The following is a 288,358-nucleotide window of genomic DNA, read 5'->3' as shown; positions in this document are numbered from 1 at the left end:
TACTCCTAGATTATTCATCTTCTCGATCTCCAACTTGACCTTTTCCATCAACGGAATCGCGACTCGTCTCGGGGTAGCAATTGCGTAAGTAACGGCATTTTCATTTAGCTCAATTCTGTATGGTTCTTTCATATTTCCAATACCTGAAAACAGTCGAGGAAATTCCGTCTTCGGGTCAACCAACGTCTTGCTACAAACCGTGTACAAACGCTGAAATATCTTCAGACTTTCACTGGCGTTTAGACTCAGAAGAGGTTTTTCCAGATTGCGAATAATATAAATTTTCGCATAATGCTTTACTTCACGAAAAGACATTTCTACCTCCGTCATGCCAACGCATTCCAGTTTAGACTTTGCTGGACCCAAAAGCGATCTGTCAGATTTCATATACTTGACATTCTTAAATTTTACACCAAACAACATCTCTGGAATCGCCGTTACCTCGGCACCGGTATCTACCTTGAATTGTATTGGTATCCCATTAACTTTAATGTCAACATTCCATGACTTGTTGTTAGAATTTTCGGTAACCGAACCTGTAGAAAATTTGGATTTGGGTTTACACCGATTTTCTATGGTTTAATTTTTTGGTTCAGGGAGAGCTATATTTTACTTTATATCGCCGACTGAAAAACGATATAAGGTTTTCTTTTCGTTTTGTTTTGGGAGGTTTCTAATTGCGCCTATATATTTTAGTTCCGGACTGAAGTTTATCTAAGTAAATGACAAGTTTTGTTTTTAAAGTTAAGTTTTATTTTTAGGAATGGTGGTTTTTCCATCCTTGTCGACTTCGAGGCTAGGTCGAGAGTGCCAATCTTGGACGCCCGGGGAAAACTGGGGAAATTGGCCCAAAGTGGCGAAATTTTAGCGCCAAATCGGCGCTTTCCATTTCCCCGGTTCCAAGAATCCCACGTCGACAACCGAGCCTACGCGTTACAATATAATAGACATTTTTAGAGGATTATTTTTACATTTGGAAAGTTTTTAAGATATTATTTTTGCAATTGGAATTTATACATGTTTGGATTTTATTTTAAATTATACAATTTTAGTTCTGCATTTTCATTTTATTATTTTTATTTATTTACGACATTTGATTTAAACATTTTAATTAAATTACGAGGTGGTTTTTTAACAGAACCAATGTCAGCATCAAATCTTCAGACAGTTCCACTGCTCCCAAAAATGCACAGTCCAATGCCGATTCTTCTTGACTCTTTTGGCTTCCTTTAACCTCATTATGTTGCCTTGGGTTTCGACATTGTTTCTTATAATGCCCCTTTTCCTTGCATCGAAAACAGGTAACATTTCGTGCTGGACATTTTTCTGGCATGTGATACTCTTGGGATCCACACTTCACACATTTATATTGCCGTGAAGTTTTACTTTGATTATTGCTGGCGTTAGAAGATGTGCGTTGTGCAAACTTTATTATTATTATTAACAGATGCATCCGCTTGACCTGACTGACTTCCATTCATGAACTTCTGTTGTCGCTTTACCTCCTCATATTGTCGAGCAGTGGAAATAGCTTTATCCAACGTCATAGTATTGTCAAGCTGCATTTTCTCTGATAATTTCTTATCACGTATCCCAACAATAATCCGATCCCGTTTAACTCATCATGTAAAGTTCCAAAATCACATGTCTCAGCGAGAGCATATAGAGCTGTAATATATTCCTCCGTGTGTTCCCCTTCGTGTTGGTTTCTATTATTGAAAGTCGCCCTTTCAACGTTCTTCTTCACCACGAAATACCCATCAAATCGATAAAGGACCGTTTGGTAAAGCGCCTAATCAGCCGCACTAGTAGAGGGACAATGAAAGTCCTGGAACACGGGCTGGAAGTGGAGAAAGGTGGAGTGAGGTGGAATTGAGGTGGAGTGAGGTGGGATTGGGGTGTATGTTAAAACCCGTAGAAAAGCAACATATGTTATTTCGCGGTAGTTTTTTCGATAGATAAGATAAGATATTGATAAGGTTCGGCTTTTTTCTCTTTATCTCAGAGCTGGGTGATAGTTTGAGACCAGAGAGATAAGTTTATAAGATAAGAACTTGATATCGCGGGTGTGTATTTACTATGAGATAATTCTGATATATAAGACGCGAGCGCGTCGGGAGAGACAATCATCTGTCAATTTGTTGATATTTGACGTGACCGATTCCCTAAAACAATATGTTAGGTGTTTTCTCCCATGGTGGAGGTGGGATAGGGGTGTATGTTAAAACCCGTAGAAAAGCAACATATGTTATTTTGTGGTAGTTTTTTTGAAAGATAAGATATTGATCAGGCTCGACTTGTTTCTCTTTATCTCGCGATAATAATATGCAATGCTAAAAAACTTGATAAAAAACTAATAAAATTTATTACACTAATGCCCCTGATTCTCATTATCCATTATGGATTTAAGCTAACAACATCCTATGAATGGGCTTGTAGCCGGGTCAACCCAATGCGGGAAGTCATTCCTGGTAGGGCAGTTGATTCAACATAGGGACACCTGCATATCCCCTCCTCACTAATTTTTTACAGAAATTCCTAAATTATTCTAATTTTTACCATAAGCCAACTTAATTTCAAAACTATTGTCTATTTATGAAAATTGAGTTTTGTACGTATTTTGAATCGTTTCATTTTTATCCCTAAAATGGGTGATTTGTAGGAAATTTATATTATTTTTATTGGCTTTACGATATTTCAAGTTAATTTAAAAAATTTATAAATGAGTTTAATTAAATTAATAATTAAGTTTCGTTCGTATATTGAATCTGTATTTATTTATAATATTTTTTTTCACCTAGATTAATTTTTTATCCCCCACACTCTCGATCCAGCTCCCTACTATACGTGACCATTTATAAAATAAAAATTGAACCGTCATGAATAATCCATATAAACTCGGGCGTCTTGAAGTCCAAGTTTCGTTTCCACTGAAATAGAAACAACAAGAGGAAAGGGTCTTTCTGGTGACCTAACTTTTAACATTGCTGGACGTTTTATATTTATTGTGTTCTGTTACTTATAGTCATATGGATTTCCATTCATTCGAGGAAGTTAGTGAAATAGTGGAAGAGTATAGTAGGACGTGGTTAGATATGCAAGAAATAAAAGAGCATTTGGGCGAAATGGAAAAGCATTTAAAAAAGTGGGAATTGAAGTTAGAAGAAGCTTGTCAAAGGGAAATTGTACTGAGAAATAAAGTTAAAGATATAAAAACAAATACAATTGGATTGAAAATATTGCAAGATAGTTGGAAGGGAGCAGAGAAGTAAAGGGATAATATTGTATGTCATTGATTGGCTTAAGACCTGTTAAATAAAATATAAAATAAAATAAAATATGAAATAAAATAAAATATAAAATAAAATGAAATAAAATAAAATTAAATAAAATAAAAAATATAAAAATATAAAAATATTAAAATTACTAATTTTTAACCGAATTTCCTAAATTATTCTAATTTTTACCATAAGCCAACTTAATTTTAAAACTATTGTCTATTTATGAAAATTGAGTTTTGTAGATATTTTGAATCGTTTCTATTTTATCCCTAAAATAGGCGATTTGTAATAAATTTATATTATTTTTATCGGCTTTACGATATTTCAAGTTAATTTATAAAATTATAAATGAGTTTAATTAAATTAATAATTATTATCTCTGCTTATATTTATGTCAAGTGTTTTAAATAGCGATATGAAATACACTTTATTTTTTAACTACGTCAAGGAATATTTGACAAATGTCACGAGTGTTTTGATTACCAACATTTTTTAAATAAATCGGAAAATTTGTGGATAATGAATAAACAATTCCAAACACTAATTGCTTCATTAAATTATACATGTGTTCTTTAAACAATACCTGAATTTGAAATTATATAACATAAAAAAAATAGTTTAAAAATAAAACTATATCAAGGTATTACACTCCGGTAAAATCAAATTAGTTGCATTATGTTTTTATATTTCTTTCTTAATTACAGTGATGCTTAAAAGCAAACCTCAACTCTAGAAAACATAGAGATTTTTTAACAAGGGATAAATTTATTTAAATATATGCTTTGGTGACATCTAACGGCGGCAATGGAAAATAATAAACAAAATACTAAAAGTATCATGTGTTATTAAAATTTTAATTGCTATATTATATTTATGGTATGTACTTGAACCCATTATGGTATTTGAAATAGCTTAATATATGAAGAAAGTAAACATATTTCTTAACGCATAGAAAGCGTTATTATTTTTATAATTTAATCATTAACTATTAATATGGTTACATTATTTACATAGGGTTCTTAGTTAAAAAGATTCAAGTACCTTTAAAGCTCACCAATATATAAATGTAATATTTAGATGCATTATCTTATCGGTATTTATATTATCAATAAACACAAAAATACAAAACCTGATACATAAAATTATGCATATGTACTTTAAACAATACCTGCATTTGAAATTATATAGCATAAAAAACCACAGCTTATAAATAAAATTACATCAAGGTTTTCAAATCAGTATTATCAGTTAAAAGAGATAAATTATTTGCATTGTGTTTTATATTCTTCAATTGTGTTGAAATCCATACGGTAATAAGGATCAAAACGCGATAATATAAAACGTTCTGCAAAACTAATCCTTTATCGAAAAGTCATCTCAGTATTGTTGCTATTACAGTGTAAACAAAACGATAACCAAAACTAAATCCTATTCCACATTTTTCTTTCTTATGGTGAAGGACGAGGTTTTTCTTGTAGCATTTACGGATAGAGGTTCAAAAGAAATCTGGAAAATACGTTCGCTATGTCATTTTCTGTTCAGCTGTAGAACGAATAATCGTAATCTTGTCATTTCACGGTAATTAAAACAAATTTAAGATGTACCACACGATCTTCGCTCCGATAAACGAAGGTATGCTCTATCCAAATGCATACAGATAGAAATTAAATTTAAAAAAAAAATAGATACGCAGACAGAATAATATAGGCACGCTGCTCAAATTGTTTATAATATTTGATAAAAAGTACACCGGTTGTTTGCGAAAACATCTGCCACCTTTACATTTACAGATTTTTGAAAGTAGAATTTTCTTATCAGGGAGATAAACATATTGACATAATCAAAGATAATAAAAACTTTCAGGGGAGCCAACCGCGGATTTGCGGCGCTGAGATGAAAGTTACCGCGGTTGTGTCTGAGCGGAGCGCGGTGGGCTCCCCTGAAAGTTTTTATTATCTTTGATTATGTCAATGTGTTTATCTCCCTGATAAGAAAATTCTACTTTCAAAAATCTGTAAATGTAAACTTTAATCGTGTCCATTGTTTAAATTATTTCTAAAAGTTAGAACGCAATGCCTCATGGAGGAAGGACCGATGCTAGTATTTACCGAAAATTAGCTTTTTTGTATTATGAATTTATCATTTTTGGTAGAGGAAAATGTACATTATTGTAATAATCAGAATATATAACAAAATGTTTATTCGAATTTTACGTCATTCTGTAAAATGCCTTTGCCGAGGTCAATTATAGAAAGCCGCCCGTATCTAACTTTATTGAAAAAGGCTTCCCCAAATCAAAGACGATTTTTACTTAAGAACGCCACGCGAGATCAGGTTGGCTCAATCGCGAATATCTGTCATAATATTTGCCGCGGAGCTTTACCCGTTGGCGAGAATAAACGATGGCAATTGCAACGATATAAAAAATCTATTAGAAAACTAGGTCAAAGAGATCTCAGTGATCGTTATCGACGAAGAATTCTAGTCTCGCAAACGGGCGGTTTTTGGGGGGCGATTCTCGATTCGCTCATCCCGCCAATCTTGGACCGTATAATTAATCCGGCGCGATGAAGAAATTTGTCTTGCTACCCGCTGATAGCTATTTATCCGATACCGAAAAATTGCTAAATTTAATACAAGAACACATGAATAGTATTCTTAACAAATCAGTTCGAGACGGTAGTGAAGAAGAAAAACTACGAGAATATCTGGCAATGTTGGCGCGGTATCTCAAAATTAAAGACTACGACGGCGCTCCAGCCGTTCAAATAAAACCGCCCCCTTTACCTCCTTCTTCGCCAAGGTCGCAAAGAAAGACGCCGGGCGTATTCCAAAGATCGTGAAATTAATGATTGGGAAATTAATGAATGGGAAAATTAATGTTTTTTGGAAAACCATGTTTATTAAACACTATTGATTACAAAATCTGTTTTCGTGATTAAATAAATGTACACACAATGCCAATAGCGAAATTACTTCGTTCATATATATTTCATTATTATACATTTTTAAAATTTTCTTAAAGCTTAATCCAGCAGACCTATTTAACAGAAACGAAGCGACGTGCAAACCGCAAGTTTCTTGGTTCATATCTTGAATTATATTTTTATTATAAAACCATTTCTGAGCTAAATGATCCAATTTAAAACCGTAGACATCAAAATGTTGACCGAAAGAACAAAAAAATCTCCCACGCGTTGTCCTTTCCTTTTTTTAGCACTGACGAAGATTCCTATCCAGTGGCTTCCCGGCATGGATGAGTCTTGTACATTGGCCACCAAACAAAAGGGCTTTTTTTTTCGGACAATCTCGAGGTAAAGTATCTTTGGAAAATGTGCCCAGAAAAAAAGGTTTGGTTCTCGGGTCGCATTTTAAAAAGGCGTCCAATGGACGCTTCAATAAAAGAGACTCGGTTTCTACTCCCCTCTGCAAATTCTTCTGGGGAGGAGCTATTTCCGGTCGGTCGGTTAAACGGTTAGAATGGCTAGCCACAAAGTCATATTTAAGTCAATCGGAGACGCGTTTTTGCCCTCATGATAATTTTGCGTCAGATAAGAAACGCGTCGGTCACGTGTATAAGGAACATACTAATGTTTATTTTCGATAATATATTTTAAGGTAACATATATAATGTTTTAAAAACTAAGTATAAGAAGATAATATTATTGTTATTATCATCCTCTTATGGTATAAATAATTAAAATTATATGTAATATTTTTATAATACCAGGGAATTTTAAAGCTTCTCATGGAGGCAGAGTTCATTCATTTCGTATAAAATTATCTTTTGGAAAAAGATGAAAACTCATTCCTTTAGAACTAAACATATTACTTTTGGAGTACGGTATGCAACAAGTGTTTCCTTTTAACCATGTAACTTTTTTGGCATGTTAAGGCTTAGCAAAAAACTGTTGTTACGTTCGAGAAAGTTTCCAGCATGGTTTCCAGCTTTCTAATATTTCACCAAGCACTATATAAATAATAACTTATGAGTCCTGGCTCTCGGAAATATTACTTCTTGGCAATTTCTGGGAAGATGTTTTATTTAAGCGCCTATTGAAAAGTATTCACGGCAAAACCCTTTGAATTTCTTCGGGGTAAAATGACCCCAATATTTTCTCGTTATTCTTGTCCTTGATATGGTAGAGTGGGCGGGGTTTATTTATCACCTTCGATATACTAAAAACCTCTTTACCCCAATATCCTCTAAATCCCTTACGAAATACTTTGCTGGTTTTTGACAGGCGCACGTGATCGCCAATCTTGAATTTCGGTTCCTCTCTTTTCACTTTCTTTCCAAATAATTTTTGCCAAACAAGATGCTCATGGGCTAAGGTTACTTCGCTAGGTCTAAACCCGGTCGTGCGATGTACGCTGTCGTTATAGGACTTTACAACTTTTGGTAGTTCATTTATAAATTGTTTTCCCCGACTTTTGGTAAGAAATCTGTAAATTTTATTTTTAAGCGTCCTATTCACTCTCTCGCATACGCTGCTTTTCTTATCGCCGTAACAAACGAAATGCTTAATCCCCTGGTCCTTGAAATAGCGTTGCACTTTACGATTTAAAAATGCAGAACCTTGATCAGTATTAATTTTCAAAGGCTTACGTTGTTTGTGGATTTTTTTGAAAGCCGCTAAGATATCGCTCGCTCTCTTGGTTTTCACGGGAATAGCGAATAAATATCGGGACAGAATATCGATATTAGTAAGAATATAATTAAATTTATTAATATTTTTTAATTCGTTTAACTCGATTAAATCAGCCTGATGTTCTTCGTTCAAGCTCGTGACATAAGTCCTATTTCTAGGAAAATTAAATTTTCTATCTTTGTGTAACGTAAAAGTGTCTTGGGTCAGTGCCCAATCTTTAATTTTTTCTTGGAAATAGAGGGTAACTGTTCGGATAAACGTTTTAGTTCCCCAGACTTCCGGGATTTTCTGGGTCAAAATAAATAAATTCTATATTCATGTCTTAACAGTTCAAAGTGTGCTACATTATTAATGAAAGACCAGCAAAGTTTACATTTTTATACATTTTAATGGAAATTTTTAATACATCAGCTCTGATAAAATTTCAGATTCATTTTGCATGATATTATGATATAAATTTTCTACCCCCAGTTTATAGTCGGGAAAGTTGACGTAAAACGCCTTAATTACGTTGTCATAGTTCATAAGGGGTATCGCCATCTTGACACTTTTTTCGAGTCTTTCGCAGAAATGTGACGCGATCGGTTTGCAACTAATGTGATGGGCCAATTGATTATGGCAGGGCAGGTTTGGGCACGCCTCGGTTAACGTAAATAATACACTTTTTAATTCGCCTAAAATAGACATTTTCATTCCTTCAAAAGCGTCTTTTCGGTCGGTTATTTCTTTGTCGAGACTCGTACGGATAATCTTCAAACGGTCCCAGGCTTCTTTATCTAGGGCGACCCCGTTGGCGGAGGAATACACAACGTCGTAATTTGAATTAGACCCGCGAATATAGTCGCGAATATCAATAATTCTTCCACGCTGACAGAAGAATCCTTCCAACTTGACATTATCCGACAACCAGCTGTGAAAACGTATAGCTTCTGTAGTGTTATTGAAAAACCTTTCAATTTCTTGTTCATAGTTCCAGAGATTTTTCCACACTTTTACGCTAAAATTGACATATTTTCTATGTCCTTGACGGTTAATTAAAATTTCAGGCTCCGCGAGATTCGCCGATAAAAAAATGTCGAGTTGGTTGGAGAGAAAATGGGGGCGTGTCATTCTCAAACAAAAGCTCGCGTGGAACTAATCGAATATAAAACAGGGTGGCTCATTTTATTCGATACTATATATCACCTTTCTATCCCGAGTAATTAAAATCTCGTTGTCAAATTCAAAGTACATTATACACACGACATTAGTCGGTAGGGGGTCTTTCAATTGAACATCTAAACTGTCGAGGAATACTCGTATGATCAGCCGAGGCATTCTGGTCCGCCGACATATCGAAAGTGAAGACCGTGTACCCCGCCTTAAAATTCGCGAAATTTAGATAATTTCCCTTTATCTTCGGAAGCTATGCCCATTGACTCGAATAAAGCCTGATAAGGTAAACAGTAATTTGAATTTGCATAATCCATTTGAAAGCCGTCAGGAGGGTATCTATCCGGTCCGACTGACAAAGACAAGTCGGTGATATTTAAATGTTCAAATTGCAAGCTATTCGTGGTCAATGACCCGTTGAAAGCTTCTTCTTTGACAAAAACTACAACGGCCCTTTTTGGTATTCTCCCGAGTATTACGTTATCGCGATTTATGTTTTTCAGACCTTGAGCGATAGAAAAACTTTTCATAATCGTTTGCGTAATGGGATAAATCGCTGGTATTCCGCTTTCTAGCATCCTAGCGTGGGCTAAGCTTATCTGCGGAGCCACCTTGACTTTAGTAACGTATAAATACGCCTGTTCTAAAATTAGCTTATAATCTTTTCCCTGCTCTAAAGCTATTATACAAGTTAAACGAGGGCTTCTTACTAAGCGGAATCTTACGGGTAGTTGATTGACAATAAACTTATTCATGTGGCAAATATCGAGGGGTAAATGGCCCATTAACTCAAACGTGGTCGATTCTTTCGTTCGCGCGCATCTCTTTAGCATTCCGTTACGATCATTGTTAAAAGCAGGTTCCCACATGTCTTGCGGGTTACAAGTCAAGTTCATATAAAACATTCCATTCTCCAGTTGCGTTTTCTTAGCGTCTTCACCAAAATTCAGCAATTTCGCTAAGTACGCGTTATATGCCGAAAGATTATTTGTAGATTGCACAGACGTGTCGCCCAGATAAGCGTCGATTTGCGAAAAAAGAGTTCCAATAAGATTATTCGTGACCCCGACTTTCACTTCACTGGCTGGTACGTCTGTACCATCGAAATGCACGAGTTTCATTTTTAGTTTGAGCATAGTTTTGGATAAATCAATGTATAAGTCATCAGATGCCGGAATAAAAAATTCGAGAGGTCCATTGTCGGTCAAGTTATTCGTGGGTAGATATCGTATTTCGAGTGTAGCTAATATGTTGGTATTTAACGCGGGTCGTTCGAACAAGTCTAACGAACTTAGCATGCCTTCTCGAAGCGCCATTGTTTCTTATCCCAAAAAATCGTCTTTCGTTTTTGATTTTTTCGTTTTCTTTTTCCGTTGTCTAGGAGGCGCGCGTCTCTTACGAGTTCCACTGCCTGACCAGGGAGTACAGAACGGGAGTCGTTTTGCCAGATCTTTTAGGGTTCTCAACCAAGAAGCAAGAGAATCGAGGTGGGGTGGGTTGAAAGGGGGTGGAAAGGTTGGCAAAATACGGGACAAGATACGGCTTTTTGCGCCATCTACCTAATTTTTGTGGCTTTGTTGTTTATGGAGGAAGTGGATGCTGCCGTCTTTCATTAGATAACGTAGATCCTAATTGTAAATATTTAAATTATCTTACGACTGGCAATATTCCATGTTTCTTGAGTAAAGAGTTTCATTTTTAGGATACAATACAACTTAAAACAATGTAAATATAATTTTGTATCACATTTCAAACCTTAAGCCTTTGCAATGATTGGCTAATATATTTCCCATGTTTGCCTTTAACATCGCCTTTTTAAACACATTCCCTAAAATAGAACAATAAATTTTATAAAATGATATAAAATAATTATAAGATCGGTTAAAATAATTACAATTTTTTTTCTTTTGACTTTTGAAAGTCGATTTATGTAACAAAGGGCCTTGCTTATTTTCACCACGTGTGAAATTTGAATTTCTCAACAAAAACCGCATGGCCGCTGATAATAGATGGCGTTAAATAGTCGAGGTGTCCCGTATTTTGCAGAGGCGCCTGCTGAAGTGTAGCTCATTGCAGCAGAACCAAACCCCCCCCCTCTTTTCATCTCTCGTTCTGTACTCCCTGGCCTGACTGGGGCTTACTCATTCTGTCAGCGGCTTTATGTAACAAATTGCTTCCGGCTAATCGTAAATTGTTGCGGATAGCCAATTGCGGATCTACACCGGATTCCAAATCACCGAACATACGCTTTCCGAGACCTAGCGCTTCGTTGCGCAAAGGTGTTACCATCGGTGTAATATATCTCATTAATTTCTTAAATATTCCACCCAAACCACGCCCTCTCTGGTAAACGGGGCCGGCAAACACTCGTCCCCCATATTGAGACTTATAGTAACGGAAATAACTGTCACTCTCTGACATCTTTCTTGAAATTAAGTCGAACGACCGTCTTCCCCGCGTTAAATATCAAATTTTCTCCAAAATTAGTTTTTAAGTCTATCTCGATCAATTCTAACTCTCTAGATTTAACCGTGTAATTTTGTCGTATATAATAGAATTATTACGAGGCTGATCATTGCTCGCTAACGGTATAATTTTCATGAGAGGAGCGAAAGTATCTCCGGTATACTGGGGATATATTAAATTCGAATATAGATAAAGCGTACTCGCGCCTCTAGATAAATCGGCCGGATAAGTACTGTCGTGACCAACCAGGTCAAAATTGAAATCCGTAAATCCTAATAATTCGCCTAAGCCTTTCTTACTCGATTTGAAGAAAATAGTCACAGCCCCGTGATCAGCTCCTACATGGATTGTGCCATTGGGGTTTATACCGAAATGAACAAGGTTTCTCACGTGATCAGGGATAGTGTTTGACATGGCGTCTAATATTGCTTGAATACTTAAATAAGTTCCAATCGGAATATTACAGTCAACTTCTACGTTGCGTGTAAAAGTCATATTGCGTAGATGATTTTCTTTGATTTCAATATAATTTATATGATTTAAAATTATGCTCCTCGTATAGGGGGTTACCGGTTTTGACGGCTGATATACCCCCGATTGATATCCCGTGTCATCCTTGCTCTCGAAACATAACAGTTCTTTCAAAGGTCCGTCAGGAATAAATAACTCGAAATTGGTCTTCTTCTTGGTCGGGTCAGCCGGGTTATGTATTGTCGGATCGTAAATCCAATAAAGTCCATCGGGTTTTTCCCAGATTTTGAAAGAAATGTAGGCGTCCAGTCCATTTTCCCTTATTCCTTCGTTAATAGCGCGTACAACTTTTTTAACCAGACTATATTTTATGACAAATCCGGCAGTGTCTTTTTCGGCTTCCAATTTAGCAACTTTTAATGAGATTTTATAAATGTAAAGTCGTTTTTTATAATAGTCAGCGGCTACCGTTTTTACCTGAAAATTATTAGTTTTATCCGTGATATTTTCCCAGTTGGGAGGCAAAATTACTTCCGACACGCCAACAACAAATTTGTCCGGTAGTGTTATAGAACGACCCAAGTTTACTTTAAAGATTGACTGAGTATTCGCCGGATAGAGGTCGCTAGAGGCGTTACTCGGTAGAGTTACGTAAAAGTCGTCCATTTTAATAAAAAAAATGACGGTCTCTTATTTGTAGGGGATTCGAACTCGTGACTATTTTAATTTGCTATTTACAAAGTTGTTCGTCCTACCAAGTAAGCTACCGTCATCCTTACTCGACATTCGAGTCGTTTCCTACAGATTCTCCTTTCATGAAAGGGCAAAGCGGTATCTTTTACAAGTGTCGAATGAGGGGTACGCTTTTCCAATCGGTTATGACTAGCGGACAGAAGGCGCACTTGACTGATACGCTGTCTGGTAACGAATAAAACCCTTGCGCGGCCAAGTCTGATTTATGTACACCTGGTACCTTCCAATTAACGAAACTCATTAATCGTTTTTTTTTTCGAAAGAAATTTTAAAGGAATATCGTGGCTATTTAACGCAGCCATTTTTCTTTCGAAATTTACGTGTACAACGAAATGGTCCCGAATAAAAATCTAGAGTTTCCTCTAACAGCGTACTGGGTAACCTAGCAACGGCGCACGAGTCTCCCCGATAAACACCTGCTCAATCAATCAAACCTGTCACCACTTTAACAATGGAAAACGGGGACCGAGTATAGCTATGCGAGCCTGGGAATTCCTTTAAAGGAGTACTGACCCCATTTTGAACAATTTCGCGCCAAAACACCAACCAATCAGCGCCATTTTGAATAATTTCGCGCCAGCCAATCAGCGCCATTTTGAATAATTTCGAGTCAGCCAATCAGCGCGTACACGCGTCGCGTAGTAACCACGTGGTCCCTGCGCCGCGTAGTAACCACGTGGTCCCCGCGCCAGCCAATCAGCGCGCAGTACGCGCGCCACTCTGCGGAGGTAAATTTCGACCCCCCGCGCCCCCTGCCGGGAGGGGGAAGGAAGCGGGGACTTCCGTTGCCGACCCCCCCGACATGGAAAAACCCTGATGATTGTGGACTCTCCTACTGGCGAAAGGGTAAATTATTGTCAGGTAGACAATGAGAGTCCCGGCGCCGTGGGAACCCCCGCAGCGTTGGAGACGTTAGTTTCAAAGTCTAAGAGCCCGTTCCAGAGACGTTTTCAAAAGTCTCGTTTAAAAACAAGACTCGCGATTTAACGAAACCGATTTACCGAGACCTAGACTAGAGTTATAAAAACGCGTTCCAGAGACATTTTAATGAGACTTCGTAAACTCCCGCTAGAATGGGTTTGGTCAACGGAGTTATGGCAGTAGTGAAAGCCTACAAAAACATAGTAAAAGCGTGAAAAGAGATGGCAAAAGAAGTGTCGGCCGTTGGTAAGGGGACAAATTAGAACAAAATGGTCTTTCTTAAAAAACATCGTAAAGACACTGGCCCAAGATATCATAATGATCAGAAAATCAACTGGAGATTAGCTGACACCACTTGAGAATAGAGTGGTGAAGCTAATTGGCGAAACTATGATTTGTGGTATAGCAGGTGTTGAAAATCGCATTGGTAGTACAGCAATGAAGAAACAAGTACATTAAACTCTACTTTATTTACTTTAAATATAAAATTTGAATTGTTAAATATACATTACAATTTGAAACAATATAAATAAACCACCGTACCTTCTACAAGCGCTAGCAGTTTCACATACCACCAGCGAGAATGAGTGGTTTTTTTATTGGTACGCCAAGTACGGGGCGTTTTCACATTACTCCTATGAGTACTCCACCAAGCGAGGTCGGTAATGCTCCCCTTAATTTGGCTGCAAAGAGACGTGGTAAAATATTTCTATTAAGTAGAGGATATCATTATTTAATTGAAAATTAATTAGGATTTCCATATTGATGACAAAACAACGGCAACAAAGATTGACAATGCAAGATATTGTCAATAAAATGGGTTTATTTAGAAACGCTCAGTTTAGATGTATTACTTACTAGCAGTTACATTTTTTAAATAGACGCAAGGGCTGAAAACCCACTTCCAAATCCGCCTAGACCAACGGTAAAGGAAAAATCCAAAAGTGTTTTATGTATTGTTAACGTTGCTCTTTTCCTACACTCTCTGAAAAATAGATTGACATTAATTAAGATAAAATTAATAATTTGGTATACCTGTTAAAGGTGACAAAAGAAGCTATAAAAAACATCATACCTGTGCCCTCCAAACCTATTGCTGCTAGCAGTGCTGAAACATTAGACCACGTTGCTCTGTCTGTAGTAAATAATCAAGAACGATTGAATGGGTTTTAGGGAATTATTCTAAACGAAATGCGCAATTTTCTCTCTCCTTTTCCAGTCATTTGTACAATACCAATAAAATTCTGGTTACCATACTCAACTCTTTTGTTCGGGCTGAAAAGGAAATTGAAAATTTTATTTCAGTGACCTCGCCTTATGAACGAATAATTAATAACCCTGAAACATAATTACATTTACCAGCAGTATGTCTACTACTTTTAAATTAATTTAATGAATATTACTTATTACCTTTTCTCTAGCTTTCAGATGTAACACTTCCCACGACAATGAAACTTATTTCTTTATTGTTGTCAGCTGACCCATCGTCCAACGGAGCTGTCTCCATCTTCAAGCAGGTTTTTTCACTTAATATCAGTTTGGCGGTAGATTTGAATTTCATTTGGATATTTTTCAAAGGTGGTTATCACCTTCCGGTAATTTTTTACCCATAAAAGTAGTTAGGGGCTCAATAAACATTTCATTCAGTATATTAGGCAGTTTTTATCATTGGGTATCAGGTCAAAAGGGAGATGTGTTCCCCGTTCTCTTTAAATGATAGCTACAATAATAAATAAATACTTCTATTTTAAGAATTGAAATACTTTTTATTTATATAATGTGTACAAAAAATAATTTGACTGATGTTGTGAATGATTCGACAAACACTCAACTTGACAGTTTTGTGTCGATAACAATTTTCCGTCTTTCCAAAACAAATACAGCAGATGATTATGATGATCTATAATAAGATTATTTTATAATACAATTGCTCCCAGAGTCACATTTTAAATATATCAAAACGAAAAGATCTTTCTTTCTTCTTTTCGTTTTGATATTAAATAAGAATAATGATAAACGAACTCTTACCTGCGTAGCAAAATCTAATCTATGGGGTGTCTTCATTTCGGGCCTTCGCCATTCCCATTTGTAGCTCAATAAACGCGGTTTCAGGTAAATGTTTGATTGGTAGTGCCAAAAATCCTTTTTTTATATTCAATTCATAGTATTGGGTCACTCGCGATACATTATTTTCAGCGGGACATCTGTTTCAATATTGTTTACACCTTGTTTTATCATGTTAGCTCGAAGAAACTCCGCCGCCATTTTTTCACTATTTTCGCCTCCGAACGCGCAAATGAGAGCTCCGGAGCTCTCGTCTAGCTCTCGTTGAAAAACAAAACTTTTTGTCTCGTTAAAATGTCTCTGGAACGCGTTTTTGAAAAAGTTTCGTTAATTAACAAGACACGCCCCCTTTTTCGTTAGTTAACGAGAATTTTTCGTCTCTGGAACGGGCCCTAAGTGCACGGATGGGGAGAGGAAACCTTTGTTAAAAACCATCTCGGATATCCGAGAAGTGTTTACGAAACGGCCCGGCGAAACTTCTATCATTGAACACGCGATAGAGACGGGCGATGCCAAGCCGATTTTCGTTCACCCCCCTCCAGCTAGTAAAAGAAAGCGAGAGGACATTGACAAGGCGTTTGATGAGTTGTTGGATCTAGATTTGATAGAACCCAGTGTCTCGCCTTGGGGTGCGCCTATTGTACTAGCGAGCAAGCCGGATGGTACCAAACGGCTTTGCATTAACTTTAAGGGAATAAACGGGGTAACGGAGTCTGACTGTTACCCCATGGCTTCGACCCCAATATTTTGGCGTATTTGGGAAGCGCGAAGTATTTCACCACGTTTGACCTTTCGAAAAGCTTCTATCAAGTCACCGTTAGGAAGTGTGACAGGCCGAAGACCGCCTTCGTCTGTCATCCGGGGCTTTTTCAATTCAAAAAGATGCCTTTTGGAATGAAAAACGCACCGAGCACGTTCATGCGTCTGGTGGATACCGTTTTAGCTCCATACAAATGGAAATTTCTTTTTACCTCTCCGAGGGGACTATGTCCCTTAGGAGGGGTTTTACAATCATCGTGTATGTGTGTGTGTCTGTCTGTATGTTTGTCTGTGTGTGTGTGTGCGAACGCGTTACCGGGGCAAAGTCCAAAACGCGTTACCGGAGCAAAGTCGAAAAACCGTTTTTGCAGAACTTTAAAAGCTGGCAAAACCACCGTCTGTCGGTAAGCGTTAACGATTGGTGCGGTTTGGTGCGGTTGTTTTCTTTTTCGTTAACGATCACCGTCGTGACGGTTTCAACTTAGTTTAATTTGAAATATTATTGTAATGTTTATGTGTAGTGTGGGTGTGTTGAGTTTGCGTTATGGCGGTTGTGGGTGATGATTTTGTTGGGTATGCGTTTTGTATGTATGGTTGTTTGCTCTCCAACTTCTTCATACTGACTTTTGGGACGATAAACGTTTCAACGTCCAAATGGCAGGGTTTCCACCATTTGCTTACGGTATTCGTCTTAGTATCAATTTTGCGATCGCATCGGGCGGGATTCGAACCCGAGCCCTCCTGCATGACAGGCGAGTGTTCTACCACAGAACCACCGATACATGTTACTGTCCAAAGAAAATTATAAGATCAGCTTAAGCGGAATCGTTTATAACAAATTAACAGAGCATTAAATTTCAGTTTTTAAAATAGAACGAAATTTCGTGTTCCATTTAAATTATTGCATCGAATGTAACGTCTTCTTTGTTGATTAAAAAGGATGCGACGCCCAGGATTCGAACCCGAGCCCTTCTATATGAGAGGCGAATGTTCTACCACTGAACCACCGATGCATATAACGTTTCTTAGTAAATTATAAACTCAGCTTAGTAGAAGAGTATATTAATGGTTTTTAAAGTCTAAATGTTTTATGTATGAAATTTTAAAAGTCAAATCTTGTTTGTTGTGTTTTTAACTGATCGAGATTACGTTCTTTTTTGTCTAATCTTTGGTTTTGTTGGTCTTTTCTGTCTTATATTTGTATCTACTATTTTTTAAGTTTATTTCCTTTTTCCCGCAAAATCGTCCAGTCTTAGAGGAACCTTTAAGAGCGTAAGTCATTCCCAAAAGCTTATCCTGTTTCATTATAATAACATGAAAAATCGTATTTGTGAATGGTAAGGTGTTGCGCTTATTGATATTATATTTTCTATTGCTTGATTTCTAAGTATTTGAACTAATTTATTGCTTGACTGCGTTATAATATTTTTCTATGAATTATTTTGATTCTGAAGTCTTGACTGCGTTATAATATTTTTCTATGAGTTTTGTTTCTGAAGTCTGATTGATTGGGTTGTTATTGTGTATTTTTACCTCTCCGAGGGGACTATGTCCCCTAGGAGGGGTTATACAACCACCGTGTCTGTCTGTGGGTCTGTGGGTCTGTCTGTCAGGCCGGCGAACGCGTTCGCATTTTCGGTGCAAAGTGTAATCACTGCGTACGCAGTTTCTCGAAGGATTGGCAAAACCACCGTGTGACGGTGAGCGTTAACGGATTGATTTGCGGTTGGGTTTGGTTGGGCTTTTTTCGTCAACGCTTACCGGATATTTCGTTATTGTTATGTTGTATGTCGTGAATGTTGAGTTCGTGTTGTGGGTGTTGAGTTTGTGTTATGATTGTTGTGGATGTTGAGTTCGTGTTATGACGGTTATGAGTGTTAAGTCTGTTGTGTTTGTATGGGCGTTTTCACTCCAACTTCTTCTTAATGACTTTGGGACGGACCGAGTGCTGAATGTAGTGCTACCTCTCAACGTCCAATGGCAGGGTTTCCACCAGTTGTACACGGTATTCGTCTTAGTATCATTTTGCGATTTTTAGGCGCCGTACGGGAATCGAACCCGGGTCTGCCTCGTGCAAGAGATGTACTCTAACCACTCAGCCACCAACGCTTGTTTATTAACGGTGTTTTTCTAAAAAACAGCTTTGGCGAATGTCCTTTACAAAGTTATAACGTTAGGTACTATAATTTATTCTACATCATTTTAAATATTTATAAATTAAATCAATCTTATATTTAATTAAATATTTATAAATTATATTAATCTTATATTTAATTAAATATTTATAGATTATATTAATCTTATATTTAATTAAATATTTATAAATTATATTAATCTTATATTTGATCGTGATCAGGAATTGAACTCGGGTCGCATTGTAACAATGCGGATAGTTCACTGCCGAGCCATTGACTTCCTTAGGGAAAATGTTAAAGTAAAGGAACAATTATGATAAGGCGGGTTTTTTTACTAAACGGATTAATACAATATCTGTATATATTGTTTATTGAACTTTGTTTGTTTATTCTTTGGTACGGTTTTTTGTATTGTTTTAAATTTTTGTTAAATTCTTAACAAAATTTCGTTAAAACACAAAAAGTAGTTCATTGTTACCTTTTAATATCGCTTAGAAAAAGGATAATTATTCAAAACTCCCGCGGAAACTATATCAAAGTAATAATATAGCGCCGCCGTGTGGAGAACTATCAATCAAACCGGGTAAAAAATATAATCTCTTAAATTTTTCGAACTTTAGTCAAATCTCGACGGGTAAAAAAAAACACAAAATAACAGTATATAAGGCCGTTGCCGTCAATACAGAAGATTTAGTCTTTCTTAGTTCTTGGCTGTCAGACGAACTACTACAGGACGGGGTCCTGGTGTCGGTCAAAAGTTATGAGGTAACTTTGCGGTTTTAATTAGTATGTTTGGTCTTCGGTCAAGAAAAGCGATAAATTGTGTTTCGCGTTTGGAACGTGAGTGAATGGACTTCAGTGTATGAACAGTGCGTGTTTAAGACTGAAAGTGTTAAAGTAATTGTGAACTAACTCAAGTCAGCTGTAAGATAAAATTGATTGTTATTATTTTTTGAATTGGAATAACCTAATTATACCCTTGAAATTATCAATTCAACGTGTGAGGGTAATTAAGTAGATTGGAAGTAATTAGTAGCGAACAGCTCTCAGCTGTTAATTAAGACAGAGTTTATGGTTAGTTAGTTTGAATTTAGTTAAAATTACTCAGTATAATTTATGATATTTACTTAAGTGTAAGTGTGTTTTGGTTTATTTTTCAATCACGATGAACTAAGACAAATCTAGTCTTAGACACTTGAGTACCAGTTCTGTACAATTACGTAGAAGGGATATATATTGTTATGTTATTGGCGGAACCCACAGAGCGCACACCATTATTTTTGAAACTAATAGAATTTCTCTTCAAACTAGCTTTGTGTCTGTGTTCAGCTACGGGCCTCTCTCAAGTTTATGTATGTTTACCAGCCAACGTTGGACTGCCGTATCGTGCTAAACTTATCTCGGCCTATATCCAGGATTGTTCGTTTCGACAAGTTAAGTCGGAATTCGTCTACCTGACCGAACGCTAGAGGACTACTGCTCCCGCTGTTTTATCGAAGCTTTTGTTTCTTTCTCACCAAAAAATTGTCTACCGAGTGCGAAAATATTACCAAAGGTGACCAAGAAAACTCCGACTGCAATAAAAAGTGCATAAAAACAATCATTTATCGTCGACCAAAGTTCAACCCTAACATCTCAACGCTACTGACTGCGTTTCTCTCAGAACTCTGGCGGAACCCACAGAGCGTACATAATTATTTTTGAAACTAATAGAATTTCTCTTCAAACTAGGTTTGTGTCTGTGTTCATCTACGGGCCTCTCTCAAGTTTATGTATGTTTACCAGGTTTGTGTAATACCCTTTTCTATTCCTCTTTTTTGTATTAAGCATATGCTGTGGGCTCCGCCGCCCCCCACTGCGCGCCACTGAGCGTCATTAAATGGCAAAAACACTCGTTCTAACCTTAAATCCAACCCCGAAAGTGCGGAAGGTAACCAGACTGAAGCAATGGCCCTTGCAGATATAATGAAATAGCTACGGGAAATTTCCGGAAAAATGGATAGTTTAACTTCTAAACTAAATAACACAAATACCACGGTTGCCGGAATCGATTCGAGACAAACGGCAATCGAAGATATCCTTAAAAACGTCCAGTCCTCGGTCCAGAACATTGGTATTTTGGATACTAGAGTAGCAATCCTTGAGGACAATTTAACACAAGTCGATATTAGAGCTCAAGATAATTATGAGGCAAAACGTATACGAATAGAAAATCTTGAGGTCATGATTAAAAGAAAAAACTTAATAATAAAAGGCATGCCCGACAAAGAACTGGAAGATAGAACCGAATTGGCTAGAATTGTAAATGACCTCTTCTCCCAAAAGCTTAATGGTAATATTGTTGTAAACCCTAGTCAGGTATATCGTATTGGTACTTTTATTAACAACAAAAATAGATATAGTATCTTCCAAGCTAGTACATATGATGAAAATATTATCCTCCTTAAAAATAACATTCTCCTAAGAGGTTCTAACGTATTTATTGAACATGATTATACCGCTAATCAACAATTGGCTAGGTTTGAATTAAGGTCGTTTGCCAAGACAAAATTGCCGGAAAAATATAAATGGGTTAAAACGAATATAATATCGATTGGGTCTGATAAATTTCAATATAATTTTGCTTCTCGAAAAATTGTTAAGATCACCTGATTCTAGATAGAGTTGCCTAATTTTATATATTTAAATAAATTCTATGTCCAGTTTACTTTACAATAACATTAGAAGTGCTAATTTAAACTTTCCTGAACTTTTTATATCTTGTAACAATTTTACCTCCACCGAAATTGATATTTTTGCCCTTGTCGAAACTTGGTACAAAGCCGACTACGCTGATGCTTACCCCGACTACACTTACACTGGAAGGGGTCGTGATAATAGAGTGGGAGGAGGTGTTGGCTTCTATGTGAAAAATCAGATTAACTTTCATGCTGTCGATGACCTCTGTCTCTTCAAACCGAATCTCGAAATACACACAATAAACGCAAACGACATATTTTATATGGTGATATACAGAACTGGGTTTTTAACTGAGGATTTTTACACAGACTTGGAATCGCTACTTGATAAAGTTACTCCCTCCAGCAAATTACTCATTGTAGGTGACCTAAACATTAACCTACTGGAATCCAACCGGACCACAACGCGACTAACAGATCTTACCCGAAGTTACGGTCTTACTCAAGTAATTACAAACCCCACTAGAGTCACTGAGTCCTCGTCTACATTAATTGACCACTGTTTTACAAGCCTCCCCGTCACCACTGAGACTCTCTCAGACTTAAAAGTTACTGATCACGTTCCCATCTTGGTCAAGTTAAAAAATTCCCAAGCCTCGACCGATAAATTAGTTATACGTAACTTCTCAAGCCATAATTTAAAAAAGTTTTTGAATAAATTAAACGATAAAAACTGGGATATCCTACGTGAGTTTAAGTCTGTCGACGATGCCTTTGATTACTTTCACGACTTTCTTACGAATGCATACAATTACTGTTTCCCCAACTACCAAGTTAAAATAAGCGAGTCCCAAAAATGGATTACGCGGGATATCATCGAAGAGATAAAGAATAAAAACAAACTTAAAAAAACTTATAAACGCATTCCAAATGAAGACAATCTAATCAAGTATAAAAAGGCACGCAATCTATGTAATAACATGACTCGCAACGCTAGAATAAGCTACTATAAGAAAATGATTGAGGCAAACAAAGGCAACCTAAAACAAACCTGGAAATTGGTGAACGACTTACTTGGCCGAAGCAGGAAACGGAAAAAACTTAAGACTGGCAGCGCCACCGCTGACACTTTTAACGACTTTTTCAACCCGCAATGCTTATCCCCGAACTCGGCGCAAAATACCCTTAATAATATTAAAACTAAGTCTTGCCCTAACTCCATGGCCCTTCTAGATGTCGATGAAACTGAAATTTATTCCATTTTGTTGACTTTAAAAACAGCCTCGGCGCCAGGCTTCGATGACCTCCTGCCCAAGATTATTCGTAGCGCCGCAATGTACTTAACTACCCCTCTAACAACGTTGATTAATCTCTCATTCCGAATGGGAAAATATCCGAAGATACTAAAAAAGGCCATAATAGTCCCAATACATAAAAAGGACGACACATCTTCACCTGACAATTTCAGACCAATTTCCATTCTCTCTGTTTTGGCCAAAATATTTGACTCTTGCTTTTTGTCACGACTGGTTATCTTCTCCAACAGGTATAATTTGATATCAACAAGCCAGTTTGGTTTCCGTAAAAATAACAATGTCGAACTAGCGATTTCTCGAGTTTACAAGCAGATTGTTGACTGTCTTGATAGAAACCATTACGCCGTAGGGGTATTCCTGGACCTGAAAAAGGCCTTTGACACCATCGACCACAACAGACTATTAAAAAAACTATCAATCATGGGTGTCAGAGGTAATTGTCTTAATTGGATAAGCTCCTACTTAGATAATCGTCTAAGTCAGACCAGACTTAACGACACACTTTCTACCGAGAGGATTGTATGCCGTGGTCTTCCGCAAGGATCACTACTTTCACCCATTCTCTTCAACCTGTTTATCAACGATATTACTGAGATAGAAGACTCCAACTCACTTACGCTTTATGCTGATGATACCATTAACCTTGAGGGCAATTTCTCTATTGACGCACTAATCGACCAAACCAACAAAAAATTGTTCAACATCAACGAGTGGTTAAATCACAATATTTTAGAAATTAACGAAAGTAAAACAGTCTATATAGTGTTCTCTTCGACAAATAAAACCAAACCAACACATAATCCGGTCATAATAATAAAAAAATAATTGGTATGTTTTTAGACCTAAAAAAAACGTTTGATACGGTGTCTCATGATATTTTGTTAAAGAAATTAGAAAAAATTGGTGTAAGAGGTCTTATGTTAAAATGGTTTGAAAGTTACCTACATAAACGTTCCACCATAGTTAAAATAAATAATACTTTTAGTGACCCGTGCACATTAACCTTTGGAATTCCTCAGGGGACCATATTGGGTCCAATTTTGTTTTTGATCTAAGTTAACGAATTATGCAATCTTAATATTGAAGGCCTCCTGGTGGCGTTTGCTGATGATACTATTATTTTATGTTGTGCTGAAACTTGGGAGGAGGCTTTTAGTTTGGCTCAAAAGTCAATGAACCAAATCCATAAAGTTTTAGATAATCACCTACTTACTCTTAATGTTGATAAAACAAAATATATATGCTTTTCAAGTAGGATTTTCGATAATCAGAATAACTTTAAAATTAAAATACATAAGCACTTAGAGGATGAAATTACTTGTGATTATAAGTGTATGGAAATCGAGAGAGTTGACAAAATTAAATACCTTGGTATTATTATCGATAGTAAGCTAAAATGGAATTATCATATTGATATTATGTTAAAGAAGTTACGTTCATGTATATACAAATTCTTTACGATTCGCAATTTTCTCTCTTTACATTGGCTTAAAGTAACTTACCACGCGCTAGTCCAATCTATCCTTGATTATGGAATTATCGCCTGGGGCGGAACAAATAGGGTACACGTAGAACCATTGGAAATTATTCAGAGGAAAATAATAAGACTCTGTCTAAGGTGTAACTACCTTGAGCATCGGGTGGATTTGTACCGTAACATGAATGTATTTTCAGTTAGACAATTATATGCCAAACGTATTTTATTGTATACATATAAAAATAGGGACAAATTAATTCTTGTAAATTCTTATATAACGCGAGCCATGACTAATAGAAATGTTATGGTTTCTAGAATGCATAAGGATATTGGACAAAAACACTTTAATTACTTAGGTCCTTTATTATATAATAACTTGGACTTACACATCAAAAACTCCATAAATATTTTTATATTTAAGAAACAAATATGTCACTGGCTTTCAATTTATGGATATATAAATTTGTATAACTTTTTATCGTTTATGTAATGTAAAGCCTATCCATGTTATATATATATATATATGTGTATGTATATGTGTGTATATATGTATGTGTATATATGTATATATATATATGTGTATATATGTGTATGTATATGTATATATATATATATTCTTTTTTTTATTATTCAAAATAATATTGCTCTCTTCCAAAATTTGTATTTAGTAAGATCTCCCTCAAAGGAAATTTTATGAATTAATGATAGACCCCTGCCACGCACAAGCCAATGGGCTTATGTGGCGTATAGGGGCGATGTATTATTTTCCTAACCTTAATTTTGTATCTAAATTCTTCGCATCAATAAATTAATTAATTATTATAATTGGTCAGTCAATCCTAAAAGAGGTCGTACTCTATAAATATCTGGGCATTTGGCTCGACGCCAACCTCAACTTCAATGATCACATAGATCATGTGGCTAGTAAAATCGCTTATAATATATACCTTATAAAACAAAACCGTTTAATTTTAGGGTCCCAATCATCCCTGAACTTATACTACGCCCTAATCTATTCGTATTTAACCTACTGTCTCCCAATCTGGGGAAATACTTCAAACTACAACTTATCTAGATTATTCCTATTACAAAAACGAGCTCTTCGTATTATCGATAATAAATCATTTTCCGCCCACACCGGTCCTATTTTTGCCCAATATCAAATTTTATCTATTTTGAAATCTACGACTACAGTATGCTAAATTTTGTGTATAAATCACTAACTACGTACTCGGTGAACCAATTTGTATATGGCAAACTATCAATATATTTCACTAGAAAGCCAATAATTCTAAATGTGCCTTTCGCACGTACGAGCTTAAAGCTAAACTCACTACTCTGCAAAGGGCCCAGACTCTTTAACGATTTAAACCCTCCATCGAGTATCAGTCTAAACGAATTTAAAAAAATGTCGAAACTTTTTGTAAGACGAACTTAGTGGCGCTCTCTATTCCTTATTTTCTTACCCCTTTTATTAACTTTTTCTTAGTTACTCTTTTCCCCTTAGATAACCTTTAATTTTAATACATTATGCAATAAATTAATTATTATTATTATTTTTATTATTATGAAAGTTAAATCTAGAACGTTCCATAGACTGTTCTAATCACTCGCCCACAACATTACAGTTCTGGCAATCCCGAATCAAATAAATTTTCGATATAACGGCGACGGGAAAATATTCTCGTAAATTTATCGCGCGGCCTTGGGGAATATTATTTTAACAAAATTTCGATAATCTATCGTTTAATTAAAATCGGCCCGATTCCGTTAAAATTATAAACCAAAAAGCGAACGGTCGTTATAATACCCTCTGTAGATATTTCTTTCATTAAAATTTGCTTCGTATTATATTTAACTGATAAACTTGTTCTGTAAAAAGGGATTGATCCGGGATTACGTTTTTAGTAAATAACTCGGAATTGCGGAGATACATATTTAAAAGTCATCTCGAAAAATTAATACCGCTAGGGACAATTCTTCCGAGGATAGGTATATTTTGGCTTGCCAACTTGTTTGATTTTACGACGATTTCGTCGTATATTCCGAATCGTTTGAGCATAGCCGCCTAGATTAATCAAAGCCCGTGCATGGTATTCAGAGAGGGGGAGATAATTTACTTACTCCATGCCGAATTTTACCACTTAAACCGTACGGTGGCGTGTTATGGACTAGGAGATTCGGGGTGCTCAATAAAGGTTCAAGAAATTTAGAGGAAGCTGCCATAAAGCTAAAATAGTATGCCAACTTTTATTTTATATGGGCGTAGGCTTACTATACTTATTTATACATTATTTATATGAAAATAAGCAATTACGCCGTTTCTAATCTTCAAAATTAAACTTTATTTTTGAAAAATTAATATGGATATTATCTGTCATTTTCTCTTTAAAGACAATTTTTAAAATATTAGACATTTTTATCAGGGTTTGTTAAAAATAGGAACTTGTTGAAGTTAACCATTTTACAATTTTGACATCAATTCTATATTTGAACACATTTTAAACATATTATTATATCTTAAAAGTTGCATTTTAAAATGTTGCAAATAGATTACTTTTTAAAATATCACGGTGTTTAATATCTTATTAATGCACTTTCTGTTCATTTTACACTTAAAAATAGGAACATCTTAAATTGAAAAATATCAAAACTGTTCTCCAAGTGGAACATAAATTCTTAATTTGATCACATTTAAAACATATATCTCTAAGATAACTTTAAGATATTGAAATTATATAATTTTTTGTCGGTGTTTGATATCTTATATATGCATATTGAGTTGAACTTACTGTATACTAATGAAGTGCTCTTAAAAATAGGAACATGCTTTTTTGAAAGAATTTTTTAAATACTAGTATTTAAATCTTTAAAATTTTTCGAGATAACGGTTTTGTCTTATATTTCCTGACTTTTTCTTTTACATCCGAAACTTCTTTGGCGTAATTGTTAAGTAAGGGTCGTAAACATTTTTCTAATAATAGTTTGAGAAGAACTAAATTCCCACAATCTAATTCACACTGCAAAGGTTTTTTAAAATGGGGCAATATTATTTCGACATATTTTGCTAAAATATTTTGACGGGAAAAAAGGGTGATTGGTGAATTTACGAAATCTAAGACAAGTACCAGTAAACATATAAATAATCGACTAGGATATTTAAGCCCGCCTCTGTCATTTGCTTTAATTAAATACAGTAGAGGTGCTTCGGACTGTGGCTGTATTAGTTTTTCCAAGCATCCATCGCAACTTGAATTTTCTTCAGCAACACGTACTATATATCCACCTATTAGAGCAACCGAACGATTCCTCATAGTTACCATGCATAAATCTGAATAATAAAATAATAAAAAAGTGTTTATTATAATAGTTCTATTATCAAAATATTACCATTCAAGTTACTTTTTCCATTAAATTTAACAAATTAATTAAACCCCATGGTAAAACTGGATGCACACTGAGATTGACAGGGTTAGATATGTTGCTATTCAAATTATTTCTGAAGGATCTCGTGTTATTAGACAATAATTCTGAAAAAAAATATTATTAAATTCCATAACGAAATCTCTGAATTTAAATATTACAACACATACCGAGTTCCATATTTTCTTTGAGACTTTTGTTTGCTCCAACATTGGAATTTCCAGAGGATTTCAAAATTCCAATTTTCAATGATCTCTCAATGGATAAAGTAGCCGCTCTCTCATCCATTTGGTCATTTCGACCTCCTGAATGCCGCAAATGACTAAAAGTCATCTCCACTACATCACTGGATAGTTTTCTTGTTAGGACATAATGAAAGCCACTTTCAAGGAGGTATTTACTTAAGTCAACTGTAGTTCTAGTTGTTAGTTGCACAGCTTCATAAGTTTCATCTGATAGTCTTTCCATCTTGTTTGTGGCATTATCCTGAATTACTGCTAAAAAGGGTAGAAAGTCTTCTATAAGCTATTCCAGCCGTGTATCATCTAACTCAGAAAATGGTAATTTATTATCATTGCGAGAATGAATCGCATTTGTTCGATTGGCTATATCATGAATTTCATGCCATTTCCTTACGCTCTCCATAAAGAAAATTGTCGCTTCCAAATTTTCCCGTTGTTCTTCATCTACAAGGTGAATGCGTAAAAGAGTTCTTAAAGCAGCAGTTAACGGCTGAGAAAATATTTGTATCGCATGTAATACGTTCATTTTTTCAAGGTTATTCGGCAAGACTACTTTTCTAGTTAGGAAGCGTACAGCTTTAACCAAATTTCCTTTTTGCATGTTGTAAAGTGTTTTAATAAAACTTGATGATATCACTAGAAGGGGTGAGAACACTGTAGACCCCCTAAGCATCGCTACAATCTACGTTCAAAGGCAAACGCCTAGCAACACTTTTTGGGTGGGGGTCTAACTTATGGCGGTAAATTTGAGATACCTTGAATTGTACGTAATTTTGGCTGAAGATTGCTGCGCATTCGTGCCATCTTTTAGCAATTGTAACCAGGATCGGGGAGGTCGTTCCCGATCTCACCGGTCGGGGCGGGGAGCAGCCGCCTCCACCAGAGGCCTTGCGACTCGAGGACGTCAGAATGGGCAGAAGGCCCCAGGAACGCCGGGGCAGACCACCCTGTCAATAGGAGGGCAACCAGCCCAAACCACAAGGCAGACGGCCTTAGGAGGACTCTTAAGGCATACCGCCCAAGGATCAAGGGGGCAGACCGCCCACTCCGCAACAGCATCACTGGCGTCCTTTGAGGCGAGGCATCCGCAAATGTAGGCTTTGTCCCTAACAGTATTTCCCTTTACTTCTGAGTTATCTCGTTGTTTCGGGCCAACGCTGCTCGGGAAGGTAGGGATGACTCATCCTCGCTCGCGTCGTCCACCTTCAGTATTCTCCAAAAGTGGCGACCTCTGACCCGAAGGGTTAAGAGCGGGGTAAAATTGCCGGTGACGCTTACTATTGCACCACAGTGAGTCCGCAAATATTTCTTGACGGGCTTTCTTCTCCAGCCAATTAGGTTGGAGACCGGTAGCGTCCCTAGTAGCACAATTCTATCGGCCAACCCTATCTGTTTTTCAGTTGGCCAACTTTGGTGGCACACCACCATTTAAGAAGTTGAAATGTCCTACCTGGCCAACCGCTAGTTTTGGGGTTGGGAAGGTTAGGTGTTTTTCTGTAAAACCAGCATATGGCCACCTGTAAAACAATTTGTTGGCCACCTGTATATGTTTCAGATTGAGCAATTACCCAACCCTTAACCCAATAGTCACCCAACTCAAAACCCAATAGTCACCCAACTCAAAACCCAATAGTCACCCAACTCAAAACCCAATAGTCACCCAACTCAAAACCCAATAGTCACCCAACTCAAAACCCAATAGTCACCCAACTCAAAACCCAATAGTCACCCAACTCAAAACCCATGAATTATAAACAAATGAAAAACAATAATTAAAATGCATCGTTTTTTTATTCATTCCTTTTGTCACAATTTTTTATTGGTCATTTTCATTTTCTCTTAAATCTTTGGCTTTCTTTCGCTTTTCGCGGCCACCTTCACGATCTCCAGAGGTTTTGATCCAACTTTTCATTACATTTTGAATGTTATGATCTTTAGCCCCTTCAATATTTTCTTTGACAGCTTCTGCAAATACATGAAGTTTCATAATTATTACTTTATAACTCCTTTAAGACAATTATCATTGATAGTAAGAAAATGATTAATTCATATATTGTTATACATTAAAATCATACCAATTATAACAAGTTTAAGTTTTAACTTGTCAAATGCTTCTTTTTTGTTTGCACCGCCACCAATCCAGTTGTACTTCAGGATCAAATCATGAGAAAATACTTTTTTCAACAAAGTCCAGCAGGTGTCTTTAATTTTGTTTCCACCACAAGTTGAGAAATTTTTTATCTTAAAAATTGTGAAATTTAAAAATAAGAAAAAGAAAATTTAGTCCAAAAATTAAATAAATCTAATTTTTTATAGTAAGAGTATGAGTATGAACTTAGATAATATTTACAACAGTAATCTAGCTCTATGTAAGTATTTAAAAACTCAGCTTTGATTGTTTTTAGAAATATCAATATAAAAATATTTGGATTATTTTCCGAGTTTTTTACACAACTCTTAATTTTCAACTTGAAATATTTTCAGTTTACGAATTAGGGATTTAATTCAAATTTTAAAATTATTGATATAGGTATTAATTTTTTTGAGAGCTGCTTTTGAAACTGTTAGAGCAACAAAATATCTTAACTTACGGTTTGTTTGAATGTTTCTTCGTTTTGTAAAAGTAGCTCCACAGTTTTAACGTCATCAATTGTTTTTAAAGGCAATCGTGGAAACCCTTCGATTTCCACGAACTTGTGCGTTCTGTTAGATAAAGAATTACCTTGATTTTTCATCATTCTTTCAACTTTTGAATTAAGATCAGTCAGCATTAGTAAAACAGCTTTTTGAAATTGAGATGGGGAAAATTCTAAAAGACACCCAAAAACATTAAAATGTAAAACGTTTAATAACGTATCATATAAACAATATATACAGGGTCTTTTTTTTTGCTCGGAAAAGTGTTTTTTTTCAAAAACTATTTATAGTACCGATTTCAAATTTGGAAGGTCAATTCTCTATACCGGGGGACATCAGTTTGAGAAATTTAAGCGTTTTCGGTAATGTTTTTCACCAATTTTGAAAAATTATTTTTCGACCACTAGGTGCGAGATAAAAAATTTCTATTATAAAGTTGTAGGCCGTCATCGAAAACCCTTAAAAATTGTTCACTCGACGAAAAACAATTTATTTATCAGTGAAAATTCGAGCTTGAAAAATTTACAAGTTGGTGAAGCCAAATTAGGATTGTTTGAAACGATAATTGAAAAGGGAACAAGTCTAATACAAACGTAGTAGAGTTTTCGCACTTGAAAAAATGTACACGTTTGGTTTTTAAATGCAGATATTTTATTCACATAAATTTTTACAAAACATTTTCAATAATATCACCATTGGCTGCAACACAGGTTTGTGCGCGGACAATTAAGTTCTCAAACGCTTTCTCTTCCATTTCTGGTGTGACGTCTCGGCAAGCACTGATTATTCGTCTAATGAGTTCCTCCCTAGTTTCAATGGGCGTGGCGTATACCTTTGCTTTAACGAATCCCCAGAGAAAATAATCCAGCGGTGTTAGGTCAGGTGACCTTGCTGGCCAATGCACTGGACCATTTCTCCCTATCCACCTTTCAGGAAACTCGTTGTTGAGGTGCTCAGTTACTTGCCGGGAAAAATGCGGAGGGGCGCCATCTTGCTGAAACCACAACTGACGTCTTTCAGCCAATGGAAGGTCGTCGATTGCGTCACTCAGTTCGTTCTGTAGAAAATGTAAATACCTTTGGCCGTTGAGGCTCGTCGGCAGGAAAAAGGGACCAATCAAACGGTTTCCAACAAGTCCAACCCAAACATTGACCCGTTCAAATTGAACCTGGTGATGATATTCAAAACCCCAATGTGGGTTGATGTCAGACCAAAGATGGCCGTTTTGATGATTAAAGGGCCCATCTCTAGAAAATGACGCTTCGTCGGAGAACAAAACATGGCGCAAAAATTGTCTATCTTCTTGGACAGCATTTAGTAACCAGTTGCTAAATTCATAACGTCTTTGATGGTCTCCGTCAATTAGTCCTTGGTGGAGCGTAGCTCTGTATGGGTGATAGCGATTCTTACGAAGAATTTTCCACACACGATTTGCAGAACAACCCAAATCAGCAGCGGCGTTAGCGCAACTGTGACGAGGATATGCCACAAAGTACGCGAGTACATTGTTCTCGAAGTCTAAATCCGGTTGACCCAATCCGCGAAACCTAGGTTGCAAGTTACCAAATTGATTGAAATCGTGAATTGCTCGTCTTACTGTATTTACAGATGGTGCTCCATTTGGATGTCTTTCTGCGAAGATTTCAGTCACTCTTCTAAGGTTTTGCGCTGCTTCTCCATAGTAAATGGCAACTATCTCGGTACGCTCAGCTACTGAATAACGAGGCATTGTTCGAAATATTATCAAACACTGATAATAATCTCCCAAAGTTTTCCTTTAAATACCCAATGCATGTTTAGGATTGACCTATAGCCTCGTGTTTTTTAAATCCGGTCGTTTTTTTAACCAAAGTTTCAACTGGATTAGGTAATTCGGTTTCAATTATCGTTTCAAACAATCGTAATTTGGCTTCACCAACTTGTAAATTTTTCAAGCTCGAATTTTCACTGATAAAGAAATTGTTTTTCGTCGAGTGAACAATTTTTAAGGGTTTTCGATGACGGCCTACAACTTTATAATATAAATTTTTTATCTCGCACCTAGTGGTCGAAAAATAATTTTTCAAAATTGGTGAAAAACATTACCGAAAACGCTCAAATTTCTCAAACTGATGTCCCCCGGTATAGAGAATTGACCTTCCAAATTTGAAATCGGTACTATAAATAGTTTTTGAAAAAAAACACTTTTCCGAGCAAAAAAAAAAGACCCTGTATATATATACCATCAAAATGGCTGTTACTAGATCTGTGGGTGACCGTGGAAACAATTAGAGCTGTTAATATAAAAATTAAATGATTAACAATATTAAACAATAAGCTTACACTTTTATATCGAAACACTCACATGTTGTTCTGCCATTTGAATCGCGGCCATTTTCTTTGGAACATAACCAACGACGTCTATTTTCATTACAATAGTTATCATCACGCTCATAGTGAGAGTTTACACCAAATCCATCAGATTCATTTCCTTCATTAAAATTTGATCCACTGCCATTAGAATAGTGTCCCCGTTCACTGCCATTCAAAAATGACCCGCGTTCACTGCCATTCAAAAATGACCCGCGTTCACTGCCATTCAAAAATGACCCGCGTTCACTGCCATTCAAAAATGACCCCCGTTCACTGCCATTCACAAATGACCCCCGTTCACTGCCATTCAAAAATGACCCACGCCTTTTACTGCCATTTGAAAAGTGTTCAAGATCATTGTCATTAGGTTCATGTTCACTGTCATTAGGAAATGGTTCACGCCTACTACTACTACTATTGCAAAATGGTTCGCGCTCACTTCTATTGGAAAATGGTCGACTTTCATTCCTAATCGATACAACTTCCGCATCTGGACAATCTCGCACATTTGAACGACCTGGCACGCTGTCAGTGATTTCTGATACTTCCAGTACATTTCCATTTCCACCTGATTCTTCGTCGCTTCGAAATGATCTAAGAAAAGTATATGAATTTTCAGAACTACAGGCGTTGCTCCTTTTTTCTGAAAGAAAAACCGCTAATTTTAGAATTTTTACTTACTTAAATAGTTTTTGGAAAGAACAAATTATACCTGGAAGTAGTGGGGCTGTAGGGAGTTTAATATTTCGTTCATTTTTTTTCTTTTTTCCATTATTTAATGAGATAGAGTTGCGTGGAGTATTTTTTTTTATACCATCCTCTAAGAAGAAAATAGATAATTAAAATTTTATTACGAAAATCAGTATATTACCGCTATATATAGTACCTGGGTCAGAACTCTCGTCACTCTCCAGTATGGCGGCCCTATTTTTGGTAAATTTTGGACGTTTTCCTCTACCTAACACTTCAGTTTCGCTGGCGAGATCAGAGGTATATTCAGCCTTCTTTGCTAATTCTCTAGCTTTCATGTATGTCGCTGAAATTTAGAGATTCATGTATACAAATTTGACCTTTGACATATGGAAGTTATTGAAACAAATATTTACTTGTCTTTTGTAATGTTTTCCCAGAAAATAAAGTCCATTTATCCGGATCACATGGAACACATTTCGAAGCAAAAGTAGTCACATGATTTTCTAAATGTGACGGGGGCCAATAACATTTTGATTCTGAAGGGCACCATGTTTCTGGAACCGCTTCCACGGTTCCTTCATTCTCAAAACTGAAAACCACATACATCTGAAAAGCAAAAATAAAGGCAACTCACATTTACCATTCATTAGTATCTGCAAAATATAAACAAAATACAAAATTAAACTTTAAAAACTTATAAATAATCATGACCTTGAAATTAAGTTAAAATACAAAATATAAAATGAAACTTAAAAAAAATTATAAATAATCATGGCTGTGAAATTAAGTTAATCTAAAATTCTTTAGTTTGTCCAGAGCTATGTATAAACGGGACAATTCGGGCGAATTGTGAATTCTCACAGTTTGGGAAAAGGAAACATTTACAATCTAATTCTGCAAGGGAATAGGTTTTTATACTTCTAGAAATTTTGGCATGAAAAATGCCCAACGCTGATGAGCGCATAGGGTAGTCAAAAATATCTTTAAAAAATTTACAATTATTCGCAATGATCATTATTTGTTTGTCTACTGTTTGATAAATTTCAACAATTTTTATAACTATTCCAGATTTCAATTTGAAGCAATTATCTCTCGCATACACAGAAACACTAAATTTAGGTGTTACAACTTTTTTAAATGACCTAGCAGTATTGGGGACATGTGGACTTCTTTTATTAGTACACTCTTTTTTCAGTAATATTTGAGTGACTTTGGAGGTTTTAGTTAAAATTGTTTTTTCCATTAGGCGTTTCTGAAGTTGCTGTAACGGCTTGTTTGGGGAACGCACCATTTTTTTCAGTAATTGCATATAATTTTCAAAGGGAAAAGCACTAAATGAATCTAAAGGACCAAACATTTTGACGTCAGCCGATAGATGAGTTAAAGCGTGAACGTTTAACACTACAAACTCTTCACCATATATATCAGAACTTGAAGATACAAACATGTTTAATAATTCTCCAGCGTAGTCGCATAGATCTTTACTTAAAATTGGGGATGATAAAATGTTAATCGCACAAGAAAGAATTCGGAAATGATTTAGAACCAGGTCTGGTAGAATTCCTTCGCCTAAGATAGGACCAGTATACAAAAGAAACTGCCTTAACTCAGTTGCTTTCCAACGGTCAATGTAACGAAGGGCTCGTGGCTTTCTAGCAAATTCACTAGGGATATATTTTTGGCATAAACTAAGTTTATATAGCGGGCCCCTCGGATGACGTCATCCGAGGGGCCCGCTATATAAGGGACGTCGGGACAATGGATTAGGGTTCTCTTGGTTACGGACTCCGACTTAACCAGTCATATCTTTTATATTCTCTCTTCTAGAGTAAGTTTAGTTGCTATGCCGTGTAATATTTGGTAAATATATATAAATATATTATTAATAAAGAGTATTTTATAGTGTAACTCTCGTACATGGTTTAGACATAAGCCGACAAGTCCCAGGCTTCACAACATAATCTTAGGCTTCCAGGTTTTTCTAGGACAAACAGGGCCGGATTGACAATATTGGGGACCCTGTGCCAAGTAGAATTTGGGGTGCCTAAAAAAATTAAAAATTAAGACCTTACTTTTGGTCTCTATTACCGCCAATGTGGTTATAAACATAAAATACCCATAGAATGGAAAAAAAAATTATTTCGAAGGCCGGGGCCCCTTAACCTCGGGGGCCCACTTGGCACATGCCTTAATACGGAACTGAGGACACAATGGAATCGATCGATCTTTAATTTTCGGCGTTGTTGGATATATTAACTAACTCATAATACTAAACACGAAAAAAGGGGGTAAATGAAACGGAGTGGAAATGGACGGAATAGGTTTGTCAACAATAAAACTGAGCGGAAACGGAAGGGAATTAATAGACAAGTAAAAAAGTGAAACGAAAACGAACGGAAATCCTACATGGGATAACGAAACGGAACAGAATCAGACCGAAATGATAATTAAGAAATGAAACTGAACGGAAACGGATAGAAATATTACATCGGGAAACAAAACGGAACGGAAACTGAATGCTATTTTTGCAGCTCTCCAGAGTCCAGACGCAATAACTAACCTAAAAGGTTGACATTTTAGCAGTACGTCAATTGATAAAACTTTCTTTGTAGTTATTATGTAAAATACTATTAAAAAAATTAAATACTTTGCGTACTTCTTAAAAATCAATAAAACCGAAATTAAGTAATAACCTTCTTCGTCCGTTGGTTAACATCAAAGTTGATTATATTTTGAAAAACACCATTCTATACCGTTAATTTTTTTGTAATAGCGTGTTCCATTTATAATTTTGCTATATATTGCAATGTACACTTTCCCGGCCTTTTGGGGTTCCACCGGAATATACGGTGCCAGCTGTGCCGGGTTATGCGGGCTGCTCGGTAGCATTTCCTTATCCGCCGGAAACGCCAAATATCGTTTTTGACAACTTTTTTAATAATGAAACCTGCATTTTTGGATTCAACAGGGTCGATTCATATTTAGAAAGGGCCATTGTTATCCGGCTACGTCGACCGGATGGCCTATCGAAAATTCGGGTCTCATTCTAAATTCTAAAATGCCTAATTAATCAATATTATTAATCCGGCATATAACCACAGCGTTATTAAATATATTAGTAAAATATTAAAAATGAAATTGGTTTTAACTTGCTATCATTCATAATTTTGGAGATAATCGCAAATAAGTGCTAAAATCCCAACGGCCGAAGACTTATTTAACAGAGTGTACACTCTTCACAAATGTAATAGATATCTACGAACTCGTTAATTGTCATTGAAAATAGCAAATGAAAGAAAGAAAGATGACTGCCCCTATTTGAAAGAGACGTTAAAAATCTACAAATTGTCCTAAGGCAAGTCAAAAGGTTATTGGTCTAATGAACAAAATAGGTGTAAATATTCGAAACACAATGTTGTTTAGTTACGCTTAACATTTTATTACTATTCTTTGGTTTCTCGCAGTTCTTTGGTATCGATGAAATTCCACGGGTGAAAAACCGTTCGGGCGAATTGACGAAAATAGGCAAACTACTCCACAAAGAAAGTAACACGTAATTCCTAAAAAAAATTCCTCTACTACGACAAAGTATGCCATATTACATTAATAAAGGTAGGTGCAAGAATTATACTTTTCTTCAGTTTTGATCAATTATGAGGATGAACATTATTACATTTGAATATTTTAAACTAAACCTTGGTTCACGAAAAAACCACTAGCGTCACATCGTGGCATTGACAGCACAAGGGTTCGCGCATTGAAATGGGGATAATAGTACCGCGGCACGGTTCGTAAATCGTGCATGGTACCGCGGTACAAAATGTTTTCTCTACCAACCTTGCCGCGTTACTATTCCCAACTCAATGGTTTGGCGTGAATATGCCAGAACTCAGAAAGCCGCGAAATGTAAATTTTAGGTTAAAATAGGGTACGCGATGAAACAACATAATAAAAAAAGAAATAATGTCGTCTATTAACAAACACTTTTTTAATATTTATAATTAACAACGCAGGAATAAAAAAGGACTAAAACATAATAATTGCATAAAAATTAAAACACGCTAAAACAGATGGCGCAATAGTTCCAGTAACAAAAAACAGGAAAATAATTAAAAATTTGCGAGCGAAAGTTGTTGCGTTTTCCAAATTTAATTTTAAATTACACTCGTAAACCTGATCTATCGAATAATAAAATAACTTTAGTGGGGGCGTTAATAGCAGAAGAAATATTGACGCTTGAAATGGGACCCCAAATTCCCTTGGAGACAATATTTAAAATTAAGTTACTCGAAATTAACACTTCAGCCCAATTTACAACTGGTTGAACCGAGAAACTTATCGAAGAAATATTCGACATATTATTTCCGATTCGCAATTTTGCGTGCCACCGAGTAAGCGAGGACGAATATTTTCAAATTTAGATAATTATTTTATTTACAGCGAAAGGGGCTTAAATTCGAAATACCCACGATTTAAACTTTTATTGTTTGATATTATAACAAAATCCGCATAAACAGTAAAAAGGCTTTTAAAATCTTATTTCAGTAATTTCCTAACCAAGGAATAGTTTGAAGATCCTTAATCCTATTATTCACACAGTGATAATTCAACCAAAAATTACACAAAGCAAGAGCGAATTTTTCAAAAATGTTAACAGCCATTCTAAAATGTATATAAATTTATCAAAATGTACTAACTGGTGCCTTTCCCAATTTGAAATTGAACGCGAAAGCTTAATTATTAGTCATGTTTTCCTTTATTTAAACTATTTGGGTTCCGTTATTTGCCCTGAAATTTCCAAGGCATTTTCTTGGTTCCGCTGATGTTAGTAAACAATATTTAATTTCATTCATCACTTTCAGAAGGGGTGACCGCCGAATCCATTTCGTTATTGGTAAATATGAAATTTTATTTGGCTTAGGTCTTAAAAGACACGTTACAAATCCTGCCAGTCGTAGCAGCGAGACAGATTCCTGAATCAAAAGAGACTTATCGCAGAACTTGAAGTGTAAAATGGCAATATGAGCAGCCGAGAAGGCAAGAAACTCAAGTGCACTGAGTGCGTCTATACCCCGAACCATGAGGCTCATTTTATTGTTCACAAAAGAAAACATACCGGCGAGAAACCTTTTCAATGTAACCAATGCAATTACGCGTCTGCACAAAGATCCGGTTTGATTACCCATAAAAAAATTCACACGGGCAAAAAACCATTTCAATGTGACCAGTGTAATTACGCGTCTGCACTCAAAAAACTTTTGATCATCCACAAAAGAACTCACACGGGTGAAAAACCATTTCGATGTGACCACTGTAATTATGCGTCTGCACGAAAAAACCAATTGATAATCCACAAAAAACTCACACGGGCGAAAAACCATTTCAATGTGACCAGTGTAGTTACGCGTCTGCACAAAAATGCAATTTGATTATCCACAAAAGAACTATCTCGGGCGAAAAACCATTTCAATGCGACCAGTGTAGTTACGCGTCTGCACAAAGAACCGATTTGATTATCCACAAAAGAACTCACACCGGCGAAAAACCATTTCAATGTGACCAGTGTAGTTACGCGTCTGCACAAAGAACCGATTTGATTATCCACAAAAGAACCCACACGGGCGCAAAACCATTTCAATGTGACCAGTGTAGTTACGCGTCTGCACGAAAACCCGATTTGATTATCCACAAAAAAACCCACACGCGAAAAACCATTTCAATGTGACCAATGTAATTACGCGTCTGCACAAAGAGCCAATTTGATTACCCACAAAAGAACTCACACGGACGATAAACCATATCAATGTGACCAGTGTAATTATGCGTCTGCACAAAAATGCAATTTGATTATCCACAAAAGAACTCACACGGGCGAAAAACCATTTCAATGTGACCAGTGTAATTACGCGTCTGCACTCAAAAAACTTTTGATCATCCACAAAAGAACTCACACGGGTGAAAAACCATTTCGATGTGACCAGTGTAATTATGCGTCTGCACAAAAATGCAATTTGATTAACCACAAAAGAACTCACTCGGGCGAAAAACCATTTCAATGTGACCAGTGTAGTTACGCGTCTGCACAAAAATGCAATTTGATTATCCACAAAAGAACTCACTCGGGCGAGAAACCATTTCAATGTGACCAGTGTAATTATGCGTCTGCACAAAAATGCAATTTGATTATCCACAAAAGAATTTACACGGGCGAAAAACCATTTCAATGTGACCAGTGTAATTATGCGTCTGCACAAAAATGCAATTTGATAATCCACAAAAGAACTCACACGGGCGAAAAACCATTTCAATGTGACCAGTGCAATTTTGCGTGTTCACGAAAAACCCGGTTGGTTTATCACAAAAGAACTCACACGAGAGAGAAACCAACTGGTAGTCCAAAGCGCGGATACTGGGCCAGATACGACATAAATTTAACTCGCCACAAAAAAGCTTGTCACACAAAGGCCTAATTTGCGACCATAACTTCCCCACGAAAAGTAACTTCCATGTTTTCCTTCGATTTAATGGTCATCCCGCAAACCGAAGTGACGCTTCGACGGGTCACCAACCAGATCCAGGACACCAAACACCGTCACGACCAAGGCTGATTGAGAGCCTTTCTCGTCAATGGGGAGTTCGTTCTTGCTCGGTGCAGCTTCGACGCGTGGCCAATGAATTAATTGAAGGTGGCACCGAAATCCCCGACTCCGCCCACTTCGTACAACCCGAAGTTCCCGACCCCGACCCTGACGCAAACCTAACCTCGACCCTACCCGTTAAGAGGGAAGTGGTCCTTGGCACTGAAAGACTCTCAGTCGATGTCAGCGCCATCAAAAAAGAGCCCCTTTATGACTACATGGAATTTGTTGGTGTTCCGTCGGTCGTCAAATTAGAAGAGTTGGGAGGTTGGCCAATTGGAGATAACAACCAGGGTGTCTCAATGAACGCGAAAACTCTGGTCAAAGTTGAATGCGGTTCTGAAGAACGAAACTTCTGAATTTTAGAACCAAACCTACTAAACACGAGGTTATTTGTCAATTTAATATCATCTTCGTATTTGTTCCAACTAATTTATACGTGTTGGCTTTTTCAGACATCGTTCATAAATTCACCGAGACTGCTTGCTTTTTTTCTTACCAAAACATTCAGTTTCATTTTTATCAAAATGATCCAAATAAAAGTGTTTTCCCGAAGATCGAGTGTTTTTTCTTAGATCAGTCCTCGTAGCAATCAATTTCTGTTCTAGAAGGCGATATTTTGGAGGCGGTAACAAAGTATTAAACCTCAAAATTTAGAACAACACCTCTCAATTTAGAACGACACCTCCTAATTTAGAACGAAATAACTCAATTCTTAGCAGACGAAATATGTAATGACACTACCGCCATTCGCAACACTATTTATTTATTTGAAAAACTATCTGCAAAGCCAAGAAGCTGACTTGTGCGCGAAAAAACACAGAAAACAAAAGTAAACAAGACCGTAATATTAGTTCCACATCGGTGTATTCGGGTGGACAAACCCATACAACTTTAGTAGATACGGATAGGCAAACTAATACAAAAGCTGTTGAGGCTACGTGATTTCTTGTTGTTTGATATATAAATTGGCATCCTTGTTAAGAATAAAACTAATCAAACAACTGCCTCGATTAAAGTAATGCAAAGGAATGTTTATTCACAAAAACCTGAATGAGTATTTATACAACGAAGTTTAAAAAAGGTATAATATAAAAAACAATGTAAACAATACGACCTATACGAAAATAGATGTTCAGGGAAATATGTAAATATATTTCTTTCTTTTTATTTCCTTCAATATTTCCCCTTGAACTATATTTTAGTAACATCTGAACTTGGAATTTCCAAAACCATTCCGAGTAGGGATCGTAGCTTTTCCAAGGTCTGACGTGTGACGGCTTTAGTGAGGAGGTCGGCCACTTGATCCGACCCTGGTACATGTTCAACTTGAAGCTCTCCCTTGATATACCTTTCCCGGATAAAGTGATAACGCACATCTATGTGCTTAGTTTTTTGGTGAAATTCGGGATTTTTGATCAACCTGATGGCGCTGATGTTGTCCAGTTGAAGGAGTAGAATACTTGTTAGTGGGGAGATGTCACGGAACAGAGTTTTAAGCCAGACAAGTTCTTTTACCGCTTCACTTGCCGCCATGTATTCGGCTTCGGTTGAAGATATCGCCACTGATCTTTGCATACGGCTTGTCCATGATATTGCTCCATTACTGTACAAAAAGGCCATCCCACTCACTGATCTACGAGTATCAATATCCGTCCCATGATCTGAGTCGCTAAACGCCTCCAAGGTCCCAGGTTTATGATTAGCTCGATACAGGATTCCCATCTTAAGTGTCCCTTTAAGATAGCGAAAAATTATTTTTACCATCATCCAATGTATAGCGGTTGCCCTGTCCAGAAAGCGTGATACCACACTAACGGCAAACGATATATCAGGTCTGGTGCAAGTAGCTAAAAAGTTCAGACTGCCAACCGCCTCTCTATAAGGAACAACCCGTTTTCGGAAACATTTTCCCACGGCACCATGCGCGATTTCGACGTTACTTTACACGTTAGTAATATAGATAGTTTTAGTGGGAAATCCAAATTTTTAGCCCAAAATTCAACGTAGTTTTTAAAATATGATTTTTTGGAAAAATGATGTCTAGGGTGTACATTTTCGAAATGCCGAAAATCTTGGTATGTGCGTACGAATAACTCAAAACGTATTCAAGATAGACCCACGAAACTTTTTATACTATAAATATGTAAATTAGGTTTTTAATAAAAAATATTTGAAAATGGCGATTTTAACTGAAATTTCGTTTTTTGAGGTATACTAAAGATGATGTTGTCGCCAAGATATTAAATCGGAGATAAATATGAGAGTTGATATTATGTTAAATGGACCCAATGAACACGAAAATAGCGCTGAAAGAAATCTCAGGAATTTAGTTTTTGAGTTATAGCTACGTGAACCGACCTATTTTTTTGAAAAACTACCAAACATGGTAGTGATTGCGGCAAAATTACGGTACGTAGGGAGTTGAAAATCAAAAAAAGATTGCCACCGCTAAAAAGCTAAGATTTTAAGCTACAAAATACGTAAAGAAAAAAGTTGTTTATGGGAGACCTAAATAACCAAAATCAAGATTCAATTTTAAGTTATTTCAACTTGCTACGTAAGTTCCAAAACTTCGCACACGTGTCGCAGCAAACTGTAACGTTTGTTTCTAGTTTCTACCCTTAGATATTCCTTTTTTACGGATTAAGTCGTGGGCTTATCAGATTATAAACAGATAAACTAAAGATTTGGTCTGCTACAAACTTCCAAAATATCGTCTAGTCACAGTATACAGGGTGATAACTAAAAAACGATACAGAGCCAATTACTCAAAATGTGTTTTATGAAAGAATTTGAAATTTGCAGGTTACATAGAGGGTGCAGGGGGACAAATGACAATGGAAATTTCAATGACCTTGAACCAGGTCTTCAAGGTCATTCAAATTTTATCTCTAGAATCGTTAGGATTAAAAGAATGGTTCCAATTAGAAATGTGTTCTACGTTTAATTTTAAGTCTAAACAGCTTTGACCCGATCTAATTTGACTAATGGGAAGCCGAGAAATGTAAGACCAAAAACCATAAGGTCGTGTGTGGTATTCTAATCAAGACACGACCTTTAAGGGCTTATAAATCGAAAACTACCAGATGTAATGAATCAAAATTGTCGTGAAACTCTAAACTGAGTTCGTAAATTGTAACTTGTGATGACCTTGAAACATTAGTTCAAGGTCATTCAAAATTTATCTCGAGAACCATTTTGCAATAAACGAACTTAAGAATGGTTCTAATTAGGAAAATGCCCGCCAAGGTTTTTTAAGTCACATTACTTTTTACCCGAGGTAAATATACCAATAAAACTCCAAAATATACGTTAATTAATTGATTTAAGACGTACCAAGTACTTTTATTAACATTTTTTTAGTTTAAATGTTTTAAACACAAAAGAAACTAAATAAGTAATTGAAATAAATTCTAAAGTTAGAATTGGGGGTACCGTGAAACGGCTAGTGGCCAAGGCGAGCCTACAGGCAACGAAAACCTCCCAAATACAAAAACCTGAAGAAATGTTCATGTGGTGTACACAAAATGTTAAAAACATCCACTTTAGCTGTTTAGACGTAAAATTAAACGTAGAACACATTTCGAATTGGAACCATTCTTTTAATCCTAACGATTCTAAAGATAAAATTTGAATGACCTTGAAGACCTGGTTCAAGGTCATTGAAATTTCCATTGTCATTTGTCCCCCTGCACCCTCTATGTAACCTGCAAATTTCAAATTCTTTCATAAAACACATTTTGAGTAATTGGCTCTGTATCGTTTTTTAGTTATCACCCTGTATACTGTGACTAGACGATATTTTGGAAGTTTGTAGCAGACCAAATCTTTAGTTTATCTGTTTATAATCTGATAAGCCCACGACATAATCCGTAAAAAAGGAATATCTAAGGGTAGAAACTAGAAACAAACGTTACAGTTTGCTGCGACACGTGTGCGAAGTTTTGGAACTTACGTAGCAAGTTGAAATAACTTAAAATTGAATCTTGATTTTGGTTATTTAGGTCTCCCATAAACAACTTTTTTCTTTACGTATTTTGTAGCTTAAAATCTTAGCTTTTTAGCGGTGGCAATCTTTTTTTGATTTTCAACTCCCTACGTACCGTAATTTTGCCGCAATCACTACCATGTTTGGTAGTTTTTCAAAAAAATAGGTCGGTTCACGTAGCTATAACTCAAAAACTAAATTCCTGAGATTTCTTTCAGCGCTATTTTCGTGTTCATTGGGTCCATTTAACATAATATCAACTCTCATATTTATCTCCGATTTAATATCTTGGCGACAACATCATCTTTAGTATACCTCAAAAAACGAAATTTCAGTTAAAATCGCCATTTTCAAATATTTTTTATTAAAAACCTAATTTACATATTTCGGGAAAAAACTTCCTAGTTACTCACTGTTACCTATATTTATAGTATAAAAAGTTTCGTGGGTCTATCTTGAATACGTTTTGAGTTATTCGTACGCACATACCAAGATTTTCGGCATTTCGAAAATGTACACCCTAGACATCATTTTTTCAAAAAATCATATTTTAAAAACTACGTTGAATTTTGGGCTAAAAATATGTATTTCCCACTAAAACTATCTATATTACTAACGTGTAAAGTAACGTCGAAATCGCGGATGGTGCCGTGGGAAAATGTTTCCGAAAACGGGTGATTTGGCATGGAATTACCCTTAAGTTCAATATCTTTCAAATTACCGTGGGACCTTTCAATTGGTGTCGAAACCGTGTTTGCATCTTGCATATTGAAACGATGGAGAATCTGTCTGACGTACGATTCTTGATTTATAAAAATAGAACCATCTTCAAGACGTGAGATTTGAATGCCAAGGAATAGTTCAGTTGTTGCACTGTTAAAAATTGCTGTTAAAATTTACAGGAATTTACCTGGCAGAAAATTACCAGGAAAATTCCTGTAAAATTACAGGTATTTTTTCCTGTAACCGTAGCAAGTAAAAACCTGTTCTAGACACGAGAAATACAAAGTACCATTAACAGCAAATTTTAAATTGCTGTTGTTCCAACATGAAATTTCCCATTACGCTTACGGTAATTTAACAATAGAACTTTATTATCCTGTTGTCGCGAAAATTATGCTGGGGCTATAGGCCTACCCAAAATTAATTCCAAATATTAATTACTACATGATAATTGTACATTTTAAATTTAAATTATAGATAAAACTAAATTATTGATGAACTTTTTTATTTGAAAAACATGATACAGCAATTGAATCAAATCAGGTTATGTGAACAAAATTTTTAAAACATCAAAAAGTGCATAAACCTCACCAAGATTGTTTTTACTAAAAATACTTATACAATTTATAAAATTTAAAGTTCAAATTTTCAAATCAATTAATAAAATAAAATCTGTCAACGTTCGTTAACACTTGTATTTCGGTGAAATTAAATTATAAACGTGAATTTTCTGCTATTTAATACTCTAAGGGTTAGGTTTTCTTCTTCCTGTCACCCTTTAAATTTACTTTCCTTCCACACAAATATACTGGTGGTAGGCCAACTGCAGAAAACGTTGGCCTACCACCAGGGTATTTGTGCGGCAGGTAAGTAAATTTAAAGGGTAACAGGCAGAAAAAAAAGACCTTTAATTTAATTTAACAATTGATGTTTTTTGAAATTATCAGCTTCAGCTTCCTTGTTTGATTGCCATTGATGGAGATACTTGAGATGAAACTTTAGTGAAATCCTGGAATCCAGCTGTTTCCATTTCTCAATCTTGATTTTAATAAATTCAGCCAAAATATTTTTCAATTTGAATTAAACTCTTCATCAGTGTTCAATGTCTTCTATGAGTGTACTGCAGCTAAACAATATAATAATTTTAATAACTGTAAATTCTTCATACAAAATCACAATTATTGAACCAAAAACATATGCACATTAAGCATAGTCATTAAGATTTTAGGCAGGTTCTTTCAGCGGTAGTGATTAAAATACAATTACAATTATTTTTAGTAAAAAAGTTTAAATAGATGACCAAATTTCAAACTCAATTTTAAAAAGGGAGCTAAATGGATTTTTTTTTCTCCTAGCTTACTCAATGGGTGACCACAGACTAAGATAGATAATTTTTGAAGATATTTAAAGGCAACTTCTCTTACATTTCACCCAGAATCACATTTATTGAATAAAGAAAATGTAATCCCCTACTTCAAGACTTGGGCAAGGTGGTTTTTTAGAGGTGTTAAAACAGTAACTTAAATTTTAAAATAAGTGAAATTTTGGTGGTATACACGCTAGAGCTTTTTTTTTCAATTTGATACCATCACTTAAAAACAACTTTGAAAAAGTCTGAATAACTATGTAAAGTAATAAAAGGGTGGTTAAATATTTTTGGATTCAATAATTGTGATTTAGGGCAAACCAAATTGAATATATTAAAGTTATCGTAGTGAAATAAAATAGTTTCCTTTAAATGCAGCTGAAAAGAAACATCATTAGTTTGTGTTCACCCATTGAATACGGTAGCAGACCTGTGTAAAATTTTCACTTCGCCAACTTTTTAAAATAAAAAAGTGGTTAAATATCTTTTGGGCCAATAATTGTGGTTCTGGGTTAAAAAAAAAATCTTAGATAACAGTATTAAGTTGGTTAAATAAAATTTTTCATCTGCTACCATACCCAATGGTCACACATAGACTAACAAAGATAATTTTTAACTATATTTAAAGGCAACTTCCCTTACATTTCACTGTAAAAACATTGAAACTTCCTTCACTGCCATAACTTTATTATATGCAGTTTTATATTCCAGAATCACAATTATTGAAGATAAAAAAATACGTAACCACCTTAAAATTACCCAACACAGGTATTCAGACTTTGGCAAGGTTGTTTTTAAGTGATGGTGTTCAATTTAAAAAAATTACTTCAGCTTTTAAATAAGATTTTATTTTTGATCCACCCTATATCATTTACATATCATTTTTTTTATTCTAATTTAACCCTCACTTTAAAAACTTTGCAAGTCTGAATAGCTGTGTAGAGTACTATTAACAGAGATAATTATTTCTTGGTTCAGTTAATGTGATGATTCGAGTGAAAAATTTGCATATGTTAAAGTTATTGGATTGAAGGAAACTTCAGTGTTTTCAGGGTGATAATTAAGGGAAGTTGTCTTTCAATATAGTTGAAAATTATCTTTTTCAGTCTGTGGTCACCCATTAAATATGTTAGGAAGTGAAAAAAAATTCATTTAGCAAGCTTTTCTTAAATTTGGGTATCCACCCTGTATCATTTAAAAGCTCGAGCATTTTTTTTTCAAATTAATTTTAACCATATCTTAAAACAAGCTTCCCTAAGTCTGACTAGCTTTGTAAGGTAATAATAAAATAGCGAAATATTTTTTGGGTTTAATAATTGTGATTCTTATTGAAAATTTTGCATATATTACAGAATTAGGCTGGCTAATTTTATTTTCACCTGCTACCATTCTCAATGGGTGAACATAGAATAACAAAGGTAATTTTCCACTATATGTAAAGCCAACTTTCCTTACATTTCACTATGAAAACACTGAAGCTTCTTTCAATGCGATAACTTTATTACATGCAATTTTTTTCCCCAGAATTACAATTATTGAATCGAACAAAATATGTAACCACCTTAGAATTACCCAACACAGTTATTCAGACTTGGGCATGGTTGTTTTTTAAGTGATGGTGTTCAATTTAAAAAAAATTACTTCAGCTTTTAAATAAGATTTTTTTTTGGATCCACCCTATATCATTTATATAAAACCTGAAATAATTTTTTTTTTTATTCTAATTCAACCATCACTTTAAAAACCTTGTGCAAGTCAGAGTAGTTGTGTAGAGTACTAATAACGTAGATAAATATTTCTTGGTTCAGTTATGTGTAGGGAAGCTTGTTTTAAGATTTGGTTAAAATGAATTTGGAAAAAATGCTTGAGCTTTTAAATATATGATAAAGGGTGGATACCAAAATTTCAAAATAAAATTTAATAAAAGCTTGCTATATGAAATTTTTCACTTCCTAACATATTAATTGGGTGAACTCAGATTTAAAAAGATAATTTTCAACTATATTTTACGGCAACTTCCCTTAAATTTCACCCTGAAAACACTAGTTTCCTGCAATCCAATAACTTTGACTTATGCAAATTTTTCACTCAGAATCATCACATTAAATGTGATCCAATCTGTATCGTAAATTTAAAAGCTCAAGCAATTTTTTTTTCCAAATTCATTTTTAACTTATCTTAAAACAAGCTTCCCTTAGTCTGACTAGCTCTGTAGGGTAATAATAAAATAGCTAAATATTTTTTGGATTCAATAATTTTGATTCTGAGTGAAAACTTTGCATATATTACAGTATTAGTTTGGCTAATTAATTTTGTTTCATCTGCTACCATACTCAATGGGTGAACATAGAATAACAAAGGTAATTTTCCACTATATTTAAAGCCAACTTCCCTTACATTTCACTATGAAAACACTGAAGCTTCTTTCAATGTGATAACTTAATTGCATGCAATTGTTTTCCCAGAATTACAATTATTGAATCGATAAATTACCCAACGCAGCTTATCAGACTTGGGCAAGGTTGTTTTTAAGTGATGGTGTTAAATAACAAAATATACTTCAGCTTTTGAATAAGATTTTTTTCTATCCTACCTATATAATTCATATAAAAGCTGAAGTAATTTATCCATTCAATCCAACAAGCATTAAAAAACCAGGTTCAAGTCAGAATAGCTGTGCAAAGTACTAATAACGTAGAAAATGTTTTTGGTTCAATTGACCTGATGAAAAATTTTCATATGGTAAAGTTACTGGACTGATGGAAGCTTCAGTGTTTTCAGAGCGAAGTCTTCTGTTCACCCACTGAATATGTTAACCAGTGAAAAAATTTAATTTAGCCAGCTTTTACTAAATTTAAGTTTGAAATTTTGGTATCCATCATCGTGTAAGATATACTTAAAAGCTATAGCAAATTTTTTCCAAATTCATTTGAATCATAACTTAAAACAACCTTCCCTAAGTCTGACTAGGGTAATAATATAATATAATAGCTATGCTAAATATTTTTAGTTTCAATAATTGAGATTCTGGGTGAAATATTTGTATATATTACAGTATTAAGTTGGCTAAGTGTTTTTTTAACTGCTATTTTGCTTCAAAGTGATAGCTATAATATATATAAATTTATCACTCAGAATCATAATTAAAGTTATAAATTATAGCGTTTAACGGGATAATTTAAAAATTGACGCGTTATTGAGTTAAGCCTAGGCGATTTGTTTATACCAATCAAGCATAAATAAATACATTCTTGACCAAATACACAATACAAATATCTACTTAACTAAAATGGCCTTATTATTAACTTAATTATTACTTTAAATAATGAAATTTAAAATTATACTCAATATTTTGTATTTGATGATAATTTGTGTTCCGTGATACGATCATCTTCAATTGCACCACAGCAAAGCCGTTACACTTTGAAACTAGTGAAAACTGCAACCTCCACAAGATGGCGGGCTCAAGCCGTCGGTGTATCGGGCAACTGGGCTGTACGTACGTTTCATGGTAGTCAATGCCTTCCTGTTGTAAGTATCCCCGGATAACAAGTCTGGCTTTATAACGAGCGATGGTGTTGTTAGCATGAAGCTTGACACGAAAGACCCATCGATTAGACAGAGCCTTTTTTCCCTTCGGTAAATCCACCAACGTCCACGTCTCATTCTCAGCCAATGAAAGAATTTCGTCGTCCATTGCGTCAGTCCAGTCTTTTGATTTCTCCGAATTGACAGCTTCAAAGTAAGTAGAAGGCTCTTCGATCTCTGCAACCATAGCTTCGAATAGTCGTTGGGACATTTTACTTGTATGATGGTCTCGCCGCTTGATGGGATAAGGTATCGCTATCTTTGGTGCCACGTCCTCATGACCAGATGAAGTGGCAGCGACGGTATTGTTCGAACCGTCCTCGTCGGCAGAATGACCAGATGAAATGGCAGCGACGGTATTGTTCGAACCGTCCTCGTCGTCAGAATGACCGGCGTCTTCCGAGTCCTGATGTTCGTAAGGACCAGTGCTTCTGAAAGAACTGGTTAACTCTGGTTCGAAAACAACATCTCTACTGCATACAAGCCTGTTTGTTTCTGGATCCAACTCTGAAACCATCAACATCATTGTTATATCCAACGAAAAAACTACATATGCCTTTTGGATCCCATTTACGACGCCGTGCATCAGATGTTTTGACGTAACACACAGTGCCAAATACTTTAAAGTCGTGTACTCTGGGTAGCTTGCCATGAAAAAGTTCATACAACGAAGTTTAAAAAAGGTATAATATAAAAAAACAATGTAAACAATACGACCTATACGATAATAGATGTTCAGGGAAATATGTAAATATATTTATTTATTTTTATTTCCTTTAACAATCCTAAGGTAAAGAATGGATGCCGCCCACCATCAGGAGACCCGGGTGGGAAAACTAATATAAAAGCTGTTGAGGCCATGTAATTTTCTATCGTTTGATATATAATTTACCATCCTATGTTAAATAGTGGGCACCGCCCACCCTTAGGATACGCGGGTGGGCAAACCAATACAAAAGTTGTTGAGGCCATGTGATTTCCTCTCTTTATATAAATAAAATACCATCCTAAGTTGAAGGATTAAAACTTGGGCACCACCCACACTCAGGAGACCCGGGTGGGCAAAGCAATACAAAAGCTGATGAGGCCATGTGATTTCCTATCGTCTGATATAGAATTTACCATCCTATGTTAAAGAGTGTGCACCGCCCAGCCTCAGGATACGCCGCATACGCGGGTGGGCAAACCAATACAAAGGCTGTTGTGCCCATGTGATTAAATTTCCTATCGTATGATATATAATTTAACATCCTTTGTTCTTTAACACGAATAGGGACTTGGCAGCATGACGTCACGCCATACCTTTGGCCATGGCCGCCATGCTGGTATAAATTTTTTTACGCGGGGCAAATTTACAAATCATCTTATAACAATCAAGATATCAAAATAAGCTGCCTTTTGATTAACGGATTACGTGAAAACACACATTTTAACATCTTTTAATTCCTAAACTGGAGTGTCTAGACTAATTTAATTTCAGTTTGAACTGCATGCTTACCTCCATGAACATGTTAGTATTTAACAAATAAATTGAAATACATAAGTAAATAAATTAAAATTATTACTTTGAAAATTAGCCGTCAGTTCTTTGATTGATGATTTAAATCCGAGTAATGTTGAGAGATAACTTTTAGTTTTCTAACTCGAAAAGTACACTTAAGAAAAAATCACACTAAATATCAAATCAAAATAAAAACTCAAATTAGTCGAGGACCACCATTAGAAAATGGCGGTTGTTTAGGAACTCTTCTAAACGAATAATGTAAAATAAGATCGTATGCGAAGTTTATATATAAGCCCTTTCCTGGAACTTCTTTAAAAAGGCGCGAAAAAATAGTGCGATTTCCGCCCAATTTCCATTATAATACATTCCACTCGGCTCTGGCTAAACCAAATATCGGTATTCTCGGATCATAATGTAATACCGCGATGGTGGGGCTTTCCCGCACGAAATCCCTGAGTCACCTGTAATTTCCGCTAAAGAAGAGTCAATTTTAACAGGGGGGGGGGGGGTAGATTTTAAATAAAATAATTTTTCGTCTCTTTTTGGTCACTTTCGAGTTGTTTCTGTCCAAATAGAGTACCCGTGTGATATATTATAAATTATTCAAAAACAGCTTTTTCAAAGCTTTAATTAAATTGTTAGCCGTTATGCAACGACTGCTGTTTACAAGCCTTTGCCCTTTGGATCACTGTAAGTACCCGCATTGAACAATTTGGTGTCCGTATCGTTATTGTTTTAATGTATAAGATATTTTTATTCAAAACTTCAATGTAGTTTAAAATATTTTCGTTTGTATTGTTTGACATGTGCGGGAAGATTTTGATTTTAGTCTTTATAACCAATTACGATTTTATTCGCACACTTTTTTAGGGAAATAAACCTCAAAATTGGTTCCGTGTGGACTACCGCTAAAGTGGTGGACGACATCAATGGAAATGAAACCACATTGGAAGTCTGGAGAGCCACGGGGGAAAGTAAACTTTCTCCGAAGGTTCTAACCGGAAGTCTCTGTCATCTTGGATAGGCACAGTTTACGGTGACCAGTCGAACCGGACGTAATGTTTCCGCGCCATTTTCGGTGACAACTGATTTGATAAATTTGTCACCGAACTTCTTAAGTAAGACCCATTCCATTTTAAAAAGACAAGTTAAAATAGCGCTTCAAAACATGCGGGGGAAATTGTAGTAGTGTAGCCGTAGTTTCATTGTGTAGAACCTACACTTAGCTACAAGTTATTATCCTACAACTAATTACTAGGCTAAATACCTTCTAAAATCCAATTAGTTATAATTTAATGTTTTTAGCAATTTAAAATTTAAAATCATTTCTTTAATGTATTAGGCAAAACTTTGTATATGAAGCTATTCCCACATGAAAAACGAGGATTGGAGCAGAAAGATATGAACGTGCCCAAGAAAAGAAATACAACATCAACGTAAGTATTAATATATATATACTATATATATTTCCTACCAAAACGGATCGTTATCCGGTTTTGAGATCTGTGAGAATACCTTTATTAATAATCACGAGCACATGCTCGAGCCAGCCTCTAATGTTTTACCGAAACACAACTCCGGGACGTCATTTTCGGATTTTTCAGGGAGGGAAATTAGTGTCCGGAACAGTGTTCCCGGGTGGTAAATACCACCTGACATTTATTGTGGCAAATAGTGGCAAAAAGTGACATGGCAAATAATGATTTTTAGTGACAAATTGACATATAGTGGCAAATATTAGAAAAAGTAAAAATACTAATAAATGTTTCGTATGAAATACCATAAAAGCATTTTTAGGCTATTTTTATATTTATTTTATTTTATTCATTGCTAAAAGTTATAGTAAATTAAGTGTTCTAAGAGTACAATTTTTTCCCTATTTGTCACTAAATACCATTATTTGTCAAATTTGCCAATATTTGTCACTATTTACCAGTGACATGGCGTATTTTCGAAAAAAGTTACATTTTAGGAACACTGGTCCGGAAGTTTTTAAAGGGCAAAAACGCGTCAAATTCAATGTTTTTGAAATTTTAATTGAAATAGTTTTTGCATAATTAAAAATAGACAATTAATACATCATATTAAACAGAACGTTTATAATGTAGTTAAATGCAAATTAATTCGTAAACTAGTTTATATAAATTCAGGGGGGCAATGGCCACCTTGCACCACCGAAATGACGTCCCAGACACTACTGATAATAAAAGAAAAAATATTATAATGATTATAATTTCGTTATATTTAACAGGAAAGATACGGATGAAAAGTGTGTTTTAGATTCATTGAATATCAGAAAATCCTTCATCTTAAAAATACAACCAAATATCTTTCACGACGAAAATTTAGCACTGTCCTACTATCGTCTTCTTGACAGTTCATTTGCCGAAGAACTTTTTATTTTCCTAGAGAAAGAGATAACTTACTTTAGCGGACGTATGTCGCGAGTCAGAATACGTGGCGAATGGATAAATATCCCACGCCAACAAGTGGAGTTTGGAAATGACGGACTTGAATATAGTTTCTCCGGTAACACGTTTCCAGCCAAGCCATGGCCTTCCGTACTTCGAGAACTATGTTGAATAGTTTCCACAATTGCCGGGACTGATTACAACTTTGTATTGGTAAATCGATACAAAGATGGGAATAGTTACATAGGGGAGCATCGAGATAACGAATCAGATCTGGATCCGAAAGTACCAATCTCGTCCGTTTCCCTTGGTCAAAAAAGGCAGTTGTTTTTGCTCCGGCACAAGGATTTAGTACGAAAAAAGTCAAGGATAATCAAACCGAAAACTCAACTTGAAACCGGATCTCTACTCATGATGCATCCCCCGACCAATGATTTCTGGTATCATTCGCTACCTCGATCTGCGGCGCTAAAACCACGGTTAAATTTGACTTTTCGAAAACATTTCCGAAAAAAAGAAAAGTAAACAAAATAAAGCAAACAGACTGTTTAAAAAATACCAGTACAATTCTGTAGAAACTTTACAAATTTTTTAAACAATTATGTAATTTTAAAATTACGCCCGAAATATGTTTGGATAAATAAAGACTGTAAAAATAATGTTTTTATTTTCAAAGAGATAAAATTACGATGGAGTAACAACGATCGCGTCATAATTTATTTAATCGAAATTAAAATGTCGGACGTGGTCCGCCTTAAACGCCGTCATTCTGATATTTTAGCGTTGGTTTGAACCTTTATATCCCTTCTGCTGTAGGAGGTGCATTTCTAAATTTTAGAGCAATCGATGGAACACTTATTGAAGTATCATTGACGTTAATTTAAATAAGATTAACCACGTCATAATTTATTTAATCCAAATTAAAATGTCAGACGCGGTCCGCCTTAAACATTTCGTATTTTCGTTTATATAGGAGTTGCATTTTTACCTTTGTAAAATTAGACTGACTACCATAATAAATTCCGGCCAATAGATTAAATATGTTTAGTATTTATCTACCTATCTTTAAATTTGGTAAATGGTAATATTCGGTCTGCTATAATCACCCCCACCCAAATTAATTGATCATTACCCTAATAATATTCAAATAATATTAATTTCAATTACTTTTCCTATTCATATTTGATTAAACACGTATTGTAGTATCATTGACGGTAATTTGATTATTAATAATATTATTTCAATCACATTTCCTATGTCAAATTTCAATAAATTAATTGAAACTTCGAAAAACGCGGTCGAAAAATATAAGACACTGGTAGTGTTTTTTGTAATTTATGTTTTTCTCCGTATTTTTAGATAATTTTGGCTTTTTTGGTTATTATTAATAGTAAACAAAGTTTTTAGTGCGTTAGGTAATTTTTCCGTTATGTTATTAAAGTTTTAAAGCATTTTTTAATGTTTTACGCCGTAGTTACGACCATAGCTTTATTCGGTTTCGTCGGGTACTCCACGGCATCGTAAATATTATCTTTTCCAACTTTTAGAATTCTGGCAGCAAAGAGAATATTGACGTCGTTGATAAAATTCCACGGGTGAAAAAACGTTCGGGCGAATTGACGAAAATATGCAAACTAATCCACAAAGAAAATAACACGTAATTCCTAAAAGATATACCTCTACTACGACAAAGTATGCCATATTACATTAATAAAGGTAGGCGCAAGAATTATACTTAAATTTAGTTTTGTTCAATTATGAAGACGAACATTATTACATTTGAGTATTTTAAACTAAGCCTTGTACACGAAAAAACCACAAGCGTGACATCGCCAGTACCAGGGGAAAGCCGTGAAATATTAATTTTACGTTACAGTAGGGTACACGACAAAACAACATTGACCTATGGACCTATCTTTATAATAAAACATTTTGATGTGCTTTTAAACAATAATTAAAAAAAGGAAATAATGTCTTCAATTAACAAACACTTTTTAAAAATATTTATAATTAACAACGCAGGAATAAAAAAGCACTAAAACATAAATAATTGCATACAAATTAAAACAACTAAAACAGATGGCGCGATAGTTCCAGTAAAAAAAAACAAAAATATTGTTTAAATTACACTCGTAAACGTGGTCAATCGAATAATAAAATAACTTTAGTGGGGGAGTTTATAGCAGAGGAAATATAAACGATGTAATACTACCACTACGACCATTTAATTTAAAATTGCCACCACTTAAATATCACTAATACATTTTGCCGACTGAAACATAATGCATTAATGTATTTTAAACTGTATTAAAATCAAATATTGACATTGTATAATTTTGAATGGTGGTAATTGTAAATAATTTAGAACTAATCATAGAATTATTACTAAAATTAGAAAAACAGAATGTGAGTTTTAGTGATTCACAAATTTTAAAAAGTGTGTGGAAATTATTATACAGATGACTGGGACATGTAACTCCGGTTTTTGCTGAACTATAATTTGTTACGTTGTTGTAATAAATAATTTTTACCCTTTCCAGTGTGATTTCTACATTTTCCAGAGCGATTTCTACCATTTGCAAACCGACTTTTAATTGATATTACAAAAAGGTTTTTATCAAAGCTATTTTATTAGTTAGTGGTTGTTCAAATTTAACTGTTCGATCAATGTCAGTATTTAAATTTTGTACTCTTAAAATATCAGCTTACAAAATCACCATTTAATTCCATATTGTACGCTGCGTTCGTATCTATTTTTAATTTTTTTAAACTTAATTATTATTTACTAGTTAGTTTATTGAAAGTTGATTTATATTTCAGTACTATCAAGTTCCGCAGTGTCACCCGTATTATTATAACCAATATCTAATTAAATTTAAATATAACATGGTTAGTATTTTAATACGAGTTGGCAGCAGCGCAGAATATTTTTTTTTAATATTTGTGCGCTGTTTGACACCATTACCCATTTTTAATATCCCTTCAATAAGGTCCTTTTTACACTTCAGCCCAATTTACAACTGGTTGAACTGAGAAACTTAACGACGAAATATTGGCTTTTCGACATATTATTTCTGATTCGCAGTTTTGCGTGCAACCGAGTACGCGGGGACGAATATTTTCAAATTTAGATAAATATTTTATTTACAGCCAAAGGGGCTCATATTCTAAATACCCCCGATTTCAAATTTTATTGTTTGATATTATAATAAAATCAGCATAAACACTTAAAAGGCTATTAAAATCTTATTTCAGTATTTTCCTAACCAAGGAATAGTTTGAAGGTCCTTAATCCTATTATTCGTACAGTGATAATTCAACCAAAAATTACACAAAGCGAGAGCGAATTTTTCAAAAATGTTAACAGCCATTCTAAAATGTATACAGGGTCTTTTTTTTTGCTCGGAAAAGTGTTTTTTTTTCAAAAACTATTTATAGTACCGATTTCAAATTTGGAAGGTCAATTCTCTATACCGGGGGACATCAGTTTGAGAAATTTGAGCGTTTTCGGTAATGTTTTTCACCAATTTTGAAAAATTATTTTTCGACCACTAGGTGCGAGATAAAAAATTTCTATTATAAAGTTGTAGGCCGTCATCGAAAACCCTTAAAAATTGTTCACTCGACGAAAAACAATTTATTTATCAGTGAAAATTCGAGCTTGAAAAATTTACAAGTTGGTGAAGCCAAATTACGATTGTTTGAAACGATAATTGAAACCGAATTACCTAATCCAGTTGAAACTTTGGTTAAAAAAACGACCGGATTTAAAAAACACGAGGCTATAGGTCAATCCTAAACATGCATTGGGTATTTAAAGGAAAACTTTGGGAGAGTATTATCAGTGTTTGATAATATTTCGAACAATGCCTCGTTATTCAGTAGCTGAGCGTACCGAGATAGTTGCCATTTACAATGGAGAAGCAGCGCAAAACCTTAGAAGAGTGACTGAAATCTTCGCAGAAAGACATCCAAATGGAGCACCATCTGTAAATACAGTAAGACGAGCAATTCACGATTTCAATCAATTTGGTAACTTGCAACCTAGGTTTCGCGGATGGGGTCAACCGGATTTAGACTTCGAGAACAATGTACTCGCGTACTTTGTGGCATATCCTCGTCACAGTTGCGCTAACGCCGCTGCTGATTTGGGTTGTTCTGCAAATCGTGTGTGGAAAATTCTTCGTAAGAATCGCTATCACCCATACAGAGCTACGCTCCACCAAGGACTAATTGACGGAGACCATCAAAGACGTTATGAATTTAGCAACTGGTTACTAAATGCTGTCCAAGAAGATAGACAATTTTTGCGCCATGTTTTGTTCTCCGACGAAGCGTCATTTTCTAGAGATGGGCCATTTAATCATCAAAACAAGCCATCTTTGGTCTGACATCAACCCACATTGGGGTTTTGAATATCATCACCAGGTTCAATTTGAACGGGTCAATGTTTGGGTTGGACTTGTTGGAAACCGTTTGATTGGTCCCTTTTTCCTGCCGACGAACCTCAACGGCCAAAGGTATTTACATTTTCTACAGAACGAACTGAGTGACGCAATCGACGACCTTCCATTGGCTGAAAGATGTCAGTTGTGGTTTCAGCAATATGGCGCCCCTCCGCATTTTTCCCAGCAAGTAACTGAGCACCTCAACAACGAGTTTCCTGAAAGGTGGATAGGGAGAAATGGTCCAGTGCATTGGCCAGCAAGGTCACCTGACCTAACACCGCTGGATTATTTTCTCTGGGGATTCGTTAAAGCAAAGGTATACGCCACGCCCATTGAAACTAGGGAGGAACTCATTAGACGAATAATCAGTGCTTGCCGAGACGTCACACCAGAAATGGTAGAGAAAGCGTTTGAGAACTTAATTGTCCGCGCACAAACCTGTGTTGCAGCCAATGGTGATATTATTGAAAATGTTTTGTAAAAATTTATGTGAATAAAATATCTGCATTTAAAAACCAAACGTGTACATTTTTTCAAGTGTGAAAACTCTACTACGTTTGTATTAGACTTGTTCCCTTTTCAATTATCGTTTCAAACAATCGTAATTTGGCTTCACCAACTTGTAAATTTTTCAAGCTCGAATTTTCACTGATAAATAAGTTGTTTTTCGTCGAGTGAACAATTTTTAAGGGTTTTCGATGACGGCCTACAACTTTATAATAGAAATTTTTTATCTCGCACCTAGTGGTCGAAAAATAATTTTTCAAAATTGGTGAAAAACATTACCGAAAACGCTAAAATTTCTCAAACTGATGTCCCCCGGTATAGAGAATTGACCTTCCAAATTTGAAATCGGTACTATAAATAGTTTTTGAAAAAAAACACTTTTCCGAGCAAAAAAAAAGACCCTGTATAAATTTATCAAAATGTAACGACTGGTGCCTTTCCCAATTTGAAATTGAACGCGAAAGCTTAATTATTAATCATATGTTTTCCTTTATTTAAACTAATTGGTTTCCGTTATTTGCCCTCAAATTTCAAAGGCATTTTCGTTGTTTTCTCTGATGTTAGTAAACAATATTTAATTTCATTCCTCACTTCCAGAAGGGGTGACCGCCGAATCCATTTCGTGATTGGTAATCTTGGAATTTCATTGGGCTTAGGCCCTAAAAGCAACGTTTCAAATCCTGCCGGTCGAAACAGCGAGACAGATTCCTAACCCAAAAGAGATTACGCGCAGAACGTAAAGCATGAAACTGGCAAAATGAGCAGCCGAGAAGGGAAGAAACACAAGTGCACTGAGTGCGTCTTTTCCACGAACCATAAGGGATATTTTATTGTTCACAAAAGAAAACATACCGGCGAAAAACCATTTCATTGCGACCAGTGTAATTATGCGTCTGCACGAAAAAGCCATTTGATAATCCACAAAAAAACTCACACGGGCGAAAAACCATTTCAATGTGACCAGTGTAATTACGCGTCTGCACAAAGATCCGGGTTGATTACCCACAAAAGAACTCACACGGGCGAAAAACCATTTCAATGTGACCAGTGTAATTACGCGTCTGCACGAAAACCCGATTTGATTATCCACAAAAAAACTCACACAGGCGAAAAACCATTTCAATGTGACCAGTGTAATTATGCGTCTGCACAAAAATGCAATTTGATTATCCACAAAAGAACTCACTCGGGCGAAAAACCATTTCAATGTGACCAATGTAATTACGCGTCTGCACAAAGAACCGATTTGATTATCCACAAAAGAACCCACACGGGCGAAAAACCATTTCAATGTGACCAGTGTCGTTACGCGTCTGCACGAAAACCCGATTTGATTATCCACAAAAAAACCCACACATGCGAAAAACCATTTCAATGTGACCAATGTAATTACGCGTCTGCACAAAGAGCCAATTTGATTACCCACAAAAGAACTCACACGGACGATAAACCATATCAATGTGACCAGTGTAATTATGCGTCTGCACAAAAATTCAATTTGATTATCCACAAAAGAACTCACACGGGCGAAAAACCATTTCAATGTGACCAGTGTAATTACGCGTCTGCACTCAAAAAACTTTTGATCATCCACAAAAGAACTCACACCGGCGAAAAACCATTTCAATGTGACCAGTGTAATTATGCGTCTGCACAAAAATGCAATTTGATTAACCACAAAAGAACTCACTCGGGCGAAAAACCATTTCAATGTGACCAGTGTAGTTACGCGTCTGCACAAAAATGCAATTTGATTATCCACAAAAGAACTCACTCGGGCGAAAAACAATTTCAATGCGACCAGTGTAGTTACGCGTCTGCACAAAGAACCGATTTGATTATCCACAAAAGAACTCACACCGGCGAAAAACCATTTCAATGTGACCAGTGTAGTGACGCGTCTGCACGAAAACCCGATTTGATTATCCACAAAAAAACCCACACAGGCGAAAAACCATTTCAATGTGACCAGTGTAATTATGCGTCTGCACAAAAATGCAATTTGATTATCCACAAAAGAACTCACACGGGCGAAAAACCATTTCAATGTGACCAGTGTAATTATGCGTCTGCACAAAAATGCAATTTGATAATCCACAAAAGAACTCACACGGGCGAAAAACCATTTCAATGTGACCAGTGCAATTTTGCGTGTTCACGAAAAACCCGGTTGGTTTATCACAAAAGAACTCACACGAGAGAGAAACCAACTGGTAGTCCAAAGCGCGGATACTGGGCCAGATACGACATAAATTTAACTCGCCACAAAAAAGCTTGTCACGCTCAGAGGGCAAGGCCACACAAAGGCCTAATTTGCGACCATAACTTCCCCACGAAAAGTAACTTCCATGTTTTCCTTCGATTTAATGGTCATCCCGCAAACCGAAGTGACGCTTCGACGGGTCACCAACCAGATCCAGGACACCAAACACCGTCACGACCAAGGCTGATTGAGAGCCTTTGTCGTCAATGGGGAGTTCGTTCTTGCTCGGTGCAGCTTCGACGCGTCTCCAATGAATTAATTGAAGGTGGCACCGAAATCCCCGACTCCGCCCACTTCGTTCAACCCGAAGTTCCCGACCCCGACCCTGACGCAAACCTAACCTCGACCCTACCCGTTAAGAGGGAAGTGGTCCTTGGCACTGAAAGACTCTCAGTCGATGTCAGCGCCATCAAAAAAGAGCCCCTTTATGACTACATGGAATTTGTTGGTGTTCCGTCGGTCGTCAAATTAGAAGAGTTGGGAGGTTGGCCAATTGGAGATAACAACCAGGGTGTCTCAATGAACGCGAAAACTCTGGTCAAAGTTGAATGCGGTTCTGAAGAACGAAACTTCTGAATTTTAGAACCAAACCTACTAAACACGAGGTTATTTGTCAATTTAATATCATCTTCGTATTTGTTCCAACTAATTTATACGTGTTGGCTTTTTCAGACATCGTTCATAAATTCAACGAGACTGCTTGCTTTTTTTCTTACCAAAACATTCAGTTTCATTTTTATCAAAATGATCCAAATAAAAGTGTTTTCCCGAAGATCGAGTGTTTTTTCTTAGATCAGTCCTCGTAGCAATCAATTTCTGTTCTAGAAGGCGATATTTTGGAGGCGGTAACAAAGTATTAAACCTCAAAATTTAGAACAACACCTCTCAATTTAGAACGACACCTCCTAATTTAGAACGAAAGTTACGAAAGACGTGGTTTTTATCTTTCCTCTTAAGTATTGGTTCTAAGATGTATTTTGTTTTCTTAATCTTTTTCATAAATTGTTTGTTTTTCTTTGCAAAATTTTGAAACAATTAAATTGTTTTCCTTCAGCTTTTTCCTCTAATAACTCAATTCTTAGCAGACGAAATATGTAATGACACTACCGCCATTCGCAACACTATTTATTTATTTGAAAAACTATCTGCAAAGCCAAGAAGCTGACTTGTGCGCGAAAAAACACAGAAAACAAAAGTAAACAAGACCGTAATATTAGTTCCACATCGGTGTATTCGGGTGGACAAACCCATACAACTTTAGTAGATACGGATAGGCAAACTAATACAAAAGCTGTTGAGGCTACGTGATTTCTTGTTGTTTGATATATAAATTGGCATCCTTGTTAAGAATAAAACTAATCAAACAACTGCCTCGATTAAAGTAATGCAAAGGAATGTTTATTCACAAAAACCTGAATGAGTATTTATACAACGAAGTTTAAAAAAGGTATAATATAAAAAACAATGTAAACAATACGACCTATACGAAAATAGATGTTCAGGGAAATATGTAAATATATTTCTTTCTTTTTATTTCCTTCAATATTTCCCCTTGAACTATATTTTAGTAACATCTGAACTTGGAATTTCCAAAACCATTCCGAGTAGGGATCGTAGCTTTTCCAAGGTCTGACGTGTGACGGCTTTAGTGAGGAGGTCGGCCACTTGATCCGACCCTGGTACATGTTCAACTTGAAGCTCTCCCTTGATATACCTTTCCCGGATAAAGTGATAACGCACATCTATGTGCTTAGTTTTTTGGTGAAATTCGGGATTTTTGATCAACCTGATGGCGCTGATGTTGTCCAGTTGAAGGAGTAGAATACTTGTTAGTGGGGAGATGTCACGGAACAGAGTTTTAAGCCAGACAAGTTCTTTTACCGCTTCACTTGCCGCCATGTATTCGGCTTCGGTTGAAGATATCGCCACTGATCTTTGCATACGGCTTGTCCATGATATTGCTCCATTACTGTACAAAAAGGCCATCCCACTCACTGATCTACGAGTATCAATATCCGTCCCATGATCTGAGTCGCTAAACGCCTCCAAGGTCCCAGGTTTATGATTAGCTCGATACAGGATTCCCATCTTAAGTGTCCCTTTAAGATAGCGAAAAATTATTTTTACCATCATCCAATGTATAGCGGTTGCCCTGTCCAGAAAGCGTGATACCACACTAACGGCAAACGATATATCAGGTCTGGTGCAAGTAGCTAAAAAGTTCAGACTGCCAACCGCCTCTCTATAAGGAACAACCCGTTTTCGGAAACATTTTCCCACGGCACCATGCGCGATTTCGACGTTACTTTACACGTTAGTAATATAGATAGTTTTAGTGGGAAATCCAAATTTTTAGCCCAAAATTCAACGTAGTTTTTAAAATATGATTTTTTGGAAAAATGATGTCTAGGGTGTACATTTTCGAAATGCCGAAAATCTTGGTATGTGCGTACGAATAACTCAAAACGTATTCAAGATAGACCCACGAAACTTTTTATACTATAAATATAGGTAACAGTGAGTAACTAGGAAGTTTTTTTCCGAAATATGTAAATTAGGTTTTTAATAAAAAATATTTGAAAATGGCGATTTTAACTGAAATTTCGTTTTTTGAGGTATACTAAAGATGATGTTGTCGCCAAGATATTAAATCGGAGATAAATATGAGAGTTGATATTATGTTAAATGGACCCAATGAACACGAAAATAGCGCTGAAAGAAATCTCAGGAATTTAGTTTTTGAGTTATAGCTACGTGAACCGACCTATTTTTTTGAAAAACTACCAAACATGGTAGTGATTGCGGCAAAATTACGGTACGTAGGGAGTTGAAAATCAAAAAAAGATTGCCACCGCTAAAAAGCTAAGATTTTAAGCTACAAAATACGTAAAGAAAAAAGTTGTTTATGGGAGACCTAAATAACCAAAATCAAGATTCAATTTTAAGTTATTTCAACTTGCTACGTAAGTTCCAAAACTTCGCACACGTGTCGCAGCAAACTGTAACGTTTGTTTCTAGTTTCTACCCTTAGATATTCCTTTTTTACGGATTATGTCGTGGGCTTATCAGATTATAAACAGATAAACTAAAGATTTGGTCTGCTACAAACTTCCAAAATATCATCTAGTCACAGTATACAGGGTGATAACTAAAAAACGATACAGAGCCAATTACTCAAAATGTATTTTAGGAAATTTGCAGGTTACATAGAGGGTGCAGGGGGACAAATGACAATGGAAATTTCAATGACCTTGAACCAGGTCTTCAAGGTCATTCAAATTTTATCTCTAGAATCGTTAGGATTAAAAGAATGGTTCCAATTAGAAATGTGTTCTACGTTTAATTTTAAGTCTAAACAGCTTTGACCCGATCTAATTTGACTAATGGGAAGCCGTGTGTGGTATTCTAATCAAGACACGACCTTTAAGGGCTTATAAATCGAAAACTACCAGATGTAATGAATCAAAATTGTCGTGAAACTCTAAACTGAGTTCGTAAATTGTAACTTGTGATGACCTTGAAACATTAGTTCAAGGTCATTCAAAATTTATCTCGAGAACCATTTTGCAATAAACGAACTTAAGAATGGTTCTAATTAGGAAAATGCCCGCCAAGGTTTTTTAAATCACATTACTTTTTACCCGAGGTAAATATACCAATAAAACTCCAAAATATACGTTAATTAATTGATTTAAGACTTACCAAGTACTTTTATTAACATATTTTTAGTTTAAATGTTTTAAACACAAAAGAAACTAAATAAGTAATTGAAATAAATTCTAAAGTTAGAATTGGGGGTACCGTGAAACGGCTAGTGGCCAAGGCGAGCCTACAGGCAACGAAAACCTCCCAAATACAAAAACCTGAAGAAATGTTCATGTGGTGTACACAAAATGTTAAAAACATCCACTTTAGCTGTTTAGACGTAAAATTAAACGTAGAACACATTTCGAATTGGAACCATTCTTTTAATCCTAACGATTCTAGAGATAAAATTTGAATGACCTTGAAGACCTGGTTCAAGGTCATTGAAATTTCCATTGTCATTTGTCCCCCTGCACCCTCTATGTAACCTGCAAATTTCAAATTCTTTCATAAAACACATTTTGAGTAATTGGCTCTGTATCGTTTTTTAGTTATCACCCTGTATACTGTGACTAGACGATATTTTGGAAGTTTGTAGCAGACCAAATCTTTAGTTTATCTGTTTATAATCTGATAAGCCCACGACATAATCCGTAAAAAAGGAATATCTAAGGGTAGAAACTAGAAACAAACGTTACAGTTTGCTGCGACACGTGTGCGAAGTTTTGGAACTTACGTAGCAAGTTGAAATAACTTAAAATTGAATCTTGATTTTGGTTATTTAGGTCTCCCATAAACAACTTTTTTCTTTACGTATTTTGTAGCTTAAAATCTTAGCTTTTTAGCGGTGGCAATCTTTTTTTGATTTTCAACTCCCTACGTACCGTAATTTTGCCGCAATCACTACCATGTTTGGTAGTTTTTCAAAAAAATAGGTCGGTTCACGTAGCTATAACTCAAAAACTAAATTCCTGAGATTTCTTTCAGCGCTATTTTCGTGTTCATTGGGTCCATTTAACATAATATCAACTCTCATATTTATCTCCGATTTAATATCTTGGCGACAACATCATCTTTAGTATACCTCAAAAAACGAAATTTCAGTTAAAATCGCCATTTTCAAATATTTTTTATTAAAAACCTAATTTACATATTTCGGGAAAAAACTTCCTAGTTACTCACTGTTACCTATATTTATAGTATAAAAAGTTTCGTGGGTCTATCTTGAATACGTTTTGAGTTATTCGTACGCACATACCAAGATTTTCGGCATTTCGAAAATGTACACCCTAGACATCATTTTTTCAAAAAATCATATTTTAAAAACTACGTTGAATTTTGGGCTAAAAATATGTATTTCCCACTAAAACTATCTATATTACTAACGTGTAAAGTAACGTCGAAATCGCGGATGGTGCCGTGGGAAAATGTTTCCGAAAACGGGTGATTTGGCATGGAATTACCCTTAAGTTCAATATCTTTCAAATTACCGTGGGACCTTTCAATTGGTGTCGAAACCGTGTTTGCATCTTGCATATTGAAACGATGGAGAATCTGTCTGACGTACGATTCTTGATTTATAAAAATAGAACCATCTTCAAGACGTGAGATTTGAATGCCAAGGAATAGTTCAGTTGTTGCACTGTTAAAAATTGCTGTTAAAATTTACAGGAATTTACCTGGCAGAAAATTACCAGGAAAATTCCTGTAAAATTACAGGTATTTTTTCCTGTAACCGTAGCAAGTAAAAACCTGTTCTAGACACGAGAAATACAAAGTACCATTAACAGCAAATTTTAAATTGCTGTTGTTCCAACATGAAATTTCCCATTACGTTTACGGTAATTTAACAATAGAACTTTATTATCCTGTTGTCGCGAAAATTATGCTGGGGCTATAGGCCTACCCAAAATTAATTCCAAATATTAATTACTACATGATAATTGTACATTTTAAATTTAAATTATAGATAAAACTAAATTATTGATGAACTTTTTTATTTGAAAAACATGATACAGCAATTGAATCAAATCAGGTTATGTGAACAAAATTTTTAAAACATCAAAAAGTGCATAAACCTCACCAAGATTGTTTTTACTAAAAATACTTATACAATTTATAAAATTTAAAGTTCAAATTTTCAAATCAATTAATAAAATAAAATCTGTCAACGTTCGTTAACACTTGTATTTCGGTGAAATTAAATTATAAACGTGAATTTTCTGCTATTTAATACTCTAAGGGTTAGGTTTTCTTCTTCCTGTCACCCTTTAAATTTACTTTCCTTCCACACAAATATACTGGTGGTAGGCCAACTGCAGAAAACGTTGGCCTACCACCAGGGTATTTGTGCGGCAGGTAAGTAAATTTAAAGGGTAACAGGCAGAAAAAAAAGACCTTTAATTTAATTTAACAATTGATGTTTTTTGAAATTATCAGCTTCAGCTTCCTTGTTTGATTGCCATTGATGGAGATACTTAAATTCTTCATACAAAATCACAATTATTGAACCAAAAACATATGCACATTAAGCATAGTCATTAAGATTTTAGGCAGGTTCTTTCAGCGGTAGTGATTAAAATACAATTACAATTATTTTTAGTAAAAAAGTTTAAATAGATGACCAAATTTCAAACTCAATTTTAAAAAGGGAGCTAAATGGATTTTTTTTTCTCCTAGCTTACTCAATGGGTGACCACAGACTAAGATAGATAATTTTTGAAGATATTTAAAGGCAACTTCTCTTACATTTCACCCAGAATCACATTTATTGAATAAAGAAAATGTAATCCCCTACTTCAAGACTTGGGCAAGGTGGTTTTTTAGAGGTGTTAAAACAGTAACTTAAATTTTAAAATAAGTGAAATTTTGGTGGTATACACGCTAGAGCTTTTTTTTTTCAATTTGATACCATCACTTAAAAACAACTTTGAAAAAGTCTGAATAACTATGTAAAGTAATAAAAGGGTGGTTAAATATTTTTGGATTCAATAATTGTGATTTAGGGCAAACCAAATTGAATATATTAAAGTTATCGTAGTGAAATAAAATAGTTTCCTTTAAATGCAGCTGAAAAGAAACATCATTAGTTTGTGTTCACCCATTGAATACGGTAGCAGACCTGTGTAAAATTTTCACTTCGCCAACTTTTTAAAATAAAAAAGTGGTTAAATATCTTTTGGGCCAATAATTGTGGTTCTGGGTTAAAAAAAAATCTTAGATAACAGTATTAAGTTGGTTAAATAAAATTTTTCATCTGCTACCATACCCAATGGTCACACATAGACTAACAAAGATAATTTTTAACTATATTTAAAGGCAACTTCCCTTACATTTCACTGTAAAAACATTGAAACTTCCTTCACTGCCATAACTTTATTATATGCAGTTTTATATTCCAGAATCACAATTATTGAAGATAAAAAAATACGTAACCACCTTAAAATTACCCAACACAGGTATTCAGACTTTGGCAAGGTTGTTTTTAAGTGATGGTGTTCAATTTAAAAAAAAATTACTTCAGCTTTTAAATAAGATTTTATTTTTGATCCACCCTATATCATTTACATATCATTTTTTTTATTCTAATTTAACCCTCACTTTAAAAACTTTGCAAGTCTGAATAGCTGTGTAGAGTACTATTAACAGAGATAATTATTTCTTGGTTCAGTTAATGTGATGATTCGAGTGAAAAATTTGCATATGTTAAAGTTATTGGATTGAAGGAAACTTCAGTGTTTTCAGGGTGATAATTAAGGGAAGTTGTCTTTCAATATAGTTGAAAATTATCTTTTTCAGTCTGTGGTCACCCATTAAATATGTTAGGAAGTGAAAAAAAATTCATTTAGCAAGCTTTTCTTAAATTTGGGTATCCACCCTGTATCATTTAAAAGCTCGAGCATTTTTTTTTCAAATTAATTTTAACCATATCTTAAAACAAGCTTCCCTAAGTCTGACTAGCTTTGTAAGGTAATAATAAAATAGCGAAATATTTTTTGGGTTTAATAATTGTGATTCTTATTGAAAATTTTGCATATATTACAGAATTAGGCTGGCTAATTTTATTTTCACCTGCTACCATTCTCAATGGGTGAACATAGAATAACAAAGGTAATTTTCCACTATATGTAAAGCCAACTTTCCTTACATTTCACTATGAAAACACTGAAGCTTCTTTCAATGCGATAACTTTATTACATGCAATTTTTTTCCCCAGAATTACAATTATTGAATCGAACAAAATATGTAACCACCTTAGAATTACCCAACACAGTTATTCAGACTTGGGCATGGTTGTTTTTTAAGTGATGGTGTTCAATTTAAAAAAAATTACTTCAGCTTTTAAATAAGATTTTTTTTTGGATCCACCCTATATCATTTATATAAAACCTGAAATAATTTTTTTTTTTATTCTAATTCAACCATCACTTTAAAAACCTTGTGCAAGTCAGAGTAGTTGTGTAGAGTACTAATAACGTAGATAAATATTTCTTGGTTCAGTTATGTGTAGGGAAGCTTGTTTTAAGATTTGGTTAAAATGAATTTGGAAAAAATGCTTGAGCTTTTAAATATATGATAAAGGGTGGATACCAAAATTTCAAAATAAAATTTAATAAAAGCTTGCTATATGAAATTTTTCACTTCCTAACATATTAATTGGGTGAACTCAGATTTAAAAAGATAATTTTCAACTATATTTTACGGCAACTTCCCTTAAATTTCACCCTGAAAACACTAGTTTCCTGCAATCCAATAACTTTGACTTATGCAAATTTTTCACTCAGAATCATCACATTAAATGTGATCCAATCTGTATCGTAAATTTAAAAGCTCAAGCAATTTTTTTTTCCAAATTCATTTTTAACTTATCTTAAAACAAGCTTCCCTTAGTCTGACTAGCTCTGTAGGGTAATAATAAAATAGCTAAATATTTTTTGGATTCAATAATTTTGATTCTGAGTGAAAACTTTGCATATATTACAGTATTAGTTTGGCTAATTAATTTTGTTTCATCTGCTACCATACTCAATGGGTGAACATAGAATAACAAAGGTAATTTTCCACTATATTTAAAGCCAACTTCCCTTACATTTCACTATGAAAACACTGAAGCTTCTTTCAATGTGATAACTTAATTGCATGCAATTGTTTTCCCAGAATTACAATTATTGAATCGATAAATTACCCAACGCAGCTTATCAGACTTGGGCAAGGTTGTTTTTAAGTGATGGTGTTAAATAACAAAATATACTTCAGCTTTTGAATAAGATTTTTTTCTATCCTACCTATATAATTCATATAAAAGCTGAAGTAATTTATCCATTCAATCCAACAAGCATTAAAAAACCAGGTTCAAGTCAGAATAGCTGTGCAAAGTACTAATAACGTGGAAAATGTTTTTGGTTCAATTGACCTGATGAAAAATTTTCATATGGTAAAGTTACTGGACTGATGGAAGGTTCAGTGTTTTCAGAGCGAAGTCTTCTGTTCACCCACTGAATATGTTAACCAGTGAAAAAATTTAATTTAGCCAGCTTTTACTAAATTTAAGTTTGAAATTTTGGTATCCATCATCGTGTAAGATATACTTAAAAGCTATAGCAAATTTTTTCCAAATTCATTTGAATCATAACTTAAAACAACCTTCCCTAAGTCTGACTAGGGTAATAATATAATATAATAGCTATGCTAAATATTTTTAGTTTCAATAATTGAGATTCTGGGTGAAATATTTGTATATATTACAGTATTAAGTTGGCTAAGTGTTTTTTTAACTGCTATTTTGCTTCAAAGTGATAGCTATAATATATATAAATTTATCACTCAGAATCATAATTAAAGTTATAAATTATAGCGTTTAACGGGATAATTTAAAAATTGACGCGTTATTGAGTTAAGCCTAGGCGATTTGTTTATACCAATCAAGCATAAATAAATACATTCTTGACCAAATACACAATACAAATATCTACTTAACTAAAATGGCCTTATTATTAACTTAATTATTACTTTAAATAATGAAATTTAAAATTATACTCAATATTTTGTATTTGATGATAATTTGTGTTCCGTGATACGATCATCTTCAATTGCACCACAGCAAAGCCGTTACACTTTGAAACTAGTGAAAACTGCAACCTCCACAAGATGGCGGGCTCAAGCCGTCGGTGTATCGGGCAACTGGGCTGTACGTACGTTTCATGGTAGTCAATGCCTTCCTGTTGTAAGTATCCCCGGATAACAAGTCTGGCTTTATAACGAGCGATGGTGTTGTTAGCATGAAGCTTGACACGAAAGACCCATCGATTAGACAGAGCCTTTTTTCCCTTCGGTAAATCCACCAACGTCCACGTCTCATTCTCAGCCAATGAAAGAATTTCGTCGTCCATTGCGTCAGTCCAGTCTTTTGATTTCTCCGAATTGACAGCTTCAAAGTAAGTAGAAGGCTCTTCGATCTCTGCAACCATAGCTTCGAATAGTCGTTGGGACATTTTACTTGTATGATGGTCTCGCCGCTTGATGGGATAAGGTATCGCTATCTTTGGTGCCACGTCCTCATGACCAGATGAAGTGGCAGCGACGGTATTGTTCGAACCGTCCTCGTCGGCAGAATGACCAGATGAAATGGCAGCGACGGTATTGTTCGAACCGTCCTCGTCGTCAGAATGACCGGCGTCTTCCGAGTCCTGATGTTCGTAAGGACCAGTGCTTCTGAAAGAACTGGTTAACTCTGGTTCGAAAACAACATCTCTACTGCATACAAGCCTGTTTGTTTCTTGGATCCAACTCTGAAACCATCAACATCATTGTTATATCCAACGAAAAAACTACATATGCCTTTTGGATCCCATTTACGACGCCGTGCATCAGATGTTTTGACGTAACACACAGTGCCAAATACTTTAAAGTCGTGTACTCTGGGTAGCTTGCCATGAAAAAGTTCATACAACGAAGTTTAAAAAAGGTATAATATAAAAAAAAATGTAAACAATACGACCTATACGATAATAGATGTTCAGGGAAATATGTAAATATATTTATTTATTTTTATTTCCTTTAACAATCCTAAGGTAAAGAATGGATGCCGCCCACCATCAGGAGACCCGGGTGGGAAAACTAATATAAAAGCTGTTGAGGCCATGTAATTTTCTATCGTTTGATATATAATTTACCATCCTATGTTAAATAGTGGGCACCGCCCACCCTTAGGATACGCGGGTGGGCAAACCAATACAAAAGTTGTTGAGGCCATGTGATTTCCTCTCTTTATATAAATAAAATACCATCCTAAGTTGAAGGATTAAAACTTGGGCACCACCCACACTCAGGAGACCCGGGTGGGCAAAGCAATACAAAAGCTGATGAGGCCATGTGATTTCCTATCGTCTGATATAGAATTTACCATCCTATGTTAAAGAGTGTGCACCGCCCAGCCTCAGGATACGCCGCATACGCGGGTGGGCAAACCAATACAAAGGCTGTTGTGCCCATGTGATTAAATTTCCTATCGTATGATATATAATTTAACATCCTTTGTTCTTTAACACGAATAGGGACTTGGCAGCATGACGTCACGCCATACCTTTGGCCATGGCCGCCATGCTGGTATAAATTTTTTTACGCGGGGCAAATTTACAAATCATCTTATAACAATCAAGATATCAAAATAAGCTGCCTTTTGATTAACGGATTACGTGAAAACACACATTTTAACATCTTTTAATTCCTAAACTGGAGCGTCTAGACTAATTTAATTTCAGTTTGAACTGCATGCTTACCTCCATGAACATGTTAGTGTTTAACAAATAAATTGAAATACATAAGTAAATAAATTAAAATTATTACTTTGAAAATTAGCCGTCAGTTCTTTGATTGATGATTTAAATCCGAGTAATGTTGAGAGATAACTTTTAGTTTTCTAACTCGAAAAGTACACTTAAGAAAAAATCACACTAAATATCAAATCAAAATAAAAACTCAAATTAGTCGAGGACCACCATTAGAAAATGGCGGTTGTTTAGGAACTCTTCTAAACGAATAATGTAAAATAAGATCGTATGCGAAGTTTATATATAAGCCCTTTCCTGGAACTTCTTTAAAAAGGCGCGAAAAAATAGTGCGATTTCCGCCCAATTTCCATTATAATACATTCCACTCGGCTCTGGCTAAACCAAATATCGGTATTCTCGGACCATAATGTAATACCGCGATGGTGGGGCTTTCCCGCACGAAATCCCTGAGTCACCTGTAATTTCCGCTAAAGAAGAGTCAATTTTAACAGGGGGGGGGGTAGATTTTAAATAAAATAATTTTTCGTCTCTTTTTGGTCACTTTCGAGTTGTTTCTGTCCAAATAGAGTACCCGTGTGATATATTATAAATTATTCAAAAACAGCTTTTTCAAAGCTTTAATTAAATTGTTAGCCGTTATGCAACGACTGCTGTTTACAAGCCTTTGCCCTTTGGATCACTGTAAGTACCCGCATTGAACAATTTGGTGTCCGTATCGTTATTGTTTTAATGTATAAGATATTTTTATTCAAAACTTCAATGTAGTTTAAAATATTTTCGTTTGTATTGTTTGACATGTGCGGGAAGATTTTGATTTTAGTCTTTATAACCAATTACGATTTTATTCGCACACTTTTTTAGGGAAATAAACCTCAAAATTGGTTCCGTGTGGACTACCGCTAAAGTGGTGGACGACATCAATGGAAATGAAACCACATTGGAAGTCTGGAGAGCCACGGGGGAAAGTAAACTTTCTCCGAAGGTTCTAACCGGAAGTCTCTGTCATCTTGGATAGGCACAGTTTACGGTGACCAGTCGAACCGGACGTAATGTTTCCGCGCCATTTTCGGTGACAACTGATTTGATAAATTTGTCACCGAACTTCTTAAGTAAGACCCATTCCATTTTAAAAAGACAAGTTAAAATAGCGCTTCAAAACATGCGGGGGAAATTGTAGTAGTGTAGCCGTAGTTTCATTGTGTAGAACCTACACTTAGCTACAAGTTATTATCCTACAACTAATTACTAGGCTAAATACCTTCTAAAATCCAATTAGTTATAATTTAATGTTTTTAGCAATTTAAAATTTAAAATCATTTCTTTAATGTATTAGGCAAAACTTTGTATATGAAGCTATTCCCACATGAAAAACGAGGATTGGAGCAGAAAGATATGAACGTGCCCAAGAAAAGAAATACAACATCAACGTAAGTATTAATATATATATACTATATATATTTCCTACCAAAACGGATCGTTATCCGGTTTTGAGATCTGTGAGAATACCTTTATTAATAATCACGAGCACATGCTCGAGCCAGCCTCTAATGTTTTACCGAAACACAACTCCGGGACGTCATTTTCGGATTTTTCAGGGAGGGAAATTAGTGTCCGGAACAGTGTTCCCGGGTGGTAAATACCACCTGACATTTATTGTGGCAAATAGTGGCAAAAAGTGACATGGCAAATAATGATTTTTAGTGACAAATTGACATATAGTGGCAAATATTAGAAAAAGTAAAAATACTAATAAATGTTTCGTATGAAATACCATAAAAGCATTTTTAGGCTATTTTTATATTTATTTTATTTTATTCATTGCTAAAAGTTATAGTAAATTAAGTGTTCTAAGAGTACAATTTTTTCCCTATTTGTCACTAAATACCATTATTTGTCAAATTTGCCAATATTTGTCACTATTTACCAGTGACATGGCGTATTTTCGAAAAAAGTTACATTTTAGGAACACTGGTCCGGAAGTTTTTAAAGGGCAAAAACGCGTCAAATTCAATGTTTTTGAAATTTTAATTGAAATAGTTTTTGCATAATTAAAAATAGACAATTAATACATCATATTAAACAGAACGTTTATAATGTAGTTAAATGCAAATTAATTCGTAAACTAGTTTATATAAATTCAGGGGGGCAATGGCCACCTTGCACCACCGAAATGACGTCCCAGACACTACTGATAATAAAAGAAAAAATATTATAATGATTATAATTTCGTTATATTTAACAGGAAAGATACGGATGAAAAGTGTGTTTTAGATTCATTGAATATCAGAAAATCCTTCATCTTAAAAATACAACCAAATATCTTTCACGACGAAAATTTAGCACTGTCCTACTATCGTCTTCTTGACAGTTCATTTGCCGAAGAACTTTTTATTTTCCTAGAGAAAGAGATAACTTACTTTAGCGGACGTATGTCGCGAGTCAGAATACGTGGCGAATGGATAAATATCCCACGCCAACAAGTGGAGTTTGGAAATGACGGACTTGAATATAGTTTCTCCGGTAACACGTTTCCAGCCAAGCCATGGCCTTCCGTACTTCGAGAACTATGTTGAATAGTTTCCACAATTGCCGGGACTGATTACAACTTTGTATTGGTAAATCGATACAAAGATGGGAATAGTTACATAGGGGAGCATCGAGATAACGAATCAGATCTGGATCCGAAAGTACCAATCTCGTCCGTTTCCCTTGGTCAAAAAAGGCAGTTGTTTTTGCTCCGGCACAAGGATTTAGTACGAAAAAAGTCAAGGATAATCAAACCGAAAACTCAACTTGAAACCGGATCTCTACTCATGATGCATCCCCCGACCAATGATTTCTGGTATCATTCGCTACCTCGATCTGCGGCGCTAAAACCACGGTTAAATTTGACTTTTCGAAAACATTTCCGAAAAAAAGAAAAGTAAACAAAATAAAGCAAACAGACTGTTTAAAAAATACCAGTACAATTCTGTAGAAACTTTACAAATTTTTTAAACAATTATGTAATTTTAAAATTACGCCCGAAATATGTTTGGATAAATAAAGACTGTAAAAATAATGTTTTTATTTTCAAAGAGATAAAATTACGATGGAGTAACAACGATCGCGTCATAATTTATTTAATCGAAATTAAAATGTCGGACGTGGTCCGCCTTAAACGCCGTCATTCTGATATTTTAGCGTTGGTTTGAACCTTTATATCCCTTCTGCTGTAGGAGGTGCATTTCTAAATTTTAGAGCAATCGATGGAACACTTATTGAAGTATCATTGACGTTAATTTAAATAAGATTAACCACGTCATAATTTATTTAATCCAAATTAAAATGTCAGACGCGGTCCGCCTTAAACATTTCGTATTTTCGTTTATATAGGAGTTGCATTTTTACATTTGTAAAATTAGACTGACTACCATAATAAATTCCGGCCAATAGATTAAATATGTTTAGTATTTATCTACCTATCTTTAAATTTGGTAAATGGTAATATTCGGTCTGCTATAATCACCCCCACCCAAATTAATTGATCATTACCCTAATAATATTCAAATAATATTAATTTCAATTACTTTTCCTATTCATATTTGATTAAACACGTATTGTAGTATCATTGACGGTAATTTCATTATTAATAATATTATTTCAATCACATTTCCTATGTCAAATTTCAATAAATTAATTGAAACTTCGAAAAACGCGGTCGAAAAATATAAGACACTGGTAGTGTTTTTTGTAATTTATGTTTTTCTCCGTATTTTTAGATAATTTTGGCTTTTTTGGTTATTATTAATAGTAAACAAAGTTTTTAGTGCGTTAGGTAATTTTTCCGTTATGTTATTAAAGTTTTAAAGCATTTTTTAATGTTTTACGCCGTAGTTACGACCATAGCTTTATTCGGTTTCGTCGGGTACTCCACGGCATCGTAAATATTATCTTTTCCAACTTTTAGAATTCTGGCAGATTGACGTCGTTGATAAAATTCCACGGGTGAAAAAACGTTCGGGCGAATTGACGAAATATGCAAACTAATCCACAAAGAAAATAACACGTAATTCCTAAAAGATATACCTCTACTACGACAAAGTATGCCATATTACATTAATAAAGGTAGGCGCAAGAATTATACTTAAATTTAGTTTTGTTCAATTATGAAGACGAACATTATTACATTTGAGTATTTTAAACTAAGCCTTGTACACGAAAAAACCACAAGCGTGACATCGCCAGTACCAGGGGAAAGCCGCGAAATATTAATTTTACGTTACAGTAGGGTACACGACAAAACAACATTGACCTATGGACCTATCTTTATAATAAAACATTTTGATGTGCTTTTAAACAATAATTAAAAAAAGGAAATAATGTCTTCAATTAACAAACACTTTTTAAAAATATTTATAATTAACAACGCAGGAATAAAAAAGCACTAAAACATAAATAATTGCATACAAATTAAAACAACTAAAACAGATGGCGCGATAGTTCCAGTAAAAAAAAACAAAAATCTTGTTTAAATTACACTCGTAAACGTGGTCAATCGAATAATAAAATAACTTTAGTGGGGGAGTTTATAGCAGAGGAAATATAAACGATGTAATACTACCACTACGACCATTTAATTTAAAATTGCCACCACTTAAATATCACTAATACATTTTGCCGACTGAAACATAATGCATTAATGTATTTTAAACTGTATTAAAATCAAATATTGACATTGTATAATTTTGAATGGTGGTAATTGTAAATAATTTAGAACTAATCATAGAATTATTACTAAAATTAGAAAAACAGAATGTGAGTTTTAGTGATTCACAAATTTTAAAAAGTGTGTGGAAATTATTATACAGATGACTGGGACATGTAACTCCGGTTTTTGCTGAACTATAATTTGTTACGTTGTTGTAATAAATAATTTTTACCCTTTCCAGTGTGATTTCTACATTTTCCAGAGCGATTTCTACCATTTGCAAACCGACTTTTAATTGATATTACAAAAAGGTTTTTATCAAAGCTATTTTATTAGTTAGTGGTTGTTCAAATTTAACTGTTCGATCAATGTCAGTATTTAAATTTTGTACTCTTAAAATATCAGCTTACAAAATCACCATTTAATTCCATATTGTACGCTGCGTTCGTATCTATTTTTAATTTTTTTAAACTTCATTATTATTTACTAGTTAGTTTATTGAAAGTTGATTTATATTTCAGTACTATCAAGTTCCGCAGTGTCACCCGTATTATTATAACCAATATCTAATTAAATTTAAATATAACATGGTTAGTATTTTAATACGAGTTGGCAGCAGCGCAGAATATTTTTTTTTAATATTTGTGCGCTGTTTGACACCATTACCCATTTTTAATATCCCTTCAATAAGGTCCTTTTTACACTTCAGCCCAATTTACAACTGGTTGAACTGAGAAACTTAACGACGAAATATTGGCTTTTCGACATATTATTTCTGATTCGCAGTTTTGCGTGCAACCGAGTACGCGGGGACGAATATTTTCAAATTTAGATAAATATTTTATTTACAGCCAAAGGGGCTCATATTCTAAATACCCCCGATTTAAAATTTTATTGTTTGATATTATAATAAAATCAGCATAAACACTTAAAAGGCTATTAAAATCTTATTTCAGTATTTTCCTAACCAAGGAATAGTTTGAAGGTCCTTAATCCTATTATTCGTACAGTGATAATTCAACCAAAAATTACACAAAGCGAGAGCGAATTTTTCAAAAATGTTAACAGCCATTCTAAAATGTATACAGGGTCTTTTTTTTTGCTCGGAAAAGTGTTTTTTTTTCAAAAACTATTTATAGTACCGATTTCAAATTTGGAAGGTCAATTCTCTATACCGGGGGACATCAGTTTGAGAAATTTGAGCGTTTTCGGTAATGTTTTTCACCAATTTTGAAAAATTATTTTTCGACCACTAGGTGCGAGATAAAAAATTTCTATTATAAAGTTGTAGGCCGTCATCGAAAACCCTTAAAAATTGTTCACTCGACGAAAAACAATTTATTTATCAGTGAAAATTCGAGCTTGAAAAATTTACAAGTTGGTGAAGCCAAATTACGATTGTTTGAAACGATAATTGAAACCGAATTACCTAATCCAGTTGAAACTTTGGTTAAAAAAACGACCGGATTTAAAAAACACGAGGCTATAGGTCAATCCTAAACATGCATTGGGTATTTAAAGGAAAACTTTGGGAGAGTATTATCAGTGTTTGATAATATTTCGAACAATGCCTCGTTATTCAGTAGCTGAGCGTACCGAGATAGTTGCCATTTACAATGGAGAAGCAGCGCAAAACCTTAGAAGAGTGACTGAAATCTTCGCAGAAAGACATCCAAATGGAGCACCATCTGTAAATACAGTAAGACGAGCAATTCACGATTTCAATCAATTTGGTAACTTGCAACCTAGGTTTCGCGGATGGGGTCAACCGGATTTAGACTTCGAGAACAATGTACTCGCGTACTTTGTGGCATATCCTCGTCACAGTTGCGCTAACGCCGCTGCTGATTTGGGTTGTTCTGCAAATCGTGTGTGGAAAATTCTTCGTAAGAATCGCTATCACCCATACAGAGCTACGCTCCACCAAGGACTAATTGACGGAGACCATCAAAGACGTTATGAATTTAGCAACTGGTTACTAAATGCTGTCCAAGAAGATAGACAATTTTTGCGCCATGTTTTGTTCTCCGACGAAGCGTCATTTTCTAGAGATGGGCCATTTAATCATCAAAACAAGCCATCTTTGGTCTGACATCAACCCACATTGGGGTTTTGAATATCATCACCAGGTTCAATTTGAACGGGTCAATGTTTGGGTTGGACTTGTTGGAAACCGTTTGATTGGTCCCTTTTTCCTGCCGACGAACCTCAACGGCCAAAGGTATTTACATTTTCTACAGAACGAACTGAGTGACGCAATCGACGACCTTCCATTGGCTGAAAGATGTCAGTTGTGGTTTCAGCAATATGGCGCCCCTCCGCATTTTTCCCGGCAAGTAACTGAGCACCTCAACAACGAGTTTCCTGAAAGGTGGATAGGGAGAAATGGTCCAGTGCATTGGCCAGCAAGGTCACCTGACCTAACACCGCTGGATTATTTTCTCTGGGGATTCGTTAAAGCAAAGGTATACGCCACGCCCATTGAAACTAGGGAGGAACTCATTAGACGAATAATCAGTGCTTGCCGAGACGTCACACCAGAAATGGTAGAGAAAGCGTTTGAGAACTTAATTGTCCGCGCACAAACCTGTGTTGCAGCCAATGGTGATATTATTGAAAATGTTTTGTAAAAATTTATATGAATAAAATATCTGCATTTAAAAACCAAACGTGTACATTTTTTCAAGTGTGAAAACTCTACTACGTTTGTATTAGACTTGTTCCCTTTTCAATTATCGTTTCAAACAATCGTAATTTGGCTTCACCAACTTGTAAATTTTTCAAGCTCGAATTTTCACTGATAAATAAGTTGTTTTTCGTCGAGTGAACAATTTTTAAGGGTTTTCGATGACGGCCTACAACTTTATAATAGAAATTTTTTATCTCGCACCTAGTGGTCGAAAAATAATTTTTCAAAATTGGTGAAAAACATTACCGAAAACGCTCAAATTTCTCAAACTGATGTCCCCCGGTATAGAGAATTGACCTTCCAAATTTGAAATCGGTACTATAAATAGTTTTTGAAAAAAAACACTTTTCCGAGCAAAAAAAAAGACCCTGTATAAATTTATCAAAATGTAACGACTGGTGCCTTTCCCAATTTGAAATTGAACGCGAAAGCTTAATTATTAATCATATGTTTTCCTTTATTTAAACTAATTGGTTTCCGTTATTTGCCCTCAAATTTCAAAGGCATTTTCGTTGTTTTCTCTGATGTTAGTAAACAATATTTAATTTCATTCCTCACTTCCAGAAGGGGTGACCGCCGAATCCATTTCGTGATTGGTAATCTTGGAATTTCATTGGGCTTAGGCCCTAAAAGCAACGTTTCAAATCCTGCCGGTCGAAACAGCGAGACAGATTCCTAACCCAAAAGAGATTACGCGCAGAACGTAAAGCATGAAACTGGCAAAATGAGCAGCCGAGAAGGGAAGAAACACAAGTGCACTGAGTGCGTCTTTTCCACGAACCATAAGGGATATTTTATTGTTCACAAAAGAAAACATACCGGCGAAAAACCATTTCATTGCGACCAGTGTAATTATGCGTCTGCACGAAAAAGCCATTTGATAATCCACAAAAAAACTCACACGGGCGAAAAACCATTTCAATGTGACCAGTGTAATTACGCGTCTGCACAAAGATCCGGGTTGATTACCCACAAAAGAACTCACACGGGCGAAAAACCATTTCAATGTGACCAGTGTAATTACGCGTCTGCACGAAAACCCGATTTGATTATCCACAAAAAAACTCACACAGGCGAAAAACCATTTCAATGTGACCAGTGTAATTATGCGTCTGCACAAAAATGCAATTTGATTATCCACAAAAGAACTCACTCGGGCGAAAAACCATTTCAATGTGACCAATGTAATTACGCGTCTGCACAAAGAACCGATTTGATTATCCACAAAAGAACCCACACGGGCGAAAAACCATTTCAATGTGACCAGTGTCGTTACGCGTCTGCACGAAAACCCGATTTGATTATCCACAAAAAAACCCACACATGCGAAAAACCATTTCAATGTGACCAATGTAATTACGCGTCTGCACAAAGAGCCAATTTGATTACCCACAAAAGAACTCACACGGACGATAAACCATATCAATGTGACCAGTGTAATTATGCGTCTGCACAAAAATTCAATTTGATTATCCACAAAAGAACTCACACGGGCGAAAAACCATTTCAATGTGACCAGTGTAATTACGCGTCTGCACTCAAAAAACTTTTGATCATCCACAAAAGAACTCACACGGGTGAAAAACCATTTCGATGTGACCAGTGTAATTATGCGTCTGCACAAAAATGCAATTTGATTAACCACAAAAGAACTCACTCGGGCGAAAAACCATTTCAATGTGACCAGTGTAGTTACGCGTCTGCACAAAAATGCAATTTGATTATCCACAAAAGAACTCACTCGGGCGAAAAACAATTTCAATGCGACCAGTGTAGTTACGCGTCTGCACAAAGAACCGATTTGATTATCCACAAAAGAACTCACACCGGCGAAAAACCATTTCAATGTGACCAGTGTAGTGACGCGTCTGCACGAAAACCCGATTTGATTATCCACAAAAAAACCCACACAGGCGAAAAACCATTTCAATGTGACCAGTGTAATTATGCGTCTGCACAAAAATGCAATTTGATTATCCACAAAAGAACTCACACGGGCGAAAAACCATTTCAATGTGACCAGTGTAATGATGCGTCTGCACAAAAATGCAATTTGATAATCCACAAAAGAACTCACACGGGCGAAAAACCATTTCAATGTGACCAGTGCAATTTTGCGTGTTCACGAAAAACCCGGTTGGTTTATCACAAAAGAACTCACACGAGAGAGAAACCAACTGGTAGTCCAAAGCGCGGATACTGGGCCAGATACGACATAAATTTAACTCGCCACAAAAAAGCTTGTCACGCTCAGAGGGCAAGGCCACACAAAGGCCTAATTTGCGACCATAACTTCCCCACGAAAAGTAACTTCCATGTTTTCCTTCGATTTAATGGTCATCCCGCAAACCGAAGTGACGCTTCGACGGGTCACCAACCAGATCCAGGACACCAAACACCGTCACGACCAAGGCTGATTGAGAGCCTTTGTCGTCAATGGGGAGTTCGTTCTTGCTCGGTGCAGCTTCGACGCGTCTCCAATGAATTAATTGAAGGTGGCACCGAAATCCCCGACTCCGCCCACTTCGTACAACCCGAAGTTCCCGACCCCGACCCTGACGCAAACCTAACCTCGACCCTACCCGTTAAGAGGGAAGTGGTCCTTGGCACTGAAAGACTCTCAGTCGATGTCAGCGCCATCAAAAAAGAGCCCCTTTATGACTACATGGAATTTGTTGGTGTTCCGTCGGTCGTCAAATTAGAAGAGTTGGGAGGTTGGCCAATTGGAGATAACAACCAGGGTGTCTCAATGAACGCGAAAACTCTGGTCAAAGTTGAATGCGGTTCTGAAGAACGAAACTTCTGAATTTTAGAACCAAACCTACTAAACACGAGGTTATTTGTCAATTTAATATCATCTTCGTATTTGTTCCAACTAATTTATACGTGTTGGCTTTTTCAGACATCGTTCATAAATTCACCGAGACTGCTTGCTTTTTTTCTTACCAAAACATTCAGTTTCATTTTTATCAAAATGATCCAAATAAAAGTGTTTTCCCGAAGATCGAGTGTTTTTTCTTAGATCAGTCCTCGTAGCAATCAATTTCTGTTCTAGAAGGCGATATTTTGGAGGCGGTAACAAAGTATTAAACCTCAAAATTTAGAACAACACCTCTCAATTTAGAACGACACCTCCTAATTTAGAACGAAATAACTCAATTCTTAGCAGACGAAATATGTAATGACACTACCGCCATTCGCAACACTATTTATTTATTTGAAAAACTATCTGCAAAGCCAAGAAGCTGACTTGTGCGCGAAAAAACACAGAAAACAAAAGTAAACAAGACCGTAATATTAGTTCCACATCGGTGTATTCGGGTGGACAAACCCATACAACTTTAGTAGATACGGATAGGCAAACTAATACAAAAGCTGTTGAGGCTACGTGATTTCTTGTTGTTTGATATATAAATTGGCATCCTTGTTAAGAATAAAACTAATCAAACAACTGCCTCGATTAAAGTAATGCAAAGGAATGTTTATTCACAAAAACCTGAATGAGTATTTATACAACGAAGTTTAAAAAAGGTATAATATAAAAAACAATGTAAACAATACGACCTATACGAAAATAGATGTTCAGGGAAATATGTAAATATATTTCTTTCTTTTTATTTCCTTCAATATTTCCCCTTGAACTATATTTTAGTAACATCTGAACTTGGAATTTCCAAAACCATTCCGAGTAGGGATCGTAGCTTTTCCAAGGTCTGACGTGTGACGGCTTTAGTGAGGAGGTCGGCCACTTGATCCGACCCTGGTACATGTTCAACTTGAAGCTCTCCCTTGATATACCTTTCCCGGATAAAGTGATAACGCACATCTATGTGCTTAGTTTTTTGGTGAAATTCGGGATTTTTGATCAACCTGATGGCGCTGATGTTGTCCAGTTGAAGGAGTAGAATACTTGTTAGTGGGGAGATGTCACGGAACAGAGTTTTAAGCCAGACAAGTTCTTTTACCGCTTCACTTGCCGCCATGTATTCGGCTTCGGTTGAAGATATCGCCACTGATCTTTGCATACGGCTTGTCCATGATATTGCTCCATTACTGTACAAAAAGGCCATCCCACTCACTGATCTACGAGTATCAATATCCGTCCCATGATCTGAGTCGCTAAACGCCTCCAAGGTCCCAGGTTTATGATTAGCTCGATACAGGATTCCCATCTTAAGTGTCCCTTTAAGATAGCGAAAAATTATTTTTACCATCATCCAATGTATAGCGGTTGCCCTGTCCAGAAAGCGTGATACCACACTAACGGCAAACGATATATCAGGTCTGGTGCAAGTAGCTAAAAAGTTCAGACTGCCAACCGCCTCTCTATAAGGAACAACCCGTTTTCGGAAACATTTTCCCACGGCACCATGCGCGATTTCGACGTTACTTTACACGTTAGTAATATAGATAGTTTTAGTGGGAAATCCAAATTTTTAGCCCAAAATTCAACGTAGTTTTTAAAATATGATTTTTTGGAAAAATGATGTCTAGGGTGTACATTTTCGAAATGCCGAAAATCTTGGTATGTGCGTACGAATAACTCAAAACGTATTCAAGATAGACCCACGAAACTTTTTATACTATAAATATAGGTAACAGTGAGTAACTAGGAAGTTTTTTTCCGAAATATGTAAATTAGGTTTTTAATAAAAAATATTTGAAAATGGCGATTTTAACTGAAATTTCGTTTTTTGAGGTATACTAAAGATGATGTTGTCGCCAAGATATTAAATCGGAGATAAATATGAGAGTTGATATTATGTTAAATGGACCCAATGAACACGAAAATAGCGCTGAAAGAAATCTCAGGAATTTAGTTTTTGAGTTATAGCTACGTGAACCGACCTATTTTTTTGAAAAACTACCAAACATGGTAGTGATTGCGGCAAAATTACGGTACGTAGGGAGTTGAAAATCAAAAAAAGATTGCCACCGCTAAAAAGCTAAGATTTTAAGCTACAAAATACGTAAAGAAAAAAGTTGTTTATGGGAGACCTAAATAACCAAAATCAAGATTCAATTTTAAGTTATTTCAACTTGCTACGTAAGTTCCAAAACTTCGCACACGTGTCGCAGCAAACTGTAACGTTTGTTTCTAGTTTCTACCCTTAGATATTCCTTTTTTACGGATTAAGTCGTGGGCTTATCAGATTATAAACAGATAAACTAAAGATTTGGTCTGCTACAAACTTCCAAAATATCGTCTAGTCACAGTATACAGGGTGATAACTAAAAAACGATACAGAGCCAATTACTCAAAATGTGTTTTATGAAAGAATTTGAAATTTGCAGGTTACATAGAGGGTGCAGGGGGACAAATGACAATGGAAATTTCAATGACCTTGAACCAGGTCTTCAAGGTCATTCAAATTTTATCTCTAGAATCGTTAGGATTAAAAGAATGGTTCCAATTAGAAATGTGTTCTACGTTTAATTTTAAGTCTAAACAGCTTTGACCCGATCTAATTTGACTAATGGGAAGCCGAGAAATGTAAGACCAAAAACCATAAGGTCGTGTGTGGTATTCTAATCAAGACACGACCTTTAAGGGCTTATAAATCGAAAACTACCAGATGTAATGAATCAAAATTGTCGTGAAACTCTAAACTGAGTTCGTAAATTGTAACTTGTGATGACCTTGAAACATTAGTTCAAGGTCATTCAAAATTTATCTCGAGAACCATTTTGCAATAAACGAACTTAAGAATGGTTCTAATTAGGAAAATGCCCGCCAAGGTTTTTTAAGTCACATTACTTTTTACCCGAGGTAAATATACCAATAAAACTCCAAAATATACGTTAATTAATTGATTTAAGACGTACCAAGTACTTTTATTAACATTTTTTTAGTTTAAATGTTTTAAACACAAAAGAAACTAAATAAGTAATTGAAATAAATTCTAAAGTTAGAATTGGGGGTACCGTGAAACGGCTAGTGGCCAAGGCGAGCCTACAGGCAACGAAAACCTCCCAAATACAAAAACCTGAAGAAATGTTCATGTGGTGTACACAAAATGTTAAAAACATCCACTTTAGCTGTTTAGACGTAAAATTAAACGTAGAACACATTTCGAATTGGAACCATTCTTTTAATCCTAACGATTCTAGAGATAAAATTTGAATGACCTTGAAGACCTGGTTCAAGGTCATTGAAATTTCCATTGTCATTTGTCCCCCTGCACCCTCTATGTAACCTGCAAATTTCAAATTCTTTCATAAAACACATTTTGAGTAATTGGCTCTGTATCGTTTTTTAGTTATCACCCTGTATACTGTGACTAGACGATATTTTGGAAGTTTGTAGCAGACCAAATCTTTAGTTTATCTGTTTATAATCTGATAAGCCCACGACATAATCCGTAAAAAAGGAATATCTAAGGGTAGAAACTAGAAACAAACGTTACAGTTTGCTGCGACACGTGTGCGAAGTTTTGGAACTTACGTAGCAAGTTGAAATAACTTAAAATTGAATCTTGATTTTGGTTATTTAGGTCTCCCATAAACAACTTTTTTCTTTACGTATTTTGTAGCTTAAAATCTTAGCTTTTTAGCGGTGGCAATCTTTTTTTGATTTTCAACTCCCTACGTACCGTAATTTTGCCGCAATCACTACCATGTTTGGTAGTTTTTCAAAAAAATAGGTCGGTTCACGTAGCTATAACTCAAAAACTAAATTCCTGAGATTTCTTTCAGCGCTATTTTCGTGTTCATTGGGTCCATTTAACATAATATCAACTCTCATATTTATCTCCGATTTAATATCTTGGCGACAACATCATCTTTAGTATACCTCAAAAAACGAAATTTCAGTTAAAATCGCCATTTTCAAATATTTTTTATTAAAAACCTAATTTACATATTTCGGGAAAAAACTTCCTAGTTACTCACTGTTACCTATATTTATAGTATAAAAAGTTTCGTGGGTCTATCTTGAATACGTTTTGAGTTATTCGTACGCACATACCAAGATTTTCGGCATTTCGAAAATGTACACCCTAGACATCATTTTTTCAAAAAATCATATTTTAAAAACTACGTTGAATTTTGGGCTAAAAATATGTATTTCCCACTAAAACTATCTATATTACTAACGTGTAAAGTAACGTCGAAATCGCGGATGGTGCCGTGGGAAAATGTTTCCGAAAACGGGTGATTTGGCATGGAATTACCCTTAAGTTCAATATCTTTCAAATTACCGTGGGACCTTTCAATTGGTGTCGAAACCGTGTTTGCATCTTGCATATTGAAACGATGGAGAATCTGTCTGACGTACGATTCTTGATTTATAAAAATAGAACCATCTTCAAGACGTGAGATTTGAATGCCAAGGAATAGTTCAGTTGTTGCACTGTTAAAAATTGCTGTTAAAATTTACAGGAATTTACCTGGCAGAAAATTACCAGGAAAATTCCTGTAAAATTACAGGTATTTTTTCCTGTAACCGTAGCAAGTAAAAACCTGTTCTAGACACGAGAAATACAAAGTACCATTAACAGCAAATTTTAAATTGCTGTTGTTCCAACATGAAATTTCCCATTACGTTTACGGTAATTTAACAATAGAACTTTATTATCCTGTTGTCGCGAAAATTATGCTGGGGCTATAGGCCTACCCAAAATTAATTCCAAATATTAATTACTACATGATAATTGTACATTTTAAATTTAAATTATAGATAAAACTAAATTATTGATGAACTTTTTTATTTGAAAAACATGATACAGCAATTGAATCAAATCAGGTTATGTGAACAAAATTTTTAAAACATCAAAAAGTGCATAAACCTCACCAAGATTGTTTTTACTAAAAATACTTATACAATTTATAAAATTTAAAGTTCAAATTTTCAAATCAATTAATAAAATAAAATCTGTCAACGTTCGTTAACACTTGTATTTCGGTGAAATTAAATTATAAACGTGAATTTTCTGCTATTTAATACTCTAAGGGTTAGGTTTTCTTCTTCCTGTCACCCTTTAAATTTACTTTCCTTCCACACAAATATACTGGTGGTAGGCCAACTGCAGAAAACGTTGGCCTACCACCAGGGTATTTGTGCGGCAGGTAAGTAAATTTAAAGGGTAACAGGCAGAAAAAAAAGACCTTTAATTTAATTTAACAATTGATGTTTTTTGAAATTATCAGCTTCAGCTTCCTTGTTTGATTGCCATTGATGGAGATACTTAAATTCTTCATACAAAATCACAATTATTGAACCAAAAACATATGCACATTAAGCATAGTCATTAAGATTTTAGGCAGGTTCTTTCAGCGGTAGTGATTAAAATACAATTACAATTATTTTTAGTAAAAAAGTTTAAATAGATGACCAAATTTCAAACTCAATTTTAAAAAGGGAGCTAAATGGATTTTTTTTTCTCCTAGCTTACTCAATGGGTGACCACAGACTAAGATAGATAATTTTTGAAGATATTTAAAGGCAACTTCTCTTACATTTCACCCAGAATCACATTTATTGAATAAAGAAAATGTAATCCCCTACTTCAAGACTTGGGCAAGGTGGTTTTTTAGAGGTGTTAAAACAGTAACTTAAATTTTAAAATAAGTGAAATTTTGGTGGTATACACGCTAGAGCTTTTTTTTTTCAATTTGATACCATCACTTAAAAACAACTTTGAAAAAGTCTGAATAACTATGTAAAGTAATAAAAGGGTGGTTAAATATTTTTGGATTCAATAATTGTGATTTAGGGCAAACCAAATTGAATATATTAAAGTTATCGTAGTGAAATAAAATAGTTTCCTTTAAATGCAGCTGAAAAGAAACATCATTAGTTTGTGTTCACCCATTGAATACGGTAGCAGACCTGTGTAAAATTTTCACTTCGCCAACTTTTTAAAATAAAAAAGTGGTTAAATATCTTTTGGGCCAATAATTGTGGTTCTGGGTTAAAAAAAAATCTTAGATAACAGTATTAAGTTGGTTAAATAAAATTTTTCATCTGCTACCATACCCAATGGTCACACATAGACTAACAAAGATAATTTTTAACTATATTTAAAGGCAACTTCCCTTACATTTCACTGTAAAAACATTGAAACTTCCTTCACTGCCATAACTTTATTATATGCAGTTTTATATTCCAGAATCACAATTATTGAAGATAAAAAAATACGTAACCACCTTAAAATTACCCAACACAGGTATTCAGACTTTGGCAAGGTTGTTTTTAAGTGATGGTGTTCAATTTAAAAAAAAATTACTTCAGCTTTTAAATAAGATTTTATTTTTGATCCACCCTATATCATTTACATATCATTTTTTTTATTCTAATTTAACCCTCACTTTAAAAACTTTGCAAGTCTGAATAGCTGTGTAGAGTACTATTAACAGAGATAATTATTTCTTGGTTCAGTTAATGTGATGATTCGAGTGAAAAATTTGCATATGTTAAAGTTATTGGATTGAAGGAAACTTCAGTGTTTTCAGGGTGATAATTAAGGGAAGTTGTCTTTCAATATAGTTGAAAATTATCTTTTTCAGTCTGTGGTCACCCATTAAATATGTTAGGAAGTGAAAAAAAATTCATTTAGCAAGCTTTTCTTAAATTTGGGTATCCACCCTGTATCATTTAAAAGCTCGAGCATTTTTTTTTCAAATTAATTTTAACCATATCTTAAAACAAGCTTCCCTAAGTCTGACTAGCTTTGTAAGGTAATAATAAAATAGCGAAATATTTTTTGGGTTTAATAATTGTGATTCTTATTGAAAATTTTGCATATATTACAGAATTAGGCTGGCTAATTTTATTTTCACCTGCTACCATTCTCAATGGGTGAACATAGAATAACAAAGGTAATTTTCCACTATATGTAAAGCCAACTTTCCTTACATTTCACTATGAAAACACTGAAGCTTCTTTCAATGCGATAACTTTATTACATGCAATTTTTTTCCCCAGAATTACAATTATTGAATCGAACAAAATATGTAACCACCTTAGAATTACCCAACACAGTTATTCAGACTTGGGCATGGTTGTTTTTTAAGTGATGGTGTTCAATTTAAAAAAAATTACTTCAGCTTTTAAATAAGATTTTTTTTTGGATCCACCCTATATCATTTATATAAAACCTGAAATAATTTTTTTTTTTATTCTAATTCAACCATCACTTTAAAAACCTTGTGCAAGTCAGAGTAGTTGTGTAGAGTACTAATAACGTAGATAAATATTTCTTGGTTCAGTTATGTGTAGGGAAGCTTGTTTTAAGATTTGGTTAAAATGAATTTGGAAAAAATGCTTGAGCTTTTAAATATATGATAAAGGGTGGATACCAAAATTTCAAAATAAAATTTAATAAAAGCTTGCTATATGAAATTTTTCACTTCCTAACATATTAATTGGGTGAACTCAGATTTAAAAAGATAATTTTCAACTATATTTTACGGCAACTTCCCTTAAATTTCACCCTGAAAACACTAGTTTCCTGCAATCCAATAACTTTGACTTATGCAAATTTTTCACTCAGAATCATCACATTAAATGTGATCCAATCTGTATCGTAAATTTAAAAGCTCAAGCAATTTTTTTTTCCAAATTCATTTTTAACTTATCTTAAAACAAGCTTCCCTTAGTCTGACTAGCTCTGTAGGGTAATAATAAAATAGCTAAATATTTTTTGGATTCAATAATTTTGATTCTGAGTGAAAACTTTGCATATATTACAGTATTAGTTTGGCTAATTAATTTTGTTTCATCTGCTACCATACTCAATGGGTGAACATAGAATAACAAAGGTAATTTTCCACTATATTTAAAGCCAACTTCCCTTACATTTCACTATGAAAACACTGAAGCTTCTTTCAATGTGATAACTTAATTGCATGCAATTGTTTTCCCAGAATTACAATTATTGAATCGATAAATTACCCAACGCAGCTTATCAGACTTGGGCAAGGTTGTTTTTAAGTGATGGTGTTAAATAACAAAATATACTTCAGCTTTTGAATAAGATTTTTTTCTATCCTACCTATATAATTCATATAAAAGCTGAAGTAATTTATCCATTCAATCCAACAAGCATTAAAAAACCAGGTTCAAGTCAGAATAGCTGTGCAAAGTACTAATAACGTAGAAAATGTTTTTGGTTCAATTGACCTGATGAAAAATTTTCATATGGTAAAGTTACTGGACTGATGGAAGGTTCAGTGTTTTCAGAGCGAAGTCTTCTGTTCACCCACTGAATATGTTAACCAGTGAAAAAATTTAATTTAGCCAGCTTTTACTAAATTTAAGTTTGAAATTTTGGTATCCATCATCGTGTAAGATATACTTAAAAGCTATAGCAAATTTTTTCCAAATTCATTTGAATCATAACTTAAAACAACCTTCCCTAAGTCTGACTAGGGTAATAATATAATATAATAGCTATGCTAAATATTTTTAGTTTCAATAATTGAGATTCTGGGTGAAATATTTGTATATATTACAGTATTAAGTTGGCTAAGTGTTTTTTTAACTGCTATTTTGCTTCAAAGTGATAGCTATAATATATATAAATTTATCACTCAGAATCATAATTAAAGTTATAAATTATAGCGTTTAACGGGATAATTTAAAAATTGACGCGTTATTGAGTTAAGCCTAGGCGATTTGTTTATACCAATCAAGCATAAATAAATACATTCTTGACCAAATACACAATACAAATATCTACTTAACTAAAATGGCCTTATTATTAACTTAATTATTACTTTAAATAATGAAATTTAAAATTATACTCAATATTTTGTATTTGATGATAATTTGTGTTCCGTGATACGATCATCTTCAATTGCACCACAGCAAAGCCGTTACACTTTGAAACTAGTGAAAACTGCAACCTCCACAAGATGGCGGGCTCAAGCCGTCGGTGTATCGGGCAACTGGGCTGTACGTACGTTTCATGGTAGTCAATGCCTTCCTGTTGTAAGTATCCCCGGATAACAAGTCTGGCTTTATAACGAGCGATGGTGTTGTTAGCATGAAGCTTGACACGAAAGACCCATCGATTAGACAGAGCCTTTTTTCCCTTCGGTAAATCCACCAACGTCCACGTCTCATTCTCAGCCAATGAAAGAATTTCGTCGTCCATTGCGTCAGTCCAGTCTTTTGATTTCTCCGAATTGACAGCTTCAAAGTAAGTAGAAGGCTCTTCGATCTCTGCAACCATAGCTTCGAATAGTCGTTGGGACATTTTACTTGTATGATGGTCTCGCCGCTTGATGGGATAAGGTATCGCTATCTTTGGTGCCACGTCCTCATGACCAGATGAAGTGGCAGCGACGGTATTGTTCGAACCGTCCTCGTCGGCAGAATGACCAGATGAAATGGCAGCGACGGTATTGTTCGAACCGTCCTCGTCGTCAGAATGACCGGCGTCTTCCGAGTCCTGATGTTCGTAAGGACCAGTGCTTCTGAAAGAACTGGTTAACTCTGGTTCGAAAACAACATCTCTACTGCATACAAGCCTGTTTGTTTCTTGGATCCAACTCTGAAACCATCAACATCATTGTTATATCCAACGAAAAAACTACATATGCCTTTTGGATCCCATTTACGACGCCGTGCATCAGATGTTTTGACGTAACACACAGTGCCAAATACTTTAAAGTCGTGTACTCTGGGTAGCTTGCCATGAAAAAGTTCATACAACGAAGTTTAAAAAAGGTATAATATAAAAAAAAATGTAAACAATACGACCTATACGATAATAGATGTTCAGGGAAATATGTAAATATATTTATTTATTTTTATTTCCTTTAACAATCCTAAGGTAAAGAATGGATGCCGCCCACCATCAGGAGACCCGGGTGGGAAAACTAATATAAAAGCTGTTGAGGCCATGTAATTTTCTATCGTTTGATATATAATTTACCATCCTATGTTAAATAGTGGGCACCGCCCACCCTTAGGATACGCGGGTGGGCAAACCAATACAAAAGTTGTTGAGGCCATGTGATTTCCTCTCTTTATATAAATAAAATACCATCCTAAGTTGAAGGATTAAAACTTGGGCACCACCCACACTCAGGAGACCCGGGTGGGCAAAGCAATACAAAAGCTGATGAGGCCATGTGATTTCCTATCGTCTGATATAGAATTTACCATCCTATGTTAAAGAGTGTGCACCGCCCAGCCTCAGGATACGCCGCATACGCGGGTGGGCAAACCAATACAAAGGCTGTTGTGCCCATGTGATTAAATTTCCTATCGTATGATATATAATTTAACATCCTTTGTTCTTTAACACGAATAGGGACTTGGCAGCATGACGTCACGCCATACCTTTGGCCATGGCCGCCATGCTGGTATAAATTTTTTTACGCGGGGCAAATTTACAAATCATCTTATAACAATCAAGATATCAAAATAAGCTGCCTTTTGATTAACGGATTACGTGAAAACACACATTTTAACATCTTTTAATTCCTAAACTGGAGCGTCTAGACTAATTTAATTTCAGTTTGAACTGCATGCTTACCTCCATGAACATGTTAGTGTTTAACAAATAAATTGAAATACATAAGTAAATAAATTAAAATTATTACTTTGAAAATTAGCCGTCAGTTCTTTGATTGATGATTTAAATCCGAGTAATGTTGAGAGATAACTTTTAGTTTTCTAACTCGAAAAGTACACTTAAGAAAAAATCACACTAAATATCAAATCAAAATAAAAACTCAAATTAGTCGAGGACCACCATTAGAAAATGGCGGTTGTTTAGGAACTCTTCTAAACGAATAATGTAAAATAAGATCGTATGCGAAGTTTATATATAAGCCCTTTCCTGGAACTTCTTTAAAAAGGCGCGAAAAAATAGTGCGATTTCCGCCCAATTTCCATTATAATACATTCCACTCGGCTCTGGCTAAACCAAATATCGGTATTCTCGGACCATAATGTAATACCGCGATGGTGGGGCTTTCCCGCACGAAATCCCTGAGTCACCTGTAATTTCCGCTAAAGAAGAGTCAATTTTAACAGGGGGGGGGGTAGATTTTAAATAAAATAATTTTTCGTCTCTTTTTGGTCACTTTCGAGTTGTTTCTGTCCAAATAGAGTACCCGTGTGATATATTATAAATTATTCAAAAACAGCTTTTTCAAAGCTTTAATTAAATTGTTAGCCGTTATGCAACGACTGCTGTTTACAAGCCTTTGCCCTTTGGATCACTGTAAGTACCCGCATTGAACAATTTGGTGTCCGTATCGTTATTGTTTTAATGTATAAGATATTTTTATTCAAAACTTCAATGTAGTTTAAAATATTTTCGTTTGTATTGTTTGACATGTGCGGGAAGATTTTGATTTTAGTCTTTATAACCAATTACGATTTTATTCGCACACTTTTTTAGGGAAATAAACCTCAAAATTGGTTCCGTGTGGACTACCGCTAAAGTGGTGGACGACATCAATGGAAATGAAACCACATTGGAAGTCTGGAGAGCCACGGGGGAAAGTAAACTTTCTCCGAAGGTTCTAACCGGAAGTCTCTGTCATCTTGGATAGGCACAGTTTACGGTGACCAGTCGAACCGGACGTAATGTTTCCGCGCCATTTTCGGTGACAACTGATTTGATAAATTTGTCACCGAACTTCTTAAGTAAGACCCATTCCATTTTAAAAAGACAAGTTAAAATAGCGCTTCAAAACATGCGGGGGAAATTGTAGTAGTGTAGCCGTAGTTTCATTGTGTAGAACCTACACTTAGCTACAAGTTATTATCCTACAACTAATTACTAGGCTAAATACCTTCTAAAATCCAATTAGTTATAATTTAATGTTTTTAGCAATTTAAAATTTAAAATCATTTCTTTAATGTATTAGGCAAAACTTTGTATATGAAGCTATTCCCACATGAAAAACGAGGATTGGAGCAGAAAGATATGAACGTGCCCAAGAAAAGAAATACAACATCAACGTAAGTATTAATATATATATACTATATATATTTCCTACCAAAACGGATCGTTATCCGGTTTTGAGATCTGTGAGAATACCTTTATTAATAATCACGAGCACATGCTCGAGCCAGCCTCTAATGTTTTACCGAAACACAACTCCGGGACGTCATTTTCGGATTTTTCAGGGAGGGAAATTAGTGTCCGGAACAGTGTTCCCGGGTGGTAAATACCACCTGACATTTATTGTGGCAAATAGTGGCAAAAAGTGACATGGCAAATAATGATTTTTAGTGACAAATTGACATATAGTGGCAAATATTAGAAAAAGTAAAAATACTAATAAATGTTTCGTATGAAATACCATAAAAGCATTTTTAGGCTATTTTTATATTTATTTTATTTTATTCATTGCTAAAAGTTATAGTAAATTAAGTGTTCTAAGAGTACAATTTTTTCCCTATTTGTCACTAAATACCATTATTTGTCAAATTTGCCAATATTTGTCACTATTTACCAGTGACATGGCGTATTTTCGAAAAAAGTTACATTTTAGGAACACTGGTCCGGAAGTTTTTAAAGGGCAAAAACGCGTCAAATTCAATGTTTTTGAAATTTTAATTGAAATAGTTTTTGCATAATTAAAAATAGACAATTAATACATCATATTAAACAGAACGTTTATAATGTAGTTAAATGCAAATTAATTCGTAAACTAGTTTATATAAATTCAGGGGGGCAATGGCCACCTTGCACCACCGAAATGACGTCCCAGACACTACTGATAATAAAAGAAAAAATATTATAATGATTATAATTTCGTTATATTTAACAGGAAAGATACGGATGAAAAGTGTGTTTTAGATTCATTGAATATCAGAAAATCCTTCATCTTAAAAATACAACCAAATATCTTTCACGACGAAAATTTAGCACTGTCCTACTATCGTCTTCTTGACAGTTCATTTGCCGAAGAACTTTTTATTTTCCTAGAGAAAGAGATAACTTACTTTAGCGGACGTATGTCGCGAGTCAGAATACGTGGCGAATGGATAAATATCCCACGCCAACAAGTGGAGTTTGGAAATGACGGACTTGAATATAGTTTCTCCGGTAACACGTTTCCAGCCAAGCCATGGCCTTCCGTACTTCGAGAACTATGTTGAATAGTTTCCACAATTGCCGGGACTGATTACAACTTTGTATTGGTAAATCGATACAAAGATGGGAATAGTTACATAGGGGAGCATCGAGATAACGAATCAGATCTGGATCCGAAAGTACCAATCTCGTCCGTTTCCCTTGGTCAAAAAAGGCAGTTGTTTTTGCTCCGGCACAAGGATTTAGTACGAAAAAAGTCAAGGATAATCAAACCGAAAACTCAACTTGAAACCGGATCTCTACTCATGATGCATCCCCCGACCAATGATTTCTGGTATCATTCGCTACCTCGATCTGCGGCGCTAAAACCACGGTTAAATTTGACTTTTCGAAAACATTTCCGAAAAAAAGAAAAGTAAACAAAATAAAGCAAACAGACTGTTTAAAAAATACCAGTACAATTCTGTAGAAACTTTACAAATTTTTTAAACAATTATGTAATTTTAAAATTACGCCCGAAATATGTTTGGATAAATAAAGACTGTAAAAATAATGTTTTTATTTTCAAAGAGATAAAATTACGATGGAGTAACAACGATCGCGTCATAATTTATTTAATCGAAATTAAAATGTCGGACGTGGTCCGCCTTAAACGCCGTCATTCTGATATTTTAGCGTTGGTTTGAACCTTTATATCCCTTCTGCTGTAGGAGGTGCATTTCTAAATTTTAGAGCAATCGATGGAACACTTATTGAAGTATCATTGACGTTAATTTAAATAAGATTAACCACGTCATAATTTATTTAATCCAAATTAAAATGTCAGACGCGGTCCGCCTTAAACATTTCGTATTTTCGTTTATATAGGAGTTGCATTTTTACATTTGTAAAATTAGACTGACTACCATAATAAATTCCGGCCAATAGATTAAATATGTTTAGTATTTATCTACCTATCTTTAAATTTGGTAAATGGTAATATTCGGTCTGCTATAATCACCCCCACCCAAATTAATTGATCATTACCCTAATAATATTCAAATAATATTAATTTCAATTACTTTTCCTATTCATATTTGATTAAACACGTATTGTAGTATCATTGACGGTAATTTGATTATTAATAATATTATTTCAATCACATTTCCTATGTCAAATTTCAATAAATTAATTGAAACTTCGAAAAACGCGGTCGAAAAATATAAGACACTGGTAGTGTTTTTTGTAATTTATGTTTTTCTCCGTATTTTTAGATAATTTTGGCTTTTTTGGTTATTATTAATAGTAAACAAAGTTTTTAGTGCGTTAGGTAATTTTTCCGTTATGTTATTAAAGTTTTAAAGCATTTTTTAATGTTTTACGCCGTAGTTACGACCATAGCTTTATTCGGTTTCGTCGGGTACTCCACGGCATCGTAAATATTATCTTTTCCAACTTTTAGAATTCTGGCAGATTGACGTCGTTGATAAAATTCCACGGGTGAAAAAACGTTCGGGCGAATTGACGAAATATGCAAACTAATCCACAAAGAAAATAACACGTAATTCCTAAAAGATATACCTCTACTACGACAAAGTATGCCATATTACATTAATAAAGGTAGGCGCAAGAATTATACTTAAATTTAGTTTTGTTCAATTATGAAGACGAACATTATTACATTTGAGTATTTTAAACTAAGCCTTGTACACGAAAAAACCACAAGCGTGACATCGCCAGTACCAGGGGAAAGCCGCGAAATATTAATTTTACGTTACAGTAGGGTACACGACAAAACAACATTGACCTATGGACCTATCTTTATAATAAAACATTTTGATGTGCTTTTAAACAATAATTAAAAAAAGGAAATAATGTCTTCAATTAACAAACACTTTTTAAAAATATTTATAATTAACAACGCAGGAATAAAAAAGCACTAAAACATAAATAATTGCATACAAATTAAAACAACTAAAACAGATGGCGCGATAGTTCCAGTAAAAAAAAAACAAAAATATTGTTTAAATTACACTCGTAAACGTGGTCAATCGAATAATAAAATAACTTTAGTGGGGGAGTTTATAGCAGAGGAAATATAAACGATGTAATACTACCACTACGACCATTTAATTTAAAATTGCCACCACTTAAATATCACTAATACATTTTGCCGACTGAAACATAATGCATTAATGTATTTTAAACTGTATTAAAATCAAATATTGACATTGTATAATTTTGAATGGTGGTAATTGTAAATAATTTAGAACTAATCATAGAATTATTACTAAAATTAGAAAAACAGAATGTGAGTTTTAGTGATTCACAAATTTTAAAAAGTGTGTGGAAATTATTATACAGATGACTGGGACATGTAACTCCGGTTTTTGCTGAACTATAATTTGTTACGTTGTTGTAATAAATAATTTTTACCCTTTCCAGTGTGATTTCTACATTTTCCAGAGCGATTTCTACCATTTGCAAACCGACTTTTAATTGATATTACAAAAAGGTTTTTATCAAAGCTATTTTATTAGTTAGTGGTTGTTCAAATTTAACTGTTCGATCAATGTCAGTATTTAAATTTTGTACTCTTAAAATATCAGCTTACAAAATCACCATTTAATTCCATATTGTACGCTGCGTTCGTATCTATTTTTAATTTTTTTAAACTTCATTATTATTTACTAGTTAGTTTATTGAAAGTTGATTTATATTTCAGTACTATCAAGTTCCGCAGTGTCACCCGTATTATTATAACCAATATCTAATTAAATTTAAATATAACATGGTTAGTATTTTAATACGAGTTGGCAGCAGCGCAGAATATTTTTTTTTAATATTTGTGCGCTGTTTGACACCATTACCCATTTTTAATATCCCTTCAATAAGGTCCTTTTTACACTTCAGCCCAATTTACAACTGGTTGAACTGAGAAACTTAACGACGAAATATTGGCTTTTCGACATATTATTTCTGATTCGCAGTTTTGCGTGCAACCGAGTACGCGGGGACGAATATTTTCAAATTTAGATAAATATTTTATTTACAGCCAAAGGGGCTCATATTCTAAATACCCCCGATTTAAAATTTTATTGTTTGATATTATAATAAAATCAGCATAAACACTTAAAAGGCTATTAAAATCTTATTTCAGTATTTTCCTAACCAAGGAATAGTTTGAAGGTCCTTAATCCTATTATTCGTACAGTGATAATTCAACCAAAAATTACACAAAGCGAGAGCGAATTTTTCAAAAATGTTAACAGCCATTCTAAAATGTATACAGGGTCTTTTTTTTTGCTCGGAAAAGTGTTTTTTTTTCAAAAACTATTTATAGTACCGATTTCAAATTTGGAAGGTCAATTCTCTATACCGGGGGACATCAGTTTGAGAAATTTGAGCGTTTTCGGTAATGTTTTTCACCAATTTTGAAAAATTATTTTTCGACCACTAGGTGCGAGATAAAAAATTTCTATTATAAAGTTGTAGGCCGTCATCGAAAACCCTTAAAAATTGTTCACTCGACGAAAAACAATTTATTTATCAGTGAAAATTCGAGCTTGAAAAATTTACAAGTTGGTGAAGCCAAATTACGATTGTTTGAAACGATAATTGAAACCGAATTACCTAATCCAGTTGAAACTTTGGTTAAAAAAACGACCGGATTTAAAAAACACGAGGCTATAGGTCAATCCTAAACATGCATTGGGTATTTAAAGGAAAACTTTGGGAGAGTATTATCAGTGTTTGATAATATTTCGAACAATGCCTCGTTATTCAGTAGCTGAGCGTACCGAGATAGTTGCCATTTACAATGGAGAAGCAGCGCAAAACCTTAGAAGAGTGACTGAAATCTTCGCAGAAAGACATCCAAATGGAGCACCATCTGTAAATACAGTAAGACGAGCAATTCACGATTTCAATCAATTTGGTAACTTGCAACCTAGGTTTCGCGGATGGGGTCAACCGGATTTAGACTTCGAGAACAATGTACTCGCGTACTTTGTGGCATATCCTCGTCACAGTTGCGCTAACGCCGCTGCTGATTTGGGTTGTTCTGCAAATCGTGTGTGGAAAATTCTTCGTAAGAATCGCTATCACCCATACAGAGCTACGCTCCACCAAGGACTAATTGACGGAGACCATCAAAGACGTTATGAATTTAGCAACTGGTTACTAAATGCTGTCCAAGAAGATAGACAATTTTTGCGCCATGTTTTGTTCTCCGACGAAGCGTCATTTTCTAGAGATGGGCCATTTAATCATCAAAACAAGCCATCTTTGGTCTGACATCAACCCACATTGGGGTTTTGAATATCATCACCAGGTTCAATTTGAACGGGTCAATGTTTGGGTTGGACTTGTTGGAAACCGTTTGATTGGTCCCTTTTTCCTGCCGACGAACCTCAACGGCCAAAGGTATTTACATTTTCTACAGAACGAACTGAGTGACGCAATCGACGACCTTCCATTGGCTGAAAGATGTCAGTTGTGGTTTCAGCAATATGGCGCCCCTCCGCATTTTTCCCGGCAAGTAACTGAGCACCTCAACAACGAGTTTCCTGAAAGGTGGATAGGGAGAAATGGTCCAGTGCATTGGCCAGCAAGGTCACCTGACCTAACACCGCTGGATTATTTTCTCTGGGGATTCGTTAAAGCAAAGGTATACGCCACGCCCATTGAAACTAGGGAGGAACTCATTAGACGAATAATCAGTGCTTGCCGAGACGTCACACCAGAAATGGTAGAGAAAGCGTTTGAGAACTTAATTGTCCGCGCACAAACCTGTGTTGCAGCCAATGGTGATATTATTGAAAATGTTTTGTAAAAATTTATATGAATAAAATATCTGCATTTAAAAACCAAACGTGTACATTTTTTCAAGTGTGAAAACTCTACTACGTTTGTATTAGACTTGTTCCCTTTTCAATTATCGTTTCAAACAATCGTAATTTGGCTTCACCAACTTGTAAATTTTTCAAGCTCGAATTTTCACTGATAAATAAGTTGTTTTTCGTCGAGTGAACAATTTTTAAGGGTTTTCGATGACGGCCTACAACTTTATAATAGAAATTTTTTATCTCGCACCTAGTGGTCGAAAAATAATTTTTCAAAATTGGTGAAAAACATTACCGAAAACGCTCAAATTTCTCAAACTGATGTCCCCCGGTATAGAGAATTGACCTTCCAAATTTGAAATCGGTACTATAAATAGTTTTTGAAAAAAAACACTTTTCCGAGCAAAAAAAAAGACCCTGTATAAATTTATCAAAATGTAACGACTGGTGCCTTTCCCAATTTGAAATTGAACGCGAAAGCTTAATTATTAATCATATGTTTTCCTTTATTTAAACTAATTGGTTTCCGTTATTTGCCCTCAAATTTCAAAGGCATTTTCGTTGTTTTCTCTGATGTTAGTAAACAATATTTAATTTCATTCCTCACTTCCAGAAGGGGTGACCGCCGAATCCATTTCGTGATTGGTAATCTTGGAATTTCATTGGGCTTAGGCCCTAAAAGCAACGTTTCAAATCCTGCCGGTCGAAACAGCGAGACAGATTCCTAACCCAAAAGAGATTACGCGCAGAACGTAAAGCATGAAACTGGCAAAATGAGCAGCCGAGAAGGGAAGAAACACAAGTGCACTGAGTGCGTCTTTTCCACGAACCATAAGGGATATTTTATTGTTCACAAAAGAAAACATACCGGCGAAAAACCATTTCATTGCGACCAGTGTAATTATGCGTCTGCACGAAAAAGCCATTTGATAATCCACAAAAAAACTCACACGGGCGAAAAACCATTTCAATGTGACCAGTGTAATTACGCGTCTGCACAAAGATCCGGGTTGATTACCCACAAAAGAACTCACACGGGCGAAAAACCATTTCAATGTGACCAGTGTAATTACGCGTCTGCACGAAAACCCGATTTGATTATCCACAAAAAAACTCACACAGGCGAAAAACCATTTCAATGTGACCAGTGTAATTATGCGTCTGCACAAAAATGCAATTTGATTATCCACAAAAGAACTCACTCGGGCGAAAAACCATTTCAATGTGACCAATGTAATTACGCGTCTGCACAAAGAACCGATTTGATTATCCACAAAAGAACCCACACGGGCGAAAAACCATTTCAATGTGACCAGTGTCGTTACGCGTCTGCACGAAAACCCGATTTGATTATCCACAAAAAAACCCACACATGCGAAAAACCATTTCAATGTGACCAATGTAATTACGCGTCTGCACAAAGAGCCAATTTGATTACCCACAAAAGAACTCACACGGACGATAAACCATATCAATGTGACCAGTGTAATTATGCGTCTGCACAAAAATTCAATTTGATTATCCACAAAAGAACTCACACGGGCGAAAAACCATTTCAATGTGACCAGTGTAATTACGCGTCTGCACTCAAAAAACTTTTGATCATCCACAAAAGAACTCACACGGGTGAAAAACCATTTCGATGTGACCAGTGTAATTATGCGTCTGCACAAAAATGCAATTTGATTAACCACAAAAGAACTCACTCGGGCGAAAAACCATTTCAATGTGACCAGTGTAGTTACGCGTCTGCACAAAAATGCAATTTGATTATCCACAAAAGAACTCACTCGGGCGAAAAACAATTTCAATGCGACCAGTGTAGTTACGCGTCTGCACAAAGAACCGATTTGATTATCCACAAAAGAACTCACACCGGCGAAAAACCATTTCAATGTGACCAGTGTAGTGACGCGTCTGCACGAAAACCCGATTTGATTATCCACAAAAAAACCCACACAGGCGAAAAACCATTTCAATGTGACCAGTGTAATTATGCGTCTGCACAAAAATGCAATTTGATTATCCACAAAAGAACTCACACGGGCGAAAAACCATTTCAATGTGACCAGTGTAATTATGCGTCTGCACAAAAATGCAATTTGATAATCCACAAAAGAACTCACACGGGCGAAAAACCATTTCAATGTGACCAGTGCAATTTTGCGTGTTCACGAAAAACCCGGTTGGTTTATCACAAAAGAACTCACACGAGAGAGAAACCAACTGGTAGTCCAAAGCGCGGATACTGGGCCAGATACGACATAAATTTAACTCGCCACAAAAAAGCTTGTCACGCTCAGAGGGCAAGGCCACACAAAGGCCTAATTTGCGACCATAACTTCCCCACGAAAAGTAACTTCCATGTTTTCCTTCGATTTAATGGTCATCCCGCAAACCGAAGTGACGCTTCGACGGGTCACCAACCAGATCCAGGACACCAAACACCGTCACGACCAAGGCTGATTGAGAGCCTTTGTCGTCAATGGGGAGTTCGTTCTTGCTCGGTGCAGCTTCGACGCGTCTCCAATGAATTAATTGAAGGTGGCACCGAAATCCCCGACTCCGCCCACTTCGTTCAACCCGAAGTTCCCGACCCCGACCCTGACGCAAACCTAACCTCGACCCTACCCGTTAAGAGGGAAGTGGTCCTTGGCACTGAAAGACTCTCAGTCGATGTCAGCGCCATCAAAAAAGAGCCCCTTTATGACTACATGGAATTTGTTGGTGTTCCGTCGGTCGTCAAATTAGAAGAGTTGGGAGGTTGGCCAATTGGAGATAACAACCAGGGTGTCTCAATGAACGCGAAAACTCTGGTCAAAGTTGAATGCGGTTCTGAAGAACGAAACTTCTGAATTTTAGAACCAAACCTACTAAACACGAGGTTATTTGTCAATTTAATATCATCTTCGTATTTGTTCCAACTAATTTATACGTGTTGGCTTTTTCAGACATCGTTCATAAATTCAACGAGACTGCTTGCTTTTTTTCTTACCAAAACATTCAGTTTCATTTTTATCAAAATGATCCAAATAAAAGTGTTTTCCCGAAGATCGAGTGTTTTTTCTTAGATCAGTCCTCGTAGCAATCAATTTCTGTTCTAGAAGGCGATATTTTGGAGGCGGTAACAAAGTATTAAACCTCAAAATTTAGAACAACACCTCTCAATTTAGAACGACACCTCCTAATTTAGAACGAAATAACTCAATTCTTAGCAGACGAAATATGTAATGACACTACCGCCATTCGCAACACTATTTATTTATTTGAAAAACTATCTGCAAAGCCAAGAAGCTGACTTGTGCGCGAAAAAACACAGAAAACAAAAGTAAACAAGACCGTAATATTAGTTCCACATCGGTGTATTCGGGTGGACAAACCCATACAACTTTAGTAGATACGGATAGGCAAACTAATACAAAAGCTGTTGAGGCTACGTGATTTCTTGTTGTTTGATATATAAATTGGCATCCTTGTTAAGAATAAAACTAATCAAACAACTGCCTCGATTAAAGTAATGCAAAGGAATGTTTATTCACAAAAACCTGAATGAGTATTTATACAACGAAGTTTAAAAAAGGTATAATATAAAAAACAATGTAAACAATACGACCTATACGAAAATAGATGTTCAGGGAAATATGTAAATATATTTCTTTCTTTTTATTTCCTTCAATATTTCCCCTTGAACTATATTTTAGTAACATCTGAACTTGGAATTTCCAAAACCATTCCGAGTAGGGATCGTAGCTTTTCCAAGGTCTGACGTGTGACGGCTTTAGTGAGGAGGTCGGCCACTTGATCCGACCCTGGTACATGTTCAACTTGAAGCTCTCCCTTGATATACCTTTCCCGGATAAAGTGATAACGCACATCTATGTGCTTAGTTTTTTGGTGAAATTCGGGATTTTTGATCAACCTGATGGCGCTGATGTTGTCCAGTTGAAGGAGTAGAATACTTGTTAGTGGGGAGATGTCACGGAACAGAGTTTTAAGCCAGACAAGTTCTTTTACCGCTTCACTTGCCGCCATGTATTCGGCTTCGGTTGAAGATATCGCCACTGATCTTTGCATACGGCTTGTCCATGATATTGCTCCATTACTGTACAAAAAGGCCATCCCACTCACTGATCTACGAGTATCAATATCCGTCCCATGATCTGAGTCGCTAAACGCCTCCAAGGTCCCAGGTTTATGATTAGCTCGATACAGGATTCCCATCTTAAGTGTCCCTTTAAGATAGCGAAAAATTATTTTTACCATCATCCAATGTATAGCGGTTGCCCTGTCCAGAAAGCGTGATACCACACTAACGGCAAACGATATATCAGGTCTGGTGCAAGTAGCTAAAAAGTTCAGACTGCCAACCGCCTCTCTATAAGGAACAACTGTATTAAGTTCAATATCTTTCAAATTACCGTGGGACCTTTCAATTGGTGTCGAAACCGTGTTTGCATCTTGCATATTGAAACGATGGAGAATCTGTCTGACGTGCGATTCTTGATTTATAAAAATAGAACCATCTTCAAGACGTGAGATTTGAATGCCAAGGAATAGTTCAGTTGTTGCACTGTTAAAAATTGCTGTTAAAATTTACAGGAATTTACCTGGCAGAAAATTACCAGGAAAATTCCTGTAAAATTACAGGTATTTTTTCCTGTAACCGTAGCAAGTAAAAACCTGTTCTAGACACGAGAAATACAAAGTACCATTAACAGCAAATTTTAAATTGCTGTTGTTCCAACATGAAATTTCCCATTACGTTTACGGTAATTTAACAATAGAACTTTATTATCCTGTTGTCGCAAAAATTATGCTGGGGCTATAGGCCTACCCAAAATTAATTCCAAATATTAATTACTACATGATAATTGTACATGAATGGCAATTTTAAATTTAAATTATAGATAAAACTAAATTATTGATGAACTTTTTTATTTGAAAAACATGATACAGCAATTGAATCAAATCAGGTTATGTGAACAAAATTTTTAAAACATCAAAAAGTGCATAAACCTCACCAAGATCGTTTTTACTAAAAATACTTATACAATTTATAAAATTTAAAGTTCAAATTTTCAAATCAATTAATAAAATAAAATCTGTCAACGTTCGTTAACACTTGTATTTCGGTGAAATTAAATTATAAACGTGAATTTTCTGCTATTTAATACTCTAAGGGTTAGGTTTTCTTCTTCCTGTCACCCTTTAAATTTACTTTCCTTCCACACAAATATACTGGTGGTAGGCCAACTGCAGAAAACGTTGGCCTACCACCAGGGTATTTGTGCGGCAGGTAAGTAAATTTAAAGGGTAACAGGCAGAAAAAAAAAGACCTTTAATTTAATTTAACAATTGATGTTTTTTGAAATTATCAGCTTCAGCTTCCTTGTTTGATTGCCATTGATGGAGATACTCGAGATGAAACTTTAGTCAAATCCTGGAATCCAGCTGTTTCCATTTCTCAATCTTGATTTTAATAAATTCAGCCAAAATATTTTTCAATTTGAATTAAACTCATCAGTGTTCAATGTCTTCTATGAGTGTACTGCAGCTAAACAATATAATAATTTTAATAACTGTAAATTCTTCATACAAAATCACAATTATTGAACCAAAAACATATGCACATTAAGCATAGTCATTAAGATTTTAGGCAGGTTCTTTCAGCGGTAGTGATTAAAATACAATTACAATTATTTTTAGTAAAAAAGTTTAAATAGATGACCAAATTTCAAACTCAATTTTAAAAAGGGAGCTAAATGGATTTTTTTTTCTCCTAGCTTACTCAATGGGTGACCACAGACTAAGATAGATAATTTTTGAAGATATTTAAAGGCAACTTCTCTTACATTTCACCCAGAATCACATTTATTGAATAAAGAAAATGTAATCCCCTACTTCAAGACTTGGGCAAGGTGGTTTTTTAGAGGTGTTAAAACAGTAACTTAAATTTTAAAATAAGTGAAATTTTGGTGGTATACACGCTAGAGCTTTTTTTTTTCAATTTGATACCATCACTTAAAAACAACTTTGAAAAAGTCTGAATAACTATGTAAAGTAATAAAAGGGTGGTTAAATATTTTTGGATTCAATAATTGTGATTTAGGGCAAACCAAATTGAATATATTAAAGTTATCGTAGTGAAATAAAATAGTTTCCTTTAAATGCAGCTGAAAAGAAACATCATTAGTTTGTGTTCACCCATTGAATACGGTAGCAGACCTGTGTAAAATTTTCACTTCGCCAACTTTTTAAAATAAAAAAGTGGTTAAATATCTTTTGGTCCAATAATTGTGGTTCTGGGTTAAAAAAAATCTTAGATAACAGTATTAAGTTGGTTAAATAAAATTTTTCATCTGCTACCATACCCAATGGTCACACATAGACTAACAAAGATAATTTTTAACTATATTTAAAGGCAACTTCCCTTACATTTCACTGTAAAAACATTGAAACTTCCTTCACTGCCATAACTTTATTATATGCAGTTTTATATTCCAGAATCACAATTATTGAAGATAAAAAAATACGTAACCACCTTAAAATTACCCAACACAGGTATTCAGACTTTGGCAAGGTTGTTTTTAAGTGATGGTGTTCAATTTAAAAAAAATTACTTCAGCTTTTAAATAAGATTTTATTTTTGATCCACCCTATATCATTTACATATCATTTTTTTTATTCTAATTTAACCCTCACTTTAAAAACTTTGCAAGTCTGAATAGCTGTGTAGAGTACTATTAACAGAGATAATTATTTCTTGGTTCAGTTAATGTGATGATTCGAGTGAAAAATTTGCATATGTTAAAGTTATTGGATTGAAGGAAACTTCAGTGTTTTCAGGGTGATAATTAAGGGAAGTTGTCTTTCAATATAGTTGAAAATTATCTTTTTCAGTCTGTGGTCACCCATTAAATATGTTAGGAAGTGAAAAAAATTCATTTAGCAAGCTTTTCTTAAATTTGGGTATCCACCCTGTATCATTTAAAAGCTCGAGCATTTTTTTTTTCAAATTAATTTTAACCATATCTTAAAACAAGCTTCCCTAAGTCTGACTAGCTTTGTAAGGTAATAATAAAATAGCGAAATATTTTTTGGGTTTAATAATTGTGATTCTTATTGAAAATTTTGCATATATTACAGAATTAGGCTGGCTAATTTTATTTTCACCTGCTACCATTCTCAATGGGTGAACATAGAATAACAAAGGTAATTTTCCACTATATGTAAAGCCAACTTTCCTTTCATTTCACTATGAAAACACTGAAGCTTCTTTCAATGCGATAACTTTATTACATGCAATTTTTTTCCCCAGAATTACAATTATTGAATCGAACAAAATATGTAACCACCTTAGAATTACCCAACACAGTTATTCAGACTTGGGCATGGTTGTTTTTTAAGTGATGGTGTTCAATTTAAAAAAAATTACTTCAGCTTTTAAATAAGATTTTTTTTGGATCCACCCTATATCATTTATATAAAACCTGAAATAATTTTTTTTTTATTCTAATTCAACCATCACTTTAAAAACCTTGTGCAAGTCAGAGTAGTTGTGTAGAGTACTAATAACGTAGATAAATATTTCTTGGTTCAGTTATGTGTAGGGAAGCTTGTTTTAAGATTTGGTTAAAATGAATTTGGAAAAAAAATGCTTGAGCTTTTAAATATATGATAAAGGGTGGATACCAAAATTTCAAAATAAAATTTAATAAAAGCTTGCTATATGAAATTTTTCACTTCCTAACATATTAATTGGGTGAACACAGATTTAAAAAGATAATTTTCAACTATATTTTACGGCAACTTCCCTTAAATTTCACCCTGAAAACACTAGTTTCCTGCAATCCAATAACTTTGACTTATGCAAATTTTTCACTCAGAATCATCACATTAAATGTGATCCAATCTGTATCGTAAATTTAAAAGCTCAAGCAATTTTTTTTTCCAAATTCATTTTTAACTTATCTTAAAACAAGCTTCCCTTAGTCTGACTAGCTCTGTAGGGTAATAATAAAATAGCTAAATATTTTTTGGATTCAATAATTTTGATTCTGAGTGAAAACTTTGCATATATTACAGTATTAGTTTGGCTAATTAATTTTGTTTCATCTGCTACCATACTCAATGGGTGAACATAGAATAACAAAGGTAATTTTCCACTATATTTAAAGCCAACTTCCCTTACATTTCACTATGAAAACACTGAAGCTTCTTTCAATGTGATAACTTAATTGCATGCAATTGTTTTCCCAGAATTACAATTATTGAATCGAAAAATTACCCAACGCAGCTTATCAGACTTGGGCAAGGTTGTTTTTAAGTGATGGTGTTAAATAACAAAATATACTTCAGCTTTTGAATAAGATTTTTTTCTATCCTACCTATATAATTTATATAAAAGCTGAAGTAATTTATCCATTCAATCCAACAAGCATTAAAAAACCAGGTTCAAGTCAGAATAGCTGTGCAAAGTACTAATAACGTAGAAAATGTTTTTGGTTCAATTGACCTGATGAAAAATTTTCATATGGTAAAGTTACTGGACTGATGGAAGCTTCAGTGTTTTCAGAGCGAAGTCTTCTGTTCACCCACTGAATATGTTAACGAGTGAAAAAATTTATTTTAGCCAGCTTTTACTAAATTTAAGTTTGAAATTTTGGTATCCATCATAGTGTAAGATATACTTAAAAGCTATCGCAAATTTTTTCCAAATTCATTTGAATCATAACTTAAAACAACCTTCCCTAAGTCTGACTAGGGTAATAATGTAATATAATAGCTATGCTAAATATTTTTAGTTTCAATAATTGAGATTCTGGGTGAAATATTTGTATATATTACAGTATTAAGTTGGCTAAGTGTTTTTTTAACTGCTATTTTGCTTCAAAGTGATAGCTATAATATATATAAATTTATCACTCAGAATCATAATTAAAGTTATAAATTATAGCGTTTAACGGGATAATTTAAAAATTGACGCGTTATTGAGTTAAGCCTAGGCGATTTGTTTATACCAATCAAGCATAAATAAATACATTCTTGACCAAATACACAATACAAATATCTACTTAACTAAAATGGGCCCATTATTAACTTAATTATTACTTTAAAATAATGAAATTTAAAATTCTACTCAATATTTTGTATTTGATGATAATTTATGTTCCGTGATACGATCATCTTCAATTGCACCACAGCAAAGCCGTTACACTTTGAAACTAGTGAAAACTGCAACCTCCACAAGATGGCGGGCTCAAGCCGTCGGTTACACGGTATTACCGAAAATTTACTGTTAATATAACGGTTAATCGACGAACAGGACTATTGCTGTTGCGTACAGCAACTATCTAGTAACTCTACCGGTAAAAGTTGGTACTGGAATTTACCTGTTAAAATTTAACAGGAATTTAACAGGAAGCTACAGTAATTTTTAACAGTGTGGTACTACTATCTTGAATTGGTTCGTAATTCGCAGATAAACTTTTGCTTTGTGACTTCTTGTTTCGCAGCTCCAAGTCCATCGTCTACATACAGCACGATTATCAATTTATCTCCAACGCTGTTATTGTAGAATAAACAAGGATCAGCCGTACTTTCGCTCAAACTAAAATTTAAGAGGAAATCGGAAAACCGTTTATTCCAGCACCTGGGTGCTTGTTTCAAACCGTACAGGCTCTTGTTCAGCCTGCAGACTCTGTTGGAACCATCATTATATCCCTCGGGTTGAGATATATATATTTCCTCTTCCAGAAGACCATAGAGAAAAGCGGTTATTACATCAAACTGGGAAAGATGGAGGTTTTCGTTGGCTGCTACACTCAGGACTGCTCGAATGGTCTCGTATCGGGCAACTGGGCTGTACGTTTCATGGTAGTCAATGCCTTCCTGTTGTAAGTATCCCCGGATAACAAGTCTGGCTTTATAACGAGCGATGGTGTTGTTAGCATGAAGCTTGACACGAAAGACCCATCGATTAGACAGAGCCTTTTTTCTCTTCGGTAAATCCACCAACGTCCACGTCTCATTCTCAGCCAATGAAAGAATTTCGTCGTCCATTGCGTCAGTCCAGTCTTTTGATTTCTCCGAATTGACAGCTTCAAAGTAAGTAGAAGGCTCTTCGATCTCTGCAACCATAGCTTCGAATAGTCGTCGGGACATTTTACTTGTATGATGGTCTCGCCGCTTGATGGGATAAGGTATCGCTATCTTTGGTGCCACGTCCTCATGACCAGATGAAGTGGCAGCGACGGTATTGTTCGAACCGTCCTCGTCGGCAGAATGACCAGATGAAATGGCAGCGACGGTATTGTTCGAACCGTCCTCGTCGTCAGAATGACCGGCGTCTTCCGAGTCCTGATATTCGTAAGGACCAGTGCTTCTGAAAGAACTGATTAACTCTGGTTCGAAAACAACATCTCTACTGCATACAAGCCTGTTTGTTTCTTGGATCCAACTGTGAAACCATCAACATCATTGTTATATCCAACGAAAAAACTACGTATGCCTTTTGGATCCCATTTACGACGCCGTGCATCAGATGTTTTGACGTAACACACAGTGCCAAATACTTTAAAGTCGTGTACTCTGGGTAGCTTGCCATGAAAAAGTTCATACAACGAAATTTAAAAAAGGTATAATATAAAAAACAATGTAAACAATACGACCTATACGATAATAGATGTTCAGGGAAATATGTAAATATATTTATTTATTTTTATTTCCTTTAACAATCCTAAGGTAAAGAATGGATGCCGCCCACCATCAGGAGACCCGGGTGGGAAAACTAATATAAAAGCTGTTGAGGCCATGTAATTTTCTATCGTTTGATATACAGGGTCTTTTTTTTTGCTCGGAAAAGTGTTTTTTTTTCAAAAACTATTTATAGTACTGATTTCTAATTTGGAAGGTCAATTCTCTATACCGGGGGACATCAGTTTGAGAAATTTGAGCGTTTTCGGTAATGTTTTTCACCAATTTTGAAAAATTATTTTTCGACCACTAGGTGCGAGATAAAAAATTTCTATTATAAAGTTGTAGGCCGTCATCGAAAACCCTTAAAAATTGTTCACTCGACGAAAAACAATTTATTTATCAGTGAAAATTCGAGCTTGAAAAATTTACAAGTTGGTGAAGCCAAATTACGATTGTTTGAAACGATAATTGAAACCGAATTACCTAATCCAGTTGAAACTTTGGTTAAAAAAACGACCGGATTTAAAAAACACGAGGCTATAGGTCAATCCTAAACATGCATTGGGTATTTAAAGGAAAACTTTGGGAGATTATTATCAGTGTTTGATAATATTTCGAACAATGCCTCGTTATTCAGTAGCTGAGCGTACCGAGATAGTTGCCATTTACTATGGAGAAGCAGCGCAAAACCTTAGAAGAGTGACTGAAATCTTCGCAGAAAGACATCCAAATGGAGCACCATCTGTAAATACAGTAAGACGAGCAATTCACGATTTCAATCAATTTGGTAACTTGTAACCTAGGTTTCGCGGATTGGGTCAACCGGATTTAGACTTCAAGAACAATGTACTCGCGTACTTTGTGGCATATCCTCGTCACAGTTGCGCTAACGCCGCTGCTGATTTGGGTTGTTCTGCAAATCGTGTGTGGAAAATTCTTCGTAAGAATCGCTATCACCCATAAAGAGCTACGCTCCACCAAGGACTAATTGACGGAGACCATCAAAGACGTTATGAATTTAGCAACTGGTTACTAAATGCTGTCCAAGAAGATAGACAATTTTTGCGCCATGTTTTGTTCTCCGACGAAGCGTCATTTTCTAGAGATGGGCCCTTTAATCATCAAAACAGCCATCTTTGGTCTGACATCAACCCACATTGGGGTTTTGAATATCATCACCAGGTTCAATTTGAACGGGTCAATGTTTGGGTTGGACTTGTTGGAAACCGTTTGATTGGTCCCTTTTTCCTGCCGACGAACCTCAACGGCCAAAGGTATTTACATTTTCTACAGAACGAACTGAGTGACGCAATCGACGACCTTCCATTGGCTGAAAGACGTCAGTTGTGGTTTCAGCAAGATGGCGCCCCTCCGCATTTTTCCCGGCAAGTAACTGAGCACCTCAACAACGAGTTTCCTGAAAGGTGGATAGGGAGAAATGGTCCAGTGCATTGGCCAGCAAGGTCACCTGACCTAACACCGCTGGATTATTTTCTCTGGGGATTCGTTAAAGCAAAGGTATACGCCACGCCCATTGAAACTAGGGAGGAACTCATTAGACGAATAATCAGTGCTTGCCGAGACGTCACACCAGAAATGGAAGAGAAAGCGTTTGAGAACTTAATTGTCCGCGCACAAACCTGTGTTGCAGCCAATGGTGATATTATTGAAAATGTTTTGTAAAAATTTATGTGAATAAAATATCTGCATTTAAAAACCAAACGTGTACATTTTTTCAAGTGTGAAAACTCTACTACGTTTGTATTAGACTTGTTCCCTTTTCAATTATCGTTTCAAACAATCGTAATTTGGCTTCACCAACTTGTAAATTTTTCAAGCTCGAATTTTCACTGATAAATAAGTTGTTTTTCGTCGAGTGAACAATTTTTAAGGGTTTTCGATGACGGCCTACAACTTTATAATAGAAATTTTTTATCTCGCACCTAGTGGTCGAAAAATAATTTTTCAAAATTGGTGAAAAACATTACCGAAAACGCTAAAATTTCTCAAACTGATGTCCCCCGGTATAGAGAATTGACCTTCCAAATTTGAAATCGGTACTATAAATAGTTTTTGAAAAAAAACACTTTTCCGAGCAAAAAAAAAGACCCTGTATAATTTACCATCCTATGTTAAATAGTGGGCACCGCCCACCCTTAGGATACGCGGGTGGGCAAACCAATACAAAAGTTGTTGAGGCCATGTGATTTCCTCTCTTTATATAAATAAAATACCATCCTAAGTTGAAGGATTAAAACTTGGGCACCACCCACACTAAGGAGACCCGGGTGGGCAAAGCAATACAAAAGCTGATGAGGCCATGTGATTTCCTATCGTCTGATATAGAATTTACCATCCTATGTTAAAGAGTGGGCACCGCCCAGCCTCAGGATACGCCGCATACGCGGGTGGGCAAACCAATACAAAGGCTGTTGTGCCCATGTGATTAAATTTCCTATCGTATGATATATAATTTAACATCCTTTGTTCTTTAACACGAATAGGGACTTGGCAGCATGACGTCACGCCATACCTTTGGCCATGGCCGCCATGCTGGTATAAATTTTTTTACGCGGGGCAAATTTACAAATCATCTTATAACAATCAAGATATCAAAATAAGCTGCCTTTTGATTAACGGATTACGTGAAAACACACATTTTAACATCTTTTAATTCCTAAACTGGAGCGTCTAGACTAATTTAATTTCAGTTTGAACTGCATGCTTACCTCCATGAACATGTTAGTGTTTAACAAATAAATTGAAATACATAAGTAAATAAATTAAAATTATTACTTTGAAAATTAGCCGTCAGTTCTTTGATTGATGATTTAAATCCGAGTAATGTTGAGAGATAACTTTTAGTTTTCTAACTCGAAAAGTACACTTAAGAAAAAATCACACTAAATATCAAATCAAAATAAAAACTCAAATTAGTCGAGGACCACCATTAGAAAATGGCGGTTGTTTAGGAACTCTTCTAAACGAATAATGTAAAATAAGATCGTATGCGAAGTTTATATATAAGCCCTTTCCTGGAACTTCTTTAAAAAGGCGCGAAAAAATAGTGCGATTTCCGCCCAATTTCCATTATAATACATTCCACTCGGCTCTGGCTAAACCAAATATCGGTATTCTCGGACCATAATGTAATACCGCGATGGTGGGGCTTTCCCGCACGAAATCCCTGAGTCACCTGTAATTTCCGCTAAAGAAGAGTCAATTTTAACAGGGGGGGGGGGGTAGATTTTAAATAAAATAATTTTTCGTCTCTTTTTGGTCACTTTCGAGTTGTTTCTGTCCAAATAGAGTACCCGTGTGATATATTATAAATTATTCAAAAACAGCTTTTTCAAAGCTTTAATTAAATTGTTAGCCGTTATGCAACGACTGCTGTTTACAAGCCTTTGCCCTTTGGATCAATGTAAGTACCCGCATTGAACAATTTGGTGTCCGTATCGTTATTGTTTTAATGTATGAGATATTTTTATTCAAAACTTCAATGTAGTTTAAAATATTATTTCGTTTGTATTTTTTGACACGTGCGGGAAGATTTTGATTTTAGTCTTTATAACCAATTACGATTTTATTCGCACACTTTTTTAGGGAAATAAACCTCAAAATTGGTTCCGTGTGGACTACCGCTAAAGTGGTGGACGACATAAATGGAAATGAAACCACATTGGAAGTCTGGAGAGCCACGGGGGAAAGTAAACTTTCTCCGAAGGTTCTAACCGGAATTCTCTGTCATCTTGGATGGGCACAGTTTACGGTGACCAGTCGAACCGGACGTAATGTTTCCGCGCCATTTTCGGTGACAACTGATTTGATAAATTTGTCACCGAACTTCTTAAGTAAGACCCATTCCATTTTAAAAAGACAAGTTAAAATAGCGCTTCAAAACATGCGGGGGAAATTGTAGTAGTGTAGCCGTAGTTTCATTGTGTAGAACCTACACTTAGCTACAAGTTATTATCCTACAACTAATTACTAGGCTAAATAGCTTCTAAAATCCAATTAGCTATAATTTAATGTTTTTAGCAATTTAAAATTAAAAATCATTTCTTTAATGTATTAGGCAAAACTTTGTATATGAAGCTATTCCCACATGAAAAACGAGGATTGGAGCAGAAAGATATGAACGTGCCCAAGAAAAGAAATACAACATCAACGTATGTATTAATATATATATACTATATATATTTCCTACCAAAACGGATCGTTATCCGGTTTTGAGATCTGTGAGAATACCTTTATTAATAATCACGAGCACATGCTCGAGCCAGCCTCTAAGGTTTTACCGAAACACAACTCCGGGACGTCATTTTCGGATTTTTCAGGGAGGGAAATTAGTGTCCGGAACAGTGTTCCCGGGTGGTAAATACCACCTGACATTTATTGTGGCAAATAATGATTTTTAGTGACAAATTGACATATAGTGGCAAATATTAGAAAAAGTAAAAATACTAATAAATGTTTCGTATGAAATACCATAAAAGCATTTTTAGGCTATTTTTGTAATTATCCTACGCCAAGAATTGGGCTATTTTTATATTTATTTTATTTTATTCATTGCTAAAAGTTATAGTAAATTAAGTGTTCTAAGAGTACAATTTTTTTCCCTATTTGTCACTAAATGTAATAATTTGTCAAATTTGCCAATATTTGTCACTATTTACCAGTGACATGGCGTATTTTCGAAAAAAGTGACATTTTAGGAACACTGGTCCGGAAGTTTTTAAAGGGCAAAAACGCGTCAAATTCAATGTTTTTGAAATTTTAATTGAAATAGTTTTTGCATAATTGCTAGTTATTTTCATAAAAATAGACAATTAATACATCATATTAAACAGAACGTTTATAATGTAGTTAAATGCAAATTAATTCGTGAACTAGTTTATATAAATTCAGGGGGGCAATGGCCACCTTGCACCACCGAAATGACGTCCCAGACACTACTGATAATAAAAGTAAAAATATTATAATGATTATAATTTCGTTATATTTAACAGGAAAGATACGGATGAAAAGTGTGTTTTAGATTCATTGAATATCAGAAAATCCTTCATCTTAAAAATACAACCAATTATCTTTCACGGCGAAAATTTAGCACTGTCCTACTATCGTCTTCTTGACAGTTCATTTGCCGAAGAACTTTTTATTTTCCTAGAGAAAGAGATAACTTACTTTAGCGGACGTATGTCGCGAGTCAGAATACGTGGCGAATGGATAAATATCCCACGCCAACAAGTGGAGTTTGGAAATGACGGACTTGAATATAGTTTCTCCCCTAACACGTTTCCAGCCAAGCTATGGCCTTCCGTACTTCGAGAACTATGTCGAATAGTTTCCACAATTGCCGGGACTGATTACAACTTTGTATTGGTAAATCGATACAAAGATGGGAATAGTTATGTGGGCACCTTTAAAAAAACTCCTAATCTCTAGTTTTTTACCAAAATTTTAATTTGTATATTTTTTTAAAAACTGTATTTAAATGGTTGCAATAAATGTTTTTGGGTTGTTCGACTGCGACTTGCAAATCTGATAGTCATTCTTTTGCTTATGCACGCGGCTCTACAATTGGTGACTCGAGACTCGTAACGCATCCCTGGTTCATTCAGTCATTATTCCTTCACCGGTAGACTTACGAAAAAGCCATCATGTCTAAAGCCACACCTGAAGGAGACGATAACTTTTCTGCACTCTCGGAACAAGTTCAACAGCTATCGGAACAACTCAGACAGGCCTTGTCATCGAGAGATCAGCCCACGCAAGACAGCTCTATGAATCAAGAAATTGCACGTGTTTCAATCAAGGTGCCACAGTTCTGGAGGGAGAACCCTGATCTATGGTTTTCCACGATTGAGTCACAATTCCGGATCCACCGCATTACTTCAGATCAATCAAAGTTTGATTATGTGCTACAATCCTTGGACCAAACGATCATTCCATACGTCTCCGACATTCTGAAAAAACCACCGGAGGCCCCATATCAAGCAATTAAGTCAAGAATCATTGCGTCGTTCAGCGAAACGGACGAGAAAAGACTACGGACGCTTCTCGGCGGAATGCTGATCGGCGACCAAAAACCTTCGCTTTTCCTACAGACGTTGAGGAATCAAGCCGGATCACAAGCAAACGACGCTATTTTAAAGTCATTGTTTTTGGACCAATTACCCGAGCAAGTCCGTGGCATCCTTGTCATGAGCAACGAGAGTGACCTGGATAAAATTGCCGCCCAAGCAGACAAGGTCGTCGAAACTTTACGGCCGAGTACCATATCCGCCGTGACCTCGCAAACATCCACTTTTCGAGAAGCGTCGCCCATCGAGCACCTCGTACAACAGATCAACGAGTTAAACAGGAAATTCGAATCGTTCAGCCGCGGGCGCACCCAGCATCATGGAAGAGACTACTCTAGCGGGGAACGCAACCGTTCACGATCACGAGGACGCAGTTTCAACCCAAGAGGGAAGCTCTGTTTCTACCATTTCCGTTTCGGCGAAAAAGCAAATAAATGCCAGGATCCCTGCGATTGGAAGCGGAACTCTTCACCACACAGACGTTCGGATCCGGAAAACTAAGTGGCCGGTCGGGTTTAGCGGCGACCGACGATCCTGGCCTAATTTCTCGTCGTCTTTTCATTTTTGATAAAACATCACAGCGTAAATACTTGATTGACACCGGAGCTGACGTATCTGTAATCCCACCCACTAATCAAGATAAGCGTCACATAAATCGTCACGTACAACTCTATGCAGCCAACGGAACGCCAATCAGGACGTACGGGACGAAACTCCTGGAACTTGATCTCGGACTACGTAGATCTTTCAAGTGGAAGTTCACCATCGCAGACGTGGGAAAACCGATCATAGGAGCTGACTTCATGACGAATTTCCACCTCTTACCTGATTTAAAATTGAAGAAATTGGTGGACAGCTCAACGTCACTCGCCGCTCGCTGTGACGTCCTTGATTACCCGGCCAGAGGAATTACTACGATTTCCGGTTCATCAGACTTTCACAAAATCCTTGCTTTATATCCTGAGATTACCCGTCCATCGGAAGTCCTACGGCAGCCAAAACATAACGTTTTCCACCACATCGAAACCACTGGACCACCAGTAGCAGAACGGGTTCGCAACCTTGATCCGAAAAAACTTTCGCTTGCGAAAAAAGAATTCTGTTTCATGATGGAACAAGGGATTTGCCGGCCATCAAAGAGCAACTTCGCAAGTCCACTTCTTATGAAGCGTAAGAAAAACGGCGAATGGCGACCGTGCGGGGATTTCCAAGCTTTGAACAAACATACCCGTCCTGACCGATATCCTTTGGCTGTTCTAAACAACTTTACCGCAAACTTCGCTGGATGTCAAATATTTTCGAAATTTGATCTCGTCAAAGCATTCCATCAAATACCCGTTCACCCCGACGACGTTCACAAGACAGCCGTCATCACCCCATTCGGACTGTTCGAGTTTTTACGAATGCCGTTTGGTCTGTGCAACGCCGCCCAGTCGTTCCAAAGATTTATGGATGAAATCTGTAGGGGTTTGGATTTCGTGTTCGTTTATGTTGACGACATCGCCGTGGCATCCCCCAATGCGGAGACGCACAAGGAGCATTTGCGGTTACTTTTTGACCGGTTTAAAGACTACGGGATCATCATAAATCCTTCGAAGTCACAGCTCGGCATGGAAGAACTCGAGTTCCTTGGTTTCTTGGTCAACGCAAATGGTATATCCCCGTTACCTAGCAAGGTCAAGGCCATCGGCGAGTATCCTAAGCCCAAGACAATCTCTGAGTTACGAAGGTTTCTCTGTATGGAGAATTTCTATCACCGGTTCATCAAAAATGCCGCTAATCTCCAAGCACCTCTCAACGAATATTTGAAAGGGGCGAAGAAGAACGACAAAACCAAGGTCAAGTGGACTACTGAAGCTGAAAAGGCGTTTGAAGACTGCAAAACCGCTCTGCAACAGGTCGCAATGTTGGCACATCCGAGGGCAGAAGCGTCCTTGGTTCTCAAGGTTGACGCGTCAGATTTCGCAATTGGGGCCGCTTTGGAGCAGCGGGAAGGATCTGTGTATGAGCCGCTTGCATTTTTTTCTCGCAAGCTGTCGGAACCGCAATTGAAGTACAGTGCCTACGACCGTGAACTTTTAGCAGCATATTCAGCAATCAAGCATTTCAAACACATGCTCGAGGGTCGACAATTCATACTTTATACCGACCACAAGCCATTAACCTTCGCTTTCAACCAGAAGCTCGACAGGGCGAGCCCAAGACAAGCCAGACACCTCGACTACATTGGACAATTTACAACGGATATCCGCCATATCAAAGGAGTCGAGAATACAGTCGCTGATGCCTTATCTCGTATTGAGATTAATTTCATGGAAATGGGATCTCTCGATTTCCAGGAATTGGCTAAAGCGCAAGAAATGGATGAAGAGCTACAGGCTTTTCAAAAATCAAAGACGGATTTGAAATTGATGAAGGTGGAAATACCCGGCGCTAAAACCAGTTTGTTTTGCGATGTGTCAACGGGTAATAATCGGCCCTATATCCCACAACAATTCCGGAAACAAGCTTTCCGCAACATCCACAATTTGTCTCACCCTGGGGTCAGCGCAACTCGGAAGTTAATAACTCAACGTTTCGTTTGGCCGTCGATGAATTCCGATATAGCCAGATGGGTGAGGGAGTGCATTCCTTGCCAAAGAAATAAAGTTAACAGACACACTGTCAGTCATCATGGTAATTTTCCGCTCCCAGCACGAAGGTTCACCGACGTCCACATAGATCTGGTTGGGCCGTTACCACCGTCAGAAGGATTTTCGTATCTGCTCACTTGCGTTGACCGTTTCACTCGTTGGCCGGAAGCATTTCCAGTCAATGGTTGCACCGCCGAGATCGTCTGCCGAGCTTTCTATGCTGGTTGGGTTTCACGTTTCGGTTGTCCCGACACCGTCTATTCCGACCGGGGTCGACAGTTTACTAGCTGTATTTTCAAGGATCTCGCTAGTTATTTGGGGGCGAGACATCAACTAGTAACAGCGTTCCACCCGCAAGCAAACGGCATGGTCGAGAGACTACACAGGCCACTCAAGGCTGCTCTCGCGGCCATGGGGACAACCAATGGACGAAAACGTTGCCTTCCGTCCTACTGGGTCTTCGAACGGCGATAAAAGAAGACATTAATTCTTCAGCTGCTGAAATGGTTTATGGCGAAACAATCAGGCTTCCTGGGGATTTCTTCCGTCCAAGTCCTTCGCGTCAACTTCCCGAAGAGTTCCTGGGCATCCTGCGAAAGGTCATGGATTCACTGCGCCCAAGTCCGGCATCGAACCACGCCAAGCAAAAAGTTTTTGTTCACGACGATCTGCTGAAATGTTCACACGTTTGGATTAGGAATGATACCGTGCGGAAGCCATTACAGCCGAAGTACGACGGCCCATACCGGGTCATCGATAGACACGTGAAATTCTTCAAGTTGCAAATCAAAAATCGAGAAGATCATGTCCCCATTGATCGATTGAAACCCGCATTCCTTGAGCCTGAGCTTCTGTTGGAGGAACCTGGGGCGACTACGGCCTTTGTCGAACCAAAGATGTTTTCGAAGAAGGTATCGTTTGCCGACGTGGAACCAGGATCTAAAAATTATCAGACACGGTCCGGTCGTGTTTCAATGCCAGTCATCCGGTATCATTGTCATTAGAGCGGGAGTAATGTGGGCACCTTTAAAAAAACTCCTAATCTCTAGTTTTTTACCAAAATTTTAATTTGTATATTTTTTTAAAAACTGTATTTAAATGGTTGCAATAAATGTTTTTGGGTTGTTCGACTGCGACTAGCAAATCTGATAGTCATTCTTTTGCTTATGCACGCGGCTCTACAGTTACATAGGGGAGCATCGAGATAACGAATCAGATCTGGATCCGAAAGTACCAATCTCGTCCGTTTCCCTTGGTCAAAAAAGGCAGTTTTTGCTCCGGCACAAGGATTTAGTACGAAAAAAGTCAACGATAATCAAACTGAAAACTCTACAACTTGAAACCGGATCTCTACTCATTATGCATCACCCGACCAATGATTTCTGGTATCATTCGCTACCTCGATCTGCGGCGCTAAAACCATGGTTAAATATGACTTTTCGAAAACATTTCCGAAAAAAAGAAAAGTAAACAAAATAAAGCAAACAGACTGTTTAAAAAATACCAGTACAATTCTGTAGAAACTTTGCAAATTTTTTAAACAATTATGTAATTTTAAAATTACGCCCGAAATATGTTTGGATAAATAAAGACTTTTAAATGCCCCTGTAAAAATAATGTTTTTATTTTCAAAGAGATAAAATTACGATGGAGTAACAACGATCGCGTCATAATTTATTTAATCGAAATTAAAATGTCGGACGTGGTCCGCCTTAAACGCCGTCATTCTGATATTTTAGCGTTGGTTTGAACCTTCATATCCCTTCTGCTGTAGGAGGTGCATTTCTAAATTTTAGAGCAATCGATGGAACACTTATTGAAGTATCATTGACGTTAATTTAAATAAGATTAACCACGTCATAATTTATTTAATCCAAATTAAAATGTCAGACGCGGTCCGCCTTAAACATTTCGTATTTTCGTTTATATAGGAGTTGCATTTTTACATTTGTAAAATTAGACTGACTACCATAATAAATTCCGGCCAATAGATTAAATATGTTTAGTATTTATCTACCTATCTTTAAATTTGGTAAATGGTATTATTCGGTCTGCTATAATCACCCCCACCCAAATTAATTGATCATTACCCTAATAATATTCAAATAATATTAATTTCAATTACTTTTCCTATTCATATTTGATTAAACACGTATTGTAGTATCATTGACGGTAATTTCATTATTAATAATATTATTTCAATCACATTTCCTATGTCAAATTTCAATAAATTAATTGAAACTTCGAAAAATGCGGTCGAAAAATATAAGACACTGGTACAGCCATCTGTTTTAGTGTTTTTTGTAATTTATGTTTTTCTCAGTATTTTTAGATAATTTTGGCTTTTTTGGTTATTATTAATAGTAAACAAAGTTTTTAGTGCGTTAGGTAATTTTTCCGTTATGTTATTAAAGTTTTAAAGCATTTTTTAATGTTTTACGCCGTAGTTACGACCATAGCTTTATTCGGTTTCGTCGGGTACTCCACGGCATCGTAAATATTATCTTTTCCAACTTTTAGAATTCTGGCAGCAAAGAGAATATTGACGTCGTTGATAAAATTCCACGGGTGAAAAAACGTTCGGGCGAATTGACGAAAATATGCAAACTAATCCACAAAGAAAATAACACGTAATTCTTAAAAGATATACCTCTACTACGACAAAGTATGCCATATTACATTAATAAAGGTAGGCGCAAGAATTATACTTAAATTTAGTTTTGTTCAATTATGAAGATTAACATTATTACATTTGAGTATTTTAAACTAAGCCTTGTACACGAAAAAACCACAAGCGTGACATCGCCAGTACCAGGGGAAAGCCGCGAAATATTAATTTTACGTTACAGTAGGGTACACGACAAAACAACATTGACCTATGGACCTATCTTTATAATAAAACATTTTGATGTGCTTTTAAACAATAATTAAAAAAAGGAAATAATGTCTTCAATTAACAAACACTTTTTAAAAATATTTATAATTAACAACGCAGGAATAAAAAAGCACTAAAACATAAATAATTGCATACAAATTAAAACAACTAAAACAGATGGCGCGATAGTTCCAGTAAAAAAAAACAAAAATATTGTTTAAATTACACTCGTAAACGTGGTCAATCGAATAATAAAATAACTTTAGTGGGGGAGTTTATAGCAGAGGAAATATAAACGATGTAATACTACCACTACGACCATTTAATTTAAAATTGCCACCACTTAAATATCACTAATACATTTTGCCGACTGAAACATAATGCATTAATGTATTTTAAACTGTATTAAAATCAAATATTGACATTGTATAATTTTGAATGGTGGTAATTGTAAATAATTTAGAACTAATCATAGAATTATTACTAAAATTAGAAAAACAGAATGTGAGTTTTAGTGATTCACAAATTTTAAAAAGTGTGTGGAAATTATTATACAGATGACTTGGACATGTAACTTCGATTTTTGCTGAACTATAATTTGTTACGTTGTTGTAATAAATAATTTTTACCCTTTCCAGTGTGATTTCTACATTTTCCAGAGCGATTTCTACCATTTGCAAACCGACTTTTAATTGATATTACAAAAAGGTTTTTATCAAAGCTATTTTATTAGTTAGTGGTTGTTCAAATTTAACTGTTCGATCAATGTCAGTATTTAAATTTTGTACTCTTAAAATATCAGCTTACAAAATCACCATTTAATTCCATATTGTACGCTGCGTGCGTATCTATTTTTAATTTTTTTAAACTTAATTATTATTTACTAGTTAGTTTATTGAAAGTTGATTTATATTTCAGTACTATCAAGTTCCGTAGTGTCACCCGTATTATTATAACCAATATCTAATTAAATTTAAATATAACATGGTTAGTATTTTAATACGAGTTGGCAGCAGCGCAGAATATTTTTTTTTAATATTTGTGCGCTGTTTGACACCATTACCCATTTTTAATATCCCTTCAATAAGGTCCTTTTTACACTTCAGCCCAATTTACAACTGGTTGAACTGAGAAACTTAACGACGAAATATTGGCTTTTCGACATATTATTTCTGATTCGCAGTTTTGCGGGGACGAATATTTTCAAATTTAGATAAATATTTTATTTACAGCCAAAGGGGCTCATATTCTAAATACCCCCGATTTAAACTTTTATTGTTTGATATTATAATAAAATCAGCATAAACAGTTAAAAGGCTATTAAAATCTTATTTCAGTATTTTCCTAACCAAGGAATAGTTTGAAGGTCCTTAATCCTATTATTCGTACAGTGATAATTCAACCAAAAATTACACAAAGCGAGAGCGAATTTTTCAAAAATGTTAACAGCCATTCTAAAATGTATATAAATTTATCAAAATGTAACGACTGGTGCCTTTCCCAATTTGAAATTGAACGCGAAAGCTTAATTATTAATCATGTTTTCCTTTATTTAAACTAATTGGTTTCCGTTATTTGCCCTCAAATTTCAAAGGCATTTTCGTTGTTTTCTCTGATGTTAGTAAACAATATTTAATTTCATTCCTCACTTCCAGAAGGGGTGACCGCCGAATCCATTTCGTGATTGGTAATCTTGGAATTTCATTTGGCTTAGGCCCTAAAAGCAACGTTTCAAATCCTGCCGGTCGAAACAGCGAGACAGATTCCTAACCCAAAAGAGATTACGCGCAGAACGTAAAGCATGAAACTGGCAAAATGAGCAGCCGAGAAGGGAAGAAACACAAGTGCACTGAGTGCGTCTTTTCCACGAACCATAAGGGATATTTTATTGTTCACAAAAGAAAACATACCGGCGAAAAACCATTTCATTGCGACCAGTGTAATTATGCGTCTGCACGAAAAAGCCATTTGATAATCCACAAAAAAACTCACACGGGCGAAAAACCATTTCAATGTGACCAGTGTAATTACGCGTCTGCACAAAGATCCGGGTTGATTACCCACAAAAGAACTCACACGGGCGAAAAACCATTTCAATGTGACCAGTGTAATTACGCGTCTGCACGAAAACCCGATTTGATTATCCACAAAAAAACTCACACAGGCGAAAAACCATTTCAATGTGACCAGTGTAATTATGCGTCTGCACAAAAATGCAATTTGATTATCCACAAAAGAACTCACTCGGGCGAAAAACCATTTCAATGTGACCAATGTAATTACGCGTCTGCACAAAAAACCGATTTGATTATCCACAAAAGAACTCACACCGGCGAAAAACCATTTCAATGTGACCAGTGTAGTTACGCGTCTGCACGAAGAACCGATTTGATTAACCACAAAAGAACTCACACGGGCGAAAAACCATTTAAATGTGACCAGTGTATTTACGCATCTGCACTCAAAAAACTTTTGATCATCCACAAAAGAACTCACACGGGTGAAAAACCATTTCAATGTGATCAGTGTAAATACGTGTGTGCACGAAAAAACCAATTGATAATCCACAAAAAAACTCACACGGGCGAAAAACCATTTCAATGTGATCAGTGTAGTTACGTGTCTGCACAAAGAACCAATTTGATTAACCACAAAAGAACTCACATGGGCGACAAACCATTTAAATGTGACCAGTGTAATTACGCGTCTGCACGAAAACCCGATTTGATTATCCACAAAAGAACTCACACAGGCGAAAAACCATTTCAATGTGACCAGTGTAATTATGCGTCTGCACATAAATGCAATTTGATTATCCACAAAAGAACTCACACAGGCGAAAAACCATTTCAATGTGACCAATGTAATTACGCGTCGGCACACAAAAAACTTTTAATCATCCACAAAAGAACTCACACGGACGAAAAACCATTTCAATGTGACCAATGTAATTTTGCATGTTCACGAAAAACCCGGTTGATTTCTCACAAAAGAACTCACATGAGAGAGAGACCATCTGGATATCCCAAGCGCGGATACAGGTCCAGATACCAGATAAATTTGTTTGAGAGCCTTTGTCGTCAATGGGGAGTTCGTTCTTGCTCGGTGCAGCTTCGACGCTTGACCAAGAAACAAATTCAATCTTGCACCGAAACCGACTTCACCCAAGTCGTACAACCCGAAATTCCCCACCCTGACGTGAACCAAACCGCGACAATTCCCGTTAAGATGGAAGTGGTCTTTGACACTGAAAGACTCTCAGTCGATGTCAGCGCCATCAAAAAAGAGCCCCTTTATGACTACATGGAGTTTGTTGGTGTTCCGTCTGAAGAGTTGGGAGGTCGGCCGATTGGAGATAACAACCAGGGTGTCTCAATGAACGCGAACACTCTGGTCAAAATAGAATGCGGTTCTGAACTTCTGAAGAACGAAACTTCGGAATTTTAGAACCAAACCTACTAAACACGAGGTTATTTGTCAATTTAATCTCATCTTCATATTTGTTCCCAACTAATTTAGACGTGTTGGCTATTACAGACATCGTTCTTAAATTCAACGAGACTGCTTGTTTTTTTTTTTACCAAAACATTCAGTTTCATACAAATAAGTGTTTTCCCTTAGACGAAATTTTGGAGGCGGTAACAAAGTATTAAAACTCAAAATTTAGAACGACACCTCTCAATTTAGAACGACACCTCTCAATTTAGAACGACACCTCTCAATTTAGAACGACACCTCTCAATTTAGAACGACACCTCTCAATTTAGAACGACTCCTCTCAATTTAGAACGACACCTCTCAATTTAGAACGACTCCTCTCAATTTAGAACGACACCTCTCAATTTAGAACGACACCTCTCTATTTAGAACGACACCTCTCAATTTAGAACGACACCTCTCAATTTAGAACGACACCTCTCAATTTAGAACGACACCTCTCAATTTAGAACGAAAGTTACGAAAAACGTTGTTATTATCTTTCCTCTTAAGTATTGGTTCTAAGATGTATTTGGTTTTCTTAATCTTTTTCATAAATTGTTTGTTTTTCTTTACATAGATCCCGAATTTGGAAAATATTCCCTCTACAGACGAAGCAAGTGCTTAAAATAGTCCACCTTTGGTACTATTCAATGATTACTTAATCTGTTGCCAAGTTACGCGTTAGTTTTTATGTTCTCCAGGGTTATAGAATTTTTTGAAGGTTGGATACGACGCTATACCGCAACTAGGCAGACTTTTTCTGCTCCAACTTGATTGATCGAAGGGGATATTACGTTGATTTGTCAACAGCGCCTTCTATTGCGGATTAATGGAAGCTCGTGAACGATAGTAGAATTGATTAATTATGAAAATATTGTTTACAATTTATTTACATTTGAACTAAAATTATTATGTAATCAGCAAAATTTATTGGCATGTCGATGAAAGGATCTGGTTAGAAGCTGATCATCAAGATTGTCCGAACGATGGGCACTTGGAATCGCGGAATGCGCAATCAATTCAGGATTATAGTGGATTGTACCAATGGGAATAATATTTTATCGCGCTATTATTTAACTATAATATATCACTTGAATGACCAGGTTGTTAATATTTAAAAAAATTAGAATCCAGTAGTTTCAATTTCTGTTTAGAGTTTAAACTAGGAGATAATATTTTCTAAAATAGTTTCTGACACTCTTGTTTTGCTAGCTCAGTTTGGAAAATAAAATATTATATTAAATTTGGGTACACGATTTGGATATTGAACAGCTTGTGCGTGACTTAATTACTTTTTTATAGAAATATTTTCATATATATCTGATTTATAAATAACGTAATATACAAAATATAAATTGGATGTATAAATATATAGCTAGATCACGGTATAGGGGAAATTCAAAAGACTTTCTGCTGATGCATGGGGAAATAAGTGATTCTTAGCGTTCCTATATCTTAAAAAGGGTTGGTTTGTTCCATCGATAGATTTTTAAATAAATAAATAAATAATCAGCTAGGCTAATACCGAAGGCTCCACCTTAGGCCCAAGTCATCTAGCAACTTTTTGTTCAGGCTAAGTTAGTCATTTAAAATAAGATATAATTAAATTAAATGATCTTAACCGCTGAAGTGTAGCTGAGAGGGCAGAAGCACTATAGTCAGGTGCAGCGTACAGAGTTCGATTCCCCGTGTATGGAAACAAATATTACAATTTTATATAATTATGTTATTTTTATTAAAGTATAGCAGAAGTAAATGAACCGAAGTTATCGAAATAGCGCTCAGAATCGGAGGGCGTTTTCCATATGAAAATGATGAGAAAATCGAGTCAAATAAAAGCTAATTTCCATCCCCGTCTTTTGACGTGATAAATTGCACTTGGGAATTGTGGGTATAGCTATTTCTATGTATAAAAAATGATTTCATAAAAACCATAACATTTTTTTTTGGCCTAGGAGTGCGCAAAATTTTTAATTCGAGGTCATAATGTAACTTCGTAAGGAAAACGCCTCCAACATGGGTAGTATAGCAGTCCGATAACTTAGGTTCATTTACTTCTGAGTATAGTCAATAATAGTAATTAAATATAATTTGTATTCAAGTGAAGTTAATAGTAAGAACATGGAATTTTTCATTATTTAATTATAGTTAATAATAATTTAAAGTTATTTTCACTTTTTAAGCATAGTAAATAATAATTTAGTGTAACTTTTAATTAAAGTATTGTTAAGTATGCGATAATGATAACAATCCTGAGCCCGTATATGTAGTTGTGAGTTTGGTTTCCCTCAGCGCTATTGTCTTAAGATCTCTATTATTAGTATAATCATAAATTAGTAAATAAGTAAATTTACATAACTTTTCTTAAATTTAGTAAAATTTTAGTAGTTCCAACTTTGTTTTACTGCCTTGCAGATAAATATTTTTGTTAGGTACTCATTCATCTTTTAAGTAACCTTTCATAAAATATTTCTCAAAGTTATAAGACATGATAGAGTACAACGAGAGACTGAATGCTTCTCTGCAAGCTGAAAAGGCTTTGAAAGAAGCAATATCAAAAAAATCGCTTTCCAATGACCAAAATAACTTTGGGCTATTTTTAACAATAGGTACTTTTGTTTTTTTTTGGGTTTTGTTTATTTTTTTAGATGTATTATTTGTCAAGGAATACAATAATGCAAAAAGTTTTAACCGCAATTTATTATTTAGAAAGTTATGATAAATTTAAAATTGTGACTTGCCAGCAATTTTTACCTAGGAAAATACGACATATTTCGAGATTTTTTGTACTTGTTGGATGAGGTAGGACTGATGACGAATTAGATTTAACGACAAGATATTACTAAATTTTTAAAACGTGTGCAAACCGAAAATGTGTTTACGGCTTTTTTGGTTTTTTTATTGTTTTTGACCACGAACCAGTAAAAAGGTGGACCTAGTAATTTTCGGAGTCACACTATTGGCTACTAACATATGTATTTAAGCCAATGGTAAACCTCTAAATTGAGATGGAATTTTTTGCGTCGGAATTTTAGTCAGCCAAATGCGGCTTTATTGAAATTTATAAACTCTCTCAGTTTGTGCGGATGAAGCTAAATAATGAGTAATTTAGAAAAATAAAAGGTTGGGGAAAATGACCAATAAGTGATCGCTTTCCGAAAATGGAACAAGTCGCCGAAGTGGGATATTCCACCAGCGTTATTAAAACCCATATCAAGCCTAGAAGAGTTAGGCCTAGGCTCAAAAGAATCTACTCGATAGACCAAGTTATTTAAGCAGGGCCGTAACCGGGGGGGGGGGGGGGTTGTCGGGCCGTGCCCACCCTGAACCGTATGGTTGTATGTACAATTTTTTATTTATTTATTTTTTCCATTGCGTGCCCCCCCCCCCTGAAATCAAATCCTGGTTACGGTGCTGTATTTAAGACGTCAGCCTACTTTCCTATGGCGAAATTTAATGAAACCAAAATTACGACTATTTTCAACTAGGCACTTTTCATGTGTGAAACCATAAGTTTATGATATAAGGCAGTGCCGTAGACAAGGGGGTGTTTCCGGGTCCAGACCCCCCCTTGGTTCTACCTTTGACTGTACTAAATGTCCACCCCCTTCTCGACCCCCATCTTCACATTCACATACTTCGACACTCCCCTTGACGAATTTCTGGCTACGCCACTGATATAAGGTATGATAGGTATCATAAACTTAAGATAAAACCAAGGGAAAAGGGGATAAAGAAGCTAGGGGGATTGAGTCCCGGACTCGTCAAATAAATTGAACAGTAGGGGTCCGAGTCCGATGGACTCTCATGCAGGGCCGTATTTCCGCCTAGGCACACCTAGGCCTACGGGCCCATCCTTAGAAGGGACCCTCCAGTGACCTTAAGTACCGTTAACGAAGGCATCAACCTATAATATCAATTTAAATTAAAATTTTAGAAATTTCTAGGTTGAGCTGCGTTGAAGATTTTGTTTTACAATTACCAAAATTTACTATATTTCTAAAAAGGGGCTCAGACTCCTTATCTGCCTAGGGGCCCAGGATCTCTAAGTCCGGCACTGCTCTCATGAAAAAAGTCACTATTTCCAAGTCTGAATTAGATGATGCACCCACTTCTGAAATGTTCTTTCGTATTTTGTATTAAAACTGATGGCGGTAGCGCTTCTTTGGCGTGCTAAGAAATCAATAAGCTTGCGAGCCTTCTCTAATACTTCCTTAGTTCTCGAAGCACTCACCAGGGGACACTTTGTCTACTCTGGAAATTTATTCGCTCAAGACACACTTTTAGTCTCCATATAAAAGAAAACAGAAAATTAACAATCAATAACACTGACTCGTAAGAAGCAATTAATTTAATAAATAAAACAAATTTAATAGTTCCTGTTAAATTACGTAGAAGCTTATAAATAAAATTTACAAATTTAAAACGCACAGAAGAAGCTTATAAATAAAATTTACAAATTTAAAATGCACAGAAGAAGCTTATAAATAATATTGACAAATTTAAACCATTTAGAAATCAAATAGACAAATTTAAGCCATTTATAAATAAAATTGACAAATTTAAACCATTTATAAATAAAATTGACAAATTTAAACCATTTATAAATAAAATTGACAAATTTAAACCATTTATAAATAAAATTGACAAATTTAAACCATTTATAAATAAAATTGACAAATTTAAACCATTTATAAATAAAATTGACAAATTTAAACCATTTATAAATAAAATTGACAAATTTAAACCATTTATAAATAAAATTGACACATTGAAACTATTAACAAATAAAATTGACAAATTGAAACTATTAACAAATAAAGTTGACAAATTGAAACCATTTATAATAAAATTGAAAAATTTATACAAAAACGAGCTCCGATGCCGGGAATCGAACCCGGGCCTTCTGGGTGAAAGCCAGATATCCTAGCCACTAGACTACATCGGATTGGCATTGATCATGAATAGGCTTTTAGAAAAGCTAATTTTGTCGGTTAAATCCTGGAGCATGCGCATTTCTGAAAAGGAAAAAATAGTAGACGAAATCCACAGTTAATTCAAATAAATTCACAACCTTTAAATACATTAAAGATATTTTTCTAATAGTCGCTTTAGAAAATTATAACATCTTATCTAAATGAAAGATAATGACGAAATAGAAAGAAATATTAGATATTTTCATATATAACAAATGGCTTATGGTATTTTTAGCTAAAAGGAAATATCGGGCTATATAAACGAATGGAAACCCTATAGTGAGTCGGAGTGGTCCGGAGTCCAAGGGAAGTTCCCCGCAAACCAGTATGGTCAATCAAATAGATATGCTTGATTAAACCCGATGGGCGAATATGACTGCTCCTTTTGCCTCTTTTGAAAATTAATTAATACTTTTAAATTAATCGCGTTTATTATTGAATTTGTATTTCACTACAAATATTTAGGTAAAGTTTTACATATTTTATCAAAATATTCTTGATGTACGCTAATTAAAATTTATCTAAATATAAATATTTTAAATTTAAGCATGTCTATTATTGACCAAATTCGAAATAACATTTATATGCATGGCACTATGGTGTTCTTGGTAAAACAGCTGTATTTACCTTTCTTTACCATAGCATGTAGATGTATTTCCCCATATGTAATTAATTTTAAAAGCAATCTTATTAAAAATGTATTTAATTATAAAAAATAATACTGCGTATAGTTTTTCATATTTTATTGGAAATCAATAATTACAGTTATGAACATATTGCGAGTATTTGCAATTAACTAATAAGGCATCCATAGTTTCAGAAATAAATTGACAACTTCATTGGAAATGTAATTATTTTTCTTAATTAAAATGTTATCTCTATCGATGATTAAATTTAAACCATTCATTTCATAAAGCTATTAAAATAACCTTTTTTAACATTCCTAATTTACATTTGCCCAATTGAGTGATAACTTCCCCAAAAATTTTCTATTTCCAGAAAATTTTATGCGAGCCATGATCTACTTAACTCTGCGCAATTTGTAATAAGATGACTAAACAGCACATTTGTCAGCATGGTTTCCTGCCAGACAATTGGGCTCTCGTAGCTTGAAGTAGGGAGTCAAAATCTAACTTTGGCGGCTTTGGCGGTTCATTCAATACTTGCGAATCTGGGAAAAATCACTTCTTTTAAACATTTCAAAAGTGTGAAACTAGCCATAAAAAATAAAGAAATGTGCTTTAGCGCAAGTAGTGAAAAGAACCAGACCACATCTATTCAGTATTTCCCCATCAAAAACTACCAAAGGTTGTCAAATTTTAAGAAAAACATACCGTAGTCGCAGTATCTTGGTTTGGACTGCTTGCCACATCCGTAACGCAAGTCTAACCTCGGAAGTTTAGGATCCTCATTACCATCTAAGACAAAAATGAAATGTTGAAGATTATTTTTATAGAGACTTCAAATAATTTCACTCACGCTCTAGCGCTTCACACGCATCACACCTGTACGCAAATGTAACAAATCCATAGTTCTCCCTAAAAAATATTTTATTGCAATAGTGATTTAGTTATGGCTGGGATAAAGTGAAAAGTCATTGCAGTTGGTATACCTGACTTCTCTGAAATGAACGCTGATTTCAATTATCTTCCCAAATTTACAAAATCTCTCGTACAAATCTTTTTTTGTGGTACCATTTGGTATGTTACCAACAAATAAAACCCGTTTCTCTTCCTGATAATTTGTAATATTTTGAATAAATTTTCAGAATTATAAAGGTAATTAATAAGAAATGTGACGACTTACAATTTGTCTCATCTTCTCTGCAGGTCCAGCTTTGTAGCTATTACTAGACCAAACTGGAGAATGAGACCTTTTTCTGTCATTTCTATTAGACTGATTTCTTTTATAGCTGTCTCTACTTCTGGACCAAGATCGAGACCTAGATCTTGACCTTGAATATGAACCAGATTTTGATCTTCTCCAAGACTTTTTAGATCTATTCCACGATGGTGATCGACTTCTGAAATATTTAAATAATATTAAAAGCTGTTGAAAAAACAAGTCCCCCCCCCCCAAATTCAATCTCACCTAGAATATGATTTTCTATGAGATAACGGAGATCTACTCTTTGAAGAGTCCCTATCAAAGCTAGAATCGCGTCTTCGCCTGCTGCCAGTTCTTTTATTAGTTCGACTCCTTTTACTGCGAGAGGAATGAGGTGACGAGGGAGAATAGCAATTTACACTAAGAGAAGAGCTCGATGTTGAAGGTGAACACGAGGAACGATGCCTTTTACGCTGGGACGTAGACATTGAGTTTGTATCTTTGCGTTTCTGTTTCATCGACCTTAGTTCATTCAATAAAATATCCTGGTGCCACAGAGTTGTAATTTTTCCGCTTTCTTTTCTAACCTAGATCAAAGAGATATCAAACAATGAAGGTACAGCTTGGAAAAATAAGTAACAGCAAAGTTATATTTACTTGACTAGATTGCAATTTGTGAAATGGCTCTGCACTAAGTCTGCCAGGAGTATCGTTGATTGCCTTCTTTATAGGATTGGGACCTTTTTCACACTTGATAATGACAACCTCATCATCTATTGCCTCTTGTTTAACCTTCAACGAGGGATCTACCCCAGAGGGTGAATTTTCAGTATTCTTCCCATCTTCACTGTCATTTTTTACTTCCACGTTGGAACAATAATTGTGATCAAAACCGGGATTCAATATTTTTGGCAGTAGCTTTGTCAATTCCAAAATCAAGGGCTGAGAAAGTTCCACCGAAGGATCTTTTCCATTATTACTACCGAGAGTGTTCTTCAAGGCAGAAAAAAGTGGTTGTAGCAGGTGGTTTCCACTATCACCTTCTTTATTAAAACTGGGTGAGACAGAAATGGATGAAGGTTGATTGGGAGACGGTGAGTCTTTTGTATCTAATTGTGGTTTCCGAGTGCTAGAAGACACTCGGTTGACTTTGAGCATAGACATCTGAGAGGAAATTTGATTTGGAGTATTTTGCCCTGATATAGTAGGTGATGGCGAACTCTTTTGAGTATTTACAGAAAAGAGACCATCTTTGGAAGGTACAACTCTAAAGGGATCCACCGGAGATTGAGAACTTGATATAGTAGGACTGCTCAGTTTGAGAAGAGGAAAATTGGGAACTGGTTTGGACAGTTTCTTGGGTGTTGAGAGAGGAGGCAGAGGTACTGGTAGACCGCTAATGATTGGAGGGATTAAGTTCTTGGAATTGCCTTTTCCACTTCTAGATGGCTTGTTGGGTGGATTCTCAGGATATGGTATTAATATTGATGTCCGAGGCAGCTGAGTTGATTCCCTTATTTTCTTCACAACAGACAACTCGGGAAGAGGATCTGGGCATTGCGAGAGGAGTAATACAACGCTCTGTATTTGTGGTTTAAGAGAAATTTGATTTTGCCCTTTACTATACCTTTTGCTTTGGGTTTTATTTTGGCACCTGACGGCAATTTACTTAACCTGCAGAAGATAAATGGATATTATCAAATAAGAATGGAACGAAGACCAAAGGTTAAAAATGAGAGTATATGTACAAGGATTCTCTTTTCTTGATAAAAATTGCTTTTTCGGCAGACATTTCGACTGGCTTTCCCAATTGTGTTAAGGTAGCTGCCACTAAAACGTAACAATCATTAATTTCAAAGAATAAAGATTTACTAAACTGCTTATAATACCCTTTTCTCCTAATTTAGGAGCATCAACTACAACAGTATCACTTTTTTGAATATCACACTTAAGCGCCGGTACAGACAATGGCGGTCGTTGCTTCTTAGGGATAACTTCTCGTAGACGAGCAGCTTCGCAGCTTGGACCATTGGTTGAACTACCCAGTTTTATGGATAAAATTTCAGCGCCTGACTTGTCATTAAGTTCTTCATCGACAGTTTCTATGTCAATTTCTTCACTACTATCCCCATCATTATCCTGCAATTCAAAATTCCAAATTAAACCCCTTAATTTTATTTTTTTTAAATACCAAGACAGGTCATACCATCAATTTTGAACTTCTCTTAACTGGAGGGCTTTTTGAAGATAACAAGGACATATTTTTTCCTCTGGCCAACAGTCTTGAAGAAAATGAAGAATTTTTGTGCTGACTCTTGGGCTTAACATCCCTAAGAATGTCTTCTTTATTAGGCCATAATTTTTGCAAAGTAGCGAAAGCATCTGTTGGTGGGGAAGTTGGTTTTGGAGTTCCAAAATCTTTGCATTCAAACACTTTTGGAGTTTCAAGCTCTTCATATTCTCCTATACAAGTATCGGACAGTCCATTTACATCAAAATCCTGGTTCAAACAAAAAGTAAAAAGGGAATGATAATTTTAACTTCCCAGAAAACAAATATAGAGAAACAAAAACCGTGATAGGCCATAAAAAGCAAGGCAAAATATTTTTAATAAAACCAATTTTTTTTTCTTCAAAGACCAATTGGTAGATTTACCCCTGACTCGACCAAGTTGCAATTGAAATATGATGGGGGAAGGAATCTTTTCATATCTAAGACGAATTCCCGCAAATATTGATCTTCTGTATCAGCCTCGGGCTTCTGTAGGGGGATTATAATAAGAGAGTGAGGGACGAAGAACTTCTCTAAATTTAGATGTTTCTTTTCGCCTAATAATGGTGGGATATACTTCAAGTGCATTTCAGACCAAATGAAGATTCCGGTGGCAAATTTAATATAATCAAGTAAAATGAAGAAAAGTAATACTCCAAGTTTCATAAACTGTCATCCCATAAACCATAGTTCTTTAGACAATGGCTTCAGAAAAGCACTATGGGTGGGTCTTACTGCAGATTAAAACTCAAATAGAATTCAAGTTCATTGTAAGCTTAAGATAAAGCTGCCATCACCATATGCACACTCAATGCAAGATATTACCTCTGTAATATTTTCTAATTCAATATCGTCATTGCCTAAAGGTAAATTAGAGAGATGGTCAAATTCATGATTGAGCATGTCAGGAATATTTAACATATTCATAAGAGAATCTTTATTCTCTACGGATTCCATGTCCAGCTAAGAAAAAGGGAAAAAGAATAATTATACACAAAAAAAATCACATATTTGGCTGACTTTGGATAAGATATATGAAGCCTAACCTGCAGCTCCGTAAGTGAATGACTGTCCAAGAAATCCGGAAAAGAGCCCAGAATATCCATATTCAAGTCAAATGAGCTAAAATGTATGAAAATGTAAACATATATATTACAAGAACAAATAACAGTTACCTTCCACTAACCAATTAAGTTATTGGTATTATCTACATTTTACAATAATCTCATGGAAATGATATTTTTATCATTTAACAATAAACGTTATCACGTACTATGACTGATATCTCTAATTCAAACAGAAGGGTAGTTAATTTTCCATTCGGAATTATTTTATACTGAAGGGATGATAAACAATAGAAATAAAAACTAAGAAAATAAAAAAGCATAATCAGTTGAGCTCAAAAAAATATTTACCTGTCTGGCTCCTTCATTTTTCAGATATAATTATGTTAATTTATAATTATAATAAGTTCATTTGAAAAGAGTAAAGCTTCTACTTGGAGTTTTGAAAGTACATGTAGAGGAAATGTACAATATTTATCCTAAAGAATTAAAAAAACACATTTACAATCATAGTGACACTTGTAACAAAGCCTTACAGCTGATTTACTTAAAATATTTAATCAAATTTAATTAGTTATGATAAAGTTTGTCAATCCAAAATGGAAGTAGTGCAGCAATATAATAGGGAAATATCACTCCGTAGCTTTGAGCATGGCCGCCATTGTGGGGGGGAAATTTTTTATCAATAGGAAAAAGCACGGGTGACGTAGTGGCACGTCATACTGTAAACTCCCTATAATTTCATTAAGGTCATATTCGTAAAGATAGGATAAATCTTGCATTCTGAGTTGGAGAATGGGTATACCCGAAAACACGAAATGCTATTAATTGCTTGGCTTTCAATAAATACGAGTAGGATAAAACATAATATTTAGGGATGATATATAATGACTATTTTATAACAACGTAATCTACTAATAAAACTCAACTTCGATAGCTTTATAAATCTGTCAGATGGGATAAAAAGGTTAAGAATTTTTCATTTCTCTAAACCTTTGCTTATTTAAAAGCATCCACGTTTTTCAGTTTCCACCTGGTCTAAAAACCATGTACATTTATCAAGAACCAATTTAGGTTACTAAGGTTATTCACCATATGGTTTACCCATGTAACTACATTTATCAAATGCACATATTAGGAAAAAAATACATTTAACATTTAAATCAAATTTCCTCTATGAAATACCTAACGAAATGTAAATTCACAAGAAAATGAAGTTTATTATTTACTACAACTACACGTGGTAGCAAGGCCTAACAATGTTTCCGGCCTCAGCAACATGGCCGGCCCATGGCCCCTGGCCAGGCCTACCTGGTTCAAACAGTAAAACTAAACCATACTACAAGATTGTTAAGCCTAACCACCTCAAATTTTAAAACATAAGCAAAGACCAATTACTTACTTTGATTTTTCCAGTTAACCAAATTTATAATATCATAATTATATTAGTGTTCTGCTTATCGTTATTATTAGAAAACTATAAAACCCTACATTTTTACAGCCGGTCACCGAAACGATAACGATACGCTACTTTGACCGCGATTTTTTTCTTCTAAGTTCTAAAAGAAAAGAAAATTTTTATATATGGCAGGGCTACCAGCCTTTCTACTTAAGTTTGTGCAGCAGGGGGAAGTTCGGGGATATTAATTAAACTTTCGATAAGCCAGTACTTTTAATAATTTATGATCCAACTAATGACCTACAGCAAACATCTCAAGTGAGTGTGAGATGGATTTTGTGGTAAAAAGTAAATTAATGCGTAAATTGGGAAGTAATTGTGTAAAATGTACCTTTAACCCAAAAATCATATTCCACATTCATAAGCATGCTGGGGACCTACTTACATAACACAACCTAAAGTTATTCTTTATGGAATAAACTTTTTTCTCTCTCTCTTTTATTACTATTAATATTTATTGATATTACTGTTCCTAATATGGCGAAAACCTAATGTTCCTATATCAATGGCAGGGATATATTTATACCTTTTTTCTTATTTTGTTCATTTTAGTTTAATTTGGTTATTTTGTTTGTACTTCGTAACTCCTCGCAACGAAGCTCGTGCACAAGCCCTGGTAGCTTTTCGAGCGTTCCTCTCTTGAATGAATAAATAAATAAAAACACTGTCCTTAGACACCACATAGACGGTAAAATAAATGGGGGTGGAATTTTAAACCGTCATTGCCACTTAAAAACTGGACACTAGCCAGGGAGCATGCGCAGATACCAACTTTTGACTGTCGCCGAGCAAGGACAGTAGATACAGGGACGAGAAAGTGTATTGGCGGCCTCTGTTGGAATATATCACCTAAAACGACCTAAACGCAAGGAGAGTTAGTTGTAAACAAAAAAATGGCGGTCACCTAATTTTAGCGGTTCTTGACGAGGCTTAAGTGTTCAAAACCAATGTGCATTTTTTTATTTACGCTCGTAGTTTTATTTTTAATTTAACATCAAAATGGTAAAAACTAACTACAATAATACTGTCCATGGTGAACCACGTCTTAACAATGGCCGCGGTTTGTTTACATCTAACTCCCCGTGAATATGAAGACGTTTAAAACCGAATTTTTTTTTCTCTGCTTTCTCGTCCCTGTATCTACTGTCCTTGGTGTATCTAAAAAGGTTCTAGCTGTACCCGAAATTATTGCTTTACCAGGTCCGGGGCTCATTCCTGGTGGCCATGCTCCATATCAAATTTTTACTATAATTAAACTCATTGATTAAACCTAGCTCAAGACGTCACCAATGTAATTTGCCTATTGATAAAAAACGGTAACTGTCATGGCGGCCACTAATAACACTAGAGCTGTGACGTTAAAATTGTTCAAAATCGTATCAGACGAAAGCACTCTATATTTGATATACGATAAAAAATGTGGATTCCTTGGCTAAAGCAGCTCGGGTACTTAGACCTAGCAATCTTTCTCACTTTTTATCTTTGTTCATGGGGTAGAAATCAGAACTTTTTATCCGTAGAATCCTGAGCTCTTTCAATTACTTTGGAACTTAACGCACTCTTATTTTTACCTCTCCCTAGGAGGGGTTATACAACCACCGTGTCTGTCTGTGGGACTGTGGGTCTTTCTGTTTTCGGTGCAAAGTGTAATCACCGCGTACGCAGTTTCTCGAGATCTCTGCGTTCGCAGTTTCTCGAAGGGTGAGCGTTAACGGATTCATTTGCGGTTTGGTGTGGATGGTGTTTTTTCGCTCACCGTCGTGACGGTTTGGTGTATTACGTTTTTGTAACGTTTAGGCGTAGGTTGTGAGTGTTGAATTTGTTGTGTTTGTGTTCTGATGGTTGTGCATGTTGAGCCTGTTGTGTTTATATGGGCGTTTTCTCTCCAACTGCTTTTTAATGAGTTTGGGACGGACCGAGTGCTGAGTGTAATGCTACCTTTCAACGTCCAATGGCAGGGTTTCCACCAGTTGTACACGGTATTCGTCTTAGTATCAATTTGCGATCGCATCGGGCGGGATTTGAACCCAAGACCTCCTGCTTGACAGGCGGACGTTCTACCACAGAACCACCGACACTTATTACGCCTTATTGAAAATTAGACCTTCAGCTTTATCGGAAGCGTATTTAATAGAGTACGAAATTTTGGTTTAATTGAAATAGAATAGAAATTGAAATTATTGCATCGAAGAAATTCTAATTTAGCGTTTCTCTATTGATTAAAAACAAATGCGCCACCCAGGTTTCGAACCCAGACCATTCAGCTTGGCAGTCGAGCACTCTACCACAGAACCACCGATAGCTGCTTAAGTTCACTGAAATTAAGACACGCATCGTAAGCATAATAGGTAATGAAGTCTTTTTTTATTAATGAATTTATGAAGGCCTAATCTGGTTTTTTTACGAATGAAATTTTAAAGGTTAAATCTTGTTTTAGCGCAGTCAGCCGAGATAAGAGGGTTAAATGGTAGAACCTGTGGGTGGTCCACTTTGTTAGTTTTTTGTTATTTATTTACGGGTATTATTAACGACCTATATATAGTTGTGTTAATTCAAAGACGATAATTTAACGTTTATTGCTTTAAGAGCTGGCGGTTAGTCAAGTGACTCTCTGTGCTTTGTTGATGGTAAGGTTTTTGCTTCTTGTAAATATATCTGGTGTGGATATTTGGATATCTACGATTTCTAACGCAGTCAATGATTTCCTGGGTGTGCGAGTCATTATATGATATTGAAAATTGGACGGCATTGGTCTTTTTCACGCGGTATGTGACACAACGTCAACTGGAAGTCTACGAGTGTTGAAATAAAATGAGCGTTAAAGATGCGGCAAGTATTTCGTAAGCGAGAAAAATACAATTACCATCTGTAGATATTTCTTTCATTAAAATTTGCTTAGTATTATATTCAACTGATAAACATGTACTGTAAAAAGGGTTAAATTCAATTGTGCATTGTTTTAGTAAGTCTAACTCGCTGTTGTAACTACTTAATTTATAATATTCTGAATAAATTAAACTCGATTGTTTCGTCTCAATTATTTAAATTAAAATTAAAATTTTATACCGGGCAGGGTTTGAACCGAGTATACGTTTTTCGTAAATAACTCTGAATTGCGGAGATATCTTTGGGGGTCGTGTCGAGAAATTAATACCACTAGGGACCATTCTTCCGAGGAGAGGTATATTTTTGTTTGCCAACTTGTTCTATAGTAAGATCCAAAACGAAAGAGTACGATTATAATGGGAGATTCTATAAAATACGGGACATCACGTGTTTATGTTATGGCGTTTTTCTTTGGGCTGCTCTCTCTGCTCCCGGAGTGCTCGGAAAGTCCTTGCGTGTCCCATTGGGCTTTCGAGAGCAGATCCCGCAGAGATTCACGTTTACCATTGGGACGTTGCTCCGCGAGAGAGTGGCTGATTTCTTGCTCTCTGTTGATCCGAGATAAGTGACGGATCAACGGATTCGGAGCAAGTTTTGTGGAAAATGGCGGCGGTCAGGGAAGAAGATTTACGAGTTATTTTGTTATTTTTAGAATCTTCATCATCAAGTTCAGAGGAGGATGATTTTTTGGAACATATTTTTAAGGATATAGCAGAACATCCGAAAATTGAGGGATTTATTAAAAATGTAGTGCATAGATTTTCAAATGAAGAAGTACATAAATTTATTACTACCTCTACTATATTGTAATGTAAATGTAGACTGTAGACTAATAAGAAAAAATTGTGGTTTAGGGATAATTTTTGATTTCCAAACAATAAAGGGCATGGTGGCCGTAGTACTATTTCTGCCGAAAATCACCTTTTGACTCATTTTTACAGCGTTCTAGGCCTAATAAAACGCGTTTGAATTCTATACAAGAAAGTTGGAGAAACAATTTTTCTCATTGGGAAAAGCGCGCCAAAAATACTGATCCGAAAAAAGTTACGTTTATCATTGGAAAAGTACTCTCGTCCGCTCTCTTAAGGATCGATGACGTCACAGGTCAATTTTTTTTTGTTCCGAACGGAAGTTGAGAGCGGTTTCGGAGCAACCCAAAGAAAAACGCCATAAGTTTTGTTGTATTGTTAAAGATAAGAGTGCGTTATATTTATTTGCGAGAGTCAATTTCTATTAAAGCGCGTGCAACAAATATACCAATTAAAGAAAGAACTATTCAGATTTCAGAGCTAGGAATCTGCAACTCTGGCTGGGCCCCAACACGGTCAACCCATTCGTTGAAGTTTCTATGTTAACCTACGAACAAAAATATCTATCGGCGTTGAGCGCTCCTAAAGGAAATTTTTTTTAGTATAGCTTTTGCATTGAATTTGAAGGCAATATAAAAACGAGCGTGGCGCTGAGCGGCAATGGGTAATAGCATTGAGTTGGGAATATTAATCTAGAGATCCAATCAAATCTGCTCCCCGCGAAACATTTTTTTGAAAATTACGAATGTGCTGTCTCCTCTAAAATCACGAGAAAACGTTATCCTATGACTCGTGGCACCATCCATTATTTTTGAAAAACAAATATTTTTACCGGAAAACGCGTCTTATTTGAACGAACCATTGAGAGATAGACGGCGCCACGGGTAGAATGATAAAGTGTTCTCGTCATTTGGGAGCAGACGGCAGTATTCTTATTTTTAAAAATCTTGTTTCGCGAAATACTGAAATCCGACGTTTTGATTGGACCTCTACATAAATATTCAACTCAATGGTTTATTGCGGGAAAATCCTTGTTCAAGGAATTTCGGTGAATGGGTTGGCCCCAAGTGTCAAAACCTATAGACATAATAATGAAATAGACTCATGATTCTAGGGGTGGTTAATACGGAAGCGACGCTAAGCAGACAACCGGCAGCTGTTCCGTATTCCTGGGGTACTACGCTACGCCTGTCGAATACACTCTTTATAGCGCCTTTATTTTACCCCTCTTACTTGCCTCCCGCTCGTCGGCCATTGACTTGGCTCCTATCGGGGAGTCTAGCATCCACTCTTTGGGTTCCCGTAATGGAGGATGGGGCTAAAAGGGGAAAATCAAACATGAACGCGCCTAGGAAAATACCGCGAAAAAGAGTGTATAGGTGAGAAAATAAAAATCATCACGTGTTCGTGTTTGTAATCTTTTAGGTACTCTGACTTGATTCGCGAATATTTCGGCTGTGAGAGGTTAGCATCACCGTTTTTTTCTATTTCATTTTCAAGAGGATGTAATTTCTTTACATTAAATAAAAAAAAATATTTAGACTATTTTTAATTGTTTTCATTTTATTGAAACCAAGCCTAAGTTGGAATGGTTTTTTGTGTGAGCATGAGCAACATTTCTCCATGGTGTGAGCCACATTTTGCCATTTACAATTTGTATATACCGTTCTAAAAAGTGATCACTACAAATGAAATCATGATTTGAAGGTGTCCAGTTTTCGCGATTTACAGCTCTTATCCATTAAGAAACTATTGTAGGTTTAGATAAGGGAAACCTAGTTTATATAAAGATTTTAAATAAAAATGAATATTTATCTTAATAATATTATAATTTAATTCTACTTTTGAAATGAAACATTTTCCGGTATTGTTTTACTTGTTGAAAATTTATTGCAATGCGTAAAAGCACAAATTTTAACCAATTTTACCAAATAAAAACAGATTTTCAGTAGAAAACCGTTTTACTACTTCTTTTTAATTAAAAAAAATCCCAAAAACTTTTGTATTTAATTAAAAAACATGTTACGTAAGCATAGAAATCTCATAGGTAACTAGAATGCTGCCGCCTACGGCTGAGCTTGACCCCAGTTCGCCTTGAACCTTCAGCCAATGAGAGGCCGTAGAGTGGTTCCGCCAAGGAGGATAATAATCCTCCTTGGATCCGTTACTATAGCGGGAGATAGGTGACTTCATTCTCTCTGGTGACATTAAATCCTTGGCAGAACCACTCTTTGAGCTCTGATTGGCTGAGATCTGGCTATCGTCTGCCACGGCGTTTGGCCCATTTGCCAGTTACACGGCAGCATTCTAGTTACATATGAGATTTCTATGTACGTAAGTCATAAACGTACTACTAGTTTTTCAAATTCACCGCTAAAATTTTTGCGTCTGATTTTAAACCCGATAAATATTCTTAAGCGTTAGATGGCGCTTTACACGGAGTACCACAGGAATACGGAACAACTGCCGGTTGTCTGCTAGTTATAATTCTTTCCATAAACTTTTGGCAAATGAAACTCCGAGTAAGCCTCAAAGTGTCTATTTCATTATTATGTCTATGTCAAAACCATTGAATTGGGAATAATACTGCTAGAATTACAATTACGATTTCGGTTGCCATGGTTACGCGGGACCTGTTCTGATAAGACTGTACGAAATTCATCTTTATAATTAGGCGGTAGCGCCATCTATATTTTGTAAAGTTATATGGCTAAAAATAAATAATTATTAGGTAACTCACCGTAACTTGAGTTAAAAAGGATCGTGTTGACAAAATAAAATTATTTTTAAACAACTTCAAAGGTTTGTTTGTTACGATAAATCATACATTTAAATTTCGCATCAGATTCGCGAAAAAATTCAATTGCAATATAGTGGCCACCACTAGAGTCAGATGCCGCCACTGTAGAACGCTAAAGTTGATAAAGTCTCCTTAAGGAACGAAATTGGTCCCGCGCCAGCCAGATTTAGTTGTACCTCTATTTATTCCCAACTCAATGGTCAAAACCATAGAGTGTTCACAACTTGAAAGCTAGCAAGGTCGATGTCGGCTAAAAACTTAAAACCTTTAGATTATAAATATCCATTGAAAAAGGTTGGAGTATTTTAATACAATTTTAAATAAATTAACTAAATATCGAGCGTAGGCTTATTTTTCGTAAAAATCCAAGCAGTATCGTGAATATTATCAACTTGGATTTAAGCCTTGTGCATTTCCACGTGGTTCAAAGCCAACCAAGAGTCCAAGACGAACCAAGTTACCAAAATGAGTCAAAACCACCCTGAAGTGTATTTTGCTCAACATCTTGCGGCCAATGATAGCAAAATTAGGTTTCGCGCTTTCAAAAAACTGAAGCTTTGGCTAAGTTCTCGTTCATTTGCCGGAAAAGATATATCAGAAGAAGAAATGTTAAAAATTTGGAAAGGACTTCATTATTGTATGTGGATGTGTGACAAACCATTAGTTCAAGAAAATCTGGCAGACAAAATAAGCAACTTGATTCAATGTTTTGGAAATACAAGTTGCGCCATTCTATTCATTGACACCTTTTTCCAAACAATCTCTAGAGAATGGTTTGGTATTGATCGGTATAGACTGGAAAAATTTATGATGTTGGTTCGTAGATTTTTGCATCAGACCTTTCAGTACTTGAAGACACACAAACTGAAGCTAAAAATCATTAACCCTGTCCTGTTGGCTTTGAGAAAAACTGTATTTAACCCAATAGATGAGAATGTTCCATCTGGACTGAAATATCACATAGTTGATGTTTATCTAGATGAGTTGGGCAAAGTTTGCGGAGAAGAGTTAACGCCTAAACAATTACGTTGGTTCGTAAGGCCGTATGCTGAATTCCTGTCGCAAAATACAGATTCCGCATTGTGTGGTGCAATTGTCAAAGACATATTTCAATATCTGGTTCGACAGGACAAAATGGAAGAGTATTCCAGTGAAGATGATACCCTACACAAGTTCAATGTTGATTTTAAAATGTTGACAAAATTGCTCATGAAAATGGCCATTCAGGAAAATATCAAAACTGAAAACCGAAATAGGCTCTATAAATTAATTGGCCAATATAAAGATATGAGCTGTGGAATTTATCCTTTGGAGAGAATAAATCCGGATGATATATTGATCCCTTCGGATATAGATGAGGAGGATGTAGATGAGGCTGCAAAAAGGTTGTTAAAAATGGGAGGCAATCAGCAAAAAGGTTTCTTTAGGGGTCACAAATCTAAGCGATTTAGAAAATAATGTATATTTTTGCGAAAATAAAATCTTTGTATTTATGAAACATTCAGAACTTTGTTATTGCAATCCTGTTGAAGTAATATTTTCACACCTTTCTTTCGGTTACTAAGCTTGGACAATGGCCTAGATTTTTCGGGTGGAACAGTGCTTTCACTTGGATAATCTCATTTCTAACTGTTGGTTCTAATCAATCCCTTTTTATTCCTTTGACAAAGAAAAATTAACATTTTTCTCCCCCTTAAATATTTTTGTTTTATCTAAAAATAAAAACTTCTTTAAAATCTTAAAATATATGACACTTGAAGAATGGCGCGCTCGGAGCAGCAGGTGATAGTGCGCCTCCGCCTGGTATTTCAAAATCTCAGTTATTTCTTTCGTGGGCTGGTTCCAATAAAGGTCGAGGCGCGGCATTTGAAGTGCTAGACCAAAATATTTCTGGCGAAACTTTGGAAAATTCCCATAATCCTTTAAGTAACTAGTTTTCTCATTTTCCCTCTTCCAAAATAAAATCCCTTTAGGTCGGGAAATTCTTAGAAAGGGATGAAATCCCTCAAAGTGGAAGCACTGTAAATGAAGAATGGGGGTTAAAAAGGAAAACTTAAGATGCACACACAGGAAAATTTTGAATAATGAGAAAATTCACGACCGAAAGCTATCGCTACGCCCTCTTTTGGTTGCCGTCGAAAAACGCAATTACGCGTATTAGAGCTTAGATCAAAGGGTTTTGATGGATGAAATAAAAGTGTTAAGAGGTTAAAGGGCCCCACCGCGTTTGAATTTGATCGGTTTAACGCGCTAGTTTTCCGAATAGAATTAGTCGTATTTGCTACCACGGGCTAAATTCGGAACGAATTTTTTAAACGCCGGTGTGGCCCTTCAATTTTTTACCTCTCCGAGGGGACTTTGTACCCTAGGAGGGGTTATACAACCACCGTGTCAGTCTGTCTGTCTGTCTGTCTGTCAGGCCTGCGATTCCCACTGTCCCTATCTAGTGGTGTGATGGGGTCACTTGAGCCTGTGGGGGACTCCATACCCGGCTCTCAAGGTCATGTGATCGGGGCGCTGGGTCACTGGAACCTCATGGGTTTTCCACACTCGTCATTCTGTGACCTACTAAGGAGGGTAGTTTGCAGTGGAAGAGGAAGCCACTCTAGTCCTCAGCTGTGCGAGGGTGGGTCTCGGGCAGCCCATGGTGTCGCCTTTTGTTGGGCCGTGATGAGGGCGTTTGTTTGCTATATGTGAGGCGGTCAAAATGGCTGTCCCACTGGCCGAACGTTGTTTCGCAAAGCGCACTTTTGTCCAGGGCTGGTTGTTTAAGGTGGCCGCTGTAGTGCTTAAGGCGGAGCAGCGGGGTACAAATACATATACTTATGTCAGGCCTGCGAACGCGTTCGTATTTTCGGGGCAAAGGGTAATCATTGCGTACGCAGTTTCTTGGATCACTGCGTACGCAGTCGAATAACCGTTTTAGCAGTTTAAAGGTTGGCAAAACCACCGTGTGACGGTAAGCATTAACGGCTAAATTTGCGATTACGTTGCGTTTGGTTGCATTTGTTTTTCGTTAACGCTCACCGTCGCGCCAGTTGTTATGGGTGGGTTCTCTCCAACTCCTTCTTATTGACTTTGCTGACCGAGTGCTAAGTGTTATGGCAACCTCTCAACGTCCAATGGCAGGGTTTCCACCAATTGTTCACGGTATTCGTCTTAAGCCCAGTTCACACTATACAATTAATTGGGCCACCTAAATGTATCCAACTAATTGTAAACAAGAAAATTGCATAGTGTGAACAGAAATAGTTGGAACCATTGTTACAATATTTCTGTTCACACTATACAATTTTCTTCCTTACAATTAATTGGATACAATAAAGTGGCCCAATTAATTGTACAGTGTGAACGGGGCTTTAGTATCAATTTGCGATCGCATCGGGCGGGTTTCAAACCCGAGACCGCCTGCTTGACAGGCGGACGTTCTACCACAGAACCACCGACGCTTATTACGCTTCATTGAAAAGTAGACCTTCAGCTTTATCGGAAGCGTATTTAATAGAGTGAAATTTTGGTTTAATTGAAATAGAGCAAGATTTCGTGTAAGATTTAAATTATTGTATCGAAGAAATTCTAATTTAGCGTTTTCTCTATTGATTAAAAACAAATGCGCCATCCAGGTTTCGAACCCAGGCCGTTCGGCTTGGCAGTCGAGCGCTCTACCACAGAACCACCGACGCTTATTACGCTTCATTGAAAATTAGACCTTCAGCGTTATCGGAAGCGTATTTAATAGAGTATGAAATTTTGGTTTAATTGAAATAGAACAAGATTTCGTGTAAGATTTAAATTATTTTAATATAATATGTATTTGGGTTTTAGGCAAAGGAAGGGTCGTATGTTATTTTTACTGATCGAGATAATGTTGTTTTTTGTCTATTCTTTGATCTTATATTTTTATCTTTGGTTTTTTGAGATTATTTTGTTTCCACGAAAACGTCCAGTTTTGGAGGAGACTTTATAGTGTGTAGGTCGTGTTGTTTAGCTTATCCGGTTTCATGATAATAACGTCGAAAATTCCTGTTTGTTAATGGTAAGGTGTCGCACTAACTATTCCGTCTACGGTCATTTATTGATATACGAGCTGTGGTTTAGTCAAGTGGCTTTCTGTGCTTTGTGAGGGTAAGTTTTTCGCTTCTTGTAAATACATTTTTTATTGGTGTGGATATTTGGACATCTACGATTCCTAATGCAGTCATTGATTTCCTGGGTATGCGAGTCATTATATGATATTGGAAATTGGATGGTATTGGTCTTTTTCATGCGGTATGTGCCACAACGTCAACAGGAAGTCTACGAGTCGTCCACTACCATCTTCATCAAGGGCGAGTGTTGAAATAAAATGAGCGTTAAAGATGCGGCAAGTATTTCGTAAGCGAGAAAAATACAAATACCCTCTGTAGATATTTCTTTCATTAAAATTTGCTTCGTATTATTTACTGATAAACTTGTTCTGTAAATAGGGTTAAATTCAATTGTGCATTGTTTTAGTAAGTCTAACTCGCTGTTGTAACTACTTAATTTATAATATTCTGAATAAATTAAACTCGGTTGTTTCATCTCAACTATTTAAATTAAAATTAAAATTTTATACCGGGCAGGGATTGAACCGAGATTACGTTTTTAGTAAATAACTCTGAATTGCGGAGATATCTTTAAAGGTCGTCTCGAGAAATTAATACCACTAGGGACCATTCTTCCGAGGAGAGGTAAATTTTGGCTTGCCAACTTGTTTTTTATAATTTTACACTGTTTTTGGGTTTCCTTAGTGGTAACACAGAGCAATCACTACGGTGACTACGCCTAGATTGTGTGTGTGTTGTTTTTTTTTGACAATAGCAGTTGCCAGTCTTGGAAATAAGGAATTTTTTTAAACTAGTCCTTAGGATTAGTGACCCCTATTGTCTACAAAAATAAACTTGTCCTTAGGACCGGTGACCCATACCATGATTTTTTTTTTATTGGTCCCATTGTAAATTATTTTTCATTGAATGTGAAATGTGGATAGGTCTAGACTCTAGAAACCATATAAATATTTATAATTCGAGAAGGCGCGAATCGTGAATCGCGCCGCGTGGTGTTTTACTTCATTATTCATTGTAACGTAATACCACTACTAAAGGTTGCTGGTAACTTCGTAAGCCCTTCATCTTACAAGTTAGTCTAGACTCTCTAGTGTGACGTTTATTGTGTTAGAAAGAAAAAAGTCGGAGTAGAAATTGGAAGAAAGCTTGAATTATTAAACTGGTCCTACGGACCAGTGACCCCCAGTATTTTAATTAAAAAACTGGTCCAACCAATTAATAAACTGGTTTTGGACCAGTGGACGTGTGTTATTTCCAAGACTGGCAGTTGCCAGTGGCGGCGCTAGGGGGTAGGCCAGGTAGGCCACTGCCTACCTGAAAATTTTGGGGGGCCCCAAAATCATCCCATAAGGGGCCCCAAATTGATCTAGAAAGGGTCTCAAAATTGTCCCAAGAGATAAAAAATTATTTATAAATAATAATGAAACAATTGTTGATAATGTATTTCGAAATTTTTGAGGTATCTCCTAGTAAATAAAACCAGTTCTGTTATATTTGGACTCGTTTTACTGTTGTTAGAGCTTTTTTGTTCGTCATGAACATCACTACTTTATTTTATTGAAGCATTTCGTTGAGAAAAGGGGAGTCCCGGGTCGGGGGCCCATTTATTTGGCTTGCCTACCCTCGCGAAAATTCCTGGCGCCGCCACTGGCAGTTGCTAGATCATAGGAGCTTGCTCAGAAAAGCTTGTCGATGCAGCGCCACCTAGACTCGTTTCATTATTTCATTGAAAATTTGGTTAACAAAAGGTAATATTTTGAAATAAGGCGCTTGGTGTAATGGCTTACCCTTCCATACACCAATTTCCAAGCTTTTGAAATTATAATCCGCATTGTGTTAAAAACTTCTATTTTTCTTTAAAGTTGGCTTTTTAATAATAGCAGCTTTATTGCTTTAGACAACGTTTAAATATACGTTACAATTTTTCCTTAAACCTTTAGTTTATAGGCCTACTAAACTATGTTGAGACGATGTATGAAGCTTATTCAGGCCTTTAGATAAATTTTCACCTTCCTGAATATCAGCTTGCTTGGGTTTATCTTCGCCGTAGAAGTTTTTCACGCGATTAGAATAAAGAAATACCACAAAGTCAAAGAAGGTTCCAACCAGAATTAGCGCGAATGAGGCGCCATGCAAATAGTTTCTCAGTTTATCAGTGTCGTAGACCCAACAGTTGCCTTGTTTGCCACATTTCTCTTCCCAAACCAAGCAGGTAGAGTCCGCGATTGCTCCGAATACCATGGGATACGGAATGAAAGCTGAAATAATACCAGCGATCAATTACTCTAGGTGTGTGCGTAAAAGATAGGGAAGGTGTTCACTTACCAAAAGCGCTAAGTAAAGCGCTTAATCCACCTAGTGCCAAGTTCTTATCTTTTGGATCAACTGCCCTGTTAAAAATGGTGTACACGCGAATATTACGCTTTCCTACTTTTCTAAGATTGCGTTCCTAAAATTCGTACCTGAGGGTAATTAGCGTTCCTCCAACCCTCCCGGTTGAACCGATCATTTTGCTGATACTCATCATTAAGATATAAGCCAAGAAATATTTGCATTCGAAGGGACACAAGCCCGCTGGGAGATTTACTGGCTTGTCTTTTTCGAACTCTCCCTTTTCGGAGGTCATCACGCATTGACAATTGTTAAAAATCTGTTTCGCAAAGTTTTCGTTAAATATCTTATTTATAAGACAACTTATTAGTAAAAGAGCCCATGACAAAATAAACATGTGATAAGGTACACGATGGGCCAAGGTATTTTTTAATTAAGTTAGTGATTTGTAACAAAGAACTGTTTGTCTTACGGGTCAAAATGGGGGCTTTCGGGAAATACGAACCACGTGTATAAGACAAAATTACTTTTTTAATCTTATACGCCTCTTGGTTCAGATTTGAAGGTTAATTTAGTATATTTGGTAAGAGCACGTTGAGACCAATCGAATGATACCAATATCAGGTCATATCAATTTTCAAGGTCACCGGAAGTGACATCACGTGGTTCGTATTTCCGGAAGGCCCCCGTAAGACAAGTTCTTTGTTACAAATCACTAACCTAATTAAAAAAATACCTTGACCCATCGTGTACCTTATCACATGCTTATTTTGTCATTGGCTCGTGGACTATATTACTCACTGTTCCATTATCATTTCGTTCGAACTGGTCACACCCTTCGACAAAAAAATATTTAATATAGTAAACGTGGTTTTTGAATAATTAGTTTCTACTGACCAGCGTGACACGGAGAAAAGAATATGGTTTTTGAATCGGGTCCGCAGACAGGCTGGAAGACCTTTCGCGTACATTCGCATCGCTGGTTGCAACCATTCTCGAGGTCTAAACTAAATGTTGAGGCAATCATTTTAAAACACTTGTTCCAAATTACATATGACCAAGATCAGTCTTTTCCGGAAACGTACGTTTTGGAAACTTCGTCTGGTGTTCCAGAAATTGTGATCTGTGGACATGGCAAAAATAACGCGGACATCATGGCCATCAAGCTAGTTCAAAACATAAATTGAAAAATATTTGGTCCGAGTGCGTACAAAGAATTTGCATAATAGTATAAGAGTTTTACCTAAAAAATGATATTGCTACCATGTATCCCGTCAGAACTCTGGGTCTCGGTCGAAAGCGGCTAATAACTACTCCTCCGGCCATAATTCCTATTATCATGGTTACGATACTTGTTGATCCTAAGTTCAAAGACATACGACGAGTTAAACGTAAATGGGCGTCGAAAAACTCGAAAAAATTACGTTTGAGCTTTAAACTTCTTACCAGAAAAGAAACTTGCCCCAGAAGCCGATTGCTTGTAGTGATGTTCCATGTATCTGGGCATCAAGACGAAGTACCCCATATATCCGTTTACGTGAAATATTATGGCTACAGTATGGAAGACCCAAACTCTATTCCTAAGCAAACGCATAAACGCTTTTGGCATTTCTGTAGAATGAGCGAAATATTGTAAAAGGACTGTCGAATAGCGAAATTTGTATTTGTTTCTAAGAAACCTTTAAGTTTGGGCATCTTATCCGGATCTTCAGCCGAGGAATTTTCCGGGGCACTTCCCGGAAGTCGTCTTGGAAAAAGAAACATGGGTATACTGAAAATGAGCAAGAGAACGCCGAGAAGGACAAATCCAATCCACCAAGCTCCGACCCATCTCGGATCTTCCATAGTTAGTCCGTGTTCGTCTAAACAAAGGGGAACGTAAGTACAAATAATAAATATAGAAGAAAATAAGTTACTTACAAAATGGATTTTCGTATTGTCTTAGACAGAACGAAGCTAGCATATACCCAAAAGAAGGTCCCAACAATCGTAGGGCCATTTGAGTACCTTCGTAATTAGAGTAACTCTTCAATAGATGGTATCGTAGCGGTATGCTTAAAAATCATGTAGTACTTACTGAAATAGATTGGAGAATTCTTCTTTCTGACGCTGTCGTCGATATAAGCCGTTCCTACCGTGTAGTAAGCCGTATATCCAAAACCTACCAATAGGTTTCCGATGAACAGTAAGACCACAGCCGTTCGAGTTTCGCTGGCGTCAGCTTCGCACACGTCGTCTTTGGGCACCGCGTCACACATCCTGTACGTAGTGCTGTTATTGTCGATATTTTTATTGAGTAAATGCAACGCTGGGCCGTAGATGAAGTAAGGCGAGGCTGATACGAAGGAAGCCAAAGCAACAATCGTCATTCCAAGGGCTATGGCTCGTGGCCGATGGACATGGGGCCCGTAGTAGCCTACTACAACGCTAATCAGAATCGAGCTCAGGTTGTCAGCCATGAGAATTATGCCGCTAACCCTGCTGTCGAAAGCGTAACGCTTTTCCAGGGAGCTTAAAACCCCAATGGTGTAGGAAAAAGTGGCGCCTTCCACGATGCCCAGAATGCAAAATATTACCAAAAACACTTTGGCGTTGGCCAAACGCTGTATAAAACGGGGTTTGAAACTTCCAATTCCGCAAACGAATTCTTCTGGAATTTCGACCACTTCCCCATCATTTTCTTCATTGTTCGGTATTGGAGTGAATGTCCACGCGGCGTTCGAATTGGACCTTTGTTTAGCCATGTTTTGTAATGGATTTCTTTTTTAATTGAAATCAAATCAGAAGCGACAAGTCATGTTCGATGGATCGGGATTAAAAGTAAACCGCGGAAAAGAATGGCCGGAAACTTTCTAAAAATTCAATTTGTGAGAAAGTAGATTTGGTCCTTTATCGATTAGTTTCACGTATTTGGGTTCGAAGTTGGGAGGATAGGTGGGGGAAGTAGCGACAAGAATCCAATTCGCTAACAATTCAAGAGGTTCGATAACGGAGTTCAAGTATTTCGGTCAAAGAACTGTCTCGGAAAAACGTAGAATCTGACGGAGTCTCGAGTTTTACGTAAAAGGGATTGGAAGGTGACGAGTCAATTTGGGAAAGTTCTAATCTGGAGCCATTCAAAATGAAAGAGTGGGCTTGCAAAGACAAAGGCTGAAAGGGGGAGTGAAAATAATTATTATGGGGGTGGAAGATAAGGAGACAAATTCGCCATTGAAGTACCGCGTTGTAAATAAGCCGAGTAAATATTGTCGTCGCCTACTGAGCGGCGTCTCTTTCATATAACCAAAAGACGCCAATAGAACCACAATCATAACTTACGTAATTTATTTATTTCCAAAAAATTTGACTTTGACCTATAAATGTCTAACACGACCGGCGTAAAACAGAGTGGTCGTTTCAAGATCTACCACAGTGGGCGTCAATTACTGAGAAAAATCCTCGGTTTAGCGCGGGATTGAAGAAGCCGCCTTGTCAAGTCTCTCTCCCACGCGTATCGTTTAAGGGTTATTTACAAGATTCATCGGCGAAATGCGATATCAAATACCGGAACTGAGTTTATTGTAAGAATTGCCCAAGGTCAGCGGCGATTTCGAGTAGAGGTCCACCTCGTCTTCGTCATTGGCGACCTTACTATAGTTCACGGACACCGCCGGTTCGGGTTCCGCCTGAGGGACGTCGTCGTAGAAGTCCTTTAACCTATCGCTTAAGAGGAACACCACGATATCGAATAAAGTTCCCACCGCCATGAAAGCCACGCAACCACCGTGCATAATGTAACGCAGTTTGTCAACATCGTACAACCAACAATTTCCCGTCGATCCGCAACTTTCTTCCCAAACGATACAAGCCGAATCGGCCATGGCGCCGAAAATCAACGGATGAGGAATAAACGCTAAACGAATAAAAGAACCAACCATTCGTTTTTTACGAGGTTTTTCCAAACGTTATTCGCTTATATACTTACCAAAAGCGGATATTAGGCAACCGATTCCGCCGAGAGCCAAGGTTTTGTCTTTCCGGTCGATACATCTCAAGGTTATCAGCATATTACCGACTCGTCCAGAGGCCGAAATCAACTTGGCAACGGCCAAAACCAATATGTAAGAGATAAACATATTGCAGTCGAATGGGCACAAACCTTCGGTCAGCTGTCCAGTGTCTTCGTGGCTCAGGGAACAACCGCATCCTTCGAATACCTTCGAAAAGAGTTTACCAAATTCCACAGACTTCTTGTGACTTATAAGGGGGGTTGGTCTTCAAGAATTAATTTTTCCGAAAGCCAGGACCTGTAAGTTACTGTTTATATAGTGCTTGTTAAAATAATGGAAACTTTTCACCTGGACGGTATGCAACAAATGTTCCCTTTTAAGCACAAAGCTTTTTTTTGACATATTAAGGTGAAAAGTTTCCATTATTTCAACAAGCCCTATATAAACAGTAACTTTCAGGGTCTGGCTCTCGAAAATATTACTTCTTGGCGATTTCCTTGAAGGATGTTTTATGTAAGCGCCTAATGTCAATTAAATTATCTACCACGTAAACACCTAGGCTCGAGACTTATTAGGGTCCTCCTAGCCTCGTTCCAGGCTACCTTTGGGGGGCCTATTGGTTGATCCGACACTGCTTACAACGAACCATCGCATATAGATGATAACTTACAATGTGTTAGTATAATACTAATAGATATTGTCCGATTTAATAGGTCACTCTTTAGTAGGGCAGGGAAGAACATGCTCATTGAGAATCTAATCAGCTACGCTAATACCCAAGGCACCACCATAGACCCAAGCCAGCTTGGGACTTTTAAATGTCATTATTTTAGGTACCATGCAAGCTAACACCTTCCTACACCTACTCTGATGTGACAATTCAGAGCTTACTAATGACGCAATTGGAAATCGATGGAGTTTTAAGAATGGTTAGAAGAAATCATACTAAGGCGAATTCACCCGGTATAAAAACCAGACGCTTGATGTGGTCGTATAAATCATATCTACAGTGAGGTAATAGGTTCAAATCTAAGGTATTTTCGTAGTAAGGAACGTCTAGAGCGGACCTGGGTCCAAATAGAGTCGTTATTACTGGAGTAAACTTAACCTTTAAAGAGAAAAACTTGGGTAATTCTACAGATTTCCCCATTTTTATCGAGCCTGTTCGTAATCTTGTACGCGATGTTTTTTTATTGGCCTCCTAACCATTCCGAATAACTCGTGAAAACATGAACTGATCCAAAAGTTGTAGGGAGAGGCGTACACCCTTACAAATTTATCTCTTACCTGTTGAGTGAGATTAGGTTTAGTAATGGCCGTAGTACATCCGGCGTGACAAGGCGAAAAAAAATTGGTGCCGGACCCAGTAGCGCAAACTGGTTGAAAGACATTCGCGTGACATCCACAATTTTCGTTACATTGATTAATCAATTGCAAACTACGAAAAAAAACTAGTGTAAATACTCGGATAAATAACGTGGTTAAAATCGCCTAGCGAACCTTCCAGTGGGTAAAGGAGGATGGGCCATCTTCGCGGGAGGGCAAGCGAAAAACATGACGATCAAAAATGTGGCCATGCTAACGACGTGAACGAACACCATGTAAGCCGTCAAGAATCGGGGTTTCGGCTTGAAGCGCCGGATGACCAGTCCTCCGAAAAAGAGACCTATGAGCATGGACATGATGCTGGTGGAACCGGACAGGATGCTGGCGTCCGAGGCAGTTTTGCGAAAGTGGGCTTCCATAAATCGAGGCATTAATATGAAGTATCCCAGGATTCCGTTCAAATGGAAAACCAGGCTGAGAGTGTGACAGACGTAGATTGCGTTCTTCATCAACCTCTTCAAACTTTTCGGCATGTCCTTCAATTTGGGCAATTTTTTAGAATCGTCATCCCCGCGTTCTTTTATCGGCGCTGATCTCAAACGTCGTGGAAAGAAGAACATGGGTATGCTAAAGACTAGCGTGAAGAGGCCCAACATCACAAAACCAAGCCACCAGGCTCCAACCCATCGTGGGTCCGTGTCCGGAATGTTAGGAGACACTAGAAAAACCAACGTTATTATCACCACTAAGTGAAACGCCTTGGACAAATAAACTACTGGAACTGAATTATAAATCGCCAAACATTTCCACCAAAATACCAAGCGTACGCGTAAAAAGATTAGTTGTTAAGTTAAAGGTAATATTTTGCCTACATGTTCATATTTTGGTGGAAATCTACAAGTGACCGCGGCGCTGCTTTGAAAGAACAAAGCGCGTAATCTAGATTCGGGTCCAGTAGAGTATTTTCCCAAGTTGTAACCTTACAAGACGGATCTTCAAATTTTCGAAGACAAAACGATGACAAGGCAAAACCCAAAGCGGGACCCACTAATCGGATGGCCATCGTTAAAGCTGCTCAAAAACGATGTATAGTTATTACCCTTTTTTTTTTAAATTTCAAATTTAAATTTGGACTTGGTCGAACTTACAGAAGTATTGCGGTGAATTTTCCTTCTTGACATTATCGTCCAAGTACGCTATGCCGGCCGTGTAATAAGCGCTTCCACCGAATCCGCTCAAGAAACTTCCCGCGAAGAAGAGGGACACCGCGGTCAGCGTGGCGAAATGACCGCTTCGATCGGTCTCGCAATTCAAGTCGGCCAAAGAATCCTCGCCGTGGCACAGAGTCGAATTTTGTTTCCCCATTTCCTTGTTAAGCAAATGAAGTCCAGGGCCGAACATAAAGTACGGGCTGGCGGACAAGAAACAGCTGATGACCACGACTAACATACCTACAAAATTGAGGACAATCACCAAACGCGCTTTTTAACCTTCAAATTTTAAATAAACGCGAAGACTCTACCGAATCCAATGATACGTGGACGATGAGCTTGGCCACCGTAGTAGCCTATCAGGATGCTGGTAAAAATTGGACTTAAGTTGTCGGCTATCAAGATCAACCCGCTGGCTTTACTGTCGAAGGCGAATCTCTTCTCGATAGTCGATACGATACCCACGGTATAGGTGAAATAGGCACCTTGCAGAATTCCCAAGGCGCAGTAGACGATCAGGAACATCTTGGGGTTGGCCAAAGATTGGAGCCATCGTCCCTTGAAAGGTCCGAAGCCACAAACGACATCCTGGTCGTCGAGACTTTGAAACTCATCGTCTTTCCACGATTTACCCTTAACCACGGACACCATCTTCAATAATATGAAAACTCCCAAAATTCACGCGGATTTCAAAATAATCAAATTCTCATTTCGCCCAACGATTATTATTTCAACAAAACAGATTTCAGACAAGAAATATGGTTTTGTTTGTTTCTCAATAGCAGTTTTCGAATAATGTCGCCCGTTGGGAAATGTCTTACGTAAAGCTTTCGAGTTATTGATCAAAGAAAATCGTGATAAGGACTCAAAAAATGGAGAGGTTTCGTTGAAAATCTTCGATTAGATAACTATTGGCAAAAACTGTCATTTAAAAATAGGACTATCGTTCACAGATTATGGCCTTATCAATGGAGAATACACGGTAGCAATGAATCTTACTTGAGATTTCTCTTCATCCTAATTTATGTAATTATACCATGGACCGTAAGATTGAAATCTCCCCAGCTTCAATTCAATTCCCCTAAGTTTTCCCAGCACCCAAATGGTCCAATCAAGAATGAGTAAGTTGAGATGATTTCTAGCGTCGACCTCAATCCACCTCACAGTAAGCTCCAACTCACTAAAACAATGAAATCAGCCCTGTATATCAATGGTTAACTAAAACTGACATCTTCAGACGCGATTGAGGCCCCCCCCGGTGGCGTTTTTACTTCCCCCCCTCACGTGCCCGCCAACATTCTCATAAGTCATTATCCCCAAGTATAAATACATTCTTAATCAAATACATCAATTAAATCGGTTAAATATTTAATCTTGTAGAAAATCAAAAATTATTTAATTTAAATAGTTTTATGTAAGCTTAAATCAATTAAATGACGTTAAACTCTTCGAGTAATAAACGTTTCAGGTTTTATTCATGAACCAGTCTTTTAGATATTATAATGGAGATTTTTTCTTTTGTAAGTTGTTTCCTTTTATTTTATTATTACATATAGCACCAAATATTTTCTTTTTGTGTTGTTGAACGCTTATTCCTCTTTATATCATAAATAAAATATTTTATCGTTTTTGTTTATTTTGTCACTAAACAATACTTTTAAAACTATAGACAACGTCTTGTTCGTGTATATGACGTCCGCTTATAACGTCATATTACTAAGCATCTCGTCTTAAAGAGCGTCAAAAGTCAATAACGACTAATTTTAGTGTGGAACGGAATACAATGTACAAAAGGATAACATTTTTTTATACCTTTTTTTCTGGGGCACAAAAAATACTTAACTCGGACAAAATTCCGACTTTTTTATTAATAACTAATAGTAGTGTAGGGGGGGGGGCGGGCGAACGAGAGGTAAACATTTAAAATATGAGACCTCGAAATTAGTGTGACATCTTTGCTTTTTTCTCAACGTGAAATAATGCTATTTACACAATGAACTACGAAAGGTTTCATCTTTCTATTTTGTACAAGAAACCATTCACTCTTTCTAAAATTTCCCACCGATTTAGGAAATTTTTCTCAGGCGAAAGCCTTTAATAATATCGTTTCTTGATTTACGATTTAAACAAAACAAAAAACGCCAGTAATGAAGAGAGTAAAGAAAAATATAAACATTCACCCGAATGGTGTCAGGTTTAGAAAGGGTTCACGTACAACGACATTCTTTGTCAACAATGGCAGTAACAAAAACAGCCAAATCCGAATTTGGCTCACTACATTAAGATTACTAAAACAGTCTTGTCCTCAAAATGAGGATATGATGAACTTCAAAATTATAAGAATAACCTTGAAAAGTACCAGTTTCCAAGTGACCTTCAACATTATAAAAATAACCTTGAAAACTACCAGTTTCCAGGTGACCTTCAACATTATAAAAATAACCTTGAAAAATGAAAACTACCCTTTTCCGGGTGACCTTCAAAATTATAAAAATAACCTTGAAAACTACCCTACTATTCTTTACTTGTCAACTAGCAAATCTTTTTCGTGTGACCTCCAAATAACCTTGAAAGCCAAAACAGACGTTTGCGAATAAGGACCTCTAAGATGTCCTAACTAACGTTGCTACCGACTTAAAAAACCTAACAATTCTAACGCAGATACCGACTTTGAAACCTAACAACCAAACGGCCAACTGAAAATGCGTGTTTTGTTTTTCAATTAAAACATATTAACCCGTTATAGTAATCCCAACGAAAGGGGATTTATTTAATTTTTAATAATGGCAGTAAATTTTTTAAATATTTAATATTAAATACAATCGCAAATATGGCAGTATCATAAAACCTATATACGAATATGTTTGTAAAACTTAATTTTCTTTCTAAATATTTGGGTTTCCATTATTTTATTTTTACTGTTTTCGTTAATTTGAAAATTATAACTTATATTATACGATATATTTTTATTAAAAAAAGGATTATTTCTTATTTCGAGTAGTTTAAAAAATATTTTATATCTTTATTTTTTTTCAGTAAAAATACGCGTTGTTATCATTATCTTAAAATCTGTCGAAGGGGTCGAGAATAAATTTCGATTTTCAAAATGAAAAATATTTCTTTCATCCTCGCTTAAAGCTTATATATATATAAAATAACAGATCTATCCAACGAAATGGGGTTTCTTTTTTAAAAAGTGTGTAAGAACAATCGTAACAGAGAGAATCTCGCGAAAAAGTGCCTTTTCTTAAAACGAAAACGTAAAACGCTACTTTCGCACGACGATAATATATTCCCGAATATATTTCATTTTTTTTTTATAAGAAGTACTGTACTTTTTTTTATATATAATACACCGGGAGGAACAGACATTTAAAAAACAAAATTTGAGAAAGCGGTTTCTCAAATATCGAATAATTCGAAATCGCGAGATTCCTACCTAGTGGAATGTCAAAGACGTGGCATTCCTGACCGTTTTTTACCATTCGTTATGTTTTTGACACTTATGAAACAACAATTGGATCTTTTTTAGCATGTCGGTGACTATGCGAAAAATTTGATTTTGTTTTCACGTATAGAGCTGACGGTGGTGGTTAAACGCTTCCGTTTTTTTGCATTGTATAGCCAATGGGAAAATAGCGCCAACCAAAATCTTCCGGAAGAAACCAAATCGGGTTGTCTTCTTTATATTCGTATATTAAAATATTTTATCGCCAGTTTTAATAACTTTATACACATCTTTTTTTCCCTGTATTTTAATTTTTTTTTTTTTTTACTTTTTAAAGAAATGCAGCCGCTCGTAAGGGACGGAGTGTTTTTTAAAAAGGATAGCGTATTTTGGAGGGAGGGAGGGGAGCCGTGGAGTAAAGAGTTTTGGAAGAACCGACGCTCCTTCCAAAACCATTTTAGATTTTGTTTTGGTCAGGGTACAAAGAGAAATACACCAACAAACATCGATACTATCTTACTTTCGAGCGTCACCCCAATCATCGTAGCTCGAAGGACACCGACAGTCCTTACGGCGCTTCGTTACCTCGGATGCGAGCTAAACGACATGACGTTTTCACACTGTCGTCTCGAAATTGTCCAGTTCTTCGTTGATGGGTCGCGATTCTTCGCGTTTGACCGGGTCCTCGTCAACGTGGAAAGAGATATTGCTGGACTTGTACCAGATGATGGCGTCCACCACGAAGGCGGCCAGCATGATGACGGCCGTCACGCCGTGGAAGACCATGCGGAAACGGACCGGGTCGTAGATTCGACACGCCCCTGGTTTACCGCAATTGTCTTCCCAAAAGAGACACGCCGAATCTACGATAGCGCCGTAGATGATGGGGCAAGGCACATTACCTACGGAGACAAATTAAGTTAAAACATCGCTTATAATTGATCACCGCGACAATTACTTACCAAATAAACCAATGGCGAAAGAAATCAGACCCAAAGCCATCGCTTTGTCTTGAGGATCGACGCACCTGATGGGGTAAAATTAGTCGAGTTTCCCACTTGATTGATTTAAAGAAGGAAAGCGTTACCTTAAGGTGAGCAGCATGGAACCGACTTCGGAGGTAGAATGAATCAGGACAAATAACGAAAAGATGATGGTGTACCACACCAAGTTACCGCATTCTAATGGACAGTAGCCATTGATAGCCGTGGTAGTTGGTTCTAGACAAAGGCACTCGCTAAAGGTGTACTGAAAGCGGTCAAAGAACTAAGTTAAAAAGGGTCCTTTAGTATACACGATTATATGACGGTGGTACCTGCTTATTGGCACTGCCATCAACTTTGGTGCAGCCGGCTAAACAAGGCGACAAGTAGGTGACTCCGTCGCTGGTGCAGACGGGAGAGAATTCGCCCACTTTACAGTGACACGTTCCATTACAGTAGTCGTTGACAGGACGGACTGAATCGCTGGAATGAAACGAAATGGTCAGAGAAGCGAGTTCACGGAGTGGACACTTTGATGACACAAACCTGGTTGTATTTAAACCAACGTAGTTGTTTAAGGGACATCCAACCCACATGAGGATAATCATGCCGATGGCGTAGAGAAGGGCGCAAAGGGCGATCCAACGAGCCACAAATCGGGCGTTGGGTTTGAAACTTCTCATGAAGACACCGCTGGCGAAAATGCCCACTCCCATCACCAAAATTCCTGCCATTCCTACGAAAAAACCAAAAAGATAACATTTCTTACAAAATAGATTACGAGTAAGGTTAGTTTATGGAAATACATTTAAATTTCAGACATTTCAACCCTCCCCTCCGTCGCGGCATTTAAGACATCTCAGACAATCACCTTGTTTGCATTTCGAAATTACGCGTTAGACGCGAGTAAGAGGCTACGTTACCGGTTCGTGTGGCGGCATTAATTAGTTCGAGAATAGCGTAATAACGGTAGACCAGCAGCGAGACTGGCGGTTTTTGACGGTACTACTCGGGTAGACTGAAAATTGTTGGCAAGCATACGCTTAATAAACGCTTTGTAAAGGAAAAAAATAAAGTTTGGCCGGTCATAATAAATCAACAATGGCTAGACCAAATGCCAGACTGCTAGATGGGGGGATACATGGGGGTTGGAATAGCCGGCGATCTACACGAACGGGTCGGGACGAGAAGATGCCAGCTTTGGAGAAATATCCCGCGTCTCCTTGGCGACGAGACGACCAACACGCGCGAAAATAAGACAGAAGATACCATATTCATATTGGTACTCTCCGCAATAACGACGCCACATAATGGATAAGCTACGTTTAAAGATAATTTTCTAAAGGAATACCTTTAACATAATTTCGAGGGCTAACCACTCTTAGAAAGTCTGTACACCGGATTACGCTTAGATTAGCACTACCAAAGGCAGGGACTTCAAAGATTACGCGTAATCCCATTAGTACAGTCAAAGGTACGGCTCTGTACACCGATTACGCGGAGTGATCAGTCCCTCGCATAATTTGATCATATTTTATCAGGAAATTATATACGTATAGACTTGGACATTAAGGATGGTTCTCAAAGAAACGGGCGTGGTTTAAAAACGAGATTTTCCGTCGCGATGGCGGCAAGTCAATGATTTTGATAATACGCGCGACGTCTTACAGCACGGTGTCAATGTGGATTTTAGCTATTTAACGATATAGTCAGGTCGATGGTTGACTACGAGCGAACTTTATAGCGGTACAAATAGCGTGGATGTCTTACCAGAGATCATGTTAGCTTTGGCAGCTGTAAGTTGAAACTGGCTCTCTAGGTACTTGGGTAGAAAGGTGTATAGTCCAGCTATGGGTAATATATGAAGTACGCTGCTGGCAGTTCGGCACAACAGAATGTCGTTCTTCAGTAAACGACGCATGGCTGCCGGGAAATCTGTCGAAGAAGGACAAAGATCGGTATTAGTTTAAGCGGCTCCGATTGGGTGGTGCCTCGAAGGGAAGAGTACCTTTTAAAATAGGTTTCTTGTTATTCCTCCGCCGTATTTGTTTCCGTTTGGCAATTAGAATATGGTCGGCGTTCGCGACCTTGACCAGGGCTCCAGGAACATTACCATTGACCAGAAGTTTGTCGGCCTCCGGCGGTTTAATCAAACTGTCAGTCAGAGGTCCGTTGCCGAGCAAGTGTTGCGGGGGGAGAGGAGGGCCCAAGGCGTGGGGGCCCCCGCACTGATGTAGAGGAGATTGGCACCTGGAGTCCGGCTGAGTGGGCAGATTCCTCGGAAAGGCCATCATGGGGAACGCCGTCAAGATTAGAGCCGCTCCCACGATGAACACTCCCAGCCACCAAGCGCCGATCCACTGAGGATTGTCAGTGGTCAAACCCAAAGGGACGTCTTCTGGATCGGCGAGCAAAGTCGTAAGCAAAGTTTAGTTGTAACAACCTTACTAAAAGGAAATATAATTCGACTTACCGAAAGGGAAGTTAACGTAGACCCCGGTACAGAAAGAGCCCAAGAGGAAGCCGAAAACTGGTCCGAATATTCGAACTCCGATGGTAATACCTGAGCGAGTGAGAGCGTTAAGAGCGTTAAGTGGTTGGAACCTATCATCGCGTAAGATTCCGGGGCTTACCGAAATAGAGAGGAGATTCTCTGGTAGCGACGTTGTCGTCGATGTACGGAATTCCCAGCGTGTTGACGGTGGTAGCTCCGATTCCGATGAAGAGTAAGGAGATGAAGAAAACCGCCAGCACCGTGTGCGTGATTTGGCCCTGTTGATTGGGCTTGCCCGTGGCGTCGCAATTCCTCCGAGAGCGAAGCGCGTTGGCCTCCGGGTTGGCAGCCCGTTCCTTGGCGTCGCTCTCGTTGTCCCAAGGCGACGAGCCGTTCCATCGATGGGCCAAAGACTCGTTGAAGAGCGCGTCCGCGTTTTTGGCGAAGAAGGAAGGAGCTTCTTTCTCGTCTTCTTCGCGATGGCACAATTTCGACTCCAAGTCGATCAACGTCATGTTTTCGTGTCCGCCGGCTCTGGCCGACGCCGGCAAGAGGACCTCGCCCCCCAAAAAGAAATGAGGCGTGGAGCAAAGGATGGAAGCGAACGCGAATACCAGCATTCCACACGCGATCCACCTGGGCCGGTGACCCTGCCCCCCGTAATAAGTCAGTAACAAGGCGCCGCCGATTTGCCCGATCTCGGTGGCCGACATGATGATGCCCGTCGTCTTGCTCTGGATCTGATACAACTTCTCGATCGTCGTCAAGACGCTGACGAAATACGTATAGTACATTCCCTGTTGATCCCGTCATCCGCGAAAATGATACGAAAGACGGTCGAATTAGTTTCGAAAAAGAAATCGATAAAAAGCCGAGGTTAGAGAAGAAACACTGACCTGAAGGACGCTAGTCAAACAGAAAACGGCCAAGAAGGCCTTTTTGTTGGCGAAAGGTTGAAGCCACTTGGGTCGAATGGACCACAAGCCGCAAACGTAGTCGTTCTCGTCTTCGTCGTCGTCGTCCTCGTAGAACGGACACTGGCGGTCGACGACGGCCACGCGGGAATGGTGCTCGCAACACAGCGGAACGGTGCAGTCTTCCCGCGCGATCGGTGGCAAGATTTCCCCCGAAGGAGCCCAACCGTCCCCACCCAAATTATGAGTCTTGTCTAAGACGGGCGCCGTCGTTATAAGTCCGTTGCCGCCGTTGACCGCTGGTAGCGTCGTGGGCGGGCAGCCGTTCGTTCCGCCACCGCCATTCTTAAGTTCCCCGTTAATCTCGCCCGTTTTGGCGAACACTCCGTTTTTAACGTCCTCCTTGGGTAAGCCGTTCGTGCCCGGTATCCGACGCTGCAGTCCGCCGTTGCTGACGACGCCCGGATGACCGTGCCACGGGTCGATGGGCGACTCCATGGCCCAAATGTCGCCTTTCGCTTTCCTGCGGACGAGAACCAAAAGAACGAATGTATTAGCGATATCATTGGCGTACACCCGCGCGACTCCGCGAGTAAACCTTTTACCCAAAAATGCTAAAAACGAAAACGTCCCATCTCGCGAGAAGAAAGAATCGAAGGGGAAAAAAGAGTCGGTTCAAAGTTGTTTACCTTGTAAATAAAACTAGTACGATAAAAAAACCCCCAGCGCGCGGCAAATACGGGCAGGCGTCTTACTTAAATTGAGTGATTACTAGCGTTCTCGGTGACTAGTAAAGCAATTTCTTTCCCATCGGGATCGCGCGGGGAGGATTGGCGGAGGGAAGCCCGATGTAGCTCATCGACTTCAATCATCCCCGGATCCATTTCGCAACCGCCGATACAAAAAAGACATTAGCCCGGACAACCAAAGCCGTACTACGTAGTAACCAACCGCGGAATCCTTACCACCTTAATTAACGACCAATTACGATTAGTAATTTTCCTTATTAGAATTTTAGTATTCGTCGCTTAACTCGAACATTTTCAAAACCACCAAATGACGCGATAAATTTTGAAGTAATCCGAAATATTTTGGTCTACCAGACACGGACTTTTAGGCATCTCGACGAGTCAGGTTGTAATAATGGAGTATTAAAAAAAGCCGGTGAATAAAAAAACACGTCCGTAAGTTTTAAAAGACTACGTGCCCGGTTGAGAGGTAGGCAGCGAAAAATAAAAAGGGATGATTATGTCATAAACATAATAAAGCTTGGCACTAGCGCGCGGGCAGGAGGGTGGGATCAGAAGGACCTTTATTTCAAGATCACGTTCCTGCTAAAAAGAGAGAGAAATAATATCCGTCAATTACCCCTTTTCTGGGAGTCATTCCTGTAAATGCGAAACAGCCAACTCTCTTCTCTCCCGCGAGTGCGATTAACATAATGTTTCTCTTTTGCCCTCGTAGATGGCGGGACGAATCACGCCCGCTCCACCCGGCCATTTATATCACGAGAATGTTTCGCAAAAATGTATTTATGCATAGCGAGAATGACTATGGCAAGTCATTTTTAGCGTCGCTACCATTCCTTCTCACGCTCGAAGAGTGAGCGCCTGCCTTCGGTACAAAGTCAAATCAGCCCGGAATTTCATTGGTTGCCTAAGGCTAGGCCCCCACTGGCTCTCCGTTTCGTATCCGTCCTGCCTTCCACGAGGCATGGTCTCCGTTACGAAGCAAAGGCTTGTTAAAGGCAGTGAGCGCCGGGCTTTAAACTGACGTCTTCCGACTTGCGCCGGAGGAAACGGTCATTCTTCGTTTTAACAACTACTTATAAGGGTTTCTAGTTAAAGTGAAACGGGATAACCACATTCACCTCTCTCAAATTATCAATGGCATCTAGGAGCAACAGACGCAAGGAGAACACCGCTAGCCTTTAAACACGCTAACGCGGTGCTGTGTACAAATTTCATTGGACGGGCCTTTACGCTGAACGTTTTACGGGCGGGGGGAAGACAATTTCCGAATTTTCCCCTTCCGACGGCAGCAGGCGCTGAAGTGTCTAACCAATGAAAATTGTACGCGAGAAAATGCACGATGTCTGACGGGTTGCATTCTCCTTGCGTGTTTGTTGCTCCTGGGTGGCATGGAGACATTCGACCAGGCAGAAAGGTTCGATCACTTTGTAACTTCCTCGCTTTCCCAACTGGATAACTTCAATTTAGGGTAAATACTTTATGTTTAGATGGAAGGCACTTAGAAGACAGTGCCATCATTAAAACTAACTATTGAATCTTGAAGAACTGAATTTTCCAAACAATTTTACTCCATATCACCGCAGTAACCACTAATACAAATTTTAAACGTTTGTTTAGAAATACACAAAACGGTAGACAGGGTTGCCACAAAATTTTCAGATTTAAATTTAAAAATTCCCTATTTTCCCTGACCATTTTATGAGATTTTCCCTGACTTTTTAGGCCAAAAATGGTATTTTATACATACTTTTATCCGAAGTTAATAAATTTAAATGGACTTATATTTCAGTAAAAAGGCTATTGCAATGTTGAAAAAATTAGATCAAATTTCAAGGAAATAAATGATAATCATAAAATTTGCCATAGATTTCTAGAGTAAAATTACCTTCAAAAAGTGCCAAGATAGAATTTAATTCCCTGACTTTATACAAATTCTTAAAATTCCCCGACTTTTTAGGCCCATTTTTAAATTCCCTGACTTTTTAGGCCCATTTTTAAATTCCCCGACTTTTTAGGCCCATTATTTAATTCCCCGACTTTTTAGGCCCATTATTTAATTCCCCGACTTTTTAGGCCCATTATTTAATTCCCCGACATTTTAGGCCCATTATTTAATTCCCCGACATTTTAGGCCCATTATTTAATTCCCCGACATTTTAGGCCCATTATTTAATTGACTGACTTTTCTCTGATTTCCCTTTTAGTTTAATTTGGATTTTACTTCAAATAAAAAAGGCTGGGGGGTATCAAATGAAACGATTGCCGTCACCCCTTTTGGGCCGCTGGTGGTATTGCGAAAGAGCTCAAGGCGACCCGGTTGGGCTCCACCTCAATTTCCCCGTTTTCGTAACCAACGTGATACTGTTCTCCACGTTTTCACATTTTTTCTTCATTTTTCTATCCACGTGAACCTATCTATCTCTTATTGAGTCTTTTCTAACCCGCTTTAACTTGATTTCATTTAATAAAAAATTGACAACAAGGGCCGTAATTTTTCCGTCATATCAGCCGGCAGAAGCTCACAGCGGGAGAACCAGATTCTAGGAGTTGTCCCTCAGTAAAGTAATTGCCGGCGGGTGGAAGGTGAAAACCCACCCCCGCAAGTTTTTGCCTCGACTATGAACTACAAGGTTTGAGTGTCGAATTTTATCGGAGATACACAATGTATCGAGAAGATTCTAAGAGTTTGTCTTTCGCTGTACGTAATCCAGGGTTGGCAAGAGCCAGGCGGACTAGCTTAAACCACCCTGGTTTAAATCGGGTTTAACCACAGGATAAAATCCATGGTTAAAACATTAAATCGGATTTAACCACAGGATAAAATCCATGGTTAAAACATTAAATCGGATTTAACCACAGGATAAAATCCATGGTTAAAACATTAAATCGGATTTAACCACAGGATAAAATCCATGGTTAAAACATTAAATCGGATTTAACCACAGGATAAAATCCATGGTTAAAACATTAAATCGGATTTAACCACAGGATAAAATCCATGGTTAAAACATTAAATCGGATTTAACCACAGGATAAAATCCATGGTTAAAACATTAAATCGGATTTAACCACAGGATAAAATCCATGGTTAAAACATTAAATCGGGTTTAACCACAGGATAAAATCCATGGTTAAAACATTAAATCGGGTTTAACCACAGGATAAAATCCATGGTTAAAACATTAAATCGGATTTAACCACAGGATAAAATCCATGGTTAAAACATTAAATCGGATTTAACCACAGGATAAAATCCATGGTTAAAACATTAAATCGGATTTAACCACAGGATAAAATCCATAGTTAAAACATTAAATCGGGTTTAACCACAGGATAAAATCCATGGTTAAAACATTAAATCGGATTTAACCACAGGATAAAATCCATGGTTAAAACATTAAATCGGATTTAACCACAGGATAAAATCCATGGTTAAAACATTAAATCGGATTTAACCACAGGATAAAATCCATAGTTAAAACATTAAATCGGATTTAACCACAGGATAAAATCCATGGTTAAAACATTAAATCGGATTTAACCACAGGATAAAATCCATGGTTAAAACATTAAATCGGATTTAACCACAGGATAAAATCCATAGTTAAAACATTAAATCGGGTTTAACCACAGGATAAAATCCATAGTTAAAACATTAAATCGGGTTTAACCACAGGATAAAATCCATGGTTAAAACCAATTTTTTTTATTAAAAAAAATTGAGAAATTAATTAGAAATATTGAAAAAACTAAAACTTAACCTTCACTTTTTGTCGCAAGTAATGAGAGTTAGATATAAGCAATTAGGGGATCTTCCAAATTCATTGCGTGAAAATACGCTGCCATGTTAGGGTATATAAGTCTGCTATACCTCACAATGTAAAGGTACTGTCACTCGCAAAAACGTAATTTTGAAATCTGGTAATTTGAGCAATGAGGGCTAGATATAAGCAATTTGAGCATCTTTAATTAATAGTTTTAACCGGTTTAAGTCACCGGTTAAAACCTTTTTTTAACCATACTGGATTTTTAAATTTAAAAAAAAGCCGTTTTTTTGCCAACCCTGACGTAATCTCGACGTAATTGGTGATCAGCCCCTCGCTCTGTCGTTTTCAGGTCCAAGAATGAATTCCAGTTAACAGAGGATAGGACCCATTGAGATCATTTTTGTCGAGAGTGACGCTAGACGGATAGGGGCCAGCCAATAAATGATAATCGGGGAAAATGAAAAACAGCGTGTTTCGGTCCGTCTCGGGCGTCTAGAATCAGCTCGACGATGGAGTGTCTCACTCGTTCAACATCACGTAGACATCTCTTCAATACCCTTCAATTTAACCTTGAAATTCGGAAGACGAGGGGGCAGACAAATTTCAATGAATATTTATAAAAATTCAATGATCATTTCATTAAAATGATGAAACAGGATGGGCGCATTTTTTTTAACTTTCGCGCCTATTATAAACTATTCCAGTCAGCGGTACCGTATATTAGCAATGCAGATTTCCATTTCAAAAGTGGCCAAGGTTGGTGGCTATGGGGGGAAAAACATAAACAGACTAAAGAAGAAATCACCGATCATAGAAAGGGAGCCAATTAACCAATTCGCGGTAGCTGAAAGTTTTCTTTGTTATTAGTCTAGCGGAAGGCAAAATCAATAAATTTAAATGGACTTATATTTCAGTAAAATGGTTATTGCAATGTTGAAAATATTTCAGTAAAATGGTTATTGCAATGTTGAAAATATTAGCCAAACTTTCAAGGAAATAAATGATAATCCAAGAATTTTTAATATATCTAAAGTAAAATTAACTTTCAAAAAGTGTCAAGAGAAAATCGACCTTTTACAAATTCTTTAAATTCACTGACCTTTCCCTGACTTTTTGGCGCCATTTTTTAATTCCCTGACTTTTCCCTGTTTTCCCGGGCGCGTGGCAACTCTGTTCAGGGTTCGTACAAATTCCCGGAATTAAATTCCCTGACATTTCCAGGTTTTCCCTGACCAAATTGCCCAATTTTCCCTGACCATTTTTGTAAAATAAATGAATGGTTTGAGATAAAAATCTTGAAAAATGTTTTATTTCAAAAATGTATTTGTCTGATTTTTTTGGGGTCATTTTAAAGTTCCCTTACTTTTTGGGACCATTTATAAATTCCTTGACTTTTCCCTTTAATTTTCGAAACATTTTAAAATTCCCTGACTTTTCCCTGACCTTTTGGAAACATTTTAAAATTCCCTGACTTTTCCAGGTTCTTCAGGTTTTCCAGGTAGTGTACGAACCCTGCTGTTCGTCTACCGCCCTTAAAATAGTTCCGCTAATATTTAACTAACAAGATTAGTTACGGAAATTAATTATTGAATTATATTGCAATATATGGGCTGACTTTTCCAGGTTTTCCCTGACCATTTTTGTACCATAAATGAAAGGTTTGAGGTAAATTATTGAAAAATATTTAATAAGGTTAATACATATTTGAAAATTTTCCTGATTTATTAGGGCAATATTCAAATTCCTTGACTTTCCAGAATCATTTTCAATTTCCCTGATTTTTTCATAACCATTTTCAATTCCCTTGCTTTTTTATAACAATTTTCCAATTCCCTGCTTTTTTATAACCATTTTCCAATTCCCTGCTTTTTCATAACCATTTTCCAATTCCCTGCTTTTTCATAACCATTTTCAATTCCCTGCTTTTTCATAACCATTTTCAATTCCCTTGCTTTCTTATAACATTTTTCTAATTCCCTGCTTTTTTATAACCATTTTCCAATTCCCTTGCTTTTTTATAACAATTTTCCAATTCCCTGCTTTTTTCATAACCATTTTCCAATTCCCTTGCTTTTTTATAACAATTTTCCAATTCTCTGCTTTTTTCATAACCATTTTCAATTCCCTTGCTTTTTTTATAACAATTTTCCAATTCCCTTGCTTTTTTTATAACAATTTTCCAATTCCCTGCTTTTTCATAACCATTTTCAATTCCCTTGCTTTTTTATAACAATTTTCCAATTCCCTGCTTTTTTATAACCATTTTCCAATTCCCTGCTTTTTCATAACCATTTTCAATTCCCTTGCTTTCTTATAACATTTTTCTAATTCCCTGCTTTTTTATAACCATTTTCCAATTCCCTGCTTTTTTCATAACCATTTTCCAATTCCCTTGCTTTTTTATAACAATTTTCCAATTCTCTGCTTTTTTCATAACCATTTTCCAATTCCCTTGCTTTTTTATAACAATTTTCCAATTCTCTGCTTTTTTCATAACCATTTTCAATTCCCTTGCTTTTTTTATAACAATTTTCCAATTCCCTTGCTTTTTTTATAACAATTTTCCAATTCCCTGCTTTTTTATAACCATTTTCCAATTCCCTGCTTTTTCATAACCATTTTCCAATTCCCTGCTTTTTTATAACCATTTTCCAATTCCCTGCTTTTTTATAACCATTTTCCAATTCCCTGCTTTTTCATAACCATTTTTAATTCCCTTGCTTTCTTATAACATTTTTCTAATTCCCTGCTTTTTTATAACCATTTTAAAATTCCCTGAGTTTTCCTGATCGTGTAAATATTTTCGAAGTAAAATTTATTTTTAAATTAAATACTTTGTTAGAACTAATATTTATAACTAGTACAGTGAACTTAACTCCTTAATAATGTTAAAAAGACCACCAAATAGCGGTAGCAAACTAAAAGATCGATTCTACAACATAACACTATCTCTTTTCTATATAATTACCATCAACACCCCGAGAGTATATATCAGTCTTCGGATCTAATCATTTTGTATCGTTTTCCTTCGCTTCCTTTATATTCTTTAAAAAAAATCCCAATTTCGGGTTAACTCGTTTACAGAAAACTTCGTCTCGCCTCGCCTCAATCAACTTTATATCTTTTCACAGACGACTCCTAAACGGCTCGAGACTGAGAAATAAAAGATCGCGTTCTCTTTTTCACTTCGTTAGTTTCGACATCGACACTCGAACGAAAATTTAACGTAAAAGCAACAGGGGAGAGGGGAATAATTCCCATTAAGGGGTCTGACCTAATTTCGTTCCTCTCGCGACTACTTAGACTCGCCAACCCCCCCTACCTCCATCCTCAGTCTCTCATTTTCCCGAAAAACCTTTACGTCATTATTTAAAGAAACGGCCAAACCACGCTAGGAAAAAAATAAATAAAATGTTCGGGCTAAATAAAACTTTTTCAAATGAAAGAAAAATTATAAACGAAACGGCGTGTTATGACTAAGGCTGGCATAGAAGCGAGCCAAATAACACACGCAGTCGGAACTTTTCAAAGGGGTAAATAAGTTTCGAAAAATAAAATATTGGACCACATCGTAAATTAAATAGAAAACGATTACGAAAACAGAATGAGTATATTTAGTCTTTCCGCGACATTTTGACGGCGCACTTCAGTTGACGTTTTTATTAAATACTTATAGGACGAAAAAAATATTAATACACTCTTACAAGGAGACATCCCGAAGTGTAACCCACCGATTTTGTTCAAACTCGGGGGATTCGTAGACGTTCATGTATGATGAAAAATCCTAAAGGGAATTCATTCCATGGGCAACCGTTTTGACATGGCAACGAAAAATGTTTTTGATAATACAAAATTTTCCCATTGAAAATAACAAGGGATTTTGAACTCAAATTGATCAAAAGTTGATCAATCATGATGTTTTTATTGTCAATTTTTATTTATTTTTTTCTTTTTTTGGCATTTTCGAAATTTTGAATCGGTCAGAATCCCATGTTATTTTCAATGGGAAAATTTCCATTTGTTGTTGTCAAAAACATTTTTCGTTGCCATGGCAAAACGGTTGCCCATTGAATAAATTCCCTTTAGGATTTTTCATGATACAAAATCGGTGGGTTACACTTCGGGATGTCTCCTTGTTCGTTCAATCGGAGTTAATATATTCAAATCTGTCAAATAGACGAATTTGAAATGCGATGAAATTTTCAGGTGGGTGGCTGGAATTAGCCGTATTCACTAATCGGTAAAAAGCAGTTTTCAGCTCATTTTTGAAGCGTATATTTGAGGTTTAACCGCTGGGCAGACTAGATTGAAAGCGCGCGTACGGCGACCTAGTTCCGCGTTCTCTCCGAAGTACTCACGCGCTGTCGTCAGGAAAAGAAAATCAATATCGTTCGAGTACTACAGCCGGCCTAGTCTTTGCGCGCGCAGGCACAAAAGCTCGCACGCGCGCGGGAACCCGAGCCTTACGCGCGCCGACGATTTGAGCTGAAGGCTTGACCCGGTTGAGATTCGTTGACCCCCTGAGAGCGACCAACAGGGTTGCCGAACGTCTTTTCCCCAGAGCCCCCGACACCGATAAATCTCCAGGTCGTCTCGTATCTAAGATCCAATTTGATACGTATACCGTCGAAATGGGCTGACGCGGAGGGGTAGAGACGACGTCACCTGGTACCGTTATCGAAGGCGTAGGTAGGCTACAGACTCTCGCATTCAAAACAAACGCGGAGGGGGGAAGGTAACGGGGGAAGGTATTCCGAGAAAAAGTAGACCTCGGCAACGAACTAAAAATAACCTTCTCTACCTTTGTCGCTATAATTACCAATTAAGTTTGGCTATTTTCCTAAGACGAACTCAATCTAATCAGTCAATTTCAATTAAAAGCGTTCCAAGTGTTTTGAACTCGAGACATCGAATATTCCGACATAACCGAATTAAATTAAATTAAACTTTAAAGCGAGCTTTAATCCCCGTCTATTTTAAGAGCCTCTTTACCTGGTATATAGAGTCTGCGTTATTAATAATTCCGGAGAAGTGTCGACGCGAAAACAAGGTATTGTTAACAACTTCTAGGAATCCTTATATAAGAGTTTTAGTGACGCTAATATAGCCGCCATAAGAGAAGTGGCGCGGTTACCAAGACAACGAAGCGCTATGGCCAATTTTTGCTATTTAAAAAGTACGTCTACGCCACGTCCTTCGGGATCACCGAAAATAAAAATACCAAAAGACAAGAAAACAAGCCAAAACATCTATTTGGGCTTCTCGAAAATTTATTGATGGTAAGAGAGCGAAATTGATATTGGCTTCGGAGAGACAAGATGGGCGCTAAATATAGGTCCTTCATTTTTTAAACACAACGTTCATTTGACGACAGCTTATATGTCAGCTTCATTGACGTAATATAGTCGCTTACCACTTGTTAAGTTCCAAAAATATATAGTGTTGTATAAGTAGGAACATTTTCCGGAAAATGACAGAGGCCTTTTTTCCGGAATTTTTCCGAAAAAATATTTTAAATTCCACGATTAGTCTCATATTGTTTGTAATTTTAAATAAAGCGGCATTTTCGCCTCATTTTTTCAAATCTAAAAGTAAAACTAACCCTCTAGACTAGTTTAAACTGATTAACAATGTAACACTATTAATGTTTTGCTTACTGTTATTAAACATTTTATATCGATACAAATTTAAAAACATTAAAAACCCTTAAAAAGTAATTTGTTTGAATTTTTCCGATTGCGGAAAAGTTTCCGGAAAATTAACAACGCTAAAGAAATATATATTCCTAATCCAGGGTTGCCACAAAATTTTTAGAATAAAATTCCTTGTTTTCCATGACCATTTTAAGAGATTTTCCCTGACTTTTTAAGGTTAAAATATGTATTTTATATTTTACTTTTATCATAAGTTAATAAATTTAAATGAACTTTATGTTGAAAAATTAGCTAAACTTTCAAAGAAATAAATGATAATCATAGAATATGTCATAGATCTAAAGTAAAATTACCTTCAAAAAGTGCAGATATAGAATTGAATTCCCCAACTTTTCCCTGGATTTTTACAAATTCTTAAAACTCCCCGGACTTTTTAGGCCCATTTTTAAATTCCCCGACTTTACCCTGTAATGCCATACATCACGACAAATAAATTTTAATTCGAAATGCTTGTAATATTTCACCTAAATTCGTTGATAATGACACAAATGTTGACCAAAACCGTTAGCTGGTAATTCCATAAAATAAAACAAAAAAAATTAAGTATAGATTGTTTTTCTCCGCGTCACGAGCTTAAGTTTTTTAGTACTTTATTGGCACGCGCGTTTCGCACGTGGACTTCAAATTCCAAAATCTTTATCGAATCCGGCACGCGGTCGCTATCTTCAATAACTATACCTAGTGACGTAGAAAAAAAACATTTACACGTGACCTCCCGTATTTTATAAAAAAATAGCACTTTTATACATGTATTGATTATATTATATTATAGAAAGACCATTATAAGAATTTTTTAGAAGAAAAATTTAACAATTTAATAAAACGCGTCTCATTTTTTTCACGTGGACGATAATAATCAAATAAATCACGTATAAGGCGGAAAAACACGATGAATTATGAACAGGTCAAACTTTCCTAAAGGCTTAGGGTAAACACCGGATAAGCGAGGTCGGTTTCCATGACAACCGCCCCTGATAGTTTACTTCCTTAAACACAACGGCGCGCAAAAAGGTAAGCCGGCCACCAGGTATTTCTCGCGAATTGAAAAATAGGACTTAATAGGCGTTTAAATAAATGCCGCTCTCACTTTTTCCTCCCCTACGCGCATGCGCTAGTCACTGAATAAAATAGTAACGTTTTTATGTTAATTTTATTTGTAAGGCTGAAGTTGATAGCGCGCGTTATTTTTTTATTGTATTGTTTGCTTATATTTTGATAAGTTTATTTAAGAAAAAACATAATGACCTTTTAATCTGTAGCACCTAGACTCGTCTCGGTCGCAAATTGAAATATTAAGCAGGGCGCGCTTTAAAATAACGCTTTTACAAGTATGTCCTGGCTCTCTGTATTACTACTTCTAGGCAAATCGCTGAACAGGTTTTATTTAAGCGTCTATTATTTAAAATTACGCCAATTTCATTAAATAATTTGAAATAATTATAATCGTAGATTTTTTTTATTATTTAAGAATGCACTCAGCACTCATCACAACAGCGATACAGCGACATCTACGGTGTAGCGTCACCATTAATGCTAATTATAGGTGGCACCCTACGTTTTGATTATTAGATATATCTTAATAATACCCAATTTCCGGCATTGGTTCGTATCATAATGGAAACAAGATCTGACTATCTCAGTAAACAAGAGGACATGGGTTTACGACTAGGAAGTATCCGAATCTACTTCCTTACAAATACGATATGCAAAAGAAATCGACAAAAAAAAAAGAGTCAACGACATTTTTTTTCTACTTAATATAATAAAAACATTTATCAAAAAACACGGAAACATCACCTGATATATTTTTACGCAGCGCCAATTTCTCAGAAGGGGAACGCTCTACCCAACGTAAAGGTTAAAAGATATATAAATTTACCTCCGTTTCGCCTATAGTATAGAGCTATATTTATTCCCAACAGCGTACTGTCACCTCCGACTGTCTTCATTCGTAATTAGAGGCGAGAGCGAGACAATGGCAGGTGTCTCGGCGGAGTCATTTGTCACTGGCGGATGACAAAACGAAGGAAAAGACCTTAATTGAATGGCGCGCTTTGTATAATAGAGCCAGCTGTTTAAGTTTTAGAAATACCGTCTACTTCGGACTAAAAACCGGCCACCCTTGAAGAAGTGACGTTTTATATTAAACAAAAAAGACGCGGACTTTACCCCCTTCGTCGATTTCGATTTCAATGCCGAGTGACGGTACCTTAGCAACTATTTTCCGACTCGGATATAGCTATTACGCGCAAACCTTGAAAATGAGGTTGTTCGTTAAGTGTGACATTTACGAAAACGCGCTTAAAACTTAAGTGTGACATGTGGCCAAGCCTGGAAATATATGTTCCGAAAAATACTTAGTATGACACGAAAGTTTCGTGAGATTATGATGTATCGCTCTTTAAAGTTGGAAATATTCCGTGTGAATGCTGGTGACACAATAACCTTACTAAAAAACTTTACAGGCAGGGTTGGCTGATTTAAATCAACTTGATCCATGATTTTTTCAAAAAACATCGTTGACAGGGTTGCCACAAAATTTTCATATTCAAATTCCCTGACTATTCCCTGTTTTCCCTGACCATTTTAAGAGATTTTCCCTGACTTATTAAGGCCAATTTTTTTTTTATATTTCACTTTTATCAGAAGTTAATAAATTTAGATGGACTTATATTTCAGTTAAAAGGTTATTGTAATGTTGAAAAAATTAGCCAAACATTCAAGGAAATCATTGATAATCACAGAATTTGTTATAGATCTAGATTTAAATTACCTTCAAAAAGTGCCAAGATCAAATTGAATTCCCTGACTTTTCCCTGAATTTTTACCAATTCTTAAAATTCCCTGACATTTCCCTGACTTTTTAGGCCCATTTTTAAATTCCCTGACTTTTCCCTGATTTCCCTGTTTTCCCTGACGTGTGGCAACCCTGGTTGATTTAAATCAATTTTTATATAGTATTTTTGAAAAAGAAAAAACTGGCCAATTGCTATAGTTTAGGTTTAAATATAATCTTTCTTGTACAACCCCCCTAATGTTGCATTGGATTCTACCTGTGGGTGGAGAAGTACAAAAATAGGTTTTAAAAAATAAAAACTTCTATATGATTATTAGCCTAAATTTAATAAATTCATTATACATATATATAGATTAAGTCTTTAAAAATAAAAACATTTAGGTAAAATTATGATACTTAATTATATAAAACTTCGAAATTAAAATAAAAAAATCAAAAAAATCAATAAAAATCTGATTTAAATAAAAAAAATCGATTTATTCGATTATCTTTTAAAAAATAAATTGCCAACCCTGTTTACAGGTTTTTAAAAATTGGTTTAGTAATTTATTTTAAAATCCTCAAATAACGGTCAGTTAAATCTTTACTCCACTGTAGTAGGATAGTAGTTTTCCACCAAGTTTCCATATCGCTACCTGAGAGCAACGAGTCAAGAAAGTCTAAAAACGAGTTTTTTATACCTAGAATAATAATAACCTAATAATGGAAACACTTGTAAAGTTTTATAAATAATTAAAAATTAAGTAATTAGTCAGTCTAATTTAAAAAAGCGAGGATTCTTATTTCACGTATCTCGACTTGCTTGACTTTTGCTCTCAGTCTCAGGTAGCGATTTTCAGTATTAGGATAGTAGATTTACCCCCAAGTTTTATAATCCTCATTTAACGGCTCAGCTAAATATGCACCATATTATAGTAGGATAGTAGATTAGCCCCCAAGATTTGAAACCCCTATTTCACGCTTAGCTAAATTTGCACTCTATTATAGTGGGATAGTAGATTTACCCCCAAGTTTTAAAATACACATTTAACGCTTAGCTAAATATGCACTCTATTATAGTGGGATAGTAGATTTACCCCCATGTCTTAAAATACACATTTAATGCTCAGCTAAATATGCACTATATTATAGTGGGATAGTAGATTTACCCCCAAGTTTTGAAATACCCATTTAACTAAAAGTTAAAATATTAAAAATAAATCTATAAAAATTACGGCAATTTAATGCGAAATTTGACGAAACAACAAAAATTGCACACTTTATACAACCATATTTAAATAAAATAAAAAATGACGATTTTTTGTATTAAGGCATTGGCGGCCCCAAATATAATATAACGCCTCGAGTTTTGGCGGCTGCGGACGGGCCTGGTATGAACTAGCATTGAAACCTTTTTATTCGCTAGTTTTAAAGGCAGTATTTAACCCATTTAACAGGTCTTGCGCGGGGGTGTTTGTTGATCCTAGGTCGGATCCAGAAACGTCAATTTCTGTCTGAACATTCGTCTAGTTCGAAGTGACAAGAGTAAATGTAGCAAAAGCTCTGTCATTTATGAATTTGATGTACGGATTTTTAAATTATTTAAAGATTTTGAAAATATTTCTTTTGAAAAAGGTACGAAATGTTGAATTTCAGAAATACGAAATTTTTTTGGTGTTATTAAAAAGGATTTTCGTACTGATTTCTGGCTTTTAGGTTTGTTTTACAGATTTAAAAGTTTTAAGATTTATAAAATTATTTTAAGATTATGAAAATATATTTTTCGTTTAGTGTACGAAATTTTGAATTTCGGAAATACGAAACTGATTTCTGGCTTTTAGGTTGTTTTACAGATTTAAATGTTTTCAGATTTATAAAATTATTTTAAGATTTTGAAACTATTTTATTTGATAAGTGTTCGAAATTTTGAATTTCGGAAATACAAAACTGATTTTAAGGTTAGTAAATATGATTTAATGGCATTTTATGCGGATTTGAACGTTGTTTTCGAGATTTAATTTATTTTAATTTTCCAAAATTTTTTAAGATTTTGAAAATAATCTTTCTGTAAAGTGTATGGGTATTTAACGATTATCTTATCCTTATAATTAATTTAAGATGTAATATACAGTTATTTATGGTAGAAAGTCATCTATGGAACATTACATTAACTAGAATTACGTACCAATTATCCTATCTCTAAAGCTAATTTTTTTCCAAACCCATGTTCTTAGCAAAAAATCCATCCATCAACAACCTACCGATTTTTTATTAAAAAGAAAAAACCTAAAATCAGGGGCGTATATCGCGTTGTATAAAGTGGGACCCATCGGGTGTCCCTGTTTTTTTATGGTCCACTTTAGCATTAACCTCCCGAAATGACCCATAATTTGATATAAAACATAAAACACGTTTACACGCGACGAGTGGGAAAGGGGGGGGGGGATACATTTTACGTCGAAAAAAAATCTGGACTAGAAACTGTTAAAGATTCGATACAGCGCGGAGGGCCGAGCCAAAAAATTATTGAAACGAGTTCATTATTAGGGGGGTGGGAAGGAGTTCAAAAACTTCTGTTTGTTGGCCTACATCCACGGCGTAACGCGGCTTCGGAAAACTTTGCAAAAACCGTAGAGCTAGGCCAATACGTAGAGATAGAAAACACATTTTCCAACGCGACCCGTATTTTCCAATACGAAAAAAATGGTCTTGCGCAATGTAGAACGACTGCCGAAAAAGATTACGACAGAGATACGGGATCTACGTTTATTTTTGGCCTACGCAAACCGCTAAGGCTTACGACGATCGAAAATTTCGCCTAAAGACCGTTTACATAGATATATATTCCGACGCAACTTACCCAGAAGGCTATTGCCGAGGCCGAGATGCGAGGTTACCAGCACGGTGTCGGGAAACTCCGTGATGGACGTCGGTGGAATACTTAAAGTCGGCTTTACCGGGAAACAACTTCGCCGCGAGACCGGGTAGGGCATCCCTCAGGCGTAAAGCATGCTTTTTTTAGAAGCCGGTAGTTAGAAAAGACTTAACCAAAATAGTCGGACGGCTCGACGGTATTCTCACTTATTTTTACCCCGTTCGAAAGCGAACGTTCTCGCAGGCGGAGACGCGAAACCGTAAACCCGGACGATTCGCGAGAGAGAGAGGACGCGTTATTGAGGAGCAAAGGCTTAGGGGAGATAGTAATCTTGGCGGCAAAAGCGCGAGCCTCGCTTTCCGTATGGTATACTTCCGAAACAATAAACCTCGATAAAAGGTGGACTTCTTTCCTCCCCTATTGTTTGGAAAATGCTAAAAGGCTGAATTTACAGGAGCAGCGGACGCGCCCCTCTCACTCGGCTCCGAACGTCTCTTTCGCAATCTCTCCTCCTCTCCTACTAATCTCGTATGCAATATTTTTTTCCCTTCTTCTACGATCGGATCCGAAACGCGAAAAAAACCTTCTTCCACTTCCGCGTTTCGTGACGTAGGTAAACGCAGTCGCACGCGCCACCCAGGCGCGTGGCCAGAAAGTAGCGATTCTTAAAAGCGCGCGCCCCGCAATAAAACCGCGCGCGGATAAGCCATTCGCCCGCCGCGCGCGCGCCGCTGTGACACCATTTTTTCCTCGGCAAACAAAATTAAAAAAAAAGAAAAAGGGAGTCTTTGGAAAGAGAGCTCGCGCGGTGTTGTCGCGGCCACGTGACCGTTTTCTCGTTCCTTTCCCCCAGTTTACGTGACCCCCTTTTTAGCCTGGTTATTTCATTACGTAGGCAACGTTGACTTCAAAATGAGTGAATATAATCTACGCGAGAATTAAAAGAACTGGGTCTAGTTTTCTCTGGTTAAAAGCCTCTCTTACGACCCTAACAGATCATTAAACCTTTACTCCGCCTTTAGTAGCGCTGAGTGAAGCGCCGCCCCCTCCGCGTAGGGGCTTTAGCTAGTTCACTCACTACAGGACCGAAAAACAAACTGAATAAATTAAATAAGCATTTTTTTAGTTTCGTATTCCCAGACGAGCCCCCCCCCCCGATCGCTGCCAAATCATCCTTTGTAGTTTAAATGCCTAGTTCACCGTTCACTCTACATTGCTATTTAAAACACCTATTTTTGGCGAAGTTTTCTTAACGTGAGACCTAAGGTAAAAATATTTAAGATATGTGGTCTAATACGACAATTTCTTCCTGCATAGATTTTGTTGTAATTATGTAACAATTGTTTTTAAATAAAACATTTATATTTGGTTTAAAACATTATTATTTTTTATATTTAATAATAAGTTTCTTTATTATTTGGCTAAGATCAAACTGTAGTATTTTATTCCCACTAACATAAAAAATGGTTACTTCATTTTTTTTAAAGATTTAATAATAAGATTGCTTATCTTATGACCAAGATCAAAGTGTAGTATATTTTTCGTACCAAGATATTACATGGTTTAATTTTTTTTTAAGATTTAATAAGCTTCTTTATCGTTTGTCCAAGATCAAATTGTAGTTTATTGTTCGTACCAATATATTAGATGGTTTCAATTTTTTAAGATTTAAGCTTCTTTATCGTTTGGCCAAGATCAAAGTGTAGTATATTTTTCGTACCAACGTAATAAATGGTTTCGTAATTTTTTTAAATTTAATATTAATTAATTTATCTGGGTCTTCTGACTAAGATCAATATGTTCAAAATTAAAGTGGGTTCGATCTACCTGTATATCCATATTCAATACGTTAAAAAAGTTACAAAAAAATACTGTGGCTTTGCACGTCGCAAAAGGTTAATAGGTCAAACAGAATTTTAAAGCACTGATAAAGTTTCGGGAATCTTAAGACTTTTTTACTTTTCAACTTTCGCGTGATGAGATAATGGTGAGAGTGGAAACCTCCAAGTTCAAAGTTCTATAACAGTCGTTTAACTGATTACGAGGAACTGTTAACAATAAATTTATTTATCCGTGGATTTACGCCTATTGAATCTTCGAAACGGGTAAAAAATGAGCCTTATAAACGAAAAGCAAGGCGTTATGGAATCTCGCGTGGTGGCTGCAAATAAAGAGAAAGTTGAAATTTCTGCCGATTAACACGTTCATTCGGCTAACCTACTAAACCGGACCTTTAGTAAGAGTCTCTTACGCAATTATTTGACGTCTCTTTTTACGCAATATAAAAACAAAATATTTAACTGTCCTCGTGTAAATACATAATTATCGCGACCGTCGATCAAAAATAATAGAGTTTCGGCAAACTCATTTCTAAGCGTTTACGCGAACGTGTACCAATTTCCTGAACGTTGCAGACGTTCGCTTAACTGTAACTCTCCAATTATAAACTACGCGTAGATTTAGGGCAAAATTATCATAAGTAATATTTTCGTATATTCTATACATTGTTTTATTGAAAAGACAAAAATAGAAAATTGAAAGTATGAAATTTAAAATGACTGTAATTACAATAAACAAAGAGAGGGAGAATGCGGATGATTCGAGGCCGATTAAAAATCCATCTTTCAAAATTAAATTATGAAAATATCGATAATGTATTTATTTCTAGTTAGGGAAAATTTGTAACGTTACTCCCAATCCGCCTGAAGCTCTAAAAGGTAAGAGACAATCAAATTCCCGGGGATCGTCTCGACAGTCATTTTCCCTAAATATAAATAAATACACTCTTGATATCCTAAAACAAAAATTATATTTAAGATTGGTTCCTTCTAGACACGACTCGCGGTCCTCAAATATCTAACAAGTTGGCCCAACCGAAATGTAAGTTCCACATCGTATGTGTTAAAACTACGTCCAAAACACTATATTTAAAATTTTATATCTCAAAGGGAAACCAAGTATCATGTAAAACCATGAATTTATTCATTTTACCCATTAATATAGAACCGCTATAGATATGTTTCTATCTCTGTCGAAATGTGTTTGTACTCAACTATGAATTTTTCATATGATTGTTAGTAAGTTTCCAGGTTTGATTTAAGACTACTTTCATAATTTTCCCTTAATTATTTCACTCGTAATCTACTTTTGAAATCGACGAAAATTTTAAGGCGAGGAAATGAATTCCCCGCCTTTGGGACCTGTATTTGTACTAGGCCTCGGTTTTAATGTTTGGAATTTAAAAACCATTGTGCAATAATTGAAAACGGCTGGTTCGTTACTCGTTTGCTCTTATAGTGGGGTTTTAACTTTGAAATGGAAGTCAAAATGAGCTGATAATCAAAGTTTAATCTAATTTTCAACCTTTTCTTTGCTCTGCTTTAAAAAAAGCAGCTTCTTCATTCAAGCAATGAACAGCTCGGTTAATTCTGAATATAGTAAATATTTCTTTTATTGCCAATTGGGTTACAAAGAAAAAATAGGAAATAAGATAAAGTTCTTCATATGTGAAAGTCAAATTATAAACAACATTTAATGCCCTAATATCCAATCCATTTCACAGTTAAAACCCCACTATAGGTGCAAACGAGTAACGAACCAGCCTTTTTCAATGATAGCGCAATGATTTTTAAATTCCAAACATAAAAACCGAGGCCTAGCACAAATACAGGTCCCAAAGGCGGGGAATTCATTTCCTCGCCTTAAAATTTTCGTCGATTTGAAAAGTAGATTACGAGTGAAATAATTAAGGGAAAATTATGAAAGTAGTCTTAAATCAAACCTGGAAACTTACTAACAATCATATGAAAAATTCATAGTTGAGTAAAAACACTAAAATTATTAAAAAGTCTCCGAATTGCAACACAGTTCGGAAAACAAATTCCCGTAGGAAAAGCATTGCGGGAGACTCAGTTCGTGTCTCCGCCGTTCGGCAAAGCCACTTGATTTTTGAACCCCTACTCTAGGCTAGGCTAGGCTAGGCTAATACCCAAGGCACCACCTTAGGCCTAAGTCATCATGCGACTTTTGAAGCCCTTAATTCAGGTGGCCGGGTTACAATGCGTAGGAGGGTGGTGGCAAGCCCTGCATGCCACGAGATCGAGCCAACAGCTCCCTACACTAACCAGTGGCGTCACCAGGATTTCCAAACTGGTGGCGCTTAAGCCGTAAGCGCTGGTCAGGGCCATCCCATTTTTAAGTTCGAAGAAACATTTCGCCAAGTAAATTGTAAAAATTCTGAATTTTAGGAGGCGCTTTTCAGAAATTTTAGGTGGCGCTTCAGAAATTTTACAGGTGGCTCAAGCGCCGCCTAAAACACCCTAGCGACGCCACTGACACTAACTATTACCGTTAACCTCAACAAGTTTTTATGGAAGGGGAAACCGAAGAACTCGGGGGAAAACCCCTTAAACCAGTGGGAAGATGTCCGTCATTTCCTCTAGCTTTTAGTAGCGGCATAGCTTCGTAAGCCCTGCCTTCTACCGGATCGGGATAGCACCATACAGATAAGGTACAGTTCTATATTCATGGGTAAAATGAATAAATTCATGGTAAAACCGCGTACAGTGTCATTTAGTACCATACATATTAGTATTGTCACAATGTGTTACTTATGTATCACACTTTTGGATATTGTTACTTATGATTACTCGGCTCACAGCTTCATTTATGTACGTAACAAAGCATCATTTGGTGTCATACTTATGTATGTTGTTACTTATGATAGTACGTTACACAGCTTCATTTAAGGTCATACTTATGGATATTATTACTTATGATTTTACGTTACACAGCTTAATTTAAGGTCATACTTATGATTGTATTTGTTTGGAAGGAAAGTAAATTTAAAGGGTGACCGGCAGAAGAAAACCTAGGCCTTTAAGTTAACATAGTGACGTCAAAAAAAACAGTCAGCCACATCGAGACGAAAATCTGCCGCGATAAGCATTCCAAGTACAGGTATGGATTCCTGGTAATCTCTAATGCTGTCGCGGCACTAATACTACTACTACATTTCGGTCATAGTAATAGTCCCCCTCGATATATATCTCGATGTGAAACTAAAAACGGAAAAGATGACAACTCGGGGGAGGGGGGTACGGACAGTCCAGGACAGAGAGCGGCGAAAAAAACGAAAGATAGAGGAAGAGCTTGTGTGCAGGGGCAATGGACTTTCTTTTTGGGCGAAGATGCGCCGGAAGCGGGGCATTCCTTTCGAAGGGCTTCAGTTTTCCTCGAGGATTTCTCCGAAGCAGCCAAGCCTCAGAAACAGCGCGTAATCGAAAAGAATCCCACTTATTCAACGGGCCACGGCGAGAGGAAACGCTGCTGATACTGACCGAGTGTACACCGTAATCAATGATGACAGAAGTATATAATATAACTATTTCCAGATAAGTGTCGTCACAGTTTTTTTTTCAGATTCAAATTCCCCGACTTTTCCAGGTTTTCAATGACGATCTCCGAAGATTTTCCCTAACTAATTTTGTGGCAAAATGTTTTTATTTTTTAAGCTATATTTTAGTAAAGGTTCCCTATTTTCAACCGAAATAATATTCCCTGACATTTCCCGGATTTTAAGATTAATTTTTAAAATTCCCTTTTAACTGACATTTAGACAGATATTCAAATTCCCTGACTTTTTCCTGACATTTAGACAAATATTCCAATTCCCAGACTTTTCCCTCACATTTAGACCAATATTCCAATTCCCTGACATTTAGACAAATATTCCAATTCCGAGACTTTTCCCTGACATTTAGACAAATATTCCTATTCCCAGACTTTTCCCTGACATTTAAACCAATATTCCAATTCCCTGACATTTAGACAAATATTCCAATTCCGAGACTTTTCCCTGACATTTAGACAAATATTCCAATTCCCAGACTTTTCCCTGACATTTAAACCAATATTCCAATTCCCTGACATTTAGACAAATATTCCAATTCCGAGACTTTTCCCTGACATTTAGACAAATATTCCAATTCCCAGACTTTTCCCTGACATTTAAACCAATATTCCAATTCCCTGACATTTAGACAAATATTCCAATTCCGAGACTTTTCCCTGACATTTAGACAAATATTCCAATTCCCAGACTTTTCCCTGACATTTAAACCAATATTCCAATTCCCTGACATTTAGACAAATATTCCAATTCCGAGACTTTTCCCTGACATTTAGACAAATATTCCAATTCCCAGACTTTTCCCTGACATTTAAACCAATATTCCAATTCCCTGACATTTAGACAAATATTCCAATTCCCAGACTTTTCCCTGACATTTAGGCCAATATTCCAATTCCGAGACTTTTCCCTGACATTTAGGCCAATATTCCAATTCCCTGACATTTAGACAAATATTCCAATTCCCAGACTTTTCCCTGACATTTAGACCAATATTCCAATTCCCTGACATTTAGACAAATATTCCAATTCCCAGACTTTTCCCTGACATTTAGACAAATAATCCAATTCCCTGACATTTAGACAAATATTCCAATTCCCAGACTTTTCCCTGACATTTAGACCAATATTCCAATTCCCTGACATTTAGACAAATATTCCAATTCCCAGACTTTTCCCTGACATTTAGACAAATAATCCAATTCCCTGACATTTAGACAAATATTCCAATTCCCTGACTTTTCCCTGACATTTAGACAAATATTCCAATTCCCAGACTTTTCCCTGACATTTAGACAAATATTCCAACTCCCAGACTTTTCCCTGACATTTAGACAAATATTCCAATTCCCAGACATTCAGATCACTATTAAAATTCCCCGACTTTTACAGGAATTCCAGGTTTACCAGGTACTGTTATTATATACTTTTGATAATGATAATATTATTCATAATAATAATTGTAACAAATTGTTATAGCTAATTTGAGAATCGGATAATAGAATATACCAGAAGTATATTAACGTAATAGGATATCGACCCGAGTGTACACTGTAATCAATTATGACAAAGGTACATAATATAGCTCATTTAATCAGTATTCATATCTCTATACTGCTAATGATTTTACATTACAACAGTCATACTTCTACAATATTAAAAGAAAATTTAAGATATCTAATTAGAAAACAGGTTAATATTAGGGATGCATCGATATATCGGCTTATTTTTCTAATATCGGTATCGGCCAATATCGGCTTCATTTAAACCGATATTGGTCGATTATAATATTGTAATATGCTCTTGCAAACTTTCTTTAACGAAAAATTAGAATAAAATGGTATGACAGTGTACTGAACAGTCTTTTACAATTATTTTATCATATACATTACTGTTATGATGGATAACTTTGTTAATATCGGCCACGAATAGCTTGGCAATCGAAAATGTTTTTGACCACTTAAATAAGATTTTTTCCTTATTTTACCCAAAATTGTTACAATTTTACCCCAACAATGTTCCCATTTACCCAAACTTGATGAAATTTACCTAAATGTGGTCCAAATCTTGGATTAATTAATCCAAGTCCAAATTACATATTTCGTGATTTTCAAAAAATTTCGTAGCTAGGACCTGTGAAACCGAGAAACTCCCATGCTTTTTAAAATGGATATTTGTTTGTTTGAAGTGGTCAAAAACATTTTCGGTTGCCATGGCAAATCGAATGAGTAGTGCAACGTCTCCTTTTGGGAAATTTCATATCTCATATAGGTCTACATTACGGCGGTGATTATCTTCCAGATATCATGAAAAGAGAAGCTAACACATTCTCCCTGTTAAGCATGGTTGTATAGGCCACAGGCCATTGATCTACCGGTACCGGTTATTACCAAAGCTGAGGGAAAGCACAGCGGAAATGCAACCGGAGTTCCGATAAGAAAGAACAAGTTTGACAGGGTCATAATGCTGTTTCACAATGCGTGAATTCCCATTGAACCCGACCGGAACACATTTTTAACTATTTCGTGGTAAGAATAAAATTTTGCGCTTTTACAAATAGGAGTTAGTTTACCATTATTAAAAAGGTAAAAAGGTGAAAATTAATTTAAAAAACGTATTAAAACATCAATATATTCCGCCACTTTTCCTGGCAATTTTTTACTATATTTTCATTTATCAGCGGTTAATGAATTTACTTCAGCTTATATTTCGGGTTATGTCTTAGCTTAAAATAATTTATTGAAACAATTTTTAGGATTAACTAAAATTCCCAGACTTTGATATTCTTAAAATAGCCCATAATTTTCAAATTTGGCCCGATGCTTTAGCCTATTTTCAAATCCCTCGACATTTACACAACTATTTTAGCCCAATGTTAAATTCCCGACATTTCCACAACTATTTAAGCCCATTTTTAAATTCCCCGACATTTCCACAATTATTTTGGACTTTTTTAAATTCCCCGACATATTCAACTATTTTGGACCTTTTTAAATTCCCCGACATCTCTACAACTATTTTGGCCCATTTTCAAATTCCCCGACATTTCCACAACTATTTTGGCCCATTTTCAAATTCCCCGACATTTTCACAACTATTTTAGTCTATTTTTAAATTCCCCGACATTTTAACAACTATTTTAGCCCATTTTTAAATTCCCCGACATTTCCACAACTATTTTGGCCCATTTTCAAATTCCCCGACATTTCCACAAATATTTTAGCCCATTTTTAAATTCCCCGACATTTACACAACTATTTTAGTCTATTTTTAAATTCCCCGACATTTTAATAACTATTTTGGCCCATTTTTAAATTACCCGACATTTCCACAACTATTTTGGCCCATTTTCAAATTCCCCGACATTTCCACAAATATTTTAGCCCATTTTTAAATTCCCCGACATTTACACAACTATTTTAGTCTATTTTTAAATTCCCCGACATTTTAACAACTATTTTGGCCCATTTTTAAATTCCCCGACACTTCCACAACTATTTAAGCCCATTTTTAAATCTTCGACATTTAGGAGAATTTTAAAATTGCCCGACTTTTTAGGCCTATTTCTAAATTCCCCTACATTTCCCTGTATTCCAAGGGGGGGGGGAATTCATGCAATAATATATATATATATATATATATATATATATATATATATATATATATATATATATATATATATATATATATATATACACATTGAGGTGGTGTAGGTTGACTGGTCTAACAATCTGAGCTGGAGTATTTTTTTTGTTGATTGCGTAAAAAGGCAACGACTCCGGCTAGAGGAGGCTAGAGGAGAGTGCAGGACGTCTTCTCAAGCGCCGCTGCGCGCCCGTGAGTATCGAACGTAGAATCCGGTAACATTAAAGAAAACGTGAATGGGACCAATAATAGCATTCCCCCCCCTCCCCCATTGGCTTCCCCAATTCTAGTAACACGAAAGCAAAGCGGTCCACGCCTGCATCTCGTTATCCTAACATCCCCCCCCCCCGCTATCAAAATAGTCTCGCTTTGGAGAAATATAAAATTCTTCTCTATACTCTTCATTATCCGAAGGGGAAAAATGTATCTTTTGCAGGCCTTTGAAAATTTACCGCTTAGATTTGGCTATTATGATCGTCATCATTCGGGAACCGGACCAACCAGTCTCTTCACAATTACCCTTTTTATTTCATCATTTCTCGTCTTTTTCGGTTACTTTCGTTTTGATTAATACCGCAAATGGGCAGCCAAGATGCCCTTCAACATTTTGTGCCGCAAACCAGTTCAAAAGGTCGTCCTATTTCGTATCGTGGCCGCGACCGTGGAGTAAATATTCCAATTCGGAAATATATTTTTAGATTAAAATTCTTATTTGGACCCTGACTATTTATAGATATTTTCGTTAAGGGTAAAAATAGAACATTTTTAAACTTTAATATTTTAATTTTATTAGGTGTTAATGAATTTATTTTAACTTAAAATTTGAGAAGGTAAAATTACAACACAAGTATCACAGATATATAGTAAAATTACCTTCAGTTTCAAGATAAATTTAAATGATTTTTTTTAGCAATTCCTAAACTTCCCCAGTCTTTATACCAATTCCTAAAATTCCCCAGTCTTTATACCAATTCCTAAAATTCCCCAGTCTTTATACCAATTCCTAAAATTCCAACGACTTTTTAGCAATTCCTAAAATTCCCCCGACTTTTCAATATTTTTATATTTTTTAATTCCTCAACTTTGTACAATTTCTGACATGTGGCAACCCTGCAGCGGCTTTTGAAAAGTAATGCTAAAGTGAACCGTAATTGTCAATAAAATAGTTTCCCCTACTAGACAAGAAATGGGTTTTTCTACACGTGATAGCTACCGTTAAATTCATCGGATAACCTTGAAATTTTCCCTAAAGATGAATTTATAAAAGCCGCTTTGAAGCGTTGTTTTTGGTGTTATTACGAAATATTTTTTGAAATAAAAGGGTTTCGAGAAACCGAGGCGCTAAAATAATTTCAAAAGGCGTCAAAAAAAATCTTCAAGGTCTAACTTAAGGTTTAAATAAAAAAACTTTAGAGGTTTCAGATCGTCATTTTATTGAAAAGAAACTTGGAATAACTTTAATCTACAGAAAATTGCTATGAAAACGGAATCAGGTCTTTCATAAATAAAATTTTGTCGCAATAGTTGTACAGAATATTCAATCAAATCCTATTAAATAAACGAATTAAAATTAATTTGTTAATCAATTTGTTTTCATCGAGTGACCTATATTGAGAGGTTAAATTAAACGTTAAGATAAGTAGGTCAAAAATAGGCATGACCTGCTGAAGAAAAAGTACAAGTTATAAACGTATTTAGAATACTGAGCACTTTGGCGTTTACTTGCAAGGACAGTTGCCAAGATCTACTACATAAGCTCCTCCCTTAAATTGAACACTCCATTTTCGACAATTGTATAGCAAGATCTACTATTGGTCGTAAGAACATTTTCTTTTACGAACATGATCATTTCATTATTTCATTTAAATAATCATAAATAGAAAAATTGTTGTTAGATGATGAATTATGTCAAAAAATATTTTAAAACTAATCCCCGACAGATGGCGTTACTGTATGAATTTGAAATTTTGAATTGATAATTTCAGTTATTTTTAAAACTAATCCCCGACAGATGGCGTTACCGTATGAATTTGAATTGCGAATTTCAGTTTATCCTAGGTAATAATTCTTTTAAACGGGTATATTCGAACGTTCTCAATAACCTAAATAGGTTCTTCGAATAAGGTAAGCCCGCATTACTAAGCTAAAAGTCACCGTAGTACCTAGTAATCCTATCTGCAAAACTAACTTTCAGATTCTACATATAAATTAGGGATTTGATGAAAACCAGTTTTTCCAAAAAATTGATCGTAATCCAGTAAACTTGACCAAATTACTCGAGACTAAGCGTACACCGCTACGGAGATTTGTCACCTTCAGAGACCACCCAAGCTGGCACTTCAGTATATATATATATACCCTTGAATTGAATCAAATAATGGTTAATACGTGGAGGGGCTGCGAGTAAAGAAATACACCTATAAGGGGGTGCCAAAATCGCGGATTACTTCGAAATAAACCTCTGTTAGTCGTGAGGGAGCGACAGAGCAAAAAAAAACCTATTCACGGTCCCTAGTTTTTGTATGAATGCGCGACGCGGAGGTTTTTTTTACTCCACCGAGCCGATGACACGCAAAGTTCATTGCCGTCCCAGTTCCAATAACACACTATACGGCTTGCCAACACGCCAGTCTTAATTGGCAGTTCGCGGTAAGTGTATTCCTTAGGGTAAAGCGCGCGTTTCGTCCAGTCACCAAACGCTGTCAAGTAATCCCCGTTTCGACCAAATAGTTTAAGGGAAAAAAATTCCAAGTTGACTGAGTTCAGTACCGCTGCAAAGTGTCGCTGTCCGCGTTATTATTAAGAACGAGAGTGACTCTGGTTTCTCCGCAAGATGGAGCCACTGGAACATACGTCACAGGGTCGATACACTTTCCCTTCCGATTTCTCAGGGAGCCAATAGAAAGCTAGGATAAGCTACGCTGTACTGCCAGATAAAGAAGACCAGATCAAAACCTTTTAAACGAAAATAGCTCCTTCGTCTCTCTCTCATTTGGGAGGGGAGGATTTTTCAGAACTTGTATCGCGCATTTACCAGATTTCGAGAAGATTGTGAAATTCGAACTTTCGTACAAATATTTTTTTTATTCAGGTTAAGTCCAGATTAACCGAAGTTCTTCGCTAAATCGAGTTTACTTTCTTCACAAACGACTGATTTTAGTTGGGATTTATCGCGAAGGAAGAAAATTAATTGGAAAAATCTGGGTACGAATTAATTAACGTTAATTAATCCACGCTTCAGCTATTTTAACCGATTTTCAAAAATGCTAAAACCATAATTCAAAAGGGAATTAACATCTCACTCAAATTATTTTGATCCATTTTTACGTATAAAAAGCAATAAGAATACAGTAAAAGCCTCTTTTTCGTTCAAGCTGAACGTTTCTGTTTTAACAATTACATAATTGAATTATATTTGGATTATTAGGCTGAACCTTCCTCTAGTGCTTAAAATAATTTTGATAATTCTAATATTAATAGTTAACGAGATATAAGGTCCTAACTAAAGGGTAGTTTGGAAGCTTGCCCAACTTGTTTAGCTCCGGGGTTCCGAATTAAAACGTAATAACTTTAATACTTTTAAATTTAAAATTGTCAAAATTATTTTAGTCACTAAACAAGAGACTGCTCTACACTTAAATATTAATTATATCAGTTAAAATACAAAATTAAAAGAGTTCAGCTTGAAATAGCGCGAAAGTAGACAATGGCCACTGTAGTCTTCCCCCTTAAGAGACGTTCATACTAGTAGCAAGAACCTATTTAGTCTACTGAGAACGTACGACGAGCCGTTTACGTAATTAAAATTAAAATAGTAACGTCATCTATCCGGGATTTGTTTTGACATTTTTTTCTTGACATTAATTTAGAATCTTCCAACCATTTTGTTACATGCCATTAAATTAATTAAATAATTAAATTAAGCTTTTATTCAAATTGCACGAACTAAATTAAGAGTCGAACTAAACTTTTACGAGCCGTTTAAGTAATTAAAATTAAAATAGTAACGTCATCTATCCGGAATTTGTTTTTAACATTTTTTTATTGACATTAATTTAGAATATTCCGGCCATTTTGCTATATGAAATTAAATTAATTCAATAATTAAATTCATCTTTGATCCAAATTTCATGAACTAAATTAAGAGTCGAACTAAACTTTTCCGAAAATAATTGAACTCGTTCGGTCTTAAGATAAACGAAAACGTGCTTCAACCGATACAAGATGGCGCTATGCAATTGAAAAAAATGGAGGCTTTCCACTTGATAGAGGAGCTTTTCCAAGGGGGTGGGTGAAAATCTCCATACCCTTATTAGGTGTATTCGTAGCTTATGAAAACGGGAGATATCCCCCCCCCCCCTTGCAGGCACTCCATGTGCTCGTACGTTCTTACTTATCTAAATAAGTTCTTGGTATTGCAGTGTTCCGGGCTAGTAAAGTAATAGCGTTTGATAACGTAAAATATATATTTTTTTAATTTTAGACCCGGCCACCTGAATTAAGGGCTTCAAAAGTCGCATGATGACTTAGGCCTAAGGTGGTGCCTTGGGTATTAGCCTAGCCTAGCCTAGCTATAACTAACACTCATATTTGTTGAGAAAATAACGCTACTAAATTTAATAAGTTTATCATAGATAATATTATTTAACTCCAATTTTCATTAAAGACTTAACAATCAAATTAAAGCGGCTATAGCTAGAAGCGGCGAATATAAAAGTTTATTTTCGTCCGTTAACTCGGTTAACGCCAGAGTGGAGTGGATTATTCTCAGGGTCACAAGAACTTCGAATCATCCATTACCAAAAGACCAGCTATCCATCTCAATTTATGTTGATTCTTTCAGAAGATCGTTTTACAGGGGTAAAACCATTAGAGGTCAATTTTTAAATACCCGAATTGATACAAGATGGCGCCACCAGTCTGAAACGTAGATCTTTTAAATGATCTACAAAACCGCGACGTTTATTAAATAATGTTTCTTTTTAGGACGAATTTTAGACATTTCATATTGTTTGTCGTTTTTACATAAAATATCGCTCGAAGGAAATATAACCTTTAGAATTTCTGTCTAAAAAATTAAAAAAATGTTGGTTGCTTGCTGCTTTTGACATTTTTGGTGCAGCTAAGTTTTTGGTTGAGGAGGAAATCCCTTAAATTCGAGCTTTCAGTAAAGAACACGTTGAAGGTAGGTCCTAATAATATATTCCTTTTAAACAAGTAATAGAGGTTGTGTCTTCTGGAACGAATAAAAGAATTTAAATCGAATTTCTTAAGGCTTTACTGTTGAATGTTTACTTTCCTGTAAAGCGCAATCTAATACAAATAAAAATTTAAATCGAATCTCTTTAGGCCTCTAAATGTTTGTTTTCCCGTAAGCATTCCGGGGTGACCCGCCACTAAAGGGGAAAGCTAGGGCGGCAGATTTTACCCTTTCTCCTCATGCAAAAGAGGTAGCTGGTGATTACCGACAAGGAGAAGACGATATAGCAGCCACGCGTATAAAAACCCCCGAACGGGTTTAATTTGGGGGGAACGGTATAAATATTAAGATCGAACGAAGGGTTGAAAATTCGCGGGAGCTGCCCTAACCCATTTATAACGAGTGACTTCATTCCAAAAAAAAACTAAGCGGATCTGCCGTACTAAAAATTCGAGATGCAAATCTTTAAAATAAACGCCCAAATATTGGCCCTCTGATGGTCGTATTTAAAACTGTAGGTCTGTAATTAACGTAAATGGCTTATTTAATCTATATCATTCTTGACTATTAAAGATAATAATTGTACGTTTCAAGCGTTTCCTTGATTAGGATAATATATTTATTTTAATTTAATAATTACAGAATTAAATCAACTGTTGAAATCTACATTATCTTGGGATATAATTTAAAATTTTAATACCATGTGGCTTTATTTTTTTAAAGGATTTTTCTATAAAAAGATGAGAGTTTATAAAAATTCAACAAATATTTAAAAAATGATAGAGGAAGAATTTTTTAAATAAATACGCAAAAATGCAAATTTTATTTTGGAAAAACTAAAAAAATTTGGAAGCCCCCATATAAAAAATTTGGAGCCCCCATATAAAAAAATTGAAGCCCCCATATAAAAAAAATTGGAAGCCCCCATATAAAAAAAATTGGAAGCCCCATATAAAAAAAATTGGAAGCCCCCATATAAAAAAAATTGGAAGCCCCCATATAAAAAAAATTGGAAGCCCACATATAAAAAAAATTGGAAGCCCACATATAAAAAAAATTGGAAGCCCACATATAAAAAAAATTGGAAGCCCACATATAAAAAAAATTGGAAGCCCACATATAAAAAAAATTGGAAGCCCACATATAAAAAAAATTGGAAGCCCACATATAAAAAAAATTGGAAGCCCACATATAAAAAAAATTGGAAGCCCACATATAAAAAAAATTGGAAGCCCACATATAAAAAAAATTGGAAGCCCACATATAAAAAAAATTGGAAGCCCACATATAAAAAAAATTGGAAGCCCACATATAAAAAAAATTGGAAGCCCACATATAAAAAAAATTGGAGGCCCACATATAAAAAAAATTGGAAGCCCACATATAAAAAAAATTGGAAGCCCACATATAAAAAAAATTGGAAGCCCACATATAAAAAAAATTGGAAGCCCACATATAAAAAAATTGGAAGCCCACATATAAAAAAAATTGGAGGCCCACATATAAAAAAAATTGGAAGCCCACATATAAAAAAAATTAGAAGCCCCCATATAAAAAAGTTTGCGGCTCCCATATAAAAAAAATTTTGAAGATCCCATATAAAAAAAATTTGAAGCTCCGATATAAAAAAAATTTTGAAGCTCCCATATAAAAATTTTAAACCCCCATCGAAAAAAAATTTTGAAGCTCCCACAAAAAAATCCCCAAAATTAAATGTGCAAGATAAATAAACTTCTTTTTTTAATACCACGTGGCTACATTTTTTTTAGAAAAACCCCACAAAAAGAAAAGTTTAGAAAAATCTTACAAATAAATTATAAGACATCCATTGAAGATTTTTTCTAAAATTTTAATAAATACGCAAAAATGCAAATTTAATTTTGGAAAAACGAAAAAAAAACCTGAACATTTTGAAGTTCCCATCGCAAAAAACCGCTAAAATTAAATATGCAACAGAAAGAAGAGTATTTAATCCGGTATTTCCACAAATAAACCCTGATATTTAATAAATAAACACAACATTGAACATTACCGGATTATTAACCTATTTCCCAGAGCCATATTAATACGAGAGAAACAAGTAAAAATACGGCGGACTTACTTGTTAATGGAAGACGTCCTCATGACGACGCCGAGGACTATATTGATGCGCGCAAAAAAAGAACAGAAGAAAATGAGGTACACGCGGCAAAATCAGAAAGTGCCACCTCAAAACATAGTGACCGCGTTACGGGGTGGCCAACTCAGCCAGCAGCTCAGCCTGATACCCCAAAAAATAACAACGTTCAATGTCAAGTTCACAACTGACGCCGCACCACCGAAGGATGCTATTAAAAGTCTACCCCTCAAGAAAACGTTTACATCATTTTTTTTTATACCTAATAACCAGTTTTTTCCCTACTCTACCTGGCCCACAGTATCTACTCTCGTTGGAGGGGGGGGGGGATAAAATAAAAAGGAAACCAATAGGCTACGAGAACGGCGTGACGTCACCACCCGGAGAAAGCTTATACGCGTTAAATGAGGGAAGCTGGTGGTGGAAGGGTTGAGAAAAGTGGGTGGAGTAGGAACTGAACGCGCTTTTTTATCTCCGATTCCCATAACATACTTTATATTAAGAGAATAAAAATCTTATTATATTATAACACGGGCATCCGAATTTCATTTCGATTAAGGAGAAAATACCAAAAAGGGGCGGAAGCTATTACGGACAAAGGGGGCAAAGGGGGGGGGAGACATCGTAATGGACTGCATCCGGAAATTGACGGTTTAGGATTAAAATCGGGGAAATAGTTTTCTAGAAATGTAAAAAAGTTTATTAAACTTTTCATTTACTTTTTAAAATGTTTATTGGAGTCCTATTATAATTGGATAATTATCAATTATTTGTACGATTAATTATTTTTTATTTACTTTTTAAAATTTTAAATATTTATTGAAATTTGAATTGGAATCCTGTTAAAATAATTGGATAATTATCAATTATTTGTACGATTAATTATTTTTATTTACTTTTTAAAATGTTTATTGGAGTCCTGTTATAATTGGATAATTATCAATTATTTGTACGATTAATTATTTTTATTTACTTTTTAAAATGTTTATTGGAGTCCTGTTATAATTGGATAATTATCAATTATTTGTACGATTAATTATTTTTATTTCCTTTTTAAAATTAAAAATATTTATTGAAATTTGAATTGGAGTCCTGTTAAAATAATTGGATAATTATCAATTATTGGTACGATTAATTATTTTTATTTACTTTTTAAAATTTTAAATATTTATTTACTGGTTTGAAGAATTCTGAAATTTATATTAAAAATGAAATTGGGATTTTATCATAAAATACATAAATAAATTTTAATTCAAAAGTAACTATTCCTTGAGATTATATTAACCCAAGTTTATTAAGCTTTTTATTTAATAACTTTAAAAAAAATTTATTTGACATAAAAATAACCGGAATAATTAATGTTCTAAATTTAAATGTTATCATACGTAACATAATAAAAAGTATGACACTTCCTATTGTATTAATACTAATTTGGACGATCCTTTTTCGACAATGCCACTCACGCCCAGCTCCGACTTGGACTTGCAACCGAACTGAGTAGTATATTATCGTCCTTAATTAATTCAATTATTAATAGGACTTATATAAAATAAGTTCGGTGAAATTTAATGCTAATTGTCATAGTTATTGGTATTATGTTACTTAGGATATTACTAGTTTAGAACCCGAAGTTTCTAATAACATCCAATCCAATGAAAGCCACTCATTGTACACCGGGTATGTTAAAAACAAGGTTCATACAATATTTCAAAAACCATTTTCCGAGGGGTCGGACATTTACCAAAATCCCGTACACTTTGTCTAAAATCGCAAAATCTTTTAACTATCTTTATGGTAAATTAACATTGAAATCCCAAAATCCCTTCAAAAAGTAATGATAAAATCGCCAAAATCTCTACGAAATCCCGTACAAAATAATGGCAAGTGTCCGACCCCTCGCCATTTTCCCTGATATTTCCAGGTTTTCCAGACTAGTTTTGAATATTTTCCAGGTGTACTTTTTAAAACAATAGGGGTTTCTAAAATGTTAAAAGCATTACTGTTACACTTTAATATAATATATTCAAGATTGAACGTATGAATTCAATACTAAGTAATAATTTCAGTAATACTAAAAAAATGCACATAATTTCGAGTTCTCATAATTATTTTCCCTGATTTCCCTGATTTTTCGGGAAAATTTTCATTTTCCCTGACTTTTTTGCTTTAAATAAATTTCACTGATATTTCCAGGTTTTCACTAATTTCCATGTTTGTATGAACCCTGTAATAAACTTTATTTTTCGAGATAGTTTCACGCGTAGGAAAGCAGTCGCTATGAAGTGAAGTTGACAAAATTTAATATTACCTGCAAAAAATAAACACTTAAACGAACGAAGGCGATAAAAATTGATTGGCATATTTTTCCCAAAATTACGTCGACTTTCTTGAAATCATAATATTTTCTCGCGAACGAACCCGGGGGGGGGGGGGGGGAGTTGCGAGTATCATTATAAACGTCAACAAGATGTCACGGACACTTAAGTACACACAATCCCCCCGATGTATTAACTATTTTTTAAATATTAAAGGGAATATAACCTCAGGTATTTGGTGTGGAACACCAAAGCTTGCAGCTCTGGCCGCTCTTGCCTTTCGCTCTAAAAATGTTTGGCGCCACTGTACAGGGAAATTTGAAAAATTGAAGGGGTCTTCCATAAAGATGGCTTTGCAGGTTATATTCCCTTTAAAGGAATTTGATCGAAAACGAATATTTTCGAGTTACCTGGTTTTTTAAATAAATTACTTAGCGAAACGCGAACACTTTAATTTAAATTAATTTTTAAACAAATCGAATTTTCCGAGTTACGTAGATTTTTAAAATAAGGTAACGAAACGCGAACGAGTTAGATGGCGCCTGTATCAATTGGCTAGAAACTCAAATTTGACAATAGTTCGTACGTCGGTTGTGGAGTCCCGCGAATTGGACAGAAATCTAACTTAAAATTAATAATTCTTAATGCAACCAAAATCATAGTTTAGAAATGATCAGTACCAGGGGCGTAGGAACCAGGGGGGGGGCAAGGGGGGCAATGCCCCTCTCTAGAATTTTACTGGGAGGGGCAACTAATGTTATTGCCCCCGCAGTCAGTTGAAATATTCGCAAGGCTCAAATTATCATTTTAAAAGCATATAAAGCTTATAGAACCTCAACTGTGTTTAAATTTCAGTTTTTTCCCGCCAATGTATATAGTAGAAAAATGTACAAATGCATTCGGAGAAGCTACACTCCATTAAAAATTCAAAACCATTCTCCAGACCCCTTTTGGTTTCACTTTGCCCCCTCCAACTTCTAGAACGTTCCTACGCCCCTGATCAGTACTAACTAAAAAATATAATATTTAACCAAGTCGCTCTTAATTTAAAAAAATTATGTAGATTGTGAGGCGAAAATCGACTAACTTTTTTGGCCCCGATTCCAAAATTTTCAAATGGGCTACCGAGGGCATGATATATCCTTTCGATTGACATATCACTGACCCAGGGTTCGTACGAAAATTTCTGATCTAAAATCCGACCAATTTTGGCCAATATTCCTGACCTTTTTGGTTATATTTTTGGACATTTTTATTATTATTTTAGGTCAAATATTCTTTGTTAATGTGTGGTTTGGTTGACTAACTAAAATCCCTGACTTATCCCGGACCTTCTACGAAATTATTTAAATCCCTGACTTATCCCTGACATTTTACAGATCCCTGACTTATCCAGGTTTTCCAGGATATAAAGGTTCTGTACGAACCCTGTAACCCTTCCAGACTTAATTATTGAAGTGTTATGCCAGATTCGGCGGCGACTACCCTGTACGTGATCTTAGTACACACAAATCCCTTCTAAAGGATGGTGTGTAAAAACCGCCTACACGGTTATTTTCCCCGCACATTCCCCCTTAACAATGTCAACGGCACCGTGGAAGAAAATATTTATTGACAGTTCGACATGGGACAGTTAAGTAAGCAATAACCACGTTAAATCGAATTTAATAGGTGTCTAAATTTAAACTAAATTCTACCCTTAATTCTCCAACATAGTCGAAGAGAAGAGCCTACTTAACTTATTAATACGATTTAAAGAGGCCTTGGGGATAGCGAATAAACATTATCGCGCGTATCCAGGCGAGTGCTTCAACGGAGGGATGAGTTGACTGAACTCGCTGCTTCAGTCAATTTTTTTGGAATCCAGTTCCTAAATGGATGCCTATTTAAATAACTTTTCTCGATAAATAAACAAGAGTTTTCTCTCCGAGCCTGCCTCGAGGCCCTGAACAAAAAAACAACCTCTCGAGAAGAAGAGGGAGAACAAAACTAGATTATCAAATATTTCTCGTGTTTTTTTCCGCCTTACATTGTTGATACCTAAAAATATTTTTGTTTATATTTATAGTTAGCTTCTGAAATTTTTTCTTTATTGACTCGTTGCGAAATTCTACATAACAATGGGAAAATATTTAAATATGGTAATTTTTAAAATTTTAATTTTACTAAGCCTTTGTACTTGGTTTTGAGTAAAAATGCCTGAATAAACAGTCAAAAAATTTATAATTTATGATTTAAAATTATAAAGGATAAATATTTCGGTTGTATTAAATATTAAAATCAATAATATTTTTATTTTCAATATTTCTTATATACAAATTAGCACAGTAAAGGGCGAAGAGGAGGTAAAGTGGACGTTGCTCGGAATAATCGAATATGAAAAAAATATACCGAGAAAAAAAAACTAGTTCCGTACAGGTAGTACGGGCTGAAATTGCGCGATAGAGGTTATTACCACAAATTTTCTTCAAAGCCAGCGCGGGTAATGCTAAATTCAAATCACACGTCGGCAGGTAGAGAGAGAGGCAAGCGAACTGGGTAATAGAAAGTTGAACTTCCGTAAATGTCTTCGGCCTTTCACTACTCAAGTTTAAGGAACTTTGGTTGCCATAGCGACGGCAATAGAGAGAGACGCGACGACTTGTTCCCTTTCCGACCCCCCCCCCCCCCGATCCGTCTCTATTAAATTACATTGCAGCAAGTCCTTCACGCTGATTGGTGGAAATTTCGCGTAAAATGACGATGAAGAAGTTATTCATTTTATTAGCAGGTGTTGAAAGCCCAACGCGCTGCTGTAATAATAAAAAACGCGTTTAAAATAAAAAGAGAAATAAACTTTGCCGAGTTTTTCCGCACATGTGTTCTCACTATCAGGATCAATGTTTCGGGGTCTAGGTTCGAGAGTAATACGTTTTTTACGCGCATGCGTTGAAGTTTTAGCTTAATAACATTTTGTTTATACCAAATCCTACAACGCATATCCATTGTTGTTTAAATGAAATTAAGTAATTTAAATCAGGGTTGGCACTTTTATGATTTTTATTATTAATAAAGCTCAAATCAATCAATTTTTTTATTTAAATCGGATATTTTGGATTTTAATACAATTGAAAATTAATTGTTTTTTGTCGGGTTTTTTCCTGTAAAATTTAATATTTTAGTTTGCTCAGATTTTCTATGTATTTTAATTTTTTAAGAAACTATTTTTGTAATTTTTTATTAAATTAAAATACATTGTAAGATTTAAATCAATGATTTTTTCCAAAAAATAACTTTATTTAAATCAACCAACCCCGATTTAAATCTGAACTAAAAAGTATTTATGAAATAGTACGAATTATCAGAGCAAAGTCAATTAAGTTTATTTATTAAATAATAATTAAATTTATTAAGGATTAATATCAATTTTAGTTTAAATTACCGCCTCATTCAAATTATTAATGAATTTGTCAAGAAAAACTGGCATAAATATAAAAAGAAATAAACAACCATGTCTGTAGTGTTTTTCGTTTACAACGAGCAAATATTGTATTATTTATTTAAAGCAACGATAAGTTGCAAGGTACCATTTAAAATAATAAGGGTGCAAGAAACTGGGGCACCTAGAAAATTTGTTCTGCCAGCCCTGGGGCCACGCCACTGTACGGAATACACTTCCGCGGGCGTTTCGTCTATTATGGCCTACTTATAAATTGCCCCTCTTAGAACTTGTAGGGCTGCTTTAAAAGGCCACCGTATCCTTTGAAAAATCATCCCAACGAATGATAATTTAGAATTTTCCCATGATTATTGGGCTCTTTAAGTAGAAACAAGAAATTTAGACCTAAACCGGAGGAAAGCAAATTAAAATAAATAAAACCGTAAACTAGAGAGCTACATGGATTTTAACATTTACCATGGTAACAATGGATATTCCGCGGGAATCAGATTGATATCTTATTTTCGGTTAGGGAATGGATTTTTAAAGGGATTTTGGATTCGGAAATGGTTGGAAAAGGAATTTCAATCAAGTAGAAATATTTTCAATCGGATGCGGGATTGGGGGAATTTTCGAACGCGGGATTGGGGGAATTTTCGAACGCGGGATTGGGGGAATTTTCGAACGCGGGATTGGGGGAATTTTCGAACGCGGGATTGGGGGAATTTTCGAACGCGGGATTGGGGGAATTTTCGAACGCGGGATTGGGGGAATTTTCGGACGCGGGATTGGGGGAATTTTCGGACGCGGGATTGGGGGAATTTTCGGACGCGGGATTGGGGGAATTTTCGGACGCGGGATTGGGGGAATTTTCGGACGCGGGATTGGGGGAATTTTCGGACGCGGGAATGGGGGAATTTTCGGACGCGGGAATGGGGGAATTTTCGGACGCGGGAATGGGGGAATTTTCGGACGCGGGATTGGGGGAATTTTCGGACGCGGGAATGGGGGAATTTTCGGACACGGGATTGGGGGAATTTTCGAACGCGGGATTGGGGGAATTTTCGAACGCGGGATTGGGGGAATTTTCGAACGCGGGATTGGGGGAATTTTCGAACGCGGGATTGGGGGAATTTTCGAACGCGGGATTGGGGGAATTTTCGGACGCGGGATTGGGGGAATTTTCGGACGCGGGAATGGGGGAATTTTCGGACGCGAGATTGGGGGAATTTTCGAACGCGGGATTGGGGGAATTTTCGAACGCGGGATTGGGGGAATTTTCGAACGCGGGATTGGGGGAATTTTCGAACGCGGGATTGGGGGAATTTTCGGACGCGGGATTGGGGGAATTTTCGGACGCGGGAATGGGGGAATTTTCGGACGCGAGATTGGGGGAATTTTCGAACGCGGGATTGGGGGAATTTTCGAACGCGGGATTGGGGGAATTTTCGGACGCGGGATTGGGGGAATTTTCGGACGCGGGAATGGAGAATTTTCGCTTGCGGGAATGGGAATTCGGGAATGGTTAAAAAACCAATATATGAAACAAATCTACCAACGGAAATTAAAATTGTTTCAACGGGAACTGTAACGTTTCTGCTTCAAATACCGCTTAAATATCTAAAGAGCTGGTTGATGCTTTTTTATATAAAGAGACAGAAAGTAAATTTAATGGAAAACGTCAAAAACCGGTTAAAAAACCAAAAGAAAAAATGGCGAGTACTACGGAGACGTTTTACGCAACAGGCCTCTCAAAAATCCTAATATGACCATTATTCTCAAACAGCAAAATGCGGAGAAGCTTTAAAGAAACAAGCTAATAGTCGATTTCGAACTTAAATGACAATTGACGTCCAACGACGGAAAACGGTAAAGTCGACTTAGCAACACGAGAATTAGAAAAAGGGGAGTGATATTTTTTTGGGCTCCAAACGAAACTGCAGCAAAATGAGTCGAAAGACATCTACTCAAGGCCAATATGGAAGTACTTTGCAAAGATTTGCGCCGATATAAATTTTTTTACTCCCAAAACGTCGCCCAAAAAAAATACAGCTTGCGCAACGTTTCAGAATCGAGGCCGAAATATCCGGTATATTTATTAAACTTCCTAAGATATCTTTCTCTTAACGGTTGAGACACGTATAACGTATTTCCTTTTGAAAAAAAAATCACATCTGACGAGCCAAAATATCCCTCATTCTAGCCCCACTCTTCTCCCCGTCCTGGTTATCTTTCTTTTGCTAGGATCAAGTAATAAATAATATGTTAAAATATCTATTTTTCCCCATACTCCAACGAGCAGCGAGCTATTCGGTCTTTGTATAGGTGGCAGCACTACATGGGGTGTTCAGCTATAGCGAAAAATTTTCAGGGTCCTTTTTTCTCAGCGAATTCAAGATCCTAAAATTTGGGGAAAGGCAAAAAAAAATCAAGGGCAAAGAATATACGTCTACGTCGAAAATAAAAAACCTTAAAAACAGACTCGAAAAATATTTCCAAGTAGAAATCTTACAGTTGTGGCAGTTTTTAAGCAGATTTCCTAACGTTTTCGGGCGTAGAAAATTTGAAATGTTAAGCGTATCGTTAGATAATACGCAAATATCAGAGGCCTTGAATACTTTAAGCCTGATGTTATTCGTCTACATATTTTTTTGAAAAATAATGTAAATAAATTTATTATAATAGCTACGGTATAAAAATGTTCATAATTTTAGAGTAAAACCTGCATTAAACGTTAATTTAATTGCGGTAAGGTCTGCGGTAATGAGGTTTGTAACAGCGCAACTCGACCTTTAGAAATATTGTCAAACGTGACAACTGTCAGAAAGGTGACTTAAGGAGTAAACGTCTCCGGATTTAACCTTAAATACGGTTGTCATTCGTTACAACGGTTACAAAACAAACGGGAATAAAATACGACTATAAATAGCGTAATACGTGACGTAAGATCGCAAAAATAATATTTACCTTATAAGGTTGGAATCGACAACCCTGTAGAGGAAGAGGCCTATGTACCAAAGATTCGATTTTCAGAAAATTCGAAGGACCCGAAAGACCTCTTTGATATTTCAACAGTTATATCTGGTCAGGAGGAGACTCGTGGTAAAATCGACGAGACTCCCGCGCCATTACTCCCAAAGTAGACGCGAAATATTTGGGAAAGCGAAAGTTCTCTCCCGAATGACGTTTCTGACGCTTCACTTTTCGACGCGGTAACGAGAAACGTTCGTCCATTTTTCAACGTTCACAAAAATCCTACGAAGACCCCACGCTTGATTGAATTAAATCGGCCAAAAAGAACGCGTCAGCTACCGAACAACATACACTACTATCTCCGGGGGTATTTTGGGATGAAGCTCGCGCAAGGTCAAGTTCAAGCCGCTATACGGCGCGCTCGGCATATGTGTCAAGGACAGCAGTAGGCCAAAAATTGGTTCCTAGCCGCAGCGCCAAAACATTAGGGCGGTAAATATCGATAACGAGCGTATGTAAGCGTTTGCTGACATCTATTTTGTTGTTAATTAAACAAACGTAAATTTATTAAATAATAATTTACTAAACTCGTACGAAAAAAATAATTTCAGGTTTAGCGAGTAGCTTAATTTGTTTTAATATAAAATAATAAAAATGCGAATTACGATTTTGTTCAAACTGACAAATTATCAATGGGTACCTTCAAAAACTCTTTACCCGCGAAATACAAGTGCGTAGCAACGGTGCAGAAAAAACTATATAATATGGAGATGTAGGCAGGGCCACCGAGAGCCGGCCCGGGCCCTGGGAAAATAATAGAGCCGTAAGTATCGGAGATAACTATACATTTTAGGGGATAAGTATACCTCGTTTTGTTCCAAATCGGGCCCGGTTAATTTTGTACCCGCTTTCCCCCTCTCTTGTCGGGCCTCGGTGTAGGCTTCCCTACGTGCCGAAAAGTAATGTGGAAGACTAAGCCTACAGCTGTTAAGCCCACGTAGAAGTTAAGCCATAAATTTACGTCTACACTCCTACACATTATCCTTATTCTAGAATGGTGGTTGTAGCTATTCCCAAATTTTGATATTCATGTATCTCTTACTACTCACTGCGCAATTTGTGTTGACATTCCAGCATAAGACTATAACACTATTTCATTAGTATGAAGAGTTATCTATTTACAGAGTGAAATCATCAGAGTAAGAAATTCGCCCTCTAGCGACGCGCTGTTAATGGCTACACGAGGAATGAGAATAAGCGGGCGAAAAACATAGATTAAGCCCGCTATAGAGTCTGTGTCGCCCATAGGTACATGAAATTTCATATAGCTATGGACTAATTAAAAGGCCACAGAATCGTCTGAATTTTGAGGGTCTTGCTACAGAATCACTTGTTAGCGAAGCTGGAAGTTATGCCTGAGTCACGTGACGGAAGAGCTACACGAATTTTGTAAACGATTCTGTGGACCTTAATCTCACAAGGACATTTCTCATGTGGGTTTTGTTTCGTTGGTACGCTACCTAGCGGGTGAACTGAAAAACGCTATTCAAAACCGGAAATTAAAGGGGGAGATTTTGCGTCGGCCTACAGTTTTCCAACACTACGTTAACGGTAGATGGCGTATTGAACTTCCGGATTTAAACAAAAGGGGAAAGTTTGTGTGATTAGTTTTAAAACGCAGAATTGGCAGCATTGTTAGAAACAAAAGCTCTCAGTAAAAGCATGTAACATAATAAGTATGACTAGGGTAAATGTTTTACTACATCCTTTCCTCAATGACCAATAAACGAAAATAGCGCCACCATGTAGGGGATTCTTAAACTATAGAGTGCTGTCGTCTGATACGATTTTGAAAACTTGTAACGTCACAGCTGTAGTGTTAATAGTGGCCGCCATGACAGTTAGTTTTATTTTATCAATATGCAAAATCCATTGGTGACGTATTGAATTTCGAATTAAAAGCACTCTATACTTCTGGAAATGTAATCGCTTCTGTTTGCATTAACACCAGAATAAAGATTTGCGAATTTTAAAGACTTTCAATATAAAAACCAATACTTATTTTGACAAAATTATTGAATTGTAACATAAAAAAATTTAAGAACTAACCTTTTGTAGACGCTTATGATTATATTTTTAGGATTTAAAATTTCACAAAGACTACCGAAGCTCTGGTTGATGGATTTCTAAATATGTTCTTCTAATTAGTCTTTGGTGAAGAAATTATGTAGCAAGAAATATACCCATGAATAATTAAAAAAGCGGAATTATGCCTTATTTCTAAAAAAAATTCCAAAAGAAATTAATAACTTACATTTAGACGACTAAGAATTATCCCACTTTATAAAATAGGAGTGCTGTTACTAATTGGGTACTGTATTTAAAAATTTCCAATCCCATTTAAATAATTCATTTTGTCCCCAAAGAAATATTCTCCATGATCCAATGGTCATCATTTATTTCAATAGACATCACAGTTTTAATAAACTAGACAAAATTTACGGACTATTGTATAAGCAGCTTTTAAAAAAATAAGTACTCTAAATTTGTAAGCAAATAAATTATGACAGAGCTTTAAAATGAGATAATTACGAATCGCTGCATTAACGAAATAAGCCATAAAACTTTCCAGTTTAAAATTGCTATAAAAAAAATAATAGGTCCTGGGGGAAATATATTAAAAATTTAGAATTCTCTAAAACAGTTTGGCAGAATTTTTTTACAAATTATTTTTCAATACTGTTCCAAACCATTAAGATTTTGTCCTAACTTTAAACCTATTAAATAAAAAAAGAATTAAAAGTTATATAACTGACAGAAGGAAATTTCAATAAAATCCTACGTAAAATAGTTTTGTACTGAATAAAAGTTTAAAGGAAGGATTTTGTGATTTTTTTTCTTCCAAGCAAGGACAGTGACATCGGAATTTTAATGTCTAAGTCTCTAATATAACTATATCCCTTAATAATGAAAATATATTTCTACAATTTCTCACAGTTTTCTAATAACAGCTTAAGCAAATTTATCCCTCAAAACAAATATCAACTTGGTAAAGCTGTTTTTTGTTTACTGTTGAAAAGTTGGTTAAATCTATATTTGCTTTCTCTTAAAAAAATCCAATCGCTTATGGTTATTTCATCCAATGCGATTCTTTATCGGACATTTTTACTTCTAATAACCTCGTTTCAGGGTTACTGACTAAATTTAGTTATTTCCACATTTTTTTTCATTTTAGATACTGTTGTCAAATGTGCGTGAAAAATTTGGATGTGCATAGGACACGGTCAAAAAGATTTATCTAATTTGGGTTTTATCCGTTTTTTTGGTTTGACAGTGAAACTAAATATTTCACATTTGGAATATCTGTTTAAATGCGGAGTGGAAAACCACAGCTACATTTCCATTTTTTACAAGTTAACGTAAATTTGAAACAAAACTAGTCTTCCATTACGAGTAATATTAAAATTATATTGAAGCTTTTCTTTGTTTCATAATGCTTAAATTTAATTTTCAGGTGGTAAATGCCAAGCTTTGATTGTTAAGCCGAAAAATTGGTAAATTAAGCTTCATTATTTTCGTAGTTAATTCTAAACGATGTAAAATTATACAAAAGCGTCACTGTTTGAAGAGTCTTTGTAAGCAATTGTGTGATTTTAAAAAGTCTTATTAATTTTTTGACGTACAAAACATTCGAAAATAGCTGGTGAATTCTTTATCGTTGTGTAAAAATTTTCATTAAAGGGAAAATGTGTCAATTTATACTTGGATTAAAATCAGTTTTTTAAAAAAGAAATAAGAAAAAAATTAAAATATCAAATGTCTTTCATGATTTTTTTTGTAGGAAGTTAAGATTTTACGTTTGAACTTGTTATAATTTTATAGAAACGCATTAGCGTAAAAAGTAAACTTAAGTTTGAAGTGGTAAAATTTACCTTTGTACTTTCCCATTTCAGAGCCAGCTGAAATGGCAAAAGCCCAAGAGATGGAAATTTTTTCCCTTTCATACCACCCTCTATATTCTTAAGCATCGCTTGCAAAATTGACAGATTTTCTTCGAGGAGCCATGTCGTAAACAGCGGTGCCAGAATCGCTCCAGTGTCTACGATGCCTACCCCTCAATTCCACATTTTCTTCTTTCTTTTCCGTGGGACTAGTCTGATTTCCTTCAGCTTTCTCCATATCATCTTCTTCCTCTTCGGAAAAGGCAGTGCCTAAGGGTTGGGCAGCTTCTTCCATAACAGCCCCTCCTCCTTCGCCCCATCCAACAGCAGAGAGTCTATCCAGCGAAATTATGGAAGACATGATTTCACCCAGCGTTAAGGCCGGCGGTTGCTCCAATTCTTTCCTCTCTCGTCTGGAGATAAAGAACCAGTCCAAAAAGAACAGAAGACCAGATGCTACTTTTAAGCCAGAACAAACGCCAATGTACCTAAAATCCGCAATTATTAGCAACTGATTTCTCACAAATTTCATGGTATGGTAATATTTACCTAAGCCTAAAATCCTCAATGTCATACATTAGGCAAAACCCACCAGGACGACCGCAATGGGCTCTCCAAAGAATACAAGTAGAATCAATAACATTTCCAAATAAGATCGGTGATGGAATATAACCTGAAAATTATAAAATTGTCATTTATTTTCAAGATTTAATAATTTTTGTGATGTAAACTGAAAACGTACCAAATAATCTAAAAATGACAAACTGCATTCCAAGAGCAAATGCTCGTTCCTCATCTTCGACAGATCTCAAAGTTATCATTAACAAGGGCATTTGAGTAATTGAAACAACCAAGGTCATAATAAAAAGCAAAATCATGAAAGGAATCATGGCCTCGCAGACATGAGGACAAGGGCCCATGGTTGCCAAAGGTATTGCCGTAACTCCGTGATTTTTGGTTGCGTTGGATATTATACAAGCGCAATTACTGTAGCTCTGTTAAATAAATTTTTTTTTATAACCTTCCAACAACTGAAATAAATTGTGAAAAAAAAAATCTTACATCTGGACGTTTAACAGCTTCAGCTCGACAGCCAGCGTGACAGGGTGAAAAGTAGGTGATACCGTTACTACCACATACTGGTTCGATATGATTTGGACTGCAATGGCACCCTAAATTGCAGTCCGCAGTGAGATTCACTTGAAAAGTTGTGTCCAATTCAGTGCTACAAGAGAAAAAATTAGTCCACCCTCTTGAAGAATATTTTATGGTCTTGGATATTCCTACTTGTTAAAATAAGGTTGAGTTGTTCCAGCCATACGAATATTGTCGCAGCCCAGAAAGTATAAAAGAGTATAAAGTCCCATACAGACCAAGTTAAAGAAAAGGACGCACTGAATTGCTCCTAAGACATTTTAAAACAATACAGTCAACAAACAATCGTTTCTTCTTTGAAGGAATTATTTAATATACAACCTTTGGGTTTCATCTGGAATCTCTTCAATATATATCCTCCCATAAAGATTCCTACACAAGCTCCTGGAATTGCTATTCCCCCTGTTACGATAAAAGAATATGTAAACAAGTTTGCCAAGAAGGCGATAATATTATTTCGTGCCCGTATTTCAATTAAGCAGGTAGCATAAAATCATGAATTAGTAATAACGCTTCAATTTAATACAGCCACACTTATTTATTACTTCTGACTATACATGGCTTCGATAAGTAAGTACCACATGTGCCGGAGTTCTCCCATTCGTCAACTCAACTCTCTCTTCTCTCTTGTTCCGTGCCGCAAGGTAATAGTGAGTGTAGGGAGCTGTTGGCTCGCGTGGAATGAAGGGCTGGCCACCATCCTCCTACGCATTGTAACATATCTACAGTTTCGTGCCCAGTATCAAGGGACGCCACGTTTATCATTCCAGCTGCGAGTTCGTTCCTTATTATTACCTATATATAGGCTGTATTCTCATGGCATCATCATCACTGTAGTGGAAGGCTAGTGTCATCCCCCTTTCCCCCATAACTATCTACCTTAGAGCAATAGCCGCCATCTTCTCGTGAATACCACCTATTTTAGTCTAAGCTTATACTGAAGCTCAGACCTGGGTTTTTAAGATTGTGTAGTCACATCTTAAGCCTCCTAGGCCATGTTACCCTGACCTCACATTGAGTGTGGCTACAGCCTAGCTGATTATCAAGTTTACCGATATTGCTCTGCGTGATTTGAACCTGGAAGAGTAGGAGTCACCACTACTAGGTCACTTCATTTTTCGCTTTGCCTTTTCAGGCAGTGAGGTTACAGAAAATTCACCTTCCTCGCACCTTTGCGACCACTACGAGGTGACCAATTCCATTCCCAGTTTTCTCCGCCACTTCTCTTTCAAAGACCTGTCTGCAATGTCAAACGGTTCTCTCCCGCCTTTAAGGGCACTACTAGCTAACCATCTACTTATACCAATATTGAGTAAACGCAATATTTCATCTCCCCACCTTTTTTAGGGGCAACGAAATAAAAAGACCAATGGAACAGATTAACGAAAATAGCTTACCAGTGAATACATTAGCTTGGCTTTTTCCAATGCTAAACTGAGTTTCGAGATATTTTGGAAGAAATACTACAAATCCACTGACAATGGCCAATTCCATACACGAGCCCATGCAGGTGATCATGTAAACGGGGTTGCAGAGAAGTCTCCACATGGAACGAGGAATGTCCCTGATATTCTTTCCATAGGCCTTTCTATCCTCTTCCTCCTTCCCTGCCTCCAAGTTTTCATCCTCTCCATTTTCATTCGGAGGTTTCCACTGGACCGGATTGGGTCCAGATTTGAAGAAATCCCGGTTCTCTTCCCACATCAACTTTTCTCTCTCTCTCTTGAGTACTTTGGGAAATCCAAAATAAGGCAAGGCCACCTACAAAAACAGCCAATGCAATGAAATAAAAATTCACAAAAATACACCAAATTTGTAATACTTACAAGCATTAGGGCTATTCCGCAAATGACAAATCCAGCCCACCAAGCCCCGATCCATTTCGGATGACCGGGATACACGTCAATTGGCTCAACACCGAATAAAATGGCATCTTCGTGGTATGATAATAAGTAGCCTCCTAACAGGAAGCCCAAAACTAAACCAAACGCAACCATACTATACATACAACCTATAAGAAAACCAAAATTATGTTAAAATCTATTACATGGTAACTTTTTAAGGTTAAGAACAACATATACCTATATACATGGAGGAACTTTCTTTTCTAACATGGTCATCTATATACGTAGTTCCCAAGGTAAATATTGGAGAGCCGCCTACGCCAATTAATACTTGGGAAAGCATGAAAATAAGTATATAAAGAGCGTTGGAAGATCTCCCTTCATTACAAGTCTTTGGGTCCATGTCAGGGGGATTAAGGAATGGACTGAAATATGTATTGAAAAGAGTATTAATTTGGGCTTAAAGTTTTCTAAAATTTTTAATATTTACCTGCTTCTGTCCGAAGTTAACGATTGATACGACGTTGATAACTGGCACGTATTCTCCATTCCGGGTTCCGATGAATTTTGGTTAAGAATTTCTTTGGGTGAGGGAATTTGTCGATCCAAGAAATAAGGTAGGGCGAATAAACAAGAGCCAACACCGATAACTAAAATTCCTAAAAAAAAATCAAAAAAATCAGTAGAATCACAAAAATAGACTAAAATTAAACGATGAAAAGGTTTAAGATTTACCTTTTCCAATCCATACGGGAATGTGCCGATGAGAGCCCAAGTAGCTGACAAAGATTATTGTAATCATATTGCCAACTTCATATGTACTGGCTATTGCTCCCGATACTCTACTTGGTATATCAAACCTCTTTTCTATTGTCGTAACAACACTGAAACAATAATTGAAATTTTAATTAAGCTCACAGCATAAAGCATTTTAAATTAAAAACTGGCAACGTACCTATTGAAATAACCAGAGGAAAGAGCTTGATGCAGGGTTACTAAAACACAGCTTAGGAAGACAAAGACTTGAATGCTGGCAAAACGTTGAAGACACCGTGGACGGAAGTTAAATATGCCACATTCACGTAGATTCTCAGAATTTTCTAAATAAATCATACACAATTTAGTTTTATGTTCGGAAATGTAGCTATATATTTCAAAGATAAAACAGAATATTTTGAATTGCTAACCTAATTCTCTTTCGTGCCTTAGCCTCTCGGCACGATCTACAACCCGGGCAAATTCATACGTGCTATTACATGTTGTATCAGTAGCTTGGGACATTTCACTGGGAACAATATCTGATGGCAAAACACCATGGTGGGCGTAAAGACCCATGTTTGTGTATAAAGAGAAGTCTTTGGAAGAACTACTTCCAGCACTTTTGGTTCTTCTATGGCACCGCCAATGAGGAACATTTTCTTCGCGGGCGAAAGTCGCTGCTGCACCCGCACTCAGATCAAAACAGCTTGTAGCCATTATGGTTTTTACTTTTAACGCTTCTACTTTAATTGCGACGAATATGGTCCTAAGTAGCTTGCTTGTATAAAATTCTCAAAGTCTAGATACAAGAAGAGTTGCAAGAGACCAGTGCCAAGCACAAACAGCCATTGTTCTCCTCTCTTAACAAATTCCTTTCCTGTACAGATTCAGTCAAGACTTGAGAAAACACATTATCCCCTGAAAAATAATATACGTAATTAGTTAAAACAGGAAATTAATTTATACGAACATTTACAAACGAAATAATTATATAAATTTTAAAAGATAAAAAAACTATTGTTGTTGCCTAGTCCTAGGAGTCGTCAAAAATTACATAAATATTTCCAATTCATACCTAAGAAATGCGGCGACAATAGGGTTTTTTCAATGAGAATAAAAGAAGCGCTTATAATTTAAAATTACCGATAATATTTTACTACCTGACTACGTAGCTGCTACTAAAACAAAACGCGAATGTACAAAGGAAAGTGGCCAGCTGGGAATTCCGCTTACGACTGCGTTGAGAGCTCCCCCTGGTTACCTTCCTCTCTAATGATTTTGCTCAATTTTCTCCTCGCGAGCGGCGCATTGGAAGGGGGGGGGGGAGAGAAGATTCCAGGAACTCTCGGCGGTCGGTATTTCAAACCCCTGGTCCCCCCCCTTCCTTCTCCAAACAGGTCAAATAATTTTAATAGTCTACTCTTCAATCTCCCGCTCTCTGCGATCAAACAAAGAAAGTAATTTCGCCTATTAAAAGTAGCGAAGAAATGTAAACACTTCCCTGAATTTCCCAAACTTCGTTACACTAAACGGATAACAGAGATCTCGTTACAAAATGACCTTTAAAAGATTAATGGTATCACGGTACTCGAAAGGATAAAAAGTTTGGAAAAAAACAGTGCCGTTATTTTAATGACGGCGGTGAATCTCCGCAGACGGGAATGATTCGCATTCCTTTTTGGGTGAGACCCAAGGATCTGTTCAACAAATAGACGGGCTTGCAACCCTTTCTAAGCGAAGAATTTGTTTAAAATTAGTTTGCGAGAAAAAGTATTCTTTTGGGATCACGTATCAGCGGCGGTAATCTTCCGATACCAATCTATCAGCCTTTGCAAATTCGATAATCATTTTTTCAGTGGCACACACTTAAAAAAGAAATGTTTTTTTTCCCCGCAACCACACCGTGAAAGAAATAAATATTCTGGCGCCTGAAAAATTGCCTTCTTTCTTCGCTGCCACAAACAAAAAAAGCAGGCTGGGAAAGCTCTCGGGAAAAACGTGCCCTAATACACTCTTATGCAAAATTAGACTGGGCGCCTCCATATTTTGTTTTCTCCCTTTAACCCTCATTCTCCATAAATGCGAGGGGTGAAAGAAAGGTGCGAAAAAAAGTATAAACTTTCCAACCTTTAATCAAGGTTAAGACTAGTTTTCACTAGGGCAAAACGCCACGGACGCAAAAAAATATCCGTTAGGCCTAATACATTTTTTTTGCGTCAACGTTCACCATCGCTGTAGTAAAAACCAGTCTTTACATTATAAACAGGGCAGCGCGTTTTATTGTTATCGTTCTAATAAGATTTTCCCCCAGCCACGATGAAAGGAGGGGGAAAGGCTGGTATGATAAATAAATAAAAGTTTTAATTTAGGCCTTGCCAGAAAGCTTTCCCCGTTGGTATATTTTAGGTAACAACCCGTTAACTCCCTCCCACCAAGGTGAATATTTTGCCCCATGAACGCTTTTAAATAGAATCGCTCGGAGTCGAGAAATGCCTGAAAATACAGCCCTTGGGAACAAGCTTCTCGACGTAAATGGAAATTCGTCAAGCGTTAAAATGAAATGATAAAATTGAACTTTTAACACGCTTTCAAATTTGCAAAATTTCTATTGAAGAATTGCGTAACATTAAGTCTAGTAAACTCCAATTCTTGTATGAAATTTTAATTTGAAATAGGGAACGGGGAGGCTGAAAAGGGATTACTATAGATTTTCCCGAAAATCATTGGAACTAAGATGGGAAAAACAACATGAGTCACTTCAATCGATTGACCGATTTCAAAGATATGAATATACTACTACATGTTGGGGTACAAAATGCAGCTAAGCAAGCTACCCCTCAGACCGAAAAGTGTAGATATTTTTGGTTTCAATAATGTATTTATTTATTTATTTATTTATTTATTTATTTATACTTAGGGTTAGGGAAAATGTTGGGACGATTATTTCTCCAAATCACCTTCCTGTTCGTGTTCGAAGGGTAAACGCCTTCAGTGGGGCAGAAATGTTACAGAAGTTGGCAAGGGCAAAGCAGCTCAAACCCTGTGGTTTGGGGGGTAGTCCCCTGGAGATCAGTAAATCTTTTAAAAAAAGCAAATAACGGGAAAGATTTAGTATCTTTTGTACTTCGAAATTTAGTAGATGGATTTAAGTTGATCTTTAACACAAAAATAGGAACGATTTCAGTAAGTTTCAACATAAGTGTATAATATTTTTTACATAATTGTGACACTTCCTATTCTTCACATGCAAAGTTTTTACTGACTATATTACGGACTTCATCGCTGTTTTGCGTCCGCTTGCTAACGCGTCACACGTAGCCTTTGACAGCGCCTCGCTAGGGGGAGATTTTCTTCTTGTGATGACGTCACTCCGTTACTAGCTCTCAGTAAAATATTCCCCAAAGTGACAAACTTATGGAACAATATTATAGACTTATGCTTTCAAGTATGTTATAATACCAACCCAATGTTTCTTTAAAAAAATTAACATACAGGGTTGCCACAATATTCTTAGATTCAACTTCCCTGACTATTCTCTGTTTTTCTTGACCATTTTAAGTTATTTTCCCTGACCATTTTAAGTCCGAATTAGACAGTTTTTAACTTTTACTTTTATCAGAAGTTAAATTAATTTAATCAACTTATATTTCAGTACAAAAGTTATTTCAATGTTAAAAAACCTTTCAAGGATCCAAATAATAACAGAATTTGCCATAGATCTAGAGTAAAAAATTACCTTAAAAAGTGTCAAGATAAAACTGAATTCCCCGACTTTTTACAAATTCTTAAAATTCCCTGACCTTCCCTCACTTTTTAGGCCCATTTTTAAACCCTGACCACAGGTTAGTAATTCTCTATTTAAACTCTAATATATTTTTAGTCAATTTAAAGCCTTTTTGTGGTGGACCACCTATTTCACATTTATGGCTATATGTGTTAACAGATCAAAGCTAGAATGTTAGCAAAACATTGTTTGTAGAATACGCTCCTTTAAACACACACCATTTTAACATCTAGGTTTTTGCAATATGCCGTGACAGCCGTAAACTTGGCATTGACTCATTGATTCATTGATATCACTATTAATTATCAAAACTGTCCGTATTTTAAAAACTGTCTGCTAAATTATGGTTCCGAAACGAATTTGGAGATGATGGTAATGTAATTACGAAATTCTGTCACGATAAATTTACAGTTGGTTGGATGAGCAGTGAGTACATTTTTAAAACGTTATTCCCAAAAATCACAAAACAAGCCACGGTTGCCACAATATTTCCAGATTCGAATTTTAAGTCCAAAATTAGACAATTTTTCACTTTATATTTTACCTTTATCACTTTATATTTTACCTTTATCACTTTATATTTTACCTTTATCACTTTATATTTTACCTTTATCACTTTATATTTTACCTTTATCACTTTATATTTTACCTTTATCACTTTATATTTTACCTTTATCACTTTATATTTTACCTTTATCACTTTATATTTTACCTTTATCACTTTATATTTTACCTTTATCACTTTATATTTTACCTTTATCACTTTATATTTTACCTTTATCACTTTATATTTTACCTTTATCACTTTATATTTTACCTTTATCACTTTATATTTTACCTTTATCACTTTATATTTTACCTTTATCACTTTATATTTTACCTTTATCACTTTATATTTTACCTTTATCACTTTATATTTTACCTTTATCACTTTATATTTTACCTTTATCACTTTATATTTTACCTTTATCACTTTATATTTTACCTTTATCACTTTATATTTTACCTTTATCACTTTATATTTTACCTTTATCACTTTATATTTTACCTTTATCACTTTATATTTTACCTTTATCACTTTATATTTTACCTTTATCACTTTATATTTTACCTTTATCACTTTATATTTTACCTTTATCACTTTGTATTTTACCTTTATCACTTTGTATTTTACCTTTATCACTTTGTATTTTACCTTTATCACTTTGTATTTTACCTTTATCACTTTGTATTTTACCTTTATCACTTTGTATTTTACCTTTATCACTTTGTATTTTACCTTTATCACTTTGTATTTTACCTTTATCACTTTGTATTTTACCTTTATCACTTTGTATTTTACCTTTATCACTTTGTATTTTACCTTTATCACTTTGTATTTTACCTTTATCACTTTGTATTTTACCTTTATCACTTTGTATTTTACCTTTATCACTTTGTATTTTACCTTTATCACTTTGTATTTTACCTTTATCACTTTGTATTTTACCTTTATCACTTTGTATTTTACCTTTATCACTTTGTATTTTACCTTTATCACTTTGTATTTTACCTTTATCACTTTGTATTTTACCTTTATCACTTTGTATTTTACCTTTATCACTTTGTATTTTACCTTTATCACTTTGTATTTTACCTTTATCACTTTGTATTTTACCTTTATCACTTTGTATTTTACCTTTATCACTTTGTATTTTACCTTTATCACTTTGTATTTTACCTTTATCACTTTGTATTTTACCTTTATCACTTTGTATTTTACCTTTATCACTTTGTATTTTACCTTTATCACTTTGTATTTTACCTTTATCACTTTGTATTTTACCTTTATCACTTTGTATTTTACCTTTATCACTTTGTATTTTACCTTTATCACTTTGTATTTTACCTTTATCACTTTATATTTTACCTTTATCACTTTATATTTTACCTTTATCACTTTATATTTTACCTTTATCACTTTATATTTTACCTTTATCACTTTATATTTTACCTTTATCACTTTATATTTTACCTTTATCACTTTATATTTTACCTTTATCACTTTATATTTTACCTTTATCACTTTATATTTTACCTTTATCACTTTATATTTTACCTTTATCACTTTATATTTTACCTTTATCACTTTATATTTTACCTTTATCACTTTATATTTTACCTTTATCACTTTATATTTTACCTTTATCACTTTATATTTTACCTTTATCACTTTATATTTTACCTTTATCACTTTATATTTTACCTTTATCACTTTATATTTTACCTTTATCACTTTATATTTTACCTTTATCACTTTATATTTTACCTTTATCACTTTATATTTTACCTTTATCACTTTATATTTTACCTTTATCACTTTATATTTTACCTTTATCACTTTATATTTTACCTTTATCACTTTATATTTTACCTTTATCACTTTATATTTTACCTTTATCACTTTGTATTTTACCTTTATCACTTTGTATTTTACCTTTATCACTTTATATTTTACCTTTATCACTTTATATTTTACCTTTATCACTTTATATTTTACCTTTATCACTTTATATTTTACCTTTATCACTTTATATTTTACCTTTATCACTTTATATTTGACTTTTTAACTTTTATTTTACCTTTATCGCTTTATATTTTAGTATTTTACCTTTATCACTTTATATTTGACTTTTTTAACTTTTATTTTACCTTTATCACTTTATATTTGACTTTTTTAACTTTTATTTTACCTTTATCACTTTATATTTGACTTTTTTTACTTTTATTTTACCCTTTTAACTTTTATTTTACCTTTTATCAGAAATAAATTAATATACTTCAAATTATAGTTGAAGTAAATGTTATGCTATCACGAAAAACGTTTTATTGCAACGAGTAAAAATGAACAGAACGTTTTAGAAACTAAAAAATCACAGAAATTTCCACAGAAAAATAAAATTGCCATCATAAAAAGTTTACAAGATAAATTTAAATCCTCTGATTAACTTTTTTTAAAAAGTCCTTGAACTTTTCCTGAAGTTTAAGGTTTATTTTTAAAATTTTCCGACTTTTCCTTGACCTGTGGCAACCCTGTTAGTGAAGCTGAAAATATTTTTGTATGTCCTTGGTACATTGTAGATTATGGGCATTGAAATATATATTATATTGTAGAATGGGCGAGAGCTGGAGGGCTTAGGACCAGGACGTGTCCCGAGCAGCTACAAGGGGACTGCTCTCTTTCAGTCAATTGATTAACAAAGTCTTGGCGAGTCTATTATTTCGACAGAAACGAACGGGAGCGAGAGAAAGGATTGGAAGATCCAGCTGAACAAGCTATAAATTTTTCTATCGACAAAATAGGCCTAAAAGGGGGGTTCACCCGTCACCACTACCACCGCCACCGAAGAGTTGGACCACGCTCCGCTAAACCAAAGGGGATGAGGATGCGGTGGACGGGAAATTCTAAAAATACATCAAAACTTCGCAGAGAGAGCTACCTAGTGGGGGATATTCTCGACATCTAACTTTCTCGAGAATAGAAAGAAAAAAAATACCGAAGATTTTAAAACGCGTTCGAATTTTTTTTATCATCAACTTAAGCAAATATTCAAAGTGGAACGATTCCAAGAAGGAAACACACGCTTTGATTCGCACCTATTTTCTGTTTTCACTTTTTTCCAAATCTTTTTTTGGCTAGAGGCTGGACCAAAAATATTTTTACATATTCTCGAAATTTTTACACTCCATTTGTTTTTCGATTTGTCAGAATGTATCTAAAGGCGCTCATTTTTTGATATGGACTAAAAGAATCGATAATAAAAATCCGGATGGAATATTTCTCGCCTCAAAACCCTTCAGTGGCCTATTTTGAAAGTTCCTAAGTTTATCTTTATTATGATTAAGATGTAGAAAACGCTTTTCAATCACGATAAAGGAGCAGTCAAATTAATGACGACCCAATCTACCTTTGAAAAGTTATCTCCCCACTGGTTTAAGGGGTTTTCCCCCGATAAAAACTTGTTGAGGTTAACGGTGATAATTAGTGTAGGGAGCTGTTGGCTCGTGTGGCATGAAGGGCTTGCCACCACCCTCCTACGCATTTTATCCCCGAATTAATGGATTTAAAAGTCACTTGATGACTTAGGCCTAAGGTAGTGCCTTGTTTATTAGCCTAGCTGATTATTATTATAAGATATTTATTTGTGGAATTATTTGCATATTTTATTTTCTGTAATACAGGCTTCCGAACGATATAGACCGAAGCCCCAAATATAACGCTGACATCGGAGAAATTGCGACGAAAAATAACCGCAGTTTTTTGCTTTATTTTGTTAAGGCAACAGTTATAGGTCATCTAATGCAGTCCCTCGTAATCAAAGAGGCAATAAATTTTAACTGCATTAGAGCCTCGCCTAAAATAATACGGTTCGACCTCAAAGATGGCTGTGATTAGTACACTGGCGGATAAACTAGAGCGCATTTTAGATCTTTCCTGGATCCTCGCTATAGAATATACGTTTTCAACGCTAGTTAATGTCTTATCTGTCACGATTTCCTACCATCCGCAGACCGGGGTGGCACAGTTTTTCATATTCCAGGTTTTCCCGGACTTATTTTATGTAAACGTTTTGCAATTTTGTAACCTCTATTTTAATAAAGGTTTTCTATTTGCAACCAAAATTAAATTCCCCTACTTTGAAAACCATTTTAAAATTTCGCCGAATTTCACACCCATTTTAAAATGTCCCCGATTTTTAGTCCCATTTTAAAATTTCACTGATTTTAGGTACATTTTCAACTTTCCCTGATTTTTAGTCCATTTTAAAATTTCCCTGATTTTTAGTCCATTTTAAAATTTACCCAACCTTCAGTGCTTTTTCAAAAATTTTCCCGAATTTTAGTACTTTTTAAAATTTTCAAGACATAGTCCATTTTAAAATTTTCTGTCAACCTAAAAAAGTTCCCGACTTGTAGTCCATTTTAAAATTTTCAGTCAACTTAAAAAAGTTCCCGACTTTTAGTCCATTTTAAAATTTTCAGTCAACTTAAAAAAGTTCCCGACTTTTAGTCCATTTTAAAATTTCCCTGAGTTTTGGTCCATTTTAAAATTTTCCCGAGTTTTAGTCCATTTTTAAATGTCCATGATTTTTAGTCCAATTTTAATATTTCCCCGATTTTTAGTTCGATTTTAAAATTTCCGACTTTTTAGTCCATTTTAAAATTTTCCCCAATTATTTTCAGGAATTTCAAGTTTTACAAGTACTGTTGCAACCCTGAGAAGACTTCACTCTCAACGCTTTCAAAATTGAAAGGCATCAGCAGCAGAGACAATGGGTTTTGAGCGAGACGCGTCAATACAGAACTACTATAACCGGCATCCGCTTCAAATACTGTAATTACACTCTTCCTATCATCTCCGATTTAAAAAAGATGATTGATAATCTCAGTGTAGGAAGGCTCTTCTCAGGGCAATTGGAGGGGTGAAAAGGTCAAGGGTTGTACTACTTTCAATCCCATCAGCGCGGCCAATTTTCCGCAGTTTCGAATCTTTTTCGATTCAAAATCCGATCGAAAAAGCAGAGAAATTTGTCTCCCTTCTTTGTTTCAGATCTCTAGAAAAATAATTGTTACTTTAGCATTTAATCCCCTTTTCAGCGAAAACAAGAAGATTTATTTAGGTCGACCCATTTTGAAAATTGCTATAATAAGTATACTTTTGTTTTTGAGGGAAAGCTATATCGAAAGTCCCTCTAATTATTAATAAATTGAAAATTGGATAATGGATAACGTGATTTTTGAGTTTGTAGAGGAAAAATATTTAACGATGTCAGTGTCGTTATTTCAATAAAACCACAAAGGAAGAAGATTTCTCCCAGAGATAGCTCAAATTGAACGTACTTTAAAAAAAAACTGGAAAATTTTATATTTCTTATTATCATAAGTAACATAATATCCCACAGGTTTGACACTTGCTATTGTTTTAATGCTGATTTTCTGCCTGAACAGTTTTTCGACCCTGACACTATCACAACCGAACCGAGTAGTATATTATAGTCCTTGGTAGTATTTAGGCATATTAAGACACTAGGGGGCTCTGTGCTGAATAATACCTTGATTACGAAATAACTGAAAATAAGTCCTATTTTTCTGTTATGTTACTTACGTTACTATTAAAAAAAAATTCGAAAATTGCGTTGGTTCTTTATTATAGTGGTGGTAACAAAGAACTTATAATTTCAAATTAAAATAGAAGAATAAATAAATAAGGAAAAATAGGACTGAATTTCTAAAAATATGACTTTATAGAACTATTTTTTCGAAATTATATTAATTATTATAAATCATTATATATGGTATTTCATTTACTAACTTTATGCATTTAAAAACAAAATCTATATTTCATGAAATAAATCTTTGATGTTCACTTAAAAAATAGTAACTATTTAACCATTTTATCACACAAATATACTAGTACAATAACAAAAGTGTAGACTAGAATGACTTTGTATAGGAATTTATTCTATAGCTAAATCTAGCAATTTAACTTACAAGTTAGTGGCGGGAATTAAAATAGACAAATTATCAAAAATATATGATTTTTTGGGGATATTGCTAAAAATATAGGATGTTATAGGACCTTTTAGAAAATAATGTTATAGGACCTTTTAGAAAATAAAGGATGTTATAGGACCTTTTAGAAAATAAAGGATGTTATAGGACCTTTTAGAAAATAAAGGATGTTATAGGACCTTTTAGAAAATAAAGGATGTTATAGGATCTTTTAGAAAATAAAGGATGTTATAGGACCTTTTAGAAAATAAAGGATGTTATAGGACCTTTTTGAAAATAAAGGATGTTATAGGACCTTTTTGAAAATATAGGATGTTATAGGACCTTTTTGAAAATATAGGATGTTATAGGACCTTTTTGAAAATATAGGATGTTATAGGACCTTTTTTAAAATATAGGATGTTATAGGAATTATAGTACCTCTGGGGTATAAGAGATAATAGTATTTTAAAAATTAACTCTTATTTAGAGAATACTAAATATAAATTCCAATAAAAAATGAATATATAGTAAGCTTAACTAGAGCATCATCTGCGAAACGCGCACCTTTTCACGCTCAAATAAGATTTTTATTCACGATTCTCTCAAAGCGTAAAAACATTTGCGAGGGCAAGCTTTTGTTGCGCCAGGAAGAATAACGAAATCTACGAATCTACTCGCCACACGTTACACACCACACAACAGCGCACAGACTCCCGATAATGGCGAGGGGGCATTGCACCGAAAAAGCCGAAAAACGCCCCGAGGATGGACTGGAAGAAGCGGGTTTCGTCACGGAGCCAGTGCGCTACTGCTACTTGAAAGCCTTCGTTTCATCGTTCGAGCGAAGACAATGAGAAGGGGAAGACGCGATATTAATAACTACGCGTCTCTGAGAAAAAGATTGTGAGGATGAGTCGTCTCTTCGACGTTAGCGGCCATTTTTTTTTGGGCAGCGAAGTGAACGCGTTACGCGCCATCTATGCAGCGAAGTGTTGCCAATGTTCGAAAGTCAAAATTCCCATTGCTGGATAGTAAATTTCCCACCAATTCCCACAACCCTATTTAGCCCCACCCCCAACGAAAACTCAACGGAAAACATGCCACAATTTTTTTTTTAATTTTTGGAAATAAACTTTCAGAATTACAATTTAAAAAAATTTAATTTCAATAAAATTTACAAAAATGTTTAAAAATTGAATTTTTAAACATTTTTGTTGCTAGACTTATGCATTGATTGATTGAAGCATTAGGAGGCGACTCCTTTATATTATTTATAAAATCCCAAATACACTGCTCTAGATAATTTTGAGCTTTCTATTGATAGCCAAATTAAAAAAAAACATAGGATCAATACCCGCAGACGTGAAAATTCCAACAAAATCCACGTTTTTGAAATAACATTACCTTTTCCCCACAGAGCCAAAATGGACCACAAAAATTCCCACAATCTGGCAACACTGTTGCATAGAAGTGAACGCGTTACCCGCCATCTATGAGTATGAACAGACTTCCATTAGCGCTTTGCCATGCTGGACTATTATTGCCGATCCTTTTACCCGATACTAAATTTAGCAGAAACGACAATGAAGAGTGCCTAATAACGGCACTATCGTTACGGCACTTAGCCTTCGCTGTTATTAGTTTTAATAGTATCGATAATATCCCAAGCCTTGGTACGTAGAGTACAAGTGTAAGATCAAAATTAGGTTTCCAACATAAGTGCGTCAGTTACTTTTCTTCGGCGTGTTACGTTTACTGGGAGCTATTTCTAGACTGACTAGTCATTTTTGGTGAACTTTATACTTAGGTCATTAGGCCTAATACGTGCTCTTTGCCTCGTCGTCATAGTGATCGCGTGCAGTGGTAATACCGCTGTGTGATAATTTATTATTACGTTACGTATTTTCTCATTTTAGGAGCTTATTGTTTTGGTTGTGACGTCCATTCTACATAACTAGGTGGTTTGTTTTCGCTTGTTCCGGGATTTCGGGGTAGGGTAAGAAGAGTAAGGCTATGACGTCATTTTACTCCGATTCTGTGCTGGCGAATAGTTTGAGTCGGAGTAATTCGAATAAAACGTTTTAGGGCGAAAAGAGTACACTTTTAGTCCGAGAGCAGGCGAAAAGAAACCACCTAGTAAACGAGTAAGAACGTCCATGTTTATAGTGGATCAACGACTTCTGTCACCAGGTGTAATAAAAGGTAGCGATAATTGGCGCTAAATACGTTATAAACAAGTGTTGGCCTGTACGCCGACGATTTTTTTAGTTAATGCATGCTCACTTTCATTATTTCGACTAGCTGACATACTTATGTTATTTTATTATAGATTTATGGTACAAGCATACATGAGTATACTTAAAAAATTAGGAGTTGTAAAAGCAAAAATTAATTATATTATTACTATCGTAAGTAACAGAACAGTTAAGTATGACACAATCTATTCACCCAACGTTAATATTTTCAATGATGGTCTGTTACTTTTGTTATTGTCAATTTTTCGACGGGGTAGTCACTTTAGTAATCAGGATTTTCAAATCGTAGATAATCACGGGAAATCGCTTAGGGAAATCACTGAAATTCACGTATAATTTATGATAAATCACTGGAAATCACCGATAATTCAATGGAAATCAACGAATGATTTTAGAAAATTAGAAAGCAGGTGTACAAAGATTTTACGAGTGACTGCCCACTCGTAATTTCTAATTAGTGTCCTTAGATTATGACCTAAATTGGCAAGTGTTGAGGTCAATTGGACAATTTGACCAAAATAGTCAGATAGTCAACAAAAAAATCTGAATTATACGTAAAAATGATTTAGTTATTTCGAAATTAATTCCGGCCTTAGTAACAACCAAATTGCGTAAAATATTAATACGATACGTGGAATTTTAAATTCGAAAAGGCTAAGTCTGATTTATTCATTTGAAATTAGTTTCCATTTCAAATTATAATACAAAGTCAGCATCCCAGAGGGGACAAACGACGTCGAGCATTCTCGAATAATGTCAGAGCGGCAACGAGTTGCAAAAAAAGATAAATTTTCAAACAAATTACCCTTTAAATGGTTTACTAAACTTCGTAATATAAAATGAAAATGAATGAGAACCGAGAGCCCTTGGAATAATAAGTTCCTAAACTAAAAAGGCAGAACGGACTGTATACACCTAAAATCTCGTTAACCAAATGGAAAACTTGTGTCAAGCAAAGCGCCTTGACGTATTTAATTATTGTCGCTGACAAAAAGTTATCGACTATACCACACACACCTACGCCGCCAGAAGCCGAAAAGAATAGGGAAAGTATAGAAGCCACATGTTTGGCGGAAAAGGGTTAAGATTCGCAGATGGCAGAGGATAATTGGACGTAGCGAGCACTAAATCCTTAGTGTTTGTGTGTTTGGTCCTATCCAAGGGGCAGATCACCCCTCTTTCGGGTGCATACTTAATAGGATTTAATCCGATGACATTTTTAATCCAATTTAACCTTTCACATTCTAATCTTTTAATTTAGATTTAATCCGATGACATTTTTAATTCAATTTAACCTTTTAAATCAGATTTAATCACATTCTAATCTTTTAATTTAGATTTAATCACGTTCTAATCTTTTAATCATGATTTAATCACGTTCGAATCTTTTAATCTCGATTTAATCACGTTCTAATGTTTTAATCTCGATTTAATCACGTTCTAATCTTTTAATCTCGATTTAATCACGTTCTAATCTTTTAATCTCGATTTAATCACGTTCTAATCTTTTAATCTCGATTTAATCACGTTCTAATCTTTTAATCTCGATTTAATCACGTTCTAATCTTTTAATCACGATTTAATCACGTTCTAATCTTTTAATCTCGATTTAATCACAATCTAACTATATCAATATATTTATTTTTAATCGCGTTTTAATCGGCTTGATTATTTTTGATTTTATTGAATTTATTGACTTTTATACAATTAATGGCTATTTTCCTTTATAATTAACGGATATTTTACTTTTATCAGTTAGCTAATCTGGAATTAAATGAAATCATAATTAAATTTAATTACTATTTAATATTTTAATTTGCTCAGATTTTTAATCATCTATTGAAATACATTGTGTGACTTAAATTAACATTTTATTAAAAACAATCACTTGATTTAAATCAACCACTGAAAGTTGAATCATGGATTCAATTCAATTCTGTTATTACGCTATCAACAAAACTTTCTAATTTGAGTTTCAACGCGATGAGAAAATATTACAAAATTCGAAAATTGAGTAACAAAACAAAGAAACACAAGTTTCAATTTTAACAAGATGGCATGGACCATAATAAGTCTTACGTTCCGACCCTCTCTCCTACAGAATGGGCCAACTAAATTCGATAAGCAACCACTTAGGAAAATTGCAATCGCTAACAATATTTTATCAAATGGTTTCAAATTAATTGATTTGGCGCCTTTGAGTGTAATTTATTTCTTATCGATTACATTTTTCACCCAATTTTTATTGGCCCCGCGATTGCCCAAATTGATATCGCGATCGTTAGGGCTCGAAATTTCCTTTCGATTGATTCTTCATTACAATTTCTCGGCTTAACGGTTTCAGAAGAATAAAAAGTCCAATTTTTAGGGGCCCCTGATTGCCCAAAGTGATATGGCTAACGAATGAAGACACTAGAAACGTTAGAATGAACTAATAGCGATCGAACGTCTTATTAATTACATTCTTAACTAGTGCCATTCAAGAAAAATCGACGTCTCATGGATATCTATTTGGGGGTGGGGGGGACACCCCTTTGATATTTATCAGCGCCACGTCACTGGCATGCATACATATTGGAAATTATTTACCAATTGAACGACGCATCAATTGAATTTTTATCGAGAGCCGTTGAGGAGATATAAACGTTTAGCGGGGACCCACACGGAAGTAGCGCCGCGGTGTATTCAGCAGCCCCCAACAACATCCGCATCGGAAATAACAGCTTTCTCTTCTATATCTAGAGGCGTAGGCTAAAAACGAGGATTCGAAGAGGCGTATAGAGTTATACGCTTTCTCGACTATTGTGCCATACAACAATACATACTAGCGGGTTCCGGCGTTATTATTAGTATTATTTAAATTAGGAATTTTGGTAATTATTATCCTTGAATAGGCGATAGCATAAATTGCTAGGTATACTGGGTAAAATTTATTTAGGGAAATATTTGAGCGCCATCAAACGGTAGAAATAAAAAGTCACGTGGTGCTTTAAAGTTTACCGTTTAAATATGTATACTTTTTTTATTTGCTAAACTTAATTTAACGACGATTCGGACATAAGTATTATTAATTGTGATAGTGATGTTAGTCTCTAACCAATTCGCATATTACATACAGGGAAACAAACATTTAGAAACCACCATCGAGTATAAAATTTTAATTTCGTATATCTACACCAGATGACGCCAGCATAGATTTTTTAGAGCAAAATTTTAAAACAAAATTAAGTTATTATATAATTATAATAATTTAAGTGCTATTTCAAGCTGAAAGTTTATATAAAATATTTTAGAAAATATAATTATACAAAATTTCAGCTTTTAAATAACCAGAATTTAAATTAGACTTTCGCGGGTTTTATCATTTTTGATATTTCTGATTGTAAACTGATGGCACCATCTAGTAACAAGTAGATTAAAAATTTACACACAATGGTGGAAACCCGTAAAAGGGTCTTCTCACTTCATATATGCGTATTGGTGTATTGTAAACAAATTAAAGACTTAAGACTAGAACACGTTATTAACCTAGGCTTAGTGAAGCAGCCCCTATTTTTTGACTACGGCCAACCCCGATCGCTGACCAAAATAACGGGTGCACTATCCGCAAACTAATCTCGTTCAAAACACGTGTGTCTCGCTTTTTAACAGCTCACCGATTTAATTTCGATCGGTGGCGGCGTTTGGCGAAAAAACCAAAATCGTCGGCAGCGTTGTTTATTTTCGGCGGCGGCATGAAGGGGAAAATTGTATCCCCCATTTTAAAAAAAATTTAAAAAAAATCCAAAATGGTAAAAAAAAAAAGGAAAACTCAAAACATTTCGGTCGGATGGGAAAGTCATTGACGAAAGGGAATATTTACTATTTATTAACGCGCCATATTTTGTTCGTCGACAACCCGCCTGTAACTTTAATGAACCTTAATTAAACCCCGCGGAATAAGAGTAGAATGGGAAACCTTTTTGGGAAGCAATTTAAACCCCTCGATCAGCGGGCCGGAAATAGAAGAAAATCGATTTATGGCAAAGAGTCAACAGCTCGAAGAAGGTAAGAGGATGGCTTTCTTCGCCAACACCTCGAGGCCCGCTAAACGGAAAGTGGTCACTTGAATCTTCATATATATGAATAAACAGGGTGTTTCAAAAGGTGATGCCAAAATTTGAAGGAGTTAATAATCAGCACCACCTTAGGAATAACGAGGAGACTACCCGAGGTGATAATCACCGATTTGGTTGAAAGTAGGTGGGTATGTAGACCTTATGGTAACATGAAATTTCACCAAGGGAAAAGTTGCAATGGGAATTAGTTTTGCCATGGCAACCGAAAATGTTTTTGACAACACAGTCTGTATATTGTCCCATTGAAAATAACAATTGATCAATTTTTACATATTTTGATCAAATTGACCAAAATTCATCAAAATATCATAAAATTCATTTCATGTCAATTTTGATCTATTTTTTTTGTTTTGAAATTTGAATTTTTTTTTAGAAGTGCTCAGATTCCCATGTTATTTTCAATGAGAAAATATACCAACTGTGTTGTCAAAAACATTTTCGGTTGCCAGGGCAAAACTAATGCCCATTGCAATTTTTCCCTTGGTGAAATTTCATGTTACCATAAGGTCTACATACCCACCTAGTTTCAATAAAATCGGTGATTATCACCTCGGGTAGTCTCCTTGTAAGTCATCGAGCGACTTTTGAAGCCTTTAATTCAGGTGGCCGGGTTACAATGCGTAGGAGGGTGGTGGCAAGCCCTCATGCCACGCGAGCCAACAGCTCCCTACACTAACTATTACCGTTAACCTCAACAAGTTTTTATGTAGGGGGTGAGTTGAGAAGTACGCCTGTTAAAAATTAACCACTTATTTTATTTTTATCCATAAACTACAATTATCTAAAAATATAAATTATTTTTTGCATGTTAAATTGTGGTTTATCCATGGATAACATCCATAAATAAACAGTTAACCAAAATATTTACCATTAATCAAAATTTTGTCAGTTAATTTAACTGTTACGCAGAGCTCTACCAGAGAGCTTCAAAGTGTGGCCTACTAGCCCCTGGAAGTAGGCTGCAACAATCGCCAAACCAAGCAGCGGGGAAACGCGAACATTAAGGTTTGGGTTAGTGTGATAGGTAAAAAAGGACTTTGTAAACAAATCGAGGTAACCAGCGTAAAAAAGTAAACTTAAAACGTATTTAAAGTCGTGATGAACCGCAATTTCTCATCACTTTTAAACTGCCACAATGGAGTTCACTTCGGAAGAACTGGCGGATATTCATTTCGGGTATGGACAAGCGGATGCCAATGCTTTCGCTGCTAAACGTCTCTACCAGGAAAGGTACCCGAACCGGCTCATCCCCGTCTCACGGACTTTTACCAATGTCCATTGTCGCTTAGGCGGTGCACGGGGTATATAAATACAATAGTCTGATGTCGGTTACGTGAGACAGGCAATTCCGGGTACGTTACTTAATTTTTTACTTGAACTTCTCCGCGACTGGTTCGTTACAAACGTATTGTTCGTTTTACAGAACAGGAACGAAGTAGGTCGACCACGGGCTGCCCGCAATGTTCAGTTGCGCTTGTTGCAGCCTACTTCCAGGGGCTAGTAGGTCACACTTTGAAACTCTCTTGCGCTTTTTTAACTCATCGTAGAAAAACAGGCGTACTTCTCAACTCACCCCCTACAACCCCTTAAAATTTTTGCATAACCTTTTGAAACACCCTGTATATGTATATAGTTGAAAATCTAGCTAAAAATGAAGAATCGAGAGAGATTTTAACACCCTTGGGAAAAACAGTGGAAAATCGAAAAATTCCGACCCAAACAATCCTCTCTTCATAAAGTAGAAAATTCGAGGGTAGGAAGGGACGTTGAACCCAGTCTACCCTCTGCTTCGTGATATAACAGTGGGTTACAAAAATTACAAGGCAACGTTATAGAGAAAACAGTTATTATATAAGGGCCTCCTCCTTCCTACTTAAATACATTTCCAGATCCTCTGGAACCAGCTTCAAGTAATTAAACGAATGAAGAAATGAAAAATAGTGTACACGCGGATAAATCTTATAGCGGACTTCAAAAAGCTATGGCTCCGACTCAGATAGCCACCGATTGTAGCGCCATTGTGTTCGATATTGGAAAGAATTCGACCCAAATATTTAACGACGTTAGGTCTAATATCTTTAGCTCTCTAACATTTCTATTCGAATTACCTCGGTAGGAGCGCTGACGGGTGATGTCATTTAAAGAATTGGGTTTTTGCTTATGCAGGGTTCGTACAAAATTTCCGGAATTAAATTCCCTGACATTTCCATGTTTTCCTTGACCAGATTTTGACAAATTTTCCCTGGCCATTTTTGTAGAATAAATGAATGTAAATGAAAAATAATTATTATGTATTTTTAATACATCTTTCAAAAATTTATTTGCCCGATTTTTTTGAAAATATTTTAAAATTCCCTGACCTTTTGAAAATATTTTAAAATTCCCTGACCTTTTGAAAATATTTTAAAATTCCCTGACCTTTTGAAAATATTTTAAAATTCCCTGACCTTTTGAAAATATTTTAAAATTCCCTGACCTTTTGAAAATATTTTAAAATTCCCCGACTTTTTTGAAAATATTTTAAAATTCCCCGACTTTTTCGAAAATATTTTAAAATTCCCCGACTTTTTCGAAAATATTTTAAAATTCCCCGACTTTTTTGAAAATATTTTAAAATTCCCCGACTTTTTTGAAAATATTTTAAAATTCCCCGACTTTTTTGAAAATATTTTAAAATTCCCCGACTTTTTTGAAAATATTTTAAAATTCCCCGACTTTTTTGAAAATATTTTAAAATTCCCCGACTTTTTCGAAAATATTTTAAAATTCCCCGACTTTTTCGAAAATATTTTAAAATTCCCCGACTTTTTCGAAAATATTTTAAAATTCCCTGACCTTTTGAAAATATTTTAAAATTCCCCGACTTTTTTGAAAATATTTTAAAATTCCCTGACCCTTTGAAAATATTTTAAAATTCCCTGACCCTTTGAAAATATTTTCAAATTCCCTGACCTTTTGAAAATATTTTCAAATTCCCTGACCTTTTGGAAATATTTTCAAATTCCCTGACCTTTTGGAAATATTTTCAAATTCCCTGACCTTTTGGAAATATTTTCAAATTCCCTGACCTTTTGGAAATATTTTCAAATTCCCTGACCTTTTGGAAATATTTTCAAATTCCCTGACCTTTTGGAAATATTTTCAAATTCCCTGACCTTTTGGAAATATTTTCAAATTCCCTGACCTTTTGGAAATATTTTCAAATTCCCTGACCTTTTGGAAATATTTTCAAATTCCCTGACCTTTTGGAAATATTTTCAAATTCCCTGACCTTTTGGAAATATTTTCAAATTCCCTGACCTTTTGGAAATATTTTCAAATTCCCTGACCTTTTGGAAATATTTTCAAATTCCCTGACCTTTTGGAAATATTTTCAAATTCCCTGACCTTTTGGAAATATTTTCAAATTCCCTGACTTTTCCAGGTCGTGTACGAATCCTGCTATGATTCGGGTCCAGTAGTTTATTTGTCCAATCATCCTTAGGAAAGCAGAAATGGTCATTTCTCAGAAATGAGAATATGTTTCTTTGTATGTTTCAGAATATGACTAAACACCTATCCGCGTAGATCGAGAGATTGATACGCTAATTAAATACCCAGTTCCGCTATTCATTCGCGAGTTAGGCCTGCATGCGTTGTTTCATAATCGTTCACAGTTATTAGGAAAACTTTCCACAAACTCAATTAGACGAGCGTGTAACGTTCAATGGAAGCTCGCTAAGTTTGAGGTCGTGAGAACAGGGCCAGTTGGCCCGCCAGGCAATTTTCTGCTTTTTTTGGGAAGTGTATATCTTTTTCATAAAAAGACTCCAACCAAGGCTTAGTAATAATGTCTTCGAAAGAAAACGCTCCAAGTTTGGCTAACAACTTCTAACTTTATTATCCAAGATTTCGAGGGTGATGCGAATTAAAGTCACGTTCTAGAGAAAATTGCAGGCACTTGGGAGGACTTACTATAGGAAAGGCAAAGAAATTTAAATGGACAATGAGCCCAAGAAAGAGTTTATAGGGTTTGTTTGGCGCCTATGTTGTTGGCAACTCAGAGAGGCACGGTTGGGAAAAAAAGGCTTTTTTGAAAAAATCCAGAGCAGTGGTTTTAATTGGCTATAACCGGTTTTTTCGGTTACAACCGGCTAAAATATAAACAGTACCTTTAAATTATGTAAGTATAAATTGTCTGCAGTTATTGTCGTAAATAAGAAACTAAACAAATAAAGCGAAATAACTATATAAAAAAACTGAATTCCTTTGATTTCCACGGGAAATTCCCCCTAGTTTTTGTGTATAACGCACCGACAGAAGCGAGGCAGCGAACTTTGGAACTTCAAACCTACCGAAAAACTGGTAAAAGTAAACCGGTTTCTAAATATGAAACAAAAAATAAACTAAATTTCTAAATAAAAACTATTAATTTAGTAAAATATTCATAGTGTATTTTTTTTTAAGAAGCCAAAAAAATCTGGATTTTTTCCAGTGGCTATAACAGGATTTATCCATGGACTCTATTATACCTAAGGTATAATAGAGTCCATGATTTAACCAAGTGGCTATAACCGGTACGGCTGGTTCTATGCCAACCCTGGAGAGGCGTAGCTATTTCACGGAACTTAGTAAAGTATACATTTTTTTCGGCTCTTCTTTTGCAAGATTCAAGATGATACGCAACGCGTATTCAACATCGCATTTATTATTAAATTAGCCGAGATTGTTACTGTTACGCGAGGGAAGATTATAGATTATTTAATGACTTTTAGCGAGCATTCGCAATTACCAAATGAGATTGCCTTATATCGAAAAAACCTCTCATCAGATACTCCTATAAGAATGGACCATTAGGGCGTCTACGCGAGTAAATCCTTAGTGAGGCCCAAATGAGAGCGAGATGTTTTCTCTCCGAACCCAGGAAAATCCTTAAAGCCCAAAGTGGACGTCCAAAGCCAAATTCAAATCCCTTTAATTATTCCGGCGCCTTAACCAAAGACAGAGTTCGTAAATTATATTTAGTCATCACGACACCGAGGGTAATAAATGTCACAATATTAGAAATGATATTTTTGCGTTACGAAACATTCCAATACCACGAGGAAGATTTTTAATACGACTACCCATAAGATGGCGCTACGCAACACTAGGGCGGATTTTCTCCGCTTCTATTTAATAACGGCGTGCTGTATAGAGCCTAGCACCGCCGATATTTTCTTTGGCGCCGAACCGCCGCCGATAAATTTTGTTCGCGCCTCCGGAATGGTTTTAAGTTTTCCTACGTAACTTAATTTTTTTATTTCAAAAAGATTTTGGAATTTTTTATAGGAAGGGGGGAGACTTTTATCCCCTTCACGCTGCCGCCGCCGTAAAAAAAATGCGCCGCCGAGGATTTTTGAAAAATCGGCGGGTGTTTTTTTGTCAAACGCCGCCACCGCGCCGCCGAAAACCAATTAACGCCATTGAGGAATTTTTGAAAAATCTGCGGGTGTTTTTGCCAAACGCCGCCGATGCCTTAAACAATTACGCCGCCGAGGATTTTTGAAAAATCGGCGGGTGTTTATGCCGAACGCCGCCGATGCCTTAAACAATTACGCCACCGAGGATTTTTGAAAAATCGGCGTGTGTTTTTGCCAATCGCCGCCGCCGACGAAAGAAATTACGCCACCGAGGATTTTTGAAAAATCGGCGGGTGTTTTTTTGTCGAACGCCGCCGCCGACCGAAATTAAATCGGCGCTATGCTCTAGGCACGTATTAATTGAAACGAAGTCAGAGTTAAAGTCTTCATCGTTAATTCGTTATTCAGGGAGAAGACTAACAAATAGGATTTTTGACCATTTCGGCCAATATTATTAGCAATAAAATCCAACTAAGAATATATTTATACCCAGGGATAAGGACTATTTTTAGCGTTGTTTGCGAATCGTTTCTAGTTAGTCACCCTCCCTAAGACGGAATAAATCCATTTTTGGTCCAACAAAGCCTCCCAACGAAATAAAACCTTCAATCCAGAGGTCAATCCTAATTATTCCCTTAGCAACACGAACTTCTAAACCTCTGGAATTCATCGTAAACGTACGGCCATCGGCGCAACAAACACCTGCGTGCCAGATTGAAGTGAAGAAGTCGTGTCTGCCAAGTTTAAAGCCGCGAACGAGAAAAAGCAAAGAACAACTATACAGTCGTAATAAAGCCGTCATTACCGTTCATCGGGACCACTAATTTTATTACCAATTAAGCCTGGTTTTCACTTGGCGGTTTTTGGGCGAAAAAGCCCGGCGTCGACGGAAAATGGGCGAAAATTTCCGTCGACGCCGGGCGGAAATTCCGTCGGTTTTCGGTTTTGTGTGGCGATTTTAATTTCTATTTTTTTCGCTCAGTTGGGCGATTTCGCTCTTTTTCAACCAATCAAAAACCATTTTCGAAAGGTGACTGTGACGTCAGGGGGGATGGTTAATGCTTTTCTGTGAATTTTTTTAACGTGTTTTTTTTTCATGATACCCTTGTTGCCTTCTTTTCCAGTATGTTTCTTTCACCCAAACCGATCTTTCATAACTCATATTTCTTTGAACACGATAGATCATGTAAAATAACATTAAATTTAAAATGCTTACACGAGCTTTAATCAATAGTTCACTATTATGATCAGATAAATCATCCATTTTTAGGCCTAGGCTTAAATCTCCACTATCAGACGAAAACCGACGAACTCGCTGCCAGAAAGAAATCGCTTTATTTCCGCCCTAAAAAAACGCCAAGTGAAAATGCTAAAACGCCGACAGTGAGCGAAACGTCGAAAACCATATCGCCGACGTCAAACTTTCAGTCGTTGATTTTCCGCCAAGTGAAAACCAGGCTTTAAGCTCGTTCGTGGGACTGCTAGAAGACGCATTAAGCAGGATGCCTTGACCGTTAACCGCGTCTACTGCGATCACGCATTGCGAAATCTTTCAAGCGCCTTCTCTTTTCGTTCCCGGGACAATTATCATCCATCTCCCTTCTGGCTTCTGGAAATTTCAAGAGCGAAACCAATTTACAATTAAAGACCTCAATTATTTCTCTTTCTGTAGTCGTATCGGTTACTTCGGACTTTAACGGGTCGACGTCACCCGGAAGATAGTCTCCGCCTACACGGATAGAGAGCCTTCCCCTTACGGTCTTACTGCGACAAAGGGGAACAGGGTACGCGGCGTGACTTCACATAATAACCGTTCAGGGTGACCACAGAAAACCTCCCAAAATATAATAGGAAAAATAGAAAATTTGTAGTTGATTTAAAAGAAAATATAGGATAAATTCTATTGAAATTAGAGGATAAATTCTATTGAAATTAGAGGATAAATTCTATTGAAATTAGGGGATAAATTCTATTGAAATTAGGGGATAAATTCTATTGAAATTACGGGATAAATTCTATTGAAATTACGGGATAAATTCTATTGAAATTACGGGATAAATTCTATTGAAATTACGGGATAAATTCTATTGAAATTAGAGGATAAATTCTATTGAAATTAGAGGATAAATTCTATTGAAATTAGAGGATAAATTCTATTGAAATTAGAGGATAAATTCTATTGAAATTACGGGATAAATTCTATTGAAATTACGGGATAAATTCTATTGAAATTAGAGGATAAATTCTATTGAAATTAGAGGATAAATTCTATTGAAATTAGAGGATAAATTCTATTGAAATTACGGGATAAATTCTATTGAAATTACGGGATAAATTCTATTGAAATTACGGGATAAATTCTATTGAAATTACGGGATAAATTCTATTGAAATTACGGGATAAATTCTATTGAAATTACGGGATAAATTCTATTGAAATTAGAGGAAAATATAGGCTAAATTCTATTGAAATTAGAGGAAAATATAGGCTAAATTCTATTGAAATTACTGGAAAATATAGGCTAAATTCTATTGAAATTACAGGGAAATATGGGATAAATTTTATGGAAATTACAGGGAAATATGGGATAAATTTTATGGAAATTACAGGGAATTATAGGATTAATTCTATGGAAATTACAGAAAAATATAGGTTTGAAATAGTAATTAGGTAGTTTGAAAGGTAAATTGGTCCAGTAATTAGCTGATTTCTAATTGGATAGAAAATATTTGGTATTAAATCAGCGTGTAGCGATAACTGACTTAATTGAAATGTGTTCTCAACTTCGTAGTTTCTGATTGCCATCTATACCGAAACACGAAATTGCAAACGGGTAAAGTAGGAAATATTCCCCGAAAATAGGAAATTAGTGTAATTATAGGAAGAATTTGGAAATATAGTAAAAATTATAAAATATAGGAGGTGCGGTCACCCTGTATTCTTGTTGAAAAATACCAAAATAAGCAAAGTGGAAATATATGGACCAAATATTCGTTGTCATTAAAACGTATTCCTTTTATAAAATGTCATATTAGAATATAAACAAGAGCAAAGCACTGACGAAAGACCTTTATTAGAATAGGAAAACAGATTACAGGAAGGTAATTGCTAATTTGGCCAAACTTTGGCTATACAGATTGTACATTCGCGTTTACTTTTAGGGCGTATTCGCAATGGGAGGAAAAATGGACTTCACTTCGTCCCCGCAGTAGGTCAATAGCGCTAATGACAGTTAAAGCGCGACCCTACAAATACAGATCGATACGAAGTATAGAGTAGGTTACGAAGGTCACCTCAAGGTCCTGGTTTATGTCACGAAAGTGCCGACGCGGATAATGGTGAATGAGACGGGAAAGTGTCGCGATAGTAGTCGACACTTTGGGGGAAATTTTTATAACTTTAGCCTCGGAGATGACATTGTTTGGACAGTAATATAATTTATGAAGTCACTAAAGAAGTAGGAAATTTGACGCGTCTATAGGTCTAACATCGATCCCATCATAAATTATTGACTTTCGATTGGATCCCATCCAAGGACATCTTTCGAGATTGACGCGCTTCTGGTCCGCCTATCGGTCCTCTTGTCCGGACCAGCGAGAGAGCGACCCCAATATAAGAACCATCTCCTTAAAAACAAAACCGTAACGAGGTACGAGGGAACAATCAGCGTGCGGTGTCCCTCCTACAATCCATTACTTTCCGCACGGTTCACTAGGCTAAGCATTCTTGGCCTTATTTGTAGGAAGCCGCCGATGACGCGAAACCGCGGATTATGGTAAAGCGGCCATCGATTTTCATACACTCCGGCTACCATAGCGGCTATATTCGCGAAAAGAAGGAGCATTCAACGGGAAAGTATAGTGTTATGAGCGATAGCGCTCTCTTACGAAAAACTCGTAATTTATAGGACGAAAAGGAACCCTATCGTTTCTATCTCTATCCCGCGAACAAAGAAAATCGTCCTCAGCCGACCAATAAAGGACGAAAAGTACACTGTCCGCGTACCAGACGGCGCCTTGTCCAGTCTGAGAGCGTGATTGGAAATTGTAGCCCTTGCTTAAAACCCGATGACGACGGCGGCAGACGACGCTGATTCACCATAGTCGCCTACTACATCCGTACGTTTAAAAACAATGGTTACGCATGGTCGATGACGTTTGGAAACGGGTCTCAGACAAGTACACTACTGCCTGTAAAGAGTACGTAATATAGGAGTAATCCGCGTACTTTGTGTTGTCTTACTACAAGTACTCTTCGCGTAATCTTAGCGTTCTATTCGTATTTCAGGTAGTAAAAGACTATGCGTACTCTCTACGTAATCTCTGCGTATTATTCTTACTTGGCGAAGAAAAATACTACGCGTACTCTCTACGTAATCTCTGCGTACTATTCGTACTTCGCGTAGTAAAAGACCACTCGTACTCAGTGTACAGGCAAGGTGATCAGCCCCTCACTTGAATAAACTTTTGGCACGTACAAAACTAGACAATAATGACGAAGATTTAAGCAAAATTGACAAGAGCCCTTTGGGCCTACGCGAAATCAGCTTAAAAGGGGGAACGTCTTTTGAAGTTTTAGGAAGTAAACAACATTGGTGACTCGTAGGACGAACGGGCGCTTCGAGCCATGCCAAAGAGATTCGATTGGTCACTAGCAGAGCCGATCAATAAAACTTTTAAAAGGGGGAAAGACTCCGCTTAATTGACCCAATTAGGCGCGCTACCGAGAACGTCGTAAGGGGCCCAATCCACCAACGCGTTGCCATTTTTGGATTCCATCTAGCAGAGATTTTCTTCGTACCGTTGCGGGAACCTAATAAAGATTGATAGAATATGCCTTTCTCGTTCCAGAAAGCCGGTTTCAGTCAATCATAGCGGGGTTGAAGGAGACGCGGTATAGACGCGTTTTTACCAGCGTTTTCACTCCACTTTCGCCTCTGGTCTGGTTGACGTCCAGGCACGTTTACGATGGTCTATTTCGGTATTTTGTGGAAGTGTGGCGAAGCGACCGAAACTTTTCCCCGGGGACCTCTCGAGATAAATAAGGAGCACCGCTCTAACACAGAGTAAAGACGAGGGAAAACCTACAAACCCAATTTCCGAAAACGATATTGACCCTTTCGCGTCGTTTGATACAATCTTTCTTAACATCACCCTTCTCTCTTCAAAAACACCGATTGATTCCTTATCATCGAGATTACATGAATCGTAATCAAAATACATTCATCTATACTGCAGTGGAGGGTGGTAGGCCAGATATGCCATGAATGGTATAAAACACGCGAAAAGGTAGAAAAGTCCATAATGAAAATGGGGGTAACAAAAGAAGAAAATATAGGAATTTATAGGAACATTTTTAGCCAAAAAAATACGAATTTATAGGAACATTTTTAGCCAAAAAAATACGAATTTATAGGAACATTTTTAGCCAAAAAATACGAATTTATAGGAACATTTTTACCCAAAAAAATACGAATTTATAGGAACATTTTAGCTAAAAATAGGAATTTATACGAACAATTTTGAAAAAATAGGAAATTATAGGAGTATATTGAAATTATAGGAATTGATCGGAACTCTGGGAGCCCAACCGTTGCGGTTTTCGGGAACACCGGACCTAAGCCAGAGCTAAGCTCTATTTAGAAGGCAAATTTTTCCCAAACGTTAAGGCTGTTTTCTAAAACATTATTTTAAAAATTATAGGAATTTCTGGATGTAGCTATAGAAAAACTAGAAAATTTCGAAAAAATAGGAATTTATAGGAACAATTTTGAGAAAATAGGAGCATATTGAAATTAAAGGAATTTATAGGAATTATAGGAACTCTGGGAGCCCTGCAAAAGGTAAACCCCAAACAAAAATTTAAAGGAAAAGTCCAGGTTGGGTAAAACTTGGGTCTATTTGAAAGATCATGTTTAAATATACTCAAAAATATCAGTCGTAAAATTGTATCTTTTTTTAATGACGAGAAATTAATTTTTAAACGAGCGAAATTTACCGCCAAGCGAGCTGCCATTTTCTTTCGCCTTCCCTCCGCAGACCGCACGCGGAGCAAGCGCGCGCGGGGAACAGAGCGCTGTTAAAGCCTGTTATAGCGCGAACAGCGCGTGATTAAAGTCCTAAAACGTCACCCCGAAACAAAAAATGGCAGCTCGCTTGGCGGTAAATTTGGCTCGTTTAAAAATTAATTTCTCGTCATTAAAAAAAGATACAATTTTACCACTGATATTTTTGAGTTTATTTAAACATGATCTTTCAAATAGACCCAACCTGGACTTTTCCTTTAAGTAATTTCAAAATTATGAATTACTCGTATCATATGTTACATAAGTTACTCATAAGTGTGCCAGAAATAATTTTTTTCTCAATAAGACCTTGTTGCGAGGATAAAACATAATTGACGTCACTTCCCCGTCGATGACCGTTTTATCGTCATCAAAACTAATTCTGGCGGGGAGGGAAGGAAGTTAAAACCAGTTTTACGCAACGTTAGTCCATATTTTCTTTGGTGGCTGTGAAACAAGGGCTCATTTCAATTTTTAATACAAATATGTTGAACGGAGGCACACTTACAATTATGTTACATATGCTCGCACCAATAGGTCTTCAAACCCGTTGCTTAGCAACTGAAAGAAAAATAGGGGGATATTGGAGAGTAAAATATTCGAAAATTTAGAGTTAATAAGAACAAACTATGGTCCGCAATAGAAAGCAAGAAAAGGTAGAAAAGTTCATAATGAAAAACTAGCTTTTAAATTCATCAAAATTCTACTGTACTTTTGAACAAAGATCATGGAAATTTTTAGTACGATTTTGCTAGCTTTAGGAATTTAAAAAAAAGAACCCCTTAGAATGGATTTGGGCACATGAAAAAATAAGCGGACGCCCACTTATACTTGGCCTACCTGACCAAAGGATCCTGACGCCAGTCACGCCAGTAGAATCCTAAGAGTTTACACACTACAGTTTCAACTACAAAGCACGACCGCGAATTCCTGGAAATTTTAAAATATTTTCCGCAAAAACCAATTGTGAAATCGCGTCACGTATAACGTTTATACGTAATAATTTGAATCGTAAAATGTTAAGAGATAAAAGCTCTTGAAATTGAAACAAAAACATCCAATTTCTCCCCCGCCTTGGTTAACAAAGAACAAAAAATTGGTGAAATAATCAGAAATATAAATTTAGAATCCACTCGTCGGGTCAACTACCTTTGCAATCCTTTACAACGCCGAAAATGTCCCATTCAAAATATAATTTCCACCGACAGCAGCCAACTATACCTATAGTGTTCGTTCATTTACCCATTCGAAAGAAGTGTTATGGACAAATAAAACGGAGCAGACTTTACTCTTTTCCTTCCTATCGGCTAAGAACTCGATTCGAACCGGCAATTCACGGTTGTTGATCTTTTATAGTACCACAAAATTCACTCTCGTCCAAAAACGCGATATAAAATGTCAAAAACCGAGACAATATTTGGATCGAAAGAGATAGATTAAGTGAGAGTTAGTTTGCTCCAAATAATATATTACTTTTCAGAATGTTTTTTTTTCCACGACAGATTGAGAATTTTTTTCGAATTTGAAACAATTGAAATAACTTTTTGATAAGCTATATACGCGTATTAACCTATTATTTTAGAAAGAGAACAAACCCTTTATGCACGAATAAGTTTCGGTATGGACACACCCTTACCCTTTACGTTGTAATTCACGAATGAATAAAATGAAAAAGAAATGTGAAAACAAAAAAACGCTTTTGGGAAAAAAACCGATCCACTTTCTTTTTGCAACGAGAACCGCGTTCTGTACGGCTACCTTAGCTCTTCAAAAATAGAATTGCTTTAATTAACGCGAGCGAAAACGACAGCCATTTCTCTTCCTAAGCCTTTTTATTGCGCTACGAATTAAACCCTATACATCAAATTCGCAATTACTTTTGACAAAAAACACAGAAGCCAAGGGTTAAACGTACTCAAATGGTTGACATTTATTCTAAAATAATATAGACCTCGTACATTATATATATATATATATATATATATATAACGGTAATAGCGAGTGTAGGGAGCTGTTGGCTCGATCGCGTGGCATGCAGGGCTTGCCACCACCCTCCTCCGCATTGTAACCCGGCCACCTGAATTAAAGGCTTCAAAAGTCGCTTGATGAGTTAGGCCCAAGGTGGTGCCTTGGGTATTAGCCTAGCTGATTATTATTGTGTTTTTATTAGTATATATATATATATAATATATTATATATTATGTTATAACTAAAATGGAGCACCGTCACCAACCTTAAAAAGTGGGTGGGGTCAAAGTGAGGGACACTTTTAAACTACATACTTTTCAAGGATAAACTGACATTACAAAAAATTCGCACTACGAGGGAATTCAATTCAAAAATATATTAATATAAAAGCATTTAACCAAATTATCCATATTGAATATAAAAATAAAATGAAATCACGGCATTTTTACCTCTCCGAGGGGACAAAGTCCCCTAGGAGGGGTTATACAACGACCGTGTCTGTCTGTGGGTCTGTGGGTGGGTCTGTGGGTTCGTCTGTGGGTGGGTCTGTGTGTGGGTCTGTGGGTGGGTCTGTCTGTCTGTCAGGACTGCGAACGCGTTCGCATTTTCGGTGCAAAGTGTAATCACTGCGTACGCAGTTTCTCAAAGGGTTGGCAAAACCACCGTGTGACGGTGAGCGTTAACGGATGCATTTGCGGTTTGGTTTGGATGGTGTTTTTTCGCTCACCGTCGTGACGGTTTGGTGTATTACGTTTTTGTAATGTTTATGCGTAGGTTGTGAGTGTTGAATTTGTTGTGTTTGTGTTCTGATGGTTGTGCATGTTGAGTCTGTTGTGTTATATGGGCGTTTTCTCTCCAACTTCTTCTTAATGACTTTGGGACGGACCGAGTGCTGAGTGTAATGCTACCTCTCAACGTCCAATGGCAGGGTTTCCACCAGTTGTACACGGTATTCGTCTTAGTATCAATTTGCGATCGCATCGGGCGGGATTTGAACCCGAGACCTCCTGATTGACAGGCGGACGTTCTACCACAGAACCACCGACACTTGTTTCGCCTTATTGAAAATTAGACCTTCAGCTTTATCGGAAGCGTATTTAATAGAGTACGAAATTTTGGTTTAATTGAAATAGAATTGAAATTGAAATTATTGCATCGAAGAAATTCTAATTTAGCGATTTCTCATTTGATTAAAAACAAATGCGTCATCCAGGTTTCGAACCCGGGCCGTTCAGTTAGGCAGTCGAGCGCTCTACCACAGAACCAACGATAACTTCAAGCTACACTGCAAATAAGACACTCATTGTAAGCATTATAGTTAACAAAGTCCTGAAATTTTTTACGAATGAAATTGTGAAGGCCTAATGTGGTTTTTTTACGAAAAAATTATAAAGACTTAATCTTGTTTAATATAATAAGTTGCTTTATTTCAATTTGGTACTTTTGTTTAGTGTTTTTTTAATGAATGGAGTTTAAGATTGTTTCTTCTATTATTTGACGTTTTATTTTTGCGGTTGTATATTTGTTTTATCTTTTATTCTTTTAAAATTATTTACTTCTTCCGCAAAATGGTTCATTTTTTGGAGGAACCTTTTTACTTATTTTTTGTGTATTAATGTTTTGAGAACCTTTACGTTTGGGAAAGGATAATTTTTGACGGAACCTTCAAAGTGTATACGTCGCATTTTCAAAAAATTTAATGGTCAAATCTTGTTTTAGCGCAGTCAGCAGATAAGATAAAGGGTAGAACCCGTTAGTTTTTTGTAATTTATTTAGTTTTTTTCAGTCGTATATTCTTATCTATTAGGTTTAGCGTATTGGTTTTCAAGCTTAATAATTCATTTATTAACAACATATCGAGTTGGTCTGGTTTTCAACTCGGTCGTAATTTATTTTAAACGTTTTCTCGGCTGATTAAGATGTTTAATGCAGTTCATCAATTGGGTTCGTTTGTGTTTATTTATAAAGAACCATAACTATTCCCTCTACGGTCATTTATTGATATACGTTTAGTCAAGTGGCTTTCTGTGCTTTGTGAATGGTAAGTTTTTCGCTTCTTGTTAATAAGTTTTTTGTTGGTGTGGATATTTGGATATCTACGATTCCTAATGCAGTCATTGATATCCTGGGTGTGCGAGTCATTATATGATATGGGAAATTGGACGGTTTTGGTCTTTTTCATGCGGTATGTGTCACAACGTCAACAGGTTCCGACAGTCTACGAGTCGTCCACTACCAGATATCTACGGTATCTTGATCGGGCGATAGTTGAAATAAAATGAGCGTTAACTATGCGGCAAGTATTTCGTAAGCGACAAAAATACAAATACCCTCTGTAGATATTTCTTTCATTAAAATTGGCTTCGTATTATTTTTAACTGCTAAACTTGTACCGTAAATAGGGTTAAAGTCAATTGTGCATTGTTTTAGTACGTCTAACTCACTGTTGTAACTACTTAATTTATAATATTCTGAATAAATTAATCTCGGTTGTTTCGTCTCAATTATTTTAATTCAAATTAAAATTTTATACCGGGCGGGATTGAACCGGGATTACGTTATTAGTAAATAACTCTGAATTGGGGAGATATAACTTTGAGGGTCATCTCGAGAAATTATTACCACTAGGGACAATGCTTCCGAGGAGAGGTATATTTTGGCTTGCCAACTTGTTTTCTTTACATATAAACTCGTAAAAGGAGGACCTTCGTAGCAACAAAACGTTTTCAAAATTCCGAAGGCTAATGATATCAGCAAACGTATTGTCTTGTTAAACTACTAAAGCGGGTACGGGTGTTCATTTGCATAGTCCTATCCGTAACAGTCGTTACGACCTTTAGACGCTCTACGCCTATCCCAATTCCTCGTGAATATAAAATCAATAAAATTAAAATTTATTTCCAATGGAAGGAAAATATTTACTCGAGATCAAATAATAACTTTAAAATAAATATTATTATATATTTATTATAACATAATATTTATTATAATAAATACAATAACACCAATCTTTTCTAGCGTATGTTGAGTTGATCTTTCCCCTAATATACTTAATTTCATCAAACAGACACTAAATTTGCGATGAAAATATAATAAACATAGGGTTAAAAAAATTTAAAATTCGAATTTTCAGAACTTGCTTGTTCTGTAACTACTTTTCTTAATTCAGGTAACGAAAAGTTAATCACCCTTTTCAAAAGATTATCGATTTCACATCCGTTCCCTAGGTTTGCGGTTTTTGCTCCGTGGGGAAAAAGCAGTCAATTTGAAGATTTCATAAAACTAGACAAATTGTCTCGTTTTCAATGGCCTTGATTCACGTTCTGGTTTGCCACAAACACGTATTACGTTCAATGGGTTATCAATTCTCATCGAATGCTGATAGTACAGACTGTACTCTATTTGAAGCTTCGCGTACAAACAGACTGTCGCTAATCCGACGCTTCGCGTACAAACAGACTGCCACTAATCCGACGCTTCGCGTACAAACAGACTGCCACTAATCCGACGCTTCGCGTACAAACAGACTGCCACTAATCCGAAGCTTCGCGTACAAACAGGCTGCCACTAATCCGAAGCTTCGCGTACAAACAGACTGCCACTAATCCGAAGCTTCACGTACAGATCGCACTATATTCGAAGCATGGTGTACAAACAGACCGCACTATATTCGAAGCATGGTGTACAAACAGACTGAAACCCACCCAAAGCTTCACGTACATACAGACAACCTCATTAGAAGCATGGCGTACTAACAGATTGCACCCCATCCGAAGCTTCGCGTACATACAGACTAAACCTAATTCGAAGCATGGCGTACAAACAGACAACCCCATCCTACGCATGGCGTACAAACCGACTGCACCCCATCCGAAGCTTCGCGTACATACAGACTAAACCTAATTCGAAGCATGGCGTACAAACAGACAACCCCATCCTACGCATGGCGTACAAACCGACTGCACCCCATCCGAAGCTTCGCGTACATACAGACTAAACCTAATTCGAAGCATGGCGTACAAACAGACAACCCCATCCTAAGCATGGTGTACAAACCGACTGCACCCCATCCGAAGCTTCGCGTACATACAGACTAAACCTAATTCGAAGCATGGCGTACAAACAGACAACCCCATCCGAAGCTACGCGTATATACAGACTGAGCCCCATTCGAAGCTCCACTCATAATTTAAAGTGGGGAAACACCCACTCTCTCCTAAACGAGGCAGGCGGGTCTCGGGTCGCTCCTGTCAAGTTTTAAAATGGGGCTGATTTGTCGTCTACACTGGTCAATTATGTAGGTCGAAAAATAGGTAAAAAATTAACGAAATTTCGGCATTGTGTTCTTGAGCGCCCCCTCATTTTAGAAATTATTTTCTGCCAACGTCAGTTTCCGGAAACAATGGGGAAGGGGGGCGGGGGCGTTACGGGCCACGGAGCCGACACAATGAGGAGCAAAGTTGAAACAGCTTTTGGCGATGGGCCCCCGCACATCAAATATTACAAAAGACCCACAAATTATTAGATTCCAAAGAACCGACTTAACGTCAACCAACTATTTAAGCCAGCTTAGGCTTAGCCAAGACGCTCGCCACATCTTCTCTACTTACACATACTATCATAAGTAACACGATACGGATAAGTATGACCATTAGCAAAAATTATAGAAATTTATAGACTACAATATTCTACTACTGCTGCCAAGGACCGCGATAACTTACTACTACTGCTGCCAAGGACCACAATAACCTACTACTACTGCTGCCAAGGACCACAATAACCTACTACTACTGCTGCCAAGGACCACAATAACCTACTACTACTGCTGCCAAGGACCACAATAACCTACTACTTCTGCTGCCAAGGACCACAATAACCTACTACTACTACTACTGCCAAGGGGTTAGCTACGGCGTAGAATTCTGCACAACGATTACAGCCATAGGAAACTGATTAGGTCCTTGGGTTACTTTGGGTAATCCTAAATCGGTAATCAGTTACGTAATCACTTTAATACATTCAAACTTACAGGCTTGTACACTGATTACGGGGAGTGATCATCCCAACACAGTAACCTATTACTACTACTGCTGCCAAGGACCACAATATACTACTCCGAGCTGTACGAGAGTATCAGTGTCGAAAAACGCTCGGTAGGATACGTAACATATAAGTGATATTGACAGCCATACTTAAATGTAATTATGTTACTTATGATAACAAACCTAACTAGGTAGATGGAATTTCGTTAAGCTAACTTGCGAGGTCTGTCAAAGTATTTTAACGCTGCTCTGAAATTGTCTACACGGCTTCGCGTAAACATTGTAAACGGCGTTATTTCGGTCAAATATGGAGCGCCGCGATCACGCGAATGCGACAAAGCAAATATTATAATTCACCTATTTAGTACGAACTTAAATTATTACGCGTTTACTCTTATTAATATTGAACGGAGGGAAACGGGGCTGTTATAATTCAGTCTTTGTTTTGCAGTAAACGCCCAAAATCAACTACAATAACAAAACTTCAAAAAAGGACCTAGTTTCAAAATAGCGAAACTTCGTAGCTTGGAAATATTTTGTTCTTTCGGACCAGATGTTACGAGAAGAACTTACAAAAAGGGGTTTGCTGGATAATACGACTACTTATTTCGTCTCAAAGGATTTACAATCGTTAAAAAAGGACCATTTTTTAGCCATTAATTCCAGCCCCCTCTTCAACAATTTCACCGTCAATTAAAGAGTGATAGTGTAGGTTTCCTGGAAAGAATATCGACGCTCGTTACTTCCATCAAAATCTAGGCCCGTTCTAATCCATTAATTCTAGGCAATAAAGCCCTGCTGGTGAAAAGGAGGTCAATTACCGTCGAGCCGAGGCTTAGAAATGTGGGCTCGATCGAGTAAATTGCCACAACAACAACACAATCGAGAACCACTGATTGAGGAGGCTTATAAATATAATTTTCTTTCTTCTTAGCAGGGAGCGCCACGGGGGGAAAAGGGCTCGTGGATTTATTAAGGGCTCGTTAGGTATATAATATTCCAGGACGGTCTTCCATCAAAATAGGTATTCTAACCCTGGGTGTGACGTTAACAGTGGCGTAGACAAGGGGGGTTTCCGAGTCAAACCCCTACTTGGCTGTAACTTTGATTGCACTAAAATTTCACCTCCTTCGGTATTTTACATAGTTAGACAAGGTCAGAAGGGGGGTTTCCGTGTCAAACCCCCCTTGGGTGTAACTTTGGCTCTATTAAAATTTCACCCCTTCTCGACCCCCTTAGGTATTTTACATAGTTTAAACCCCTCTCTGGAAGGATTTCTGGCTACGCCACTCCTTGTTCAAAAGCGTAAATACTTATTAGAATTGAAATAATCCTAGGCCTTGTACAATTTGGCGAAATAAGTGCGAGTATTCAAAGAGATTAATTTGCGATACACTCGGGCACACGAAGAAACAAATGATTGTTTTTTGACAAAACTCATATCCATACATAACGCCGGTTTTAGTAAGGTTCAAACGACGTTTATAATTCTTCGTGTACCCTGGGTTAGAGAAAGGTGTGCAATTTGTTAAAATTCGATTGCAAAAGATATTGATCGCGTTAGGAGGGCGAACTGAAAGCGCGCTAAACCGATTCTCTTCGAACGTGGAGGTACTCCCGACGTTGTTGTTAAAATTTGCTTAACCTCTCTATTTACGTCACTCGGAGGAGATAGAGATTACAGAGGCGGATCCCTTCAAGGTGTTTTCTCACGCGAGGCGTAGATAAAATTCCAGTCAGAGAGAGAGGGAGTCGGTTTAAGCGCGACATCTAACGGAGGATATGTACATTCTGAACGCATTGCTACCGCGCCAACTCCGGATACGCGATATTAATTTTAAAACGCGAGGGAACGGGGGGCAGGCAAAGATTTTTATCCAACACCCAAAACAGTCTGCCACGATGAGGAAGTGACGCTTGTGGAAGGTCAGGTTCAACCGTGACAAGTACCATTTAGAGAATTGCCTTATTGCAAGAACGCTTATTGCACTAGTCGACCTTTGAATATTTATAGTTTCGAAAATCTTTGAAGGGCAAACATTGCGCATTGCGGAATGAAACCGTTTCTACAAGAGGCGACGCAAAAATATTAGTAGCTCAAAAATATATAACCAATGGTCCGAGAACTATAATAGTTTGGAAACCAATAAAAACGTGTTCGGGTTTCGCCACGTATCAAAGTGGAGTTGCCAGGTAGAAGTTGTGAATAACACCAGCCCAAATGGAAATAAAACTAGCCCAAAAAGATGTCAGAGTTGCCAGTTTTTTCTTATTAAAATTCCCCGATTTTTCCAAGTTTTCCCTGACCATCTCTGGAGATTTCGCCTGACTTATACATAATTTTAGTATTTTTAACACTAAATTTTAGTATTTTTAACACTAAATTTTAGTATTTTTAACACTAAATTTTAGTATTTTTAACACTAAATTTTAGTATTTTTAACACTAAATTTTAGTATTTTTAACACTAAATTTTAGTATTTTTAACACTAAATTTTAGTATTTTTAACACTAAATTTTAGTATTTTTAACACTAAATTTTAGTATTTTTAACACTAAATTTTAGTATTTTTAACCCAAAATTTTAGTAAAGGTTACCTATTTGCAACCGAACTTAAATTCATTGACATTTACCTGTTTGTAGACTAGTTTTCTGAAATTCCCTGACTTTTCCCTGATTTTTAAACCCATATTCAAATTCCCTGACTTTTCCAGGGTGTATTTTTACCAATTACTAAGCAAGCACATTTTATGACCTAATATTAAATAGTAGAAACTTTAAGGAAATACCAAATTATCGTCCAAAAATAACTTTAATATTATTATGAACAATAAAAAAAATAATTTCTCGAATATCTAAACAGGTACTTGTAATTTTTGACTCAGAAATAAAAAGGTAAAATGATGATATTATTATTATTATTATTATTATTATTAGCAGTACCAAATATTTTACCCAGAAAAACGATAATATGACGTTATTAGCTTGACATAATCTTAAAGGGAACACCAACGCTTGCAGCTCTGGCCGCTCTTGCCTTCGGCTTTAAAAATGTTTGGCGCCACTGTACAGGGACATTTGAAAAATTGAAGGGGTCTTCCGTAAAGATTGCTTTGCAGGTTATATTCCCTTTAATCCTCCAAAACAATTGTCATCCTACTTTTAAAAGAAGCCCAATCAGGCGGGAAAACCGTTCAACTGGCAACCCTGAATTGAAACTATTGTAACTTCAGTATAAGAATGAACGGAAATTGGAGAAACTAACAAACTGTTCAAGGCAGGGTTCGAATTTATAAAACCCACCCAAAAAAACCCACGGGTTATTTTGGGTTGGACCCACCTTAAAAAACCCACAATAAAGCCCACTTAAAAAAACCCACCTTAAATAGTTTCAAAAATGACGAAAAAAGTTTAAATTTATTGTTTAATAATTAAACTATATTAAAGAATTTAAAAAATTAAACTTTAATTCTTTAAATTCTATAATAATACAAAAATATTGCTTTTTTATAAAACGTATTTACACAAAATACATTACCAGTGTTTTGGTAAACACTAATCTAACAGTAGCCAGTTAACAGTTAACTAAACAGTAAGTTTTAAACTTCTGCAACTTTCAATAAATATTTAGCAGAACATGGAGCAGACGATACTTTACGTCTACGAAAGATAAGAATAAGAGCGATAAATAAGTAGTGCTAAATTGAAAATAAAAAATAAAAATGAAGTAAATCATCGATTTAGGGTATCATTTTAGGTAAAAAACCCTAAAAAACCCAAAAAAAACTCAATAAAACCCAATAAAACCCGGGTTTTTTTAAACCCTGGTTCAAGGCTAAAAACCCGAAAGTCCATGGAAGAATGAAACGGAAAAGATATAAATTAAAATGAGGGTTATCATCGAAAGGGCAAAGAAAGGAAATTTCATAGTGCACTTAGAAAGACCAACTATGAAGAAAAAATGTCACCGTGACACAAAAGGTATACGTTCTGCGAGGACAAAAAGTGGATGTTCAACTTTCTCAGTGGTGGCGGTAAAGGTGCCGTTTAGCGAAGCAGACGACGCCCACTGTTTGAACTCGCACCCAAGGCTAGCAGCTACAACCGTCATCTGAAACTTGAGTAACAGACGGGCGAAACGGTTAAGTTTGAACCTTTTCCTACGCCTTTTCGCTATCGGGTTAAGGCGCAAAAGGCATACCTGTCGTACACGGTGAACCTACTTATATCTAGCCGACACGCAATGCCATCTAGGGAGGGCGGGAGGAAGCGGCTAAAGGGACATTCAAAAGCCGCGTGTTGATGGTAACGGCAGAAATAACGCGGCGGCTCGTCGATATAACATTACCTCGCTTTTTTCACTACTACAGTTAATCCCCTCTTTCTTGTCACTCTTTTTCTTTGTCCATTTTTCGCCGACTACTCCAACCCACGAATTTAATATTGACCCATTTCGAAGTCGGAAAACCCGAAATTGCCGATTCACCACGTACGAGAGTCCTTCCTCCCCGCACCCAAAAGCACCCAGCGCGCCCCCTTCTAACCCGGGCCACCCTACCCCCGCACTTTCCTCTCGAGAACGGAGCGCCTTTAGAAAAAGCTCTTTCGTTATGCCTTTTAAACCTAGCAACGCTTACCAGCGCCCCAGACACATTGGGACAAACGTTATTAGCATGAAACAGACTGGTGGCGCCGCCAAATATAATAAAGGGGACTGGTGGCCGGAGAGCGAATTACAAGGATCTTACATACATTGAGAGAGAGAGAGGATTCTGTATTAATAAAGAGAGAACGTCTCTAGAAGATGGAATGGAAATTGGCGCGCCGGAGAATACAAATACGCCCTTTGCCCTTTCGACCCCTACCACCACTACATACACCATCCAGCCAAATTGTCCTAATTATTACGTAAACTGACTCCCCCTTTTCGGCTTTCCGTTGCTATGCAACGAGTTTTGAAATTTTTAATGTTTAGGCTTAGTTTCTCTTTTCGATATAACAGTCGCCAGCCAGATTTCCCGCACGGTACTGATGAGTTCCAAATAGAACGAAACCGGTCTACCGTTGGAATTTCTGGCTATTTTATTTATTTTTTATGTAGTTTATTACTCGAAGATCTATTTGATCCGAGATTCGCGTTTTTTGTTTGCTCGAAGACCTATCGGTACTAGTTATTAGTAAGTTTTTTAATTTCTTCAAATTAATTAATTATGGACTTATCTACTTTTTCGCGTATTTTATTATCGAATATATTATAGTTTCTCGACGAACCTGGGGCGTGATTCTACTCTTATCGTTAGGAGTTAACGAAAGAAAATTTTCGTTGACTCCATTGAAATTATATTAGCTAACGAATAATTATTTTCGTTAAGTAGCTAACGATAAGAGTAGAATCACGCCCCAGGTTGGATTTAACGTAGCCCCAAACCAGTTCCGATTAGTCACGGACTCAATGGGTTAAAAGGGCTCGGCTCCTCCAACGCGCTAGCTTCACCCAGATTGACGTACCGGTTTTTGACTCGCACCTGCCCGTTACAAAGAAGTTATAATTACCAAAGACGAAGCTTATGCCGATGTTTAAATACGTAAACAGAATATTTAGTCAAGTAGTCAAAATTATTTTAAACATTCATTTCACTAGGGTTGATCTGTAGGGACGAATTCACGACCGCATCGTGCTGGACTAAAAAAAACTGCAGACTTCATTCGAAGTTCATTTATAATGTAACACGATCTTCCGTCGTTCCAAGAAACCATCTAATCAGTAGACGTATTATCGTATATAATATATGCGAAAAAGCCATTAAAAAATGGCAAGGGATCATCCAAAACTGGGATGAAACTGAGGCAAAAACGTGTCTGAGTTTTATGGGTTAGTAGACCGAGTTTCGGATTACGAACTTTTGTATTCTTTAAAAATTATGAGGAATTTTCACGACCTTTTTTTTATTCGATTAACCGTCATATTATAGCTACCAGCAAAAAAAAATAAAATAGACTAATAGACTACCGGACCAGAATCTAGATTACACGCTCGATTATTTTAGGGTGGCGCCGCTTGTAGCGCCATGGTGTCCGATTTTGGAAATATTTCCACCCAAATATTAATAAACAAAATAAGCCCTACAAAGTTAGGCGGATAATGTAATTATTTATACTTAGGCCTAATATCAGGGTTCCCAGCCAATAGTGATCAAAAATATATAGGAAAATTATAGGATCAAAATTAAAAAATTATGGGCTAATTATTGGATCTAAATTCCCAAATTATAAAATAATTATAGGATAAAAATAAAAAATATGGGACTAAATTACCCAATTTAAAGATGTTTTATAGAATTATAATCTAAATTACGAATTTGAAGGAATTTTTATAGAATTATTATCTAAATTACCAATTTAAATGAGTTTTATAGGGTTAAAATATAGAAATGAAGTTTTATCGCGTGCATTTAAATGGAGTCCTAACAGATTATAAAAAGAAATTGCAAATCTTTTCAAATTCGCTCCTTGGTGAACAATTTCATTGCTTTCCGAGAAAAACGACCATAAATATATATATCTTTTTTGGTATGTAAGTCTTAACATTTATAAGTTGGGTTCTACAAGAATTTGCTAAAAATGGAATTATAGGATTTTATAGGACCATTTCAGAATTATAGGATGGCTGAGATACCTAACATCGTTAACTAACGTCTTAATGCACGTGTTTTGTAATTGGGTGGAAAGTTTCACGATTCGGTCGCTAGGAGCGCTGGTGGTCGATACCATTAGAAAAATGTACTTACGTAGTTTATTTAATAGTCTAAGCTGAAACTTTCAGAAACCCTTACGTACGCGACAATATCGGCTTGCTTTTTATTTTAGAAATAAGTGATCCCAGAGAGAAATTAGATAAAGTTCTAAAAAAGGCACGAACTGGAACTCTGGGCCTTGGCGATCTTCAAAGCCCTTTTCAATTGACGACTAATTGCTACCGCAGCCCACGTTTAATCCCTCTACTCCCTAAAATAACAATCTCGCGAATAAATATCAAAGGGCAAGTTTCAACGAGAAAAGGTAGACGTGGATTATTTTACCGCATTCCGAGCGACCTATAAATAACAAAAAAAACTGAAGCTTATAAAAAAGCGTTGACACCAAAATAATGAAAAATATATATATCCTTTTTTTATCAAAATGGGCGTCATTTTATTAAATTTCACGAGTGGTCTGAAATATGGGACGCCGAAGAGTAGAATCAAGTTCTTCCTAAACGGAACTACCATCTAGCCTACATTAAAGCCAAGGCCTAAGGCCTCTAAGTTTCGGAGAAAACTATTCGCGAGTGAAAAAAACTGGAAGTGAAATTTGGAACGATCATCTTTGCAAAAACTCGTCAAAGTGATATTTCAAATTTTTTTGTTGCCAAGGACGTTCGACGATTGTCTGGTTAAGCCTTGGATCTGCCATTATAAGGTCTACATTCTTTGTTACAGGGTTCGATCCGAGGATATTTTCGACGTAAAAATTGCGTGAAAAAGTTAAATGAAAAAAATATCTGTACTTTAGAAATTCTTGGACGTCATTTCGTGGACAATTTTAAGAAGATTACAATCTCAGTATGGTTTAATAATGTTTTTCGACTTCAAACCAATTTCGATAGAGCAAAAAATAAATATCGGGGTGTTAGCGATAAAAGTTGATAAAAAATTCGAAGATAAAAGTTTCCAGTTTAAGGTTCTAACAGTAATAAAAATATCACTGCAAAATAATAAAAACTTGACACCTTTAACAAAATAATAACGTACAACTTTCGATAAGTTTTCGAATAAAAAGTCAATATTTTTCGGCGTAAAAAGCGTAGGTTTCCATTCCAGGGTGTGACAATTCTTGACCCTTTTTATATCGATTTTCCAATCTTTCGTGTAGCCGCCCTAATAAAAATAATCATACATAGATAGTTCGTGGGTCGCGTGGATACTTTCTCAGTCGTTAAGCCTTTGAATATTAACACCAGCCTCTTTTTTTAAACGATCCAACGCCTTAATATTATGCAAAGGAAATGAGGTAAGAAAAAGGAACCGTTAATTAATGTAACCTCCGTTGCTATAATTTATCCAGAAGGAACTTTCCACGTTGGTGCGTATTTAATGGACGCAAACCCACGATTACAATTTTTTTAAATATAAATTTCCGCAACGCGTCATAATCGGAGAGTTCCCATAGTTTCCAACTGAAATTAAAGCGTCTTTGAACCTTCAACCTTTGAACCATTGCGGAGGTCGTTTTGGATATGATAAGGAGATGCAAGACGGTTTGTATCTTAACGCTACCAGAAGTAAATAATATTACTGTTACTGGGGAAGTATACATATAGAACGTTGAGTTGAAACCTGTACCTTTCACTAGATTTGGAAGATTTCAATCGTAACTGTATTGTCGGGAGTTTGGCAGTTTTCAATAATACGTGTACCTTAGCGGGATTAGGCAGTTTTCAAGGGTACGTGTACCTTAGCGGGATTAGGGCAGTTTTCAATAATACGTGTACCTTAGCGGGATTAGGGCAGTTTTCAATGATACGTGTACCTTAGCGGGATTAGGGCAGTTTTCAATGGTACGTGTGCCTTAGCGGGATTAGGGCAGTTTTCAATAGTACGTGTACCTTAGCGGGATTATGGCAGTTTTCAATGGGATTAGGCAGTTTTCAATGGTACGTGTACCTTAGCGGGATTAGGCAGTTTTCAATGGTACGTGTACCTTAGCGGGATTAGGGCAGTTTTCAATGGTACGTGTACCTTAGCGGGATTAGGGCAGTTTTTAATGGTACGTGTACCTTAGCGGGATTAGGGCAGTTTTCAATGGTACGTGTACCTTAGCGGGTTTGGGCAGTTTTCAATGGTACGTGTACCTTAGCGGGTTTGGGCAGTTTTCAATGGTACGTGTACCTTAGCGGGATTAGGCAGTTTTCAATGGTACGTGTACCTTAGCGGGATTAGGCAGTTTTCAATGGTACGTGTACCTTAGCGGGATTAGGGCAGTTTTCAATGGGATTAGGGCAGTTTTCAATGGGATTAGGCAGTTTTCAATGGGATTAGGCAGTTTTCAATGGTACGTGTACCTTCGCAAAATTATTTTATTTTTATTATTCCGCGGTTATCAAGAATGTATTTATTTACACTTAAGAAGAATTACTATATTGAATCGATTTGCTGGAACCATGGTCTAATTCCCCCCTGGCACGAGAAGGGGAAGCAAACACGTCACCGGAGTACACTTCAGCCGAAGATGTAAGTGACCAATGAGATGCCGTTCTGATTTAGTTTGTTGCATTGCGCTAATAATCGTAATTATTCCGAAAGTAGAAATAAATATATTATTTAAATAAATACTTAATTGCACTAATTACGAAAGTCCTTTATTCTATGGTTAAAATTTAAAGTCATTTAAAATCCCTATCGTTCAATTTTAAAAGTCATTTAAAATCCCAAACAAAACTATTTAATTGGGTTCGTTGATTACAATTTCAAAAAAGGTTGGCACTTTTTGGATTTTTCAATAAAAATCAAATTGATTTTTTTATTTAAATCATATTTTTTTATTTTTATTTTACAATTAATGGCTCTTTCCCTATATAACTAACGGATATTTTTAATTTCATCAGTTAGCTAATCATGAATTAATTGAAATCTTAATAAAATTTAATTACTATTTAATACATTAGTTGGCTCAGATTTTCTACGTATTTTAATTTTTAAGAACCTATTTTTTGCCATTTTTTATTCATCCATTGTAATTCATGTGTGATTAAATCAATGATTTAAAAAAAAATTACTTGATTAAAATCAGCCAATCCTGATGACTTGAGCCTAAGGTGGTGTCTTGGGTATTAGCCTAGCTGATTATTATTATTATTATTATTATTATTATTATTATAATTTCTAAGTTTATTTGTTTTTACTCGCTTTGTTAACTTTTTATAAATTAGGCCAAAACTACTCGCTCGCTTTGGGACGAAAAGAATGCACCTTTTACCCCAAACTACCAACTTCTTCCATGCAAAAACAGCCAAACTGTATTTTGAAGTTGCTCGCTGTTTCCTAAAAAATTACTCCAAAACTAGCGAATAGTTTTTGCCTAATTTTAGAATTTATATCATTTTCCTGAATAGATGTAATTTTGTGATAGTTGATACACTATTGTCAATAAAAAAACATTTGGAAATTTTCAGGGGCGACTCACATTTTCAAGCGAATAGCATTAGCACTATAAAGGACGATGGATGGTGCACGAAAATAAAAATCAAAACACTGATAAGACTAAATTGTAGAAATCAAGTCGGTGAACCGTCAAAGTACCATTTCAGCCAGTACAACGATCAACAATCTAAATGTTTATTTTATTAGATGAAACGGATGTTTTGGGTGGGATTTAGAAGGCGTAAAATTTTACGAGGAACAGGAAACGAATACTCGAAGGTTCAGCACTCCAGAACAGTTGGGAAAGAAAAAAAGATTTATAGAAAAAACGCCGAGTGTTTGAGTTTCGTTAAAAGGAGTTGCAATCTAGAATTTTAATCTTTCCTCTCCAAAAGCCTCGCGAGATTCTTGGCAATGACTTTTTATTTAACCTCGTGGTTGTATTTTTTTGCCGAGTAGACTGAAGATAATGCTCGCGAAATATTCCAAATAAAAGCTTATTAATATTTAAAGGTCCGCGATGTTGCTAGCAACGAACGAAAGGGGGCGTTCACTACACGGATCACATGTTATCCAGTCGAACGATTTTACCAAAACATGCAAGCTTGAGGTTGCAGAGTTGGCTGATTAAATCAAGATTTAAATCAAGTGATTTTTTTAAATCATTGATTTAAAGCACCAAATGTATTTCAATGGAGGAATAAAAATGGCTAAAAATATATTCTTAAAAAATTAAAATGCATAGAAAATTTGAGCAAATGATAAAAATAAGTTGGTTCCAATAATCTGACACATGCGCAGTTAGAAGGAATACCAGACTAAGATTGTACTTCAACGTCATACATCAGCGCGACCTCGGTGACCTATGACGTCAATTACCAACCTAATAGTTATTTTTAAACCGACAGATGGCGATGCGGTTATTGAAATTCGCATATTGTTAGCGTTCCTTAAAATAACTGATTATTTAGATTATGGTAAGGGATCGAAACCAGCAACAAACACGTGGAATAATTTCCCCTTTGAAAACTGCCGTCGAAAAATGACATATCTGACACCTACGACAGTTAAAAGGAAAACCAAAAATTATAACCTCTCCTTTGTACGTAACCGTGCTCTAGATTTGGCATAGTATAACACCGTTCAAAGTTTATACATAAACACGAGTCTATAAATATATCGATCAATAGTTATCGCGGTAAAACGTTTCTAATAATACACACTACGAAAGGGACAGCTATAGGAAGAAGCGATTGACCCCGATTTTGCCTAAAATGTCGTTGTCCGATTACGAAAAGGAAGGTTAAATCTAATAAGACGGAGGGGACAGATGAAAAAAAAGGTACGGGAGAGCCGTCCAACACAGTTTATATCATTTTGCACGCCTAGAAAGAAGCGCCCAACGAGAAAATGGACGGAAATTGGAAGAAAAGGCTAGAAATTGAAGTACCATTAAGTTGGAGAAGAGAAAACTTGTAAAAGAACTTTAGCGGGGGAAAAACGCGGGAGAGAAAAGAGGCAATAACACTTAAGTTATTGATGTACAGGTTCCTTTTTTAGGGCTCGCCAAGGCTCTCGTTTCGTGGTGGAATTCTCGGGAAAGTAACAAATAAGAAAATACGATGTAAAAACAACTGAGCAATTCCAAGGATATACTTTCAAAATTGAGTTGATAGAAAGTTTAGGCCATTCTCGAATTGCATAATAATGGATTTGTTTGAGATTGGTTCAATTTGTACACTGTACAGGGTTCGTACCAAATTTCCGGAATTAAATTCCCTGGCATTTCTAGGTTTACCCTGACCAAATTGCCAAATTTCCCCTGACCACTTTTGTAGAATAAATGAATGGTTTGAGGTAAAATCTTGAACTGAAAACCTCACCCAACGGATCTCAATTGCATTGCAACGCGGTAACGCAGCTTCCGTTTTACACACTTTTTCCGCCGGGTTCCTCGTTAGAGAACTTTTTATATCGTCTACCTTAATTTTTTGTCCAATTTTGTATCTAAAATTTCGTCTTTTTATTATTTATTTTTAATACATCTTTCAAAAACTTATTTGCCTGATTTTATTGGGGTCCTTTTAAAATTCCCTGACCTTCTGGAATAATTTTCAAATTCCCTGACTTTTCCCTGACCTTTTGGAATAATTTTCAAATGTCCTGACTTTACCCTGATCATTTGAAATCATTTTCAAATTCCCTGACTTTACCCTGACCATTTGGAATCATTTTCAAATTCCCTGACTTTACCCTGACCTTTTGGAATCATTTTCAAATTCCCTGACTTTACCCTGACCTTTTGGAATCATTTTCAAATTCCCTGACTTTACCCTGACCTTTTGAAATCATTTTCAAATTCCCTGACTTTACCCTGACCATTTGGAATCATTTTCAAATTCCCTGACTTTACCCTGACCTTTTGGAATCATTTTCAAATTCCCTGACTTTACCCTGACCTTTTGGAATAATTTTCAAATTCCCTGACTTTACCCTGACCTTTTGGAATAATTTTCAAATTCCCTGACTTTACTTTGACCTTTTGGAATAATTTTCAAATTACCTGACTTTACCCTGACCTTTTGGAATAATTTTCAAATTCCCTGACTTTACCCTGACCTTTTGGAATAATTTTCAAATTCCCTAACTTTACCCTGACCTTTTGGAATAATTTTCAAATTCCCTGACTTTACTTTGACCTTTTGGAATAATTTTCAAATTCCCTGACTTTACCCTGACCTTTTGGAATAATTTTCAAATTCCCTGACTTTACCCTGACCTTTTGGAATCATTTTCAAATTCCCTGACTTTACCCTGACCTTTTCGAATAATTTTCAAATTCCCTGACTTTACCCTGACCTTTTCGAATAATTTTCAAATTCCCTGACTTTACCCTGACCTTTTCGAATAATTTTCAAATTCCCTAACTTTACCCTGACCTTTTGGAATCATTTTCAAATTCCCTGACTTTACTTTGACCTTTTGGAATAATTTTCAAATTACCTGACTTTACTTTGACCTTTTGGAATAATTTTCAAATTCCCTGACTTTACTTTGACCTTTTGGAATAATTTTCAAATTCCCTGACTTTACCCTGACCTTTTGGAATCATTTTCAAATACCCAGATCATGTATGAACCCTACTATACGAGTAGTCTTTTCAATGGAGTAGTAGCCATAGCCGACATTATAGGTGCCAATTAGTGTTGTAGTTATTAGTCTAGGAATATAATACTGCGTACCTGGAACAGAAATTTGTATTCCCCCATCACGGACTCGCTGTTTTAGCTTCGGCAACGCGAGAGCTATACAATTTTGGACATACGAGCGTAGCGCCATCGTAAAAATAGGCGGAATTTTTTGTCTCTATAAATTTTACCTACTTTTCATTCTATTCACAAGGATTTTTTGTACAAGTTGAAACACGAATATTCTACCTGGATTCTAGGAAACTAATTTCGTAGATGTTTATTTAATTTGAAGACAAAATAAATAAATCTTTAACACGATTTTAAAGCCGGCACGCATTTCTAACCAAGTCCCAACGAACGAAATTTTGACTACGGTGTCCGCTAGGGGTCTCTAGTATCTTATGTCCTAATTCCCCACATTGCCAGGCCTATGAATCCCATATTTCCCCTCCAGTATTTCCATCCTCCCGAGGCCTTTTTTTCGAAAAAATACGGAAAAAAGATTTCATTCCATGATTAGTCTAATATAATGTTCGCAAATTTAAATAACGCGGAATTCTCGTCCAATTTTTCGAATCCGAAAGTAAAACTAAACCTCTAGGCTCTAGACTAGTTTAAACTGATTAACAATGTATCACTATTAATGTTTTGTAGTATGTTTACTGATATTATACATTTTATATCGATTAAAAGTTAAAAAAACATTAAAAACCCTTAAAAAGTAATTTATGTTTCAATTTTTTATTTTTCCGTTTTTTTACGGAAAATTTTCCGCATTTTATTTTTCCGGAAAATTAACAACACTAGTGGTAATATACATAGCGCCATTTATCTATAGAGCAATTAAATAAGAGTTTCAGTAATAGCACTGACATCTAGTGGATTTTGAAAACTTATTACGGTATTTTTCACAACAAAATGGAAAATCAAGGTGACGTCATAAAGGTCATGATAAGGTATGACGTCAATGTATCATCCTCGTACGATTTTTGGCCAAATTGCGCACGCGTCGGACATTATTGGAACTGGCTTATTTGTCCCTAATAACAATATGACAGCTCGTCTTGTCACTAATGAAGTCCACAGCGAGATCAATGGAAATCCAATAATTTCGGTATCGCGTACAGTCGACATTAGGGGACATCGATTGAAGGGAGACAGGACAATACATCTCCAAAATATAAGAACATGAATACTTGACTTTTTACGGTAGATAGCCGATAAATTGTCGTTTATTTGATGTCCAAATGAAGGTTTGCTATCGTCCAATATCAAGGTGTTTCTATCGTCCAAAATCATTGAATCGAGGTGTTCCTATCGTCCAAAATAATTGAATCAAGGTGTTCCTATCGTCCAAAATCATTGAATTAAGATGTTCCTATCGTCCAAAATCGAGGTGTTCCTATCGCCCAAAACCAAGGTGTCCCTATATCGTCCAAAAACAAGGTGTCCCTATATCGTCCAAGTCAAAGTATACAGTTGGGGCTATCTCGCGTTATAAAATGCATTGAAAGCACCTAACTATTCCCGTTAATTTGTACACTTTGGAAAGAGATTACTAAGATACGTCCTAGGACCAGGCTGATATGAAACAAAACGAAACGGTAATAAAAGTCAAATTAATTCACCAAAACAATGGACCCACCCCCTCCAAATACCTTTCAACTAAGCGCGATTAATATTCCTCAAAATAAGATGGATACTTTCTAAAAAACACCATTACGAAAAAAAAACATGATACCAGACCGGTTATACAACAAACGCTAGGTACGCGAGTACCCGTTTCAAGAGTGAAGATTGGGGGGGGGGGGGGGGGGCAACTCACCGACGGGGTATAAATTAATTTCGGACAGGATCAAAAACTTTCCATAACCTTTGGGTGTTCAAAGACTGAAGAAAAAATTGAGGAAATGAAACCACTTAATTTTCCTACGTTGACATTTTTTTTATTCCCCCTACCTAATTTACCCCCATTTTTAAAATATATATTTAAAAGCTTCCGTGATAGTAGTTTTATCTTTAAACGAACTATTTCGTGGACACGCTCGCGTAGTTACTGGGTTAAACGTTAAACCCTTTCTTGTCATTAAAAATGTTTTGACTTTTATGTGTTTTTCCCGTTTTCCAACAAAACGGCTACAAATTATCAAAATAAAAATTATTTGTCCTCCAAACTTTGCGTTTATCAAAATGATTTGGAAACTACCAGATGCTTTAATTTAAAATTAAAATTGAAGCATAAAAGTTATCAAATGCTTTTAAATTAAAGGACACACCGCCGTTTGAATTTAAACAGTTCCACGTGTTTGTTTCCAGAATATGATTGGTATATCAGGGACGAATTGTTTCAAACTCCGGTGTAGTCCTTTAAAATTAAAAATTAAAAGTATCTTTTTCGACTTTTATACGGTAATACGGCCATTTTGGGCTGGCCATAACGAAGAGTTCTTAAAAGGAAATGGTACTTAAATAATAATAATAATAATGTAAATTTTACACGAACTTACGTCATTACACCGCTTACTTGCTAAAGTTGCTAATGGAAATTCTTTTTAGGAAGACTGGTTTTGGCGGATTATTGGACCGTAAAGCGATCAATAATGGATTATTTAATACATTTTAAATTCTTCACATTTGGTATATTGAATATATATAGAATAACCAACCAGATGTATGGTAAACATTAGTATTATATTCGCAAAACCCACGCCGGCTTTCGAGAGAGTTTAAATATTTAAAAAAAAAAACCCAATTCCTCTTTTTTTTCGAAAAAAATACATCTATAAAAAATGATCCCACTATTTTAGCTACAAGCGTTAACTTGTCACGACAAGAAGTGGCCAAATATTTGTCGTAAAAATAATACGAAAGATAAACCACTCACTTTATACTGGATGGGGCAACAGAATTTGTTCTCTTGTGGATGATATATTTCGTGGGTAATAACGTTAGCAAGTGTCTCAAAAATTGGGAATGTTTCCAAATATACTTTCAGCGACGCAAAAAATATTATATCCGTTGCAAACGCGATATATTCAAAAAACGCGTTTTTAAAAACTAGAATATAGTTCGTTCCAACTCCGACTTCCCTTATCACCAAAAAAAAATAAAAACCAAAGCTACTTTTGTTAGTATTTCGAGAAATGGTAGTAACAGAAAACGTCACGCGCGCGAGAAGCGGACGACAGCTCGCTTTTGGTCCTCTAACGCTCTTTCCTACATCGACGAAAATGAGGGCTTAGAAACGACCCGCGGAAAGGGTTCGGGTTGGACGAGCGACCCCCCCCCCCCCCCGAAAAGTAACATCAAAATTGCGTCCCCCCTCCTTCTCTAAGTATATTACGAGGAAGTGATTGGACTATTTTTTAACCCAGATTGAAACGTAAAGAGCGACATCTGTTAGGGGACGCCAGAACTAAAATATTATTATTATAAAATTAATTTTAAATTTGTGAAAAATTAGATATCGCGTTTAAATTTAAATACTATAAAACATTTTTTTCTATGTTAGTAATAGTTTGGTATTGGTAGTTTTTAGGGAACCGATTTTTTAAATCGATATATTTATGAAGTAGCTGGCGCTAGTGTCGTTAGCCGGGACATTTCGAAATGCGGTTGGCGAATAAAATGTACAGGGTTGCCACAATATTCTCAGATTCAAATTCCCTGTTTTCCCCGACTTTTTAATTAGACAGTTTTACCTTTTATATTTATCAGAAGTTAATAAATTAAATCAACTTATATTTCAGTACAAAAGTTATTTCAACGTTAAAAAACCTTTCAAGGATCTAAATAATAATAACAGAATTTGCCATAGATCCAAAACTAAGTTTTGATAGATCTAGAGTAAAATAACCTTAAAAAAGTGTCAAGATTAAACTGAATTCCCTGACTTTTTACAAATTCTTATAATACCCTGACTTTCCCCTGACTTTTTTGGCCCATTTTTAAATTCCCTGACTGGAAACCATGTTGTTTATTTAACGATTAATTATCGGGTCAGCAGACGATTTTTGGATTGTGTTTTTACTTCCTTTAAAGCTATAAGTAACATAATAACTGTAAGTATGACACTTCCTATTGTTTCAATAGTAATTTCCTGACAGCACCTTTTTTCGACACTGACATTCACACTATGCTCCAACTTGGACTTGCGTGTTTTCATCCTTGGTAGTAGCATAAGTAACATAATAACAATAAGTATGACAATTAACGAGATTTACAACCAAACTGATTTTCATAGTTATTGCGTAATCAAGAGGTATTCTCACCACAGAGCCCTCTAGTGTCTAAATTATGCGAGACTTCCGCTAAGACGAAATATCTGGTTTCCGATAGATAGGCGGAATATCAGGCTAAAATGTTAAAAATTAAAAACGTTTTTCTCATTTTTTTTTATCACGCGTGATTCGCACGCGGACTTCAAAACAAAGCCAAAGCCCCTCGCGACTCCAAAACGTGCTCTCCGATATTAGGCTTAAATTTGTATCAAAAAGTAGTCATCCAAAACGGTAAGTCGCGAGTCCAAGTCACAGCTTGAAGAGAGTATCAGTGCCAAAAAAAGGTTCGATTAGAAAATTAGCATTAAAGCAATAGGAAGTGTCATACTTATTGTTATTATGTTATTATTATGGTAGTAGTATATTTCCCTTTAGGCATATTTAGACACTGTGCTAAGAACTAAACTTTGATTGCGCAATAGCTCTGACATACTTAATGATATTATGTTACTTATGGCTTCAGTATTTTGGGTGGATACACGAATTTCAAATTTCCGACACCAGGTTTAATATGGCGTTAGTTTCGTTAAAAACAAATCTTAGGACATTTTTAACCCGCGACTTCTTTTCTACTCCCATAACTTTTTTCAAATAGTGTTACATCACAACTGTGGCTTTAAAAAAGGTCGCCATTACAGGGGAATTATTTTCTTTATTTTCTTTCTATGGTCTCAGTACGTCTCGCCTCGAAGATATCCAATTAGCAAATTATTCATTAAATGAATCTTTGGAATTGCATTCCTAGCAACAATACTTTTAAGAGGTCAACATTCCTTTAAGCTAATCAAAAGAAAATGAACCGAAGTTATCAGACTGCTATACTCCCCATGTTGTAGGCGTTTTCCTCATGAAGTTACATTTTGACCTCGAATTTGAAATTTTGCGCGCTCCTAGGCCGATAAAAACGCTTTTTTGATTTTAAGAAACCATTTTTTATACATAAAAATAGCTAAACCCACAATTCACAGGTGCAATTTATCGCGTCAAAAGACGGGGATGGAAATTAGCTTTTATTTGACTCGATTTGCTCATCATTTTCATAAGGAAAACGCCCTCCGATTCTGAGCGCTATTTCGATAACTTCGGTTTATTTACTTCTGCCCTAATCTATTAAGAACAAATACTGGGTTGCGTGGGAAAAAAAGAACTTTATCACTTTCGGTTACGAATTAAAGCGAATCGTTTCATTTTAGTATTGGCGTGTCTGTAGGGGGTTAAGAGAGTAGCAGGGGTCAGGGCTCGAACAACGAAAAGGCGCTAGATTACAATTTAGTCGGAAAATTTAGTAGAACTAGCGAGCTCCGGAATAAAAGAAAACTGGTGGTCGCTGGTCGCTCTTTCGAAATTGCCATCGTAAAGACCAACTATGTGGCTACCGCCGGACGGCCTAACTTCGCAACGACAACAACGCCCCCCGTATAACGTGTTGAAACGGAAGGAGGTTACGGAGTAGCTATTGACGGCGAACAGGGCCAGAGTATTATGGCAATCGAAAGTACCGGCCGGGACGAAGAAAGCTTTACTAAAAAGGGGATACCAACGGGGTTAAAAGAATCCTAGAGAAATAAGGGGGGGAATAGCGAGAGGGGGGGCGAAATGTGTTTCGGGAAATTAGCACCGGCGTCGTTGCTGTTGCGCGCGCGAATTAGCGAATGGGCCCAAACAAAAAAGTAGCCATTTCCCACTCAGGAGAACCGCCGTGAAAGCGCGGAGGAGGACAGCCCCTCAGTGACAACTTCCCCGCCGAGATCCTTTTGCTCCGACCTTCTAAAAGCCTCAACGGCGCCGCGCCAGCCTCCGTAACTTTCCTTCAAACATCATCCTGATCTCTCTCGTTCCATCGACACGCAATCCCTTTCCCGATATAACTCGATAACTTTCGACTCGGTGTTTTCAATAATAATAAAAGTGAAAAGTTTGGAGTGGAACGGGAAATCAATGACAATGGATAACAACGCGTTACGTATCTTCAAATTGTGGTGTTCGATCGCGATCCTAGCGTGCTATTTGAGAAAGACCTTGTGCGATCATAAAAGTAAGGAGGTATCGCCCTTATATATCCACTTCCTTAATAGACAATCTATCTAAAGATAAACAATTTTATTTTTCTATAAATCGTAATTTCTAAAAATATTTTGGTCCGTTTAAATTTTGATGGCTCTTATATAACCCTTAGATGATCCGAAGATACAGTCGTTTTCGTTCCCCGAATTCGTGCTGACGGCGGAACGGACGACGGCCACGTGCAGCCTCAAATCGGGGACGAGTCCGTTCACTTTCCGGTGGTTAAAAAACGGGCACGAAATCCGGGAAGCGAACGTCCAAGTTCGCGATCTCGAAGTCGAGACCGTGCTCCGGATCGAAAACGTCTCGCTCGACAACTCCGGAAATTTCACGTGCGTCGTCACCAACGACTACGGAACTGATAGCCATACCACCAGGCTCAACGTTAAAGGTAATTATGCTATCTCTTATATTACAGTTGTTTACATTTTCCGAAAAAATTAGGTAATTATTATGAATTTTCCGGAAAAATTAAATGTGCAAAATTTAGGTATTTATTATTAATTTACTGGAAAAATTAAATGCGGAAAAATAAGTTAATTGTTATGAATTTTCCGGAAAAATTAAATGTGCAAAATTTAGGTATTTATTATTAATTTACTGGAAAAATTAAATGCGGAAAAATAAGTTAATTGTTATTAATTTACTGGAAAAATTAATTTCGGAAAAATAAGTTAATTGTTATGAGTTTTCCGGAAAAATTAAATGAGGAAAATTAAGGTAATTATTATTGATTTTCCGGAAAAATTAGGTAATTATTATTCATTTTCCTGAAAAAGTAAATGCGGAAAAATTAGGATATTATTATTAATTTGCCGGAAACAATAAATGCGGAAATATTAAGTAATTATTATTGATTTTCCGGAAAAATTAAATGCGGAAAAATTAGGTAATTTTTATAAATTTTCCGGAAAAATTAAATGCGGAAAAATAAGTTAATTGTTATGAATTTTCCGGAAAAATTAAATGAGGAAAATTAAGGTAATTATTATTGATTTTCCGGAAAATTAGGTAATTATTATTAATTTTCCTGAAAAAGTAAATGCGGAAAAATTAGGATATTATTATTAATTTTCCTGAAAAAGTAAATGCGGAAAAATTAGGATATTATTATTAATTTCCCGGAAAAATTAAATGTGCAAAATTTAGGTATTTATTATTAATTTACTGGAAAAATTAAATGCGGAAAAATAAGTTAATTGTTATGAATTTGCCGGAAAAATTAAATGCGGAAAAATTAGGTAATTATTATTAATTTTCCTGAAAAAGTAAATGCGGAAAAATTAGGATATTATTATTAATTTTCCGGAAACATTAAATGCGGAAATATTAAGTAATTATTATTGGTTTTCCGGAAAAATTAAATGCGGAAAATTAGGTAATTTTTATTAATTTTCCAGAAAAATAAAAAATTTAAACATATTTTACTTTTTAATGGTTTTAGTTCTAGACTAGTCTAGAGGTTTAGTTTTACTTTTGGATTCTACAAAAAGAGGCGAAAATGCCGCGGAATATAAATTGTCGAACAATATTAGGTTAATCATGGAATTAAAACTTTTTTTCTTTTTTTTTCGAGAAAAATACGGAAAGTTTTCCGGAAAATTTTCCGACTTACAACTTTATCTTATATTGTAAATAAGCTTACATTTTTTACTAGTTAAAATTTTTTTTTAACGAGATATAAGGAAACAGATTTTTTTACCGTAAAATCAAATTGATGGCTTGAAGAAATAAAGTATACATGGTTGCCACCGGTTAGGGAAATCGGGTAATTTTAAAACACACCAAAAGTCAGGGAGTTTTAAGAATTTGTAAAACGTGAGGGATATTTAGATTTATAAAGGTGATCTGAAAAACGTTGAAACATATTTTTTAGTTAAAGCATGTAACCAAAAGAGTCACCTTTATACAAAGATATTAGTAAATTCGTTAACTTCTGATAAAAATAAAATATAAATAGAAGTTTAAAGTAATACAATATTGGTCTTGAAAAAGTCAGGAAATTTAAATTTATGGTAAAAATGGTATGGTTAAAATATTTTCAATTAAATCTTAAAAAAATATAAATATTGAAACCTCTTATCATACAAAATATACGATTCTACAAGCCTCAATAATTTCAATTTATTCCCATTATACCCATTTCAGACGAGGCTCCAAAAAACCAAAGCTTATTTTTCATACATATTTCTGTGTAAAAACGTTAACTGTGGCTTACCGAAAAGGGCATTAAAAGCAAATTTATTTATTTGACAAACACATTAAATATGGTTACTTCAATTTTCGTTTTCAACCTGTTTTTTTTTTGTATTTCCTTTTTCCGACTCTAGATGTCGCGGTGTATAAGAAAAATGCCTGTCTGGCCAAATAATAAAGAAGAGAGTTTTCGTTTTAAATCAATGGCGTCCATTAATCTTTAATTATCGTGACGGCCATATCTGTTTCTTATACGAAAATAGTATCCCGTTTCTTGAATAATGGACACCAACACCGGTCCATCTTTTCCTTTTTCCCGACCCCTCCATAAGGAAAAAAAAAAGACTTTGCTACATTTATCATTTTCCTTAAAATATCGTTGGAAGACACACTTTTTTAGTACTGTATCTGTTTACATTTTGTTTTATTAAATGATGAAATATAAGTTTTATAATAATCAGCTAGGCTAAAACCTAAGGCACCACCTTAGGCCTAAGTCACCAAGCGACTTTTAAAGGGATTAATTCAGGTGGCCGGTTACAAGGCGTAGGAGGGTGGTGGCAAGCCGTTCATGCCACGCGAGCCAACAGCTCCCTACACTAACTATTACCGTTTAACCTCAACAAGTTTTTATGGAAGGGGAAACCGAAGAACTCGGGGGAAAACCCCTTAAACCAGTGGGGAGAGAACTTGCAAACTCAATGCGGAAAGAGTTGTTCCGAGTTTTCACCTAATGCCACAAGCTGGAATCAAACCCGGCCCTTTTTACCGCGAGGCGAAAGTGCTAACCACTACGCCACCCCACACCGGCGTTTGAATTTTAACTGTTTCACGCGCTAGATTCCTATTCCAGAATAGGATTGGTCGTATTTGCTACCATGTGCTAAATTCGGGCCGAATTTTTTAGAAAACGGTGTGGCCCTTTAAGTATAGATTGTTTTTTATAAATTGAACAATTAGAAATTAGAAATTAAAAGTCGCTATATGACTTAGGGCTACGATGGTGCCTTGGGTATTAGTCTAGCTGATTATTATTATTATTATTATTATTATTAACTCGAGTTATGTTAAATAATAATAATAATATTTATTTTGCAATAACAAACTGCAGGCGTTGTCATATTTACTGTGGTTGTCATGGCAATACAAACTATTATAAAAATAATTAAATATAATAAAATTTCTCAGAAAAATAAATATAATAAAATTTCTCAGAAAAATAAATATAATAAAATTTCTCAGAAAAATAAATATAATATAATATAAGAAAATAATAATATTAAATGATATATTTGTAAATTATATATTATAAAAAAAATCGTTTTGAGAAAATCAGCCATGATGTTTGAAGCCCTACCAACATTTTAAACGCTTGGTAAACAATCAAAAAAATTAAATCAATTTACAATATTTTCACTTTGTATTTGTCATACAAAAAATAACATCATAACTTAAAAAAAATCATAATTACGATAATTTTAAACCAAAAGTTTTTAGTTACTATATTCTTAATGTTTATCATCGCGAAATTTATTATCAGTTTTATAGAATAAAGATAATTAATACAAATCTAGCTCTTTTTACATTAGAAAATGTATGAAACAGAGTTACAATATGCACTGACGCATAGCCTATACAGAGTAGTTACTAGGCAACAAAAATAAGTTAAATAACTATAAAAATAATAAAATTAAACTTTACTAATTTAAATAAATTAAATTAAACTAAAACCTTTTGAAGAAGCAAATTAGATTTTTTTCACTTCTACCAAATAACATTCCAATTTTTATTTGGTTCTAGAATATTCCCAATATATAAAGTTTAATAAAATACTAAAAACTCCTCAAAAATCGATTAAACAACTCCGCGATGGAAGAAGTTAAATTTAAAAACCTTGTTAGTTTTGCCATTATCCGAATTTTAATGCAATCGTTTTCCATTGGGGGTTTCGAATTTCTGCAATCCAATATATTTGTAAATATCGTCTCAAACGAAAGCAAAATCTAATACGTATCCATTTCTTTATCTCTCTCCATTCATCCTATTTTTCTCCAATAAAAAAAAACGACCGTAAGTTCCTCCTCGATGGACTTCGACACCCCGGGACCAAAAAGCCGTTTTGGGAAGCAGTCTTTTCCTCTCTTGTCAAGCCGACGGAATCCCAATCCCCAACATCACGTGGATCAAAGAACGTAAGCCCTAATGTTCTTCAAATGTTTATCTACCAAAGAATTTCCCGCTCCCGCCAGTACCACCAAGACCAATTCCACCCCCAAAAAAGCCCCACCTCCCTTTTACAACCTGTAGCCTCAATTCTATAGCAATCACCTCCCACCACCACTACCACCACCACCAAAAAAAGGACCTTACATTCTTCTATCAGGAAGAGAAAAGGCCTACACGATTCGATTTCTCAAGCTTTTTTTCCGCCCCGACCCGTAACCTCACGCATAGGTGGAATGGACGGGTCATTGGTCTCCGGCAATACGACATCTCCGACCACCAGAGTCGAAGGAGGCCGGTCAGCGCCGGGAAAGGCCGACTGGACATTCCCCAAATTGGCCAAAGAGGACGAAGGCAGATACTGCTGTTGGGCTGACAATGGCATCGGCAAAGCTATAAACAGCTCCTTCTACTTGGACGTATATGGTAAAATGAGGGGCAGAGGGCTCGAGATTAGTGTTGTGTCGTGTTGAAGACTAGATAGTAGGACCCGCCTCTCTTTGTCCGCTCCCCCGACAGCCATCGGATTAAAGGAAGAGAGAACGCTAATTAAATCTTCAGTAGAGAACGTAATTAAGAGAAAGCTCCTTTCTATATATATATATATATATATATATATATATATACATACACACACCGCAAACTATTTCGCTAGTCGAGTTTTGATGGGGCAGAGAATGACTGTCCAACGTTTCAGAAACGCATTATCTCCAAAAATGGCATTTAGAGCTAAATCGATTTTTTTAATTCTTGTGATAAATACATGGGCGTCCGCAGGGGGGGGGGAATTCCCCCCTTTTATGAGCTATAAATGCACTAATAAAGGTATGAAGTTCCTTTCCCCTTTTGACTAAGTAATAAGAATAATAATAATAATAATAATAATTCTTTATTAACAACAGTATAAACGTTTCAAAATTTTAGCGACGGCAAGATCGAAAAACGACTTTTAGGCCTGCGGTTTATAGAAAAAATTAAACTAAAAGTAAATGAAGGTAAGTATATAAGAAGTTAATAAAAGTACAAAAATGAGACACTATAACCAGTCAGTGGCGTAGCTAGAATGGGTGACAACCGGGGTGGATATCATGGTGTGCTACTTACTAGTCTCTAGTTTGTGTAGTTTTTATTTTTTCACGCCCAAACGGGTGGCACCCGGGGCGGACCACCCCCCTAGCTACGCCACTGTAACCAGTAATCAGCTCTATTAGTAATGTAAATTCTAGCAAGCGCTCTATAAATTTCAATACTTGTATTTATGGGTAGGTTAAATTGATTAAATAATTTCACAGCTTAAATTTTTTTTTTACAAAATTTAAGTTTTGTAAGTGGGAATTCTTCCACCCAAATTTGATATTGTCTAGTAGCATAAAACCATTATTACTAAGGTAGAATGGGTTATAGATATCCGACTTTAAGGACTTAAAAATTTGTATAAGACAAATATGTAAAATATTAAGTTATTTAAAAATTGGCTCTGAGTGGGCTAAAAATGATTTATTATCAATTATTATCTCAATTATTTTTTGTGGCTTCAGAAAGAGTCTATCTAAATTTAAGTATGAGTATTTTCGAAACCTTTCGATTTTAATGCTTTTTTGCATTTTAACATTTCGGAAACTCGACCAGATAGAAAAAAACGGACTTCAAATTTAGAATCAGCGCCCTAAATTCAAACTCAAACTCAAAAAGACCAAAATGGTCGATAGTGCGTTTCTGAAACGTAGGGCAGTTGACTCGACAACTAGCGAATGTGGCTCCATCTAGCAAACGGAGAGAATATAAATTAGGTTTCTATGTGTAATCCGCGACGATTTCTCCGAACCTATTCCCAACGCTTCTCTCACCGTCTTCCCCGGCTAAATGTAAATAGACTTTACCTTTCCCCGTCTTTCATTCCGGTTGCGTTAAGAGATGTAATGGGGGATAGAGTGGAGTTCATAGAACCGCGCTCCTGGTAACAGTTTTTGACAGATGAGTGGCTCTTTAACTGCAGCGCCACGAAGAAAGCGAGAGCTAACCGAATCAAGTTTTATAACCGAATTGAATTAGGATCCTATAGGATATTGGGAGAGTTTCGGCCCCGGAAAACTGGATAGATTGATAAGGTCCCGAGAGAAGGCACTGCTCGTGTTTGTGTATCGAAATGAAACCGAGAAGGGTCGTCTAGATCCCTTTAAATTCCAATTTAATGTTCACGAAAGGCGGAATTATTGATAACGAAATCCTATTACATATTCTATCGGCACTAACCCACTCCGCGCTTTTCAAAAACGAAAATTATTGATTAAATTAGAAAACATTGTATACGTTCGAAATTGCGCGTTATAATATCACGAATACGGGGGTTTAATTATTAGCTTTTAAGGAAATTGCTAAGCTTCGTATCCGGTATTATCGATCTTTAAATAAAATCAAAACCGTCTGTCTGGCCCCCTTGTCAAACAAGGCTGCCAGAACTTTGATGACAGCTTTGGCTGTATAGTGAATAACAGATTGCAAGTCCAGTCGCGGTAACACAAACTCAATATTGGGCTTTAATGGGGATTTTATGGAAGCAACTATTGTAAAGATAGACAGATTTACACTCGCTCTAAGAGATTGTCTTTAAAAATGTTCATATGTGTAGCGCATACATTTTAAAGAAACGTTTAAATTAAACACTGGTTTTTACTAGACCGAAAACGCAAAAATCTTTGTTAGGCCTAATACATTTTTTTGCGTCAACACGCGTAGCGTTTTCGGCTTAGTGAAAACCAGCCTTTAGACCTAACTATTTCTTTTTGCGTTAACGGTCGTTGTCATAGCATTTTTCCCGTATGGAAAACCAGCCTTTAGATCTAAGCCTTGGTTTCCAATAGCGTGCGTCATAATGTGAATTTTTTAACGCGCGTAAAAACCTTTGTACGTCCCAAAGTTGGTGTGACGCGTCGTTACGTGCGTTAGTGTAAACCAAGCTTTAGGGCGAATTTTTTGCGTCGACGCCTTAAGCCTTAGTTTCCACTACCTCACGTAATAATGTGTTTTTCTTTAGAATACATTTAATAGATTTATTCAAAAGAATATACAATACGTTTCTTGCCCGCCCATTAAGCAAGACTTGTATCGGGTGGGTTTTGAAATTTAAATTAGGATATACAAATAAAATGATTTAAACATAAAAATAAAATGTGTATAAAATAAAAGTTCGACATTATTATATTTTATACCAAAACTCATCTACATCTATTAATTGAATCTTATCCTTAATTTTTCAGTATCGGGCAAAAAAATCAAAATCTTCTTCCGCAACTTGCAAGCATGAATATAATATTTAATATTAGTACGGTGCAATTTCAAATACAGCGGGTTTACAAGGCGAAAGCGTAAAAAGTCTGCTTGAAGCAAATCGGAAAATAAAAGTTCTCGCAGCGGAAGCGGATTTTAAATATTTTAGGCGCTACTAAGGAACACGAAAACAGGGCTTTAAGCTTAATTTCAACAGGCGGGTGACATAATACGTTTCTCTTTACTTGCATAAAAATGTTTCTACATGCCAAAGTTGAGAAACGCGTCTTTACGCGCTCTAGTGGAAACCAAGCATTATAGGCCTATGTTTATTTTTTTGCATCGAAGCAAAATAAATTGTATTAGGCCTAACGTTGATTTTTGACGTCGACGCAAAAACACTTACTAGAAAATAGTGGAAAGCCTGCATTAGGCCTAATAATTGTTTTGGAATCGACGCAAAAAATTTGCGTTAGGCCTAAGATAGATTTTTCCGTCGGAGGCCAAACTAAAATGTATTAAGCCTAACGTTGATTTTTAGCGTCGATGCCAAAACAATCATGTACCTGTAGTGTCGCGCGCTAAAACGTCATTTCAAAATCCGTCAATTATTAGGCCTAATGTTTGGTTTCAGCTAGCGCGTTATGGAAATTTTACAAACGTGATTAAAATAACCACGCTTAACGGGGATAATTTTTGCGTCAACGCGTTTTGCCTAAATGGAACCCTGCCTTAACGCGGATAAATAAAGTTGACCAAAACGTCGAGTGTTATTTCTTACGCAACTCGAGAACATTCTTAAATATTCCAAAGGAAACCATGTCGGTAATTGACTATTCCCCGGTATTCAAATTCCGTCAACAAGAGGAAAAACGTAGCGGACAAGTTCCAACCAAGTATGAAAAAAAGCACGGGAAGCAGGGATGGTCGGCTGGGCGCGGGTTGCGTCTGAATGCGTTAGAGGGCAAATGGGGCGCGTGCGGCCCTAGCGACCGGAAGTACGTGCGTGCCCAAAAGAACAAGAGAAATAAGACGAAGGCTAAGAGGGGGAAGCCATTTATTTAGATGGCCGCGGCTCCTTCTGGTCGAAAAATGTTTGTTTCGCGATTTGGAGGGATTTTTAGCGGAGCAGGTGGCGCGCTGTTTCCTCTCCGATGGAGCGTGTGCGGGAGCTAGTAGGGGGGCTGGGGTGGGCGCTGCGGGGGCGGCGGCCCCGACGTAGAGTGCGCGAGGCGTGAAACGGCGACTGACGCGCCCCCTACAACAAGCGACCAACAACGATTCCAAAATAATGTTGCTTCTCTTCTTTTAGTATTGAAAAGGATTCGAGTAAAAGTGCGCGCCGTCAAAACGCCCCAAAATTTCATCCCTTTCCTCCTGCAGTTCTCTTCGGCTCTGTGTGCAGCGTGCAGTGTGCGCGTTCGTTCTTTTCCCTTCATCTTCCTCTCTTGACTGCACGGGAGAGCGTCTCCCGTTGTTTCCTGATCCGATTTTGTTGTTACCAGCGCGTCTCACGCAGCCAATACCGGAACAAACGCGAACCATCGACGGGGAATCCATCTCCGGAATCTCCATAACGGAGATTTCTGCGACGACGAATAAAACATTCAACCGGATTTGCGAGCGTTCATATCGCGATTAATCAGTCTCTTTGGCCGTCCCACGCCATCCGCGTTGGAGGACCTTTTCGCGGATGCGCGCGTCAGCCGTGACTGAGAGTGTTTGCTATAAGCGACTGGATGGATAATTAAAATTCGCGCCAAGGTAAAAAATAATGCGTATACGCCACCTAAACGCTCTATTGTTTATTTTGGGTCATTTTCTACGTGGATTACACTGTTCAGGTAAGAAAAATATAAGAAAATATAATACCAAATTTGCAAAATTATTTGTCACTGAGGTCAAAAATCAGACCAGGGGCGTCATTTCAGGATTTTTTCGGGTGGGGGGAAAACTGTTTTTTTTAAAGGGCAAAAACGAGTAAAATTTAATATTTTTAGAATTTTTTTTCGAAATAGTTATTGCATAATTCAGAATAATAGACCGAATAAAACCTTTTCACAAGATATACCTTGTAATTCATCCGATTCTGAGTTGGTACTAGAAAAATTCGTTAACCTTTTTAGCTTATAAAAAATAAGGTGGGGGGGGGGAGGGGGCAATGCCCTCAACCCTTGCCCCACCCAAATGACGTCCCTGCATCAGACCATTATTTGGTCATCAGTGTCACTAAAATTAATAGAAAATTTCGTAAACTCGTTTTTAAAACCGCCAAATTTAATTCTAGATAACCCAAAAATTCAGCCGTTTAACTTCCCACCTTTCGTACTGGCCGGTGAAAAGGCCACCGTCACCTGTTCAGTCAAATCGGGCGAAGGTCCGTTCACGTTTTCCTGGTTTAAAGATGGACGGGAGATTGACCGCGGCAGTTCGGACGTCAAAATCAGAAATTTGGACGAAGAGACCATCATCAAAATCGAAAACGCCAACGCCCTGAGTTCGGCCAACTATACCTGCGTCGTGGCCAATTCACACGCCAGCGATAGTTTCTCGGCCACTCTGATAGTTAAAGGTAAGACCCTTTTTCGCATCCGTCTTTCCAACACCTTTGAAAGAATGTCATTCTAGCGATGGGGATCTAACGATAATACACCCTTTAGTGGCCCAAATAGGAGGTAAAACATCATGGGGAACCCATAAAATAAAAAGGACCCAACTTAGAAACTGCGGAAATGGGTTAGGTTTAAGAGAAAAGCGCTTTCGGCTTATAAAAGAACTGAAGCTTTTAAGGAGAGTAGTTTGTTTTATAGCGATTAAATCTTGTCGACAATATAGTGTTCAAACAACAAAGCTTTCTCCACGGGTCGCGCTGCAGTCTATTCGCTTCGTTGAATACTTTATCTGAAATTAAAAAAACTACTTTATAAATTTAGTCGCTTTGGGATTTCAGAGGAGAAAATGACTCTCTAATAAAGTATTCACGTTTAGGGCAAGGCGGATAAGAAAATGTCCGTTCATATCTTTTATATCCATATCCGAAAATTATCCGAATAAAAACTTATTTGTTGCATATAAAATCGTATAATAGTCGCGAATAATATCCATAAATAAACAGTTAATCGATTTTTTTATGATTAAATGAAATTTTGGCGGTTAATTTATCCCCGAGCTCTATTAACGTTACAAGATACCGTAAAATTACCTATAGGGTGGAAGCCTCAGCCGTGGTCCAGCCTCGGTACTTCTACTAGTACACCAGAGTGCTGCGGGTCGAACACTTCTACAGGCGCTGGTAGGCCACAAATAGACCAATGAGATAATTAGAAGCGCATCTTTATCCAATCACCCGAAAAAGCATTTGGAAGATGCGCTTCTAATTCTTCCATTGGTATAATTTTAGACTAGGAAAAGTACCGAGGCTGGACCACGGCTGAGGCATCCAATTCTCCCATTGGTCTATTTTTGGCCTACCAGCGCCTGTAGAAGTGTTCCATCCGCAGCACTCTGGTGTACTAGGAGAAGTACCGAGGCTGGACCACGGCTGAGGCTTCCACCCTGTATAATAATTATATCAACGTAATTACAGCTATTATTATACTTATCCATAAATATTGAAGGTAGAAAGACTACGCAATTATATCTACAATTTAAAATTCAGACCTACCTCGTCTGAAGTTCATATAACCCTTACGTAAGTTAGAAATCCAGGCTATTAAATTGCATTCTAGGACAAGATAAACTAATGTTATCATTAAAATTCCAAACGTATCGCGTTTTAAAGAGATTGTATGAACAGCGAATTAAGCCTGATGATATTTTAAGCGGAGGCCAGACCTAAATTATACGAAAAGTCCACGACTCGAAAGCGTTAATTTTTTAAGGCTTAAGTCTGGGGGTCATAAATCGAGAAGGCTTGAGAGACGATTTTTTGGCAATCTTCCAGCTGCTAAAAAACGTTTTTTCCCCTCTAAAACCTCCATTTTCCAGTAAACCCTATCTTCTATTAGTTCTGCCAACGACAAGCTTACCATCGCTTCGGCGCACTTGAAATGAACCTATGCATACTATAAATTTGCAAAATGCAATACGTATTTCGAGGCGGCGTAAGGTACACGAACGCTAACCAACAAAGCGGTTATCGACCGTTCGATATCAATATTACAACGCGTTTCCCTCGACAGTGAGAGCGAAGGCGGGACTCGCTTCCAGCCGAGCAGAAGTCCGCGAGAAACAAATTACGTATACCGATATAAACGATAGGTAGGTTGCCTCCGTAAAGAGCGCTTTCCCGCAAGACAGCTGCTGTTTAAAGGTTGAGGCGAGCCTACAGGGGCAATGGCCCCTTCAAATTCATACTGGCGAGGAAAGGGGAGAGGTTTGGTCCCCTCGTCTTACGCGTCCGCCTCGTCGCGGAACTCCGTATCGTATCAAATTCCACTTGGCGGACTTGGCGGCCTGGAATCGCCTTAGGCTCGCCAATAATAAAATTTCGGCGAAGGCATTTCGAAGATAGGAGAAACCGTTCCAATGCGCGATTGAATTGAAATTTGTAGATTTATAATCGGTCGCTCCATCTATCGGCCGACTTTAGAAGGAACGGGAGGTGACGTCGTATTCATTAATAGCTTAACTGACCCCCGGCCTTAGGAGGTCGTAAATTAGGAAATGGGCGTGGACGGCTATTCCTTCCAACAAAGATGGTCCACTCGGATTGTGACGAATGCTTGTTCGCGAGATTAGCGGGAAAACTCGGATGCTATATTATATTAAAGAGATCGACTGTTAATAACGTTCATTCAACCTCACACATACATTTAAGGAACTGACGTGTTAATGCAAATTGCGATAAGGAATGGCCGTTATTTTCGTCGCATTGCAATAATTTCCGAATATTTAGTGAAATCCGTCCAATCAATATCGCAACAAAGGGCCCGACAAGATTTGGGAATATTTTAGGCGAATTTAGTAGGTGAAAATAGACCTAACGCCTGTAAATGTGTTTCACACACCATATTTTGGTGTTCAGGCAGAAGAAGCCTACCAGGAAACACATATTTTCCCGGGACTACGTTTAGCGTTTAGCCGGGTCAAAAGTACCAAAATTCCCCTAGCTCCTATAGTGTATCCAGTATCCGCGGTCAAAAGTGGACGAAACTTACAGGAGACTACCCGAGGTGGTTATCACCGGTTTTGTTAAAGCTAGGGGGTTAGGTAGACCTTATGGTAGTATGAAAATTGCCTAAGGGAAAAGTTGCAATGAGGTTTAGTTTTCCCATGGCAACCGAAAATGTTTTTGATCTCTCAAAACAAAAAATCTCTATTTAAAAAAGCATGGGATTTTTTCGGTTTCACAGGGTACTATACTTACTTACTTAAGAAATTTGAAAAAATTAAATTTTCAAAACTTACCCAAAAAGAGGAATTTGACTTATTTTGGGTAAAATTAATCAATGATTTTGGCTAAAATTGATAAATTTTGGTTAAATTTTAACAAAATTTGGGTAACCGAGAAAATCCCATGCTTTTTTAAATGGAGAGGTCAAGAACATTTTCCGTTGCCATGGGAAAACTAAAGCCCATTGCAATTTCTCCCTTTGGCAATTTTCATACTACCATAAGGTCTACCTAACCCTCAAGTTTCAACAAAGTCGGTGGTAACCACCTCGGGTAGTCTCCTTGTTAGTATAGTCTATTTGTTAAATCCGTTAGCGTTCTACGTTAGCGCGTCGCTAGTCCGGGCTCACTATCAATAGTGTACTTGCCAAGATATTTACATCTCTACTTCATTGTTCATTATTTCTTTTCTCGCCCCTTATTATTCGATGAATTTTCGTAAGTGGATTTGTTTATTAATCAATATTTTATGAACAATAATAAAATAAAACCACATAACATAAAATAAATTCTTAAGAAATCAGAATATATATGATTAACCGTTTCGTTGAGTCCCACATTCAACCATTGAATTGGGAATAACACCGCTAGAATGACAAAGGCGCGTTCGGGAGCCGTGGTTTCCCAAAACAAATTCTGAAATTTCGAGTCGGTGCATTCCATAGATATAAGAAATGTATATAAAGGTCTAGATAAATTTCGGGGCGTCTAAGCCTAACATAAAATACGGAATTGACACCTAGCAGACACCGAGGAAGGCACGTGACCAAGAGCGCGAGCTCTCTTAGCATTTTAGTACTAAGTGCTTGACCTTTCCGCAGGCCGTAGTCTTTAGACACCATCTGTTGGTGACTTTTAGTATAATTTTTAAGCAGGAGACAATGTAAGTTTTCTCGTCATTTGGGAGCAGACGGCAGTAAACTTATTTTTTAAAAACTTGTTTCGCGAAATACTGAAATCTGATGTTTTGATTGGACCTCTAGATTAATATTCCCAACTCAATGCTCGGGACACGGTTATTTTTCTACTTATGGCGTCACATCCTGTATTCGACGTAGTGTAACCCCCTCCTATCTCGCGAGGTACGTTCGATGCACTGCCAACTTTGATCTCTCGCGCTACAGCGGCCATCTCATTCGTTGACGTTTCTGTGTTAACCTATGAGCAAAAGATGTGTATGACGTCAGCGCCCCTAGCGGATTATTATTTTTAAAATAGCTTTTACATTGAAGTCAATATAGCAACCGAGCGTGGCGCTGACCTCCTACACATTATAGTACAGTTTATAGGGGGAAAATCCTTGCTCGCGGAATTTCGACGAATGTGTTGGCCGTAGTAGCGCGAACAGCGCGTGATCAAAGTTGGCCGTGGTTCGATGCACGGTTGCATACATAATTTCCCCGATAAAACTTTTAAAATTACCCTCGAAAGAGAAGGTTTCCAATTCTATTTGGAATATAGTTAAGAAGAGGAAATTTCTATACGAGACCAGATTAGGCTGGTATTGCTTCAGATTTTATATAATATATATATTATTTTCTCTCTATGGTTCAGCCGCTCCCCGTTGGATTACGAAACCGGAGGACCAGAAAGTTCACAGCGGTCGAACTGCCACGCTCAGATGCAAAGCCGACGGCAATCCGAAACCGCTGATCACGTGGAAGAAAGAAGCTGGTAAGAGAAACACCCCACGCTCATTTACAACTCCGAAACGTATAGAAATCCCCTACAACGTAGGCTGTAAGAATACGTCTCGGAGTCGCGCTATCCCATACTGGAATCACGGTAGAAAAGTTCGGCGAAATCCTTTTCCCGTGACCTCTCCGATTACCCTTCCTCCTGGCCGGCAAAAAGACGCGACCGCTAATAAGGGAAGAATTCCCACCCCTGGTCCACGGGCTAACCCCGACCTAGGAAGCAGTTTAAGTTCCGCGATAGGTGGACGGGGGGAGAAAATTACTCTCGAAATTCGGTTAAGACTAATTTCGCATCGATCCGTTAGGAGGCGTAGCGCGCGCTCGCGTTTATAGGTCCGCAGTTTTCCCCATTTTCCCCGGAATGCTAATAAGCCAACCAAGATATTTGACTAATTGAGCGAATTATATTAATAGAGAAAATGCTGATAATCAAAATTTCCTTCGACTAACTTTAGGGAGGGGGGAAGGGCTTGGTCCCCTTGCCGGTAAAAGGCGAAGAGCGCCACCTATCGCCGTAAAAGTTTAGTGGGGCTTGAAACGAAACTGGCTTTATCTATAAATAGCGAAGGTCCTGCTGACTCGTAGACGCGCCGGACAAACAAAAGATTTATCTTAAGCGACCCGGAGAGAATAATATTTCAATAAAGTCTAAAGGGAGCCGTCTGTAGAATGGTGTCGTTTCAAGGATAAATGAGAGTGTCTGTCACGGATGGTTTCAATTATGTTAATTTATAGCCAATTAAATTAAGTTTCTAAAGATTCAAACTTTATAGACCTATACGCTTAAATTGTAAAGTTGTACTTGAAGCATTAAACTAATGACTAAATGGATTTATAGCGCTAATATTTAAATAATCGACTTAAGATCAGATTGAACCCACTTGCAGCTAGTGTTGCGCGAATTAATACTATCGTCCCAAAGGGTAATGCAAAAGTATCTCATAATATTGTCACTGTTTTGACAAGTCCATCTTATACGAGGTAAAATGTCGACATCAAACCGCTTAAGGAAATTTATAAATCGCACTTATCGAAGTTAATAGTTATATAAAATCATAGAGCAAAAACACGAGAACCACCAATGGTCTAGAGAGTGAGGAGTAAAAACGCGAACAAGTAAAGAGACCAAGAAGTGGGGGAGAAAACTAAGCTTTATTGGGGAAAATATGCGGTACTTCGGCCGATAGGCCTTCAAGGCGAAAAACTTAATTAAGACTAACCGATCATAAAATCATAGTTTCTCTTTTCGATATAACAGTCACCAGCCAGATTTCTCGCACGGTACTGATGAGTTCCAAATAGAACGTAACCGGTCTACCGTTGGAATTTCTGGCTATATATTTAGTTTTTATGTAGTTTTTTACTCGAAGATCTATTTGATCCGAGATTCGCGTCTTTTTGTTTGCTCGAAGACCTATTGGTACGAGTTATTTGCGAGCGGTTATTTGTAAGTTTTTTAATTTCTTCAAATTTGTTTAGGGTTTAGCTATTTTATCCCTTTTAATTATGGACTAATCTACTTATTTACGTATTTTATCATCCTTTGTACAGTCCATAGGTGGTTTCTTCTAACTTAACTTTTCGTATATAAAATTATAAGTAAGATATTAACGATAAGTTTGACACTTCCTATTGCTTTAATGCTAATTTTGTAATCGAACTTTTTTTCGGCACTGATACTCTCTTCAAGCTGTGACTTGGACTCGCGACTTACCGTTTTGGATGACTAAGTTTTGATAAAAATTTAAGCCTAATATCGGAGAGCACGTTCTGGAGTCCCGTGGGGCTTTGGTTTTGTTTTGAAGTCCGCGTGCGAATCATGCGCGATATAAAAAACAACAATTTATATAATTTTAGCCTAATATTCCGCTTCTCTATCGGAAACCAGATATTTCGGCTTAGCGGAAGTCTCGCGTATTTTAGACACTAGAGGGCTCTGTGCTGAGAAAACATCTTGAATACGCAATAGCTACGAAAACCAGTTTGGTTGTAAATCTCGTTAATTGTCATACTTATTGTTATTAGGTTACTTATGATAAAATCAATATATGATATATTTAATCTCACTATTTTATCGAAACATATTTTGATAAATCGTTGAATATTAAAAATTTATTTGAACTGACTTTGTACTTATATTTTCTTTAAATTTTACAAGCCAACAACGAGGATCTGTCCTACAATTTAATAACGTTACTAAGATTGTGGTGCTACCTTATGTACTATGTTCGAACTATTTTATCGTTAATCCTCAGATTTTACTATTTTATAAACAGTTCTTAGGCCTAAGGTGGTGCCTTGGGTATTATTAGCCTAGCTGATTATTATCATCCTTTAGCAGATGTATATAAATATTTCAAGCCGATTTTCACGAAAATATAGTATTTTAGGGACCAAACCCCGTTTTAGGGTAGATAAAAATAAAGACTTTTGAGTATTTTAGGGACCTGGTTGGAGCCCTGGGTGAGATATATTTTCCACTAATTATCAACTCATTTCATAAACACCCCAAGGAAATAAATAAAAAGCTAATTATTCGTTCTAAAATTCCTAAAAGGCGTGCATGATGAAAATATATCCAAACACGAAACGCTGCCGCAGAAATATCTATCTTTTGAAACAGTAGTGGCGAATGACAGCTTCCCCGCAAAACACGCTTTCCAAAACAAGTATGTCGCCACTAGAAAACCAGAGGGGATTGCCAATCTTTTAAAAGCGAATGTATAGCGAAGGGCAGGAGCCGAGCGGTGAAGCGTCGCTCTAACTCGAAGGGGCAGACGGGAAACAAGCCATGAATAGACCGACCGACGAAGGTAGCTAAAATTAAACACCGTATAAAACTAGCTGGATTAGGCAGCGTCGTTGTCGAAGAGGGGGAACCTAAGGAACCCTCAACGGAAACTACACCGTATTAGAACCGTACGTGGACTTTACCAGTCACAGCACCAGATTAGTGCGCACACGAGTATAATCAAATTCGGATCAAGGTTGTGTGTCGCACGAAGTCGTGCTAGTCCAAAACTGGGTACTTCTCCTAGTACACCAGAGTGCTGCGGGTCGAACACTTCTACAGGCGCTGGTAGGACCAAAATAGACCAATGTTATAATTAGAAGCGCATCTTTATCCAATCACCCGAAAAAGAATTTGGAAGATGCGCTTCTAATTCTTCCATTGGTCATTTTTTAGACTAGGAAAGTACCGAGGCTGGATCACGGCTGAGGCATCCAATTCTCCAATTGGTCTACTTTTGGCCTACCAGCGCCTGTAGAAGTGTTCCTTCCGCAGCACTCTGGTGTACTAGGAGAAGTACCGAGGCTGGACCACGGTATAATGGTCGTTAAGGTTGGAAACGACCAGAGCTTATGGCTCCGATTAGAGATGGCCACTCGTAAAAATGAGAAGCGAATACTTCCGCGCCGGCCTTAAGAGATATTGCCCTTCCAAGTTTCAACGGACTTCTTCAAAAAGATACAGAAATATCTTCGGCGGGGGGCAAAGCAACGAGAAAACGTCCCCCCCCCCTTCGACCGGGTTTTCGTAATGAAACTTTAATTATGTTGAAATATTTGCGTTTTAAATTAAACGAGCTTCGTCGTTGCGGCCCAAAATCCATTATTGTTCAAAGTTACTTTAATTACTTTTAAAAACTAATGGATTAACACGATAAATAATTTTAAAATATTAATAGTTCGGAACTTTGATTAATTTTTCATTTTAAATATGGGTGTAATAATAGATGTTCTTTTCGGGGTTATTAGCCTAGCTGATTCTTTTAATTTATTATTATTTATTATTATTTATTATTTATTATTTATTATTATTTATTATTTATTATTATTTATTATTATTTATTATTATTTATTATTATTTATTATTATTTATTATTATTTATTATTATTTATTATTCTTTATTATTATTTATTATTATTTATTATTATTTATTATTATTTATTATTATTTATTATTATTTATTATAGTTGCAAGGTAATCACAGAAATTACCAAAAAATATAGGTTTGTAACAGTTATGGAATTCTTTCTAACTTTGTAATTTTGCATTGCCATCTTTATTAAAACACGTAATTGAAATATAGGATTTTTAATTAGAGAAAAAATATAGGTTTCAAATACTTATGAAGTTACGTAATTTTTTAATTCTTTCTAACGTTGTAATTTTGTATCTTTATAAAAACGCGTAATTGCAATCGAAATAATACGTAAAATTCCATAAAATTAGAAACTGTAGGAAAATTGTGTAATTATTGGATGATTTTGCGAAAATTAAAAAATATATATAATGCAGGGAGACCACAGAATATTTTAAAATCCTTTTAATAAATTATAGGATATTTATCAGTGAAATATAGGTAGATATAGGATGAATTTTGGGAGAAACAAGTTGGCAAGCCAAAATATACTTCTCCACGTGAGTTTTCCTGTGATATTTTTTACTTTCGATGTAGCGACATGAAAGTCAATGGCTCAGCGTTAGTTAAAAATGGGACCCGAGTTCGATTCCTAGCCACGACCGTATTTTATATTCAATTGATTTTAATTTTAATTATAAATGTTAAAAATATTATAGAATAAACTGACGTTAATACGTTCATAAAAACGTAAAGGAAAACGGACTTTGACCAAATCTGTTTTTCTAAATATCGTTATACGTGTCGGTGGTTCAACACCTTTTCCACAATTTCAAAAACGCCGAACACGGTTTTTACACTTTGCTCCGATACTGCGAACGTGTTTCCGCAGCCAGATACACACACTTACAAACAAACAAACAAACACGGTGATTGTAAATCCCCTCCTAGGGAACATAGGAAAAATATGAGAAAATTAATCATACAATAAGATAAAATAGTCAAAATAGTTTCAAGGGGTATAACATTAAAAATAAAGTTGATAACCAATT

General features: G+C 36.1%; 13 protein-coding genes, 1 long non-coding RNA gene, 1 other non-coding gene and 1 pseudogene across 23 annotated transcripts; 9 read left to right on the top strand and 7 right to left on the bottom strand.

Annotated features, from left to right (window-relative positions):
• Positions 1-14,241: 14,241 nt before the first annotated feature.
• On the bottom strand, positions 14,242-15,261 carry LOC149935063 (uncharacterized). The gene is made up of 4 exons (XR_016472393.1): positions 15,107-15,261; positions 14,772-14,971; positions 14,555-14,681; positions 14,242-14,379 (listed from the first exon to the last, which is right to left on the bottom strand). It is a non-coding gene; the product is annotated as an uncharacterized LOC149935063 (long non-coding RNA).
• Positions 15,262-20,649: 5,388 nt separating this feature from the next.
• Positions 20,650-23,473, top strand: LOC149935062 (uncharacterized). The gene is made up of 2 exons (XM_090153521.1): positions 20,650-21,173; positions 21,358-23,473. Exons 1-2 carry the CDS (start codon positions 20,650-20,652, stop codon positions 23,471-23,473), a joined length of 2,640 nt encoding a protein of 879 aa, XP_090009647.1.
• Positions 23,474-55,284: 31,811 nt separating this feature from the next.
• Positions 55,285-61,487, top strand: LOC149935061 (uncharacterized). The gene is made up of 3 exons (XM_090153520.1): positions 55,285-55,409; positions 59,246-60,258; positions 60,922-61,487. Exons 2-3 carry the CDS (start codon positions 59,406-59,408, stop codon positions 61,485-61,487), a joined length of 1,419 nt encoding a protein of 472 aa, XP_090009646.1. The 5' UTR covers positions 55,285-55,409; positions 59,246-59,405.
• Positions 61,488-76,326: 14,839 nt separating this feature from the next.
• On the top strand, positions 76,327-82,606 carry LOC149935060 (uncharacterized). Its single transcript, XM_090152818.1, has 3 exons — positions 76,327-76,393; positions 80,230-82,500; positions 82,568-82,606. Exon 2 carries the CDS (start codon positions 80,390-80,392, stop codon positions 82,469-82,471), a length of 2,082 nt encoding a protein of 693 aa, XP_090008944.1. The 5' UTR covers positions 76,327-76,393; positions 80,230-80,389; the 3' UTR covers positions 82,472-82,500; positions 82,568-82,606.
• Positions 82,607-93,583: 10,977 nt separating this feature from the next.
• Positions 93,584-96,091, top strand: LOC149935059 (DNA oxidative demethylase ALKBH2-like; annotated as a pseudogene).
• Positions 96,092-97,204: 1,113 nt separating this feature from the next.
• LOC149935058 (uncharacterized) lies at positions 97,205-103,350 on the top strand. The gene is made up of 2 exons (XM_090153519.1): positions 97,205-97,271; positions 101,109-103,350. Exon 2 carries the CDS (start codon positions 101,269-101,271, stop codon positions 103,348-103,350), a length of 2,082 nt encoding a protein of 693 aa, XP_090009645.1. The 5' UTR covers positions 97,205-97,271; positions 101,109-101,268.
• A 13,506-nt stretch (positions 103,351-116,856) lies between these two features.
• LOC149935057 (uncharacterized) lies at positions 116,857-117,780 on the top strand. Its single transcript, XM_090153517.1, has one exon. It carries the CDS (start codon positions 116,857-116,859, stop codon positions 117,778-117,780), a length of 924 nt encoding a protein of 307 aa, XP_090009643.1.
• Positions 117,781-120,415: 2,635 nt separating this feature from the next.
• On the top strand, positions 120,416-120,916 carry LOC149935056 (uncharacterized). Its single transcript, XM_090153515.1, has one exon. The coding sequence runs from the start codon at positions 120,416-120,418 to the stop codon at positions 120,914-120,916; it is 501 nt and encodes a 166-aa protein (XP_090009641.1).
• Positions 120,917-122,513: 1,597 nt separating this feature from the next.
• Positions 122,514-127,457, top strand: LOC149935055 (uncharacterized). 2 transcript variants are annotated; one of them, XM_090152791.1, is made up of 3 exons: positions 122,514-122,601; positions 124,443-126,256; positions 126,845-127,457. In XM_090152791.1, the coding sequence occupies exon 2, from the start codon at positions 124,603-124,605 to the stop codon at positions 126,232-126,234; it is 1,632 nt and encodes a 543-aa protein (XP_090008917.1). In that variant the 5' UTR covers positions 122,514-122,601; positions 124,443-124,602; the 3' UTR covers positions 126,235-126,256; positions 126,845-127,457. The 2 variants fall into 2 exon arrangements, with proteins under 2 accessions (XP_090008917.1, XP_090008918.1); XM_090152792.1 differs by lacking the exon at positions 122,514-122,601 and adding an exon at positions 123,424-123,495.
• A 3,686-nt stretch (positions 127,458-131,143) lies between these two features.
• Positions 131,144-131,215, bottom strand: TRNAE-UUC (transfer RNA glutamic acid (anticodon UUC)). Its single transcript has one exon. It is a non-coding gene; the product is annotated as a tRNA-Glu (tRNA).
• A 758-nt stretch (positions 131,216-131,973) lies between these two features.
• LOC149935053 (uncharacterized) lies at positions 131,974-137,940 on the bottom strand. 2 transcript variants are annotated; one of them, XM_090152825.1, is made up of 16 exons: positions 137,808-137,940; positions 136,757-136,884; positions 136,388-136,463; positions 136,167-136,304; positions 135,726-135,830; positions 135,277-135,570; positions 134,960-135,209; positions 134,819-134,900; positions 134,698-134,744; positions 133,728-134,620; positions 133,335-133,657; positions 133,050-133,266; positions 132,856-132,977; positions 132,723-132,781; positions 132,578-132,661; positions 131,974-132,414 (listed from the first exon to the last, which is right to left on the bottom strand). In XM_090152825.1, the coding sequence occupies exons 2-16, from the start codon at positions 136,771-136,773 to the stop codon at positions 132,314-132,316; spliced, it is 2,808 nt and encodes a 935-aa protein (XP_090008951.1). In that variant the 5' UTR covers positions 136,774-136,884; positions 137,808-137,940; the 3' UTR covers positions 131,974-132,313. The 2 variants fall into 2 exon arrangements, with proteins under 2 accessions (XP_090008951.1, XP_090008952.1); XM_090152826.1 differs by lacking the exon at positions 135,726-135,830.
• Positions 137,941-144,584: 6,644 nt separating this feature from the next.
• On the top strand, positions 144,585-145,857 carry Nnp-1 (Ribosomal RNA processing protein 1 homolog Nnp-1). The gene has a single exon (XM_090181342.1). The coding sequence runs from the start codon at positions 144,825-144,827 to the stop codon at positions 145,815-145,817; it is 993 nt and encodes a 330-aa protein (XP_090037468.1). The 5' UTR covers positions 144,585-144,824; the 3' UTR covers positions 145,818-145,857.
• Positions 145,858-150,318: 4,461 nt separating this feature from the next.
• Positions 150,319-153,792, bottom strand: LOC149935051 (solute carrier organic anion transporter family member 74D-like). The gene is made up of 11 exons (XM_090181072.1): positions 152,856-153,792; positions 152,699-152,785; positions 152,458-152,640; positions 152,225-152,389; positions 152,022-152,139; positions 151,864-151,944; positions 151,676-151,785; positions 151,580-151,614; positions 150,910-151,097; positions 150,773-150,837; positions 150,319-150,705 (listed from the first exon to the last, which is right to left on the bottom strand). Exons 1-11 carry the CDS (start codon positions 153,520-153,522, stop codon positions 150,389-150,391), a joined length of 2,016 nt encoding a protein of 671 aa, XP_090037198.1. The 5' UTR covers positions 153,523-153,792; the 3' UTR covers positions 150,319-150,388.
• Positions 153,793-154,088: 296 nt separating this feature from the next.
• LOC149935050 (solute carrier organic anion transporter family member 74D-like) lies at positions 154,089-158,095 on the bottom strand. The gene is made up of 7 exons (XM_090154328.1): positions 157,616-158,095; positions 157,242-157,544; positions 157,078-157,164; positions 156,268-156,811; positions 156,055-156,205; positions 154,743-154,974; positions 154,089-154,670 (listed from the first exon to the last, which is right to left on the bottom strand). Exons 1-7 carry the CDS (start codon positions 157,953-157,955, stop codon positions 154,315-154,317), a joined length of 2,013 nt encoding a protein of 670 aa, XP_090010454.1. The 5' UTR covers positions 157,956-158,095; the 3' UTR covers positions 154,089-154,314.
• A 3,048-nt stretch (positions 158,096-161,143) lies between these two features.
• Positions 161,144-207,337, bottom strand: LOC149935049 (solute carrier organic anion transporter family member 74D-like). 4 transcript variants are annotated; one of them, XM_090154325.1, is made up of 11 exons: positions 207,214-207,337; positions 165,126-165,666; positions 164,369-165,026; positions 164,209-164,298; positions 163,744-164,133; positions 163,506-163,670; positions 162,282-162,471; positions 162,068-162,218; positions 161,840-162,000; positions 161,715-161,779; positions 161,144-161,654 (listed from the first exon to the last, which is right to left on the bottom strand). In XM_090154325.1, exons 1-11 carry the CDS (start codon positions 207,231-207,233, stop codon positions 161,368-161,370), a joined length of 2,718 nt encoding a protein of 905 aa, XP_090010451.1. In that variant the 5' UTR covers positions 207,234-207,337; the 3' UTR covers positions 161,144-161,367. The 4 variants fall into 4 exon arrangements, with proteins under 4 accessions (XP_090010451.1, XP_090010452.1, XP_090010450.1 ...); XM_090154326.1 differs by lacking the exon at positions 207,214-207,337 and adding an exon at positions 206,099-206,515; XM_090154324.1 differs by lacking the exon at positions 207,214-207,337 and adding an exon at positions 197,384-197,421.
• A 1,208-nt stretch (positions 207,338-208,545) lies between these two features.
• Positions 208,546-265,526, bottom strand: Oatp30B (Organic anion transporting polypeptide 30B). Of its 4 annotated transcripts, none has more exons than XM_090154929.1 (14): positions 265,204-265,526; positions 214,232-214,721; positions 214,000-214,144; positions 213,780-213,928; positions 213,535-213,703; positions 213,282-213,469; positions 213,027-213,211; positions 212,598-212,961; positions 211,522-211,602; positions 211,333-211,450; positions 211,108-211,270; positions 210,788-211,040; positions 210,595-210,718; positions 208,546-210,533 (listed from the first exon to the last, which is right to left on the bottom strand). In XM_090154929.1, the coding sequence occupies exons 2-14, from the start codon at positions 214,518-214,520 to the stop codon at positions 210,125-210,127; spliced, it is 2,637 nt and encodes an 878-aa protein (XP_090011055.1). In that variant the 5' UTR covers positions 214,521-214,721; positions 265,204-265,526; the 3' UTR covers positions 208,546-210,124. The 4 variants fall into 4 exon arrangements, with proteins under 4 accessions (XP_090011055.1, XP_090011054.1, XP_090011057.1 ...); XM_090154928.1 differs by lacking the exon at positions 265,204-265,526 and adding an exon at positions 214,879-215,106; XM_090154931.1 differs by lacking the exon at positions 265,204-265,526 and adding an exon at positions 214,964-215,104.
• Positions 265,527-288,358: the final 22,832 nt, after the last annotated feature.

This window comes from Leiobunum rupestre, chromosome 7 (genome assembly GCF_980474605.1).
Source record: "Leiobunum rupestre chromosome 7, qqLeiRupe1.1.hap1, whole genome shotgun sequence".
NCBI classification, from domain to species: domain Eukaryota; kingdom Metazoa; phylum Arthropoda; class Arachnida; order Opiliones; family Sclerosomatidae; genus Leiobunum; species Leiobunum rupestre.
The sequence above is the reverse complement of the archived record's forward strand: the minus strand, read 5'-3'. Positions and strand labels throughout refer to the sequence as shown.

Bases quoted from the DNA above. Each gene is read 5' to 3' on its own strand.
- LOC149935062 (XM_090153521.1), top strand. From the start codon at position 20,650: ATGGATAGTTTAACTTCTAAACTAAATAACACAAATACCACGGTTGCC. The intron at 21,174-21,357 runs GTTTGAATTAAG...TTCTATGTCCAG, and splicing joins GCTAATCAACAATTGGCTAG to TTTACTTTACAATAACATTA.
- LOC149935061 (XM_090153520.1), top strand. From the start codon at position 59,406: ATGAGCAGCCGAGAAGGGAAGAAACACAAGTGCACTGAGTGCGTCTTT. The intron at 60,259-60,921 runs GCGAAAAACCAT...GCCACAAAAAAG, and splicing joins CCACAAAAGAACTCACACCG to CTTGTCACGCTCAGAGGGCA.
- LOC149935060 (XM_090152818.1), top strand. From the start codon at position 80,390: ATGAGCAGCCGAGAAGGGAAGAAACACAAGTGCACTGAGTGCGTCTTT.
- LOC149935058 (XM_090153519.1), top strand. From the start codon at position 101,269: ATGAGCAGCCGAGAAGGGAAGAAACACAAGTGCACTGAGTGCGTCTTT.
- LOC149935057 (XM_090153517.1), top strand. From the start codon at position 116,857: ATGTCTAAAGCCACACCTGAAGGAGACGATAACTTTTCTGCACTCTCG.
- LOC149935056 (XM_090153515.1), top strand. From the start codon at position 120,416: ATGGTTTATGGCGAAACAATCAGGCTTCCTGGGGATTTCTTCCGTCCA.
- LOC149935055 (XM_090152791.1), top strand. From the start codon at position 124,603: ATGAGCAGCCGAGAAGGGAAGAAACACAAGTGCACTGAGTGCGTCTTT.
- LOC149935053 (XM_090152825.1), bottom strand. The intron at 133,267-133,334 runs GTGAGATTGAAT...TAAATATTTCAG, and splicing joins CATAGAAAATCATATTCTAG to AAGTCGATCACCATCGTGGA. The intron at 132,782-132,855 runs GTATACCAACTG...AATATTTTTTAG, and splicing joins GTTCATTTCAGAGAAGTCAG to GGAGAACTATGGATTTGTTA.
- Nnp-1 (XM_090181342.1), top strand. From the start codon at position 144,825: ATGAGTCAAAACCACCCTGAAGTGTATTTTGCTCAACATCTTGCGGCC.
- LOC149935051 (XM_090181072.1), bottom strand. From the start codon at position 153,522: ATGGCTAAACAAAGGTCCAATTCGAACGCCGCGTGGACATTCACTCCA. The intron at 152,390-152,457 runs GTTTCTTAGAAA...CTCATTCTACAG, and splicing joins TAAGATGCCCAAACTTAAAG to AAATGCCAAAAGCGTTTATG. The intron at 151,098-151,579 runs GTGAGTAATATA...TTTGCGAAACAG, and splicing joins AACGAAATGATAATGGAACA to ATTTTTAACAATTGTCAATG.
- LOC149935050 (XM_090154328.1), bottom strand. From the start codon at position 157,955: ATGGTGTCCGTGGTTAAGGGTAAATCGTGGAAAGACGATGAGTTTCAA. The intron at 156,812-157,077 runs GTAAGGTTACAA...TGGTTTTTCTAG, and splicing joins AAAATTTGAAGATCCGTCTT to TGTCTCCTAACATTCCGGAC. The intron at 156,206-156,267 runs GTTCGCTAGGCG...TTTTTTTCGTAG, and splicing joins CCTCCTTTACCCACTGGAAG to TTTGCAATTGATTAATCAAT.
- LOC149935049 (XM_090154324.1), bottom strand. From the start codon at position 197,406: ATGAGGACGTCTTCCATTAACAA. The intron at 165,667-197,383 runs GTAAGTCCGCCG...TCTCGTCCGCAG, and splicing joins AGGACGTCTTCCATTAACAA to GAAAGCGAAAGGCGACATTT. The intron at 162,472-163,505 runs GTAAGACATCCA...GTTTTTTCGTAG, and splicing joins CAAAGCTAACATGATCTCTG to GAATGGCAGGAATTTTGGTG.
- Oatp30B (XM_090154929.1), bottom strand. From the start codon at position 214,520: ATGGCTACAAGCTGTTTTGATCTGAGTGCGGGTGCAGCAGCGACTTTC. The intron at 212,962-213,026 runs GTAAGTATTACA...CTGTTTTTGTAG, and splicing joins GCGGAATAGCCCTAATGCTT to GTGGCCTTGCCTTATTTTGG. The intron at 210,719-210,787 runs GTACGTTTTCAG...TATAATTTTCAG, and splicing joins TGTCATTTTTAGATTATTTG to GTTATATTCCATCACCGATC.